The sequence below is a fragment of the Puma concolor genome, chromosome D4 (assembly GCF_028749965.1).
Source record: "Puma concolor isolate L17-30 chromosome D4, mPumCon1.1.hap2, whole genome shotgun sequence".
In the NCBI taxonomy this organism is placed as follows: domain Eukaryota; kingdom Metazoa; phylum Chordata; class Mammalia; order Carnivora; family Felidae; genus Puma; species Puma concolor.
Window position 1 is genome coordinate 56713883 of NC_141679.1, and position 287385 is coordinate 57001267.

At 42.7% G+C, this 287385-nt stretch overlaps 7 protein-coding genes, 2 long non-coding RNA genes and 1 other non-coding gene across 29 annotated transcripts in view; 3 read left to right on the plus strand and 7 right to left on the minus strand.

Moving 5' to 3' along the window:
* Positions 1-1104: 1104 nt before the first annotated feature.
* Positions 1105-2374, minus strand: LOC112848606 (uncharacterized). The gene is made up of 2 exons (XR_003222439.2): positions 1963-2374; positions 1105-1530 (listed from the first exon to the last, which is right to left on the minus strand). It is a non-coding gene; the product is annotated as an uncharacterized LOC112848606 (long non-coding RNA).
* UBAP1 (ubiquitin associated protein 1) lies at positions 2359-64273 on the plus strand. 3 transcript variants are annotated; one of them, XM_025913965.2, is made up of 8 exons: positions 2404-2498; positions 4999-5041; positions 36370-36410; positions 46516-46640; positions 51710-52645; positions 61575-61757; positions 62482-62583; positions 63172-64273. In XM_025913965.2, the coding sequence occupies exons 3-8, from the start codon at positions 36377-36379 to the stop codon at positions 63310-63312; spliced, it is 1521 nt and encodes a 506-aa protein (XP_025769750.1). In that variant the 5' UTR covers positions 2404-2498; positions 4999-5041; positions 36370-36376; the 3' UTR covers positions 63313-64273. The 3 variants fall into 3 exon arrangements, with proteins under 3 accessions (XP_025769744.1, XP_086539513.1, XP_025769750.1); XM_025913959.2 differs by lacking the exon at positions 4999-5041 and having other exon boundaries at positions 2359-2498; XM_086683387.1 differs by lacking the exons at positions 4999-5041; positions 62482-62583 and having other exon boundaries at positions 2359-2498.
* Positions 64274-65222: 949 nt separating this feature from the next.
* KIF24 (kinesin family member 24) lies at positions 65223-140623 on the minus strand. 5 transcript variants are annotated; one of them, XM_086683374.1, is made up of 14 exons: positions 140376-140623; positions 134878-134936; positions 114531-115179; positions 108633-108822; positions 103136-103233; positions 99018-99233; positions 95079-95166; positions 86209-86330; positions 85232-85337; positions 77465-77536; positions 74440-74549; positions 68267-70495; positions 67019-67112; positions 65223-66176 (listed from the first exon to the last, which is right to left on the minus strand). In XM_086683374.1, the coding sequence occupies exons 1-14, from the start codon at positions 140489-140491 to the stop codon at positions 66036-66038; spliced, it is 4290 nt and encodes a 1429-aa protein (XP_086539500.1). In that variant the 5' UTR covers positions 140492-140623; the 3' UTR covers positions 65223-66035. The 5 variants fall into 5 exon arrangements, with proteins under 5 accessions (XP_086539500.1, XP_086539502.1, XP_086539503.1 ...); XM_086683376.1 differs by lacking the exon at positions 99018-99233; XM_086683377.1 differs by lacking the exon at positions 114531-115179 and having other exon boundaries at positions 140376-140590.
* Positions 75804-75876, minus strand: TRNAK-CUU (transfer RNA lysine (anticodon CUU)). The gene has a single exon. It is a non-coding gene; the product is annotated as a tRNA-Lys (tRNA).
* NUDT2 (nudix hydrolase 2) lies at positions 140613-153210 on the plus strand. Its single transcript, XM_025934804.2, has 3 exons — positions 140613-140769; positions 150348-150488; positions 152632-153210. The coding sequence occupies exons 2-3, from the start codon at positions 150362-150364 to the stop codon at positions 152946-152948; spliced, it is 444 nt and encodes a 147-aa protein (XP_025790589.1). The 5' UTR covers positions 140613-140769; positions 150348-150361; the 3' UTR covers positions 152949-153210.
* On the minus strand, positions 143696-152683 carry LOC147574893 (uncharacterized). Of its 3 annotated transcripts, none has more exons than XR_015242804.1 (3): positions 152579-152683; positions 145823-149066; positions 143696-143823 (listed from the first exon to the last, which is right to left on the minus strand). It is a non-coding gene; the product is annotated as an uncharacterized LOC147574893 (long non-coding RNA). The 3 variants fall into 3 exon arrangements; XR_015242803.1 differs by lacking the exon at positions 152579-152683 and adding an exon at positions 150161-150353; XR_015242805.1 differs by lacking the exon at positions 152579-152683 and having other exon boundaries at positions 145823-145990; positions 148956-150353.
* A 6503-nt stretch (positions 153211-159713) lies between the features above and the next one.
* On the minus strand, positions 159714-167082 carry MYORG (myogenesis regulating glycosidase). Of its 3 annotated transcripts, none has more exons than XM_086683388.1 (3): positions 166795-167082; positions 163819-163963; positions 159714-163517 (listed from the first exon to the last, which is right to left on the minus strand). In XM_086683388.1, exon 3 carries the CDS (start codon positions 163442-163444, stop codon positions 161300-161302), a length of 2145 nt encoding a protein of 714 aa, XP_086539514.1. In that variant the 5' UTR covers positions 163445-163517; positions 163819-163963; positions 166795-167082; the 3' UTR covers positions 159714-161299. The 3 variants fall into 3 exon arrangements, with proteins under 3 accessions (XP_086539514.1, XP_086539516.1, XP_086539515.1); XM_086683390.1 differs by lacking the exon at positions 166795-167082 and adding an exon at positions 164994-166754; XM_086683389.1 differs by lacking the exon at positions 163819-163963.
* Positions 167083-168581: 1499 nt separating this feature from the next.
* Positions 168582-187897, minus strand: SPMIP6 (sperm microtubule inner protein 6). 5 transcript variants are annotated; one of them, XM_086683394.1, is made up of 7 exons: positions 187058-187897; positions 174501-174645; positions 172295-172407; positions 170998-171073; positions 170552-170786; positions 169167-169253; positions 168582-168741 (listed from the first exon to the last, which is right to left on the minus strand). In XM_086683394.1, exons 1-7 carry the CDS (start codon positions 187190-187192, stop codon positions 168636-168638), a joined length of 897 nt encoding a protein of 298 aa, XP_086539520.1. In that variant the 5' UTR covers positions 187193-187897; the 3' UTR covers positions 168582-168635. The 5 variants fall into 5 exon arrangements, with proteins under 5 accessions (XP_086539520.1, XP_025768526.1, XP_025768518.1 ...); XM_025912741.2 differs by having other exon boundaries at positions 170557-170786; positions 172295-172410; XM_025912733.2 differs by having other exon boundaries at positions 172295-172410.
* Positions 187898-188021: 124 nt separating this feature from the next.
* FAM219A (family with sequence similarity 219 member A) lies at positions 188022-242537 on the minus strand. Of its 6 annotated transcripts, none has more exons than XM_025912437.2 (6): positions 242089-242537; positions 195552-195651; positions 192472-192574; positions 192167-192247; positions 191504-191558; positions 188022-190947 (listed from the first exon to the last, which is right to left on the minus strand). In XM_025912437.2, exons 1-6 carry the CDS (start codon positions 242146-242148, stop codon positions 190792-190794), a joined length of 555 nt encoding a protein of 184 aa, XP_025768222.1. In that variant the 5' UTR covers positions 242149-242537; the 3' UTR covers positions 188022-190791. The 6 variants fall into 6 exon arrangements, with proteins under 6 accessions (XP_025768222.1, XP_025768239.1, XP_086539523.1 ...); XM_025912454.2 differs by having other exon boundaries at positions 195603-195651; positions 242089-242531; XM_086683397.1 differs by having other exon boundaries at positions 188022-190950; positions 242122-242520.
* Positions 242538-242689: 152 nt separating this feature from the next.
* Positions 242690-287385, plus strand: part of DNAI1 (dynein axonemal intermediate chain 1) — a 59611-nt gene continuing 14915 nt past the window's right edge. Inside the window, exons 1-12 of the mRNA XM_086683391.1 lie at positions 242690-242949; positions 264992-265024; positions 266694-266792; positions 266981-267061; positions 268908-269034; positions 269303-269430; positions 269675-269794; positions 270775-270834; positions 272040-272174; positions 275069-275153; positions 278711-278828; positions 279115-279158. Coding sequence (XP_086539517.1) covers positions 242920-242949; positions 264992-265024; positions 266694-266792; positions 266981-267061; positions 268908-269034; positions 269303-269430; positions 269675-269794; positions 270775-270834; positions 272040-272174; positions 275069-275153; positions 278711-278828; positions 279115-279158 — 1060 coding nt within the window. The 5' untranslated portion in view covers positions 242690-242919. The remainder of the gene's footprint in view (positions 242950-264991; positions 265025-266693; positions 266793-266980; positions 267062-268907; positions 269035-269302; positions 269431-269674; positions 269795-270774; positions 270835-272039; positions 272175-275068; positions 275154-278710; positions 278829-279114; positions 279159-287385) is intronic.

The following is a 287385-nucleotide window of genomic DNA, read 5'->3' on the forward strand; positions in this document are numbered from 1 at the left end:
CTGTCAGTGTTCCAAAGGGTCCTATCCTCAGAAATTTTAATTAATCTGATTTTCCATTCTTCTAGCCAAACCTGTAAGAATTTGAGGTCAAAAACCTTAAAGTCATCCTTGAGTCCTTTCATTTCCATCGTGCATCGAATCTGGGAGCAAATTCTTACTGCGCTACCTTCAAAATGTACCCAGAACTGAGCTATTTCTAATCAGTTTCACTACTACTACAACTGTACAGTCCTACTTAGGACTATCATTTCCTGCTTGAAATACTGCGATAATTTTTAAATGGTCTTTCTTCTTACACTCTTGCCCTTCTTTAGCTTATGCTCAGTGAGTAGAGTGATTCTGCTAAAAAGATCATTTCCCTTCTCTGCTCACAACTTTCCAATGGCTTTCAGCTCACTTAGAGTGAAAGCCAAAGTCCTTAAAATGACCTAAAGGACCCTGTGTGATTTAGTCCTCTGTTACCTCTCTGACTTCATCTCCTCTTTGCTTACTCCATTCCAGCTACACTGGGCTGCATACTGTTCCTAGAACATAGAAGGTGAGCTTCCACTTCAGGATCTCTTATTTGGTGTTCCCTTCAGTTGGCATTTTCTACTCCTAAATATCTGCAAATCTTTCACTTCCCTCTATTTTTAACTCAGATATCACCTTTCCCTGGCCATCCTTTATAAATTTCAACCTTGGATACCTTTTTATCTCCTTTCCTCTGCTTTATTTTTTTCTTCTTAACACCTATCACCATTATTATTAGTCATTTTCCTCTCGAATATAAGCTCTGTGAGAGTAGGGATTTTTTGGGGAGGGGTCTCTTTTATACACTGCTCTATCCCCAGTGCGTAGAACAGTGCCTGGTATACTGCAGGCAGTCAGGAAATGCTTGTTGAATTATGAGTGAAAAGTTTAATTGCTCAAGAAGTATCAGTATACTACACATATATACTCCTTGCCTCTTTTTAATTTCCAAGTTTACATTCCCTCCTGGACATCTCTCTGGAAAATTTGCCATCATCTTAATTTGGACAGCTGAACTCACTATTATCTCCTCTAGCACTTCAGTAAACCTTACTTTTTTTGTTGTTTATGTTTAAAAAAGACCCCCAGAACTTGCTTTTTCTTATGATTTATTCTTCCATGATTTATTCTCCCTCCCATTCTCTACATGGGAGTGTTGTTGAGTTAATCCCTTCAATCTTGGTTCAGTTCATTCCCTGGTCTCCATCCCTGCTGTCTCTGCTTTACTTCAGGTGTGAATCTTTTACTCAGTGCAGAAGTCTGCCCTGTAGTCTGCAGTCCATTTTATTCACTGCTACCATTTAAATTCTCCTGATGAAGAGCTTTGTTCCAGTAGTCTTCCACAAGCCTTCTGTGGCTGCCCATTATTTGTTGAATTAAGTAGGCAAATAATCCAGAATCGACGATTTGCTATTCTCTGCTTATTTTAACTTCCCCCTTCTGGAATGCCCACTTTTTTTCATTGTGAGTTAAAACTGCTGCACCCTTCAAAGTACAAACGGTATCTTCTCTGGAGCTCTGAAGAGAAAACAGGGCTCAAGAATTAGGTATGAGAGCACACACATTCTTTATGTACCCAGAAAGTGTAGAGATGTGAACCTTTTCTGATCCTCCAGCCAAAAGCCATTTTGTCCAGAGCAATTAACGCACCTGTTAGGCCATTATCACTCTCTGATTTTTCCTCGAGTTAACTGTGCTTCTATTTCTCTCACCAAAAAGGAACTTTCGGGAACAAAGATTCATCTCACGCAGTTATGAATCCTCCATGCACCGAATTTCAAGAGACATCCAATAAATGCACAAGGCAGTCAATATTTGGGATTGGATTACCTAGTTTAAATCGTTGAATGTCACAATTGGAGGAAGATTTAGAGGTCATCTTTCAACCCAATCTTTGTAAATGGGGAAAGTGAGGTCCGGAAAGGGTAGGACTTGTACCGGGTCACTGACCTGCGACCAGAAGCCAGACATTCTCATTCAAGTAGGTCTCATTGGTAAGTCTTTGTGCGTCCCTTCACGATTCGGGGCTCTCAGATTCCCTCCTGGGCCGCTTCTCCAGCCTCTACGCCTTAACCTCTGAATGACTCCCCCCACCTCCCTTCCCTTTCTCCCTTATGGGTCAGCAAGGTCCACTCGTTCCAATTGCAGCGGTCCAGGCAACTAGAGTTGTTTGGCAGAAGAGAGATTAGTTACGTCACCGTCGACTCCTCCCATTGGCCCAGGGAGGGTGGAGCGCGGCGCCTTGACGTCCGACGCCCAAAGGGGCGGAGTGGTGAGGGGAAGGAGGAGGGAAGTAGGACTTCAACATGGCGGCTGTGGTACTGGCAGTGGCTACGGTGACGGCCTGGCCCCGGGCGGGCAGAGTTGGAGGTGGTGGCGTTCGCTCTCCCTAGAGGCCGTCAGGAGCTCAGCGGGGACCGAGCCTGGGAGGCCGGCCGGCGCCAGCACCTTTCGGCTTCTGGGACGGCGGCGGCAGCGGCGTTCAGGTGAGGGGGGCCTCCCGCTGGGAGAAGGGGAGAGGGGCGGAGTTGGGGGAGGGGACCGGTACGGGGAGACGGATGGGGGAGGGTTCCTTGGGAAGAGGTTGGAGGCCGAGCCGGAAGAAAGGAGCTATAGCTGAGGAGTGGGAGGGAGAAGGGGCTAGAAATTGGTGACTTCGGAGGATTCTGGGAGAAAGGTCGGAGTGAGGGGACCCGAGTTGAAGGGGCGGAAGGCAGATGGGATGCGGAAAATGAGTTCGGATTAAGGGAACTAATACCTTACTGAAAGACAGGCGCAGTAGATGTCTATCTGGCTGGAGTAAGAGCTCTTTGGGAATTAGAGGATGTCGGGGAGGAGGATCCAGGTTTTAGTAAAGAAGGTGAGTGATCTGGAGTTGAGGGTGAGCTGGGGAAGTGAGATGCAGATTTACTTCTCCCTGAGCCGTTGAGATTAGGGAGAAAGGGAGGAAACCAGAGCCTGGGTGAAGGGCCTTTGGGGATATCTTTGATATTGTCTGGTCTTCCCCAGTATATTTGTCTTGCCTCTTTTGTTTATTTCTTGGGTGGAGACTTACCTGTATAGTCCACCTGGGCCTCAGAAACAGTCCCAAATCTTTCCTGTGGAACGTCAAGTTATACTTCATTTATTTGATCTCTATCAGGGATCTCTGACTTTGGATTGTCTCCACACGTACTTGTTTCCAGACTGGTCTTTTAAAAGTATGGCTGGGCATGAAAATGCATTTTATATTAAACTGAAGTGAAAATTTGAGAGTTTTAAAATAACATGCAGTGTTAGAAAACCAGATTGGGCAATTTAGTTGACTATTAAATACTTTCTGTTCTAACCCCACTTACTAGTGTTTTCTCTCTTTCCTCAGTTATAATTATTAGCATTTGAGAAATTGGATAGACATGATGGATGTTTCTCTTTGGAATTTTGTCATATTTGATGGTGGGAAAAACAGGGTACTTAGTCTTTAGTGATAGCTAGTTCTTTCTTGTTACTGTCCCAAACTAGTTAAACTGAAAGTTTATGTATTGTGTTATAACAAAAAATGTGAAGTGTTCAAAGTCTAAAAGAATTACATTCTCTGCATTAGCCTATAAAGTGGAATTTTAGAAATTAAATTTTTATTTCTAATCCATTCTATTTAGCTTTTCTGTTATTCATTTAACATTTAATGCGTGCTCTGTGTTGCATTAAGAGTCATTCTCATTATGGAAATGGGAAAATTAATGTTTCTCTAATGATCATCTCTATCACTGCACAGCAGATAACTTACTTGCTATGGCCTCATTGGAAGAAAAGGGTTACTTTAGAAATAAAGACAGTGGAAGAAAATTAAAGTTTGTGGATATAAGAAGTTTCTGAATTTTTCTTTGGTTTAGAATTTGACTCATGACCTCATCATGACATTTTGTATCTGAAAGATTTTATTATTTACATTATTTTTATTGACATAAAAAAAATCCTTTTTAAAAGTAGTATCTACGCAAATGTGGGGCTTGAACTCACAACCCTGAGATCAAGAGTCTCATGCTCTACCGACTGAGCCAACCAGGTGCCCCTGAAAGATTTTATTTAAAAAAAATGTTTTTTTAAAGTTTAATAGAGTGAGCGAGGTGGGGTGGGGCAGGGGGCGGGCAGAGAGAGGGAGAGAGAGAGAGAGAAAGAGAGAGAGAGAATTCCAAGCAGGCTCTTCATTTTCAGTGCAGAGCCCGACAGGCTTGAACTCATGAACCATGAGATCATGACATAAGTCAAAACCAAGAGTTGGACGCTCAACTGACTGAGCCACCCAAGCACCCCTGAAAGATTTTATTTTTTATTTTGGTTTTGAAGGAGACAGTATCCTGAAGTGATAATATTAGGTCTGTAGACAGTCATCACTGGTTATTCATATTTCTCAGATTGGCAAATGTTAAGTTTATTTTGTGCGTCTTTTCTTTTACATCTTGAATGTGGTAAGGTGTTTAAAACGATGATTCCTGAAATTTAATTCAGTGACTAAAATCCTCTTGAGTATTTTCAGCATTACAAATGTATTTTCATTATCCCACAGTGTAGATGGCCTGTATTATAAATTTCCCTGATCTCTAATTAAATTGAATAGTTTGAGTTTTTTTTTTTTTTTTTAAAGTAAGCTCTATGCTCAAGGTGGGGCTTGAACTTGAACTCGTGACCTTGAGATCTAGAGTTGTGTGCCCTACTGACTGAGTCAGTCAGGTGCTGCTGTTTTGAGATTTTCTTTTTTTAAGTTTATTTATTTTGAGAGAAAGTGTGAGTGGGAGAGGAACAGAGAGAGAGAGGAGAGAGCCAGAATCCCAAGCAGGCTGTGGGCTTTCAGTGTGGAGCCCAGTGTGGGGCTTGACAAACCCATGAACTGGGAGATCATGACCTGAGCTGAAGTCAGATGCTTTAACCAATTGCCACCCTTCTGCCCCTCCTGTTTTGAGATTTTTAACATGTAGATTATTTTAACTGTAAACTTTTTTCCCACAGGCAAACCAAAAAATCCCAATACCATCAATTCATCATTGATCAGGTAATTTTTCTTTAGACAGGCCTTTTCAGGAAATGTAAAAAGTGGTATGTAGTACCTTAAATATTAAATAGCTTTTATTTAGAATCAAAAACTTGAATTAAATCTTAGAAATCAGATGAGTTTATATTTTGACATTACTTGGGAATCCCTGCTTCTATATCATGAAGATAAGTGAAAATCTATTTTTTCCATAATCTAATAAAGGAAAGAGCCTTTCAGTTAAAGGAAGACGTAGGCAGGTATTCCTCTTCTAACCGGTAGTGCACAATTTTGTAATATTGGAAATGATTTGAATTAAGAGTAATATTTTCCTATCAGTTGAGAGTTGTAATTTTAGGTTTTAAAATTTTTAGGTGAGATTAGCAAGATTTATAAAGGGAAGTGTGCTAACACTGGGCCTGTGCTAATGAGGTAGGCATTGTTAAACACTTGACATAATCTCTTAATCTTTGCAATTTACAATAATCTCTAATCTTTGATTAGGTAGGCAGTTTGTGATACACGTACTTTTTAGGTGTTGAGGAAATTGAGGATCAGTGAAGTTGAGTAATTTAAGGTTACAGCTATAAAATGGTAGAGTCTGGATTTGGACTCAGATTTGTTCAACTTCAATGCCCAAACTACATCTGCTACACTTTCATCCCTCTTAGGCAGTCACAGGGCCATTTCATTTCCTATAAAGTAAATTTAAAGTATAGCCACTATTTTTATTTATTTATTTATTTATTTATTCATTCATTCATTCATTCTTTAAAAAATTTTTTTTAAATGTTTATTTTTGAGAGAGAGACAGAGGATGAGCGGGGGAGGGGCAGAGAGAATGAGACAAAGAACTCAAAGCTATTTAAAACTACTTGTTCTCTTTGTAGTATAGTGTAACTGGAATGACAAATAGTTCATTAAAATTTTAGTCATTAAGATGTCATTAGTACTTGAGGAGGAAATGAATACCTGAATATTTTGTACTTAACGAAATAAACTGGATAAACTGGGTAAGAGGCTAAGTTTTCTTATTTCTATTGTTGTGTCAGGTTGGATTCAGTTCATTAAGGGCCAAAATTTGTATCTGGCAGTAGTCCGCATGTGTTCTCATAATTCTGGATTGGTCATTATCAGTTGCTTAATTGCTTACCAAACACTTTTAATGTTTGAGTCACTGAGTTGGCTCATGGTATTTGTGCATCTTGTGGTTACTGAGTCAAGAGCCAGCAGTATGTGTTTTGGTTTCCTCACTTCCTCCACAACACTTGATATTGTCAGACTTTTAAATTTTTTTCTAATCTGGTGGGTTTGAAATGGTATCTGTTTGGTTTTTATTATGTTTCCTTAAGTTGAGCCTCCTTTCATATATTCATTCATTATTTGTGCTTCTTTCATGAAGTGTGTGTTCAAGTTCTTTGCCAATTTCTTGTTTCTCTTTTTCTGATTGACTTTTAAGACTTCTTTATATATGTAATTTTGTATACTAATTATTTGCTAACTACGGGCTACAAATAATCTGTTTTCAATTTGTGACTTTTCATCTCTTTATAGTCTTGGTATTAGAAAAGTTCATAATTTGGGGCGCCTGGGTGGCGCAGTCGGTTAAGCGTCCGACTTCAGCCAGGTCACGATCTCGCGGTCCGTGAGTTCGAGCCCCGCGTCGGGCTCTGGGCTGGTGGCTCGGAGCCTGGAGCCTGTTTCCGATTCTGTGTCTCCCTCTCTCTCTGCCCCTCCCCCATTCATGCTCTGTCTCTCTCTGTCCCAAAAATAAATAAAAATGTTGAAAAAAAAAATTTAAAAGAAAAGTTCATAATTTTAATGAATTGAAATTTTCAGCTTTTTATGGTTTGTGCTTTTTATATCATATTTAGGAAACCCTTCTCTGCCAGACATGCTATATGTTTGTAAATTTTTTTTTTTTTTTTTTTTTTTTTTTTTTAAGTAATCTCTATCCCAGCACGGGGCTCAAACTCATGACCCCTAGATCAAGAATTACATGTTCTACAACCTGAGCCAGTCAGGTGCCCTAGTGCCTAAAGTATTTTATTTTATTTTTTTTTTAAATTTTTTTTCAACGTTTTTTATTTATTTTTGGGACAGAGAGAGACAGAGCATGAACGGGGGAGGGGCAGAGAGAGAGGGAGACACAGAATCGGAAACAGGCTCCAGGCTCTGAGCCATCAGCCCAGAGCCTGACGCGGGGCTCGAACTCACGGACCGCGAGATTGTGACCTGGCTGAAGTCGGACGCTTAACCGACTGCGCCACCCAGGCGCCCCCTAAAGTATTTTAAAGCAAATCTCAAACTTTCCTGTAAATACATTGTTATGAACCTTTGTTAAGGCTTTCTTTTAAAAACATAACCATCATGCTATTATCACATTGAACAATTAGTAATTCCTTAATATAATGTCATCTATATTCAGATTTCTCTTATTGTGTTAAAAATGTCACTTTACAGGCAGTTTGTTCCATTCACAGTTCAGATAAGGTCTGTATTTATCACTTATTTGGCTTTCATGTCTAAGGGTTTTTTATTATATGATAATTATCCCCTTTTCATATGATTGATTCATTGGAGAAACCAGGCCATTTGTCCTGTAGGTATCCTATGTACATTCTCGTGTTTCTTTTCACTTGCTCCTCTATTTTTTGTAAACTAATAGAAGCTTGATTTAATTCATGTTTTTAATTTTTATTTATTTATTTAAACAATTCTTTTGTTAAAAAAAATTTTTTTTAAATGTTTGTTTATTTTTGAGAGACAGAGCATGAGTAGGGGAGGAGCAGAGAGAGAGGGAGACACAGAATCCAAAGCCGGCTCCAGGCTCTGAACTGTCAGCACAGAGGCTGATGCAGGGCTCGAGCCCACAAACTGTGAGATCATGACCTGAGCCGAAGTTGGATGCTTAACAGACTGAGCCACCCAGGTGCCCCTTTATTTTTATTTTTTGACAGTAAGGGGAACAGCACATAGGTGGTGCTCTGTACTTTCGTTTACATCACACAAGGAGGTATATAATGAATGGTTGTCCCACTTTTAGTGATTTTAGTGGTTTAGTTGTTAGTTGTTCAGATGGTGTCAGTGTGATCCTTGTATTATAAAATTCCCTATAAATCTTTACTTAATAGTTTAGAATTCATTGATGATACTTGAATCAGTTATTTAATTAGAAGTTTTGAAATTGTATCATCGTGCTATTTCTGTCATATTTATGTTTTTGAAGTATTGTTCTTTTCTAAAGAGCTTTCCCTTAGTAGCAGGCTTATGCTGAAGTTTAGTTCCTATCGAAAGGGGTGGATGAGCCACACTTACCATGATGAGCACTGAGTAATGTATTGAATTGTTGAGTCACTGTATTGTACACCTGAAACTGATATAGCACTATGTTAACCATACTGGAATTAAAATAAAAACAATAAAAAGAAAAAAATAAAAAGGACAAATGCTTTGTTCTTTTAATTACCAATTTCAGAGTAAAGAGTTAGTATAACAGTGGTGCCTGGGTGGCTCAGTTGGTTAAACCTCTGACTTTGGCTCAGGTCATGATCTTGCAGTCTGTGAGTTCTAGCCCCACGTCGGGCTCTGTGCTGACAGCTGTGAGCCTGGAGCCTGCCTTGGATTCTGTGTCTCCCTCTCTCTCTGCCCCTCCCTCATTCATGCTCTGTCTCTCTCTCTCTCTCTCTGTCTCAAAAATAAACATTAAAAAAAAATTAAAAAAAAAGATCATAACAGTAGTCTCTTACGGTAGGTTATTTTTGGGGTTTTCAATTTTTTTTGACTGTTGGTTTTCTAAGGATCTTTTCTTTGATTATTATAAACTTGGGGATTTATACCATGTGTTTGAAATATAGTCATTCTTTTTTTTTTTTCTTAAGATTTTGTTTTTAAGTAATTAAAAAAAAAAAAAGATTTTAAGTAATCTCTATACCTGGTGTGGGATTTGAACCCACAACCCTGAGATCCAGGAGTTGGATATTCTACCTGTAGCCATTTTGATGTACAAGTTGTTTCATCTTTGATCAACCCTAACCATTTCAGGTTGGTAGCTTTTTCATATGAACTGTAATTTTTTTTTAAAGTTTTATTTATATAAGTAATCTCTACACCCAACATGGGGCTTGAACTCACGACCCCAGGCACTTCTGCCTGAACCAACCAGGCGCCCCATGAACTATAAATCTTTGAAAGATAGAGGTGCCTGGTGGCTCTGTCATTCGGGCATCCAACTTTGGCTCAGGTCATGGTCTCATGGTTCGTGGGTTCGAGCTAAGGGCTTGACTCTGTGTCAGACTCTGGGCTGACAGGTCAGAGCTTGGAGCCTGCTTTGGATTCTGTGTCTCCCTCTCTTTCTCTCTGCCCCTTCCCCACTCGTGTTCGGTCTCTCTCTCAAAAATAAATAAACGTTAAAATATTTGAAAGATGGGGCGCCTGGGTGGCTCAGTCAGTTAAGCGGCCGACTTCGGCTCAGGTCACGATCTCGCGGTCCGTGAGTTCGAGCCCCGCGTTGGGCTCTGTGCTGACAGTTCGGAGCCTGGAGCCTGTTTCAGATTCTGTGTCTCCCTCTCTCTGACCCTCCCCCATTCGTGCTCTGTCTCTCTCTGTCTCAAAAATAAATAAACGTTAAAAAAAAATATTTGAAAGATGTCTTTCATACACAACAGATGACCCAGGTTAATCTTACAAATTCTTCCTGTACATGTGAAAATAACCATTTCTCTAAGAATTAATGCAGAAATGATATTGAGAACTCAAAATGTAGATGCTAGGGGTGCTCAACGATAGTGTCTTTTTGGTTCTACATTTTTATTTATTTTGAAGTTAAAAAACTTTATTTTTTTATTTTTTATTTATTTTTTTTAATTAATTATTTATTTATTTATTTTTTAAATTGTGTTGTACCTTTTTTTTTTTTCAACGTTTATTTATTTTTGGGACAGAGAGAGACAGAGCATGAACGGGGGAGGGGCAGAGAGAGAGGGAGACACAGAATCGGAAACAGGCTCCAGGCTCTGAGCCATCAGCCCAGAGCCTGACACGGGGCTCGAACTCACGGACTGCGAGATCATGACCTGGCTGAAGTCGGACACTTAACCGACTGCGCCACCCAGGCACCCCAAAACTTTATTTTTTTAAGTAGGCTCCACACACTTGAATTTGCAACCCTGAGATCAGGAGTCACATGCTGTACCGACAGAGCCATCCAGGCACCCCTACAGACATTTTTAAAATAACAAGTTTAGGGGCACCTGGGTGGTTCATTTGGTTGAGTGTCTGACTCTTGATTTTGCTCAGGTCATGATCCCAGGGTTGAGCCCATATCCGGCTCCGTGCTGAGTGTGGAGCCTGCTTAAGATTCTGTCTCTGTCTCTCTGTCCCTCTCTCTCTCCCCTGCTCCCCCTCTCCCCATCTCTGCCTCTCCCCCCCACCCCCACTCTCCCTCGAATCCGTGAACTGTGAGATGGTGACCTGAGCCAAAGTTGGATGCTTACCCAACTGAACCACTCAGGTGCCCCGTGAGTTCTCTTTATGATGAGGTTGTAAATTACCAATCTAATTTCTTTAATAGGTATAGGGCTATTTTTGTTTCTTTCTTCTGTAGTGATCTTTGGCAGTTTGTGGTTTTTATGAAATTGGTTCATTTCAGCCAGATTGCCAGACTTGGCATAAAATTGTTTTGATGGTATTCTGTTTTAATCTTTGTAAATGTGTATGGTCTCTTTCATTCTTGATAGCAGTAGTTTTCTTTTTTTTTCTTTTTTCTTTTTTTTTCTGATAAGCCTTGCCCAGGGGGTTTATCAATTTAACTAACCTTTGTAAAGGATCACCTTTAGGTTTTAGTTTTCTCTTTGTTTTTCTTAGTTTTATTTTAATATTTTTAAGGTTTACCCATTTATTTTTGAGAGAGTGCTTTTGCATTTCAGGGGAGCAGGGCAGAGAGAGAGGGGGACAGTGAATCTGAAGCAGGCTCTGCATTGACAACAGAGACCTTCGTGCTGGCCTTGAATTCAGAAACCACGAGATCATGACCTGAGCCAAAGTCAGACGCTTAACCAACTGAGCCACTAAGCCTTATTTTATTTTATTTTTCTTTGAAAGAGAGAGAGGGGGAATGTGTGAGTGGGGCAAAGGGGGAGAGAGAGAGAAGAGAGCCTCAAGCAGGCTCTACATTCAGCACGGAGTCTGACTCGGGGCTTGATCCCACAACCCTGGGATCATGGCCTGAGCTGAAATCAAGAGTCGGTCATTCAACTGATGGAGCCACCAAGTGCACTTCTGTTATTTAGAAATGAATTGGTGCTTTCTTTTTTATTTTTTTATTTTTTATTTAAAAAAAAATTTTTTTTTTTTATTAACGTTTATTTATTTTTGAGACAGAGAGAGACAGAGCATGAATGGGGGAGGGTCAGAGAGAGGGAGACACAGAATCTGAAACAGGCTTCAGGCTCCAAGCTGTCAGCACAGAGCCCGACGCGGGGCTCGAACTCACAGACTGCGAGATCATGACCGGAGCGGAAGTCGGCCGCCCAACCGACTGAGCCACCCAGGCGCCCCAAGGTGCTTTCTTTTTTAAAAAAATCATGTATTTATCTGTTTTGAGAGAAATAGTGAGTGAGAAGGAGCAGAAGGAGATGGGGAGAGAGAGAAACCCAAGCAGGCTACTGCTGTCAGTGTGGAGCCTGATGTGGGGCTTGGCCTCAGGTTTTAAGGTTTATCCATTTATTTTTGAGAGAGTGCATGAGTGTAGGGGGAGGGCCCAGAGAGAGAGAGGAACAGTGGATCTGAAGTGGGCTCTGCCCTGACAGCAGAGATCCTAGTGTGGGCCTTGAACTCAGGAACCATGAGGTCATGACCTGAACCAAAGTCAAGAGTCAGATGTTTAACTGACTGAGCCACGCACGCACCCTGTATTTATTTTTGAAAGAGAAGTAGAAAGAGTGCTCACCAGTGGGAGTTGGGGGAGGGGCAGAGATAGAGGAGAGAGAATCCTAACCCGCCTTGACTCAGGGCTTGATCCCATGAACCATGAGATCATGGCCTTAGCTGAAATCAAGAGTTGGATGCTGAACAAACTGAGCCACCCAGGCACCTCAGAATTGATGCTTTCTTATTTGAAGTCAGTGGTGTTCTGAGTTTTAATGTTGGCCTAATCAACTATGGTTTTGTTGTGCTACAAGCAGGTTTCCAAACTGCCTGTGTTGCTTTTGGTGCTAATATTTCCCATATTCCTGGAAATCATATACACCCTTTACATTATAGGTAAGTTAGCTGGATTGTACGTAGTTGGATAATTTATGCATTGTGTTAGAGTTGACAAAATTGTTACAGAGGTGAGAAATTTTAAAGATTTATGCTTACATTTATATTGGAAGTAATCCTATACGACATATAGTCCACATGTTGAACTTTCATATTTGGAATGTCTTTTTTTTTTTTTTTTAAGTTTAAAAAATTTTTAAAAAATGTTTATTCATTTTTGAGAGAGGGAAAGAGAGAGAGAGAGAGAGTGTGAGCAGCAGAGAAAGAGGGAGATATAGAATCTGAAGCAGGCTCCAGGCTCTGAGCTGTCAGCACAGAGTGCAACACGGGGCTTGAACCCACGGACTGAGAGCCCGACCTGCATGAGCCGAAGTCAGATGCTTAACTGACTGAGCCACCCAGGTGCCCCTTTAATGTTTGTTTATTTTTGAGAGAGAGGGAGGGAGACACAGAATCCGAACCAGGCTCCAGGCTCTAAATTGTCAGCACAGAGACTGACTCCAGCTCAAACTCCGGAACCGAGAGATCATGACCTGAGCTGAAGTCGGATGCTTAACCAATTGAGCCACCCAGGTGCCCCCTTTTCTTTTCTTTTGAAAACACAGGTTTGCCTATTTTATCTATCTATCTATCTATCTATCTATCTATCAATCAATCAATCAATTACCCAGGCACCTGGGATATTGTTAAGTAACTTTGTTCCAGTAATCTGGTAAGATTTGATTGTCTATTTGACATGGATATGAAAAGGTTGTATCAATCAATCAATCAATTACCCAGGCACCTGGGATATTGTTAAGTAACTTTGTTCCAGTAATCTGGTAAGATTTGATTCTCTATTTGACATGGATATGAAAAGGTTGTACTGTATATATATATATTTTAAAATGGACATAGTCCACTATATTGAAGTTTTAGTGATGTGCTGTGATTTTTTTTTAGTCTAAATTAGTATATATACCAGTATTTTCATTCTTTTTAAAAGTTTATTCAACTTTTAATGATGGTGGGAGAAGAAACTTAGTGAAATATATTTTTTTAAATGTTTGTTTATTATTTTGAGAGAGAGACACAGAGTGTGAGCAGGGGAGGGGCAGAGAGAGGGAGACACAGAATCTGAAGCAGGCTCCAGGCTCTGAGCTGCCAGCACAGAGCCCGACATGGGGCTTGAACTCATGACCCATGAGATCATGACCTGAGCCGAAGTCAGACGCTGAACAGACTGAGCCACCCTGGCACCCCGGAATATTTTCTTATTATTTGAAGGATGATAGACTTTTGATTATTTTCCAGGAGAGTTGCAAAAGATTTAGTACATAAGTATGCTGAAATCATATATTTAACCTTTATAGAGAATTTTCCATTTGATTGCCTGGAACTCATAAGTCAATATAAAAATAAACGGGTTTTGGGTCACCTGGATGGCTCAGTTGGTTAAGTGTCTGGCTCTTGGTTTCAACTCAGATCGTGATCTGAGTTATGGGTTCAAGCCCCAAGTTGGGCTCTATGCTGGCAGTGTGGAGCCTGCTTGGGATTCTCTCTCTCTCTCCCCGCCCCCTCTTTTTCCTCCCCTCCCCCACTCACGTGCTTTCTTGCAAAAATAAATAAATAAACAAAAATAAATGGATTTCAAAAAATTTAGAAAAATGAGTTTCTTACTGTAGGTGATGGTCTTTTGGAATCACCTTTCTTTGTTCTATAGAGTAAGTACAAGCCATTGAAATGTGGCTTTATTAAAATAAGATTTAGGAAGGTGAGGAGGTGTCAGTAGATGCTGGTGAGTAACTATTGCTTGTATTATGTTATTTAATCCTTATAATAACCCTCCTTAGATTCACTCCATTGTACTATTTAATTTCTAATATTACAAATCTTTTTTTTATTTGTAAGAAGAATATGTTAAGTTTTGTTACCAGATAGAAATTACAACCTATTTTGATAACTATAAAGTACCTAAGATTAATGAAAAGATCTGTGTGTTTTTTGTGTCTTTTTATTAGAAATCATTTCAGATTAAGGTTTCTCAGTTGTAAAATAAAGAAGGAAGATTCTGTTGTGTACAGTGGTTTCCTCCCCCACCCGCCATCCACAAGGGGATATGTTCTAAGACCCTCAGTGGATGCCTGAAACTGTGCAGTTGTCCAGTTTATATACAGATGGTCCCCAACTTATAAAGGTTTGATTTACAATTTTTTGGTTTTATGATGTGAAAGCAATATGTTTTCAGTAGAAATCATACTTTGAATTTTGAATCGTGATTTTTTTCCCAGGTTGTGGTATGATACTCTCTTATAATGCTGGGCAGTGATAGCCAGCTGCAGCTCTCAGTCAGCCATGTGATCATGAGGGTAAACACCTTATACGCTTATAACCATTTTGTACCCATACAGCTGTTTTTCACTTTCAGTACAGTATTCAATAAATTACATGAGATATTCAACACTTTATTATAAAATAGACTTTGTGTTACATTATTTTGTCCAAGTATATGCTAATGTAAAGTGTTGTGAGCACGTATAAGGTAGGCTCAGCTAAGCTATGGTGTTCAGTAGGTTAGGTGTATTAATTGTATTTGTGACAGGATTTTTTTTCAATTTATGATGGTTTTATTGAGATGAAACTCCATAAGTTGAAGAAGATCTGTAGTAAGGTTTTTCTTATACATATATATGTATGACCAATTTTATTTATTTATTCATCTTTTAAAAAATATTTTAAGTTATCTCTATACCCAACTTGGAGCTTGAACTCATAACCCTGGATCAAGAGTTTCATGCTCTACCAACAAAGCCAGCCAGGTGTTCTATGTATCTGGCTAGGTATGATCAGTTTTAATTTATAAATAAGGCACAGTAAGAAATTAACAACAATAATAAAAAATAAAATAGAACAATTATGTGAATGTGGTCTCTCTCTCTCAAAGTGTCTTATTGTACTGTACTCCCCCTTCTTGTGATCATGTGAGATGGATAAAATGCGTGATGAAATGAAGGGAGGTAAGTGTCGTAGGCATTGTGACTTACCATTAGGCTACTGATGAGGATCATCTGCTTTTATGAAGTTGTGCCATCTTTATATTGTTTGTTCCTTTGGTACTGCACAATATTCCCTTTGGGGTATAAGTTCTTGAGTTTGGTGAACAGAGCTCTGTTCTTTGTTTCCATGGGAAAAACCTTTCAGATTTCACATGACTCTAACAGAATGATGTAATCCACTGAGTATGAAGACTGTTGGAAGAACAGAAAAATTATGTTTGTGATTATTTCTCTCGGATCAGATTCATAGCCCATGGTATGATGTTTAGCTTCCTTGTATAAAATACAAGTCAACCAATTATATTGTATTGGCTACTTGTAGAGTGAAATAGGGTTATTAGTGTTAAATAGTAAGCATTTTCTACTTAAAAAAATGGGTGTGGACTGTGTGTACATACTGAATCATAGGCTCAACAAGTGATTACATGTGTTTATATGCTGTCATAACTAAGAATTTGAATGAAGTCTTGCATTATTTTTATTATAAGAGCATAAAAGCTGCTGAAGTCCATAGTTATAAAAGAATATATCCAGACCCTTAATTCTGAAAAGGTTGTCAGAGATCGTTTGTTCCAGGCTTCCTCTTTTTATAGAAGCAGTCCTGAATTCTTCTTTTCCCCTCAAAGATTTTGACAGGCTCTAAACCATCCCAAAGTGATGGAAAAATTAAGGCTAGAACTCATGTTTTTAACTGTCTGGAGTTCTCTTTCTCTCTTACATTCTGGCATGAGTTGTGATACGATTTTTTTTTTTTTTTTTTGAGAGAGTGTGAGAGGGTGCAAGTGAGAGAATCCCATGAGGGACAGAGAGAGAAAGAGGGAGAGAAGTGGGGCCCACCCAAAGCAGGGCTTGAGATCACTGGATGCAGGGCTCATGGTCACCTGAAGGGGGGCTCGAACTCACCTGATGTGGGAATTGAACTCAAGAACTGTGAAGTCATGACATGAGTCAAAGTCATATGCTTAACCGACTGAGCCAACCAGGCTCTCCGTGATGTGATTTTTGAAAGAGTTGGGGAGGAGATGACATTTTTGCTTCAGTTACTTCTTGAAATTATTTTTTTCCCAATGTTAATTCACAGTTGAAAGAATTGAATTGATAAGTTTGTGGCTGTATTTCCTTTTGGGACATTATACTTTTATTTTCCCCTTTTTTCCTTTTTATATTTTATTGTACAAGTGCACATATATATACGTATATATATTAGGCTCCATGCCCAACGTGGGGCTTGAACTCATGACCTTGAGATCAAGACTAGTGTACTCTACTGACTGAGGCAGCCAGGTTCCCCTATTTTTTACATTTTAAAAATTTATTTTTATTTTTAAGTAATCTCTATACCCAGCATGGTGCTTAAACTTATAACTCTGAGATCAGTTGTTGGATGCTCCACTGACTGAGCTAGCGAGGTGCCCCTGCGACATTGTACTTCTACTAAACTCTAAATCATGTTGAAGAAAATGTTAAATGAGGTGTAATGAATTGGTTAAGATACTGATTAAAAATTTCTAATTAGCTAATGCTTTATGTTATGACTCCCCATTCTAACTTGTAACTGTCAGCACTTTCTTGTTCTTACATTATGTTAGTCTCATAGGCCTTATGATTTCAGACTATTGGTGATTACAAAAATCATTCTTAACTTTTTCGTTTTAAGGGCATTGTTTTGTTTACTCATATTTATAAAATACATATCAGTTAGGAATATTATAGAATTATCCTATTCTCAGAAAGTTTAAGGGAAGAGGGCAAGGGGATAGGAAAAGGCCTCCCTCCCTGCTAAAGATTAGATATGCTAGATGCTTGTAGAATTAAGAGGAACCCAGAGTTGATTCAGAGTTGAGGAAATCCTTATTTGGATTTTTCCTGACCCATTTTGAAATTAGTTGGAGTTCGTTAATTTTTAATTTTTAATTAATTTTTATTTTAGAGAAAGGAGCAGAGGGAGAGAGGGAATCTTTTTAATTTAATTTTTTTATTTTGAGAGAGAGAGTGTGAGGAGGGCAGGAGCAGAGAGAGAGGGAGAGAGAGAGAATCCCAAGCAGGCTTCGTGTTGTCAGTGCAAAGCCCAATGCAGGGCTTGATCTCATGAACCCTGAGATCATGACCTGAGCCAAAATCAGGAGTCGGACGCTTAACCAGCTGAGCCACCCAGGCCCCCAAGAATTAGCTAGAATTCTTAACTGCAGTTCTCATGAAAACAGATTGGGTCAGTAATTTACCTTGACAAATACTATATTTTTATGTACTGCTAATTGCTTTTTAAATTTTAGCAAGTTGATACTCAGCTATAACCAGTTTGTATTAAACTATGTGAAATGAATTTTGTGGGGAGCCTGGATGGCTCATTTAGTTAAGTGACTGACTCTTGATTTTGGCTCAGGTCATCATCTCAGGATTCATGAGTTTGAACCCTGCATCTGCACTGTCAGTGTGGAGCCTGCTTGGGATTCTCTCTCTCCCCCTCTCTCTCTGCCCTTTCTGTACTTGGACATACACATGCTTGCTCTTTCTCTCAAAATAAACTTACCAAAAAAAAAAAAAGAAAAAAAAAAAGAGCTTTGTGTCACTAGGTGCTCTTATAGCCTCAAGTATACCATATGATTAATAATTGGTAAAGCATCATTTTCAAATAATTAGTGAGAAAACTTGTACATTACAGCAACCTGTCTTTAAAATAACCTTCATTTTCTGGGGTGCCTGGCTGGCTCAGTTGGAAGAGCATGAGACTCTTGATCTCAGAGTCATGAGTTTGAACCCCATGTTGGATGTTGAGATTACTGAATAAAAAAATAAACAAAAAAATAACCTTCATTTTCTAATTTTTTTTAAATAAGGTAAGCTTTTTGTTGAATTTTGAGTCTCAGAAAGTTATTTTTGCTCTGTACCTTTCTATGTAGAATGAAAATAGGATTGATATATTTGGGTAGTTGCATAATGTTACTACACTTTTGATCTGGAATCTGTTTGGGGATGGAGTATGAGGTGAGCCTCTAACCTTTTTCTAAGTAGCTACCCTGTTGTTACATCACAAGTTCCTTCCTTCCTTCCTTCCTTCCTTCCTTCCTTCCTTCCTTCCTTCCTTCCTTCCTTTTGTCACTTTCCTCACTTTCTATTTTTTAAGATTTTATTTTAAGGTTTATTTATTTTTGAGACAGAGAGAGAGAGAACAGGGGAGGGGCAGAGAGAGAGAGAGAGAGAGAGAGAGAGAGAGAGAGAGAGAGAGAGAGAAAATCCCAAGCAGGCTCCACACTCAAGCAGAAAGCCTGATGCGGGGTTTGAACCTGCAAACTATGAGATCATGACCTGAGCCAAAGTTGGACACTTAACTGACTGAGCCACCCAGGCACCTCCCAAGATTTTATTTTTAAGTAATTTGTGTACCCAACATAGGGCTTGAACTCATGACCCCTTGGGATCAAGAGTTGGACATTCTACTGACTGAGCTGGCTGGCGCCCCCATCATTTCACAAAATTTTAAATGGCAGCTTTATTATAACCACATTTCCAAATTTGGGTATTTTTAGGGATTTCTGTTCTGTTCCACAGATCTCTTTATGTGCCAGTATGGCACAGCTGTAAGTGTTAAATCTTACAATAAATATTTTAATATCTGACAGTCTAGTCTCCATTATTTTCTTCACAGTTTTCTTGGCTGCTGTTACTTATATTATTTCCATATGAAAGTTAGAATCAGCTTTTCTAGTTCATAAAACAGAAGACTCTAGTTTTCACTTTTATCATGACACATTTATAGAGTAGCTTAAGGAGAATCAATCTTAATAATGTAATGTGTCCTATCCAAGATTTAGTATATGCTTTTCCAATTACATAAGTCCTCTTTTCTGTTGCTCAGTAGAGCTTTAGTTTCTTCCTTTGTATCTTAAGTTTATTCTTGCTTCTTACCTCTGTGGCACATTACATGTTTCTATTATATTTTATCTAGTTATTGTGTATATGAAGGGCATTTGTTTTAGAATATACCTTGGAGATACTTTGGCTTTGGTTCCAGACCACCAAATAAAGTGAACAATGAAGCAAGTCAAATGAACCTTTTGGTTTCCCAGTGCACATGAATGTTATGTTTGTACTGTACTGTAGTCTATTAAGTGTGCAATAGCATTGTGTCTAAAAAAACAATGTACAAGAACAGCTGGGTGGCTCGATGGGGCGTTTGACTTTGGCTCAGGTCATGAACTCGCAGTCTGTGAATTCGAGTCCTGCTTTGGGCTCTGTGCAGACCGCTCAGAGCCTGGAGCCTGCTTCAGATTTTCTCTTTCTCCCCCCCTCCCCTGCTCACACTCTGTCTCACTCTCAAAAATAAACATTAAAAGCAAAAAAACAATGTAGCAGGGGCACCTGGGTGGCTTAGTTGTTTAAGTGTCTGACTCTTGATTTTGGCTTAGGTCATAATCTCATTGTTTTGACAGCATAGAGCTTGGGATTCTCTCTCTCCTTCTGTTTCTTTCCTGCTTGTGTGTGCACTCTGTCTTTCAAAATAAATACAAAACCTAAAAAATGAAAAAACAATGTACATACTTTAATTAAAAAGTACTTCATTACTAAAAAATGTTACCCATCATCTGAGCTTTCAGCGATTTGTAATCTTTTTGCTGGTATAGAGTCTTGCCTTGATGTTGATGGCTGCTGACTGATAAGAGTGTTGGTTTCTGAAGGTTGGGGTAGCTGTGGCAAGTTCTTAAAATAAGAGAAAAGTAAAGTTTGCTGCAATGATTGACTTTTTCTTTTTAAAGTTTATTTTGAAAGAGCATGAGTGCGCATGCACAAGCTGGGGAGGGCAGAGAGAGAGCGAGAGAGGGAAAGAGAGAATCCCAAGCAGGCTCTGCTTTGTCAGTGCAGAGCCCAAAGTGGGGCTGGATCTCAGGGACCATGAGATCATGACCTGAGCCGAAATCAAGAGTTGAACACTTAACCAATTGAGCCACCCAGGCACCCTCCCCCCCCATTGACCTTTTCTTTCATGAACAATTACTCCTTAGCATGAGATGGCTGTTTGATAGCGTTTTGCCCACAGCAGAACTTTCAAAATTGGAGTCGGTCCTCCCAGACTCTACCACTGCTTTATCAAATCACTCTATGTAATTTCTAAATCCTTTGCTGTCAGGGGCACCTGGGTTGCCCAGTTGGTTAAATGTCTGACTCTTGATTTCGGCTCGGGTCATGGTCTGAAGGTCGTGGGATCAAACCCTACATTGAGCTCTGCACTGAGTGTGGAGCCTGTTTGAGATTCTCTCTCCCTCTCCCCCCCCCCCCCCTTCTCTCTCTCTCTCTGCCCCTCTCCCTGGTTCATGCACTCTTTAAAAAAAAAAAAGTTTAAATCCTTTCCTGTCATTTCAATAGTTTTCTTAGCATCTCCATCAGGAGTAGATTCCATTTCAAGAAAGCACTTTCTTTGCTCATCCATACGGAGCAACTCTTCATCCATTAAAATTTTATCCTGAGCTTATAGCAATTCAGTCACATCTTCAGACCCCACTTCTAATTCTAGTTCCCTTGCTATTTCCACCACATCTGCACTTACTTCTTCCACTGAAGTCTTGAAATTTCAGTATGTAAAAGAGTGTGCAGTGCAGTAAAGCAAAGCACAGTAAGGCAAAGTATGCCTATATTAATTTTGTATCTAGAAACATTGTATTCCCTTTTATTTGTAATAGTTTTTCAGTTTTGGGGTTTCCCTTGGAAAGCCATTTTTCTAAGTTACTATTTAAGTTTATGCAATCTCTAGACCTAACATGGGGCTTGAACTCAAGACCCCGAGATCAAGAGCTGCACGCTCAACAAACTGAGCCAGTCAGGTGCCCCTTTTTTCTACTTTTTATACCTTTTAACTTTTTTCATCCAGTGTTAAATAATAATGTAAACAAATTACAATAATAGTGGACATCTTGTTTTTATGGGAATCCTTTATTTCCCCATTAGTCAACATTCTCTGGCTTTGGTATTGAGAGAGATGGTTTTGTTGTTTTGAGAGAGAGAGAGTGCACGCACATGCAGGAGGAACAGAGAGGGAGAGAGAATCCCAAGCAGGCTCCACACTGTCATCCAGAGCCCGATGCAGGTCTTGACCCCAGCAACCAAGATATGGACAGACACTTAACCAATTGAGCCACCCAGATGCCCCTGTTTTTTTTTTTTTTTTTTTTTTAATGTTTATTTTTGAGAGAGAGGGAGGGAGGGAGGGAGGGAGACAAGATCCAAAACAAGCTTGGCATTGTCAGGCAGAGCCCTGTGTAGGGCTCAAAAACACAAACTGTGAGATCATGACCTGACCCAAAGTCAGATGCTTAACCACTGAGCCACCCAGGTGCCCTCTGTTTTTGTTGTTGTTTTCAATCTCATGTTAAGGAGATGACTATATGATTTTTCTTCTTAGATCTATTAATGAATGGTGAAGTATATCAACAGATTCCTAGTATTGAAGTATCCTGAATGTGTGGGCTCAGTCCCACTTGGATGTGATGTATTCCTATAATCTATTACTAAATTTGGTTTGCATTTTTATTTTGAGGATTTTTTATCTCCATGCATACGTGAGATTTTTTTTTTGTAGTTTTTTCTTTGATAGCATCAATATTATGCTTGCTTTGCAAAAAAAAAATTAGAAACGTCTTTTCCTGTGTTTTGAAACCATTAAAGTGTCATTGCAGTTAGGTTTCTTTTGGATTGCAAGACCTCTTTGACAGCTTTTTCTGTTTTCCCTGTGGTTAGTGGTCTGGTTAAGATTTCTGCCTCGTGTATAGTTAGTATTGATAAATAGTACTTTCCTAGAAGATCATTTTATCCAGGTTGTCACTTGTATTTGCAAAGAGATGAACAAAGCAGTGTCTTCAGATTATTTTAATTTCCTCTGTTGTGTACACTGTTTCTCTCCTTTTTAAAAAAAATGTTCTTTTATTTTACTTTTTGAGAGAGAGAGACTCACAGAGTGCGAGAAGGGGAGGGGCAGAGAGAGAGGGAGACAGAATCTGAAGCAGGCTTCAGGCTCCGAGCTGTCAGCACAGAGCACAACGCGGGGCTTGAGCCCATGAACTGTGAGATCATGACCTGAGCCATAGTCCGACGCTTAACTGAGTCACCCAGGCACCCCTCTCTCTTATTTACATATATATATATATATATTTGTTTTGTTTTTTTGTTTTATATTTTATATTTGAGAGAGCGAGAGAGAGAGCGTGAGCGAGCGCACGGGCAGGGGAGGGGCAGAGAGACAGAGATAGAATCTGAAGCAGGCTCCAGGCTCCGAGCTGTCAGCACAGTTCAATTCGGGGCTCAAACTCAACAAGCAGTGAGGTCATGACCTGAGCCACCCAGGTGTGCCCCCCCTACCCCTTCCTTTTAAAATTGAGTTAGTTGAATGGTTTATTTTCCAAATTACAGCTCTTGGGTTAATTTGTTAGTTGGTCATTTTTCTCATTTTTAATGGATTGTTTTGTGCTTATGTCCCTGTTTCCATTCTTGTGTTTTCCTCAGGTGGTTTTTTATATCCTAAGTCATTATGCTGTGAATTTTCTTCTTAGTACTTGAGTGGGCAGTGAATTTTCCCGATTACTGCTTTAGCTGCATGTTGTAGGTTCTTAAATGCAGTATTTTCATTGTCATTGTTTTCTGCAGTTTTATTTTTGGTTTCCTCTTTGATCAAGAGACAGTTTAGCTTTAGGTAGTAGGATTTTTTTTTGTGTTCTGATGTAATTAATTTCTAATCTTTTTGTGTTTTGACTGTTGGCTGTGCTATTTCATTAAAAATTTTTTTTTGTTTATTGTTTTTGAGAAAGAGAGCATGAGCAGGGGAGGGACAGAGAGAGAGAAAGACTCCTAAGCAGGCTCTGTACTGTCAGTGTGGAACTTGATGCGGGGCTCGAACTCATAAAATGCAAGATCATGACCTGAGATGAAAGTAAGAGTCAGATGCTTAACCAACTGAGCCACCCTGGCACCCTATTTTTTTTTTAATGTTTATTTAATTTTGAGAGAAAGCAAGTGGGGGTGGTGCAGAGAGAGGAGGGGACAGAGGATCTGAAGCAGGCTCTTTTCTGACAGCAGAGAGCCTGATGCAGAGGTCAGACTCATGAACTGTGAGATTGTGACCTGAGCCAAAGTCGGACGCTCAACCGGCTGAGCCACCCACGTGCCCCAGTTGTGCTATTTCTGATTTTGGATATTTATTAGAATTTTCTTTGTGGCTTAATATTTACTTAGGTTTTTGTAAAGTGTTCTGTGGGTACTGTAGGTATATTCTGCTTTCAGGGTGCTTTTTTTTTTTTTAATTTTTTTTTTCAACGTTTTTATTTATTTATGGGACAGACAGAGACAGAGCATGAACGGGGGAGGGGCAGAGAGAGAGGGAGACACAGAATCGGAAACAGGCTCCAGGCTCCGAGCCATCAGCCCAGAGCCTGACGCGGGGCTCGAACTCGCGGACCGCGAGATCGTGACCTGGCTGAAGTCGGACGCTTAACCGACTGCGCCACCCAGGCGCCCCTCAGGGTGCTTTTGATATAAGTTATATCTATCTTAATTAATTATGTATTTCTACCTAGTTCTTCTATTGCGTAGTTTTGTGTTTCTTGTTTTTTTAAAATGTTTATTTATTTATTTTGAGAGACAGCCTGTGCTCATGAGTTGGGGAGGGGCAGAGAATGAGAGAGAGAGAGTCCCAAGCAGGTTTTGCACTGTCAGTGAAGAGCCAGAGGTGGGGCTCAGTCTCATGAACCACGAGATCATGACCTGAGCCAGGATCAAGAATTGGATGCTTAACCAACTGAGCCACCCAGGTGCCCCCCTGTAGTTTTTGTTTTATGAGTGATGATGCAGTGTTATTTGGAGCAATTCGTAAGTTAGCTCTTCATCATGGGTTACATCCTTTATTATCAATAAACTGAAACACCTGTTATACGTCCGTGACCATTTATGTGGTATTCTTACTGGTCTTAGAAACTACCGATTTATTCTTTTTTTTATTGTATTTCCTCTCTTTGAGGTCAGTCTTTCATTGATTGCATACTGTGTTGTTTCTGTTTAGTCCCCTTATAGGTATCTGGGGTATTCTTTCCCTCGGTTGCTTCCTAGGTGTGTGTGTGTGTGTGTGTGTGTGTATGTATTTATATTTAATTTATTTTTTAAATTTACATCCAAGTTAGCATATAGTGCAACAGTGATTTCAGGAGTAGATTCCTTAATGTGCCTTACCCATTTAGCCCATCCCCCCTCCCACACCCCTCCAGTAACCCTCTGTTTGTTCTCCATATTTAAGAATCTCTTATGCTTTGTCCCCCTCCCTGTTTTTATATTATTTTTGCTTCCCTTCCCTTATGTTCATCTGTTTTGTCTCTTAAAGTCCTCATATGAGTGATGTCATGTGATATTTGGCTTTCTCTAATTTCGCTTAGCATAATACCCTCTAATTCCATCCATGTAGTTGCAAATGGCAAGATTTCATCCTTTTCGATTGCCAAGTAATACTCCATTATATATATACACACACACACACACACACACACACACACACACACAACCCACATCTTTATCCATTCATCCATTGATGGACATTTGGGCTCTTTCCATATTTTGGCTATTATTGATAATGCTGCTATAAACATTGGGGTGCATGTGCCCCTTCGGAACAGCATCCCTGTATCCCTTGGATAAATACCTAGTAGTGCAATTGCTGAGTTGTAGGGTAGTTCTATTTTTAATTTTTTGAGGAACCTGCATACTGTTGTGCAGAGTGGCTGCACCCGTTTGCATTCCCATCAGCAGTGCAAAAGAGATCCTCTTTCTCTGCATCCTCGCCAACATATGTTGTTGCCTGAGTTGTTAATGTTAGCCTTTCTGACAGGTGTGAAGTGGTATCTCATTGTGGTTTTGATTTGTATTTCCCGGGTGATGAGTGGTGATGAGCATTTTTTCATGTGTCATTTGGCCATCTGGATGTCTTGTTTGGAAAAGTGTTTATTCATGTTTTTGGCCCGTTTCTTCACTGGATTGTTTGTTTCTTGGGTGTTGCATTTGATCAGTTCTTTATAGATTTTGGATACTAATCCTTTATCTGATATATCATTTGCGAATATCTTCTTCCATTTTGTCAGTTGCCTTTTAGTTTTGCTGATTGTTTCCTTCGCTGTGCAGAAACTTTTTATTTTGATGAGGTTCCAATAGTTCATTTTTGCTTTCGTTTCCCTTGCCTCCGGAGACGTGTTGAGTAAGAAGTTGCTGCAGCCAAGATCAAAGAGGTTTTTGCCTGCTTTCTCCTCAAGGATTTTGATGGCTTCCTGTCTTATGTTTAGGTCTTTCATCCATTTTGAGTTAATTTTTTGTGTGTGGTGTAAGACAGTGGTTCAGGTTCATTTTTCTGCATGTCGCTGACCAGTTTTCCCAGCACTACTTGCTGAAGAGACTGACTTTATTCCATTGGATATTCTTTCCTGCTTTGTCAAAGATTAGTTGGCCATATGTTTGTGAGTCCTAGGTTTTTTTTCCTAGTTACAAGGTATGTCCATCAAGAGATATGTGCTCCATATAGAAAACCTGGAAAGCAAATAGCACAAAAGAGAAAACCAAGAGCCCCATGTTGTAAACTCATCATCCACATAGAGCCACCATATTTGTTTCTGTATTCACACAAACATATGCTCCTGTTTTCTAAAATGGCAGGGCCTATTAGATCTTGTTTCTGCAGGTTAGTGATTCAAATTTAGGTTTTCCATTTTCACTCTCTGTAAAACAGTGGTTCTCAGGACAAATCTGACTGAACAAGCACTATTCCAGCTGAATTGAAAGTAGAAATTAATGCAAAAAGAAAAACATACTGGTGTTATTGAAATGCTCCTCAGTATGAATGTGTGTACTGTTGACCTCTATTGTTGGTCTTCCATCTTAAGCCAAATAGGCTGAGGTAAGGGGATTAGTTTTGCAAACACAGAGCTTGTGGACAGTGATAGACCCTGAAAATAATGTCTCTGGCTAATTCTCAGACTTGGAGAAACTGAAAGTAGGGTCTCATAAAAATTCTGTTCAGTGTTCATGGCCATGTTCTTCATCAGAATAAGAGTCTAATATTTTTTTATTTTTTATTTTTTATTTTTAACATCTATTCATCTTTAAGAGACAGAGACAGAGTGCAAGTGGGGAAGGGGCAGAGAGAGGGGGAGACACAGAATCTGAAGCAGGCTCCAGGCTCTGAGCTGTCAGCACAGAGCCCGATGCAGGGCTCAAACCCACTAACCATGAGATCATGACCTGAACTGAAGTGGGATGTTTAACCAACTGAGCCACCCAGGCACCCCAGAATAAGAGTCTAATATTAATATTCAAATAAAAATCTACATTATTGTGTATAGGTACACCAGTTTACTGGTAGGTAGAGTACTTGACAAGTGGTTTACTCTCTTCTAAGTTATATTTTTACCAACCTTTGTTGAGCTCTTTCTCAGTCTCAAGCATTATGCAAAGATATGTTTTTTGTTTTTTTAATAACCATACTCATTTGAGGTTGTTATTTTACATAAAATGGTTTCCAGACTTTTGGGTTTCATGGATCACTGACATTAAAAAGGGGGAGGTGGTATTAACATGGTTGCTAGCTTTTCGTTTTGCCATAGAGACCTCTTTTAAAAGTTACTGTGTATAGTAAATGATGATATCACTTATCCTGAGTACTGAATATTTAATTTTTTTTTAACGTTTATTTATTTTTGAGAGACAGAGCACAAGTGGGGAGGGGCAGAGAGGAAGAAACATACTAAGGAACAGGCTCCAGGCTCTAAGTGGTCAGCACAGAGCCTGATGCGGGGCTCGGACACACAGACTGTAATCATGACCTGAGCTGAAGTCGGATGCCCAACCGACTGAGCCACCCAGGCGCCCCATGAGTACTAAATATTTAATATGGAAACAAATATTTTTGCTTAATTTATTCTACTGTGATAGATTTATGGTATGTTTAGGGTTGGCGTATTATTCAGTCTACTACCTTTATTTACTATTTTTACTGTTGGAACTGAGGCTCCAAAATATCTCTTGAGATCTGTGAAAAAATAAAGCTTTTTTCTGATGAATATAGTATAGCCTAGAATTGACATATTAATGGCTTCTACAAGTGTGATTTTTGTCTTATACGTATTAGTGTGAATGCTAGTTGTATAGGCGTTAACTTTGTTTTTAGACTTGAAATCTGATGATTTCCAGAAGCTTCTTTTTCTGTAAGTTGGAGAATTTTCTGGATTAATTTGCATCTTGGGAAATTACTGATTGCATCTCTTGTTGCAGTATAATGTGTGACTGTGATAGCTTACTGAGATACTAAATTGCTGTTGTGTATTAGGAAACTATAGAATGTAATTTCACGTAATAGGAATTTAATGTTCTAAGAAAGGGAAGAAAGAAAATGAGAACATCATTGTAATTGCCCTTGGGCTTTCTCTTCTTTAAGAAAGGGCCTGTGGTTTGGCAGGATGTTTGTATTGTCTTGGTTTCCTAACCCCTAAACTCCTCACCTTTCCCTTTTTCCATTCCTTATCCCATCTCTTCTGTTTCTTGCACTCTAGCTCCTCTTCTCCATGCAGTTCTTTTCCTTTTACCTATTTCCCCATCTCTTTTTGTTCTCGGATATCTAATTAGTGAGTTAAATTTTAAGTTACCAGGTTTTCTTTCCATAGCATTTGAACTGAAGTGGCACTAAACTGGCAAAAATAGAACATTGCTGTTGGGGTGCCTGGGTGGCTCAGTCGTTTAAGTGTCCAACTATTGATTTTGGCTCATGTCAGGATCCCTTGGGATCGAGACCCACTTTGGGCTCAGCACAGAGTGTGGAGCCTGCTTGGGATTGTCTCTCTCCCCCTTTCTCTGTCCCCCCCCCCCCCCCCCCCCCCCCGCAAATAATAAATAAACTTAAAACAACAACAACATTGCTGTTAAGTTCCTGTCGAACTTCCTTCAGGGAGTTCTACATTTTATTAGTGTAAGAGTTTGTCATTTAAGAATGTGTGCTGTTCTTATTTACTTGATACTTTTCCTTTAATATAAGCACTTATATTTATTTTAATGGAAATTTATGATTACTTAGGATTTTTTTTCCCCCTGTGAGCACTCATAATTTTACATTGGGGGCAAATGTATTTTTTTCAGTCTTGTTTTGTATACATTTTTTACATAGTTAAAGTAATTCAGTCCAACTTGTAAAAACAGTTTAAAACTTACACTTATTTTCAATTATATGCTCTTAATAAGCATTTGTTTTGTTTTACTTTATTTTTGAGAGACAGAGACAGAGCATGAGCTGGGGAGGGACAGAGAGGGAGACACAAAATCTGAAGCAGACTCCAGGCTCTGAGCTGTCAGCACAGAGCCCGATGTGGGGCTCGAACCTACGAACTATGAGATCATGACCTGAGCTGAAGTTGGATGCTTAACCAACTGAACCACCCAGGCACCCCTAATAAACATTCTTAATTGCATCACCACTTGTCTTTTGAATTTTTCCATAATTTATTTAATCATTTCCCCATAATTAAACATTTAGATTATAGGAAGATGTTATAAGAAATAGTTATAATTAAATAAAATATGGGAGGCTTATAAGGAAATATAAATAGCAATAAATTATCTGTCTCACTTGATTTGTTTCAGATATTCCAGGAAAAAAATATTGACCCAAATAGCTATTAAAATCCTTTTGGTTCTTGAGAGACAGTGAAGTTTTACTGCATATCAGATATTAGAAAAATCTTTAATGTAAATGACCAGATACGAATTTCCTGTTTCTTAAGGTTTGTGGAAAATGTAGGAGTTGCATTCAGTGAATTGTTTTACTATTTAAAGAAAACGCCTAGAAAATCTACATTTTATCACCTTTAGTGAGGCAAATTTTTCATTTATTTCCTTTTATTTAGTAATAAGGGATACTATATTTTAATTTTCACTTACTATTTTTTAGTAGAAATTTTGCTTTGTTGAAGGTAATATGCATGCTTTAAAATGGGGACTAGGAGGGGCGCCTGGGTGGCTCAGTTGGTTGAGTGTCCAACTTGGCTCAGGTCATGATCTCGCAGTTCGTGGGTTTGACCCCTGCGTCAGGCTTTGTGCCAGCAGCTCGGAGCCTGGAGCTGCTTCGGATTCTGTGTCTCCCTCTGTCTCTACCCCTTGCCTGCTCACCCTCTGTCTGTCTCTCCCTCTCTCTCAAAAATAAACATTAAAAAAATTTTTTTTAAATGGGGAATAGGAAGGTGAGTTTTTAATTTGCATTTCCCTGACTAATGAATAACGATGTTGAACATCATCTCGTGTGTATATCTTTGAATAATTGACCATTCATATTCTTTTGCCTGTTTTCTAGTTGGATTATTTGTCTTTTTATTATTGAGTTGTGGACTTATTTATGTATTCTAGATACAAGCCCCTCCCATTTTGTGGGTTGTGTTTTGGTGGAGCTTTTTTTTTCTTTAAAAAAGCTATTAAGAATCCATTTAGGGGCGTTTTTTTTCTTTTCTTTTTTTTTTTTTTTCAACGTTTATTTATTTTTGGGACAGAGAGAGACAGAGCATGAACGGGGGAGGGGCAGAGAGAGAGGGAGACACAGAATCGGAAACAGGCTTCAGGCTCTGAGCCATCAGCCCAGAGCCTGACGCGGGGCTCGAACTCCCGGACCCCGAGATCGTGACCTGGCTGAAGTCGGACGCTTAACCGACTGCGCCACCCAGGCGCCCCATGGGCGTTTTTTTTCTTTAAAAAAGCTATTAAGAATCCATTTAGGGGCATCTAGCTGGCTCAGTCAGTAGAGCATGAGACTCCTTTTTTTTTTTTTTTTCCCCTTTCTATTTATTTATTTTTTATAATTTACATCCATGTTAGCACAATGTACAACAATGATTTCAGGAGTACATTCCTTTAAGCCCCTTACCCATTTAGCCCATCCCCCCTTCCATAACCCCTCCAGCAACCCTCTGTTTGTTCTCTGTATTTAAGAGTCTCTTATGTTTTGTTCCCCTCCCTGTTTTTTTATATTATTTTTGCTTCCCTTCCCTTATGTTCATTTGTTTTGTATCTTAAAGTCCTCATATGAGTGAAGTCATGTGATATTTGTCTTTCTCTGACTAATTTTGCTTAGCATAACAGCCTCTAGTTCCATGTACATAGTGGCAAATGGCAAGATTTCATCATTTTCGATTGCCAAGTAATACTCCATTGTATATATATACACCACATCATCTTTATCCATTCATCTATCGATGGACATTTAGGCTCTTTCCATAGTTTGGCTGTTGTTGATAGTGTTGCTATAAACATTGGGGTGCATGTGCCCCTTTGAAACAGCATCCCTGTATCCCTTGGATAAATACCTAGTAGTGCAATTGCTGAGTTGTAGAGTAGGTCTATTTTTAGTTTTTCGAGGAACCTCCGTACTGTTTTCCAGAGTGGCTGCACCAGCTTGCATTCCCACCAACAATGCAAAAGAGATCCTGTTTCTCTGCATCCTTGCCAACATCTGTTGTTGCCTGAGTTGTTAATGTTAGCCCTTCTGATAGGTGTGAGGTGGTATCTCATTGTGGTTTTGATTTGTATTTCCCAGGTGATGAGTGATGTTGAGCATTTTTTCATGGCCTGAGCCAAAATCAAAAGAGTAGGATGCTCAGCTGACTGAGCCACCCAGGCACCCCCTGTTTGCAAAATGATAATAGTAATTATTAATATTTAAGTTTATTTTGAGAAACATGACCAGGGGAGGGTCATGGGGTGGGGGGGAGAGAATCCCAATAGGTTCTGCACTGTGAGTGCAGAGCCTGATGTGGGGCTTGATTGAATCCATGAACCGTAAGATGATCTGTGCTGAAGTCAAGAGCCAGATGTTTCACTGACTGGCCACCCAGGGTCCTTGCAAAATTATTTTTTATTTTATTTTATTTTATTTTATTTTATTTTATTTTATTTTATTATTAATAACTTTTTAGGTTTTGGCCTTTAGTCTGAAAAAGTGTTGATTGAAAGTGTACAGTAGAGGTGCCTGGGTGGCTCAGTCGGTTAAGCATCCGACTTCTGCTCAGGTTGTGATCTCACAGTTTATGAGTTTGAGCCCCACGTCAGGCTCTGTGCTGATAGCTCACAGCCTGGAGCCTGCTTCAGATTCTGTGTCTCCCTCTCTCTGACCCTCCCCCGTTCATGCTCTGTCTCTCTCTGTCTCAAAAATAAATAAACATTAAAAAATTTTTTTTTAAATGAAAAAAAGTGTACAATAGAGTGGGTGCAAGCGGCTGTGGGCCATGTAACTGCCAATAAAAATTATCTTTTATTTTTTTATTTTAATATTTATTTTTTAGAGACAGAGAAAGAGCATGTGTGCGGGAGGGGCAGAGAGCGAGGGAGACACAGAATCTGAAGCAGGTTCCAGGCTCTGAGCTGTCAGCACAGAGCCCATCATGGGGCTAAACATGACCTGAGCCGAAGTCAGATGCTTAACCGACTGAGCCATCCAGACCCTCCATAAAAATTATTTTTGAATCAGAGGCCCAAGCAGCCTCTCCCAAGCCATTTACATCTCAAAACAGCTCCTTCTTGAAACTGCTTATATCCCACAATATTAATAAATATTAGGGACATATAGATGAAAATACTCATTTTCTGTATCTGTTTATGAGCATATTCACAGCTTTCTTTGGTGGGATGCTTAAATACTGCTTTTCTCTACAGATACTTAAAAAAACATATTTCTGATATATGTCTGTGTGTGAAGGTTGAGGCTGCCCACATTCTTGCTTATTGGGTTTAGAAGTCTTGGGGCTCCTGGGTGGCTTAGTCAGTTGAGCATCCGACTGCAGCTCGGGTCATGATCTCGTAGCTCATGAGTTCAAGCCCTGCGTCAAGCTCTGTGCTGACAGCTTGGAGCCTGGAGCCTGCTTTGGATTCTGTGTCTCCTTCTCTGCTCCTAACCCAGTCATATTCTGTCTCCATCTCTCTCAAAAATAAATAAACATTAAAAAAAATTTTTAAAGAAGTCTCACTGTATTGTGGTTTACGTACATTTTGATGACCATAAAAGCATGTTCGCCAATGAAATGTCTTCTGCGTATGTAAAATGTTTTGATGATCCATGTACTTTATAATTTCAAATCTTCACTAATTAGAATATTAACCAGAATACTTCATCCCCACCTTGTGCTGGAAAACCGAAACTTTTTTTTTAATGTTTCTATTTATTTTTGAGAGTGTGCACACACAAGCGAGGCAGGGGCAGAGAGAGAGGGAGGCATTGGGCTCTGCACTGACAGCAGAGAGCCCAATGTGGCGCTCAAACTCAAGAACTGTTGATGATGATGTGAGCTGAAGTCGGATGCTTTAGCAACTGACCAACCCAGGTGCCCCCAAAAAACAGAAAATTTTAAGTAAAACTTTAAAGAAGGTATGACAAAAATTTTTTTAGTTTATTTATTTTGAGAGAGTGAGTGGGTGAAGGGCAAGGAGAGAGAGGGAGGAAGGGAGAATCCCAAGCAGCCTTTGCACTGTCAATGCAGAGCCCGACTTGGGACTCAAACTCACCAGCCATGAGATCATGATCTGAGCCAAAATCAAGAGTCAAATGCTTAATTGACTGAGCCATGCAGGTGTTCCCAAATTTTTAAAAAAAGATTTTTAAAGTAATCTCTACACCCAATATGGGGCTTGAATTGGCAGTCTTAGGATCAGAGTCACACACTCTTCCAACCGAGCCAGCCTGGTGCCCCAGAAATTATGAATTTTATACCTGTTTGCAATAGAATGTTCAGAAACCATAGAGAAATGTCATGAATTATTTCAAGTTCTACCACCTAGAGGATCCACTTTGGTTAAAACATTTTAAAATTTTACTAAAATTTAATTAAAAAACTATTTATTTATTTATACAATATTTATTTTTGAGAGAGAGCATGAACTGGAGAGGGGCAGAGAGAGAGGGGGACAGAGGATCCAAAGTGGGCTCTGTGCTGACAGCAGTGAGCCTGATGTGGGGCTTGAACTCACGAACCATGAGATCATGCATGACCTGAGCTGAAGTCGGATGTTCAACCGACTGAGCCACTCAGGTGCTCGTAATTTTATTTTTTAGTTAGTTTTTTTAAATGCTTTTTTAAAAAAAAATTATTTTTGAGAGAAACAGAGCCTGAGCAGGGGAGGGGCAGAGAGAGAGAGAGAGAGAGAGAGAGACAGAATCTGAAGCAGTCTCCAGGCTCCTGTCAGCAGAGCCCAATGCAGGGCTTGAACTTGTGAACCATGAGATCATGACCTGAGCTGAAGTTGGGTGCTTAACCGACAGAGCCACCCAGGCACCCCTTAGTTTTTTTAAGTAGACTTCATGCCCAGTGTGTAGCCCAGCATGGGGCTTGAACTCACAATCCTGAAACAAGACCTGAGCTGACATCAAGATTCGGATGCTTAACTGACTGAGCCACCCAGGCACCTCTAAATTTTATTAATTTTTAAAAAGATTTTATTTTCGAGTAATCTCTACACCCAACACGGGGCTCAAACTTGCAACCTCGGCCAAGATCAAGAGTTGTATGCTGTATGGAATGAGCCAGCCAGGTGCCCCTTACATAATACATTTTATCCTGTATAGTCCCTGGTAATTAGATTACTTTTTTATTCCTATAGTCTTGCCTATTTTTTATTCCTTTTTTTGTTTTTTAAAGAAGCAGTCTCTATTTTATTTATTTTTAATGTTTATTTATTGAGAGAGAGTGCAAACAAGGGAGGGGCAGAGAAAGAAGGACACAGAGGATCTGAAGCAGGCTCTGAACTGTCAGCGCAGAGCCCAATGCAGGGCTCAAACTCACAAACTGTGAGATCATGACCTGAGTTGAAGTCAGATGCTTAACAGACTGAGCCACCCAGGAGCCCTATTTTTTTTTTATTCCTATAGTTCATTGTAAGTAGAATCATATAATATGTTACCTTTTGGTCCTGGCTTCTTTCATATACCATGATGCATTTGAGATTTGTGTGGTTGTGGTGTATCAGATACTTCAGATACTGTGTATAAGTCACCCTTTTTTTTTTTTTAAAGCACATGTGCTCCTGAAGTGAGCACCATGCATTTTTTTTTTTTAATTAAAAAAATTTTTTTTAATTTTAGAGAGACCAGGGGAGAGGGGCAGGAAGAGAGAGAATCTTAAGCAGCCTCCATAATCAATGCAGAGCCCGATACAGGTCTCAATCCCACAACCCTGGGATCATGACCTGAGCCGAAATCAAGAGTCTGATGCTCGATCGACTGAGCCACCCAGGTGCCCCACAGTTCATCCACTTAAAGTATACAGTCTGGGGGCGCCTGGGTGGCTCAGTTGCTTAAGCTTCTGAATTCGGCTCAGGTCATGTTCTCATGGTTTAGGAAGTTCAAGCCACTCATTGGGCTCTCTGCAGAGCACGCTTCAGATCCTGTCCTCTCTCTCTGCCCCTCGTCCCCTTGTATGTGCTCGCTCTCTCTCTCTCTCTCTCTCTCTCTCTCAAAAACAAACAAAAACCCTCCTATTAAAAAAAAAAGTGTACAATCCAGTCACCACCACAATCAGTCTTAGAACATTTTCATCACTCCAAAAAGAAACCCTGTACCCCTGAGCCATTATCTTCCCATTTCCCTGAATTTTTATATATGATACAAAGTATGGATAAAGGTTTATTTTTTTGCGTGTGAATGTCTGGCACCATTTGTTGAGAAGACGATCCTTTCCCCTTTAAGCTTTTGTGCCTTTGTTGAAAATCAACTGGCTATATGTGTATGGCTGTATTTCTGGACTCTTTTTTTGGGATGTATGATATCCTTATGCCATTTCCACAATCTTAATTACTGTAGCTTAATAGTAAGCTTTGAAGTTAGGTGATAAGTTCTCCAACTTTTTCTTTTTGAGAATCATTTTGGGTATTCTATTTTCTTTGCCTTTCCGTGTAAATTTTAAAATCCCCTTGTCAATTTCAAAGTAAACACAATAAATCCTGTGCAGATTTTAATTCTATTTTGAATAATTTTCACAAGACAGGTGTAATACACTTGGTTTTTTGTTGTTTTTTTTTTTTTTTTTTTTTTTTTTTTTTTTTACTTTCAGTGAAAATGGATTATTTTCAGTATGATGCTTTTCAGTGTATTGTAATGCAGGTTAATAGACAAAAGACCATAAATTCGTATAGCTAACCTTAATTTTTTTCCTGCTTACGTTTTAGGCAAGTTAAAGGTATAAACATCATGTCAAGGGCAATAAACTTTTAGGTTGAAAAGCTCAGATTATTTGTGTAAGACAGGACTTAATACCTACTTATATAGGGGTTGAAAATGCAAAGGTAATATTAAGCTAGAAGTGTGGTTTTGATATTTTTCTTGTATTTAGAAAAATTTTATACTAATTAAACTGTACAGAAGATTGTATGTAATTCATTCCCTGCTTAAGAAATTACTGTTAGAGTTAGTTGCCAGCAAAAGGTCTATATTTGCATAACTGAAAAATGCTTTTTTTAATCTATTACTGACATATTTGTAGTTTGTATCAAGAAGGTATATGCTTTGTAATTTTTTCCTTTTGGTAGTCCACATATCAATTGGTCAAAGGTTAGTATGCTTTTCTTCTCATATATTTAGTATATTCAGAACATGCAGTTTTATAAATAGTTAACTTTTCTGTAGAAAACTAGTATCTCTTCCTTTCTGCTTTCTTTTTTGAGACTTTGGGGCTGAGAAATTTGAGGACTGTATCAGTCCTGGAACCTTTTAGTCTTCTGGTTTCTTTTTTGTAGTCTCAATATTCTTTTCTTTTCTTTTTTCTTTTTTCTTTTCTTTTCATGTTTGTTTATTTTGAGAGAGAGAGAGAGCACGTGCGTGAGTGGGGAAGGGATAGAGAGAGGGAGAGAATCCCATGCAAATCTCTGTCACAAAATTGTGAGATCATGACCTGAGCCGAAATCAAAGAATCGGATCCTTAACCCTGAGCCACCCAGATACCCCTAGAGTCTCAATATTCCTATAATTTGTTTATATCCCTCAGAGTATCATGTGCCTAAAAATATTTCTTTGCTTTTCAGGTTCTAAATGGCTTCTAAGAAGTTGGGTGCAGATTTTCATGGTAAGTGGACTGTTAGATATAATGGTTTAAGTTATGATTTGATTAGACGATTTGAAATCACTTAGCATTGTTTAAGTAAGTGCCGCTTTTTATTTATTTAAATGGGCAGCTTGAGAAAAAGTTGTACAACAGGGTAGCATATACATTCCAATGGATTTCAGGTAATTTAGTATTTAAGTAGGTAGTTAAACTTTAGAGTCTCGCTGGTTATTGTACTTAAAATTACCAGGGATGGATAGGGAGCCTATCTATTTTTATTGTTCTTCAGCAGTATTTTGAAGTAGTTACCATTCCCTTTCTTATCCCGTGGTCATAGTTCTTTGCCATCTCAAATGTGAAAAATTCTAAATCTTTAGTTAATACTTAATAATGGTTTGGTTTAGTGTCCATCCCCTCATCCTTCCTGCCCCACAATAATAGGAAGTAATTACTACAAATAAACCATGATCAGCGGATCAGTAATTACAGGAATGTCAGTAGTAGTAATTACAGTTTTGCATTTGAAACTAATCGTTTATCATCTGGGACACCTGGGTGCCTCAGTCAGTTACACATCTGACTTGGGCTCAGATCATGATCTCACGGCTCTTGAGTTTGAGCCCTGTGTCTGGAGCCTGCTTTGGATTCTATCTCACTCCCTCTCTGCCCCTTCCCTGCTTGTGTGCACGCTCGCTCGCTCGGTCTCTTAAAAATAAATCAACATTAAAAAAAATTTTAAAATATGGGGGTGCCTGGGTGACTCAGTCAGTTGGGCGTCTGACTTCTGCGCAGGTCATGATCTCGCAGTTCGTGGGTTTGCGCCCCACGTCAGGCTTTGTTCTGACAGCACGGAGTCTGGAGCCTGCTTTGAGTTCTGTGTCTCCCTCTCTCTGTGCCCCTCCGCTGTCATGCTCTGTCTCTGTCTCTCTCTCTCTCTCTCAAAAACAAACATTAAAAAAAATTTTTTTTAATTAAAAAGAAACTAATAGTTTATCATTAAAAAAAATTTTTTTTGACGTTTATTTATGATTGAGAGACAGAGCATGAGCAGGGGAGGGGCAGAGAGAAAGGGAGACACAGAATCTGAAGCAGGCCCCAGGTTCTGAGCCATCAGCACAGAGCCCGACGTGTGGCTCAAACTCAAAAACCACGAGATCATGACCTGAGCTGAAGTCAGACGCTTAACCGACTGAGCCACCCAGGTGCTCCATAATAGTTTGTTATTTAAAAAAAATTTTTTTTTCTTAATATTTATTTATTTTTGAGAGAGATACAGAATGTGAGTGGGGGGAGGGTTAGAGAGAGAGGGAGACACAGAATCTGAAGAGGGCTCCAGGCTCTGAGCTGTTAGCACAGAGCTTGATGTGGGGCTAGAACCCATGAATGGTGAGATCAGACCTGAGCTGAAGTCGGACACCCAGCCGACTGAGCCACCCAGGTGCCCCTGCCATCCTTTTCTAAGATATGATTTTCCAAAATTGAATACATTAGTAAGCTTTATTATATGCATTTGGGAGGAATAGAGATGCCTAAGAAGTTAAAATTAGACCCTCTTTTCATATAGTAGAATTAAACAACAGAAATATCCAGACAACACCGTTAATTTAAGTAGGTTTTTAAAGCTGATTTTCCATTTTTAAAATCATGTCATTGTAAGAATGATTTGCCAGACGGCATGGCAACATGTGTTGGTATGCTCTTCTGATCTACAAATGGTTGCTTGTTAGTATCAGCTGAGTCAGGGTGCTGGAGCAGTCACTGGGGTTCTAACTTGCTAATATATTTTATACAAGTGTTTAATATTTTGAATTACTATTGTGTTTATCCTTACATGCATCACTTGTATATGTTTTGTTAAATCCTTTTGGAGTTAAGTCATTCTGACTCTGGAATTTGCATTCTGTGTAGCAGGTGGGGCATCAGATCTGCCAGGTAACCTATTTTGTATTATTTAAGGATTATTATGTGGCTCTTTCGTAGTATTTGGATGATAGTAGAGAGGCAGATCTGAAGTTGCTTCTGGATAGCTTTTTTCAAGACAAAAGAGGACAGCAAATGACAGAGGAAAGACCTAGGGGAGAAAATAGCAAAAAAGAAAAATTTTAACTTACCTTATTTCAAAAAAAAAGTTATATATCTTGGCTCTTTAGGAAATCCTTTTTGACTGGAGTGAAAATAAGATGGACTCCAGATTATGTGTTTCAGCTAAACAATCCAGAGAGAAGATTCTAATTTTGAAGTTACCTGATCAGTAAAGACTTGTTTTTTAGAAAGTCCTCCATCACCTTGCATTCCTCACCAAAATTTTATTAAGCAAAATATTCGGAATAAAATTTGAGAATAGATTTTCTCTTTCTCTCTTCAGCTTCTTCTGCTTTAAACAGCTGAGTTCCTACCTGAATTTCCATTGCTTTCGTTGAGTTTTTAAAGAGTCTTATTTTTAGATATCATATAGTTTAAGGAATAGAAATTAAAGGAAATAGGCAAAAAAAAAAAAAAATGGGAGTAGGCAGTCTTGTAGGTAGCTGAGTGTGGGAAATCAAGTTCAGCTTGGCCTTACAAATCAGAAAGCCAGGAAACTGAGGTATCTGCTCCCATCTCTCAGAAGGCTACATAGCCTTTCCTTACTGCTTTTCTCTGCGGGTGTGCTCCATTTTTGTTCTTCTGTTAATAGACTTGCTTTCTTGGCCTACTTGCCTACTTGTATAGAGTGCATAGGGCCAAAAATGCACCCCCTCCCCCCATATGGTGTTGCTTGGTACTTGATCTTTCAGTTTAAGCAGCTAGCATCATATAGCTGAAGTTTTTCTGTCTTTTGGCCAAGGGAGAATCTGATTGGCACAGCCTAGCTTATAGGCCTGTGGATTGATTCTCCCTAAGTTAGGTATTATCTGACTGGCCCATTGGGGTTAGTGGGTATATGTGTGTGTGTAATTCTTCCAGGGGCATTTTGGGGTGTGGACAGGGGGTAGCATCTGCTCTTGTGACTGGATATTAAATAGTTTTTTTTTTCTTTTCAAATATTTGAGTTGACTAGATTTTTTTGCTATGCTGTCTTATGACTGGTATTTAACTTACCTTCAAGTTTGTTTTTTTCAACTGAGGTTGAACTTCTTCCACTGTCATTAATAATTACATATCCCTAAATAACAGAATAAGAGATATAAACAATTCTCAAAGACTTTTAAAACTATTGTTCTTATAGGGGTGCCTGGGTGGCTCAGTTGGTTAAGTGCCCGATTTTAGCTCAGGTCATGATCTTGCAGTTTGGGAGCTCGAGCCCCACATCACGCTCTCTGCTGTCAGTGCACACAGCCTGCTTCAGATCCTCTGTCTTCCTCTCTCTCTCTGCCCCTCCCCTGCTTGCACACTTTCTCTCAAAAATAAATAAACGTTAGGGGTGCCTGGGTGGCTCATTCGGTTAAGCGTCTGACTTTGGCTCAGGTCATGATCTCAGAGTTCATGGGTTCAAACCCCACATCGGGCTCTGTACTGACAGCTCAGAGCCTGGAGTCTGCTTCAGTTTCTGTGCCTTCCTCTCTCCTCTGCCCCTCCCCCTCTTGAGCTCTGTCTCTCAAAAATAAATAAACGTTAAAAAAAATTAAAAATTTTGTTCTTAGAATATGTAAATTGCAAACCCTTGGGTCAGTGTAAATCAGGCCTTTCCTGGAGCCTGGTGCTTTACAATATTAATCCCCTTTAGTTTTTAACTCATTTTCCACTTGTTTCATCCAAGAAAAAAGTTATTTTCCAGAAATGACTTTTAAAGGGCTTTTAAAAATGTTTCAACAAACAAAAATTATTCTTTTACTATCTGGGAAAATGCCCTGAGATTCTAATTTGGAAAAAAAGAAGTCTGTATAATAAGATATAACTTAATGAAACTAAACTCTCTCCTTTGAAATGCCAGGGTATCCTATTTATGACCATTTACTTAGCTAACTTTTTTTTTAAAGATTTTATTTTTAAACTCTTTCTGCACCCAATATGGGGCTCAAACTCATAACCTAGAGATCAAGAGTCACAGTGCTCAACTGACTAAGCCAGCTAGGTGCCCTTAGCTAATTTATTTTTCTTTTTTTAAATTAAAAAAAATTTTTTTTACAATCTTTATTTTTGAGAGAGAGAGAGCATGTGTAAGCTGGGGAGGGGCAGAGAGAGAGGGAGACAGAGGATCTGAAGTGGGCTGTGAGCCCGATTTGGGGCTCGAACTCCTGAACTGTGAGATCATGACCTGAGCTGGTCAGAAGCTTAACCGACTGAGCCACCCAGGTGCCCCTAGTTAGCTAATTTTTAAGGGAGGTTCATTTTTCCCTTGGTTTAATTTCTACCAGCATATTGACATCCTTTTCTTGCTGAGGTATAGAGAAAGGTATTTTATTTTAAATTGTTTCAAAAGTTGGGGCGCTTGGGTGGCTCAGTCAGTTAAGTGTCCTACTTTGCTCAGGTCATGATCTCACGGTTCGTGAGTTTGAGCCCCACGTCGGGCTCTGTGCTGACAGCTCAGAGCCTGGAACCTGCTTCAGATTCTGTGTCTCTCTCTCTCTCTGCCCCTCCTCTGCTTGGGCTCTCTCTCTCAAAATAAATAAACATTAAAAAAAAAAGATTTAAATTGTTTCAAAAGTTGATCAGCTGTGCTTTACAGTGTAGAGAAATTGGCCATCATTTAATCATTGCTGCTCCCCACCTTCTTCCTGCTTGAAGTTAGCTAAACTTTTTGGATCTGTGGGTGGATGTTTTTTATCACTTTGGGAAAATTTGCAAGCCATTATCTCTTTTAAATTTTTCTGCTCCATTGTTTCTTACCTTTGAAACTCTAATCATACACATATTAGGCTGTTTGATAGTCCTAAAGCTTTCTTAAGGCTTTGTTCCATTTTTTTCTTTTTTCTTTTCCTTTGTGTTTCAATTTGGTTAATTTCTTTTGACCTAACCTCAGGTTCTCTGATTGTTTTCTCTGCTAAGTATTGTCTTCTGATTATCACTGTAGCCTGGTTATGAACTGTCAAAGATTTTTTTTTCTGATACAGCATTTTTCATTTCTAGCATTATTGTTTTGTCTCTTTATATTTCTGCCTTTTATTGAAATTCCTCATTTGCTAACACATGTTCACCACCTTTCTGATACTTTCAGTATATTGGCCATCACTCAGTTTGGGTCTGATGACTGGTTCCTCTCTTAATGATGGGTTACATTTTTTGCTTCTTTGTGTGTCTTGTTTTTGATTGAATGCCAGACACTCTGCATTTAAAAGCTGATTTTGTAGGTTGGCTGTTGTTGTTAGGGTGTGAGTAACATTTATTGTGACTTCATATCCTATAGCAGATATCTATATAATTTTAATGTGTGTCTGTATACGTGTGTGTCTATTTATCTGTCCATGTGTCTAATTTTAAAGCCAACTTCACAGCTTTAAGGTAGTGATACCCAGTCATGGAATTGTGTTTTTCACTTAATTTTAAGTTTGGTCTTTACTGTTCTTTTTCAAAAACTTAAATTTTAATCCTCAATTTGAGTTTACAGTAAGACCTGAATTAAGCATAATCCAGTTTCTATCCTCCATTAAGAATTCATCCCACCTCCTCCCTGGAATTGTAACTTTGTTTCAGGGAAACAGGCAGGTCACAGGATCACCAGTATATCAGCAATTGAGAAAGAAAGAAAACACAATGAAGTCTTCCCAGAATTTATCCTGAGATATACTGCATTTTCAGCCCAGTCTCTTCTGTGGCATAATGCAAAGCGATACAGAACCTGACTTCAGGGAACTGCCACAGCCGCAGTCATCACAGATATACTTAATTTTCTTTTTCTAAACTAAATTTTAAGAAAACAGGCCCAGACATCTTAGAAAGATATTCAGAAAAAGAAAGATATTCAGTAATAAATGCTGAAAGGGGTGCCTAGGTAGCTTAAGTGTGGGACTCTTGGTTTTGGCTCAGGTCATGATTTCATGGTTTATGGGTTTGATCCCCACATTGGAGTCTGTGCTGACGGTGTGGAGCCTGTTTGGGATTCTGTCTCTCCTTCTGTCTCTTCCCCTCCCTTGCTTATGCTCTCTCTCAAAATAAATAAATGAACATAAAAAAAAGACTGAAAGTAAAAAGTATTTGGTGTAAGCTGGAAAATTATTAGTCATAGTGTTTAATTCTCTGTAGTTGAGCTTTTATTGAATCTATTTAAAAAATAAGATGTATTGAGAAATGAGAAATACATATTTTGATATAATCGTTAAAGGGTTGTTTGCTTTGTTGCCATCTCTTTAAATGCCCTTTTAAAAAAGATATTTATTTATTTATAAAAAGGTTTCATTAAACAAATTTTTTTTAACGTTTATTCATTTTTGAGAGACAGAGACAGAGCGAATGTGAGCAGGGGTGGGGCAGTGAGAGAGGGAGACAGAGCATCCGAAGCAGGCTCCAGGCATGAGCTGTCAGCACAGAGCCCGATGTGGGGCTCGAACTCAGAAACTGTGAGATCATGACCTGGGCTGAAGTTGGACACTCAACCGACTGAGCCAGCTAGGTGTCTCTAAAAAATTTCATTAAAAAAATTTTTTTTTTTTAGAGAGAGAGAGCATGAGCTGGGGAGAGGGACACAGGGGGAGAGAGAGAGAATCCTAAGCAGCCTCCACACTCAACATGGAGCCTAGCTCCGGGCTCAATCCCATGACCCTGGGATCATGACCTGAGCTGAAACCAAGAGTTAGGCGCTCACACAACTGAGCCATCCAGGCACCCCCTCAAACGATTTTATTTTTAAGTAATCTCTCCCTTGAGGTCAAGAGTTACACATTACACAGAGCCAGCCAGGTGCCCCAACAGAACTGTTCACTTAAGAAAATTTTGTTAGGGGGCGCCTGGGTGGCCTCAGTCAGTTAAGCTTCAGAATTCAGCTCAGGTCATGATCTCACGGTTCATTGGTTCGAGCCCCACATTGGGCTCTGTGCTGACAGCTCACAGCCTGGAGCCTGCTTTACATTCTGTCTCTGTGTGTTTCTGCCCCTACCCCGATCACGCACTGTCTCTCTCAAATAGAAGCAAAACATTAAAAAAGAATTTTTTTTGTTACTTTTCGTGTGGATGAGTTTTCTTATATTTATATATCATATATGCTTGTATATTATGGATAGGATTTTTTTCAGTGTGTGTGTTATATAATTAACCTACTTGGAATGAATAAACATTCTTTTTTTTTTTTAATGTTTATTTTTGAGAGAGAGAGTGGGGGAGGGGAAGGAAGAAAGGGGGGACAGAGGATCTGAAGTGAGCTCTGGGCTGCTGACAACAGAGAACCTGATGCTAGACTTGAACTTATGAACTGTGAGATCGTGACCTGAGCCGAAGTTGGATACTTTACTGATTGAGCCACCCAGGCTCCCCTGAATGAGTAAACATTGTTAAACAAAAGACTTAATTTTGTGATTGTTAGACTGTAAATCTTTGCAGTGCTTCTTAGAAAACGCTAGTTTCAACTTTGTTTCCAGTTAATCAGGATACTAGCTAAAGTTAAAATTTAACTTTCAGGAAAATTTGAGCACCTGTGTTCATGGAGGGCAGATAAATTTATTATTATTTATTAGAGAGAGCAAGCAGGGGAGAGATGCATAGGGGGAGAGAGAGAATCTTAAGCAGGCTCCACATTCCACACACAGTCCCACATGGGCTCGATCATGACCTAAGCTGAAGCCAGGAGTCAACTGGATGAACCACCCAGATGCCCTCCCTCCCAATTTTTTTTTTTTTTTTTAATTTTTTTTCAACGTTTATTTATTTTTGGGACAGAGAGAGACAGAGCATGAACGGGGGAGGGGCAGAGAGAGAGGGGGACACAGAATCGGAAACAGGCTCCAGGCTCTGAGCCATCAGCCCAGAGCCGGACGCGGGGCTCGAACTCACGGACCGCGAGATCGTGACCTGGCTGAAGTCGGACGCTTAACCGACTGCGCCACCCAGGCGCCCCCCAATTTTTAAAATTAGATACGACTTTCCTTTTAATCTCTATAATATAAAGAATTTTGTAAGTGACAGAGTTTTAGTGTTGTAACCAATACTTGGTTTTGTTGGCAAGCTATGATGATACCTGATAGTTTTTTGAGGGGTGGGGGTACCTGGTACATTTCTGTGACTAGCCTTGCCAGTTTTGGTAAATTACTTTGAATTTTAATAAATATTAATTGAATGTGAATTAGCATGGGGGTGAGAATTAAATATGAAAGAAGCATAAGACCATGTATTCTTTGTTTTTTACTTTATTGAGCATGTCTTCTGCCAGATATTACTCTGAGATTGGGAGGTATAAATTTGAAACATTTTTATCCCTTCTTAGGGGACACTCAGATTCTCACTCACAGTCTCTAGGCGGAATATAAGGAAACTTAACACAGAGTCGTACAACCTGAGGTGCTGGTATAAACTGGGTGTTCTGAGATTGAGAAGGGAGTTGTAAAGCTCATTCTTAAAGGACTAGAAATAATCAAGTAAAAAGGGGTGGGAATGTGACAGGCATTGCCATCTGAGAAAACAGTACTTTTAAAAGTATGACCCACTAGGAAACTATTCCCCAGAAAAAATTGTTAAATTGGACACGGTTTTGAATTTAATTTGCTAGCTGAGTGGGAGATACATAAAATGTTTTAATTCTGGATAGAAGATATGTTAGAAACTCTAGCCCCCAAGGGTGGGAGCAGGGACCTTCTTCCTGATGGAGGGTTTCAGGTGTATCAGAGCAGTATTTACCTAAGGAAATGGGAATGATGACAAGATTACAGCTACATCTTGAGCTTGTTAAGTCTTGAAATCTATCAATTTTTAGAAAGGGAGAGAAGGCATCTTCATGGAAGAGGTGTAATTGTCTTATTCTGTCCATGAGCACTCAAGAAAATACACTAGTGTCTAGTGTGAGGCCCAGAAGCAATCCTTACAGCTACTAATAGTCAAAAAGCAGAATTAATTTTATCAACTGTTTTATTGTCCGTGATGGTTCTGCCAGTAAGTTATCCCCAAACCTGGTCCAGAAAAGAAACCATGTACAATTTGGAGTGTATAGCTAGTGATAGTTACATACAAGAGCTGCTCGCATTTTGTCTGACTCCATAAATCAGTGATAATGTCCTGGTCTTTCTGTATGATCCAGCTATTAGGCAGAGAACCTTTAGGGAGTTAAAGCAGTTCAGTTGTATATGACTTATGTCTCCTGATAATCCTGTTCTGATTCCCATGGTCTGGTCTGGTTTTCCTTTTTTCATAAGTGTTGTGGTTCTTGAATATTTCCACATCTGCTCCAGAATATAGTCTTAAAAAAATGTAGAGTAATTCCTTGTATTAATTAAAAATGATTCTTTCTGAAGTAGAGAAATCTAGTCAAGGAGATTCTTTTGTGGAGGTTCTATCATTAATTCAGTATTTTTGAAGTGCCTAATATGTGCATGTTTTGAGACAATATCAGTGAATAAAATAGACTTACATACTTGCCTGCAAGGAGCTTACTTACATTCCACTGGGCCAGACAGACAATAAATATAATTTAAAAATGAATAATATGTTAGAAGGTACTAAGTGCTGTGGAGGAAAAGATAGATAGTAACATGGGAGTACTGCAGTGAGGGTCATATAGGAACTTTAAATAGGATGGTCAGAGTAAGCGTCACTGAGAAAGTGACATTTGAACAAAGACTTGAAGGAGGCAAAGGAATAAGTCATGTGGATATCTAAGAGAACAGTCCAGATAAAGGGAGCAGCCACTGCAGAATTTTTGAGGTAGATTTGACTCTGTCATGGTTGAGGGACAGAGAATCACCTTGATTTAGTGTAGTTAGAGGCGACAGACAGTTGAGGGCAGAGGGATAGTGGGCTTTGGGGAGGCCTTTTAGGCTTCTGTGAGTACTTTGGCTCTTTCGCTAAGTATAATCGAAAATAAACCCTTATAAGATCAAGTAGGCTCAGGTAGGATTTCCTCCCTGCACGGAGATCTAGGGTCAGGAGAAGGTAAGCAGTCAGAGAAGCAGCCCTCTTAACTTCTGGTTTTAGGCTAGCATAACTTAATGTTGTATCCTAGATGTAAGAGTATAGCAAAACAAATAATAAAGTTTTTTGCTGATATTTTCTACTTTATTTTTGATTATAGGGACTTTCAGTTACCTTGATGATGTCCCATTTAAGATAGGAGACAAATTCAAAACACCAGCTAAAGTTGGTCTACCTATTGGCTTCTCCTTGCCTGATTGTTTGCAGGTTGTCAGAGAAATACAGGTAAGTGGTAATTTTTAGTTAAAGTTTAGTGCATTTAAAAATTTAAAAAGTAAGAATTTGATGTATAGTGAAATAGGAAAAAAAACCCATTCTCTTATCTCTTATTTGTATTTTGTATAGCAACTGTTACTGCTTGGCTCACATTGTCTCTCTCACACACATACTTACATATGTTTATATATCTGTTACAGACCTTCTGCAATCTGTTAGACTGTGTATTCCTGGGATTCTGTGCCTTGTCTGAAACAAATCTCCATTGTCCATCTGACTTGCTCATTCGCCTCTTTTCCTTCTCTCTTTTGATGTCCTCATTATCTTCTTAGTCATTCAAATAAGGTGATATTTTTCTCTCTGCTGTGTCTCACCTTTACCATCCAGTTCATCCTTAACCTTATTTTTTCACCTGCACTATTGCAATAGCCTCTTTAATTGGCCCCTCTTCTTGTAGCATTTTTTTAAGTTTTCCATATTGTTTCTAGAGTAATACTACTAAGTTAAAGTTTCAAATGGTCACATCCCTGTTAAAAAAAAAACTTACACTGGTTCACCAGTCCTTACTGAATCAAGTGTAGACGTAAGGTGTGGTAAAGCACCTCGGCTCATTATCTCCTCCATGTCTCCTCCATACCAGGTTACTGCCAATTCATTGAATATACCGTGTATATTACCTATCTGTACTGTGTTTTTTCTCATGAGCTGTTACCTCCACTTCAAATATTTTCCTCTTTCTCACTGTACTGAAAGCTGTCTACCTGTTAAAATCTGCTTATTCTTCTAGATTGTGCTTAAATGCCACCTCTTCAATAGCTTCTTAATCCTCTCATCTTTAAAGTGCAGTTATATATAAATGTACAGAATTACTTCTTGAAAGCAGCAAATAGCCTTATGTTTTGTGACTTCCTTTCTTCCTTCAGTACACATTTACTGAATGCCTGCTTTTGAGCAGTGTTCCACTAGGGCTGGGGATAGGGATAAATACCTTAATCACTGTCCTCAAGGAGCTTACAGTGTAGAGAAAGAGTCACATGGGAAAACAGAGTACACTATCCATCAAACACTTCTTCCTGTGACTTAAGATTTAAAAAAATACAGCTTTCTGGCAAAGGAGTTTTGTTTCTGGGAGATTCTCTAAGGCACCAACATGTTACTCTAAGAAATATTTATCTTCCAGTCTAAATGCAGTGAGTAATTATAATGGGAGAACTATAGTTACATTTTTTAGAATAATAGCTTTATCAAGATATTCATATACCTTGAAATTTGCCTTTTTAGGTTTGCACATAAATGGTTTTTAGTATATTCAGAGTGTATAACCGTTATTACTGTCCTAATTCCTAAGTAGTTTCATCCCCCCAAAAGAAATGCAGTGCCATTAGCAGTCATTCCCTCTCACCCTAGCCCCTCGAAACCACTAAATCTACTTTGTCTTTATGAATTTGCCTATATTGGACATGTCATATAAGTGGAATAATACAGTAGATAGTCTTTTGTGATTGACTCTTTTCCTTTAGCATAATGTTTTCAAGGTTTATCAATGTGTAATGAATGAAGTGTTGGTATGTCATTCATTTTTATGACTTTATAATGTTCTGTTGTATTGATAACACTACGTTTTGTTTTTCCATTCATTGCTTGATGGACATTTTGGTGTTTTTCACTTTTTGTTTATTATGAATAATGGTGGCATGAACGTTTGTATATAGGTTTTTGTGTGGACATATTCTTTCAATTTTCTTGGGTGTATAAGTGGAATTGCTGGGTTGTCATATGGTAACTACGTTTAACCTTTTGGGGAACCACTAGACTATTTTCCCAAGTGGCTGCACCATTTTACAATCTATCCACAGTGCGTGAGGGTTTCAGTTTATCCACATCCTTGCCAACTCTTCTAATCTGTCTTTTTGGTTATATACATCCTTGGAGTTTACAGTGGGTCTCTTATTGTGGTTTTGATGTGTATTTCCTTAATTACTAATGATATTTAATATCTTACATATTTTCAAATACTGAATTGCTATCCCTATTGTGTATGGAGAATTTATTGAGCCAGAAGAGACACAGATATCCCATATAAAGTTTTACATTGTTTTCTTTGCCTGGTGACTTTTTAAAAAAAATGCTTATTTATTTATTTTGAGAGAGAGAGAGAATGCACGTGAGCACGACTCGGGGAGAGGCAGAGAGAGAGGGAGAGAATTCCAAGCAGGCTCTGGACTGTCAGCACCAGAGCCCGATGTGGGGGCTCGAACCCATAAACTGTGAGATCATGACCTGAGCAGAAACCAAGAGTTGGACGCTTACCTGACTGAGCCACCCAGGTGCCCTACCTGGTGACTTTTTTATTGGCGATAGCAGGTATTAGTAAATACCTCTCTGTGTGCAGGATACTGTTAACAATAGTGTTAAAAAACATCTCCATTTTCTTTTAATAGTTCTCATATTATTCACTGCTTCATTGATTCATCCAGAAAAATTGTTTTGAATCCCAAATTGCTGCTATTTTAGGCATTGCTGGGAATTTTCTATTTATTTGATCAGCATAAAGCATTAATAAGTGCATGGTGCTGTGCTCACTATATTCATAGCACCCACTAATAACAAAAGAGGAGATATGAGCTCCATTCTTGTGTGGGACAGTTGAAATATTTTTGTTCTGTAATTGCACACAGTACCCTTAAACTTTGACACTCTGGGTCTCCATGGGGGATTTGGTTGTGGTATTGGTACTGGTCTCCTTCCTATTCAGAGAAGAGTCAGACCTAGGGTCCTAGACAGGTAGATACCTTGACGCTTCCTGTAACTTTGTCATATTCGCCCATACATGACAGTACAAACTCAATTTTTCAGTTAAACATTCATCAAAGTGATCTAGTAAAACATATATAAATAATCCATGCACCCTGGGTCTAGAAAGCTTTCACTGAATATCATATTGGTGGTGGTCACAGTAGTGGGGAATGGCTGTCAGTGTTTCAATTTAGAGCAGAATTTGGTATCACTCATTCATGAGCTGGAATTGCCATGTAATAGCTGTGTAATCTTGTACAGATTTCTTACACTTTTCAAGCTTCCGTTTCCTTATCTGTAAAATGGGGATAATTAGCATTTAAGGTTGTTATGAGGATTAAATAAGATAATGCATTTATAATGCGTATTCTGGTTTCTGATACTCCATAAATATTTGATGCTGTTTATTACTTATTTGTACACTCAAATCACAATTTTTCACTGTAATATTTCTACTGTTTTTCCTGTGTTCCAAGTATTCTGTATTTACTATGGTAATTAAAAAATGAAAGTCAATAAAGGTTTTACAAAAAAAGGAGATAAATTTCCAGTTCTTGAGAGTAAAATTTTAGGGACCCATGTTTACAGGCGGTGGGAAGTCGGTTACAGGCTGTATTTGGTGGAAGAAGCCAGGTGCAAAATTGGATTTACTCCACAGTTAGAAGCAGCAGTCTTTGCCCAGTGCTGTTTTTTCACTACCGTTAGTGGTAGAAAGGCAGTACCATGATCACAAGGTGCCTTTCTGGGGCTCAGCAGCTGGCTTAGGGATGTAAATGAACTCTTTCTTTCTTTTTCTTTTCCTTCCTTCCTTCCTTCCTTCCTTCCTTCCTTCCTTCCTTCCTTTCCTTTTTTTTTTTTCTTTTTTTAAGATTTAAGAGAAAAAAATTTTTTAAAGTAACCTCTATACCCAACATGGGGGTTGAGATCAAGAGTCACATGCTTCACTGACTGAGCCAGCCAGGTGCCCAGGGGTATAAACAAACTTCTTGACATGTGCATTTCCAGGCTTCTCTTGTGTTGTTTGAACTGAAAGACTTGGGGATGACCAGAGGCACTTTATTGTGTTTCTTGTACTCTAAAACTCTGGTCTGAGCATATAGGCCCCTTTCCTCTCCATCCCACCCCTCCCCCCCACCTTTTTTTTTTTTTTTTTTTTTATCTCTGAAGCCTTGAATGTGCACACAGACGTTGTTTAGTTCTGAGGCTTTAGAGTCAACACCAAAAGTTTTGTTTTCTCCTGTCCAAGGTGAATTTTGTTTTATGTAATCGTATTTTTTTTCCAAGTATGCAAATGGAAATTCTTGTAAATTGAGATATACTCGAAGGTACTGTTAAGGAACCAACCATGAAGTGAATCCTTATGCAGTTTGCACTGTAAAATCCTGATATGAATATTTCTAGATTTCTTATTAAGAAGTTTTCCTGTATTTAGAGTACAATCTGTTCATTATAACTTAATAGGTAGTGGTTTAAGAACATAGAATCTGTAGTCAATTGCCTGGATTCACATCCAGGCTTTACCACTTACCAGCTTTATGACGTTGGGCAAGCTCTTGTAAAGTGAGGGTAACAATAATACCTACTTTTAGGTAGGTACTTTAAAGGTTGTTTAAAAGATCCAGAGTTAATACAAACAAAGTGCGTAGAATCTTGCATGGTACCTGGTAGGTGCTTTTTAAATGTTAGGGGCTGTTATTATTGAGCAGGATTTATCTAGGGCGTTGTGCTAGATAACAGACTCCAAGAGGGTCTAAAGCCCAGTAGCTGCCCACCAGAGGTTTGTGATATTGTTGGGGACAATGTTTAGGAAAAAATTAAAGATTAAATCTACGTGTGGTCACTTGTGCTTGGCGTCACACGATAGAGACAGATGCTATGTAAGAGTTCAGAGGAAGGAACAGGCCATCAGGAAAGCTTTAGAGGGGGCCACTGAGCTCTGCCTAGGCCACCAATGAAGAATTCTAGAAAGGAAAATGATCTGAGGGGAGAGAAGGAAGGCAGGGAGTACTTGGCAGGGTACCTTTGGCCTGGTATATAGGATTAGAGGTGGTGGGAACTCTAGTTCTTTTCTAGATGTAATCTAGGAGTGTAGTTTGATTAAACCACATAAGGAGATTAGGAAGCCTTAGTTTTCCTTACTGGGGATGGTTCCATACACCTTATATGCTGCCTAGAATGGATCTCTTTTGCTGGTGTGAGGAAGAAGTGAATTCTCTGGAGGAATTGAGTTGGAAGGGCAGTCACCTGGGTTCACACCTCCTTTCTGTGCTATATCTTTGCAGTATGACTTCTCCTTGGAAAAGAAAACTATTGAGTGGGCTGAAGATATTAAGAAAATCCAAGAAGCCCAGCGGGAAGCAGAGCGTAAGGCTGAGGAAGTAGAAACTAAAGTGAATTCTAAGAGTGGCCCAGAGGGCGACAGCAAAATGAGCTTCTCCAAGACTCACAGTACAGCCACAATGCCACCTCCTATTAACCCCATCCTTGCCAGCTTACAGCACAACAGCATCCTCACCCCGACTCGGGTCAGCAGCAGTGCCACGAAACAGAAAGTTCTCAGCCCACCCCACACAAAGGCAGATTTCAATCCTGCTGACTTTGAGTGTGAAGAAGACCCATTTGATAATCTGGAGTTAAAAACTATTGATGAGAAGGAAGAGCTGAGAAACATTCTGGTAGGAACCACTGGACCAATTATGGCTCAGTTATTGGACAATAACTTGCCCAGAGGAGGCTCTGGGTCTGTGTTACAGGATGAGGAGGTCCTGGCATCCCTGGAGCGGGCAACCCTAGATATCAAGCCTCTTCACAAACCCAATGGCTTTATAACCTTACCACAGTTGGGCAACTGTGAAAAGATGTCGCTGTCTTCCAAAGTGTCCCTCCCCCCCATTCCTGCAGTAAGCAATATCAAATCCCTATCCTTTCCCAAACTTGACTCTGATGATAGCAATCAGAAGACAGCCAAGCTGGCAAGCACTTTCCATAGCACATCCTGCCTCCGCAATGGCACCTTCCGGAATTCCCTAAAGCCTTCCACCCAAAGCAGTGCCAGTGAGCTCAATGGGCATCATACTCTTGGGCTTTCAGCTTTGAACTTAGACAGTGGCACAGAGGTGCCAACCCTGACTCCCTCAGATCTGATCTCCCAGATGCCTTCCCTCTCTGTCTTGTCTGTGTGCACAGAAGAATCATCACCTCCAAATACAGGTCCCACGGTAAGCCTTTTAAATCCCTCTTGGGGAAAAAATTCCCTCCGAATTAGAGCTCCAAAGATTTCTAAGTTCTTTTTTTTTTTAATGTTTATTTTTGAGAGAGAAGGAGAGACAGCATGAGTGGGGGAGGGGCAGAGAGAGGGAGACACAGGGGATCAGAAGTGGGTTCTGCACTGACAGCAGAGAGCCTGATGTGAGGCTCAAACTCATCGCGAAATCACGACCTGAGCTGAAGTCAGACGCTCAACTGACTGAGCCACCCAGGAGTCCCCAAAGATTTCTAAATTCTACCTAACAGTTGTCACCTCACATTCTTCTTTTTAAGGTTTAGGATAAGATGGGACGTGGCTGTATGGACTTTGCTTATGTATGTTCTGGTTAGTTTCCTGAGGTCAAAGGAGTGTTAGTAACCAGGAGCTAGCCTGGTTAATGTTCCCTTGTTCCTACCTGCATCTTTTTGGTCTTCCTTCAAAAAGATAATGTATATCATGCATGAATGGTGTTTTTCTGATTACTTTGTTTCTTTCTCTGCTGCCTTTTTTTAAAAAGGCTTTCTTTCTTTGTAACTTTTTATTTACTTTTTCCTACTTTATTCATTTTTTTGAAGGTTGCTTGGTACTCCTCATTGTATCTTGTCCCTGCTTTCCTCTTTCCTTCTCATTCTGCCCAGAAGGTTGGTTCTTGTGTGTACTATAATTTACCTAACTTGGTTATGGTTCTGCAGACTGCGTGGTGCCTTAGTAACTGGGAGATAATTTGAATCAGAAGTCCGAGCAAAAGGTAGAAATTTGTCACTTTTAAACCTGCAGATTTTATTTATTTTTTTATTAGAGAGAGAGAGAGAGCATGAGTTGGGGAGAGGGGCAGAGAAAGGTGGGGGGGGGGGGAGAGAGAGAGAGAGAGAGAGAGGGAGAAAATCTTAAGCAGGCTCCATACTCAGCGTGGAGCCAGACTTGGGGTTCTATCCTACAACCCTGGAATCATGACCTGAGCTGAAGTCGGGTCAGATGCTCGACTGAGCCACTCAGGCGCCCCCAAAACCTTCAGATTTAAATCCTGCAATCACCTTTTTTTGCTCACTAGTAAGAATCCCTACAAAGGGAGGGAGAGGGGAAGGTTGGAATTCAGATTAATGTTGAAAGATGGATTAATGATAAAAGTTACAACTTGTATTACACTGAAAATCTGATTTTGTCATATTCAAAAAAGTTGTAAGTCCTTTGTCATAAAGGGTAGGCTTTTGATGTGGTTTCAAGCAGCACAGAATAATACATTGCATTCTAGAATAGAAATCCTAGAAGTCCAAGAACTTTTTGCTATACCAGCTCACAGATTTTTTTAAATGACAGCATATCAAGAGACTATTTATTTAGAGCCAGAAAGGAGCCTGATTATATTAGTGGGATATCTGTCAGAGACCATAATAAGCCTGGTATTAGCTGGTAGAAAGATGAGCCTTGGGATACTTTACAGTAAGTGCCTAAAGTCCCAGCAGTAGCATTCTTGGTAAATGACTGTCTCTGTGAGTGCTCCCACTGTCATAGAACTCACTTTTGTTTATAAACTTCCATAGACCTTGTCCCAGATAAACTTTTTTTTTTTAAGATTTTATTTTTTAAGTAATTCTCTGTACTCAATGTGGGGTTCAAACCAACAACCCCGAGATCAAGAGTCACATGCTCCACTGACAGCCTGCCAGGCACCCCGTCCCAGATAAACTTGATAGTGCATGACACTCTAGTGTTATCTCCTAGGAATGGACTTCATCCTAATTCCTCCTGGTCTGGTTTTGGGCCTTGGTCAGGAGGATACTCTTCATGATTCAATGTATGCTGTGGAGAAATTAAAAGCACTCTGGGAAACATTAGGGATCCTCAGCCTCAAGTCCCCCACCCCCAACCCGCCTTAAAATTACAGTGACCATTTAGAGACCAAAGCTGATAAACTAAATGGTTCTCAGACCAGAATGCCTGTCATTCTCTGACCCACCTGATTGTGGAGTTTCTTTCAGGCCCATCCATTTCAGGGTGGGAAGGGGACCTGCTTCTTGCTGGCTTGGGATTTTCTGCCTTCAAGGGGCAAATAAACAGAACTGAAGTTCTGGTGTTTTTCTAAGGAAGTCATGGCCCTTATCCCCAAGAAGCAAAGCCTGATTTCCATCCTGGCCCTTGATCTTAGTGTGAGTTTTTGAGGCCCATGGTGAGAACAAAGCACTTCTCTTCAGGATACTTAGTGACTTGAGGATGGGGGAGGGGAGTAAAGGAGTTAACTGGGCTGTATACACTGTTTATATAGGAACTCAGGGAAGGGTTCTTGGAATTTAGTTCTTGTTGGCTATTTTAGGCCTGATGTTTGGGTCTCACTTTTCAGATTCTGATTCCATGTTTTAGTGTTTATATAAACTAATCTTAGAAGTTGAGAAGTCCATGGATTAGCTTTAGAAGAATAATCTTGTAATGCGCCCTTCTTCTGAGACCAGCATAGAACTGCCTGACCTAGCCCTAGCCATGCTTTTCTTACTCTATGTCAGCCTTTTGTGGACCTGGCTCTGCTCACTGGTTAGTCTCACTCTGCCATTGGGGTTCTCTTTCTCTGGGTATGGATACATTTCTTACTCTTACACAGTTGATTCAGCAAAATACTTTGCCTTTTCCTTATACTTCTGAATTTACTAATTTGGCCAGTAAGCATTAGTAGTGCCAGTTTGCTTTGGAAGTGTATTTTATTATTAAAAAAATACATATTTATTTGAGAGTGAGTGTGTATGTGCAGGAGAGGGGTGGAGATAGAGGGGAGAGAGAACTGTGAGATCATGATCTGAGCCAAAAGCAAGAGATGCTTAACTGACTGAGCCACCCAGGTGCCCTCCAAAAGTGTATTTAAAAATTTTTTTGACATATACTCTCTTAACTTTTATGTGTTCACATCTGTTTATCATTTCTTCTGTTGCCATTGCTTTAATACTTACAAATCCTTCTGTTGTCTCTATTTTTTTTTAATGTTTATTTTTGACGGGGGAAGAGAGAGAGAGAGAGAGACAAGAGACAGAGAGAGAGAAAGAACACATGAATGGGGATGGGTCAGAGAGGTAGACACAGAATCCGAAACAGTCTCCAGGCTCTGAGCTGTCAGCACAGATCCCAACGTGGGGCTCGAACTCCTAAACCGTGAGATCATGACCTGAGCTGAAGTTGGCCATTTAACCAACTGAGCCACCTAGGCGCCCCTGTATCTCTAGATTTTTTTAAATGAAAATTAAAAAAAAATTTTTTTTTTAATCTTTATTTTTGAGAGAGAGAGAGAGCAAGCGAGCATGAGTGGGGGAGGGAGAGAGAGTGAGGGAGACACAGAATCCGAAGCAGGCTTCAGGCTCTAAGCTGTCAGCACAGAGCCTGACGCGGGGCTCGAACCCACAAATTGTGAGATCATGACCTGAGCCAAAGTTGGACACCCAACTGATTGAGCCAGCCATGTGCCCCTAAATTTTCTTTAATGTTTTATTTTTGAGGGGGAGAGAGACAGACAGAGCATGAGAGGGGGAGGGGCAGAGACAGAAAGGGAGACATAGAATGTGAAGCAGGCTCCAGGCTCTGAGCTGTCAGCACAGAGCTCGATGTGGCACTTGAACTCATAAACTGCAAGATCATGACCTGAGTTGGATGCTTAATCAGCTGAGCCACCCAAGTGCCCCTCTAGTTTTTTTTTTTTAATTTTTTTTTTTTTTTAACGTTTATTTATTTTTGAGACAGAGAGAGACAGAGCATGAACGGGGGAGGGTCAGAGAGAGGGAGACACAGAATCGGAAACAGGCTCCAGGCTCCGAGCTGTCAGCACAGAGCCTGACGCGGGGCTCGAACTCACGGACCGTGAGATCGTGACCTGAGCCGAAGTTGGCCGCTCAACCAACGGAGCCTCCTAGGCACCCCGAGTTTTTTTTTTTTAAGTTTGTTTATTTTGAAAAGGAGAGAGTGCATGTGTGCGCATGAGTGAGCCAGAGAGGGGCAGAGAGAGAGGGAGAGAGTGAGAATCCCAAGCATGTTCTATGCTGTCAGTGGGGAGCCTGATGTGGGGCTCGATCTCATGAATTGTGAGATCATGACCTGAGCAGAAATCAAGAGTTGGATGCTTTAACCGACTGAGCCACCCAGGGGCCCCTATTTATTTTAAATTATTTATTTATCTCTGCACCCAGTGTAAGGCTCATGACCTTAGGGTCATGAGTCACATGCTCTACTGATTGAGCCAGCCAGGCACCCCAATCAAGTCATATTGAAAAACAGTAGCTCCCTGACTCACCACTCCCCAACTCCAGTTTTGCTTCCTTTAGTTAGGCACTTTGGACTCTTTAAGCTATTTCTGCTGGGTTTTATCTATGTATTTCTAAATAAAGTGCTTATGTTGCTTTTTCTAAATTTTATTTTACTCTTTCTTTTTAGATGTTTATTTTTGAGAGAGCACAAGTGGGGGAGGGGCAGAGAGAGGGACAGAGGATCTGAAGCCAGCTCTGTGCTGACAGCAGCGAGTCTGATGTGGGGCTCAAACTCATGAACCATGAGATCATGGCCTGAGCCAGATTTGGACCCTCAACTGACTGAGCCACCCAGGTGCCCCCTAAATTTATCAATTTTAGATAGTTTTATACTTTGTTATAGTTGAGGATTTAGCTTTTATAGTAGCTCCTCTACCTCCTTCCTATAGCTTCCATCATAATTATATCACAAAACTTGGTAAATTAATGATGCTGTTCACATTATTATGATTGGGTAAATATTTATTGTCAAATTCAGATACTGTATTGTGATTTTTTTTTTTTTAATTTTGCAGTTTTTTTCTCATAAATTACTCCATTTAAAAAATTTGCAGTTTGGGGCACCTGCTTGCTCAGTTGGTGGAGCATGTGACTCGATCTCAGGGTTGTGAGTTCAAGCCCATGTTGGGGGTAGAGGATACTTTAAAAAAAAAAAAAAAAGTCAAAAATTTTTTTAAAGATTTTTTTTTTTTAAAGTATTCTCTGCCCCCAACATGGGGCTCAAACTCACAACCCCAAGATTGAGTCACATGCACTATGGACAGAGCCAGCCAGGTGCTCCTCTGCATAGTTTCTTTGTATTTGTTTCCAGTTTTGTCCAAATGCTCCGAGAGAGCGATCAGAGACCCAGTGATAATTTTCTCATTCTGACACATCCAAAAATACTGGGTAACCTGTCAGTTTTGAGTCCTTGAGTGTCCAGAAATGTCTTAATTTTAACCTTATGTGCGAATGATAGTTTGGATGGATTTAGATTTCTTAGTTGAAGATTGTTTCCCTTTAAGAATTTTCAAGACATTGTTCCTTCTCTTTTTAAAGAAACTTTATTGAAGTATAAGCTCCACTGCTTTCTAGCATTCCTGTGCTTCTGTGTTCTTCCAACCACCACCTGCTCAAATAGATTTTGGGATCTTCATTTCTGGAGATTTGAAGTTTACTCATGGTGTGCTGTGCCTTGTTCATTTATTGTGCTACTAGGCCCTCCTAGATCCTTTCATAAGGCTCAGCTCAGTTTTTAAAAAATTTGAGATTTTTTAAAAAATTTAAATCCAAATGAGTTAAGATATAGTGTAATAATGATTTCAGGAATAGAATCTAATGATTCATCACTTTTGTATAACACCCAGTGCTTATCCCAACAAGTACCTTCCTTAATGCCCATCGCGCATCTAAGCCCATCCCCATACCCAGCAACCCTCAGTTTGTTCTCTGTATTTAAGAGTCCCTTATGGTTTGTTTCCCTCTCTTTGTCTTATTTTTGTTTCCCTTCCCCTATGTTCATCTGTTTCATTTCTTAAATTCCACATGAGTGAAATCACATGATATTTGTCTTTCTCTGACTTATTTTGATTAGCATAATACACTCTAGTTCCATCCATGTTGTTGCAAATGGTAAGATTTCATTCCTTTTTATCACTAATACTCCATTGAATATATATACCACATCTTCTTTATCCATTCATCAGTTGATGGATATTTGGGCTCTGTCCATACTTTGGCTATTGTCGATAGTGCTGCTATAAACGTTGGGGTGCCCATGCCCCCTTCGAACCAGCATTTTTGTATCCTTTGGATAAATACCTAGTAGTTCAATTGCTGGGTCATAGGGTAGTTCTACTGTTAATTTTTTTGAGAAACCTCCATACTGTTTTCCAGAGTGGCTGCACCAGTTTGCATTCTCACCAGCAGTGCAGAAGGGTTCCTCTTTCTCCGCATCCTCGCCAACATCTGTTGAGATTTTTTTTCTTTTATTAATATTTTGTTTTCTCTTTTTCTGGAATTCCTATAACTGGATATTGGACCTCCTTGACTGTTGTTCTAATGTGCTATCCTTTTGTTTCCTGTCCTTTTTCTTTAAAAGAGGAGACTTTTTAGGTTTTGTTTTTTAAGTAATCTTTACACCCAGTGTGGTGCTCTAACTCATGATCCAGAGATTAAGAGTCACGTGCTACTACTGCCTGAGCCAGCCAGATGCCCCTTATCTTTTTGTCTTTATGTTTTACTTTCTGGATATATCTTTGACTGTGTTATAATCATTTTTTAAAAATCTCACAATCTTTTAAATAAAATTTTACTTTACCATACTTTAAATCCCAAGTGCTTTCTTTGTCTATTCTCTCTCTTGGTTTGGGATCTCTGGCTTTCTATTCACATTTAAGAGCGAGGCACTTAAAAAAAATCAGCAGAGGGGGAAATGTGTGTGTTGGGGTGTTCTTGCCAATCACTAAGTTTCACTGTAGGTTGAAGGTTAGTAGGCTTTGGGGGGCTCTGCAAAGTGTCAACATGTGAAGGTTTTGGAGGCTTACAGTTTCACCTGAGAATTCTGCCTGAGGGTTAAGGAAGGTTGGGGAAGTCTGGTGTATAGGATTTTTACTTAAATTCCCCTTTTGTTCTTATAGCTCATTTTGTCATATGCCATCCCTTGTATCCATATTTTAGTCCTAGAGAGTGAACTTTCTGCCCCCCTGAAGAGGGTGAGGGTCAGGTGGGGAAGGTTTTCCCTGAGGGTCTTATCGCTCTAATCATTCACTTTGTGTCCTTGCCTTATCACAACAGTACCTGGTGCTTCCAAATGCTGAACCCCTCTCAGGAGTTTTGAAGGGCTGGTGGACTGACTCTTCTTTCTCCCACTTACTTATAACTTCACTGCTTCTGCTAGCATTCCATGTTCTAATATTTCATTGAAATATATTGTCCACTGCTGTTCCCTCTTTTTTTGACCTTAAAGATTAATAGTTTTATTATCATTGTAGTGGGTTTTGGGGAGGGAGAATCAGTGTCAATTTGCTGTGTTAAATTAAATTCCCCCTTTGAAATCCTAATAGACCAGAGCACCTGGGTGGCTAAGCATCTGACTTGATTTCAGCTCAGGTCTTGATCTCATGGTTGTGGGATTGAGCCCTGCATCAGGCTCCATGCTTGGAGCCTTTTTAAGATTTTCTTTCTTCCTTTCTTTCTGCTCCTCCCCAACTTGCTCTCAAAAAAAAAAAAAATCCTAATAGACCTCCATTTATTCAACAATTGATGAGCAGGGCCTGTAAACACCAAACCTAAAGCAAGGCCCTGGGGATTCAGAAATACGTGTGACATGGTAGGGTGCTCACATTAGCATACTGTGATGTGATAAGTACTGTGCCAGCAGTATGATTAATCATATTTGGCTTTTGGTATTTTCAAGCCCAGTTAGACCCTGACCCTGAAGAGAGATTTGTTGGGACCTGCGAAGTACCAGACTGGTTTGATCCAGTCTCTGCCCTGTTGTGACTCCTGTAACTCAATGACTGAGCCCTGTGACTAGGCTGCCGGGGGTGTGCTGTGGGTGAGATGGATAAAAGGAAACAGTGAGCTTTATAAAGCCTATAGTTTTGGCTTTTCCCAACTGACTTTGAGGAAAGTATCTGGTTATAGCTATTAACTTTGAATGTCTTTCTAGGATGGGGCGGGGGGAGCTGAGTTCCCTGCTTCCTAAGCACACCCTCCCTCCCCCCAAAGGAAGTAAAAATTCTGTTGAAATACTTTCCCTGGTTCTTGGGAGCTGGGCTAAACTATAACCTTGTTCCATTGTGGTTTGGTCCTTAGGTCTGGGAGTGAGCAGCCTTCATGCCTTGGGCCTGAGTCATTATCAGAAGGGGTAGAAAGAGTTCTACCCATCAATCTGAGGTTAATGGAGTCCTAGGGCATGTAGCAGGCTGCCTGCAGGACAGTAGAGGCAGGGCCCTGGAGTACACATTCCATTTCTTGAGGGCCCACCCTGGTGTGGCTAATAGTCCTTCAGTATTGGCAGCTGTAGCAGGGAATTGAAGCCTTGTAGCTTGTGGTGCAGGGCAAAGGTGGAGTGCCCTCAAAGCTCTGAGCCACTGAACTGGCCATGCAGGGGAACAGCACTCGCAGTCTCTGCCCAGCCCAGGGATAGAAGCAGGGATAGAGACATTGTTGGGAAAGAGCCCCAGAGTTAGGGGGTGTCTGAGGTGAATGAACCTTTTATGACTCTGAAGCACAACCTGTGAAAGAGATAATGGAGCCCGGGAGAGAAATCATAGCAGCCATCTTGCCATCCGTCCCATGGGCAGCCTCAGAACTTATTTCTCCAATTCAAGCCCAAGGGATTTGAACATAGAAGGGCATGTAGCTCTTGTAGTATTTTCTTATTCTGCAAGCTGGGATGAGGGCAGAGGACAATCCAATTGCAGGTGTCTTCCCAGCTTTTCTTTTCCTCATCTGGTGCTCCCTTACCCATCTTTAGGATGTCTGGCCAGCAGTCTGGCCCTTTCTACCAGGCCAACTGTTTGGGAATGTGGTAAGTGTCAAATAGCAAGCCCCTGGACTGGGCTACTTAGGGGACATGTCTTCTGGGGCCCTAGTTGTCTTTATTCCTGCCTGATCCTCTGGTTTCTCCACCACCAGGTCACACCTCCTAATTTCTCAATGTCACAAGTGCCCAACACTCCCAGCTGTCCCCAGGCCTATTCTGAACTGCAGACACTGTCCCCCAGTGAGCGGCAGTGTGTGGAGACTGTGGTCAACATGGGCTACTCATATGAGTGTGTCCTGAGAGCCATGAAGAAGAAAGGAGAGAATATTGAGCAGGTGAGTGGTTGGTTGGCTGGGGGTTGGGGTGGGGTGGGTGGTGAGTGGTCAGCCTGGAGAGAGGTCCTAGACCTCTGGGGCTGGAGTAATGTCCTGCTTATATCCTAGAGCCCCATCAGACTCCTAGCCCCAGCGTCCTTTCCTGTGAGTTGGCGGGACTCAGGGCAGTATTTTTGGAGAAAGTAGCAGCCTCAGCAGCAGTGCTTCTGCTTTGGGGGCTGCCCTGGGACCTACGCTAGAGAAAAGCCTAGAGGAAAGGGTGCATTGGAGCCGTTGGACTGTTCTCTGCCCCTCCTGAGAGGGCACACTAGGCTTGAGATACGGTCTGATGTCTCCTCCCAGAAATGTTTATCCTGTCATAGATGCCCAGAGTGTTCCAAAATAGGGTACTGGAGACCTAAATCTTGGCATTTTGTGATTTGGGCTATTTGTTAGTATATTCTGCCCCGTCTGTGGAGTTGACATTCTGGGAGAGATGAGTCAGCTGTGACAGGAACTCCTTTGAAAAATGGCTACTCATGTTTAGAAGGGTATGCCTGTCTTTTCAGCAAATAGTCACCGAGGTCCTACTGTGTTGATGCAGTTCACAATACAAATTCAAGTCCTATCCAGGATCTAATAGCCAGGTGGGAAGCAGACGTCACCCTTTACTGGCTTGTCTAAGACTCTTGGGAAACTCAGGCAAGAGTGGTGATAAGTGCTCAAACCTTTTTATTTTTTTAAGATTCTCGACTATCTCTTTGCACATGGACAGCTCTGTGAGAAGGGCTTCGACCCTCTTTTAGTGGAAGAAGCTCTGGAAATGCACCAGTGTTCAGAGGAAAAGGTAGGACCCTTTGTGCCTCAAGGGAACCCTCTGGAAAGGAGGGACAAAGTAGTGTCTCCTGTCCAAGAATCACCTTTTCCTACTAGTGAGTGCAGGCAGAGGTAGTCAAAATACATAATTTCTTAAGTGTCCAGACAGCATTTGGATAGTTTGGGTTGTTAGAGGCTTGATGAAGTATTGGGTTGAAGATTATCTAGAGTCCCAGGGAAGGGAAGGGGAAATGACCTGGGCAAAAAGCCTTACTTCTGGATGACTGAGGAGATTGCTAGTCACTTTGCCCAGCCTGCTTCCTGGCTGTTTCTGGGTTCAGTATCCTGCCTTGAATGTGGATTTTGGTTAGTGGGATGCAAATGAGACAGCAGGAGTTGGAACTGGGCATAGTTCCTGAAGGCTGATAGGCTGTGGCATCAGCCTATCTGCCTGGCTTCCTCTACAGCCCCCTTGTGCTTGTTGGGGGACCTCAGAGAAACTCATGAGGCTCTGGCAAAAAATGCAGATTCCCCCAAGCAGCCCCCTACATACACATTCCTCTACCCTACTATGTGGCCAGAACCCTTTCTTCAATCTTTCTTCTCTTTTGTCCTTTAGATGATGGAGTTTCTTCAGTTAATGAGCAAATTTAAGGAAATGGGCTTTGAACTGAAAGACATTAAGGAAGTTCTGCTACTACACAACAATGACCAGGACAATGCTTTGGAAGACCTCATGGCTCGGGCAGGAGCCAGCTGAGACCAGGCGCTGCCTAGGCCCTGCCATGGAACCACCCCTGCAGGAGGCCCTGAGGATCCCATGTGTGGGGAAGGAGAAGGGACACACTTCCCGATTTTCTTTTGGGGGTGGAAGGTCAGGCGTGGAGACTGTGCTTGCCAGTCTCTGAGCTGGGGAGAAAGTAGGGAAGATTTGGGCATGTGAATGCCTCCAGAACTGCTCTGGCTCCTTCCATATTAAATGTATTTGTATTTTGAGAAGTGACCTTCCCACCTTGGCCCTCCAGAGAGACTTCCCTGGTCCTTCTGGGGTATGTCCTCAGCCGAAACCTGGCCCAGCTGCCAAAAGGAGTCAGGAAGAAGGGGTGGGAGGGCCAGACTCTGCTGCTTTAGGGCTAGATGCTTCCCTCCCCTGCACTGGTGGACTGAACTCTGATCCAGGTTGAGTGCAATTGAAAGGTTCTTCCAGGGTTTTTGTTGTTTTTTCCAACAAAACTTAGTGTTACACTGGTTCTGCAATGTCTCTGAGGTGCAAAAAATGCCCTTTTCCCCATGGGGCGCTGAGTTTGCCTCTTCTGCCAGGCAGTTACCATGCTTCCCTGCCCCAGCCTGTTTCTTTTGGCTTGGTTTGGACCACAATCCTCTGCTACCCAGGATTTTAGAGCTCCCTTCTCTCGGAAGCAGTTGTTGGTTTAAGAAATCATTGGCCCCTTCCCAGCACATCGAGTGGGGAGAAATAGGCTGCAATTTAGTAGCCCAGCACTAACTCCACCTCAGTTCTCCTTGGAGAACAGCCTCTCCCTCCAGCCCCCTGCTCTAGGATGACACAATGAGTAACACCTAGTCATAGAAATCAGTCTCTTTCGTTTGTTTTGTATTATGTTGTTCATCATTAAAGATCTAAATACAAAGGATATACAGTCTTGAATCTAATTTGCTAACTATTTTGATTCTTCAGAGAACTAATAAAACTCTAAAAGGTATGTTCTGCTGTGATAATTTATTGCCAAGTGCTGTTTTACTGAGGGGCTGGGGTAGGTGGTGAAGAGGTTCCTGCTTAGATTTGCTGCTCATGAAATAGGAGCTATTTTGTCTTTTTAGTACTTTCTTCCCACTGTAGGCCTTTGGTACCCAGAAGCTGGCCCTGCAGTCTGCCCTGGGTTTTGGTTTGCAGAGGCAGACCCAGATGAGGATCTGTTACAAACCTGACGTAGCTCAGTCTCTGGAACAAGGACATATGCCTTCCTGCAAGACTGGAGGTGAGACAGGCTGGGCCTGTGGTGTAGTCACGCAGAAATGAGGAAGTACCTTTTCCTGTGAGAAGCATCAGGCGTTTATGTGCTGTGCGCCGCAGGCAGAACTGGATTCAGACTGTTTCACCAGCTCTCAGTGGTGCTGTTGTAGCTGAGAGAACTAGATTCCTCCCTGAAGTTTCTGGTCTTTATACTTAATGCCATCCTGTAGTCCCTACCTTATGCTCATGGCTGGGAATGGATCTAGTATTTTGAGTGATCATATGAGGAGAGACTGCAGTCTTTTGGCCAGGAAAGAGGCCGCCCTCTAGTGCTCAGATCAGTTAAAGGGCGGCAGGGCTGCAGTCTTGTTGAAAGCCAGTTAATGCTTCTATCCTCTTAATTAAGCCTTCCTTTTAAAACCTTACAAAGGTATCCTTTCCCTGTAAGAAATTGAAGATTCACACATTATAGTGGGCATCCGGGCCAAGGCTGTGACACATGAATCTGAAGTTTGACCCGGGAGGCCCTAGTAAGTGATGGACCAGTTTGTATTTGTCTTTGTCTTGAGCCTCTTCCTGATGAAAAGATACATAGCAAGGACTCATATGAAGGGGTGTGTAAAAATTCTGCTTCAGATTCTCAAGACTACTGACTGGAGCACTCCTGCCAAGGTACTACTAAACACAGGCTCTTGAGGTAGTGGACAGTCAGGGTCATGTTAAAGTTAACACTAGGAGATGGACTTGCCTGAGATCCTCCAACTTTGCCACGAGAGGGGGTGACAGGTGAGGACTCAGGAGCCAGGAACTGCCTGCCACAGGAGCATGGGTGCTGTTAGGGCTTATAATAGGCCAGTCATCCCAGCATAAGCAGAGATGGGAAAAGAATAATGCAGTAATATGAACACTCCCTTCTGTGTCTGGATTGCAGGAAGGGAGGGGAACTGGGGGTATAAAGCCTGTCCCACGTATGCAACCTAAAGCCCAAACAAGTCTCCAAGGGCTGATGGGGCAGTGCTCACCCAGCCCCCAGTACAAGCCACCAGTGTTTTAGTTTTTGGCTAAGTCTTGAAGAACAGAATTCATCTAACAAAGCCCCTGAGTTCAGCATGGTTTCTTCTCCAGCTTGTGGCCTTTGGCATTTACATTACCACTGACCTCATCCTCTGAGCCTTAAATTCAGAAACATCTACAAGGTTATTAGACCCAAGTGTGTTTCCAGACAAGAGGTCAGTAAGACAAATTCTCTTCTAGCCCCAAAGAAGAGGGAGGGCCATATTGTTTTTTTTAGGCTGCTCTGTCCTTCCTTACAGATGGCCTTGTGCTTGAAATTGAGGGACAGAGTCTTGGTCCTGAGAGAGGAGCTGGGGCCCAGTCAAGGCCATGTGTGGCTAGGGAAAGGGTAGCCTGAGAAGGATCAGGGAGTGGGTCTGGTATCTGCAGGGAGGACCTGGCAGAGGCCCCTTCAGCACAGGCTCCTGAGCTGCCATCACCTCATACTGGGTCTTACTCTAAGACACCATTGTTCTCTCAGGGGCGGTGGCTGGCCTGTGGCAGGCCAGATATAGCTGAAGCTGACTCCTCAGACTCTGGATGCACTTGGATTTCAGAGCCATGATTTCATCCAGCTGGGTCACAAAATCTTCAAAATCCTGAGAAAGGAAACAGAGGACAAATGGAGCTTTTGCTAGCCTTCTCTCAGGATCTGCTTTTCTAGTCCCTTCTCTTGCAAGTTTTCAGAGCCCAGGTCCATCCTTCAGCTGGAAAATGTGCAGGAGAGTCACTATGGCACAGGGTGAGGCTCATTTCTCTGCATTTGAGAAACTTTTTTAAGATTTTATTTTTAAGGGGCACCTGGGTGACCTGGTCCATTATGCATCTGACTTCAGCTCAGGTCATGATCTCAACAGTTTGTGGGTTCGAGCGCCACATCAGGCTTTGCGCTGACAACACAGAGCCTGCTTGGGATTCTTTTCTTTTCTACACCCCGCCCCCCCCAAGCTTGCGCGCACTCTCTCAAAATGAATTTTAAAAAAAGGTTTTTATTTTAAAGTAATCTCTACCCAATGTGGGGCTCAAACCCACAACCCCAAGAGTTGCATGCTCCACTGACTGAGCCAGGTAGGCACCCCTGCATTTGAGAAACTTCTATGAGAGGTATTCTGCAGGACAGAGGGTTGTTTTTGTGAAAGTACCCCTGGTTTGCATGTGGTAGGTCACTTACTGTCACAGGGAGGGGCCCTAGCAAGTCAAGAAGAAGGCAGAATGGCAGGCAGAATGGCACAGGATACAGGCCTGGAAACAGGGAGTCTAGTACCATCTCTCACCTGTCCTTGCGCCCCCCTTGAGTTATATCAGAGGAATGGCACAAGGCCTCCTAGAGTAGGATAGCAGACCCTTACCCCACACATAACTGCAGCAAACAAGGATGGCCATCAAACTACCCACAGGCTAATTCCCAAGAGCCCCTGAGGGTCTAGCCAAGGCCACTTACATTAAGAGCCAACTGGCTCATTAGGGTCTCCTCCTTGAAGCCCAGTTTTGCCATTTCATCCAGCTGTTCCTGGTGTGCTCGGATGACCACCTGCCTGGAAACACCAGAGGGGACAGTGTGATCCTCTGGGCCTTCCATCTCTCTTGGGCAACTTTTGGGAGCTGAGAGCCTTATTTCCAGGCCAGGAACTGCCTCTGCCCAAAGTGGTCAAAGCTTTGACCAAGGCCAGCTCACCATCACCTCCTCCCCTGTCACCTGTTCTTAGGGCTTATTTAGGCACTAGAGTATACCAAGAAGATACCAGGAAAGAGGCACTTCTCAAGCTGTCCCTGCCTCCCCAGCTACACTGAAGGACAGGGATGAGTGCTCTTTACAGGAGCTGCCCATAGCTTCCCTGCCAAAAGGTTCAAGGCTGTGACCACTGGAGGTGACACACTTGGCACGGGGTAGAGCCTGCTGTTTTGCCTGCCATCATCTCTCCTCCCTGGGTGTCCAGGGACCAAAGCAGGGGGTTTGAGCTAGAAACTGGAGGATCTGCCAGGCTCCTCTCACCTGTGCATCCCTGCATGTCCTTTTCTTTTGTCCATGGCCTTGGCCTGGAGCCAAAGCGAGCAGCAGGCACACAGCCGGCCTAGATATCAGGAGCCCTAGCAAAGGGCTGTAGCCTCTGTTCCCACACACCCACCCTGCCCTCCATCTCCCAGCCTCTAATGCTGAGAGGGGCCCTGCTTGATCCCTCTGCCTTTTTTTTCTCTATGCCTCTGTCCCATCTCTTTTTGCTGCACCATCTACAGCATCCTTTGGGGAAAGCAGTACAAACCACTAGTCCCTCTGTTTTTGATCAACTTCACCCTTTTGGAAGGTGGCCAGCCTGTCTTGGTTCTGCGGGCACAAGGCTACAGCTTTTGCATCTCTGGGCAGCACTTCAGGAATACAGACCCGACAGAATGAAGAGGATTCTGAACTTACCACAGGTGACAGATCCTCCCTTCTCCCACTCAAGTCCCAGCTTTCCCAGACTCAGGGTTCATCCACCCTGGTGGGCCTGCTCCCATACATTTTATTCTTGCTCTCCATGTCAGGTGCATCTAGGCAAGCTCCCTTGAAAAGCTGGACAAAGCCTCTCTAGTTGTAGAATAGCTCTGACACTGAGCCAACAATAGCCATTCCCAGGATAGACAAAACGTTAACCTGGGGTGGAAGTAGGGGTGCTGGAGGGGCTCGAATCTTGGGGAGTGTCCAACTTACTGTGCATGCCCCAGGGTGAGCTGATGGACTTTTCCTGCCGTCTCTGGAGAGCAGCTGGGGATCAGGGGAGAGCCTGGCCTTGCTAAGCATCTTGGGATCAGCCTGTATTTGAGCCATACGACGTCTGTGTTGGAGCAAGACAACTTGATGGGGTCTGTGGACAAACTCAGCTCCTGCCAACCAAGACCTGTTGGATGTTTTCTTTCCTGGGCCCAGGGCTGGTCAGCCATATCACTACTTTCTGTTTGTGGGGTGAATATAGGCCCAGGGTGGGGTCCTCCAGTATGTATGGTGGGGAAGGGCTTTCCTGGGAAACCTTGGGAGCTGTTCAGCTCTGTGTCCTTAGCATCAGCATCATACTGCTGGCTACCCACATGTTCCTGGGAGAAGAGAGCAGTCTCTGTGCTCTCACAGACCCCTCCTAGGTCGGCCTCACTTGTGGGTAGCTTGTCCGGGGGCTGCTGACGGATGGGTGATGGGGACAGAGCTGGAAGACCACCACTAGGCTTATTGTCAGGGGGAGATGATGAGAGCCACAGGTGCCCAGTTGCCGAAGAGATTGGCAGAAGTGCGTTTTGATCATCAGATGACACTGTGTGGTCCACAGCTGGTTCCCCTGTGTCCACTGCCGCTAGACTATGCACAGGCCCATCCTGGGCCAGCTGCTCCAAGGAAAGAGAGCCCTCATCGTCTGTGTTCTCCAGGAGGGACACAGTGAGGGGAGCCATCACTCCAGAAGCATATTCAGAGCATGTGCCTGATTCCCCTTTAGAGTCGTCGTCTTGGTATGCATAACTGTTCTTTGCTGTTGGGCTGTCTTGTCTGACTTCTTTCAGAGGTGTACTGACTGTGTCTCTTTGGTCTGGAGATCTTGCAACTGCAATGTGGGATAGTGAGAAAATGAAACCATCTGCCTCCAGGGATGGTGAAGTACCCTTGGCCTGCCCAGGAACCTCACTTCTGAAGGCATTCTGTCTGAGATCAAAGGCTGGGCTGCCACCTCTTTTCTGGCCATATACAAACTCTACCTGTGAGCAGTAAGGCTTCTCTGCCAGGTTGTCTCTGGGAGAAGGTGCTGAGGAGATAGAGTCCTCCTCTCTGCTCCAGTCCAAAGGTAACTTACTTGGGCTGTGGCCACGATTAAGTGCTGCTCTTCTGTGGCTTGTGGGGTCCCTGGAGTACATCCAGCTTCCAGTTAGACACTTCTCATCACCATCTGTCCTGGGGTTAAAAAGCAGACTTCGCTGCCTTTCAGCCACCTGCTCCTCAGGTCCTTGTTCCCTCTGATGAAGGAAGAATGAAACTTCGCTATTCTCTAGGGTGTTTCTCTGCTTTGTGGTTCTCTGACTGGAGACATGTGAAAAAGAATCTTCACTGAAATCGCTGTCATCAAGGTCCTCAGTTTGGGCTCCATCCTGGCTCTCAGAGTAAGAACAGAAGGGAGGAGGGGTCTCCTTCTGGAGCTGCCCCTCTAGGGGCCTGTACTGGCATAAAAACCTTTCCAGTGGTTGGTACTTTAACTTCTGCTGGAGGAGAGGTGGCTGCTGGAACTGCTGGTGATAAAAGCGCAAATGTTCCTCCCTCTCCTTCTGGTGTGGAGGGATGTCTGTCCAAGCTTCAGAGGCAGACCTGGCAGGTGTGCTCCCCTTGCTGCCCTGACTGTATTCTGCCAAGTGGTGGAGGTTGCCAGCGGACAGCTCAACTCGTGACACAAGCTGCTTCTGCACTGGCTGCACAGTCTGCACTTTCTTGCACTTGGAGGGCAGTTTGCCATGCACCGGGTCTTCTCCTGGGCCAGGGGTCCTGCTTCCCCATCTGCGGGCAGCTTTGTGGCTCATTTGAATTTTCTCAGAGCACAATGAGGCAGACTCTTCTCTTTTTTTGACTGAATGTCCAGACCGTGTGGCTCCCTTCACAGGGCTAGTCTGAATGACCCACTCTTGGTGAAGACTCCCTCTGGATCCACCCCTTTTACTGGGAACTTTAGGTACAGGAGCAAAAGGGATATTGGGTGGGCGGTTTGCCAGAGGATGAGCCTTCCCTCTCGTGGAACCGGGAGCTGCTGTGAATGACTGCTGAAGTCCCAGCTTGACTTTTTTGGGAGAACACTTATCCCCTGGCAGGGCCACAGGGGAGCTCTGGATTCGTTTTGGAGAAGAGTTTCCAGAGGTCCGATTTCGACTGGTAGCTGAAGCACAACATTTAATGCCTTTCTTTAGTTCTTTGACCCTGTAAATTACCATTTTATGTTAAATGTGTATTCCTGTATGCTCCTTAATTCCTTTTCTATATTTTTCAAAAACGAAACCAAAAGTATTATAAAAAAGACAAGTGTATTCTCTTAGGATATAAGCATATACCTAGCATTCTATGATCAGAAGTTTTGGAAATCACCTCAGTCCCATGGGATAGGCCAGAGGAGCTGGTCTTGGAACTGCACTACATCCATGTAGGGCCCATGCTGTACTTCTTGAAGGTGGACCAACTCAGGAGCCTGGTGTCTACCACTCACCTGCCCACTTTTCCTGCAGCCCATCTCCTTTCAGGCTTCTCTAAGAAAATGAATTCCCTCAAACTTGCTAGAACTCAGGAAGCAAAACCTTCTGGAAATAAGCAGGCTGTGCTAATTCCACTAAAGGAAAAGTGACCTGTCTATTCCTAGGGTTTCTCAACCTTAGCATAGTGGTATTTGGAAAACCAGATAATTCTTTGTTGTGGGGAACTGTCCTGTGTTGTGCCCTATGGGATGTTTAGCAGCATTCTTGGCTTCCACCTACTAAATGTCAGAAGCACTTCTAAGTCATGACAATCAAAAATGTCTGTAGACATTGCTAAATGTCCCGTGGGAGGCAAAGTTGCCTCCTAGGTAGAGAAATAGAGAACCGTGCTCTATTCCACATGGGAATTTTAGAGAAGATGGAAAAGCCAGAATTAAGTCTCTGCTAGGATTTAGTTGTCAAGTTCAGTCTCTTACTCTGTGACATTTAAAAACACTGTAGGAATTTAGAATTACAAGGTGACATCAAGTAAAAATGTGACTCTCCAGTAATTTGTAGATTCTTCATTAAAATCCCTTAGGAGGTGGGGTGTCCAGCTGGCTCATTCGGTGGAGCATGCGACTCTTGATATCAGGGTCATGAGTTCAAGCCCCACGTTGGGCATGGAGCCTACTTAATTAAAAAGATATATTTAAAAATCCTCTAGAGGGGCGCCTGGGTGGCTCTCAGTTGGTTAAGCGGCCGACTTCAGCTCAGGTCGTGATCTCATGGTTCGTGAGTTCCAGCCCCGCATCAGGCTCTGTGCTGATAGCTCAGAGCCTGGAGCCTGTTTCAGATTCTGTGTCTCCCTCTCTCTGATCCTCCCCTGTTCATGCTCTGTCTCCCCCGTCTCAAAAATAAATAAAACATTAAAAACAAAGAGTGTTTCTTTATTAAAAAGAAAAAAAAAATCCTCTAGAAGGGAGTACTACTTCTACTTGGGGGCTCCCATAAAATGTCTCTTCCATTATTTTAAGTTTATCCATTTATTTTGAGAAAGGCCGAGAACATGAGTGGGGGAGGGGCAGAGACAGAGGACTCCGCACTGTCAGCACAGAGCCTGATGCAGGGCTTGAACCCATGAACTGTGAGATCATGACCCGCGCTGAAACCAAAAGTCAGATGATTTAACTGACTGAGCCACCCAGGTGCCCCTCCATTGTTTTGGTTTTAATCCAATCGTTACTGGTAGCCAAATGACACCTGGTCATTTCTGAAAACCAAGATCGTAAGTCTGACACTGAGACTTCATTTAAATCTTACCTTTAAGTCTGAGAGCCAAGGAAGACAGGCAACATAGCTAAGCAAAGAGATGTAGGATGTGACTAAAGACACACGAGTTGTATCCACGGGCCTTTGTTTAGGTGTTGCAGTAGGACATACAAGCAAGGGGTTGAGAGGTGCCATGGTAAGTCTAGATGGTTCCATATTACTTCCTATTATAAAAATCTTAAATATTTTAGTTTAATTGAGAGAAACATCAAAATTTCTCACTAGGAGTCACAGTAAATAACTATAGACAGCTGAGTGCCAGAAGGAATCCTACAGGTAATTTGGTCATTGATGCTAACTACTTCCAGTGTACTTTTCATGTCACCAAAATCACAACTATCAGTGAGCTCTTCTGATACATCTATTAGAACTATGGAACTTTATTTCTGGACTACTTAGCAACATTCTTCTAGGCCTCATTTAAGCACATAAAATAAATGGCTTTCATTTATTTTTTTGAGAGAGAGCGAGTGAGCACATTGAGTGAGTGAGGGGCAGAGGTAGGTAGAGAATCCCAAGCCCCCTCCTTGCTCTCAGCACGTAGCCTGACTCAGGGCTCTGTTTTATGAAATGTGAGATCATGACCTGAGCTCAAATCTGAGTTGGATGCTTAACCAACTGAGCCACCCAGGTGCTCCTCATTTATTTTCAGTAATGTATTAGACTGCTTCAAATGAAGCGAATTCTATTATACTTTTTCCATTCTCTTTAAAGCCAAAATTATTTCAAATAATTTTGCAATTATACTTAATACATCCCCTATGAGAAAGGGTTATTTTCATCTTCCTTTACTGAGTCACTAAGTGAGGAGATGGTCTTGTTCTCTGCTTCTAGTGAAGTTATTAGTCTAAGCAATTGATAACAATGTCTATGATTTGGAGAGTGAGTGGGGTTATGAAACAAGTTCAGCTTACTGTTAATAACTGTTGAAGCTGGGTAATGGATACATGGGGGTAAAGAATTTCCAGCCATACTGGGTTTTTGGAAACAAGTTTGGATCATCTCATATCTTCTATCTGATCTCAGTTCATGAAGTAGCCTTTCCTCTAGCAGTGCTAGTGAGCAGGCATTAGGAAATCATGCAATAAAAGAAACCTATTTTGGGGACCTATTAGTATTATCATTGGTTAAATTAACACATAAATTAAATTAACATATTGAGTAGTCACTGTGTGCCCAGCATGTTGGTAAGCCCTTCACACATATTATCCTCACTGATTCCACGTAACTGTTGTAAGATGTAGATGCTAATATCCCCTGTCAGATAAGGAAACTGGACCCAAAACGTATGCCCAAGACCACTCAGCTATTTTGAGGCAGAAGTAGGATATTGGCCCAGATAGCCTGGACTCCAGAGCTCTTGTAACCACTGTGTCAAGTATCTCTCCTATCTAAATGAGATGGTACACAGAGTGCCTCACCCTGACACCCAGGAAGAGTTCCTCCTTTCATTCACAAATATTTACTGTGCGTCTACCAGGTAAAGCACTGAGCAATAGATATGGTAGAGAAAAAGATAAGGTTTCCTGTTTTCATTGAACTTAAATAATACCTCACTTTTCCTTCCCAATGAATTTCATAAAATGCCATGGATACTAAAGATTCCTCAACAGTAGTAAAAAAAAAAAAAAAAAAAAGAAAAAGAAAAAGAAAAAGAAAAGAAAAGCTTTCCCTCAAATAGTTTGTTAACCTTGGAGAGGAGACAGCTTCTGGGAGACCACAGAAAAAGATGTAAGACAGGACCAAGCAGCAAAGCAGCCAGAGGAAAGAATGGAAATGGTAGCGTCTTCATCCATGGTAAGAAACATATGTGACCACAGAGTAAGACATGGGGTGGGGTTGGGGGGACCCCGGCAGATATCAAAGTCACCCCAAATATATAGTCAAAGGTGCTGGCTTTACCACCAATTCCCAATGAGCCCTTTTAAAGTTCCTGCCCTTCTCTGGGCTCAATTTATCCTTCTGTAACATGTTATATCTGGGTTGCTCTCTTCTGGACCTACAAAGTTCTAAGTGTCTCTGCTTTGACAAGTAACATGTATTCTATCCCTTACTATTAGGGCTGAGGCTAGCAGGAAGAAAACCTTGAGCCTTCAACTCCAAAGAAATTTCATTTCCCAGTAGCCATTTAAAAATCACCAATGGAGTTGTCTCCTGAACCGGGGAATGTGTCCTCTTCCTCTTGTCACATTCACACTTGTAAAATGGCGAGGCCTACCAGGTCACATTCTTCAAATTACCAACTGCACATTCCCCTTCGGTACTAGGATCACTGCCTCAAGAACAGGCTTCTGGAGCTCAAGATCAGACCCCTATGTGTGTATGAGACCTGTACACACGACCTGCTACCTGAGACCAACTCACCGGTCAGCATAACGCAAGGTATTCAGAGTGTGTTCAGTGGCCACGTGGCTTGGCGAGATGTTGGCAATCATGCATGTTTTGGCATCACCGATGAAAGAATTCTTCAGGACCTGTCCAAAACAGAAGTCAAGTCAACGAAGTCAACTAACAAGGGACATATTGACTACTTATTGTGGGCAGGACACTGGGCTCCCCATCCCCTACAAAAAGGCAGTTTACAAAGAAAAAATACAAATGATCAACCATGTTAAAAAAAAAAAAAAAAAAGTACTCACTTCACCACCAAAGAAATACAAACAAGCCATTAAAAATACTAATATTTTGGGGCACCTGGGTGGCGCAGTTGGTTAAGCGTCCGACTTCAGCCAGGTCACGATCTCGCGCTCCGTGAGTTCGAGCCCCTCGTCGGGCTCTGGGCTGATGGCTCGGAGCCTGGAGCCTGTTTCCAATTCTGTGTCTCCCTCTCTCTCTGCCCCTCCCCCGTTCATGCTCTGTCTCTCTCTGTCCCAAAAATAAATAAATGTTGGAAAAAAAAAATACTAATATTTTTCACCCATAAGATTAAGACTCATGATGCCTGCCCTAGTGAGGGTCCAGGGAAATGGGTACTTTTCTACATTGCTACACTACTCATGTAGCATGTACCATGAAATGGTACTTCCTTTTGGGAAGGCAGTTTGGCAATATGCATGAAAACATAAAAAAAGTGCACACTTCCAGAATGTTATCCTAAAGAGAACTGTTCAATTAAAAAAAAAAAAAAAAAAATATATATATATATATATATAGGATATGCATTACAACATAATAATAAAAATTGGAAAATCTAGGCATTTTTAAGTAGGGAACAAATCGTTAACTGAATATAATACAACCATTAAAAATAATTATGTGGGGCACTTGGGTGGCTCAGTTGCTTAAGCTTCTAACTCTTGATTTTGGCTCAGGTCATGATCTCACAGTTCGTGAGATCAAGCCTCATGCCAGGCTCTGTGCTGTCAGTACTGAGCCTGCTTGGAATTCTCTCTTCCCACCCCCCTGCCTCTCTGCCCCATCCCTGCTCGTGCTTGCACTCTCTCTCTCAAAAATAAATGATTAAAAAATTATGTATAGCTGTACTTAGGTACACAGGAAGATCTAAAACTTAATCTGAGTGAAAAGGCATATTACTCCATAACTATGTAAATAGATCTACATGTAGATATATGGACAGAGAAATGTCTGGAAGGATGTCCACCAAAACATAGCAGTGATTATCACTGGGAGGTGGGATTTTCTGGTACCTCCTACCATCTTCTTTGTACTTGTATATATGGTCTGAATCACTATTATTATTTAAAGATTTTGTTTGTAAATAACCTCTACACCCAACATGGGGCTTGAACCCACAACCCTGAGATCAAGAGTCACATGCTCTACCAGCTGAGCCAGCCAGGTACCCCTGAATTATTTAATTAAGTAGGAACACATTTTCTGGGGATGGTGAACTTGTTTTAAAAAATAACAGAGCCAAGGGGCACCTGGGTGGCTCAGTGAGTTAAGCATCTGGTTTCAGCTCAGGTTATGATCTCACAGGACGTGAGTTCGAGCCCCATGTTGGGTTCTGTGCTGACAGCTCAGAGCCTGGATCCTGCTTCAGATTCTGTGTCCTCCTCTCTCTCTGCCCCTCCCCTGCTCACATGGTCTCTTTCTCTCTCAAAAATAAACATTAAAAAAAAAAAAATAACAACTAATGTCAGAATCACCCATAAGAAAGGTTTTCTAAGTTTCTGGCTGAAATGTTTGAGAAGACATCATCTAACCAGTTCCGACTACTAAGGAGTTATGTTATAGGTTCTCCCACAGGCCCTGTGGAGCCATTAGGATAGCTGCACAGACTGAAAACCTCTCCCAAAATACAAAGATCTCATAAACTGCCTTCTACCCTAGTCCATTCTCCACTGGGCACAGGACTTGGTGCAGAAGGGAATCAGAAGCACCCATAACTGCCTTCACAGCAGTTTATATGTAGGGAGACCCCTCCATGGGCCACTTTTGTATAGCTATTACAATGCTGACTTACTAGCATTTTCTGTTAATAAAGCACAGTTTCATGACAGAAAAATGGAGGAAAAAATTACCTATAGTTTTAACACTCAGAATAATCAGTTAACACATGCAGAATTTTTTTGTGTAGTTTTTGTCTCATAACATATTTTTATACTGTAGATCTTGGTCATCTTTCCTATCAGAACCTGTCAAAAATCTAGCTCATCCGGGGCACCTGGCTGGCTCAGTTGGTAGAGCATGTGACTCTTGATTTCAGGGTTTTAAGTTCAAGCCCCATGTTGGATATAGACATTACTTAAAAATAACTTTTTTTTTTTTTTTTTAAGAGAGACAGCACACGCACACATGTGAACAGGGGAGAGGAGGAGAAGGAGAGATACAATCTTTAGCAGGCTCCACACTCCGTGCAGAGCCCGATCGGGGCTTGATCCCACAACCCTGGGATCATGACCTGAACCGAAATCAAGAGTCAGACATTCAAGTGACTGAGCCACCCAGGCGCCCCAAAATAAACTCTTCAAAAATACATCTATCTCATTCTTTTTAACTCCAGCTGTTATTTTTTATCTTGAAACACTAGTCTAAGTCTTACAGCTAAGAAAGTACTTAGTACAACTACACCAACCTCCCTTCAAAGGCTCAAGAGACTCCACTAAATAAAAAATATTTCTTTATATTAGAAATTGGCAAAAAGCTGTTGAGTGATGACCAGAAGAGCACCACTGCCCCGAAAATGCCCAGCTGCCTCCCACCACAGGCATCTCTGCCTGAGGATGCCCCTCTCTAGAATGGGCATCCTGGAATGAGCCCATTCCAGGCTCCTGGAAAGAATGAGCTCCTGGAAAGAATGTGACCCTTTCCTTCCCTGGACCCCGAAGCTTAGCATCATGCATTGCTGGCAGTGGATGCTTTGCTGAATGAACAAATGAATGAAAGAACAAGTGAGAACAAACTCAAAGCTCACATTTAACTTTACCTGAGTTAATTTGCTTTGCCTGAAGGGAGTGTGGCTGTGTTCCTGATCCAATGCTCGGATACATTCCTTCAGCTGCAGAGCAGAATAACAACAAACACATCATATATCACATGCAAAGAGAGAGTTAACAGATCAGACTTTTCTTAAATAAGCCACACTCAGGCAATCCTCCAAAAGGAAGTCAAATGCCCTGGTAGTTTCTTGTCCAACAAGAAGAATCAAGCTAGACTGGGAAACAACATCCTGTGCTGTGTCTAGTTAAGGGCCACCCAACATAAAGGCTGTGATCCTAGAATTAGCCCTGATAGCAGGGAACAGACAAACCAGGTAACTTCCCACAAGGCCCAGAGTCCAAGCTTATGTGGTGGCAGTTCTGGCTTGCCACCTCCCTTTTTCTCATCTCCTCTTATACTATTATCAGCTATGGATGTGCTGAAGTAGAGAGAATATCTACTTGACTCCCTCAACCTCCCTGCTCCCACATGCATACCTATAGGTGTGGATTCAAGTGTAGACTCAGATAAAAGTTTTCTCAGTGGGACAGAAGAAATTCTAGAGTCAGAGCTGGAAAGGAACTGGGAAATCACCTAAGTCTACCTTCTCATTTTATTTTTTACCTTCTTATTTTAAAAAGGCAGGGACTGTGTCCCAAAGGCAAGGACGTATCACTTGCTCCTAGACATAAGCCCCTCAAAAAAGTGCACATTTGAACATCACTAGCGCTCAGAGATCCACATATGTAGACCTCCAGGGGTAACATGCTCATCAGAAAGAACAGAACAGCAAGGGTGAGGGGAACAGGAGGAGGGAGAAGAGATCTCCTATTTCTGAGTCATGTATCTAGGTTAAAATAAAGTAAATGTAAAGGAAGGGAGGAAAGAGGATGGAAGGAATCCTTGGAAGTACCCATGCTGGAGTTCACCAAGAACAGGTAATTAGCCTTGAGAGTGTGCTATGGCTGTTCTTAGTGGCAAATATTGAGGTCCACAGCTAACTCCTCTCTATCCAAAAAGCTGCAGTATATAAGAGGGAACAAGTATCCTCCACTTTCTGAAAGTTCAGGTTATGCCATTTCACTTTTATAAAAGGCCTACATTAGTACCTGTCAGTGCTAACTAAAAGAAATTTAAAGAGGATTTTCACTTTTATTTTAAAAGGTGAAAAGTAAGGGCCCCTGGATGGTTCAGTCAGTTGAGCGTCTGACTTCGGTTCAGGTCATGATCTCACAGTTTGAGTTCAAGCCCTGTGTCGGGCTCTTGTGCTGACAGCTTGGAGCCTGGAGCTGCTTCAGATTCTGTCTCTCTCTCTCTCAGCTCCTCCCCCACCCATGCTCACACACGCTTTCTCTCTCTCTCTCAAAAATAAACATTAAAAAGTAAGGTGAAAAGTAAAAATAGTATTCAGCGTTTATTCTGCAACAAGCCTTTACAGGTGCAGTGCGTGTACCCTGAGCGGCAAGAGTGGTACCGTCCAACTGCTTCCCAGGGAAGTACATTCAACATCTCAGCAGAACTGTATCTCCATCGGTGTTTTATTTATTTAATTTAATTAACTAACTTAGTATTGAGAGAGAGCGGGCGGGGGAGGGGCAGAGATGGGGAGAGAGAGAATCCCACGCAGGCTCTGTGCTGTCAGCGTAGAGACCAACACAGGGCTGGAATTCAAAAGCTGTGAGATCATAACCTGATCTGAAATCAAGAGTTGGATGCTTAACCAATTGAGGCACCCAGGTGCCCCTTATCTTTTAATAGTTTTTTTTTTTTTTTTTTTTTTTTTAAGTAAACTCTAAGCCCAATGTGGGCCTTGAACTCACAACCCCAAGATCAAGAGTCACATGCTCCACTGACTAAGCCAGCTAGGCTCCTCCATCTGTGCTTTATTTTGATTTAGTTTGTACACCCATTAGCAAGATGTATCTTAAGGTATCAGAAAAGCCGAAGACAGGCTATTTTTGGCATTTTGGGAATGCACACACTTTTCCCATATAAATTAATGGTAATCACTTCTTTGCCTTATGCCATTTTGGCTTACAAAAGGTTTCATGGGAAAATTCTATTTTCAGATAGAGAAACCTATATAAGGGAATTTCCTCTTTTATTACAAATACCCCAAACTTGAGCACTAGGACAGTTCTCCAAAAGGGACAAACAGGTAGCCAAATCCTGCCCCTGAGTTACACCTGCCCCTTACATACTCAAATCCAAGTGTGGCCACCAATCCCTATGAGTCCTTGAGTCCCTTTAGCCCTGTTGAATCAGAATGGGAAGTATACTTTATTAAACTTATTAAGGGAGAACTAAGGGGAATACCCAAGAAGAAAATAAGGTGTACCTTTGTGCACCTTACAAAGCACACGATTTTTAAAAATTTTTTTAAATGTTTATTTATTTTTGAGAGAGAGAGAGTGCAAAAAGGGGAAGGGCAGAGAGAGGGAGACACAGAATCTGAAACAGGCTCCAGGCTCCAAGCTGTCAACACAGCCCGACACGGGGCTTGAACCCACAGACCGCGAGATCATGACCTGAACCCAAGACGGATGCTTACCCGACTTGAGTCTCCCAGGCACCCCAAGATTTTTTTAATAAATATTTTTAAAATTTTTATTTATTTTTTTAAATTTTATTTTTTTAGAGAAAGAGAGAGAGCACAAGCAGGAGAGAGGGACAGAGGTAGAGAGAGAAAGCCTCAAGTAGGCTCCAGGCCCAGTGCAAAGCCTGATGTGGGGCTTGATCCCATGACCCTAGGATCATGACCTGAGTTGAAAATAAGAGTCAGATGCTCAACTAACTGAGCCCCCGTGGAGCCCCACAAAGCACAAGATTATGATGCTGTTTTTGAAGGCTTGTTTCTAGGCTCCTTTGCATGCTACTGACCTTGTGAGACAGACATAGTCCAGTCTCAAGAGGTTGTATGACTTCACATGGACTTCTTCCCAGGTTTTATACTTGATTCCTGGACCATAATTTTACATATGAGAATCACAGATTTGTAGCTAGAGAATATGGACCCCTGGCCAGTTCACTTAATCCATCTGAGTCTTAGAAACTTAACCGGTAAATGCTATTGGTTCTGGGGCTCCTTTGAGAAATGGTTGATTACAGGGCTAGGGCAGGGAAAGCATAAAGATGAGTGTGTGACATCTTATAAGACCAAAAGGCAAGGATATGCTCAAAAATGATGGGGGATGAGGAGCCTGGGTGGCTCAGTCAGAGCCTGAGACTTCGCCTCAGGTCATGATCTCACGGTTTGTGAGCTCGAGCCCCGTGTCAGGTTCTCTGCTGTCAGCCCAGAGCCTACTTCAGATCCTCTGTCCCTCTCTCTCTCTGCCCCCCTCCCCTGCTTGTGCTCTCTCTCCCTCTCTCAAAATACATAAACAACAACAAAAAATGATGAGGGCATATATATCAAAATGATACAGGAGCCAACTTGAAAGAGCTCACAATGGCCAAATCTGGGACAATCTGAGCAATAATGATAGAAATGTATTATAATCTAGCAAATAAAAGAAATATCCATTTACTGTTATAATCTAATAAATAAATTGGAGAAGAAGGACAGCTCTTTCTTACAGCAGAATTCCAACTAATTAATGTAAAAAGAGTGATAGGAACAGGAAATCCCACCAGGTAAACACCACAATAATTGTTGCAGATTAAGAATCATCAATGGATGCCAAAATTAGGCAGCAAAAGTGTGATGTAAATAGGATATCTGCATAGTTTCAAAGTATCTCCCCATAAGATATTAATTACAAAAGGAAAAATGGTAACATTACGGTGGAGAAACCTAGCACAAACCACCTTAAGTGATCAAAGTGAACATCACCAGTAGTAAGACATACTGATTTCATGCACCACCTGATATGATCCACCAAGAAGGACACAACTTATGTGGTGTTCTTGCTAAAAATTCTTTACCTTGATCGAATCTGAGAAAACATCAGATAAACCCAAATCCACAGACAATCTGCAAAATAAAAGGCCAGCACTCTTCAAAGGTGTTAAAGTCACAGACAACAAAAACTGAGGAGACTATGAAGACAGAACAACTAAATGCAATAAAAGGTCCTGGACCCAAAAAAGGACATCAGTGGGACTACTGGTGAAATTAAAACAAGGTCTGTAGATTAGTTAATAGTATTATTACTTTTTTAAATATTTAAAACTTTTATTTGAGAGAGAGAAAGAGGCAGGTGGGGGGGGGGAAGAGAGTGAGAGAGAGAATTTCAAGCAGGCACCATGCTCAGCACAGAGTTTGACACAGGACTCGATCCCATGACCCTGGGATGACTGAAATCAGCAGTTGGACATTCAACTGACTAAGCCATCTAGGCACCCCTTTAAAATTTTTCTTTTTTTAGTTAATAGTATTATAACCAATGTTAATTTCATGATTTAGAGCATTTTATTATGGTCACGTAGGATGTTAATATTATGGATGCTGGGTGAAGGAATGCTGGGCATTTATTTTTGCATCTTTTTGTAAACTTAAAATTATTCAAAAATTAAAAAGATAAAGATAGATGCTCTCTCACCTTTCTAGCCTTGCAATTTATCCTTCATGAGGCCTAGAAATAAAGTACCTAGCTAGAGACTTCAGTTCTGGTCAAAAGGACTTAAATAATACGGAGGAGCACAGGCAGCACTGTAGAGCTGCAAAAAGGAATAAGGAAAATCTTTATATAGAACCGTGTAGGGAGCTCCAGGATACTGGTCAGGGAAAAAAGCAAAGTGTTTACAGTATGCTACCCTTTTGCTTCTGAGAACAGCGTTGAATACATATATATTCAATGTACTGAATGTGTGTGTGTGTGTGTGTGTGTGTGTATGTGTGTGTGTGTGTATGTGTGTGTGTGTGTTTATCAAGTGACTTTGCAACACAGTATTAGGACTACACATCCCTAACCAGATACAATTTAAGAGTGAAAAAGAAACTGCAAAGAAATATTAATTTGAATTCAGTAATCATATTATGAGTAGTGTTAGGATTATTTTGAAATGTATACATACTGAAGTAGAGCTAATAAATTAATGTTAGGAACTAAGAATTCTAGCATAGGAGAGAAGGGAAATATAAATTCAAAAAAGTTAACCAAAACCCTTGTAATCTTAATTTTGAATTAATTTATTAGTATGAATTCCTGATCTACCTTCCCTTTCAAAAAAAATCTATTTCTTAGCTCTGTCTACTAACCCACTTATGGTATAAGCACCCCTAGTGCCCCTTAATGGTCTCTAAATGCCATTTCCTTCTAAAACCAAGGCTTGTTGAAGAACTGGCTGATTCAAGGTCTGGAAAAGGAAACGTACAAGATGAGCGTAGATTATCTTGTCATACCAGAAAGCCAGGAAGCTATTCGAGACTAAGAGGGCTGGTCAAAAAAACAAAGGAACATACTTGAAAAAGCTCCCACTGGCCAAATATGTACAATTTAAATAGCAAAAAAGAATAATGATTATAATGAGTTTATAATAATACAAAAAAAAAGTAAATAACAAACTCATTGGTCATGTTTAGGTTACTAGGACACCAGTCATTCTGCAAAATGGTGAGTAAAGGCAAAGAAGCAAGAATTTATCTGGTCTCTACTGTATGAACTATATTTCAGAATCAGACAGTTGAGGGAAAGTTCTTTCCAGCTAATAAAGAAGGAGTATTAGAATATCATCATTTTGGAATCTCTAATAAAACAGCAGATACAGGCAATGTTCATCAACGGCTGCTAAAACCACTCAATGAAAAAGTCTGATAGGAAACTATAATGGAGGAATTAAGCTGACACTTGAATTTTTCTCAATTCTTAAAAAATCACAAAGAGAGAAAAGCAGACATTCTGTACCTCCTGACATGTTCCTATAGGAAGTCTAAAAACTACCCATGAATTCTTGTCAAAAAACAGAACCCCAATCTCATCAAGCTTCTAGAACAGTGCTTTCCCAATAGAAATGTTAGCCACAAATGCAAATCATACGTGTAAAGTTTCACATTAAAAAAAATGAAATTAATCTTTTTTTAAGTTTATTTGTTTGAGAGAGAGCGCACGCGCGCACATGCGCTCATGAGCAGGAGAGGGGCAGAGAGAATCCCAAGCAGGCTCCATGCTGCCAGCGCAGAGCTTGACACGGGGCTCAATCCCACGAACTTCAAGATCATGACCTGAACCAAAACCAAGAGTCCGATGCTTGGCCAAATGAACCATTCAGGCACCCCAAATTAATCTTAATTACATGTTATGTAATCCAATACATCCAAAATGTTATTTCATTGTGTAATCAATATGAAAAATATTAATGAGATATTATGCCTGCTTCAAGATCCAGGGTGTATCTTACACTTAGAGCATATCTCAGTTCAGACTGGCTACGTTTGAAGTGCTCAATAGCCACATGTGGCGTAGTGGCTACTGTACTGTACAGCACAAACACAGACCTTAACCACTTTACAGAAAATAGAGAGAACAGAGTGCCATGTTAAACATCAACATGGGGATGCAGTCAACCTAATCCAGAATGCAGGAAATATTTTTTTTTTTTTTTAATTTTTCTTTCAACGTTTATTTTTGGGACAGAGAGAGACAGAGCATGAACGGGGGGAGGGGCAGAGAGAGAGGGAGACACAGAATCGGAAACAGGCTCCAGGCTCCGAGCCATCAGCCCAGAGCCCGATGCGGGGCTCGAACTCCCGGACCGCGAGATCGTGACCTGGCTGACGTCGGACGCCTAACCGACTGCGCCACCCAGGCGCCCCGAGAATGCAGGAAATCTTATAGGACAAGTGACCCAGTTTTCTTGAACAAATACATTGATATTAAAGAGAGAGAGGGAGAATGGAAGAACTGATATGGAATAAAAGAGACTATCAGAAATGATCCAAGGGTCCTGTTTGCATCTTGATTTGAAAAAACCAACTGTGAAAAGCCATTTATGGGACAACTGGAGGAAGGATAACATTTACTAGATAATAGATAATATAATTATTTCTTTAGGTGTGATAATGGCATTGCAGGTATATTTAAGAAAGTATGAGCCCTCATCTCCTTGAGATAATGAAATATTTGTGCAAGACATGACAGGATGACAGGATTTGCTTTACAATAATCCAAGGGAAGGGTTAGTTAGATTTTTCACATGTTGAAGCTGGGTGCAAGTATTTGGGAAGTCATTAAATGATTTATTCTACTTTTGTATGTTTGAAAATTTAATACAATCTAAAAATTTGATGAGAGGGAGAAAGCTTACCTAAGTTAACCATTTAGCAGCTGCAGAAATACTTGTGTGTTCCTTTGCTGAGAATCTGACTGGGCAGCCTCTGCCCAATTCCAACCTTGGAATTCCACTGCCAGACTCTAAGAGCATGCCCTTGCTCTACTGATTCCACCCAGCCACCCTCACCCACTCTGGCTGCATGTAAAGAGGGACAAAATCTCTCAGGAAGGATTTTTAAAAATTTTTAAGTTTTTAATTGTTTGTTTGTTTATTTATTTTTGAGAGACAGAGAGAGAGAGAGAGAGAGGGAGGGAGGGAGGGAGGGAGGGAGGGAGGGAAAGAGAGGGAGGGTGGGGCAGGGGCAAGGGCAGGGGCAAAGAGAGTGGGAGACACAAAATCCGAAGCAGGCTCCAGGCTATGAGCTGTCAGCAGAGCCTGACACGGGGTTCGAACTCATAGACCATGAGATCATAACCTGAACTGAAGTCGGACTCTTAACTGACTGAGCCACCCAGGTGCCCCTCAAGAAGGATTTTTAGATTAAAGTTGTCAAACAACTTACAGCCAGAAGACTCTGGTTTATTTCTGCACCTTCCATCTTTGTCTGTCTATCTGAGTCTCTGGCGTCTGCTGCTCTTTCACTGCCAGCCAAGTCAATAAAAGAGATCCTAGAGAAAAGACACAGCAAAGATAACTTCTTTGGGGCTTTCGTTTATTTTTACAACAGTCAGCATTTTGTGGCGGCAGGAAGAAATTAACACTGGCCCATCCTCAGGAAAGAAAAGACATTACTGTCAGCTTTCCAAAAGTATTTTAAGATCCTGATCTGTCAGCTGTTGATAGCACTGTTCACTCAGACACTTCCATTGGTTTTAATCATTTGTGAGAAAGTATGACTAAAATTAATAAAACGTTCTTCCCCCCCCAAAACCCCGCCATTCTTCCCATAAAGCTAAATGACTGCAATGCAAATCACGTATGTGACCACTTAGATAATTAAATAGAAACTTCTGTGGGCTGCTTTCCAGCCAAAAAAATAAAAAGAAAAGAAAGAAAAGTTTAAAGAAAAAAAAAAAGAAAAGAAAAAGACTCATTACTGAGAGGTGAGATAGGCTCATCCATCAGTGTGGCAGAGTTTGCTAAGATAGCACCAGAGAAGCAATGAATGTACTCAATTGTCTTATGGCTTCTTTCAAGAAGGCTAGATTAATTCTCTCTCCCCCCTCCCCTTTTTTTTTGGCCTGTAAGCTGAGATGCATTTCCTACTATTCCTTTGCTGATACTGTGTTTCATGTTAGAAGCAATCAATGTCCCTTTTAATAACTTAGGCTTGACCAACAATAGGTCATTACTTCATGGTTAATCAACTGATGGCACTTTAATACAATGATTTATTTCAGGGCTAACAACTCTACTCTGTATCCCTGATATTTATTAAAAACTCCATGGTGGCAGAGTGTTCTGTTGTTGATAACACATATTTCAAAGTCATGTTACGGAAAGGCAGACAATGCAGTTCCTTGCATATTTCCAGCTCACCTGCCAAATGTCCTCTTGGCTGAATCTTTGATCTGAATTTGGATGATAGCATGGGAGCGGGAGGAGTCTGCATTAACTCCAGTGGCCCCAGTGCTGCGCTCCTTGCTGCCTTTCAGAATCACCTGAAAATAAAATCCATAGGGTGATTTCCCCAAGAAATAAAAAAGCCCTCTGGTTTCTAAGAGTTGGCTGAGAGCAATAGAGACCAGACATATACCTTTGTCAGTACACTGCAGTCATTTTCCTTCTAAGCAGAAAGCTGCCTAAACATTAAATCATACAGAGTAAATACCCAACAGCAATGCAAACAATGTGGAATACTCACCTTGGGGGAGAACATTTAATAGCTGAAGAGCTAATTTACTTCTTGATCTCATAAACTCTTTTTTATACCTTTGATAGATTTAGCCTGACTACAATCTCCAGGGCATGACTTGTCTCCAAGGCAAGGTCCCACAGTAGCCATCTATCTTAGTAACTAAAGCAAAGGACAGAAATGTGTATCACAGAATGACTAATACACAGGGAAGAAAAAGAGGGAGAGAGAGACAGAATCCCAAGCAGGCTCCACACTGTCAGCCTGTCAGCTCAAAGCCTGATGTGGGGCTTGAACTCACAAACCACGAGGTCATGACCTGAAATCCAGAGTTGGCTGCTTACCCTACTGAGCCACCCAGGTGCCCCTAGAATTGTATTTTAGAATCAAATTTAGAATATTTTAGATGCACTCATTTTGTAAATAGCTTGCTAAAAGTGTAATAGGTCTATCCGATGAATCTTTTTATAAAGAGAAGAACCTGTTAATTTATAACACTGTACTGTCAACTGCAGAGCTAGTAGGTTACTGCTAATTAGAAATCTTAAGAGTGACAGTAGTCCCTTACACTGGGTGTGGCAGGTCCCCCTGCCCTGCACTGCTAACTAAGCTTGGATGCTGGCTAGGCTGCTTCAGGCACATCTGTAACTGAACCACCTAGTTCGAATGTACTTCTTTATCCTGGCCTCTCTCCTGTCACTCTGACTTTGTGCGTACATAGACTAATGCAAGGATGATGTGTAATGTTCTTTTTATCAAACTTTTCTTTTTTCTCTATTAGAAAAGAAAGACATGCTTACTGTGGAAAACTTGGAAAATGTAGGAAAACTATCAACAAGAAAATATATACCTCACATAAATCCAGAGTAAACAAGATTCTGGTGTATTTCCTTCTAGTTTTAGGGTTCTCACACCTCTTTTTGTTTTTGTTGGTTTTGGTCTTTTACAAGCTCCACGAAGAGACAGGGGAGATCCTTTAAATCTCTACATTTGTATAAACAATATGCTTGATAAGGGAAGAAACAGAGAAGTTAGTGACTTACCCGAGGTCACATAGGTCAAATATCGTCAGGCTAGGGATAGAAGCCAGGTGGCCTCTGCCACGTGAGAGTAATGATGCTAGGGACACACAGCTGAGAAAGGCCTCAAGGCCTAGCTAGGCACAGCGGATACAGACAGACGCTTAGAAGATGGTTTGTGGTTCACCCCCAGGGAAGTCAAGAAAAGTTGGCTTCTGGGGTTCTGTTATAAAGTTTTACACTTGGTTTTTCATGCACCTTGTCCACCTTATCCATCATGATGTATTAGGTACCTGTGAGTACATCCCAGAAAACCTAATGTGTTGAGGATACCTTTCCTGACTAATGACTTTTAGGGAAGGCATGAAGGATTTCTGGTTCTGGTTCAGTTTCCTCAGCTTCAGAAACAGGCTACAATCACCATGCCTTTCAGAAAGTGAAATAAAGCACCTGGGCTCTGACGAGTAAAAATGACTCCGTTTATAAAGATCATCAGATAGATCAACTTTTTTTAATATTTATTTTTATTTAAAAAATTTTTTTAAGTTTTTTTTTTTTTTTTTGAGAAAGACAGAGACAGCACAAGCAGGGGAGGGGCAGAGAGGTAAAGAGAGAATCCCAAGCAGGCTCTATGCTGCCAGCACATATAGCCCGACACAGGGCTTGAACCCACAAAACTGTAAGATCATGACCTGAGCTGAAACGAAGAATCAGACACTTAACCACACTGAGCCATCTATGTGTCCCAATGTTTATTTATTTTTGAGCGAGAACAGGAGTGAGGGAGGTGCAGAGAGATGGGGACAGAGAAGTGGGCTTCATGCTGGTAGCAGAGAGCCTGATGTGGGTCTCGAACGCACAGCCCTGAGATCCAGAGTTGCATGCTCCACTGACTGAGCCAGTCAGGTGCCCCAAGAACAAACATTTTTGTGTAAACTTCCAAAACTTTATTTCTTTTCAGAAATGTAAAACAGAGTTTCCTGGGGAAATAGAGCTTTGCAGATCAACATGAGACTCCACGGGCTCCCCAGTACAAGTGAACCAAAAAGAAAAAAGAAGAAGAAAAGGGAAAAACAAAATATTTGGGGGAAAATGCAAGTCTAGGAGCCAAGCAAAAATAGTGCAATCAACTGAAAAATCAGTAGGCTTTCTTTTCCTCTACCACTTCCTCCTTCTTGAATTCTTCCTTCTGTAACTAAAGTCTATTGGGCAAATTTCTAAATCTAGGTCCTTTAGACAAAACATGTTATGTGAGTAGTGAAATGGGGAACTGCCACCAAAGAAACTAAAGACAACTGCTCAATTCTGTTGCCTGGGTAACATTCAGGGACATTATTTATTTATTTTTTTTTTTAATTTATTTTTTTTTTAACGTTTATTTATTTTTGAGACAGAGAGAGACAGAGCATGAACGGGGGAGGGTCAGAGAGAGAGGGAGACACAGAATCGGAAGCAGGCTCCAGGCTCTGAGCCATCAGCCCAGAGCCCGACGCGGGGCTCGAACTCACGGACTGTGAGATCGTGACCTGAGCTGAAGTCGGACGCTTTAACCGACTGAGCCACCCAGGCGCCCCTGGGACATTATTAATAAAGACTATTAATAAGAACAGATGTGGCGAATTGAACTAGTGTCACACCAACCATTTTCTATATGTTATCTCATTTCCTCCTGTATCATCCAACCCAATCATCTACTATCATCCACATGTTTCAGGCTCAGAAAGGGAAAGGACATGCTGAAGGATACATGGCACCAGGACCCACCTCTGTATGGTTATAAGGCTTTAATCACTAAGGTTTCTGTGCATATACTGAAGGAGGGCTAGGAGCATGTCAGTAGCATAGGCACCGTGTGCATAGTAAGTCTCTACCACTGGCATACAACCGAGGCTCATCTAGGGGAAGCTTTTGCCATGTGGGCCTCCGTTACCAATTGCGATTAGGGCAATGATAAAATATGAAACAGGTTTATGAGAAGTTTGAGAATGGATGCCCATAAGTACATAAAGTGGCTATCGAAATGACTTAAAAATCTGTAAATCTGGGGCGCCTGGGTGGCTCAGTCGGTTAAGCGGCCGACTTCGGCTCAGGTCATGATCTCTCGGTCCGTGAGTTCGAGCCCCGCGTCGGGCTCTGTGCTGACAGCTCAGAGCCTGGAGCCTGTTTCAGATTCTGTGTCTCCCTCCCTCTGACCCTCCCCCATTCATGCTCAGTCTCTGTCTCAAAAATAAATAAACGTTAAAAAAAATCTGTAAATCTCTACAACTGAAAAAATACTCATCAATTCCCTGACAGAAGAAATCTTGATTCCACAACTGAGAAATGTGAGGAGTCAGTGCGTCCTTGGTAAAGGCAGGGAAGACCTTGTGTCTGCATTGTTAAGACCAGGTAATAAAATACACTTGAAGGAGAGAGTTCCTGGAAGAAGGACAATCCTGTGGGAAAAATACGGCTGCTAGTTGTGCAGGCATGCAAGTGGCCATGCCTGAGTGAACCTGAGGGTGATCTGTGAGGGTGACACTCAAAGATGACACCTGAGGGTGACACTTGAGCAAACACATGGGTGATACTTGAGCGAGAATGTACAGTAACACCTGAGAAAGTGCAACACCTGAGTTAGCAAGTGCTGTTGTTTCGAGTCAGTAAATGTTCATGAGGGCATCCATAATTTATATCAACTTTCCATCTTGATCTCAGCTGACTTCTTGTAGACTGAGAGTATCGATGGTGATGATATAAAACACTGACTAACAAGAAACTTCTTTCTGCTTTTTTTTTTTTAATTTTTTGAGAGAGAGAGAGAGAGAGAGAGAGAGAGAGAGAGAGAGAGAGAGAAAACAGGGGAGGGGCAGAGAGAGAGGGAGAGAGAGAATCCCAAGCAGGCTCTGTAGTCAGCACACAGCCCGATACAGGGCTCAAACTCACAAACCATAAGATCGTGACCTGAGCCGAAATCAAGAGTTGGATGCTCAACCAACTGAGCCACCCAGGTGGCCTTTCTTAGGAAAGATATCTTAAGATAGAGCAGTACCATAAACTCTTCCAAAGGTAGTGGGAGTGATATGACACCAGACTTCCCATTAACACAATTATGGCCATAGCTAAGGGAAAGGGACCTCCTCCTAAACATCTCTTCCTTTCCCATTCAGTTGGTTAAATCTTCAGGGATAAAGGCATCATGGGCAGTAACTCTCCTGTCAAATGAAGGAATGGCTGGGGGAGGTGGGGGCAAGAGAACCACAGGGAACAGGAATATAAGAAACAATTTTCTTAGGACTCCACAATGGAGGGCACTCTGGACAGGTTAAGAATGGTCACAATCTTGGGGCACCTGGGTGGCTTAGTCGGTTGGGCAACCGACTTCACTCAGGTCATGATATCACAGATCGTGAGCTTGAGCGCCGCATCAGGCTCTGTGCTGACAGCTCAGAGCCTGGAGCCTGCTTCGGATTCTGTGTCTCCCTTTCTCTCTGCCCCTCCCCCACTCACGTTCTATCTCTCTCCTTCAAGAGTAAAAAAACATTAAAAAAAAAAAAAAAAAAAAAAAGAATGGTCACAATTTCAGGGCACCTGGGTGGCTCAGCTGGTTAAGTGTCTGACTTTGGCTCAGGTCGTGATCTCATGGTTCATGAGTTCGAGCCCCGCTCAGGCTTTCTGCTGTCAGTGCAGAGTTTGCTTCAGATCCTCTGTCCCCCTCTCTTTACCCCTCCCCTGCTCTCTCTCAAATATAAATAAACATTGGGGGAAAAAAAAGGGGCGCCTGGGTGGCTCAGTCAGGTAAGTGTCTGACTTTGGTCTGGGTGTTGCGGTTTGTGAGTTCCAGCCCCATACTGGGCTCTGTGCTGACAGCTCAGAGCCTGGAGCCTGCTTCAGATTCTGTGTCTCCCTCTCTCTGCCTCTCCCCCGCTCATGCTCTGTCTCTGTCTCTCAATAATAAATAAAAGTTAAAAAAAAAAAAAAAAGAATGGTCACAATCTCAGGGAAGCCCCTTCAACACATCCCACAAACTTTTGTTGCGCACTTGATTTTACAATTCCTAGAAAGGGGCCCTTGGCTCTTAAGTAACTCTAAAATAGCCACACTCATGTGCTATCCTCAGATGTTTTATCCCAGGACTTAAGAATATAATAGTCACACAAATATGAGGTCTCAGCCCTTAAGCAAAATTTACTTATTTGTCCTAGGAAAAAGAAACTGTTAGAAAAAGACATCAGTGGTGGGCCACCCTGCCATTTCATACACCCAAATCCCTGGAAAGGTGTATTGTGAAGCTGTTCTAAAGGAACGTCTGGTCAAGTACCTGGCCTGTCCTTCTAGCCTTCTTTCTTTGACTCTAGCCAGGCTTGCTACTAAAAGAATACTGTAAGGATGATTATAATGGCTGCAGGCTGCATGTCAGAATCACGTGGAGAGCATTTAAAATGACATATACCTTCATACATTGCTGCTGGGAATGTAAAATGGTACAGCCACTTTGGAGAACAGTTTGGCAGTTCCTCAAAAAGTATGACCCAGCAATTCCATTCCTAGGCATAGACTCAAGAGAACTGAAGACATACGTCCACACAAAAACTTGTACTATGAATGTTTATAGCAGTATTATTCATAACAGTGCTTCTATAAAAGTAAAAACAACCTCTGTGTCTATTAACTAATGAATGGATGAATAAAATATGAATAATATGGGGCACCTAGGTGGTTCAGTCGATTGAATGTCTGACTCTTGATTTCAGCTCAGGTCATGATCCCAGGGTCGTGGGATCAAGCCCTATGCTGGGGTCTGAGCTAAGCATGGAGACTGAGATTCTCTCTCCCATTGCCCCTCTCCCCCACTCACAAGCTCGCTCTCTCTTTCCCTATCTAAAATATATATATAAATATAAAATATGTATAATATATAATATTTATATATAATATAATATATAATATTTATATATATTTTCCCTCTCTAAAATATATATAAATATAAAATATTTATAATATATAATATTTATATATATAAATATATATATATGAATAATGTATCCATAATAGAATATTATTCAGCCACAAGAATGAATGAAAGTACTTTCATATGCTACAACATGGGTGAGCTCTGAAAATCTGTTAAGTGAAAGAAACCAGAGACAAAAGGTTGCATATTGTAGGATTCCATATATGCTATGGCCAAAATGGGCAAATTCAAAGAAACAGAAATTAGTGGCTGCAAGGCCTGGAGGCAAAGGAAATACGGAGCAACTGCTACTGGTACAGGGTTTCATTCTGAAGTGATGAAATGTTCTGGAATTAGAGGAGATGGCTGCACAACTTTCTGAATATACTTTAAAAATCACTTAACTGCATATTTTAAAAGGGTGATTATTTTATGTGGATTATATTTTAATAAGAAAATTATATTTAAAAACACTGAAGCATACACTTTAAAAAGGTGAATTTTATGGTATGTGACCAATATTTTAGTTCAGGATAACACTAATATCTACATCTAGGCCTGACTGATTTAAAAGATTCTGATTTCATTGACCTCAGAGTCAAGTAAGCATTTAAAGACACTGCGGTGAAACTAGAAAGGCAAGCCACAGAATGACACAACATGTTTATGACACAAAAAACTAACAAATGACTCACATTTGTATATACACATCAGTAAGAAAAAGACAGACAACCCCAAAATGAGGAAAAGACCCTAACTGGCATTCCCCAAAGAGGAAACCCATAAGATAAATTAAAAATATGAAAAGCTATTCAATTTATTTCTCAATCAGCAAAATGCAAAATAAAACTACAATGAGATATAATTAAACAATTCCAGACTGGCAAAAATTTGAAAATCAACAGGAAGTCTTGGCGAGGATGAAGAACAATGGGATTGCTCATACACCACTTGTGGTAGCATACAGAGCTTTGGAAAGCTAATGAAGTGGAAGATCTGCATGTCCTCACAACTAGAACTGTACCGGAACACAGGTAGAAGGACATTTCACAGTTACAATGTTCAGAAGAGCCCCCCAAATAGAAACAACCCCAGCTGTCCATTAACAGAATGGTTAAAAGGTGGTATATTCATATGATTGAACACTATATAGCAAATAAGAACAAAACTACAGCCATGTGCAAAAACATAGACTGAACTCAAAAGCATAATGATGAGCAAAAGAAGAAAATTATTTGGTGTGATTCTATTCATAAAAGTTAAAAAACAGGTGCACAGTAAGTTATATAGTTAATGGATGAATACATAAGTGGTAAAACTATAACAAAGAACAAGAAAGTGATTTAGCATAAATGTCAGGAGTACAGGGGACTGTGACTGGCAAGTTGTATAGGGGTTTATGGGGTGCTGAAATGTTCTATTTCTTAATCTGGGTAACTGATTATGAAAGTGGTTGTTTCTTTATTCTATACTATACTACACTATACTATACACATTCAGGCTTTAAGCATATTTCTGTATAGGCTATTTTTCACAATAAAGTGATCTAAGTGGTTGAGGAGCACTGCATTAAAGGACAATTCAACAAAAATATATTTGTACATAAATTAATAAATTCACAGAAAAGGAAAAAAAATGATTTTAAACCGTTTGAACAGTGGATATCTCAGTGGGGAGTAGGGAGTTTTATACAGTAAGTTGAAAGTGGCCTGTATTCTTCTATCTTCTTACATATTTTTGCAAGGTTTGTATCTAGTAATGAGCAAGTGTTAAAAGATAACTTTTTAGAAGTTTTTTCAAATTTATTTGAGAGAGAGACAGACAGTGCCCCTAAAAGAACTTTTCATGAAAGATTTGGAAATGTCTTTGGAAGGATATACAAAAAAACTTGCCTCAGTTTTAAAAGGGAATAGAAGGGATATTTTTATTGTACCTCTTGAATTCCGAACCCATGTGAAAATTACTATTAAAAAAATTTTTTTTTTAAGTAATTTCTGCACCCAATGTGGGGCTCAAACTCATGACCCAGAGATCAAGAGTCACATGCTCTACTGAGTCAGTCAAGTGCCCCTTACCCATTAAAATTTTTACTTAAAAGTAAGAATATTTCGGGGCACCTGGGTGGCTCAGTCAGTTAAGTGTCCAACTCTTGACTCCAGCTCATGGTCTCACGGTTTGTGAGTTCAAGCCCCACATTAGGTTTCTGTGCTGACAGTGTGGAGCCTGCTTGGGATTCTCTCCCTCTCCCTCTATCTGCCCCTCCCCTGCTGACTCTCTCTCTCTCAATATAAGTAAATAAACTTAAAAAAAGAATATTTCTCTCCAGTAACTTTCCCACTACCATAGATATACACATTAGCAGTCTGTCAAACTAGCACAAGAGTAGCCTCTCATGCACAAGGTTCTCCCACACACTCTGTGGCACTTAGACAACAACCCTGTACAGAAAGGAGCTATCCTCTTAGAGGACTCACATTTTACAAATGTTAGGTAGCATGCTTGTCATGGCCCTCTGGCTAAATTCCATTATTCTTGCTAGACAGCAAAATGAGTTCTTTCCCTGTACTTAGGTTACTATCATGGGGTAGTAAGGAAGAGTTACCTCTAAGAGGAGCTCCACACTGTCCACCTGAAGCTCTTGCAGTCCCACTATCTGTACCACGTGGTTGCTATCTTCTCTTGCAAAGAGCCTGCAGACACAAGAACATGGTTGGTACAGCAGACCTGCTATAATGGACTTTGTTCTTGCCTCCCCAGAAACCTTCCACCATTTCCCTATTAGGTAGCAGTTCTGTTATTTGAGTGAGATTGATATGTATCCTCCACGCCCCCCTCGCATACCTCCTGATCACAGCCCTGGGCTTCAGAGATGGTCCTTGACTATTGTAAACAAATCGACATCTTTGGCTACAATTAAAAGAATGAACATATAATGCAGACATATGCCAATCAACAGATGGTATATTCCTGGCTTTAGTGATTGGTTCAGGAGTGGATATGGGATCTCTGCTGGTCCAATCAAAATAGTTCTTGTCTCTGGTCGTTAGGTGCCTGGGGGTGAGGTGCTGGTGCTCTTTCTGGAAGTGAAAGTATGTGGCCCTGGGAGCAGTGGCAGCCATTCCGTATCTGCTAGAGGGCCAATTTTGAAAGCTAACATCATAGAAGGTAGAGCAGAGAGATGTACAGAAACTGGGTTCTACTCTATTTCCAACATAAGGAGTCTTCATATATCTTCCAAGGGAGGAAGGAAGAGCTGGTGCTATAACTGAATTTCTCAGGCCTATGTATAAGGCTATGGTCTATCATCATCATTAAACCAGATATATCAAGGGACATATATTGAATCTATCAAAGACTCAAAGATTATTTTTCTCCCTTAATAAGATACTGATTAAGGTTAAGAATGGAATTCCACTTTATACCCAAAAAAGGAAATGATTTTCTCAAAAATGTTTTCTTAGTTTGTTTCACCCCAAATTTCCAAATTTTTACAGAACAACTGGAGAAAAACAGCTTCATCAATCCCCATGACCTATCAGAAACTAATTCTATTAGAACAGTCAGGCTTCTGGAATAAAAGAGGGATCAAGCTTTCAGAGCCCTCAGGTCATTCCTAAACATACAGGCCCTATGCCCTGAGCTCACCCCAGAACAGTTCCTAATGGACAGCCCAAAATGTACTTCTAGCTTTTTAAATTCTGTAAGCCAGAAATGTATTTCTATCACTTTTTATGCAAGGCTATAAAAACAATTTATCCTCTACTTTAAGAGTTAATTTGTGTGTGGGGGGGTGGGGGTTGCTGGGGGGCTCAGTCAGTTGGTTTGGCTTCTGACTCTTGATTTCAACTCAGGCCATGATCTCACCATTCGTGAGTTTGAGCCCCGAGTTGGGCTCTGTGCTGACAGTGCACAGCTTGCTTGGGATTCTCTCTCTCCCTCACTCTCTGTCCCTCCCCCACCTCTCAAAATAAATAAACTGAAAAGAATGCAAATATACAGGGCAATATATCTGAGTCATTCATTAAAGAACCGCACTCACAAATAACTAGATATCCTGACTGTCCCTTCACCCAAAGAAACCAACAAACCAGACACAGACAGACAGACACACACACACAGCACAACAGCTTTTATCCCCTTGCCGACCGTTCTTTAAACAAAGAGGACTTCAACTTCCTGCATTTTGACCTCAAACTTTCTAAATGATTAAGTTCATTCCAGTGTATCATACTCTTAACTCTGGGAAAAGACCCTGCAGGCAAAGCATCCCCAGAAGGGAACACAAACTACCCCCTCAAGCCGATAAAGGACTGTCCCAAGCCAGCAAGACTCTATCCATGATTGGCCCTAAGACAATGATCAACTTGACTTCACTGCCCACCTGCACAAACCCATTGACCTTTGTCCCACTTTCTCCTTATATAAACCTAGAAGTATTTTCGGCACTTTGGAGGCAATCTTTGAAATGTTAGTCCGTTGTCTTCCTGGTGGTAGCCCCACTGAACTAAATTCCTTTCTTGTTTCACCACTACTTGTTTCTCTGCCTTTGGATTTTGTTGGTGGCTAGTGGTTGAACCTGGTCTGTTTGAGACCTCCAGAGCCAGATGCTCTTGCCAGTGTCCAGCTACATTCTGACTGGAAAGGTCTCCTAAGTAATAGTGTTGGGGCCTTGGAAGAGAAGCTGTGATTGAACTAACTTGAAGCTTCAAAAACCAACAGAGGGTAATAAAGAAAAGCAACTCTTCTCCAAACCAAACCTAGAGCAGAACCCTCCTTTATTTGGCAGTTGCTGTGTCAGGACTAAACCCTGAACACCTGTACATCCTCTGAATTGTGGCATACCTAAAGGTCCCCTTTTCTTGGAATAGTCCACAGATGGTGGTCTGCCTAAGCCCAGTTGATGGCTTCTCCAGTTTCACTACTCAATACTCTTATAGGTAACAAAGGCAAGCTGAGAGCATAGTACAAGCTAACACCCCCACCCCCCCATCCCCCAGGTGGGATTTGTAAAACATTCCTCAGGCACTCTTGGCTGCCCAAGAACAAAGGAAAGGGAAAAACAAATGGTTAACTGATAGAGATCATCATGCAGGACAAGAGTTTGCATCAGTTTGCAACTGTCTTAATAATTTACAAGTAAAAAGGCAATCTCCAGAAACCTATGGACTCAATTTCCTAGAGCCCTAACCTCATTCTCCCCTCCACAGGACAGAAAATCCTATATAATCAGTCACTCTTCCCAACCCCAGTGCAGCTCTTTCTGCCACGGGTCCTGTCCTCGTGCTTTAATAAAACCACCTTTTTGCACCAAAGACATCTCAAGAGTTCATTCTTGGCCATCTTGGCTCTGGACCCCAACCCTTCAAACATCAGCACCTTTGGCATGGGGGCCTGCCCTATCACACTCTACTGAACTCAGATGCTCTTCTAGCCCAACCCCCATTCCAGTGTTTGCCTGGAATTTGCACATCCTTTTGGACAGCTCTGTAGGGGCTTGGATACCTTTGCTGGGGGCTAGTTTCTGTCACTGATTTAGTTTCCCCAGCCTACCACCATGCTCTGCCCCAATTCCCTTCTCTCCACTTGTGACTGCTCCCAACATGTCACAGTTCTGGTAAATTCGGTTATGACACTCTTTTATCTTTCCACCTCCCCTATTCCATCTCTCCTCCTTATCCTCCCAGTCAGTCGGTACCTTCACAACTTTGTTGTTTCCTGCTCAGTTAAAGTCAGCTCTTTCAACCTAAACAAAACTTTAGGCCAGAAAAATACAATAGGATTTAAATCCATTTCTAAGTTACTGTATTATGTTTCAAGGGCAACAGTTTAAGACTTAGAAGAGTTAGAAGTCTAACGTGAAGAAGAGAGGTGTATTTAGAAAAAAAAATTTTTTTAACGTTTATTTATTTTTGAGACAGAGAGAGACAGAGCATGAATGGGGGAGGGTCAGAGAGAGAGGGAGACACAGAATCTGAAACAGGCTCCAGGCTCTGAGCGGTCAGCACAGAGCCCGACGCGGGGCTTGAACTCATGGATTGCGAGATCATGATCTGAGCCAAAGTTGGACACTTAACCGACTGAGCCACCCAGGCTCCCCGAGATGTATTTTTTTTAACTGATCTCAGAAAATTATCATTAAGTTTACCCTAAGATTACTGAGAAAAAAAAATAAGAGAAAGCAAGAAACATTATTTATAGTTCTTCCAATGTAATAATAGGCAAAAGAATAGGAAGGTATTTAAGTACATGTTGATATCCTGATTTCCTGAAATCATCACCTTTTTGCAGATCAAAGTAAAAGGGATAGTCTTTTGATAAACATACAGATATAGATCACTTAAAAAATACTAATGGAAGGCTAATTTGCATTCTTTTCTAGCTGAACTGATTTAAAAAATATTCATCTAATTCAGGAGACTCATCTCAGAAAAGGGCACTAATATAATAAGACCTTGTATTAAATCCCATGATCATCAATTCTGTGGACCCTCGCTTAAAACAATGATGCACAGATTTGTAGTTTCCCATTCATAACCAGTACCTTTTTCTTCTATTTAAGAGGTCATAAAGCTGTCCACAGTAGATTTCATAAAAGCTGATCCACACAAAGAGGTGCCTTTTTGGCTGGGACACTTCTAGTTGCCTGAAGATCTCTTTGGCAGCCAGAGCATAGAGTCCTGGGTTCTGATGAGTTCCTATCATGGTGTAGGTCTTCCCAGCACCTGTCTGTCCATATGCGAAGCAAGTGGCATTCCCTCTAGGGGAAAAAAATCATTCGTATAACATATACACTAAGAGAAATGTTAATCTACATACAGATTTTTCATGACCAAAGTCAGGTAGAAACAGAATCCTGTTTATAGCTGACAAAATTCAGCTATGAGCATACAATCCTTTAGGGAGAGGAGGGCTTTACATGATAAAAACACAGGAAGAGGAAAAAACATTCTTAAAGCAGCACATGAGTTTTTTAATAGGAATTTTTCATGGAACTGGTTATATGATAAGACAAGTCTGGAAGCAAATAAGAATTCCATGCTAGATGTCCTAGAGAATCTAAGAGATGATTTTGTCTAAATCCGAAAAAGCTTGATGAAAGAAGTAATAGAGAATTAAAATAAATACAAAAATAACAGAAGACCATATGATTAACAGGGTGGTAATGACTACTCATATAAATATTAATGAAGTTTAGATGTGAATAAGCAAGATATTTGAGGAAGGACTCACAGAAGGGTTTTTCTAAGAGCTTCAGTTTTCACTTTCATTAATAAATTAATTAGTTACTTGATTTCTAAGATCCCTTCTAGCTCTGACACCATGTGGTTCTAAGTAAGAATCACTATTCTTGCATGTAGGGTGGGTATGTGCATGGGTATGAATGTGAAGAACTGCAGAATAAAAGGTTCAGAGGAGAGCTGGGAAACTATCCTGCCAATCACCGCATGTTTTTGAAGGAGCTAGAGGCCAAGATTACCTGAGTATTGGAGGCTCAACTATGTAGTACAGAGTAGAAAATGAACATAATGTTAAGTAATAAGCAGCTATTGCAGACTCTTGAACAGGAAATTGCATGGAGATTAATGATAAAAGTAGCTACTTGCAGTAAGAAAAAAGTCTGTGAATACACAGAAGTAAGGGAACACTGGAGGTGGGCAGAGAGAAGAACATGAAGAAAGAGGCCTGAAGCCAGAAAGAAACCCAAGAACCAGTAATAGGACAACAGCAAAGGAACCATATAAGTGTGAGAATAAAGAGATGGTAGCTAATCAGATTTAAGCTGTTTGAGCAGAGACCAGGTACTCCTTGTCTTTTGAATCCAGGCTCCCAGTAGTATGGGCATTTGAATACACTAGCAGAGGCACAGATAGGAAAGGATTAATGGAGGAAAATGTAAACACATTGCAGAGGATTTAGTAGAATGAGGGGCACCTGGGTGGCTCAGTGGATTGAGTGGCTGACTCTTGATTTCTGTTGAAGTCATGATCCCAGGATCAAGCCCTGTGCTGGGGTCCACACTAAGTGTGGAACCTGCTTAAGATTCTCATTCTCTCTCTCTCTCCCCCTCTCCCCCCTGCTCATGCTCTCTCTCTCTAAAATAAAAAAAAAAAGATTTAGCAGAATGAGAGTAAAGAATAATATCTACCTTATCTTCTGAACATTTTAGTGATGATCTTTTTGAAAAACAACAATATGGGCATGAAAAATCTCTTATTACACTTTGCATAATGGATGCACTTAACTTGTAGCTCTCTTATTTTTTAACTGGTACTGTCCTAACATTCAAATTCTAACTTTACAAACTTGCTCTCTTAAAAAGTACTCCCTAAATTTGATATATAAGAAATCAAACCTGAAAGGCATTTCACTTTTTCAGCCTACTTAGAATTAAAAAAATTTTAATGACTGCTATTAAACAATAAAAAGAAAACGGACAAACAAAAAAGGGGCAAATGAAGGTATCTGAATGGCAATAAGCACATGAAAAGATTCTCAGTATCATTAGGCATTTTGAAATTCAAACATACCTATTAGATTGGCTAAAATAAGACTGACAATACCAAATATGGTGAGGATGTAGAAATGCAATTCACACGCATTGCTGTTGGGAATACAAAATGGTGTGAGAAAAACTGTTTGACACTTTTTTTTTTTTTTTTCAACATTTATTTTTGGGACAGAGAGAGACAGAGCATGAACGGGCAAGGGGCAGAGAGAGAGGGAGACACAGAATCGGAAACAGGCTCCAGGCTCTGAGCCATCAGCCCAGAGCCCGACGCGGGGCTCGAACTCCCGGACCGCGAGATCGTGACCTGGCTGAAGTCGGACGCTTAACCGACTGCACCACCCAGGCGCCCCCGACACTTTCTTATAAACACACACATATCCTAAGACCCAGAAATTCCATGTCTAGGTTTCACCCAAGATGAATGAAAACATGTCCAAGAATCAAAGACTTGTACAAGAATGTTCATACAGCTTTATTCATAATAGTCCAAAACTGGAAACAACCCAAATATCCATCAACAGGAGAATGGACAAATTATGGTATATTCATAGAAAGGAATATTAGTAATAAAAACTACAGATACATGTACTAATATCAAAAAACATTATGCTAAGCCAAAGAAGCCAAGCATAAAAGAACATATATGGGAATGATTCTATTTCTGTGACATTCTAGAACAGGCGAAACAAATATATAGTGACAGAAAGCAGGTCAGTGGTTATATAAGACCTGAGGGTAGAGGTGGAGGTTAACCAAAAGGGGACACAAGAGAACTTTCTGGGGTAACGGAAATGTTCTGTATCTTGTTCAAGGTATTGGTTACTTGGATATATACAACTACTAAAACTCATGAAACTTGAATACTTCTTAAGATCTGTACATCTAACTGTATGTGAATTATACCTCAATATTTTTAAAGTTATAAAAATTATTTTTAAAAAAGTCAAGGGGCACCTGGGTGGCTCAGTTGGTTAAGCATCCAACTTCAGCTCAGGTCATGATCTCACCATTCGTGGGTTCGAGCCCCGCACCAGGCTCTGTGCTGACAGCTTGGAGCCTGTAGCCCGCTTTGTATCCTGTGTCTCCCTCTCTCTCTGCCCCTCCCCTGCTTGAGCTCTGTCTCTCAAAAATGAATAATTGTTTAAAAAAAAAAAAAAAGTCAAAATACTCTGGGGCACCTGGGTGGCTCAGTCAGTTAAGTGTTTGACTCTTGATTTTAGTTCAGGTCATGATCTCATTGTTTATGAGTTGAAGTCCCACATTGGGCTCCATGCTGGCAGTGTGGAGCCTACTTAAAGTTATCTCTCTCCCACTCTCTCTGCCCCTCCCCAGCTTGTGTGCACTTTCTCTCTCTCAAAAAAAAAAAAAAAAAAAAAAAGTCAACTCATTTAAAAAATAAATAAATAGGGGTGCCTGGGTGGCTCAGTCAGGCGTCCAACTTCAGCTCAGGTCATGATCTCACAGTTGGTGGGTTCGAGCCCTGCATGGGGCTCTGTGCTGACAGCTCAGAGCCTGGAGCCTGCTTCAGGTTCTGTGCCTCCCCTTCTCTCTGCCCTTCCCCCACTCGCACTCTGTCTCTTGAAAATAAATAAATGTTAAAAAAAATTTTTTAAATAAATAAACAAAATTAAAAAGTCAAAATACTCTGGTATCAGTGATTATAGCAGACCATTTGGCATTTTCTATCAATAACATGCCTATATTTTGAATATACAACAGGGCTCCCTAATGCCTTTTCTATCCCATTTATATGTTTATTTAAAGTGTGATTATTTCAAAATTAAAAAAAATACATCTATAAAGAACAGATGACAGTCACTTACCTATCCCACTCCAATGAAAAAGGTAACTGAACTATATATCCAGAATACATAATTCCTGTTATCAAAAGTTCAAACTATAACCACTTAAACCTTTTTATTCTGAGGACTTTGATGAAATTATATTGCTAACAACATTTTTCCTGAAAATTTCTAAATGCTTGGTAACTCCTATAGAGATAAGGCACTCTTTAACAGAGTCTAAATTCACCAGATTAAGACACAAATTCATGTTTAATTAAAAAACTGAAAAATGTAAGTGATGTTTATAAAGAAATATGATTATGGAGAAGAGAAAATATGAAGAGAAGCAAATAATTACTATCATACCCATTGAAAATATGCTGAATGAGTGGGTGAGTAGTCTTCATGTATACATCCCGGTTGGTGCATGCTTCACCAAAGACTTCATCAAAATAAAAAACATGCTGAAAAAGAAATGTGATTTTTATAGAGACATTTCCTGGATTTTCTTCACCACTATTCTAGTTAACACATAAGAAAGGTGCGAATATGTTTTTAACTACTGACTATGACAAATTTAGAGATAAATGAGCAATCAACTGTCAAATGACAGGGCCTTCTTTTACTTGAGATCTCTGTAGACATATTCTTATAATGTAAAAACTAAGGCACATAATTTTTGTTCTCTCTTAAGTGAAGTAAACTGATTTAGAGATACAAATTTAGAAACAAATTTAGAGATAAATGAGCAATCAACTGTCAAATGACAGGGCCTTCTTTTACTTGAGATCTCTGTAGACATATTCTTATAATGTAAAAACTAAGGCACATAATTTTTGTTCTCTCTTAAGTGAAGTAAACTGATGAGTATAAGAGTAAGCCAATCCTCCTTAGGTCCAGGAGAACTCAATTCTATGGGGATTATCCTCACAGCCTAGCTAGGGCCAGCATATTTGAAATTTAGGGAAATTCTAGAGGAAGGTTTCCATTTCATAGGTTACACAGCTGAGCTTTTAATTCCATAAACATGTATTGCTCAGCTGGTAACATGTGTACCTGTAGTAGGCACTTCAAAGGGCCCAAAGATATTGACATTACCCTACCATTACCCCACTCGACCACCTAAAGGTGTGAATCCAGACAGTATACACATGACTCTAAGCTAGAAAAAATGTGAGAGATAAAGTACATGTAGAATTCAAAACAAAAACATATTCCTTCTAATTAGAAAAGAGATTATGAAAAATACTGTACAGATAAAGGGCCATGGGGGAAGAAGAGGAATCTGAGAGGTATAGATGGAGGCAGGGAAGAGAGTCCAGGCACAAAGAAAACATGAGCAAATAGTCAAAGCAGGAAAACACAAGGAACATTTTAGGGAACAGGGAAGATTCAATGTTGAAATACAGGATTTTGTAGGTAGAAAGGTGAAATAGGCGGCTAGAATAATGAGTTAGGACTACGGTGTATGAGTATTGGGACACTAGCCTTAAGGTCAGAATGTTCATATATAATTTAGCAAATAGTGGGAAGACAAAAAACTTTGCAAAGGGAAGGGATGATCCGAGCCATTTTACTGGAAGACTAATCTTACTGCACACTGTGAATGGACTAAAAACAGGGACACTGTTAATCTAGTGGTGAGGTAAGAAGGGTCTAAATTAGATGATGACAATGAAAATAAAGAGGAGATGGACGCATGAGAAATTTGGCAACTAATGGCCTGGACTGGTGGGAAGAAAAAGTAGCCCAAGATGATTCCCAAATGAAAAACCATGATAATTTGGAAAAGGATAGATAACCCTATTAAAAGGGGTCTGGAAAGCATTTAATTCAGCAGCCATAATCACTTGCAAAATTTAGAGGCTTATTATGTTGGTAGCCCAGCTATCTCTGAGTAAAAGTACTAATTTCAAGCTTGACTGTAGTGTAATAATGGCAGTCCATACACAACAAGGGGGACATGAGGCCCTATCTTCTGCTACCTCTTGGGCCTGCTCTAAATATCCAGGTAAGGAAAAATTGCATGGGAAAACCCAGCAAAGTAAATTGGGGCAATTTATTATAGGTCACTCTACCCACATTTGATTCTGTTTCGTGTGCCATTACATTAGAATAGAAATTTGTTAGGGCACCTGAGCAGAAATTGGGGCCATTAAGATGAATTTATCAGTTAGAAGATATCTCCAAAAGTTAGGAGGTGAGAAAATAAGGAATCTGTGCAGCATGATAAAGAAGTCTGTGAACTTTTAGTGGCATAAAATGTGATTTAAAAAAATTTTTTTTTGGTTTTATTTATTTTTGAGAGAAAGAGAGAGAGAAAGAGCAAGTGAGCATGGGAGGGACAGAGAGAGAGGGACACGCAGAATCCGAAGGCAGGCTCCAGGCTCTGAGCTGTCAGCACAGAGCCCGACGCAGGGCTGAAACCCACGAACTGCCAGATCATGACCCGAGCCGAAGTCAGACGTTTAACCGACTGAGCCACCCAGGTGCCCCAAAATATGTGATGTTTTTAAGAATAAAATGTTTCTAACTGTTGAATCTGGGTGATAGGTACATAGGGGTTCTTTATATTTTTTAATAAACTTGAAAATGGTGATAATAAAAAGTAAAATATATTTCTAAAATATATTTTTTGGTGTTTCTCAGGAAAATAAGAAAAAAGTGAAAACAAGTAAACGTGGGAGTTTTAAAAAATTTTCTTTTACTTCATTGAATATATGGCTACTCTTCATCTCCTTCTATGAGTGCTTGTGAATAACTTCAGCTCCTGAGTAAACACCTTAGAAAACACTTATTGGGGCGCCTGGGTGGCGCAGTCGGTTAAGCGTCCGACTTCAGCCAGGTCACGATCTCGCGGTCCGTGAGTTCGAGCCCCGCGTCAGGCTCTGGGCTGATGGCTCGGAGCCTGGAGCCTGTTTCCGATTCTGTGTCTCCCTCTCTCTCTGCCCCTTGCCCGTTCATGCTCTGTCTCTCTCTGTCCCAAAAATAAATAAAAAAAGAAAAAAAGAAAAAAAAAAAAAAAAGAAAACACTTATTGATTAAAGGGATTAGTATCTTTCCTTCCAAGAGGATTTAGGTATTGATTTTTCCAGTACTTCTGTAAGTATCCTTAATGAAAGATATATGAACATGCAAGATTATTCTAATTAACATGTTACATATGTTATATATGTTAATTATAATAATGCTATTTTATAAATATAATAAATGCTAGCACAATATATAAATATATATATAATCCATAATATCCTTTGCATCACAGATACTTTCATTTGATCACACTTTATCAATTAGGTTGGATTAATACTCACTTTAGCCTTGGTATGATCGGAGTTCCATAATCTATTTTTTAAATAAAATTTTTTCAGATTATTAAAGTAACATGTGTATTTACAGAATTTCTCTGGAAAGATAGAACAGGTAATAGTGGTTGCCTTCAAGGAGGAAATGGTATTAGCAGGATACTTCACTGCATACATTTTTGTATGTTTTGATTTTGAAATAGGTGACTCTATCTTACTCAAAAGTTTTTACTTTTTATATAAAAGTAACATGCTGATTATAGAAAATTTTAAAAACATGGAAAACAACAGAGAAGAAAATCAAATTGCCTATACATCTTACTACACAGAGAGAGCCACTATTGACTTTTTGATATATTTCAGTACCATCTTTTTTCTATATGTTTCTTTAAGAAATTGGAATGAAACATATACACATTTGTTTCCTTGTCCTTTCACACATTATGTTGATATAAAATTTAATGGTAAGACAGCACACTACATGTATATGATCATATATACTAAGTAACAAAAGAAGATTTGAAAGGATAGGACATTTAATTAAATGGATACATAAACCTATTGTCTGAATTCCTAAGTAAGCTTAAAAATAAAACCCAAAGAATCTAGGATCAATATTTATTTGCCACGTTTGCTATGAACCTCCCTTTACTTCTTTCCACTGAAGAAAAGAAAAGGGGGTAAAAGCCCTCCCAACACTTGTATTATAGCATTGATAGGTAAGGATTTTGACCTATGAGAGCAAAGGTCCAAAGTTCAAACTACAGAGTAAGTGCTATGAAAACTATGGGTATTCAATAAGTATTGACTAATGGTAATGACAAAGAAGGAAGGTTATTGTGTTTGGGGATAAAGGAAAAATACAAAAGATAAGCTGATGCTTCTTTGAGGGAATTACCGTGACAAAAGCATCATTAATGATGTCTTGGGTAGATGGTGACTGGACAGGGCTATTACTACAGTTACAAGTAGGTATGGAACTAGATAACCTTATAACTAATTGGCATTTAGACCGTCTTCAAAATAAATATCTCCCATCTAGACCTAATAGATAGTGCATTGATCAGCAGTCAATAAGGCTGTTAAAGTGATTGGGTTGGTTATACAGTGACCTACTAATTTAGTGCCCAGACAAAGAGTCAGTGGATTACTTTGAACGTTGCTGTGAAACTCAATTTTGATAGCCAAAGAAAAAGATGAACAATGCATGTGTAAAAGAGGGGGAAAGTGTTAATTTGACTTCAGCGTTAACGTATTTATTCCAGGAGGGTAAAATCTCAGCTGACTAAAGTGAAATGCTAGCACAACAGATTACTCACCACTTTTTTCTCTCTACCAGTCACTGGGTTTTGAGGCAAGAGAAAGAGAGAAAGAAGAATGAATATAACGTGCATGTTTAGGGAGGCAGATTCAGAGAAAGAGAGACCCAAATTCTCAAATCTTAACATCCGGTAGATTATCCTCTGTTTTATTTACAATTGCTTCATCATTTTAAGAGTACCAAATTATGGTGTCTCCCATCTATGGGCTTGCTGCTTCCATAGGAGACTGGAGAATTACTACAAGGGTATCTATCTACTTTAAGTAAGTTCCCTTCAATACCAAGCCTTTGTCCTTGGACTCTTTGTGATCTTTCTGGCAGGGAGTGAATATTTTTTGTGTCTAAATTACCAGTGTTTTATGTAAATCCTTGTAAGTTACATGTAAAAATCATATCCCTGGATTACATTTACTCACACTATAATCTAACCTTCACCAAGTGGCCTGCTCAAGAGTCCAGTTTCCACCAAATTATCTAAGCCCAAAGACAGTTGAGAATTGAAATAAGCAGCTGAGTGGCAATCTGGAACCTTGTTGCTCAAAAACATATCCTCCATCATTAAATTCCAGACACACTCAGCAGAATAAGTTCACACTGTGAGACACAGGCAAGACTTGAGACTAACTATGCAATCATCTCAGAGTCACCCTGGGGCACATCTCAGTGACCTGTCCTATCTACCACCAATTCATTACATTCTTTTTATCCCCTTGGGCCCCACTTTTTGCCGAATAGGTATAATTACATTCACGTAAAATGTGTTAAGCGAATGTATGATGCAACTCTATTGCCCTAGAGTGCAGAAATTATGTTATTGTTTCCCCCACTGCACTATCTATATATTTTTTTAATGAAGGCCCAGGGTGTTAATGATTTACATCAAGAATGAATGTGGGGTGCCTGTATGGCTCAGTCAGTTAAGCGTCTGACTCTCGACTTCAGCTCAGGTCATGGTCTCGCGGTTTGTGAGTTTGAACCCCGCATCAGGCTCTGCGTGGAAAACGCGGAGCCTGCTTGGGATTCTCTCTCTCTTCCTCTCTCTGCCCCTTCCCCGCTCTCTTTCTCAAAATAAATAAATAAACTTAAAAAATTAAAAAAAAAAAAAAAAAAAAAAAAAGAATGCCAATACCCAAAGCTAAAACAGGATTTTAGAATTTGTGTGTTGCTATTCAAAGAAAAGCAACAAACTGACACACTTGATAACATTAGTTCCAAACACAAAAGGAAAGCATCATACCTGCAGAATATATTGTGTGAGGTCAACTGCTTCTTTCTTCTCATGAACAAGTAGAGTTTCTTTGTCTTCTACAGTAATAATATTAATTTCTCCACGACGTACCTCCCTTATGCCCAAAGGGCGTTTTCGAACACAAACTCTGATTTTCTCCATCTCAGTCCAAGGATTCTCTTTCTCTGAGGTGTTCTGTCTGATATATATTTGTAAGTGGGCTTTCAGTTTTAGTAATAGGATGACTACTTAAGAGGTCAAAGTATGAGCACATTTTGTTATTTTGTACATACATTATGCCTAATATATATACACACACCTTATACATATATATTATATATAAAAAACTTCCTCAGTGTCAACACTTTATTTTTTTAAATTTTTTTGTGTTTGTTTATTTTTGAGAGAGAGACAAAGCGTGAGCGGGAGAGGGGCAGAGAGAGAGGGAGGCACAGAATCTGAAGTAGGCTCCAGGCTCTGAGCTGTCAGCACAGAGCCTGACGTGGGGATCAAACTCACAGATGGCAAGAACATGACCTGAGCCCAAGTAGGACGTTTAACCTACTGAGCCCCCCAGGCGCCCTGTCACTCTAATATGTAACATCACACGGGGTGCCTGGGTGGCTTAGTGGGTTAAGCAGCCAACTCTTGGTTTCAGTTCAGGTCATGATATCATTTGTGACTTGGAGCCCGCATTGGTCTGTACTTACAGCGTGGAGCCTGCTTCAGATCCTCTGTCTCCCTCTCTCTGGTCCTCCCCCCACCCCGCCAAATAAATAAATGTTAAAAATACATGTAATTTTATACATACTATGTGGACAGAAAGTTCTTTTAATAACTAAATCCTCCTGATTATTTCTATCTCTATCCCTACTCCACCCCATCCTTTATCCTGCCGAAAACAACGAACCAACCCCCAAACCTTAAGAACTGCTTTAGCTTTAAGACTGTGTGTCTGACTTCCAGATGTGGTCTTCCAAAAACTTCTAATGATTTTTTTTCTTTTTCTTTTTTTTTTTTTTTTTAATCATACCTGGGTTTACTAAATACCTTGAATTAGGTGGTAGGTTTCAATGTACTTTTCCTCTGTTCTTCCCAGGTATATTCTGTACCTCCCTTTGTCTTGCTCTTCCTCTTTTTGTCACCTGATGTGTGTTTGTTAGAACACAATCCTCTATTTTTTTCTTCCCAGGACAATTTTATGACTGGTGCTGCCCACCACTATCACCCTTCTATTCAGACACATTTCTTTTCTGGCTCTGGCTTCAGTGAACTTATCAACCTTAACAGCTAGAATATTTGATGAAATACTCCTTGAGCTAGGGATACAAAATTCATCATTTTACTTGCTGAGCCTAATGGGGGTATATATGCATATCTCTAAGAACTGACCATTTACCTGTATAGAAATTCCTCTTAACCTAAGTAACAAGAAAATAAAATTCTTGAAAGCAGTTTACAGGATCAATGCCTTTGGTCTATATACTTTAGAATGTCTCGGCAAGACAAATTATTCCCTTCCTTTACACTTTAGAATTTAATTAATAGCTCCTAAAAACCCTTTTATAATTGATTTTACACAGGATATTTCACTATATAACTGTTTCATATCAATTTCAATTTTCTGAGCCCTCCAACTGGCTGGAAAATTATTTTTTTGTCAGGATCTAAAATTAATAAAAAGGAGCAAATAAAATTTCTACTATTGTGCATAAAAGATAACTCCAAGCTTTTAAAGCATGCTTTGTTTTTTAACCAACATAGAGCAAATTTTTAGAAAAAAAATTTTTTTTTCAACGTTTATTTATTTTTGGGACAGAGAGAGACAGAGCATGAACGGGCGAGGGGCAGAGAGAGAGGAAGACACAGAATCGGAAACAGGCTCCAGGCTCTGAGCCATCAGCCCAGAGCCTGACGCGGGGCTCGAACTCACGGACCGCGAGATCGTGACCTGGCTGAAGTCGGACGCTTAACCGACTGCGCCACCCAGGCGCCCCAGAGCAAATTTTTTTAAATGTACCATTTTGGGGCACCTGGGTGGCTCAGTCGATTGAGCAGCTGACTCTTGGTTTCTGCTCAGGTCATGATCTCACAGTTCATGGGTTTGAGCCCTGCATCAGGCTCTGAGCTGACAGCACTGAGCTTGCTTGGGATTCTCTCTCTCCCTCTCTCTGCCCCTCTGCTGCTTGTGCTGTCTCAAAATAAATAAATAAACTTAAAATAAAATAGAATAAAACAAAAATGTACCATTTTGAGGTTAAGTGTGGCAAAATCCTGACAACTAAAAGTGGATGATGGGCATATGGGGGATTCACTGTTCTATTCTCCCTTCTGCATATGCTCAATTTTTTTTTTAACAAGAAAAACAAAATTTTAATGCATTATTTTTTAACAAGGGCCTGTGTCAAAATCTCTAGTTGTTGGGGGATATTAATAACTTAATCATACAAAGTTAATCAAGGGGAACAGAAAATGTCTTTTTAAAAATTGACTAGGGACTGACAGTGCCTGGGTGGCTGTCGGTTGCGCACCTGACTTTGGCTCAGGTCATGATCTCGCAGTTCATGAGTTTGAGCCCTGCGTCGGGCTCTGAGCTGTCAGAGCCTGGAGCCTGTTTCAGGTTCTGTGTCTCCCTCCCTCTCTGCCCCTGCCCTGCTCATTCTCTGTCTCTATCAAAAATAAATAAAACATTTACAAATTTTTTAAAAATTGACTAGGGACTCTAGATGGGTCACGTGGTCAAAAACTAGTTTTCAAGTTCAAGGGGCAAAAAGGAATGACTGCTCTTCTCCTAAAATGCTCTGTTTGTTTTTAAAATTTTTTTTAATGTTTATTTTTGAGAGAGAGACAGAGCATGAGTGGGGGAGGAGCAGAGAGGGAGACACAGAATCCAAAGCAGACTCCAGGCTCTGAGCTGTCAGCACAGAGCCCAACGTAAGTCTTGAACCCACGAACTGTGAGATCATGACCTGAGCCGAAGTCAGACGCTCAACCGACTGAGCCACCCAGGCACCCCTGTTTTTTAAATTTTTGTAATGTTTATTCTTTTTTAAGGGAGAGAGAGACAGAGCTCAAGCAGGGAGGGGCAGAGAGAGAGGGAGACAAAGAATTCGAAGCAGACTCCAGGCTCTGAGCTGTCAGCACGAAGCCCAATGCTGGGCTCAAACTCATGAACTATGAGATCATGACCTGAGCCAAAGATGGATGCTCAACCAATTGAGCCACCCAGGTGCCCCTAAAAGGCTCTGGTTTTTTAATGCCCAGTGTTCCCTAGAAGAAATAAGCTGTATCTATCTGACATGAAAAGAGTTCAGACAGCTGGAGTTAGGTCTATTTAAAATCTTAAATAAGTCAGGGCAACTAGTTTTCTAAATGCATTAAACTTTTATTAAAATTCTGAGACCAGGGGGGCCTGGGTGGTTCAGCTGGTTTAGCATCTGACTCTTGATCTTGGCTCAGATCATGATCTCATGGTTCTTGAGTTTGACCCCTGCATCAGGCTCTGTGCTAACAGCACAGGGCCTGCTTAGGATTCTCTCTCTCCCTTTTTCTCTCTGTCCCTCCTCTGAGTACACACACATACACTCTCTCTCAAAATAAATAAATAAGCTTAAAAAAAAACCTGAGACCATTAATGTATTCTGAGCTTACTTGATTTGAAGCACCTGAAGAGAATGCTCTTTGGACAAGATGACATCCTAACAGCAAGCCTTAAGTTCATGAGGGAGTTTCTCAGAGTTCTGAAACCCTGACCCCTACTTAGAAACATTTGGGTGAAAAGACAGTATGAGGATTACTGGGTAAAATGTACTTTTTAAAATCTCTACTTCTCTAATAAAGAGTAGGAAGAGTGATAAAATATAAAATAATGATATATAAAAAGTAAGAAAGCTCAATGGAATAGCTTTTGCTCTGGGTCTGTCATGTATAAACCTCTATAAGAGCACTTATCGCACCGTATGGTTGTTTATATTCCTACTCACCCTGCACCCTAAGAAACTAAGAGTCTCCATATATCCTAATTATCTTTATATCGAGAATCAGGCCTGGAAGAGATGTACTTAATATGAGCCAACTAAATGAAAGAGCCTATTTAAACTAAAATACTCATTTTATCCAAATAAATAATGCAAAGCAGTGTCTTTATTTATAAATAATTCCAACTTAGATCTTTATGTATTGTTCAAAAAAAGACTAACATTCAAGAAAATATCTGTTCTTTCACCTCAGAGCTAACCAATAGGACAGTAATAATCCTGGCTTTGATAGTCATGAACAGTCTAGTTCTCTAACAATTAAAAGAAAAGAGGGACACCTGGGTGGCTCAGTTGGTTAAGTGTGGACTCTTGATTTCAGCTCAGGTCATGATCTCATGGTTTGTGAAATCGAGCCCACACTGGGCTCCATGATAAGTGTGGAGCCTGCTTGGGATTCTCTCTCTCTCCCTCACTCTCTGCCCCACCCCAGCTTGCACGTGCACACATGTGCACAAGCTCTGTCTCTCAAAATAAACCTTAAAAAAAGTTAAAGAGTGCTATATGTTACTCTGTGCTCTGCTAAACCAAATAAAGTTTTCAGAAACACTATAAAATTCATTATGTATTTCAAATTACTAAAAGTACTTTTACCTGTAAAATTGGGTCTTCTATTTTCCTTTGGAATAAAAGAACTGGTTGCTTATGAGATTCTCTGAAAGCTTAGCCAATATAAGGCCAGATCTAAATGTATACCTTCTTTTAAGGTATGAATAATAGCTTGAAGGAAGGAAGGAAGAGAAAAAAAGAGAGAAAGAAAAAAGAAAAGAAAAGAAAGAGAGAAAGAGAAAGAAAAGAAAAGGAAAGGAAAGAAAGAAAGAAAAAGAAAATGTGGCTTAAGAATGTATTTTGTTGGGGGCACCTGGGTGGCTCAGTCAGTTGGGCGTCCAATTTTGGCTCAGGTCATGATGTCACCGTTGCATGGGTTTGAGCCCCATGTTGGGATCTGTGCTGACAGCTCAGAGCCTGGAGCCTGCTTCAGATTCTGTGTTTCCCTGTCTCTCTGCTCCTCCACCACTCTCACTGTGACTCTCTCCAAAATAAATAAACATTAAAAAAAAAAAAAAAAGAATGTATTTTGTTTCTCTATAACTCCCCATGTGCAACTTTTACAATAACAAAACAACCAAGACATGTTATTTTAAAAGAATATGTTTTCTATCATACCAATGCTGGTATTAGGGATTAGTCAATATTTTAGCTCTTAGGGACATTTCAACATTTAACTTAAAGCACTAGGTGAAAATGACTTATTGTCACCTTGACTCTCAAAGTTGCAAGTGCATCAAAAGTGTCTTACTCTTTTGTAATTACCAAAATCATGTTCTTCCAGGGCTGGAACTGAAGAAAGCACTCAAAATCAGGACCCTATTTCAACGTGTGTAGGTAAGCTAACTGCACCCAAGATCTACTTAATCCAACTACATGCTCTTTGTTTTTAACTAAGCTTTATGTCTCCTGGTTGAAGTGAATTTGATAGCCTTAAAAAAAAATCCTGTGGAATACACAGACATAGACACACACACACACACACATACACTCTTTCCATTACAGAATGCCAGTTAACTATTTACCTTCAAAGATGCACTAGATGTATCATGTTACAGTATAATAAACAATAGAAATAGGTTTGCTACGGAATAATAGCAGATCCTGGCAAGTAGCAGCTTGAACATACATGAACAATATCATTTTTCTCCCATCTGGAAAGTCCCAATTCCTCATGAACTTTCCCCCATCAAACGACTTCTATTGCTGCTGAAGTTGTTCACTATAACTTTCTATATCTAAGAAGCTGTTGCTCTCAGTCATGGAGAGGCTTGCCCTTGCCTCTGTCTCCCCCACACCCCCAAAAAAGATAATAAATTATTACCTGATACAGGACTGAGGGATTCCATAGTTATACTCTGAAACATGAGGGACTCTTTGAATAACGGGAATATCATAATCCCCCAGTATTGGAGAAAAGTGATTTGATGAAAAGAGCGAAGTGTTAGTTTCTGTTTGCACATAGGAACCAGCAGCTGTGGCATTCCGAATTCTTGTTTTTGTATGGTGTTGGGAATCAGCCGGCAGCATGCGTTGGAGCACTTTTAAGTAACTAGACTTCTGTTTGTTTACAGAAGAATCTGATAACCTGCACATTTCAAGCCCGTTGTTGCTGGTAGTTCTGTCTTTGTTGTCAGCAGGAGAATCAAAATGCAGTTGTCTGCGAGGGCCAGATCTGGATTCCTGAGGCTTAATGTACAGGCTGTTTGTCTGAAGAGGATGCTCTGGGCTACTGACTGCTTTATCTTCTTCTTGCATAATCTTAATGATTTTGATAAGTTGGAAGAGACGTTTGCGGTCATTCATGTCATGGACTCCCAATTTGGAATAGTCCTTCATTGTAACCTTGGCTAATTCATCTGTTTTTTGAAGACCAAGGGCAGTAAAATGAGGATAATACTGTGCAAGTTCAGCTTCACAAAGACATTCATACAACCAAGATGTCATTTTTTGTGAATGAGTTTCTATAACTTCTGAATAGGAAAAGAAAAAAGCCATTCACTTGAAATATTCCTTTAAAAATGAAAATCACAAAACATGCAGAAAATCCATTCTAACATACCAAGTTTTCAATATACATTTTCTTCTGAAATAATTAAACAGCACAGTGCACAAGCCAAGATGCTTATGATGCATTTGTAGTAACAGATGTAATTTATCAAATGGAACTTTAATTGTGTATATACATAGGTACATGCGCACACACACAAAAGTCACTTACTTTTTTCTAGGGAGTTCCTTCCAATCTTGCAATGTCTACTTAACACATGTCACAAACTACTGAAACATTGTTCCCAACCACTGATTGTAGCAAGACTAATTTTAGATGTTCAAGTTAATGTCAAGGCATGTTGCACAACTGTTTCCTATGATTAATGAACAAAGGCTAAGAAGTCCTTCAGAATGGAAAGCAGAATTAAATAGCAAACCACAGAGGATTATAAACTAACATAACTCAGAGGAAATCACATTTGTATCTGCTGGGTACTGGTAAAAGCTAGTTGAATAAAGAGGTAAAAACATCAATTCAGAATCTAATTCAGGGTCTCAGATCATTCTAAAAGGTAAGTAAAGGTAGGTGGTTGTAGATGTCAACTTGTGCAGAATACAAATAAAGTAATTTACCTGAGATTTAAAAAATTGTTCAAGATCTTATAGGGGCATCTGGCTGGCTCAGTTGGTAGAGCACATGACTCTTGACCTTGGAGTTGTGGGTTCGAGCCCCATGCTGTGTGTAGATATTATTTTAAAAAACAGTAATTACCAAAAAAAAATCAAGTGCTTTAAAAAAATGATTTTATATGGTGCTGGGGCACCTGGCTGACTCAGTAGGAAGAACATGTGACTCATAATCTCAGGGTTGTGAGTTCATGCCCCACGTGGGTATAGCAATTATTAAAATAAACTTTAAAAAAGGTTTTATATGGTAGAACATTAAAATGCTTAAAAACTTTTAACAGTGAGGTATTTAATACTAACAAATAATGTGTTAATTACACATAATCCACATAATCCTGGTTTATTACTAAAATCAGGATCCTGAGGAATTCTCCACACCACTGTTAGAGAAACAGAGCTCAGGGCCAGGTAATAAAGGTGATTAAATTACAGTGTATAATTAACTTTGGAGGAAATGCTACTTAGGCCACAGAAAAGGCCAAAGAAGCCTAAGTAATATATCCTAAACTCATCCTGACCTTTTCCATCTGTGGTAGATTTGGGGGAGTCAGGGAAGGCCACAAATTCTTTGCAGGTCCTTTCACATCAAGAGGCAGTGTCTTTTTCCTCCCATTGCATCTAGGTTAGCCTTGTGACTTGTTTTACCTGACAGAATGTGGTAGGGGTGACACTGTGTGACTTCCATACCTAGGCCTCAAGAACCCTTGCAGCTTCTGTTCTCTTGCAACTCTCTGCTGACAGGGGAAGCCCAGCCAATAGTCATCATCAAAGTCAGACATGTGAGAGAAGCCATCTTAGACTATTCTGTCCCAGTGGCACCATGAAATGACTGCAGCCACACGAGTGACTGGCCCAGTGAGACCAGAATTACCTAGCTAAGCCTAGTCCAAACAGAGGACTCAAAGAACCGTGGGCAAATAGTTGTTTCAAATCATTTAATTTTGGGGTAGTTTACTGCACAGCAGTAGATAACTGTAACCATGGTTCTATGCCTTTTTACATGTTGTATCTTTGCTTGAAATGTTCCCAACCCCCCTGCCTAAAATGAGTTATGCACATCCTTTCAAAATAGCTCAATAGCTCTCTGCCCCACCCTCCCATGATGCCTTCTTTCATTTCTCATCCTCTTCTACCATTTTACCACCAAGTACATTATGCAGTAGCCAAATCAGGCTACCAATCCCTTTACAACTGTTTCTTCTAGCTGGAATATCTGCCTTTCCCAAGAGAAATTCTATTCATATTTTTCTTCTGTGACATATGCCCTAGGCAAGGGATAACTGGTATTTCCTCTGTACTTCAGTAATAATAATAATAATAATAATAGCAACTAATATTTTTGAGCATTTATTATGTACCAGGCACTGTTCTAACTACCATTTGTTAACCTTTAATCTTATGAAGTAGATACATGTGGGACCTTCGGCAAGTTATTTATTTAACATCTATGAAACTCATTTTTCTCAACTGTTAATTTTTTTTTAAGTTTATGTATTTGAGAGAGAGAGAGAGAAGCACATGCGTGAGTGGCGGAGGGGCAGAGAGAGAGAATCCCCAGCAGGCTCCACACTGTCAGTGCAGAGTCCAATGTGGGGCTTGAACTCACCACCCGTGAAATCATGACCTGAGCCGAAATCAAGAGTCCGATGCTTAACTGACTGAGCCACCCAGGTGCCCCATCTCAACTGTTAAATAGGAATGTAATAGCCCCTACAGTTCCTAGGATTAGGATTCAATGAGAAAATACTTGGGGCACCTGTGGCTCAGTCAATTGAGTGACCAACTCTTGATTTCTGTTCAGGTTGTGATCCCAGGGTCAAGGGATCAAGTCCCACATCGAGCTCTGTGCTGAGTGTGGAGCCTGCTTAAGATTCTTTCTCTCTCCCCGTCTCCTGCTCGCATGTGAGCATACACTTTGAGAATGAATGAATGAATGAATGAATGAATGAATGAATGAATGAATGAATGAATGAATGAATAAGAAAATACTTGTAAAACTCTCAGCATAATGCCTCATACATACTCAGTGCCCAATAAGTATTGGTAGTTATTACTACTGTGATTTATTTCTATACTATTAACTTCACTTAGCACAGATGCTAGAACAAAATAAGCCTTCAATGTTTTGTTGTGTTTTAAATTACTTCTAAGCAGTTACATTTCCTACTTGGCTCAGCCTAACCCAGAGCAACAGCTTAAGTGCTATGCAGTCTTCAATTTCCACAGGCTGTACAAAATCATATATTTCACATACTCATTTCCTTGGTGACATACCAAACTCTGCTAACCATGACTTCTACTGCATCCCTTAATCCGTACTTGAAATACTAACATATTCCTCTTACAATGCTTGCATATCCCATAATACCATGGGAGGGGAAGATGCTGGAGATAGTAGTAATCTGAACATGCAGATTAAAGCAGCCACTGGCATGCTTCTGTATTAACTGGCAGCGTGCTGCCTTTCTGAGCCCCACAGTTAGCCTACATTCTTTTATTTTTTGGGTTTTCTTTTTGCAAAGGAAAAAGGTGTTTTCATTAAAGCACAGGGATGGGACCCATGAGCAGAAAGAGCTGCTCTTTTGTTTTAAAATTAGATATGCTTTTTTGTACCACATTCCATTTTACAAAGGTCCAACCTCCTCTTCCTTCTGGGGTAAACATCAGAATCACCCTAGGAACTTAAAAATATAAAGATAACTGAACCCCATCCCATATACATAGAAAAATTAAAAAAAAAACAAAAACAAAAACAAAAAAACCTCCCAGCATTGAGGGGGACAAACCTAACAACACTGACAAAGTCCCCCAGGTGGCTATGGTTTTAGTCCACTGATCTATATTTATCAAAATTACAAACCCAAATACACTGACCCAGCAATTCTACTTTTAGGAACCTATCTTACAGATATTGTGTAGAAGTACAAAGTGACATAGGTACAAAGTTATTCATCACAGCACTTTATATAATAACAAAGAATCAGTATAGGAACTGGTTAATAACAACCCATTAAATGGGATACTGTGAAGCAATTACAGAGCGAAAGTAAACTCTCAATTTATTAGTTACATGTTTATTTAAACATTATTTAAAAGAGAGAGAGAGAGAGCGAGCAAGCACTCAAGCAAGGGGTAAGGCAGAGAGAGAGGAGAGAGAGAATCCTAAGAAGGCTCTGTGCTGTCAGCTCAGAGCCCGATGCAGGGCTTGATCTCACGAGATGAACAACTGAACTGTGAGATCATGACCTGAGCCAAATTCAAAAGCTGTTATGTAATAGTCTCCTTCTAACACTAGCCCTCTACCAACTAGTTCCCCTCCCCCAAGGAGGACTATTATATACCAATAAATGCTGGTATCTATTATTACCTTTCCTATTGTTATTTCTATTTCATTGCTGTCTCCATCACCCAGAGCAGGACCTCTAGAACAGCTGTTTTTAAAATTTTGAAACTATGCCACTATATCTTCTTTAAAAAATGTATTTCTAAATCCATCTACCTTCCTCCCTCCCAGCCTTCTCAAATTGACCTGATACAACTACTTGTTACTATTTTGGTGTTTTTCTCCCTGGCCTTTTTTTTTTTAATGCATTTTTAAAACATTGTATATAACATCATACTCACAACTATATTATAATCCACTTTTTAAATCTATTTACATAAGCATTTTCATATGCTGTTTGTTATAGCCATTAAAAAAATTCACACAATTATAAATAATGTTTGCTGAATACATGAATTACCCCAGGGAGATAAGATTTCTCTCTCCAAACTCCTATAGTGTTTTGACTGTAAAACTGATAGGGCACTTATTACAGACTCATATATTTTTTTAAATTTATTGCCAGCCTTGTTCCAGAGATGACGTAAGGTGGCTCTACCTTATACTATAATGTGAATTCTTCAAGAGAAAAGCAGTATGATCTGCTCAGTCTAGCATTTGAGCTAGAAAGGTGCGTAACCAGTATTTGTTGAACGAACACAATCTGCTTAGACAGGACAAAGAACAAAAAGTTTCACCATTTCTATTTTTTAACCAAGGCAACTAAAGGATTACAAGATTGCCTGGGGGCACCTGGGCGGCTCAGTCAGTTAAGCATATGACTTCAGGTCCTGATCTCACAGTTTGTGGGTTGGGGCCTGCTGACAGTGCGGAGCCTGGAGCCTGCTTCAGATTCTGTGTCTGCTTTCTCTCTGTCCCTCCCCCACTCAAGCTCTCTCTCTCTCTCTCTCTCTCTCTCAAAAATAAATAAAACATTAAAAAAAAAAAGAATGTATGAAACTTATGTCGTTGGAGCCATTTTCTCTGTTTCCTAACTCTACAAGTCCCATCACCCAAAGTAACGGAGACAACCTCAGAGTCCTTAAAAACTAGAAAAGCCTGGGGCGCCTGGGTGGCGCAGTCGGTTAAGCGCCCGACATCAGCCAGGTCACGATCTCGCGGTCCGTGAGTTCGAGCCCCGCGTCAGGCTCTGGGCTGATGGCTCAGAGCCTGGAGCCTGTTTCCGATTCTGTGTCTCCCTCTCTCTCTGCCCCTCCCCCGTTCATGCTCTGTCTCTCTCTGTCCCAAAAATAAAATAAACGTTGAAAAACTAGAAAAGCCTGATACAATATATTTACCAACGTCACCTTTGCACTTAATATAGTTCAAAAAAAATTTTTATGTAATAAGGCTAATCACATTTTTTCAGCAGACAGTGCACAGTCATACTACTTTGATGATCTAATTAAACTAAAATTTATTGAGTTATATTTTAAAATGTATTGAGTTATATTTTATGCAAAGAATTATGCCTAAGTCCTTTACGCAAACTATTCTATTCATCTGGCTAAATCTGAATTCCATTTAAAAATTAAAAAAAATTAGGGCACCTGGGTGGCTCAGTCGGTTGGTCGTCCGACTTCAGCTCAGGTCATGATCTCATGATCTGTGAGTTCGAGCCCCGCGGCGGGCTCTGTGCTGACAGCTGGGAGCCTGGAGCCTGCTTCGGATTCTGTGTCTCCCTCTCTCTCTGTCCCTGCCCCCCTCTGTCTCTGTCAAAAATAAAATAAACATTTAAAAATTTTTTTTTAAATTTAATTTTTTATATTTATTTGTTTTGGGGAGAGCACAAGCGGGGAAGGGGCAGACAGAGGGGGACAGAGGGTCTCAAGTGGGCTCTGCGCTAACAGGCTGACAGCAACAAGCCCAATGTGGGGCTCGAACTCACAAACTGTGAGATCATGACCTGAGCCAAGGTCAGATGCTCAACCAGCTAAGGCCACCCAGGCGCCCCAATGATTATTTATTTTTGAGAGAGAGACAGAGTGAGAAGGGGGGAGGGGCAGAGAGAAAGGGAGACACAGAATCTGAAATGGGCTCCAGGCTCTGAGCCGTCAGCACAGAGCTGGATATGAGGCTTGAAATCACAAACCATGAGATCATGACCTGAGCCAAGTCAGACACTTAACCAACTAAGCCACCCAGGTGCCACCAGAATTTCATTTTTAAAAACCTGTTGGAGGGGTGCCTGGGTGGCTCAGTTGGTTAAGCATATAACTCTTAATTTCAGATCAGGTCATGATCTCATAGTTCAGGAGATGGAGCCCTGTGTTCGATTCTGTGCTGACAGCACGGAGCCTGCTTGGGATCCTCTCTCTCCCTCTCTCTCTGCCCCTCCCCTGCTCACATGCTTGCTTGCTCTCAAAATAAATAAAACACTTTAAAAAACATCTTGGAGTGAACCCCTAAAATAATGTTTATTGGTTGTCATTTTATTTTTAAGTTTATTTATTTTGAGAGAGAGAGAGAGAGAGAGCGCGTGCTGGGGAGAGGCAGAAAGAGAGGGAGAGAGAGAATCCCAAGCAGGCTCTGCACTGTCAGCACAGACCCTGATGTAGGGCTCGATCCCAAACTGTGAGATCATGACCTGAGCCAAGATCAAGAGCTGGACACTTACCCAACTGAGCCACCCAGGCATCCCGGTTGTCATCTTAAATTGACAATACTAATGCAAATGTAAATTACTCTTAAAATCATGTTTTATTCAAATTGTATTATTGGGTTTATCTTTCAGTGGTTAAATAAGATGAGAGCAAAGGATCATTCTAAAAGTACATTCCTCAGCACCTGATTAGATAATTAGGGAGAACAAAAAAGTCCAACACTGGTGGTCTGTTAACAAGATAACCTGGGTTGTAAGTTGTAGTAGTTTCCCAGACAAAGGCTGTAACCTACGAGTAGCAATAGGTCTCCCTTAGAAGGGGTGGAGGGTGGGGGGAAGAAACTACACTAAACTAATTTTTCTACAAATTCATTTAAGTACGTTGGGATTCAAGCTGCCAAAATATCACTGTAATGAACTTTATTTTTCTGTACCCCAGGATTTTTGCTCTAGATTTCTTTAGGCAGGCTTACCAGGATAATGACCCTTCTCTTTACACCCATCCATAAATGCATGTTTTTACTTTTGATATTTTCTCTGTAGTTATTTTATTGTAGAACATCCCTTCATCCTTCTTAGAAATGTTAGCTATAATAAAATAGTGACATGCCCACTTTGCCAGTGGATTTAGAAGGAACTAATACTAAAGCACTGGTATAACACATCATGGACATCCCATAAACATGGATCTTAAAACTACTACCACCACCACCAAACATATTTTTATTCTGTAGGGAGAAAACTGAACAGAGAGCAAAACATTCACATTGTTTCTTCTTTTCTATTTTAAGATGTCAAATAAGACTTTTATTTTAAACGGGCCAGTAGACCATCAAAGAGTTTGTTTAGTAGTAAATAATATAGCAGAAAATAACTGGATTAGGTATCAAAAAAATCCAGGATCCAGTCAAGCTCTGCCAAGAATCAGACGCAACATGTGATTAAATTATTTAATGTCTCTGGGCCTCAACTTCTTCAACTAAAATAATTGGTATTGACAGGTATTGACAGTACAATTAGATATATTAAAATACTCTCTACGTGTGTGGATCGTATAGCAGGCAGATTCTGTAAAGCACCTACTAACTGCTTGGCAAATTTCAAGCACAGTAATCTACCCACAGCATTTTAAAATATTACGAAAAATTCCTAATATCCCAAAAGTGAATAGAATTGTACCATAAACCCTCACATTAACTACCCCTAGATTCTTCAATTATCAAAATTTGCCTTACTTGCTTCTTCTATTCTTTATTTCCTTTGCTAAAATATCTTAAAAAATATATTTTAGTTTTTTTAGTGTGTATTTGTTTTTGAGAGAGAGACACAGTGTGGGTGGGGGAGGTAAAGAAAGAGAGGGAGACACAGAATCTGAAGCAGGCTCCAGGCTCTGAGCTATCAGCACAGAGCCCGAGATGGGGCTTGAACTCACAGACCGTGAGATAATGACCTGAGCTGAAGTCAGATGCTTAACCCACTGAGCCACCCAGGTGCCCCTCCCAAATTTTTTTAATGTTTATTTTTGAGAGAGAGAGAGAGAGAGAGAGAGAGAGAGAGAGAGAGCGAGCAGGGGAGGGGCAGACAGAGAGACACAGAACCCGAAGCAGGCTCCAGGCACGGAGCTGTCAGCACAGAGTCCAATGAACGGCTAGAACTCACAAACCACAAGATCATGACCTAAGCTTAACCGACTGAGCCACTCAGGTGCCCCCCACTGTGGTTTTGATTTACATTTTCCTGATGATGAGTGATGCTAAGCATCTTTTCATGTACCTGTTGGCCATCTGTAGGTCTTTGGAAAAATGGCTATTCAGATCCTCTGCTTATTTTTGTTTTCAGATTATTTACTTTGCTATTGAGTTCTAGGGTTTTTTACATATATATATTCTAGGTATTAACCCTTTATCAGATATACGATTTACAAATATTTTCTCCCATTCAGTAGGCTGCCTTTTCATTTTATTGATGGTTTCTTCTGACATATAGAAGCTTTTTAGTGTGATGCAGTTCTGCTTTATTTTTGCTTTTGTTGCCTTTGCTTTTGGTGTCAAATCCAAAAAATCATTGCCAGAACTGGTGTCAAAGAGCTTACCACTTACGTTTTCTCCTAGAAGTTTTATGGTTTCAGCTCTTACTTTCAGACTTTAATCCATTTTGAGTTAATTTTTGTGTATTTGCATGTTGCTGTCCAGTTTTCCCAACAATAAAGTATTTAAACATATATTTTTAAAAATATCTTTTTACAAAAATATTTTTGTTTAACTCAGAATCCAAACAAAGTGCACACATTTGGTTGTCATGTCTCTTAAATCTTTTTTCTTACAGAGCAATACCCCATCATTTCTTTTTTCCCTTTCTACTCCAATGACTTTTTGCAGAAACCAAGTATGTTCCAAGTATGTGACATCCTTATACTAAAAAATAAAAAAAATAATAATAATAATCACTCATTATTCATCTGAAATTCAAATTTAACTAGGTGTCCTGTTGTGTTTTGGCCTAATCTCACAACCCAGTATTAGAATCAAGTTCTACATTTTGGGCAAAAATACTTCACAGGTGTTACTATGCACTTTAAAATACATCATATTAGGGGGCACCTGGGTGGCTCAGTTGGTTGAGCGTCTGACTTTGGCTCAGGTCATGATCTCACAGTTCATGGGTTTCAGCCCTGCATCAGGCTCTGTGCTCACCGCTTGCTCAGAGCCTAGAGCCTGCTTTGGATTCTGTGTCTTCTTCTCTCTCTGCCCCTCCCCTGCTCACGCTTTGTCTCACTCTGTTTCTCAAAAATAAATAAATGTAAAAAAAAAAAATTAAAAAAAACCCATCATATCAGAATATATGCAAATGTCTGCTAGATTTGCAGGCTGATTCCTTCATTGTAAAGTTTTCTCATCAGCCAATCAATCCAATAGTTTCATCCAATGATTGCTACCTGCCTCAATTATTTCATTAGGGGTTGCAAAATGGTAATTTTCAGAATATATCATTGTTGGTGGAATTTTCTTGTAAAGAAAAACTTTCAGTTAACAACTAGGGCTATTTGATCATCCAGAGTAAAGTTTGTACATAGAAGGCAGCAATAAAGGTATTCTTTCCTTTTAATTTCTAATTTTCAGAGTAAGAAGTAATGCCCTATTTTATTTTGTTTTTAATGTCTATTTATTTTATTTTGAGAAAAAGAGGGATAGAGAGTGAGCAGGGGAGGGGCAGAGATAGAGGGAAAGAGAATCCTAAGCAGGCTCCGCAGTGTCAGCATGGAGCCTCATGCAGGGCTCCAACCCACGAACCATAAAATTATGACCTGAGCCTAAACCAACAGTCGGACACTTAACCATCTGAGCCACCTAGGCACACCTGCCTTAGTTGTTTTGGATGGTATCTAATGAGTTCCTTTAGGATTTGGGTTTTGCCTTTTTTTGGGGTGGGGGGTGCTTTTTAAAAATTCACTATTAACTCATGTTTTGGTTTTTTAAATATATATTCTGTGTTTCAATTAATGTCTGACAGTTTCATCTTGTATTATTTTCTGACCAAAACCTAAAATCAGCTTTCCTCCAAGAAACACATCTCAGAAGTAGCTGCCCATTGTCCCATGTCCAGCTAAAAATTATGCGTTTCCAGCAAGTCTTAAGCACAGAGGGCCTGAGCATTTGGGAAAGGAGATCAGGAATAGCTGTATACAGCCACAACTAATCCAGAATGGTCGCTACTTACTTCATGTTTGAGTTACTGAATATTTTCCCTAGGTTAATTTTCAACTTCAATGTCAACTCCTAACAATTGGTTTTGGCTTTTGGAAGTATTTATTAAGAAGGATTTTGAGCAGGGATACCTGGGGGGCTCAGTTGGTTAAGTTTCCGTTTTCAGCTCAAGTTATGATCTCATGGTTTGTGAGTCTGAGCCCCGCATGGGGCTCTCTGTCAGCACAGAGCCTGTTTTAGATCTTCTGTCTCCCTCTCTCTCTCTCTCTGCTCCTACCCTACTCTCTCAAAAATAAACATTTAAAAACAAACAAAAACAATACAAAAAAGACAGATTTTGAGCATTTAAAACCATTAATAGAATACAGGATGAAAATTGGGGTAGGGGATGGTGTCAAGTCATTTCCATGACTTCTTTCCATGTTTCTTGTGCTCCAAATATATTGGAGTTAAGAATTTACCACTGACACCTTTGTCACACTGTGATATAAGGATGTAAATAAAGATGACAGGATATAATAACCATGAAGCAGTAAAACAATCAAATGGAATATAAGATCAAAATCTGGGTAAATTAAGCATTTCAATATTTTAAGAAATTTGTCTAGGGTGCCTGGGTGGCTCAGTTGGTTAAGGGTCCAGCTCTTGATTTTGGCTCAGGTCATGATCTTGTGGTTCATGAGTTCGAGCCCCATATTGGCCTCCATGCTAAGCAGGTGCAAAGCCTGCTTAGGATTCTGTCTCCCCCTCTCTCTGCCCCTCCCCTGCTTACTCTCTTCCAAAATAAATAAAAGTAAACTTAAAAAAAAAAAAGAATGCAGAACATTTTTATTACTCTCAAAAGACTCCTCATGTCTCTTTGCATTCCTTCCTTTTCTATGCCCCTGGCCCTAGGCAACCACTGATCTGCTGTCATTATATATTAGTTTGTATTTTCTGAAGTCTTCTATAAATGGGATTATAAAATACAGTCTTTTTTTGTATCTAGCTTTTTTCATGTAGTATAATGATGTTGAGATTTATCTGTGGTGCACAGATCACTCCCTCATTTTACTTAGAAGACTAGAATGATACAGAGAATAGCCCATAGTAATATAGCTCTCAAGTAACAGTTCTAAGATTGGAACTTAGGTCTTCTCATGGCTAGTCCCATGTTCTTTCCACTATTCCATTCTGCCTCCTTCACAAGTAGTGGCAAAGACAGCCACACTGCCATCCCCCCATGACAGGCCCACTATCTACACTGCTCAGTAGACTGGCAGCTTCCTGCATCTGTGCTGCAGCACAACACAGCTCAGCTCACAGCTGCCACCACCATGAAAATGCCCTGCAAATCAGTGAAATCAATATGGGGTCAGATGACAGGTTTTTGTATGTAGGGCCCACTCACATTCAATGCCACAAGTATGCAGAGTTCTCCCCTGTGACACCCAGGATCTACTGGGTCTCAGCTGTTGGGGTAACAATCAGAAATAGTCTTGGAAGAAATCCAAGAAATTCAAACTTTCTTATCCTGGTGTTAGAGAAAATCAACTGGAAGGGGAATACATGTAACTTTATATACAATTAAGGAAGTTTATTCACATTCCAGGATGTGGATAAGATCCAACTATTTAACATACCCTCTCAAACTTTCCATTCATCTACCTGAACTATGTAACTTTATCCACCTAAATTGCCTGAAACTGAACTTGGTATCGTATTAACTCAGTCATCTAGCTGCGTAAACTGGACAAAGTCAGTTTCTCTGAGTTTCATTCCCCTCTCTTAAAGGATGCAGTAAGATATTTATGTAAAACTAATTTGAAAACTATAAAGTACTCCATAAGGATGGGGCCATGCTCTCTTACTCAGCACTGGTCACTATGCCTGGCATGTAGAAAGTGTTGGCCACCTGACTTAGATACAAATAGATGCACTGTATGAAGACTTTTAACATGGTTACAAGATAATTTCTATTATTTGGTCAAAACCTGAATATGTAACATAGAATCAAAAGGTAAGGAATTAGAGTTACTAGAGTAGACATATTATATTTGCAAAATACTATGTGCAGGCTTCTATTCAAACTATTTCATCAATGACAATTGTACAAGTACTTTGCTCTCCACTGAAATAGTTAACATAAATGTCTAATTACATATACAACAGGGAAATATTAGATGATGCTATATATTGAAAGATCAATACTTGATACAAATAAACGTCATGTGTATGTGTGGTCTTATTTGATTTTTCTTTTAATCAACTTTCCTTATATATAATAAACTAGATCCATTTTAGGAGTATAGTTCTATGAATTATGACAAATATATATCCATGTAATCACTATATCAGTCAAAATACAATCAATACAGTCCCATCAATCACCTACTGAAAGTTCCTAAACACCCTTGGCTGTCAATCCTCTCTTCCACCCTGGGCCCAAGGTAACCATTAACCTGCTTTCTGTCTCATAGATGACTCGTATTTTCTAGAATGTCACATAAAATCACATAGTGTCATTGTTATTTTAAATCCATGTAACATATACAGATAAGAGATTTTCAACTGTGTGATTTTTATTTCTTAGGCCTTTGGAATAAAGTTAAAATACCGGTTTTCATTAAGTCTTTTTTCACTGACCTAGATGACATAAAAGAAGAAATTGCTTAAATTAGTCTAATTTTTTTTAAGTTTATTTTGAGAGAGAGAGCACACATGCAAGCAGGGGAAGGGCAGAGAGGGAGGGAGAGAGGGGATCCCAGGCAGGCTCTGCACTGCAGCAAGAAGCCCCAGAGCCCTATGTGGGGCCTGATCTAATGAACCATGAGATCATGACCTGAGCCAAAACCAAGAGTAAGACACCTAACCAACTGAGCCACACAGGCGGCCCCATCAGTCTAATTTTTTAAAGTCAACCTGAGAAAAACATATAGTATCAATGACTTGGGGAAAATATTACCTATTAGAAAATAAGCAATCCCATGGGTAAATAGAATATTTATGCTAAAAGAGTTCTGTGTTCCACCTCTAGGGGGAGACAACTGAGTAACATTAACCCAGGGGCAGGTATTATAATTTCAAAAAACTTGAAGAACATATCAGAATCCACTGTTGTCTGCTTGTAGAATTGTCAAGATTATTCAATATGTCTAATAAAAGTTTCGATCACTGGGGCGCCAGGGTGGCTCAGTCAGTTTGGTGTCCGACTTTGGCTCAGGTCATGATCTCATGGTTTGTGGTCGTGGGTTCAAGCCCCACATCGGGCTTTGTGCTGACAGCTCAGAGCCTGAGGCCTGCTTTGGATTCTGTGTCTCCTTCTCTCTGTCCCTACCCTGGTTGTGTTCTGTCTCAAAAATAAGTAAATATTAAAAATTTTTTTTAAATTTTGATCACTATAAAAAAGAAAACCTAAATGTAATATCTATGTATTCCTTGCCAATCAGAAAAACTAGGGGAAAATGGTCCAAGTTCAAAAGCATAGAAGTTATTTTTAGCTTCTCAAATTAATGTGACATCCCAAATACTTGATTATCAAAAAAGAAACAGGAAAAAAGGGTCAATAAATCCCTCTAGGACATCATTAAATTCTAACAACTTTATTAAGATATAATTCACATACCATAAAACTCACCCACTTAAAGAGTACAATTCAACATTTTTTAGTATATTCAGAGTTGCACAACCATCATCAAAATCCAATTTTAGAACATTTTTATCACTCTAAGAAGAAACCTCATACCATTAAATTTTAGATGTTACACTAACATCTGAAAGGGAAAAGCAGGGCGCCTGAGTGGCTCAGTTGGTTAAGCATCCAATTCTTGGTTTCAGTTCAGGTCATGATCTCACAACTCCTGCATTCAAGCCTCGCATCCGGCTCTGCGCTGATAGAACTGAGCTTGCTTGGGATTCTGTCTCCCTCTCTCTCTGCCCCTCCCCCTGCTCATGCTGTCTCTCAAAAATAAATAAGTATTCAAAAATAAATAAATAGTTAAAAAATAAATGGGAAAAGCTCTTCCCCTAAAGCATTCATTTCTAAAGTTATCAAAACCAAAATTAACCACAGAAGAAAATGATAAAATGTATTGAAATTTTCTATAGAAATTTGAGCTGTCGGGGTGTTTGGCTGGCTTAGACAGTAGGGCGTATGACTTTTTTTTTTTTTTTTTTTTGTTAACGCTTATTATTGAGAGACAGACACAGAGCATTAGCAGAGAAGGGGAGAGAGACACAGAATCTGAAGCAGGCTCCAGGCTCTGAGCTGTCAGCACAGAGCCCCACATGGGGCTCAAACTCACAAACTGCGAGATCATGACCTGAGCTGAGGTCGGACACAACCAACTGAGCCACCCAGGCGCCCCAGAGCATGCAACTCCTGATCTTGAGGTCATGAGTTAAAGCCCCATGTTGGGTAGAGAGTTTACTTAAAAATAAAACTAAATTAAATTTTAAAAAATGTGAGCTGTGGTTAAGAGTTGCCAAGAATGCACATGCTGGGGGTGCCTGACTGGCTCAGTTGGTACAGCATGTGACTCTCAATCTCAGGGTCCTGAGTTCAAGCCCCACAGTGGGCATAAAGTCTACTTTGAAAAAAAACATGCACATGCTGAACACTTTTTTAGACTCTTCAAGCAGAGAACAAAAATCTCAAGAGCTTTACTTGGATAAATGAAAAAGGCATAAGGAGGGGTGCCTGGGTGGGCTCAGTCAGTTGTGCATCCAACTGCAGCTCAAGGTCATGATCTCACAGCTGGAGAATTTGAGCCCTGCATCAGGATCAGTGCTGTCAGTGCAGACCCTGCTAAGATCCTCTGTCCCCCTCTCTCTGACCCTCCCCTGCTTGCACTCTCTCAAAAATAAATAAAACATTTTTAAAAATTAAAAACAAAAAAGAAGGGCATAAGGAACACGTTCTAGGTGGGTGTGGTGGCCATAGTTTTTAAAAAGTAATTACAGCAGCGCTTGACTAGCTCAGTCAATAGAACATGTGACTCTTGAGCTCTGGGTTGTAACTTTGTAAGTTTGAGCCCCATGTGGGTGTAGAGATTATTTAAAAACAAAATATATTTAAAAAAAAAAAAAGTAACTCAATATAAACTTAATAATGGATAAACCAAAACCTACCTCATTTTGTTAAGATGTTTAGGAACTCTATCCATATTTATTTTAAATAAAATAAACCTGCCTGTTTAGAAAAAGAAAAAAAGCCTGACTCACTTGTACATGGACTTCATAGTATCAAATAATACTTTTTTTATAATGATTAAATAATAATAATTAATGATTTATTTCTATTATAAAAAATACAGTGAAGGGGTGCCTGGGTGACTCAGTTGGTTAAGCGTCTGACCCTTGATTTTGGCTGTCACCGTCTCACAGTTAGTTGGATGAGTCCTGTGTCAGGCTCAGTGCTGACAGCGTGGAACCTGCTTAGGACTCTTGCTCTCCCTCCTCTCCTTCTACCCCTCTTCCCTTTTGCTCTCTCTCTCTCTCTCAAAATAACTAAATAAACAAACCAAAAAAATACGGTGAAGAGGAAAATAAAATGTGGCTTTGGGTAGCTTTTACAGTAGCTGAAAACATTTGTGTGTTCACAGCCTTTTTAAAAGAAAAGTATTCAGGGGCGCCTGGGTGGTGCAGTCGGTTAAGCGTCCGACTTCAGCCAGGTCACGATCTCGCGGTCCGTGAGTTCGAGCCCCGCGTCAGGCTCTGGGCTGATGGCTCAGAGCCTGGAGCCTGTTTCCGATTCTGTGTCTCCCTCTCTCTCTGCCCCTCCCCCGTTCATGCTCTGTCTCTCTCTGTCCCAAAAATAAATAAACGTTGAAAAAAAAAATTAAAAAAATAAATAAATAAAAGTATTCAAATTGATTACAGAAAAATTCATGTTCCCAAATTAAAAAAAAAAAAACTCCCCAACAATAAAATTTCAAATTATTTATGCTGAGCAACTCCTGAAACAACTAAGAGCTCATAAGTGCCAGAAATATCCAGATCATTTGTGAGGCAGTTAAAAAAAACACAGCCACAGTAAACAGAACTTAAATGTAATCCTATACAGAACCTGACAAACATAATTTACAAAGTTCTTTAAATGACCATTAAATTTTTTTTAACGTTTATTTATTTCTTCTGAGGGAGACAGAGAGTGAGAAAGGCAGAGAATCCCAAGCAGGCTCCATGCTGTCAACACAGAGCCTGACACGGGTCTCGATTCCCTGAACAGTGAAACCTTCAGACACTTAACTGAGCCACCCAGGTGCCTGAATGACCATTAAATTATCAGTAAATATTTCTGTATGGAAAAACTTTTAAAAAGGCTCCTTTAGCAAGTTACACATATGAAATATGAAAAGATAATATTGTTAAATATGATTCTATTCTATTAAAGTCCTTTAAAAAAATTTTTTAATGTTTATTTATTTTTGAGAGAGAGAGAGAGCACGAGTGAAGGAAGGGCAGAGAGAGAGGGAGACACAGAATCCAAAGCAGGCTCCAGGGTCTGAGCTGTCAGCACAGACCCCAACGTGGGGCTCAAACTCAAGAACCACGAGCTCATGACCTGAGCCGAAGTCAGACAACTCAACTGACTGAGCCACCCAGGCATTCCAGTCCTTTTTTATCTTTTTATTAGAGAAAATGTTCTTAATGAAGTGAAATGGCAGAGAACATATAGTTCTTGAGAAAAAGAAAATAGGGGGGCAGTGAAGCAGGTCATCTTCACCAAGAGAAAAAAAAGTATGGAAGAAGAGAATACAATAAATTAGAGAAGGCAAAGCTATGGAGAACTTTCAGAGTCAAGAATCATGGGGCTAAGTCAGTTATGCTGAAAAACAGTTTGACATTATCTTATGAAGTTGAGTCTTCATATATTATACAACCAAGCAACTCATCTCCTCGGTATATACCCTACGAAACTTCTGCACATGCTTCAGGAGGCACATAGAAATATGTGCATAGCAGCACTCTTCACAAGAACCAAAAGCTGAAAATAACCTGAATGTTTACTGGCTGGAGACTAAATAAATGTGGATACATTCACACAATGGAATATTATACAATAGTGATAAAAGAACAAACTATAACTACACTCAATTTATCAAATCCCAGAAACATCACTTGAAAAGCAAATCCTAGAAAACTATGTTGTTTTTAAGGCTCAAGCAAAACCAGGCAAGTCCAATGTATTATTTAGGCATCTAATCCCAAAATGTAGAATAGTGGTTACCTCAGAGGAGTGAGCAGGGAAATGTGGAACAGGAAGAGAACAAAGGGAGATGATGTGTCAGGTCTAGGAATTGTATTCATTTTGTATTATACTTTATAACCTACATATATGTTTCACACATATTCTTTGGTATGCACCACACTGCATTTCTATACGATTTAAAAAAAAAAGGGGGGGGGGGAGTCCTATGGCTAGCCAAGTCAAAAGAGGTCATTTAGTCAACAGCTGATATAATCTAGAATATTTGGCCTATGAAGGATTCCTTCATCCTTCATACCTTGCAGTTTGGCTTGCATAGTGTTTAAAACTTTTTTAGGATTCGTTTCACTATTTAAAAATCAAGAGCAATTAAAAATCCAGTTTCTGTTTTTCTCGAGAATCAAAAGATAGTTACATTGAGCCTACAATAAAATAAGGCAATAACAGACCAAAACGGAGTTGTGCTGCTCTCTTTAGAAGAGCATATACAGCTCACATACTTTCTAATAAATAAACAAACAAAAATAAACATTAGAAGAGCATATACTATCCTATACACCATAGTCTCTCTGCTTCTGGTTCCTTTATGCCAACCAAACAACTTTATTCATTTACATTAACTGGTTAGCCCTGTGGGCGTTTGAGAGCTAGTATGTGGTCCAACATCTTCATTTTATGTGGGAACTAAAGCTAGCTCTGAATAATTGACTTCTCCAATGATCACACAGCTTTCATAGGCTAAACCACCATGGCCTCTTTAAATATCTGTTTTCCCCTCTCTACATACTCAATTGTGTATGTTTTAAATGAATATGCTGTTTCTGAAAGTAAGGGAACTACATCAGAAGGTCAGTAGGCATTAGAGCATATTATATACTCTAATTATTATTATAGAAGTAGTATGAAAATAAAAGAACTAAAATAGCTTCTGATTGCCAAGAAATATTTCTTCATCTAAGTTCCCCTAAAATTGTGACAATGACCACTTTTAAAAATAGATAAAACAGCTTTACTGAGATCTAATTCACACAGCATACAACTCATCCACTTAAAGTGAATTCAATGGCTTTTAGTATGTTCACATACTAAACCGCCAACCTATCTAGCTCTAGGACACACTAACAATGATCACTTTTTAAGGGACCGCTAACAAGGTCACTGGGTCCACCGTACCATTAAGTATACAATACAAACCCAGTATTCTCAAACAATTTTCATTAAAATGTTTCCATACTCCATGTTAGGCATAAGTTCCTTAATTAAGAACATAAGAAATTCAGTATTATCACTGGAAGATTAAGAGGTAGATGATATAATATACACTTTTCCCTCAACAAGGGAGTTAGTTATTTCAAACTCTAGGGGTTATTCTATCTATAGACTAGTGATCTCAACAGAAGACAAGTGTTATTAAACAACTGCTCAAAACAACAGCTGCAAAGGAATGAGAATACATGACACTTAATGGAATTCTTAAGGCTAGATAGAGGTGGATTTTAGGATACGAGTTATGTGAGTTATACCCAAAAGCAGTTTTTGAGAGATTCTGTTTTCACTGGAAAAAGATAAATTTCAAGTTTATGGTTAGATAGCCAATACTTTGCAATTACTGCAATTCCTTTCAAAAGCCCCACTATGAGCTTAAGTTTCTAAGTTTGGTGAAAACCATGGGAATAATCACCTAAAAATAAACATAACAAAATTGTCGAACCCAGTTATCTTAAAACAGTAGAAGTATTATTCTAAATATAGAGGCTTAATTTTTAGTATTTATTTATTTTTGGGAGAAGGCAAGTGGGGAAGGGGCAGAGAGATGGGGACAGAGGATCCAAAGCAGGCTCTGTGCTGACAGGCTGACAGCAGTGAGCCCGATGTGGGGCTCAAACTCACGAACTGCAAGATCACGACTTGAGCTGAAGTTGGCACACTCAACCGAGCCACCTAGATGCCCCTAGAGGCTTAATTTTTAAAGAATTCCCAGCCAATTGCTGGGTTTAAAATCAGGGCTTTAATTTTAAAATCCTGGTCTAATCCAATTGTAAGTTGTCATTTGCAGATTTTTGCCATTTTGCAGTTATAAAATACTTTTGACAAAATATATCTTCATGTGTTTCACTGGAAAAATAATTATTAAATCAGTTTTTTATAAATTACTAAGATGATATAGACTCTTACCCAAGGCTACATCCTTTTGGGAACTGTTGGCACCAGGAATTATTTCTAAAGGAATGATGCTGAGAAAGCAAAGAAAAATTCAAACAATAATTCCATTCACTGGGATCTAAATTATTAATATGTAATTAATTGTGCTACCTGATTCTTCCAAGACTTTTTGTGGTAAGTGGCAATTATCACCATCTTCCTTTTTTAAAATGAAGGAACCAAGGCATAGATCATTAAAAACAACTATATGGATTTATTTCATATGTTGGCTATGCAATTCCATGCCACTAGTTTTAACCAATCAAATCTCAACACAAGAAGGTAACTAACTTAAAAGACTGCTCCTCATTGCTGATGAAACACCTAGAGTTTTTTTGGCCTGAATACTGTACAGCATTATTAAGTGATACTTCTAGAATTCCAGTGTAACTTTAGTTGCAGCAAAAACATTCAGGGATCATTATCAAAATGTTTCCATAATTAAGCATCTGAACTATTTGTCAATAATCAACTCATGACCTCCCCACAAAACTGCCCCTCCACCTTTCTCTTCTTTGGTGAGGGGGGTGGGGGTACGTGAGTGACAGTATCATGAACCAGTGACTCAGAGCTAAACTGGGAAGCATCCTAGATTCCTTTCCTCTCCTTTAATCCCAAATCTAATCAACAGGTCCAGCCAACTTAATAGAGTAAATATTTGTCAAATTTTCCCCCTCTATCCTCATTCCAACCACCACAGCCTTGGTGGTTTGGTCCTAGTATCTTTCACCTAGATAATATAAAGTATATATTGGTCTCTGCCCATAGTTCCTGGCACAGAACTCCTAAGACCCTGGTAAATTCCTAAATGATAAGAGCATTAGGAATATCTTTTGTTCTAATGATGCAACTCTGGGTGGGGGTTGGCCACCCAAAAAATCAAGCCATAAGCTTGACAAAGTTTTCATAAATATACCAAAAGTATGGAGTTCAGTAGGTTTCCAGGTTGGTGAACACATTCACACCAGGAGGGTGACACACCCCAACTCCATAGGCACAGAAACTCCTATGCTCAAGACCCTCACAGACATTGTCTTATGTATCTCTTCTTCTGGCTGTTCATCTACAACCTTTATCATAACCTTTAATAAACTGATAAACTTTTTTTTTGAAGTTTATTTTTATTTATTTTAAGAGAGAGAGAGAGGATGAATCCCAAGCAAGCTCCACACTGTCAGTGGAGAGCCCAATATGGGGCTCCCAACCCAACAAACCGTGAGATCGTGACCTGAGCAGAAATCAAGAGTTGGATGCTTAACCCACTGAGCCACCCAGGCGCCCCCAACTGGTAAACTTAAGTGTTACCCTCAGTTCTGTGAGCCATTCTAGCAAATTGAGTCCATGGAGGGAGTCATGGGAACTTCTGATTTGTAGCCAAATCTGACAGAAGTTGTAGGTAACCTGGGGACCTACTACTTAACAGTTGGCATCTGAAGTGGGGTGTCAGACTGAGCCCTTAACTTGTGGGATCGGATACTATCTCCAAATAGAGTTAGATTGAGTTAAATTATAGGATACCCAGCTGGTGTCACAAAGAATTGCTTGGTGGGGGAAAAGTCCCCACACATTTAGCCAGAAGTGTCAGAAGTGAAGTCTTCTATGAGTGGTAAAGGAGACAGGAGGGAAAGAAATGAGGTTTTTCCTACACAGGAAAAGACATATAGGTAGAAAATGGCATTTTTCCAATACAAATGGTACCTATTTACCTATTATTAGTTTATGCCTATGGAAAAGTCTTCTTGTTCAATAAGATATGAACATCAAAATCCTTGAGACATTAACTGGGGAAGTATACAATGACCACAACACTCATAGTATAAGTGGAACTCTATTGCTCATTTAACAAAATTTGTTGAGGATTTTTTTCTGTACAAATTATGAACAGGTTTGCTGAGCCAGTACAAGAAACTGGATTAATTGATGAATTAATCTGTAAGGGACTGAGAAGACTTCAACCCCTTACTTTACAAACAATAAAATGGCAGCCCAAAGAAACTATTTCTCCTAAACTGGAAGATGAGAGGATCATGCCCTAGTTTGCTCCAAGGACATGCACTAGAACATACAATAACTAAAGATTTACATTAACAACATAAACCAAAAGCTTTTACTGAAATGTTCTGTGGGCAGTACATTGATGTACTATGCTAAGAAAAATGTAATATTTATATAAAGCCCTTGATATAGTGCTTTGCACAGGGTAAATGCTCAATAAATGGCAGCTATCAGTTTCAGCTGTATAGTCCTTGGAAGACTGAACATGTGATGTTTACCTGATATCAATAACCAATTGCTTGGAGCACCTGGGTGGCTCAGTCAGTTAAGTGTCCTACTTTGACTCAGGTCATGATCTCACAATTTGTGGGTTCAAGACCTACATTGGGCTCTGTGCTGACAGCTCAGAGCCTGGAGCCTGCTTCAGATTCTGTGTCTCCCCCTCTGTCTCTCTCAAAAATAAATAAACATTAAAATTTTTTTCAAAAAATAACCAATTGCTTTTAGACAACAACAGACATTTCTCCAAAGAAGACATACAGATAGCCAACAGACACATGAAAAGATGCTCAACATCACTGATCATCAGGGAAATGCAAATCAAAACCACAATGAGCTATCCCCTCACATCTGTTAGAATGGTTAAAATCAAAAACACAAGAAACAAGTGTTGGCAAAGATGTGGAGTAAAAGGAATCCTTGTGCACTGTTGGTAGGAATGCAAACCGGTACAACTACAGTGAAAAAGATTATGAAGCTTCTTCAAAACATTAAAAAGAATTACCATATGATCCAGTATTTCTACTACTGGGTACTTACCCAAAAAATATGAAAACACTAATTCAAAAATACATATGCACCCCTAGGTTTACTGCAACATTACTTATTGCAGCATTTTTTTATTATTGCAGCATCATTTACAGTAGTCAAGCAGCCCAAGTGTCCATTGACAGATGAACAGATAAAGAAGATGAGGCACACACATACACACATATATATAATGAAATATTAGCCATCGAAAAGAATGAAAACTTGGGGCATCTGGGTGGCTCCATCAGTTGAGCGTCCAACTTCAGCTCGGGCCATGATCTCACGGTTTGAACGCTGTGTTGAGCCTCATGTCAGGCTCTGTGCTGACAGCTCAGAGCCTGTAGCCTGCTTCAGATTCTGTGTTTCCCTCTCTCTCTGTCCCTTCCCTGCTCATGCTCTCTCTCGCAAAAATAAATAAACATTTAAAAAAAATTAAAAATAAAGAACTACTAGAACTGATAAAGAAAAAGAAATCTTGCCATCTGAAGCAACATGGATGGATCCCGAGGATAAAAAGCTAAGTGAAATAAGTCAATCAGAGAAAGAGAAATACCATATGACTTCACCCATATGTGGAATTTAAGAAACAAAACAAATGAAGAAAAAAAAAAGCAACAAACCAAAAAAACAGATTCTTAACTATAGAGAACTGATGGTTACCAGAGGGGAAGTAGGTGGGGAGATGGGGGAAATAGGTGAAGGGGATTAAGAATAACTTACCACAGGGGCACCTGGGTGGCTCACTTCATTTCAGTTTAGGTCATGATCTCACAGTCCAGGGATTGAGCCCCACATGAGGCTCTGCACTGGAGCATGGAGCCTGCTTGGGATTCTCCCCCCTCCCTCTCTCTCTGTCTCTCCCCCGTTCACGCTTACTCTCGCTCAAAATAAACATACATTTTTAAAGAATAAACTCTTTAAAAAAAAGAGTACACTTATGATGAGCACTGAGTAATGTACAGTATTATTGAATTAATATACTGTACATCTGAAACTAATATAACAATGTTAACTATACTGGAATTAAAAAAACAAACAGCTGCTTGACTAACTTGATAGACTAGAATCCCTGTGGCTCTACTAATTCAACACTTTTTGAATTAGTAGGGCTAACTGAAAGGGCTAACTGGCTTGTAAAACCAGCTACAGTGAGTAGAGACAGAGCCAACGCCAAACCCTGAATCCCCTGTTTGGTTTCCATTACATGTCACAGATCTGCAATTTAGCTATACAGTTATGTTCAAACTTTTATAAGAGGATAATAATAGCACTGTTACTATACCTGACTTTTTCAATCTTTTTATTAAAACCATCACTGAGCTATGAATTTGACATGAGAATCATCAACAATCCGGACTGGCAATATTATAGTCTTAGGAGTCGACAAAACAACGGTCTTTTTTTTTTTTTTTTTTTAACCTTTATTTATTTTGAGAGAGAGAGTGTAAGCAGGGGAAGGACAGAGAGAGCGGGAGAAAAAGAACCCCAAATAGGCTCTGTGCTGTTGGCACAGAGCCCTGATGCGGGACTCAATCCCACAAACTCAAAGATTACAACCTGAGTCGAAACCAAGAGTCAAATGCTTAACCGACTGAGCCACCCAGGTGCCCCCAAACAACAGTCTTGGTAAAGCAATTCTATCATGGCCACCTGATGATTGGATAGCTACAAGAGCAGCTGTTATATGCACCTGAAGCATAGTCTCTCACTACATGTAGTTTACATGTAGTCTCTCACTACAAGTAAAATACAAAGGAGAAAATGCTTTAAAACAGTTTCCAAAGCACTCTTAAAATGTGACAATAGCTGCAGGTCACTAAGAAACTGAGACACTCTTGCCATACAGTAATTTGTTTTAAGCAAAGACTCACAAGGAGTTTAATAAAAGCATTGGGAGAACAAGACTAAAAGCCACAGTGCCAGAGTTGTAGCAAGAATTAAAAAAAAAAAAAAAAGATGTTCCCTTTCACAAACAGTGGAAAGGCCAACGTGGACTTTCAGGTCCTTCTAATGTGAATTAGGGTGCACTCCCTCTACTCTCGTAAAAATAGAAAATAACCTCCAAACGCGAGGGAAAACGGCACAGGGCACAGAGGGGAATCCAATCTATTTGTGGTGAATTAAATTCAACTCAACAAATAATTCCTGAAAACTCTACTGTGTGTAAGACATTGTGAATGAAAGATGCTTGTTCTGCCTCAAAGAACTCTAAACGGGAGGAAGGAGGAGAATGAGGTTCACGGAAGTACACAAATAACCCAACGCCTAATACAAGTGCCTTCTAAGAAAGGTTCCAGTTAGGGCTACAGGTTCAAAGGCAAGATTTCGAGACTCAGACAAGGCTTCATGGGAGAAGTAGCGCTCGAGATAGTCACAGAAAAAAAAGGCGGAGATTTTGGGATGAAGAAAAGAGCAGATGAGCGTTCAAACAACCATGAGAGGCCAAATCCCAGTTTCCTTGCAACCGCCGCCTCCTCACGCGTTCAGCGGGCGTCCTGAGTGCCATCCTCCGGGGGGCAGAGGCCTACCCCTCGCCTCCCCGGTCGTCCCCCCGCCATTTCTCACCTCAGAGACTTCCAAGTTCCCCCTCGGTCAACCCTGTCTGAGGACAGAAGACAACACCGACAGGAGAGAGCCCGAAAGCCGGCGGGGTGCTGTCAACTCACCGGCTTTTGCTGCTCCGGCCAGGCCGCATCGCCATGGTAACGCCGCCAACCCCGCGTTCGAACGCCCGCGCCGGCGCCCGCGCGCCGACAGGGCCGCACCATCTACCAATGGGCATTGCGGAACTCGTTGACGTTAGAGCCCTTTTCCTCTAGAAGACCAATCAGTGAACGGAGGAAGCAGCGGGCGTAACCCTCACTTTGCGTCTTTCAACCAACCATACAGCTTGAGTGAAGATCTCGCGACGTTCTAAGTGAAAGAAAGGCATTTTTGAGGCGGGTGGAGGAGACTTCTCCCTATACTGTTGGTCGCTCTAAGCGCAACCGAACCCTCCGGATTGGTCGACGTACTCCCCCTTTCCGTTCAAGGCCCGCCTCCTGCCTCCCTCGGCCTTGGGTGAGTAGTCTTAAGGAACGGCCTCTGTGTTGAATTCTGTGCTAAGGTACTGAGGTTTGACCGATGAGAATCTGCAGCTGAATAGCTTCCCGTCGGTGCACCGTCAAAGGTGGACGCGCTCTCCCCCAGGCTGGCAGTGAGGCGTGGGCAGGCCAGACCTCCCCCCAACCAACCCCACCCCCTCTGCCGCTCGCAGCACCTCAGTTTTCCTCTGTGCTCAGGAAGAGGGGAGGGTTCAATGGCTCTGAGCCTTGCTGGCCCGCACGCAGGTGACGATGGGGTGGGGCATCGGAATCCCAGAGTTCACATTTAGGGCCCTATGGCAAGAACGCCATACCTTCCCCTCCCTCGGCCTCAGTTTCACTTTGTTGTTGCCCTTTAAACCCTGCCTGCTTTCCAGAAGAGATTTTATATTTTCTAATATGTTTCATCTATTGAATGAATAATATCGTGGCAATTATAGCAGAAGTAAAGAAAGAAAATCGCAGGAGAGTCCCACCACCTAAAACATAACTTCCTTGTTCTTTGTTGTGGTCTGATTTGGGCCCTATGTATTTGTTATTTGTTATTATATGTCTTAAAAAAAAAAAAATATATATATACACACACACACACACACACACACATATACATATATGTATGCACATACAAGAAAACCTTGGATTGGGAGTGTTCTGTAAGAGAAGCAAACGTTTCTAATAAATTTTAACTTGGTAAGTGGACAATGTCTTGCGATGTAAGTAGTACCTGACGCGAAATGTCACATGATCACAACTGAGCCAATAGTTCTTGAAATTTGCTTTGATATACAAGTGCTGTGGATTATAGGCATGTTTCCGGAACGAATTATGCTTGCAAACTAAGGTTTTACTAAACTGACTGCAATCATATAGCCAAATGTAAAACTGTAATACAGAGTCAAGGTTAAGAGCAAGGTTGTTGGGAGTCAGGCAGACCTGCCTTTGAGTCTACCCAGACATAATCTTTACTTTTTTTTCCTCTTGAAAAATCACGGTAAAGGCTCAGAAGGTTGTTGTGAAAATTAAGTGAATTGATGAAAGTAAAGCACTTGGCACGATGCCTGACAAGCAGTAACTACCCCCCCCCCCCAATGGTACCTCTTACCTTCATAATAGAAACAAATAAATATACTAGCCAACAAGGCCAGTAGACTTACTGCGAGCACCCAATTTAGTTCAAAACTTGTCAGAGAAATAACACAAAAAAGGAAACCATTTTTCAAAAGAGTGAATTTCTTCCCAGTTCCTATATTGAAAGGAATTTATCTTGTGGTACTTTATACATAAGGAATATATATGGTGTAGTGAACAGCGTGGTCACCAGCAGTTTTGCTGGAAATATGAAAAGCCATTTCTTGATTCAGCTATCAATAGAAGCTAAGAGCATGCTATTAGATCATAATACAGAAGCTTTCTGATGACCTTTTATGACAACAGGGATAAAAATGACTCCTATATATTCAGTACTTCTGATATGTCTGATCTTATGTATATATTATTTTTAACCCTACTACAACCATGTAAAATAGAGGTTACCCTCATTTTACAGATGAGGAAAGTGAGGCTTAAGGAAGTATTTTGCTTAAAGTAATACAACTGTTGAATTAGGGGGTTAGGTCTTTCTCACTGCAAAGCCAGCCATGCTTTTCCATGTTGTTTCTGACTGAAAGAGGATAAAATGCTTTGAATATCAGATGCACAGGCAGACTTACCCAAGTGGAGGAGGTGGCCTGCAGAGGTACCTATAGTGGAAGCAAAATTTTTTTCCAATAGGAAATTTTCACCTTGGGCAATGAAGAGGTGGGATGAGGTGATCAGATCACTGAACACAATTCCATCTGTTCATTTACCTTGTGGGTAGTCTATAGCACTTCAAATTCATCTTGTCCCAAGCAAATCATTATTTTACATTCTACTCCCTATTCCACTGTCACCCAAACCAAACAATCTCTCTTTCCTCCTCTCTCCCTTGAACAATGAAACATCAAATACTGTTGGTTTTCTTTTCGAGATATTTCTCAAATTCATCCCTTCCTCTCCTTTTTCAGGGTCTCTGCCTTAATTTAACTCTATCATTTGTCACCTGGCCTATTGGTGACAAGCTTGTAACTCGTTGATCTCCCTGCCTTCAATCCTAATTCATTCTCTACCTTCCTTGCTGCCAGAATGTCTTTGTAAAATGTCAATCTGACCATATCACCAACCCTGCCTAAAATCAGTCAAAGGCTTCTCATTGCCTACAGAATATAAACTAAGCTGTTTATCAATGGAATGCCATTTTGTGCTTGAGGGTCTTTGCCCACGCTCCTCTCTGCCTGGAATGCCCCTTGCCTCCACCTTTATTCTGCCTGGTGAATTCCTAGCCATCCTTCAGAATCCTTATGGGGTGCCTCTTTGACCTAAAGATAACCACTCCCTCTTCTTTGCTTCCTTTCCATTTTACACATACCCCAATGATGCACAAAACACACTGGCAACTTGTCTAAGTACCTTCCGATTTCACGAGACTGTGAACCCTTAGAAAGCTGGGGCTTTATAATATTCAGCTCTATATCCACTCTTCAATTCTGTCATACTGCTTGTCAAGTGGGACATACTCAACAGATGTTAGATGAGTAAGTAAATCCCTTCAGGCACTAATATTAGAATTCTCCATGTTTGCTTTCTAGAATTGTACAGCAGATGGCACTAATAGGCCACTTAACAGATCCTCTTTACTTGGAATGATTTTTGTTCCAACCTTGTCTGACTTTGGCCCCATCCTGGAAGCCAATATTCATGCCTTTACAGGTGAAATCTCCTGTTTTCGCCCTCAGCCAAATAGCAAAGATAGCAAGATGACTCAGCAGCTTGGTCTCTGTGAGAAAAGAGAGTGGCAGATGCCCAGGGAAAGGTGCAATTAAGGGAACGTTTTCTTTGTCTCAATTTATTCACAGTAGTTGGGAGCTTCTTGCTTGCTTGCTTGCTTGCTTGCTTTTTGTCACAAGAAAGAGAGAGCTTTATTCACTGATGGGCACCTCATGTCTATTCCATCCTTTGAAAGGGAGGAGGGGAGTTGAAGAATCAGAAAAGACCATTATGATATGGGAAGAGAGGAAAAGCTGAGGAGTTAGAGTTGCTTGTAAGCAGGCAGAACTGGCCTTCCTCCTCACAGCGGAGTGGCCCGGGCAACTTTCCTGGATACCAGCACCCTGCCTAAGTTAGGTGTTTTTGTGCTTGTTCAAGGCTAGCATTAAGGGTATTCCCAACACTTGGTGCTTAGGAACCCCCAGGCTACTGGATATGGTTTTGAACATGTGGTTTTAGGTCCTTACTTCCCAGAGAAAAAGCAGAGGACTCATAGAAAGGCAAAGTAGGGGCCTAAGGCTACACTTTACCTCTCCAGGTCATCCTTGGGCACCAAGATCTTCATCTCTACTCCCTACCCCCCAACTAAAACCTATTCTATGGAAAGGATTCCAGCTGGGCACCTTTAAAATGTATGGGGTGCCTGTGTGGCTCAGTCAGTTAAGCATCACTTCAGCTCAGGTCATGATCTCACAGTTCATGGGTTCGAGCCCTGCATTGGGCTCTGTGCTGACAGCTCAGAGCCTGGAGTTGCTTCAAATTCTGTGTCTCCCTAAGCATTAAAAAATTAAAAAAAAAAAAATTCCCCATATGAATATAGATCAAAAACTGGGCATTTTGGAACTGGGAGTAATTTTATAAATTATTTGCACATCCTCTCTCCAGGCCATTTGTGCCCTAAGCCCTCATCTTTCATGGTAAGCAGAGCTGTATAAGGAGGGAGATATACTTTGGAGTTAGACTTACTTGGATTCAAATCTTGCCTTTGGGCTATGCCTTTGGGCAAGGATTTTCACCTTTTTGAGTCTTAGTTTCCTCATCCAAAACTGGAGACAGTCGTGCTTATCATGAAGATTTGTCTTAAGCATTAGAAAAGATACACGTAAAGAACTTTGCACAGTATAGCTGGCATAATGCAGATGCTTAATTGATAACATGGTGGCATGAAACAGTTTCTGTTAAAGGGATTTAAGATTATAAGGAACAAGTTGAGGATTTGGGGAGCTCTTTCTGTATCTAAAGGTATATTTGTGAGGGCGTTTGGGGTTGAGCTATGCTTGCAATAGCACTCTGATTAATTTGATGAAAACATTGGAACACAATACATCAGTACAGCCATTTATCTGTGAATTATTTTTTGGCACCTAGGTTCTGAACCTCCTGAGCTGTAAGGGAAATGTATATAGAGAGAAAGGCAAGAACACTTTTCCTTAGCTTCTGGAACCTTCTGATGACATTGAGGATTTTTTTATTCAGGTTTTTTTTAACCACCTAAGGCACTTTGCCACTTTTCTGAAGTGTGAATTGCCTGCTGTCAGCTTGGAGTTCTCATCTCTGCAATCCTGGCTGCAAGCACATTTGCATATTGGATGCTGTGTTCTTTAACCCCCTGAGGTTTGAATCTACTTGGAGTCTGGTGTGTGTGTGTGTGTGTGTGTGTGTGTGTGTGTGTGTGTGTGTATCTTTCTCTATAAGCTGACAACTTTCAAACCCCAGGACAGTTTCCCTTCATGGTCTCCAGAAAAACAGAAAATGTACAACAATGGCTCCATTGATTTTTATGTAAATGGCACTCTTCAGGAAAACACTGGGCTGTTTCCCAAAATCCCAGAACATACCCTGAGCATTTGTTTGAGTGGGATGTGGGGAGAGTGTTCTGTTGAGTCAATGAACATCTGTTGAAAGCTGCTGTGCTGGGTCCCAAGGAAACAGAGTGCATAGTCCGGCTCTTCCCTGCCAAAGGTACAGACTGAGATTTACCAGACTAGATATTGTGCTTGTGGTGGCTTTGTTCTGTGTCCACTTAGCTAAACTGGAACTGTGTTTCCCAGGATTCCCTTCCTACATGGTTCCAAGTTAGGGTCAACCTCAAGAAAATTTTGTGCGAGATTTGGAAAGCTTAAGTGAAGTAGCAACAGTACGCTGTGAAGGACAGAGCAGGATACCAAGCATGTGGCAGTACTTACCTTTTGACACTGATCTGCTGGTTCACCTTGTTGGTGCAGGATATAGCACTCAGGCCGGCAGCTCCCCAACTCCTGCTGAATGTCCTCCTTCAGTTACTCCGAGTGCTCGGCCAGATTTCCATTCAGCTCTATGACAAAGGGCTCCAGCTCCTCCTATAAGTTCATGAGCTTGGAAATGGTGAAAGAAGTCACAGGTTTCATTTGTCCTCAAGAGTTCTACTTGTCTTCATAGGATCTGGTTTGTTTTCATAAGTTCCAGTTTTCCTTGCTCTCCTCCACTTCACATCCAGCTCTCCTTCCCAACTGCTGGCCTTGCTTACATATAGAGACTTCAGGCACAACACCAGATGCAGAGGTGACAGAGTTGCTTGGATTTCTCCATCAACTTCCATAACTGCACAAGATGTAATCCCTACACTAAATCCTTAATTTCCTCATAGTGTTCTGTTTCTCTGATCAAACGCTACAGAAGTTTATTCAAACCATGTTAAAAGCCCAGAAGATGGAATGATTAGAAGCCAGAAGGCTTCACAGAAGAAGTGACACTGAGCTGCTTCTGAAAGCATGAGTAGGAAGCATGTATGGGGAAGGAGAGAGAAATTCTAGAGAACAGCTGGCTCAAGCCAAGCAATTGAAAAGGTAAATAGGAGCTTTGCCTTTCTAGAACAACTGTCCTCTCCACAGGTCAATAGGATAGGTAGAAAGTGAACATCTGATCCTAGCTCTTCTGGTCCCATTAAGATGAACCATTGGTTGGTCTGGTTCTTAGATGTGGTCACCCTTACACATTGGTGTCCACTAAGATACATTTTTCTAAGGTGTGCCCTTGTCGCTACCCTAAGCCACTTCCCCATGGGAAAATATTGGCCTGCCCCCCTCTTTCCAGTGTCTCCACATGGCCACACCAGGCCTGTCTGTCTTGCCCCCACCCCCATACAGGCAGTGTTGTTTTCCCCATGATGCATTGGTGATGGCAGTGATGTAGAGCAATGCTCTGGGGCTTCTGTCCAAGGCAGGGCACTGCCCTCTAGTCTTGGATCCCTAAGCTTATCTAGGGGTCCAACATTCATTCCATGGGACTCAACCCAAGACAGGAACAAGGTGCCCTTCACCAGTAACTTGCTACTACTTTATAAGCATCTTTATAGGAGGGCATGGTATCTGGTACCTGTTTCTGCCTAAGCCTGGAACCACTAATTTGAAACCTCTGTTCACCAGTACGGTGGCAACAGGGTGCTTCTTTCTGGTTTCCAAAATGGGGAAGGTTTTTGGCATAAATAGGGAGAGCAGGGAAATAGAACATAATGTTTTAAAAAGCCTGCTACCAGTTTACATGTAAATTTTAAAACTCAAACGGGATAGCATTATACAGTCTATTCTGAATCATACATTTTTCACTTAATATGTCCAAAAATATTTTTTTTTTTTTTAGTTTATTTATTTTGAGAGAGAGAGTGAGCGAGCTCATGAGGATGAGAGTTGGGAAGGGGCAGAGAGAGAGGAGAATCCCAAGCAGGCTCCACAATATGAGTACAGAGCCCAATGCAGGGCTCGAACCCAGGAACCATGAGATCATGACCTGAGCCGAAATCAAGAGTCAGAGGCTTAACCAACTGAGCCACCCATGCGTCCCTGTCTGAAAATCCTCTTAAAAGCAGCACATTTGGCTCTACCTCGTTTTTTTAAAAGGCTCCATAATATTCCATTGTACAGATATACTATACTTTATTTAACCTTCCCATATTGATGGATATTTGTTTCTGCCTTTTTTTCCTTTTTGATATCGCAAACAAGGTTGTGATGAACATCCTTATGTGTATATCTTAAACATGTATTTGTGTATGTCAGAGTGCCTAGAATGGAATTGCTAGGTGTAAGGGGATGTGCATTTTATGCTTTGATAATTATTACCAAATTGCCCTCCTAAGGGGACATGCTAATTTTCTCTCCTACCAACAGTATATGAGAGCACAGACCATTTCAAAAACCCCATTTGAGGGGCACTTAGCTGGCTCAATCAATAGAGCATGCAACTCTCGATCTCAGGATTGTAAGTTCAAGCCCCACAATGGGTATAGAAATTACTTAAAAATAAAGTCTTAAGGGGTGCCTGGGTGGCTCAGTTGGTTAAGCTCCAACTTCAGCTCCGGTCATGATCTCGTGGCTTGTGAGTTCAAGCCCCATGTCAGGCTCTGTGCTGATAGCCTGGAGCCTGCTTTGGATTCTGTGTGTGTGTGTGTGTGTGTGTGTGTGTGTGTGTGTGTGTGTGTGTGTGTGTATCTGCCCCTCGCCCACTTATGCTTTCTTTCTCTCTCAAAAATAAACAAACATTAAAAAAAAATTTTTTAAGCCTTAAAAAAACCCACTTGAATTATTTCCAATTCTTAAAAATTCATTATAGGTTTAGAAATATTTGGAAAAGATCACAGTGTTGGGTGGATTTGGTTTTTTGGTAAGCCATGTGTTGACAATTCTGAGAATTATCCTGGAAAGAGTTTCAGTTTGGGTCTGATTTGTGTGCCTTTGACAGATGCAGGCTTATCTTGATTGAGTACCAGCAAGGGGGCTGAGGAGGCCATCACCTCCTGCTCCAGCTCTCTGCATCAGCTCTGCTGTCCAACATACCAGCTCCTTCTTTGGCTCTGGAATCTTGCAGATGAGGCCCTGCTGACTTGGGTCTTTTCCTGCCTGGGTCACTCTCCCAGGCCTTTGCTGCATTTAAGATATCTGATTTTCTTTTTGTTCTGCCATCCCACCTCAGGACCTTTATTCATGCTGTCCACTTCTCCTGGAACACACTTCTTCTCTTCATTCCCATTGCCAACTTACCTTTCACTCGTCCTTCTCTACTCAACATCCCTTCTTCCAAGGAAGCCTTCCTTGATCCCTCAGACAAAGTCAGGTTACCCATTACACATTTTTCCCTTGTAGCACATACCTTATTGGCAATTATTTTTTAGTTTGCTTAATTATTTGATTAAAATCTGTCTCTCCCACTAGAATATAAACTGCATGAGAGCAAAGGCCTAGCATGTACTTAGTACATGGTAGCTACTCAATATTGTTGACTGAACAAATGACAAATTTTCTTTAGAAAGGCCTTACATAAGTGATCTTCCATATATTTTGTTACCTTGATAACCTGTCCCCCTTCAGATGAGTTGTTTTTTCACTTCTGCAGGTATTTCTATTCTTCTCCCTTCCTCTCTTTTGTTGTTGTTGTTCTTGTTGTTGACATTCTTTTCTGAAATGGAAAGAAAAGTAACTAAAATGGAAAAGGCTAAAAAATTGTAGTCTTCACAGAATTGCTGGTTATAAAATTAATAAATATTTTCTGTAAACTTCCAAACAATACAGAAATATAGGGACTGGAAAATTAAAGTCTCCCCATAATCTCATCCTCCAGGAAATACTATTAATGATGTGTATCCTTCCAAACATTTTCCTATGCATATTGAAATCTTTTGAATGCTTATTACATGCCTGGCACTGTGCTAAAGCACTTTACAAAAGTTAAGTCACAGCAACCCTCACAGCAACCCCTTGAGGTAGAACTGTTATTAAATTTTTTTTTAACGTTTATTGTTTTGAAAGACAGAACATGAATGGGGTAGGGGCAGAGAGAGAGACACACACACACAGAATCTGAAGCAGGCTCCAGGTTCTGAGCTTTCAGCATAGAACCCAACCCAGGGCTCGAACCTACAAACCATATGAGGTCATGACCTGAGCCAAAGTCTGCTGCTTAACTGACTGAGCCACCCAGGTGCCCCTGAGGTAGAACTGTTACTATCCTGTCTTAGATAGAGCTGAGGAAAATGAGACTTAGGAGCTAATCACATAGTGAATAAGTAGTAAAGTCAAAACTTGAACTCACGCTGCAGATTCACACTCTTGACCATTATACTAGCTTGCTTTTGATGGGGTAGGAAAGAGATTTTCTACTGTGTGTGCCTTTTTGTACTTAGAATTATGAACCACATGAACGTGTAACATTCTAAAACCTGGATTAAAGACTAAAAATATCAATAACAAAAAGCTTTTTAGTACCCCAAGCTACCTTCCCTGAATGACTCCTCAAGCCATCTGAAACTACATTGCTGGGGTCTCTGCCCCACAGACTCAGGCTGGAGGCCGAAAGGAAATGGGACCATGGGTTTGATGAGAATGTTCCTCATCTCTTCCATTCACAGCATCTCTCCAGTTTCAGTGGGTTTGCTTCTGAGGACCTCCAGTCTCTTAATGCACACACACCAGCCCCAGCCCCTGTGTCTTAACAGGGAGTCCTGGAGGAGTTGGGATAGAGCTTCCCTGACAGGGTAGGGGCCAGGGTCCTACCATCACACACAAATCAGCCTCTGATTCCTGGTTTCTCCCATCTTGTCTTCGGTATGCTGCCTTTTTCTGTAGCTGATGAGGTCACTGTTAGCTGGTCTGTGCTATTCCCCAGCACCAGAATGCTGCCCCCAGGGTAGATCTTCCTGTTTTGTGTAACTTCCCAGGGTCTCACATCTTCTTCCTTAAGTCCTCAGATAGACCATGGCCCTCAGAGCATGTGGCTTGATCATTTTCCGAAGACGCCTCATTCCCAAGGTGGACAACCCTGCGATTGAGTTTCTACTGCTGCAGGCATCAGATGGCATTCATCACTGGACTCCTCCCAAAGGTGCAAGGCAGAGGGGCTGGCTCTCGGGAAAATGCTGAGTGTTGCTCAGAAAGCCACCCTGCCAGGCCCTCCACAAAGCTTATATTTCAGTGACTGTGCAGCAGGAGGGGAGATGGGGGCAGGAGCCCTTGATCCTTTCTACATACATGGTCTCCATGCCAGGCCAGAGCAGAGCTGGAAATAGAACTTTGTGATTGAATCCCAGGGCAGAAGCAGCACCGGTTTTCTGTGTGTGACTCACATTCACTGGAGTGCCAGTCTCTGTGGTGAATGCCTGGGTAGGAGAAAAGGCACTGGGCTGGGAATTGGGGGCCTTGGGATCAAATCATTACCGGGTTACAGGTCAGGAGCCGAGAGTGAACAGCCTCCAGATAGAAGGGAGCAGGAACTTTAAAGGGGAGTGCCAGGGGGAGGGGTGAACAAGGATCCAGGTTGGAGGAAAATAAGGAAATGGGAACAGGAAATAAACTTTGCACTTTTGCATTTCACTAAGGAGAAATAAGGTGAAAGAGAGGGACAAAAGTGTCACAAACTCTATGAATAGAAATCTTCACACTTGTCTCCTGATCACCAATGTCATACTGCATAGTACCTCTCACTGAAAGATTTCAAAGGAACTCTCCAAATTTTGTCCCGCCTGGGCCTGAAGAAGTCACCCTGTTAACACTCATGGGTAGAATGCAGCACAGACACTATTGGGAAGGGCGTGTTCAGAGACTCCCCACACTTCTGAGGGCAGGTGGGAATCAGGGTCACCTCTTACCACCAACATCCCTCTCACCTTCCTCCCCCAATGCAGTACCTACCTGGCTTTGTGCACATAGCTACATAAAGTGCTATAGAGGGAAGATTCCCAGAAGCCATGAGCTAGATTGGTTTTTTAAGCCCCGACTCCTGGTTGCTTTCTGTGGGAGCTGTGCAGCAACGGCTGACTCAGGGCACTGCTGGGAGAGCCCCTGGGAAGGAGGAGGGCTAGGAGGTCGCCTTGTCTCTGAACCAAGAAGGGAACAGCTAACAATTCCTGTTCCCCATGAGCTCCTGAACCAGGAGGCCCCCAGCAACTTGCTGGAACCATGTGTTGACAGAGGCTGCCAGACCCCTCCCTGTCCTTCCTGGCCCCTCTGGGCAAGCTGAGAATTTGCAAGGAGGGCCTAGAGGCAAAACTGAGGGCTGCTCCCAGTCTGCAGAGCTTCAGGCTCTCCTACAGCAGTTTCTTGGCAGCTGTCTGGTTGGGTTTGAATCTTGCCAGCAAATTTTCTTAGAACTGGCTCTCAGCTTGTCCTTAGTCTAAGTTCCCATCAGGACTTTCCCTATGAAACTGGAATCTGGCCTTGCTCAGAAAGATGAAAACAATTTGGAAAAGCCTTGATAGCTACTTGGAAACAGCTGCCAGTGCTGCAGTGCAGGGTTTGGAGCCTGTCTGTTGGCCCTGGGACTTCAGGGACCAACTGAGACAGTGTTGAGTCCTCACTGTGGATTGTAGGCAAAGTGCTCCCTCTTCAGCCAGCTCTCACCTGCCAAGAAGAGACTGCTGTTCCTTCGGAAAATCAATTTAAGGTCTCCAAGGGAAAAGTCTCCCTGAGAACTTGAGATGAGGAGAGCTCCAAAGAATAAGAAAGCAGAGGTCTGAGGAAGGCCATCTCTCTCACCACTGAAGAGCAGTCTTCTAGATCAGACTTGTTAAACCCATGGTCTTAACTCTCTGCAGAGAAGATACGGTGGGGAGGAGGAATTGCCCAGACACTACCTGTTCTGTACCCTATTCCTAGGCATGTTAGGATGTTGCCAATCTGTAGACCCCCTTTAGCCTAGCAACATCTAAAAAAGTCACCGAAGGGACACCTGGGTGGCTCAGTCGGTTAAGCATCCGACTTTGGCTCGGGTCATGATCTCACAGTTTGTGGGTTTGAGCCCCACGTCGGGCTCTGTGCTGACAGTTCAGAGCCTGGAGCCTGTTTCAGATTCTGTGTCTCCCTCTCTCTCTGCCCCTCCCCTGTTCATGCTCTGTCTCAAAAATAAATAAACATTAAAAAAAAATTTTTTTTAATTTAAAAAGTCACCGAAGACCCCCTATCTTTAAATCATCTGACCTGAAAATTCCACCTTTGTTGAAGATTATCTCTTCCTCTTTTTTCCTAACCAGGCCATGTGGAATCAGGAGAAAATGACTTAGAAGCAGCCTTGCGGGAGACTCAGGAGGAAGCAGGCATAGAAGCAGACCAGCTGACCATCATTGAGGGGTTCAGGAGGGAGCTCAATTATGTGGCCAGAGAGAAGCCTAAAACAGTCATCTACTGGCTGGCGGAGGTAAAGGACTGCAATGTGGAGATCCGCCTCTCCCACGAGCACCAAGCCTACCGCTGGCTGGGGCTGGATGAGGCCTGCCAGTTGGCTCAGTTCAAAGAGATGAAGGCAGCGCTCCAAGAAGGACACCAGTTTCTCTGCTCCACAGCCTCATGAGCTGACCAGAGCACAGTCACTTACCTCTGTAGGATCCCTGAGGGCCTTTCAAGATGAACCATTGTCAACTCCGGGGAAGGATTGTGTTGGTCTTTGGCTCATCATAGCAAAGAGCAGATGGGTTAGTAAAATCAGCTGAGGACTCTCAGAGGAACGCAAACAAAAATCTCAGCTGGGTGGAAAGGAAGGCAAACGAGGAGTTAAAAAGTCTAGGTGTAATAAGTACATCCTTGTAATTTACAAATAAACTTCAGGGAGCTTATCTGCCCATCTAACCTGTTGTCTTTATTTCTTGGACTCTTGCCCTGGTGGGGAGAAAGCTAAAGTGAAATGGAGCTCTGACCTTAGCCAGAGAGAATCCTGTGTCCATGCACTCATACCCCAGAGAAGCTAAGGGAGGAGTCAGGGTGACTCTCCTGCCTCTGGAACTCCACCCGACCAGCGTTCCTGAGACTTTGTGACCTGTAGTTGGACAGGAAATAAAAGTGAGTCGGACCAGAGCACAGGAATTGGGTTTGTTCTACTCACTAAATGTACCCTCTCCCTGGCACCAGGCACATATGTTGTAGGTGCTCAGTAGATGCTTCCTAAAATAGAAACCCAAGGAATTTGTGACATATTCCAGGTCACAAGAGAGAGATGAGGGACAGACCACACTGGCCCACCAGTTCAGTGGCATGTGGACCCCAACTTCTCAGCCCAGTCCTGCCTCCCAGAGTCAGCATGGGCCTTGTCAGCACAACTGAAGTCACTGGCAAGAGGCAGGCTCAGGCCGGGGGGACTCTGCTACGCTACCCAGCAGCCCCATCACTACACCTGTGCACTCCTTGCCTGCAGCTGCCTTCTCCACCTTTAGCAAGCTCTCATCATTTATGTTTCTCTCTTCCTACATACTCCCTTTCTCTCCAATTCAACTGTAAGACCCAGAGGTGCAAGAGTTGGGTCTCAGCCCTGTTCTCCCTAGCTACTAGGGCTCAAGGAATGCAGGACAGGTGTTAGATCCTACAGCCCTTCCAGGAGCTGTTAGCAGATGGATTCATGTGGATTTTATTAAAGGGTTGTTGCCCAATGAAGTGCAGAAGATTGGCATTGGCAAAGGTCAACTTGGATTACCAAGGTCAGGAACAGCCACCCCTGAAAGGAGAAAGAAGTCACCCAAGTCTTTAACAGGCTTCCAGATGTTTTTAGTCACTGGCTTTCCGTGTAGACAGGGCAAAAATACTAGTGAACAGGATCTTGGAGCACTGCCAAGGATCTGAATGGTTTTGTTCTTCACCCCTCTGAGCAGTACTCTCTGAAGGAGGCCTGCTGCAGGAAGTTTTTGGAGCTTAATGTTCTCTTTCCAGGCCAGAAGGGACCACATCCCACTGATTTAATAAATGCCGGCTGGGCAGTGGTGCCAAACCACAGACTAGCTGCCTCCTAACAAGAGCTGGCCAGCCCTGTGCTCTCAGCATGGGAGGCTGTCGAAGCTCAAGATGCTAAAATCTTATATGTCAGAGTTAGAAGGGACTGTAAAATGACCTAATTTTGCTGCTCATTTTTACAGCTGGGGAAATTGAGGCTTAAGAAGGTAGATGGCCCTGGCAGTTGCCTGTATGTGGGGTGTGTTGAGGATGAAGTGCCCGAGGGAAGACTCTACTTTAGAATATCTCCTATGGCTTTGAAGTCATTCCTCTGGGCCTTACAGAGTTTTCCATTAAAACACAGGCACTGGGGCGCCTGGGTGGCGCAGTCGGTTAAGCGTCCGACTTCAGCCAGGTCACGATCTTGCGGTCCGTGAGTTCGAGCCCCGCGTCAGGCTCTGGGCTGATGGCTCAGAGCCTGGAGCCTGTTTCCGATTCTGTGTCTCCCTCTCTCTCTGCCCCTCCCCCGTTCGTGCTCTGTCTCTCTCTGTCCCAAAAATAAATAAACGTTGAAAAAATAAAAATAAAATAAAAAAAAATAAATAAAACACAGGCACTTTGGGGACACCTGGGTGGCTCAGTTAAGCATTCAACTTCGACTCAGGTCATGCTCTTATGGTTCATGAGTTTGAGCTCTGCGTCAGGCTCTGTGCTGACATCAAAATAAATCTTAAAAAACCACAGATACTTTTTTAAATGTTTATATATATTATTTTTGAGAGAGAGCGAGCATGAGCAGGGGAGGGGCAGGGAGCTAGTGGGACAGAAGATCAGAAGCAGGCTCTGCACTGACAGCAGAGAGCCTGACTCAGGGCTCAAACTCATGTACCACAAGATCATGACCTGCATTGAAGTCGGATGCTTAATTGACTGAGCCACCCAGGTGCCTCCAAAACACAGGTACTTTGGTGACAGAACCCCCATAAATTATCTTCACCTACTCTCTGCAGGAAGAATTGGTATCAGGGTGGGACCGTGGCATGTTATAGGAGATGGATGAGGTGGGGGGAGAGTTGGACTGAGACTAGGACATGGTGGGTGAGCAGGCTTTGTCATCATCCCCACTTTGCTTCTGGTCAGCTTGTTCAGAGATGTGGGACTGAGACCACAATATCCCCTTCGATCTGAGGCCCTCCATGCTCCAGAGCATGTCCTCCTGGAAGCATTCCCTAATAAGCACCCATCCTATAAATACTATCCTGTTCCCACCTCTACCTGAAGAGGCTCCTCTTGGAACTCCACCTGTTTTCCCCAGTACCACCTCTACCACCCAGGGTGGGGAAGCACTTAACAGACTTACCTTCTGGGGTGTGCTCTGGAAAACGAAAATGCCCTCTTGACTTCCAAGCGTAATACCTTACACCCCCACAGTAGGCACTTCTTTGCTGAATTGAAGACCTAAAGGAATGAAGCTATAATGGTAGTTATTTGATAGAATTTCAATTGAAATACTTGTGCTGATATGTATGAGACCTCAGGTGGGCCCCCATGTTTGGGGAACAGAGGATTACATCTCCATTGGCTCACTGGGGCCCAACCTGTCCCTTTTTTTCTAGAGGAAGGCTGTGCCAGCCCTGCTGCTGCCCCCTTGAGGCTGTGCTATAGATGCCCTGTGAGACCTGCTCTGTGCCTTTCTGGAATGCTACTCCTTTCCCTTCCCTTCCTCTCCCAATCCACCTCCTGCTCAGGACTGTGTAATAGGAAGATCTCAACTGACAGCCTGAGGAGGGAAAAGGGCGATAGGGAGGGAGGGAAAAACACAAGGATACAGAGTACAGAGGCACAATTTCTTCCTATTCTTTAGACTGGGGACTCCTAGGGACAGGACCTCCTCTTCTGTCTTTTCCCATTCCTCATCCAACCCCAAGCCCAGCCAAGCTCAGGGTTTGCAACTTGAGGTTGTGAATTCTCCCCTTCCCTAATGGGTGGAGGAGTCAAAAGGCACAAATCTCCAGTTACAAAATTATTAAGTCATGGGGATGTAATATACAGCATGGTGGCTATTAACAAAACTGTATTGCATATTTGAAAGTAGCAAGGTGGGGCACCTGGGTGGCTCAGTCAGTTAAGTGTCTGACTTCAGCTCAGGTCATGATCTCACAGTCCATGAGTTTGAGCCCCACGTCAGGCTCTGTGCTGACAGCTCAGAGCCTGGAGCCTGCTTCGGAGTCTGTGTCTCTTTCTCTCTGCCCCTCCCCTGCTCAGGCTCTGTCTCTCTCTGCCTCAAAAATAAATAAAAACATTAAAAAAAAATTTTTAATAAAAAATTTAAAAAAGAAAGTAGCAAAGAGAAGAGATCTCGAATGTTCTCACTGCAAGAAAAATATTTGATAGTATATATGGTGTATCGATACACCATATCTGTATGGTGACAGATGTTAACTGGACTTACAACAGTGATCATTTTGCAATATATACAAATATCCAATCATTACATTGTATACCTGAAACTAATACCTGAAAAATATGATGTTTTGTCAATTATATCTCAATATAAAAAAAGAGGTCAGCCTCCGTTTCCCCCTATATTCCATCAAAATGGTAAAGTGCATTGAAAAAAAAAAAAAAGGGGCGCCTGGGTGGCGCAGTCGGTTAAGCGTCCGACTTCAGCCAGGTCACGATCTCGCGGTCCGTGAGTTCGAGCCCCGCGTCGGGCTCTGGGCTGATGGCTCAGAGCCTGGAGCCTGTTTCTGATTCTGTGTCTCCCTCTCTCTCTGACCCTCCCCCGTTCATGCTCTGTCTCTCTCTGTCCCAAAAAAATAAATAAACGTTAAAAAAAAAAAAAAAAAAGAAAAAAAAAAAAAAGATTCTCCCCTCCCTTCAAACTGCTGGAAAAATCCATGGGCATGAAGTAAATGGCTAACCTTAAGATAAAAACCAGGTTGTTCCTTGGGAACAGGGGTGTGTGCCAGAGAGGGGAGGGTGTCAGCAGAAGTCCCGCTGAGTCGGACAATAGCAGGAAAGGAAATTACCCAGTTGCCTCTGTGGTTTTCTTCAAGGCTGGGTGGAGGCAGGCCTCCCCTCTCAGGGATGGGCTGTGCAGCTGTTCCCAGAACAGAAGGTAATATTTCTTCAAATGCTTTTCAAAATATATTCATAAGTATGTGTGTGTGAATAAAATAGAAACAGAGATGTGCGAAGTATTCAGAAAGTAGAGGCCTTGAACATCAGAGCTTGGATATTTTCCTCAGTGATTTGATTGAATTTCAAAAAGATTTCCTTAGCTGCTATGTGGATTAGATTGAAGCGTCCAAGAGTGAAAAAGGGGGTCACTGCAGTGGTCCAGGCTAAAATTAATATGATCTGTTGTGGGCTAGTGGCCAAGGGATGGAGCATTGGCCTTGGGCTTGAGGAGGGGAGAAGCAATCAGAAACTTGGTGAGGGGAACCAGCAGAAGACTTGCTCTGGAGCCAGCCAGAGTGAGATGCACCTTACCCAAATCTTGGGGAACAAGGGCAAAGACCCTTAGCTCACATCTTGGGCTTGACTAGGGTTCAGCTGATTCATATGGTATTAGAAATGAGACTAAGACAGACTCTCAGGGTGTATGGGGTTACAGAATGGGGGCATTAGGCCCCAGTCCCAGATCTCCTACAGTGGCCACTCTGTCCCCATCCATTACCTCTGGAGGAGTTCCCCATTCCTGAATATTAGCCCCCACCAGCCAGCCCAGGGGTATAGGGAGGCCAATTAGGAATTCTGGTCATACGAGGCTGCCGGAAGTTCTATGGAGTAAGGACAGCCACCCCCACCAGATATGCAGAGAAACATAAATTGGGAATGCACAAGAGGATGGGGAGGGATGGGGTGCAGGACAAGGCTAGAAGGGGCCAAAAGAAGGGTAGAGGTAGCTTCCAACTCAGTTCCCTCACCTTCCCCTATCTCCCAAGATCTAGCTCTTTCTCATGGCTCCTGCAATTCTGGTCTTCCACCCCCTTCTTGAATCTCTCTGTTTTGGTATCAGTGGGGAAGGGAAAACACTTCTTGACCCAGAAACAGTGGGTGGCAGCTTCAGAAATATACATTTTGGCTGGCTCCCCATCCTTGGTAGTATACAGGCCAGTGCTAGACCATGCTGATGAAGGGTGGGTAGGAGATTCTAGGCATTTGGGTGCAGAACACCACATTCCAGTCTAGTCTTGGTTACTAATCTTCTGTCAATACCCTCCTCTCTCAGTGCTTCAGTTTGTTCATCTGTGCTTTTGTGATTAATGAAAATGGCAAAAGCCTGGCCAGAAACCAGATCACAAGCCAAGGGCCAGTGTGCTGGAATTGGCCAGAAAAGGGCACTCTTCCCTTTGGCCCTGTCCCAGCACACAGTGAATGCTCAGTGAGTACGGTTTGCCCCCTCCCCCATCTAGGCAGTAAGACACTAAGACCCTGCTGCCCACCCTTACCGCCCTTCTGAAGGGTGTATGCCTCCTCCTCCATGCCAGATTACTTAGGCCTTACAGATTGTTTCATCCTTCCCCATGCCATCTCAGACAGCACACACTGCTTCATCTTGGGCTGTCCACTAGAACTTTCTGCAACTATAATATGTCCTGTCCAATATGTTAGCCACTCACTAGTCACACATGGCTTTTGAACACTTGAAATGTGGCTAGTGTGCCTGAAGAACTGTATTTTTAATTTTATTTCATTTTAGTTTATTTTAAAATTAAATTTAAGAAGGCACATGTGGGTAGTAGCTACCACATGGACAGCATAGGTTCTAGGCAGGCTTTTTTGTTTGTTTCTTGTTTAGTGTCCCTTGTTTAAAAGAAGAGTTGATAGGAGTTACCATTTATTGAGCACTTACTCTTTGCCAATTTTTGCATAAGTGCTTTACAGGTCCATCTCAATGAATCCTAGAAATTCCATTCAAAAGATGAAGAAACCATGGCTTAAGAGGTTAGTTAAACTGGCTTCAGATTGCAAAGAAAGTTGGAGGGCCATTCAAGTGTGAGTCATGCTCTCCAGCCACTTAGGGAACCTTCCAGGACCCAGCCTGGGTGTTCTGCTTCTACAGTCACTCCACAACCTATAGATGGTTGCTGGGGCCCCAGGAGGTTCATCACTGAGTACTGATGGATGGATGCTCTTGACAAAAAGGAGAAGGAAGTTCATTCATATACTCGCCATCTCCTGGGGACACAGGAATCCTGGCTCCTGACATCCCACTTTCAGATATCTCTCCTCTTGCCTTTCTCTGGACCACAGTGCCCTTTGGGTCACAAACTCAGAGCTCAACTGGGTGCTATGTGCAAATGTTTGGGAAACAGGCAGGCCCAGAGGAAGCCAGTTGGGTTGGGAGCTGGGGCCTAGAAAAATCCTTGTTTTTATGCAGTAAAACTCCACAACAACAAAAACCAAGAAATAGGATAATAGCTACCTTTTATTGAGCACCTACTTGTGCCAGGCACTTTACATACATCTGTACTTATAATTCCCACAATATCCTGGGAGGTAGGCATTATCATCACCATTTTACATATGAGGAAACTGAGGTTCAATAAGTGTAAGCAGCTTGCTTAAAATCACACAGCTTGTAGACAAGTGGTAAAATCAGCACTCAAGATAGACATCTGTGAGTGCCTCCAAACTTTCATTAGGCATTCTTCACACTGGGGAAATAGAGGGGGTAGAGGAGTGGACAAAAGGATGCATTCTTTAGGGGTTGAGGGAAGCTGAGCCCTGCCCTGTTTCCTACCTCCCCGCTCTGGTAAGCCACTTCTTCAGACTCAGCTGCAAAGTCAGGGAGATTTACTCTGGCTGAGGTTGCTCTTCTTAGAAAGGGAAAACGGCTGAAACGAAACACCTTACCCTGTATGTGTATTTACAGGTGTCGATGTGCAAATGTAGTTCACGTGCCAAAGCACACTACCATCAGAAAAAGAACACCGCTCGCTCCCTTTTACGCCACACCCCTGCCATGTATGCAGGAAGTGAGGCAGCTGAGAAATCTTGAAAGCGCTATTTATTTCCTGCTATAGTCCCAGAGACATCAACCAGAAGAGGGCCAGATCAACAATCAAAACCTCAAATTTGCTTCCTGTCCCCTCCTTCCAGGCTCATCCAGCTTCAGAAGTATTGTGTTAATTCCATAGATCCAGGAACACATGGTGCCTCTCTCTCTCTCTCTCTCTCTCTCTCTCTCTCACACACACACACACACACACACACACACACACACACAGGTTCTTGAATTAAGGCACCAAGTTGGGCCTGCATGGCCTTGCAAGTCCTTGCCCATTAGGCCATGGCCCTGGTCCAGGGCTGAGCCCATGTGTTTACATAGATGGGTAAGTGCAGCATTAGGAGTCTCTTCACAAATGAGGGACAACAATGATGGCTCAGTGCTGTGCCCAGTCCTTCTATCCTCTGGGATGGGACCTCCATCCTCCTTGTCTGTTGGCCAGACACCTCCATCCCATCTCCTTAGCTGGGGTAGGACCAGGTCAACACACTTCAGGCGAGTGCTGGGAACTCGGGGCCTGGCTTCCAACACCAAGAATGTGCCTTTCTAAGTGTGGCAGGGAGCTCTTTGGGGACATTAAAAGGATCAAGTCCCAACCTTAGAAGGACAAAGATGGCCATTCAGGCCAGGATGGACAGTAAGGTTTCTCTCTGTGCTTTTAAAACACAATCGTGTAATAGGAAGATAGCTGGCATTTTACCTCAGAGTTCTCTCGCTCCCACCTCAGAAAGAGGTTTCTGCAGACTGCAGTGAGCATGGAGGGAAAGAGTGTCTTTAGGACTGTGCATTGAAATGAGAAGTTGCTTCAGCGCCCCCTCACCTGGCCCTGCAGGAGCTGGCTAGAGCACATTTATGTCAGCACCCACTTAGTGGGAACTGCAGAGGTGGGATCTTCCTGGGGATGCACGGTGTGGTTGTGATGGAGGGTTAAACGCCTGCATAAAGACAAAGGTTAGGGCTGTGGGATTCCTGGGTCCTGGGTTGGGTCAGGATGCCCAGATGAAGTAGGCAACCTCATCCAGGTCCACTGGGTAATCAGTAAGCAGCACGGGGGTTTTGTCAAAAAGCTCGCCCTTATAGCTGCGCCACTTGCCTGCAGGCAGGTAGACGTCTCGCTCCTGCTTGCCTGGCTCCAGTACTGGAGCCACCAGCAGCGTGTCTCCGATAAGGAACTGCGAGTCGATGCGGTGTGCTGTCTCATCGCCTGGCGCAATCCACCAGAGGGGGCGCACGATGGGGTCGCCTGTGTCGGTGACCTCACCAGCCAGCTCAAGCAATAGCGGCGCTACGAGTGAGGCCCTAAGCGCTGCAAACTTGTGCGCGATAGCCACCACTTCGGCGTCATATTGCCAAGGTGGGACTGAGAACTGCATAGCGGGCATGAAGGCGGCCACCTCCAGCCAGCGAACATATAGCTCACGCTCCGGCACTTCGCTACCACCCACTGTGCGCTCAGACACTGCATTTCCACCCACCATATCGGGCAAGATGAATGGGTAGCCCAGCATGCTGACGGTGAGCACCGCGGGGATGAGCGAGCGCAGCCCCAGATCATAGCCCCACACCGAGTCGCGGTCCACTAGACGGAAGAAGCACGAGATGTTCTGTGACTGGTAGCCCACGCGAACCTCTGCCAGAGAGAAGAAGGGCAGTGCCATTTCAGTGTAGCGTCGGCTCCATATGCTGGGGTCGGACAGCGGCCTGTAAGTGCTAAAGTCCCGTGGCAAATAGCTGACCTCTCCTGCATCAAACTTGAAGGAAGCCACAGCATAGCGGGAGCGCAGCCGCCGCAGGTGTCCCTGGAACCAGTCACGAGCCTCTGGGCGTGTGAAGTCCAGCACCGCGCCGATGCCATTCCACCAGCGCACAAGCGCGGGCAGCCGACCAGTGGGTTCGCGTACGAACAGCTCACGTTCTACACCCTCACCAAAGCACGATGAGTTGTAGTTCACAAACGGGTGAACCCAGAGCGTGACGCGAAAGCCGGCGTCGCGCAGACGGCGAAACATGTCAGTGGCATTGGGGAACTTGGCCTCGTCGAAGTCGAAGTCTCCATAGGCAGGTGTGTACATGTCATCTATTTCCAGGTGGCTGCTGTTGAATCGGTGCTGGCGGATCTGCTGGGCGAAACGTTGCACTTTGTCCTGGTTCACAGCACGCCCATACAGCACCCACGTGGACCAGATGGGGTCCCTGAAGGCCTCAGGTGCTGGCACCCTTGACGGTTTGTTGAAATAGCGTCGAACCATGTATTTGTGGATTGAAGTAACATCAGAGCCGACACACACACGGTAGCTAAGCTCTGGTGCTGCGGAGCGGCCAGCAGGTGGCTTGTAGGGCGTGTCATGGTAGCGGGCCTGCAGCCGCAGCGAGCGTTCGGTGCCGTTCCAGCCCAAGTGGAAGGGCACTGAGTCGTTGACCTTGATGGCAGCCGCACGCGATGACAGCCAGTAACGTTCGAGGATGCCTCCGAATGCGGCGTCAGAGGAGTAGACATCACTGGTGACGAAGGGCTGTGGCTCCTGCTGGCCATCCAGGCGGATAGGCCAGTGCTGGGTCCTCATCTCAGCACCGCCGTACCAGTGTGCCGCTGCATCGCCCAGGAACATGGCGTGTTCCACCGCGCGCCCTGGAGCTGCCTCCTCCCAGCGCACACGGTAGCACATGACCGTGTCCTTGGGCCTTACAGTCTGGATAAAGAAGTGCAGCGGGCGCCCATCTGCTGTGCGAGAACAGCCGAGCAGGGCACCGTCGCGGCTGCAGGAGTCAAGGTCCAGCATGCCTGAGCGGAAGGCCAGTCGGAAGACTTGCTCACCCTTCTGGTTGCGGATGGAGAAGCCGCCTCGATTGAGGTCCAGCAGCTCCGCACGCAGGCGTTCTGCTTTGCGTAAAGAGGCACTGTAGTAGCACCAGGCCACCACTGCCGCCAACACCAGCAGCAGCCCCAGCACCGCGGAGCCTAGCAGTGGTTTCAGCTCTTTGGACGGCTTGGGCTTGGCAGGCGAGAAGTTATCAGGCAAGAAGGTGTACATAGCTGCGCCTGCGGTGGCCTTGGGACTCTTATGGTCTGTGTGGCTCCCAGGGCGGCGGCGGGGATAGGCTTGGCTCTTCTCCTGAGGGTTCTGGGGCATCAGCCCCCAGTTATGGAAGGAGTGGGCAGTAGGACCACCCAACAAAGCGCATCTGAACCTGGCCTGCCTGATTCTGGAAGGGGAAAGAGAGAAGTAGAACTGAGCTTTCTCATTCCATAGTATCTCCCTTTGCTGCAGCAAGAAAGAAGAGGTGTATACTTTGGAAAGGTTGTATTACTGGGATGTAAGGTCTGGGACTAAAGGCTTGACCCTTAACAGAACCATCTGTCTGTATCTTACCCACTCTTTCTCATGAGCCCAGTTTTTGACAAAATTAGTCAGGACTCTGAATGGGGAGGGGCAGATGGCATACATCCCCATTTCCCTGGTGGAAGAACAAACCCAGGCAGGGTCAGGGAGCTGTCTAGACTCACAGAATTAGTCAGGCCTCCCTGGATCACACATAGATGCAGTTCAGGCTGAAGAGAAGAGGAGGGATCTGGAGAGCGCCATGGTGGCAGAGGGAAGATAATCCAACCAGCTCCTTCAGACCTTTAACTGGGCAGTAGGCTAGCTTTCCTGTCCCCAGAGGGGGAGAGGAGAGAAGGGGGAACATCTCAGGCATGGAATTTAATCTTGAGTCAAAAGTCAGATTAAATCTAGAGATTAGAGAAGATACCCAAAGCCAGCCTCGGTCTTGGGCCTGCTTTGGAGAGAAGCAGGGTTGAGTCTGGACATTAGGGCTGGGGTAAAGAGTCTTGCCTGGGGGCCATGGTGACTTCTCAGACCACCCTTTCTTTGCTCTCTCAAATTCCACCCTGTTCTCAGTAATTGATCACCAAGTCCATTTCTCTGCCAACCTTCCTGCTCTCTCCTCCTGGCAACACATCTGTTGGCCAGCTACCTCCTGGATGTGTCTCTACCACTCACTGACTCTCCTGCTGCCCCTGCCCTAGTTTGGGCACTGTCATTTCTCCCCTGTATCATTGCAGTACTTTCCCCCTAGACCTCCCTGCTTCCAACTTCTTTTTCCCCCAATGCCTTCTGCTTACAGCAACCATGGTGATCTTCTTAAAGCACTTATGAGACTATATCTCCTCCTAGTTTAGAGAGCTGCTCATGACCCCCAGGATTAAATTCAGAAGTGTAAACTTTGCAATCAAGAGTTAAGGCATGTCATGGTCTCATCTGCTTTCTGATTCCATTTCCAGGCAGGCCTATCCTGTGACCACCAAACTCATTCCTTTCCTAATCTAAATCCTTCAGCCATATGCCCTAGGAAGTTTTGCCTAGCCACACTGGGCCAATGTCTCTCCTTCACCTATCAGACACCCCCTACTGTACTACATACACTCTCATACAGTGTATGCTAAACACACAGATATGACTGCAAAAAAACAAAACAAAACAAAACAAAACAAAAAAACCAAAAAAACACCAAAAACCAACCAAACAAACAAAACCCATAGACTTGGGGGAGGTGTGTGTCCCAATCTGCTACTCAAGGCCACTGACCCTTCCTATCTCAGCCCTCAGGGCAACGTTCAACAAAGAAATAGCACCAGCTAGGTGCACACACAGACATACACAGTGCCAGCCGGCTGCCCACCTGTTCCAGCTGGGAGGAAGTAGAGAGGGAGACTGGCAAATAGTAATTAGTCTCCTCCCAGATGCCAGTGTCTGTCTCAAAGTCCTCAGCTCTTTCCAAGGAGATGCCAGAACTGCTCAGGGTCCTCAACTCCCCCACCTCTCCCATGAAGAAACTGTCAAGAATGACAGGTACAGACCAGAATTTGATCCCAGATGTCAATATACAGCTCCCTACAATCTCCCCTCCCCTCCAGTGAGGTGTTGTCTCAGGACCTCATTCTCTGTGCTCCCTCCCCCCAACTCCCTAAGCTGGTCAGTTCCAGCTGGTCTGGAACAGCCTCTTACTCTCTTTCTCTCATCCCATACAACTTAGCTTTCAAAACTTCCCAACACCAATATGGACTTCCCTTCCTGTAGGAACAGGTTAGAAAAGCCCTCCTGGAGAATGAACACAGTAGCCTTTAACTGATGCCCTCAAGCTAAGCAAAACCCAAAGAAGTACCTGCTGTACATTTATATTCATTCATTCATTCAGAACAATCAAGGCCCCCTTCTGGGCACTGAGGGAATAAGGGGAAAGGGTCCATATCTGAAGAGGACAGAGAACAGGGTGAGGGCATCCTCAAAACTTTCATATTAAATCAGCCTATCTCATTACACCTGGAGGCATAGAAAGGCCACCAAGATGACCTCAAAAGCCCTTTCCAACAGGTTCTGAGAATCTTAATGTTCTAGGATTCCAAGGTTGTGTGTGTGTGTGTGTGTGTGTGTGTGTGTGTGTGTGTGTGTGTGTGTGTGTGAAGAACAGGAACCCACAGGCCTAGGCACCCACTCCATGCAGGCCCTGTAATGGTCTCCCAAATGCCACCACAGCATCCAACTCTAACAATAATACTGAACAAGAAGCATAGCTATAGTGCCTATTCTACAGATGAAGAAACTTGCCCAAACAGAAGAAAGAACTTGTTTGAAGTCACCAGGTAGCAAGGTTGCCTAATACAAAATCCCAGCTTAACCCTCCACAGCATAATTTTCAAGAGATGGGAGATAATGGTCCGACTGGCTGTCTGAATGCAGCAGAGGAAAGGAGCTTTGTGGGCCAGAGGGTGGGACAGGCTCCCACCCACTGAGGTGAGTTTGTGCATAGTGAAGCCTATCTTCTCAAGGACTGATGCTGCTACTTGCTCCAGGAAGGCTACTTGGGGGTAGGAAAGGGGCAATTTTAATGGCATCTGGTATTGGGGCTGTGGAGGAGGAACTATGGTTCCTGTGTTAACAGCGTTAGAGACCCCTGTAATCTGCCGCCTCCGCCATCTGGCCAACCACAGGCTAATGCCAGCAGGTGAGGTCTGACCTAGCCAAGCCTTTCCCCACTTGACACTCAACCTCAGTCTTGGCCGCCGGCCCTTGGCCGGATCTGAGGGGGAGGGCCCGGCCTGGCCCCAAAGAAAGGAGGGCATGCCAAGTTGAGTCGTTTGCCCAACATAATTCCATGGGGGGGGGGGGGGCTTGGAGGGAGGAATGTCAAAGGCAACTCGATCCCGCCCATCTCCTTGCCCTCCTCAATGACAGGATCCGAAGGGATCGAGTGACTGCGCCTACAGCTTGGAATACTCCAACCCCACCCCAGCGCTACAGCTACAGTGCCCGAAGGCACAGAATGAGGTCTAGGGGCCAGCCTCCCGCTGGGAACCGCGGCTTGAGAAGGGGCCCAAGTGTCCAGACTCGCACCCCCTACTCATTAGTAGGAGCGAAAGTTCAGGAAGTGTGCTTCCTCAACATCCCCCCCCCCCCAAAGTCCCACCGCTGGGCTCACTCACGGCAGTGACCCCAGAAGTGGGGGTGAAGGGAGGCTCCCGAAGATTCCCTCCACGCTAGCCGGAGTTGCGCTGCCACGGCACAGCGTGGGGCTCTGCCAAGCTGGGAAACAGCTGAGGCCCTCCTCGGGACCCGCCCTCTTCCTGCTCGGCCACGCCCCGGTCGTTCCGTTTCATTTCGGGCTTCGGAGTCCAGCCCCGCCCCTGGTGCTCGATCCCTCTGCCCACATTGTCACGCGGACATAAGGCCCCACCCCTTAGCCCCCACCTTTCTTCTACTGTTTTGTGCCCACCTCCGGGCAACTCTGGAGGGCCACCAGCCGGAGGTCTCCCGGCTCCGCCCCCTGCCTTCAGGCCCGCCCCCGCCGGGCAGTTGCTTACCGCATTCAGGCGGGGCTCTGCCCTAGGCCTTCTGGGAAATGTAGTTCTGGTGGAAGGAAGGAGCAGTTGTAGACTTGGGATTCTTTTTTTTTTTTTTTTTTAATTTTTTTTTTCAACGTTTATTTATTTTTGGGACAGAGAGAGACAGAGCACGAACGGGGGAGGGGCAGAGAGAGAGGGAGACACAGAATCGGAAACAGGCTCCAGGCTCTGAGCCATCAGCCCAGAGCCCGACGCGGGGCTCGAACTCACGGACCGCAAGATCGTGACCTGGCTGAAGTCGGACGCTTAACGACTGCGCCACCCAGGCGCCCCTAGACTTGGGATTCTTGAACTTCTAGGCTAAATTTGGGATGTGTATGAGGAGAAACGAGCCACAGGGTAAAGGGGCAGCGTTGGCTCTTGGGATTCTTTCCCCTCCAGACTTGGGCAGGTGGAGGCCATCTCGGTATAACGCTCTCACTAGCTCTCCATGTGGAAAAAATTTCCCATATGGAAACAATTCATATAGAAAAAGGGTAGCGGAGTTCCGGGAGGATCTCAGAGGCTCGGTGCAGGAAGGATCCTATTAAGGACCCAACGGGAGGAGGTTGGTTCCACCAGCCGGGAGGCCCAAGTTGTTGGTTCCCACCGGACCAGTAATGTCTGAGGTTGGGGGACAATCGGGATTTTGCAATTCCCCCTCTGCCCTCTCCCGCCCTCCGACACCCTGTGGTGGCAGCCGTTAGAAATGACCGTGCTGTGAGGTGATGGACGTGACCCGCCACACCCCTGCTCCGAGGAGGAGTTGGGTGCAAAAATGCTAAAGATCCCAGAGATTCCAGAACACCCCACCCCTTACTTCTAGAGGGACAGAGAAACAAGGCTTTGCTTTGTAGTTTGAAATTTCTTAGTCATGAAACCCTCTAATGTTATGTTTTGGACTTTTGGACTTGGGTAAGGCAGGGCAGTAAGGGTGTCTGGACATAGACTTTTGGGGGACTGTGATGGAGACTCTGGGAGAAGAGATCAAAGCTTTGGGTATAGGGATAGGTCTCTGACTGCAGAATGGAAGATTCTGGGTCCACTGTGATGTGGCAGTGAGGGAACATCTAGGTTTGGGAGATACTGAAGAAATGTCAGCTGGAGGGACCTCCTGGGTGTGAGGTCCTTGCGCCCTCCCTGCATGGCTAGGTAGACCCGTTAGTTTGGGTGGAGGGGAGATCACCAGCTGATGTTATCTATCAGGAGGGCACTCAGGGCCACCCAAGAGAAACACTGAGATGGGGGCAGGGAGGGCTGAGATGGGGGCAAGGAGGGCTCAGAGCAGGATGACTGAGAAACTACAGCTCAGAGGGGGCTTGGCAGAGGCCTGAGTGACTGGCTCCTCACTGCCAGATCCTGCTGGTAAGGATGCAGGAAGCAGCCTCTGGGGTGAAGAGTTTATTTACTGCTCAGCCCCCTTGTCCCCACCAGGCTGGGCTCTACCAGCAGTGGCAATCAGGATAGGTTTCAGACACAAACTCAGGGTGGATGACATAGTTGTTTCTTTGGGGGCCACCGGTCTTCTTGAAGTGACTTGTGTCCCATCTGTGGGGAGAAATGGGTCAGTTCTTTTAGACGCTCATAGGTCTGATTCCAATTCTCAGTGCTAACTGTGTCCCAACATTTGCCCCTAATACTGCCCCATGCTCTAACACTGACCTCCTGATCTTAGATTCTATTGTTAAATTTCTGATTCCCAATACACACTCCCTGACATTAATTTCTTATCTTCAAGCCCTGAACCTAATGCTTTGATCTCTTGAGTCTAAGCCCCACTGCCAACCTGCGGACCCTTCCATGCCAGCCTCCGTGCCCTCTCATGGGGTTCTCCATTCCCTTGCCAGCTTTGACGTCCCCATGGTACTAGCGCCCCCTGGTGGTATCTTCCAATCAGTGCATCGCAGCGGACAACTGTCTCCGCGGTCCTCGCTGCGCTAAGCGCATTTGCAATGTGTTTCCGCCAGACTTACCTAAGGTTCGGACAAGGGTAGTATGACGGCGGGGGAGTTATAACAGCACATTGCATTCCGGGCCGGTGCTCGCAGGGCGATACACCCCTGGAAGAGGAAGTGTTGGGCAGGAGGACGTCGGGCCTTCTGATTTAATCCTATTCCCAACCCCACACCAAGGTTCCTAGCAGCGCTTCAGGTGTCAGTCCTATGGCTCGGAGATCCTCCCCTCCTGCCTCTTGGCCTTTCAAGACCCCACCGAAGGAAGCATCACCTCTGGGAAGACATCTGAAAGTCCCTATCCTCGTTAGGCCTCGTTTCTGCCGCCCAGGCTGGGCCATGGAGCACGGTGGACTCTGGGGAGGGCTGGGCTCCAGTCGTTGAAGACCTGGGAGCCCCGGGATCCTCTCCACCGAAGGGCAGCTATTCCAGCATTAACGGCATTTCTAAGGCTCAGGAACTTTCTCGCTCCCCCCGCCCCTCTGCCCTTGTGAGGGATGAGACTCAGCCTCGCACAATGAATCAGACTCTCTGGGAAAGGGCTGGGGGGGGGGGGGCGGGGAGGGAATCACCAGGGGTTAGGAACAGGATCCAGGACCCCCCCCCCTTCCTCTCCCAAGCTAAGACCCCCAGGGGACTTTGGAGTTCTCCCAGACTCAGCCCGCTTCGACTGCCATCTGGTGCAGGGAGAAGGCTGCGCTGCAGTTAAGGTTGTAGCTGAGCTCTGGGCCTGTTTCCTCAACAGTAACACGCTAAGTTGTCCACTTTCAGAGGTGCTCCGAGGTCAGGGCCCCTCTGGTAATGCGGTTACTATTTCCTTGCTCACACAACACAGGGCAATGACCCTGCCCGTTGTCGACAGTGACCAAGACCCAGGAACACAAGCCACTTTTTTGAGCATACATGGCACTCCGCAGGCTAGAACCTGCGTCTCCAGGACCTGGTATCCAGATAGGGAACGAAGTGTGGGAAGGGGATGCGACCGACTGGTGTGCAGAGGGTTTCTTCCTCAAAACAAAACAAAACAAAACAAACAAAAACAAAAAACAAACAACCCTCTGCCCCCCAACCCCACAACCTTCCGGGTGGGGCCTCTAGAACAGGTCCAGGAGCCAGGTTGACCTTGAGCCCAGTTCGGGACGGATAGGGCCAGGAACCTGGGGGAATCTTCGTGCAGGTTCTCCGGTCTCAGGGCTCAGCTCAGGCCCTGGGGCCGGAGGGCAGAACAGGACAGGGCCCTGTACGGGTTAGAGGCGGCTGCAAGTGGGGTAGGGTCTGGCATAGGGGTAGGGCAGAGCTAGAAATGGTGAGGGATAGGGCACGCACAGCCGGGGTAAACTGGACCCCCGGGGGGCGGGGCTTGTTCGGGAGAGGGGCCAGTCTAAGGCTGGAGCTGCCCAGCGAACCTTACAGTCGGCTGCTCTGCGCACAAAGGCCGGTGGCGGCGTTCCGTGCAGGGTGCTCTGGTCACGTAGTAGTCCATCCCGCGTAGACAGTAGTGGCGGCCTGAGCAAGAGCTTTCATAACCCTGGAAGGGCAGGCGGCCCGGCAGCGGGTCCACGCACCCGCATCGGCGAGTGATCTGCGGCAGCCGCTGGTTCCGTGACAGCGAGTTCAACATATTCACCACCACCTCACGCTCTACATCCGCGGCCCCAAGCCCAGGAGACCCAGATACAGAGTTACAGGAAAGGGAAGAGACAGGGTCAGAGACAGGAAGAGATGGAGACAAAAACAGGGACAGGTAGAGACAGGATTACACCCTCTATAGAACCTTTATCCTCTGCTCAGTCCCCTAGGTCCCATCCCACCGCCCTTCTGGTCTACCCCACCACCGACCACCATCTGTTACCGTAGGCATTGAGTCGTTCCGGCTTAGGAGGGCACTGCAAGGGCATTCCTCGAACAGCTGTCTCCATTCCAGCCTCCTGGAAGTGGCACACATGGTACCTCAAACTCTGACCTGGAAGGGTTCCTCCTTTTGGGGGTCCTCCCTGAACCTCCGGACCAGTTCCAGGCCATGTCTTCTCCTGCCCTCCAGATGATCCCCTACTGTCCCAGGCTCTGAGTGTTTAGGACTGTCACCCGGCAACGCATTTACTCTGCTTCCGGGGAAGGGAAGGGGAGGGAAGGAAGTGGAGCTGTAGGTGGACAGGTCTGGACCTGGACCTCTGGCAACCCTGCCTCAGCCTTTGCCTTTGATTTTACCTCTCTTTGTCTAGCTTCTGTGTGGTTGTGTCTCGGTGTGTCTCTAATTGAGGAGAGGGAGTGTCAATACTACAATATTGCCTGTCCATCAGAATCACCTGGAGAACTTGTGAAAAATTCTGATTCTTGAGGAAGTTCTGATTCACAAGTGTTCAGTAAACCCGAGCTCAGCCATCAGCCTACAGTTGAGAACCTCTGCTCTGGCCTCCCATCCTCTCAAATTTCCTCTTTCCTCTGGCCTGGGCTCCTTCCTATCTCCTTAGAAGACTCTTCTGTATCTATCTACACTGCCACTGGGTGGCCTTGATCTCCCTCCAATTCCCATGCTCACATCATAAAGGAGAGGAGAGTGGAGCAGGTCATTGACTTCTTGGCTAGACCTTGTGGGAAGGGGCCAGGTGGTAAGCTTCAGGAAGGTAGCAAGTCAGGGAGTGCACACTAGTTGTGTCCCCACAGAGCCCCACCAAAGTTTGGGATCCAGGGGACCAGGAGTTTTTCACACAGCTCCATTCCTGGGCTCCCTTGTCCCCTAGAAGATACAAACCCTAATTTCACACTTGGGAAAGAGCCCTGGAACATTGCTGGTGGGAAAGGGATGAGGAACTAATTGGTCACTGTGGTTTATTTTCTTATTTTTTATTTTTTTTACATTTTTTTAAAGTTTATTTATTCTTGAGAGAGAGAGAGAGACAGAACATAAGCAGGAGAGGGGCAGAGAGAGAGAGAGGAGGAGACACAGAATCCAAAGCAGGCTCCAGGCTCTGAGCTGTCAGCACAGAGCCCGACGCGGGGCTCGAACTCATGCACCGTGAGATCATGACCTGAGCCAAATCTGGATGCTCAACCCACTGAGCCACCCAGGCGCCCCGTCACTGTGGTTTAAAAGGGGAGGGAGGTGTGTGTCCCAGACCACAGGCATCTGGGTTGGTCACAGTAGATACCTTAGGTAGCTGGGGAAGGCATGTGGTATATTTGTTCCAGCTGGTACAGTTGTAAGGTCCCATCCTCCATGTGTTATACCGGTCACCACATAGGTAGTATGGGTTGCATTTGTCTACTTGATCATAGGGATAGAGACATAAGACATTGTTATTCCTTATTCTACCCCAGGATCCAGGTCTCCCTAGATGTTTCTCCTCTGATCCCCAGCACAAAGCTGGACTCTTACTAATATCCCTCAGGCCAGTCAAGACCAGCCTGTCCCCAGATTTGGACACTGAGATGTAGGCCATTTTTCACCTAAGCCAAGCTCCTGAGTGGGGTCTGGATCCTTTGAGCTGATCACTTTGCATCCTGGCACCACCCTCTCTGAATCAGCCAGCCTGAAAATGGATCCTTCTCCCAATTCCTCCCTCTCATCTTCCACATCCAGGCTCCAAAATTTGCTTATTCTGCATCCTTAAAATCACTTGAATCTATCCCCTCTTCCAGTCCCCCATGATCTCACCTCTGTATCTCTTCAGTACCATAAGCAGGAGACAATATCATGTCGTGATTAATAGAATGAACTCCACAGACATTTGGGGTTCAAATCTCAGCTCTGCCAAATATTAGCTCTATATGACCTTGACTGAATTAATTAATTTCACTGTGTCTCAGTCTTCTCAATTTTAAAATGGGGTAATAGTACGATATACCTCACAGGGTTGTTGTGAGATTTCAGTGAGTTAATATATGTAAAAAGCTTGGAACAATGCCTGGTACATAGAAAACTATTATTACAATTAGCCTACTAACCTCCCTGTCTCCTCTTGAAATCCTAAATCCAATCTCTACATAGATTTTCACAAATGAAAATCAGACCAAGACACTTCTCTACCTAAAAATCCTTCAAAACCCCACTCACCCAGTCATCTAAGTCTATCCTAAAGGCCATCTGTGATCTACTGCCCTAACACTCTGAAAGAACACATGTGAGAGACACCAGGGAAGGAGGTGTAGGAGCCCTAGAGGAAGAGCAGGTGTGTTTATGGGTGGGACAGTGTGTTGGGATTTGGAGTTCTGGATTGGTGAGTTGGAAATACTAAGTTTGAGGTGTTGGGGGACATTCAGGTAAAGTTGACTATAATCCGATGGAGAGTGGAATTCTGGTGAGAAGTCAAGGATAGAAATAAAGAGAGTTGTCGTTTAAGACATTGTTAGATAAAATGGTCTTAGGAGAGGAGTAAGGAGAGAAGAGGGCTCAGATTAGCACCCCAAGGAACCCCACATTTCCAGGATGGGGGGATAAGAGACCCAGGCAAATGAAGCATCAGAGAAGCTGAGGAAGGAAGGAATTTCAAGAAGGAAAGAGTGATCAGAGACTGAAATGCATAGTGTAGGTCTCATGAGGTAAAAATTGAAAAGTCCCATGGATGTGGTAATTAGAACTACACAAGAGCAGTTTTAATGTTTGAGTGTAGGAGATTCAGACTCCCAATTTCAACTGGGTAAATATTTATCATCAATTAATTCAATAAATACTTATTAGGCCTGATGGTGTTCTAGATGGAGGGCACAACTGTAAATGAGACAAGACTCTGGTCTTTTGGAATGTACGGGGAGACCTCATAAACATCTAACCAAATGGGAAAGATAATTTGTCATAAGGTGTAAGAAGGAGTGAGGAAGTAGAGACACCGAGTGTAGACTATGTTTCCAAGAATCTTAGTTGAGAAGGGGAAGACTAAGAGAATTTTTAGGAAGGAAGGGATTAGAAAAGGCTTCCGGTTGGGGGGAAAGAGGTGTGCTAGGGCAGAGAGATGCAGCAGAGATGGGGACAGTGATAGAAGAGGGTCACTAAGAAGATGGGAAAAGATGGCACTGGAATATACCTGGAGGGATTTGTTTGGAGGAGGTTAATACTCCCTCCATCTCTCTAGGGATAAGACCCAGGCATCTTCTGGTTCTTTGGCACAGGTATGAAACTCCCAAAAGGCAGGGCCTGGGTCTCCTCCTCTAGGGTCAGGAATAGGGTCAGGAACAGGGTCAGGTCAGGTGGTTGGGAGTCAAGCTGGGGTGGAGGTGATTGGAGAAGCCCAGATTATGGGTGAGGATAAAGTTGATATGGGATCAGGGTGGACATCAGGATCCAAGTTGGACTAAGGTTAAGGGTCATTGTTAAGGTCACTGAGTGGGGTCAGAGTTGAGTAAGGGGTGAGGACCTACCTTCCTCTTGACAGAGCCAGTATTTCTCAGGAAAGTAGGGGTGGCCTGCTATGGAACTCTTATAGCTGTAGTCCTGCACAGCACATTTGACCATCTTCTGCAGGGCTTCAGGATCCACGTGGCGCTGCATAGTCTGAGTCAGGCCCTGGGCAAAGGGAGAGGGGGAGGAAATAGCTAGGTTCATACAGGCTCCAGCCTTGGTGTCCTGCTGGACTCAGATACAGCCCCTATTGAGAAAGTCAGCCCAGGTGGGTCAACACTCCTCCCTATGCCAGAGGGATCCTCATGCCAGTCTTGGCCCCCTCTGCATAGTTTTTTTTTGTTTGTTTGAATTACACTTTGCTCCTTTCTTTCTATCTAAGGCTCAGGCTTGGAGCCAGGCATTTGTCCTCAGAGTGCTTTTCTGATGTTCTCATTTCTTTTTCTTGACTGGGAGATCTTTAAGGGAAGAGCTGGGTATTTCTGTCCTCGTTCTTCCAGACTGTGTGCTATCTGGGAGCAGGGCCTGGGTGTCCAACAGACCAATAGACCCCTGGTATAACCTGGAGCCTCGGGAAAAGCTGGCTGTCCTTGGATCCAGCTACCTTATGCAGGTATTTTGGGCAGGGAGTGCTCTCTGGAAATCTGGCACCTTGAAGGATATGTAGGATGGGGCTGGAAGGACACCTCATTTAAAATTGAATTCCCTGACTCCAACTTGACCCTGAGTCTACTGTGGCTCTGATCTTGACACTGATATTACCCTTGGCCCTGACATTCACTTTGCCCTAGTCCTTATCCTACCCTGACCTTTTTCCTCCTCTTGTTTGAGGCCCTGGGTCCCTCTGCTTCTTGGGGTTTACCTCATCTTAGTCTTATCTCCTACAACCCTCCCAAACCCTCTCCCAAACCCTTGTTTGGCTAGATCTATGGAATTCCTGATTAAGACCTACCTTTGGGGTTCCCTTGTTCTCAGCTGAGGGCAGAATACCAAGTTAGTTGTGATACAATAGATCTCTGCAAGCAGCTGTATGAAAAGGCAGCTGGGTTACAGAGGTGGGACAATCAGCAAAGTCAGAGACCAGAAAGGACTTCCTAATAGTGGGCAGCAAGGTGCTGGGATGTGGTGGAAATAGTGGAAAAGCAAGGTGCTGGAAATGTGTACCCACATTTTTCCCTTATGATATGAAGGGCAAAGTCTTCTCTTGGCCAAGATTAGACCTGGTGTCCCTATTTCCCTGAAAACCTTGCAGCTGAGGGGTTTCTTGGATCTCTGTGCCCAGCTGAGGTTTTGTTTTGTGGGCAGACCCCTGCACAGTCGTACTCCATATGAGTAAAAGAGCCCCATGACTTGGCATTCCCCTGACCTTTATGCATACATACATACATACATGCACACATACAGATGTAGATCTATACAATCATACACACACACATACACACACAGAGTCATTTAAAAGAACTCATTGACATTATCAATTTTCCCTCAGAGGCTTTACTCAGATGTCTGTATTTTTTTATAGAACCATTTAAATTTTTCCCATTGATTTTTTTAAATTTTATTTTTTATTTTTTAAAATTTATATCCAAATTAGTTAGCATATAGTGAAACCATGATTTCAAGAGTAGATTCCTTAGTGCCCCTTACCCATTTAGCCCATCCCCCCTCCCACAACCTCTCCAGCAACCCTCAGTTTGTTCTCCATATTTATGAGTCTCTTCTGTTTTGTCCCCCTCCCTGTTTTTATATTATTTTTGTTTCCCGTCCCTTATGGTCATCTCTTTTGTCTCTTAAAGTCCTCATATGAGTGAAGGCATAAGATTTTTGTCTTTCTCTGACTAATTTCACTTAGCATAATACCCTCCAGTTCCATCCATGTAGTTGCAAGTGGCAAGATTTCATTCTTTTTGATTACTAATACTCCATTATCCATTCATCCATCGATGGACATTTGGGTTCTTTCCATACTTTGGCTATTGTTGATAGTGCTGCTATAAACATGGGAGTGCATGTGTCCCTTCGAAACAGCACATCTGTATCCTGTGGATAAATGCCTAGTAGTGCAATTGCTGGGTCGTAGGGTAGTTCTATTTTTAGTTTTTTGAGGAACCTCCATACTGTTTTCCAGAGTGGCTGCACCAGCTTGCATTCCCACCAACAATGCAAAAGAGATCCTCTTTCTCCACATCCTCACCAACATCTGTTGTTGCCTGAGTTGTTAATGTTAGCCATTCTGACAGCTGTAAGGTGGTATCTCAGTGTGGTTTTGATTTATATTTCCCTGATGATGTGTGATGTGGAGCATTTTTTCGTGTGTCGGTTGGCCATCTGGATGTCTTCTTTGGAGAAGTGTCTATTCATGTCTTTTGCCCATTTCTTCACTGGATTATTTGTTTTTTGGGTGTTGAGTTTGATAAGTTCTTTATAGATTTTGGATACTAACCCTTTATCTGATATGTCATTTGCAAATATCTTCTCCCATTCTGTCAGTTGCCTTTTAGTTTTGCTGATTGTTTCCTTCACTGTGCAGAAACTTTTTATTTTGATGAGGTCCCAGTAGTTCAATTTTGCTTTTGTTTCCCTTGCCTCCAGAGACGTGTTGAGTAATAAGTTGCTGTGGTCAAGATCAAAGAGGTTTTTGCCTGCTTTCTCCTCGAGGATTTTGATGGCTTCCTGTCTTAAATTGAGGTCTTTCATCCATTTTGAGTTTTTGTGTATGGTGTAGGAAAGTGGTTCAGGTTCATTCTTCTGCATGTCGCTGTCTAGTTTTCCCAGCACCACTTGCTGAAGAGACTGTCATTATTCCATTGGATATTCTTTCCTGCTTTGTCAAAGATTAGTTGGCCATACATTTGTGGGTCCATTTCTGGGTTCTCTCTTCCGTTCCATTGATCTGAGTGTCTGTTCTTGTGCTAGTACCATACTGTCTTGATGATTACAGATTTGTAGTATAGCTTGAAGTCTGGGATTGTGATGCCTCCTGCTTTGGTGTTCTTTTTCAAGATTGCTTTGGCTATTTGGGGTCTTTCCTGATTCCATATCAATTTTAGGATTATTTGTTCTAGCTCTGTGAAGAATCCTGGTGTTACTTTGATAGGGATTGCATTGAATATGTAGATTGCTTTGGGTAGTATCAACATTTTAACAATATTTGTTCTTCCTATCCAGGACCATGGAATCTTTTTCCATTTTTTTTTTTTTTGTGACTTCTTCAATTTCTTTCATAATCTTTCTATAGTTTTCAGTGTATAGATTTTTCACCTCTTTGGTTAGATTTATTCCTAGGTATTTTATGGTTTTTTGTGCAACTGTAAATGGGATCGATTCCTTGATTTCTCTTTCTGTCACTTCATTGTTGGTGTACAGGAATGCAACCGATTTCTGTGCATTGATTTTATATCCTGCCACTTTGCTGAGTTCATGGATCAGTTCTAGCAGTTTTTGGTGGAATCTTTTGAGTTTTCCATATAGAGTAACATGTCATCTGTGAAGAGTGAAAGTTTGACCTCCTCCTGGCCGATTTGGATGCCTTTTATTTCTTTGTGTTGTCTGATTGCTGAGGCTAAGACTTCCAATACTATGTTGAATAACAGTGGCAAGAGTGGACATCCCTGTCTTGTTCCTCAGTTTTTCCCCATTGAGGATGATATTAGCGTTGGGTCGTTCATATATGGCTTTTATGATCTCAAGGTATGCTCCTTCTATCCCTACTTTCTTGAGGGTTTTTATCAAGAAAGGATGCTGTATTTTGTCAAATGCTTTCTCTGCATCTATTGAGAGGATCATATGGTTCTTGTCCTTTCTTTTATTGATGTGATGAATCACGTTGTTTTGCGGATATTGAACCAACCCTGTATCCCAGTTATAAATCCCGCTTGGTCGTGGTGAATAATTTTTTTTATGTATTGTTGGATCCGGTTGGTTAATACCTTGTTGAGGATTTTTGCATCCATGTTCATCAGGGAAGATGTGTGTATTTTTGATTGTCTACTCACATTTATGAGTGGGAGACTAAAAAAGCTTACTGGAGGCTTTGAGCTGTGGGTGGGCTTTATCAACCATGAGAATCATTGTAGGATGGCTTGGCTAAACTACTTTTGTCAAATTCTGTCAGTATCTGTAGGTCTTTCCTCTTGGGCTGATCAGATCTTTCAGAAGAGACTCAATCTCTGGCCTGCAGGTGGTGACCTAGGCTGCCAGTGTTCTGAGAACCTAGTGGAGAAGAGAGGTGCTGGGGGTTTTAGGATTCAGTCTGTAGAGGTTCACCTGTTTTCAATATGGTACCCTGCTTTCAACTGGGCCTGAGATCCTCACCAAAAGATAAGCCTTCTAACTTTTGCAGAGGTGGGGCAGGCAGTCACCCCATGGCATGGAATAGAAGAGGGGATTAGTGGGTTTAGCTGGGTTTTTTTTTTTTTTTGAGAGAGAGAGAGGTAGAGGGGCAGAGGGAGAGAGAGAATCCCAAGCAGGCTCCATGCCCAGCACAGAACCTGAAGTGGGGCTCAATCCTATGACCCTGGGATCATAGCCTGAGCTGAAATCAAGAGATGCTAAACCAACTGAGCCACCCAGATGCCCCGGGTTTAACTGCTTCTTAAATGGCTTTCAAAACATCCTTATTTTAGCCTTGGTTCTTTCCCATCTTCAGTTACAGAGAAGCCTAGTATTACCAATTCCTGAGCTTTTTTGAAAATTCTGCAGTTTTAATTTGAATTATGTCTTGTGTTCCCTTCTGCTGGCTTGGATTCCGCTTTCTCAGATCTGCTGTCAGGTACTACTTATTTATTGTACTTTCAAGCCTCTGAAATTTTGCTACCATTGTCCCTTCTGTCTCTTACTACTCTTGTGAGTTTATGTGTTAAACTCCATTTACAGGAGTTTTAGAGAGTTTCAGGAGAGAGTCAAAATACATACGTAAATTTTAGCCCAGACAATTATAGTTGTATATTCCATGTACTAATCCTTTGTCAATTACATGTTGCAAATATTTTCTTTCTGTGGCTTGTATCTTCATTTTCTTTATAGTGTCTTTTAATGAACAGAAGTTCTTAATTTTAACATATATGAATTTATTAATCTCTTCCTTTATGTAGTACTTTTGTAACTTAAGAAATACAATCATACTCTAAGATAATGGAGATAATGTCCTATATTTTCTTCTAAAAGCTATAGTTTTACTTTCTATATTTAAGCCTTTAATCTGTCAGGAATTGCTATTGAAGTTGGGTGTGAGTTAGGAATCAGTTTTCTTTTTATCCATATGGACAACCGATTGTCTCATTGAATAGTCTATCTCTCCCCCATCCACTGATTTGTAATGCTACCCCAAGTGTGATATATCTTTTCCCATAGCTTTACTTTCAATCATCTCTGTTGTATATCGTTCCCATATATACTTATATATGGCTCCGTATCTGATCTGTTTCATTCTCTATCAATCAATTTGGCTGTCCCTACAGTAATACTATGCTTTATAAATTTCTATAGCTTAGTAATAATACTACTTTCTGACTGGGCAAATCTCCTCCTTCTCTGGTGTGTTTTAGTTATTTCTGGGGCCTCTGCTTTTCTCTATAAATTTCAATTTTTAAAAAAGTCATCTCTATACCCAAGGTAGGATTTGAACTCATGACCTCAAGATCAAGAGTTGTATTCTCTACTGACTGAGCCAGACAGGCACCCCTCTATAAATTTTAGAAACAGCTTTTCAAATTCTTCAAAAAATACTGTTGAGAATTGCTTTGAATTTTTATGTTGGTCATTCTTCCAATCCAAAAACATGTTATACTTCTCCATTTATTTATATTCTTAAGTATTAAAAGTTTTATATTATCCATATAGTTTTATACACAGATTTATTTCTACTTACTTTTGTTTCTTCTTGCTAGAATGATATACATATATGTATGTATCTGTGTATATATCTTTTAATTTTTATTTAGAAATATCTATTTTTGAGAGAGAGAGAGAGAGAGAGAGAGAGAGAGAAAGCATGAGTGAGGGAGGGGCAGAGAGACAGGGAGAGAGAGAAGCCCAAGCAGGCTCCACGCTGTCAGCACAGAGCTTGATGGGGGGCTTGATCTCATGAACGGTGAGATCATGATCTGAGCCAAAATCAAGAGTCAGATGCTTAAACTACTGATCCACTCAGGCACCCCTATATAGATATATATTTTAAATTATGCTTCCTGGGGCTCCTGGCTGCCTCTGTAGGAAAAGCACACCACTCTGGATCTTGGGGTCATGAGTTTGAGCCACAAGTTGGGTGTAGAGATTACTTAAAATGAATAAATACATGAAAAATTTTAAAAAATAAAATAAAATAAAATAATGCTTTCTAAATATTTGCTGTTGATGTAAAGAAATGTCAAAAAAAAGAAATGTCATTGACTTTTTATCTTATATTCACCCAACTTTCTAAATTCTTATTCTAATAATACAACTGTATCATCTGTAAATAATAAGGTTTTTGTATTCCTTTCTTACCTTTGCATCTTACATGATATTGTTTTCCAATATACAACTTATCTCATGTTGTTTTCCAAATTTTGGCTCTTTTCTTAAATTTAACAAATTAAAAATCACAATTATTTTCATTGACATTGGTTGCTTAAATTTATCTTATGTTTACTAATTTCTTAGCTCACCATTGTTTTTTGCATCTCGGACCTTCCTTATGTGATCACTTTCCTTCTCCCCAAAGTACGTCCTTTAGAAGTTCTTTTATTACAGGTCTGATGGTAGTAAACACTTTAGTTTTTGTTTGCCTGTAAATATCTTTATCTTACTTTTATTCCTGAAAGGAAGAGAGGTTGAAAATAATTTTTCTCTGCCTGTTTTTAAGGTCATCTCTTAAGCTGGTGTTACGAAGTTCCACTGTGTGGTACCAGAGTGTGAAATTCCTTTTATTTAATTCTATATCTGTGGATTCATTTCTTTCATTAGTTCTGGAAATTTTGGAGCCATTTTCTCTTCAGATAATGCCTATTCTCCTTTCTGCTCCTTCCTTCTGAGACTCTGAGTAGATGTGTATGGGATCTTCTTCTGTCTTTTCATATTGCTTAATGTTTCTTTTATATTTTTTAACACTGGGTCTCTGTGCTGCATTCTGGGAAATTTCTTTTGCTCTTTCATTTCACTGACATTTAAAAACATTTCTTTTTAAATTCCAGTTAGTTAACATACAGTGTTGTATTATTTTCATGTGTACTTTATAGTGATTCAACAATTCTATATATCACCCAGTGCTCATTCCAACAAGTACACTCCTCAATCCCTATCATCTATTTAACCCATCCCTCAACCCACCTCACCTCTGATAACTATCAGTTTGTTCTCTATAGTTAAGAGTCTGTTTCTTGGTTTCTCTCTCTCTCTTTTTCCCTCTTTGCTCATTTGTTTTGTTTCTTAGATTCCACATGAGTGAAACCATGGTATTTGTTTGTTTTTTTTTTGTTTTTTTTGTTTTTTTTTTAAATTTTTTTTTCAACGTTTATTTATTTTTTGGGACAGAGAGAGACAGAGCATGAATGGGGGAGGGGCAGAGAGAGAGGGAGACACAGAATCGGAAACAGGCTCCAGGCTCTGAGCCATCAGCCCAGAGCCTGACGCGGGGCTCGAACTCACGGACCGCGAGATCGTGACCTGGCTGAAGTCGGACGCTTAACCGACTGCGCCACCCAGGCGCCCCATGGTATTTGTTTTTATTTCACTTAGCATTATACCCTCTAGCTCTATCTATATCATTACAAATGGCAAGGTTTCACTCTTTTTTATTGGCTGAATAATATTCCATTGTGTATATATATATATATATATATACCATATCTTCATTCATCAGTCGATGGACACTTGGGCTGCTTCCATATCTTGGCTATTGTAAATAATGTGCTATAAACATAGAGCTGCACGTATCCCTTTGAATTAGCGTTTTTGTATTCTTTGGGTAAATACCTAGTAGTGTGATTGCTGGATCATTGGGTAGTTCTATTTTTAATTTTTTAAGGAACCTCTACAGTGGCTGTACCAGTTTGCATTCCCATCAATGGTATCAGAGGGTTCTCATTTTTCCACATCTTCACCAACCCCTGTTGTGTCTTGTGTTGTTGATTTTAGTCATCTGTATGTCTTCCTTAGAGAAATATTTGTTCTTGTCTTCTGCCCATTTAAAAATTGGATTATTTCTTTTGTGGGTGAGTTTTAAAAGTTCTTTATATATTTTAGATATTAACCCTTTATTGGATATGTCATTTGCAAATACCTTCTCCCATTCTGTAGATTGCCTTTAAATTTTTTTTAATTAAAAATTAAAAAAATTTTTTTGAAAAGTTTATTCATTTACTTTGAGAGAGAGAGAGAGAGAGCTGAGGAGGGGCAGAGAGAGGGGGAGAGAGAGAATCCCATGCTGGCTCCACACTGCCAGTGCAGAACTTTACTCAGGGCTCCATCCCACAAACCATGAGATCATGACTTGAGCCAAAACCAAGAGTCTGAAGCTTAACTGACTGAGTCACTGAGGCATCTCCTGTAAGGTTTCCTTTTAGTTTTGTTGATTGTTTCCTTGCCATGCAGAAGCTTTTTATTTTGATGTAGACCTAATAGTTGACTTTTGCTTTTGTTTCCCTCACCTCAGGAGACATATCTAGAAAAAAAAAATTGCTACAGGCAATGTTAGAGGTTACTACCTGTGTACTCTTCTAGGATTTTTATGGTTTCAGGTCACACATTTATGTTTTAATCCATTTGAACTTTTTGTGTATAGAAAGTGGTACAGTTTCTTTCTGTTCCATGTTGATGTCCCATTTTCCCAACACCAGTTGTTGAAGAGACTTCCATTTTCCATTGGATATTCTTTCCTGCTTTATCAAAGATTAATTGACCATATAGTTGTGAGTTTATCTCTGGGTTTTCTATTCTGTTCTATTGTTTTGTGTCTATTTTTGTGCCAGCACCATACTGTTTGGATTACTACAGCTTTTTAAAAAATGTTTATTTACTTTGAGAGAGATAGAGCCAGCACAAGCAGGGGGAGGGGCAGAGAGCTAGGGAGAGAGAGAATCCCAAGGAGGCTCCACACTGTCAGCACAGAGCCCAACGTGGGGCTTGAACCCACGAACCATGAGATCATGACCTGAGTCGAAATCAAAAGTCAGTCAACCAATGGACTGAGCCACCCAGGTGCCCCTGATTACTACAGTTTTTAATATAATTTGAAGTTTGGAATTGTGATGCCTCCAGCTTGGTTTTCTTTTTTAAAATTGCTTTGGCTATTTGGGGTCTTTTGTGGTTTCATACAAATTTTAGAATTGTTTATTCTAGTTCTATGAAAAATGCTGTTGGTATTTTGATAGGGATTGCATTAAATCCTGCTTTGGATTGCTTTGGATAGTGGAGACATTTTAACAATATTTGTTCTAATCCATGAGCATGGAATGTCTGTTTCTGTCATTTCATTGATGCTCAACTGTGTCTAATCTGCCCTTTGACCCATCCACTGAGTTTTTGTTTTTTTATTTTTATTTGAGTTTTTGGTTTTAACACGTATATTTTTTATTTCTAAAATTTCCATTTGGTTCTTTTTTACATTTGTCTGGTCTTTAAAAAATATAATCACTTGTTGCTTGCTCATTTTGATGATTTCATTTTTTAAATGATTTTTTTAATGTTTATTTATTTTTGAAGGAGAGAGAGACAGAGTGTGAGTGGGGAAGGGCAGAGAGAGAGGGAGACACAGAATCCGAAACAGGCTCCAGGCTCTGAGCTGTCAGCACAGAGCCTGACGCAGGGCTCGAACTCACGAGCTGTGAGATCATGACCTGAGCTGAAGTCGGGCACTTAACTGCCTGAGCCACTCAAGCACCCCATCACATTTTATTTTTAATATTTCATAATAATTATTTTGTATTCTTTAACTGTTAAGGCAATATCTGAAGTCCTTGGTGGTTTTAGTCTGTTTTCTGTTGTTTCTGCTGTCATATGGTGGTTTGTTTCCTTTTATCTCTTATTGTGCACTCAGATTTGATTGACTTTACTCTGAAAGATATTTGGAAGCCTACATTCAGGATATTTTCCACTACAGAAGATATACATTCATCATGTGTGCATGTGTGTGTGTATGTGTGTTGTGGGGGAAGGGACCCAGAGATCACTAAATTTTCTGGTTCAGTTTGGAGTTTAAGATTTAGTTTCTTCACCTTTCAGCTAGCTTATAAACTCCTGCTTATAGGGCTGATATTGGCATTCATCCTCAGGGCCTCCTTCTAAGTATACTTACCACTCATCTGCATGAGAGTCCAAAACAAAATAAAAACTGTTATGCAAGACCTAGTCGTTTTGAAGCAGGAGGGCCCTTTAGAGTTTCTAGGTCACCATACTACCAGAAGGAGAAGCCTTTCCTTCATTTTTAATCTCACTGCTGTCTGGATTTCACACGTCTCCACTCACTGAAGCTGTCTGGCCAGATTACTAAGGGTTACTATATCCAAGAGATCCACATCTTTACTTTCTTCCTTTACTTTCCTCTTAAACAATCAATATTCTCTGAAGTCCACCCTTGACCTCCTTCTTACTCTTCCTTGGCAATCTCGTTCACTCCTATGACTTTAGCTACCACGGTATGTTGATTTCAAAATCTGTATCTGTAGGCCAAACCTCTTCCCTTTGCTTCACATAAGTATATCCAACTACTCACCAGATATCTCTTGGAAGTCCTTGAATATTTTTGTCCCAAAATGAACTCTGAATCTCTTTTTAATCTGCAATTCCAAATCTCAGTTGATAGAACTCTCCTCCAGTTGCCAGAGCCCCAAACCCAGGAGTATTCCTTATCTGTCCTTTCTTCTTTATATCTAGATGGTGACCAAAAGCTATTGTTCTACTTTTTAAAATTCCCTCCTATTGAATGTCAAAAAGCAGGCAGGCACTCTCATATTTTTCTTATGGGCATGTAAATCATATAACCCTTATTATAGCAATTTGAAGTGTGTCAAAAGTTTTTGAAGTGTGTATATCATTTCCCCCAACAATTTCATGTTTGAGAATTTATCCTAAGAAAATAGTTGAAGTCTACAGATGTACACAAATGGTTATACTAGCAAAATTTTATAAATAATATAAATTTCCAATAAGATTCCTTAAATATATTTTAGTACATTCATAAAATAAAATACCATAGAGTCATTAAAATGACATTATAGAATATTTTTACACAAGAAAATGTACCTGGATATGTGGTTATGTGAAAAGAGCAAGATTCAAAATGTTAGCATACAATGTGACACCATTTCCATAAAAGATACTTGCTTCCTGAAAGGGCATATAATAATAAATTAACAATGGTTAATTTGGATACTGAGATTATAGGCCTTTCTTCTTTGTGCTTGTCTGAGTTATCCCAATTTTCTGCATTGAGCATGTATTTATTTTATAAACAGTATTTAAAAAATTCTCTCCTATTAAAAAAATTCCTTTTTCACTGTCAGTCTCTCCTTATCTCTCACCTATACCCTCCTCCCTCATCCTTCACCGCCTCACTGTGAGCCTAGCCCTGAGCCCCAACTCTGCCTCCAAATCTCCTACCACTGTGGCTCCTCTCACCATAGGCTAGCCTCTCTCTCTGCTCCGGTTCTTAATTCCTGGTGGATCCCTGTCTCTAGGTTGCCCTTTCCCATAACTCTTTTCTGCTGGAAGCCTCCTCCTTCAGTATCTTTTAGTAGACCTGCCCAGGAATGCTTTCCCCTTTCCAGCTCTTGTACCAGTACATCCACTGGGCAACCCTACTTTGTTTCCTTGTTTGCTGAGAGCTCTTCAAAGGCACAGCCTGGGCTTTCATTGTCGTATCCGCATTGTGCCTGGCACATGTAGATACTCACCATTTGTTGGATGGTACACACAGATAAATTCTCTTAAGCAGAGTCACAAGTAGACTCACAGATCTTGTCTCCATTTTGTGAAAGCAGCACAGACCCACTTGACCACTTACCTTCAAGCACAGACATACAGACACAAGAAGATTGTGATACATATTCATGAAAACATGCCTATAGCACATTTCCTGGCATATCCCACAGGCAGCCTTAGGGCCTTTGCATTTTCTGATCACTCTGCCTGGAACCCTATTCTTTGAGCTCTTCACAGAGCTAGTTCTTCTCTCTTATCTTTCCAGTCTCAGTTCAATGTCACCACGAGAAAGAGCTCTTCCATGACCCCTCTATTTAAGTAGTTCTGCCTGGTTACTTTCTATTTCCATTAATCTGTTTATTTCCTACATAGCATTTTGGATAATTTATAAAACTTGTTTATTTCTTGATAATTATCTGTCTTTCCCTTCCTCCTCTGTTGGGGTAACAGGGCACCATGAGGGCAGAATTTTGTACTATTTTATATATTATTATAAATTCCATGACTAGGCAAATGAATAAAACACACACACGCGTGTGTACGCACACACACACACACACACACACACACACACAGCTACAAATAATTACAAACACATAATGACAACCACACACTACCAGTCATTCAGACACACATGACCATACACTCTGGCCTGCCAGCCCACCCAGCCCCCACTTACCGGGGTCACAAACTTGTTGGCTTCCCAGGCCCACAGAGGTGGGTCTTTATAGACCTCCTTGATAGAGGTTGGAGCCCTGTAGGAGTCACTGTAGGTGCTGATGGGGGTCTTGGTCTTACGGGAGAAGAGGAACATAGTGAGGTCTAGGGGATGTCGTGGTGGGCTTTACCTACCAAGGACTCCTGTAAGACATCAGTGACCTCCACCACCTCCCAGATAGCCCACACCTCCAACCCCGGCAGGTGCCGCTAGCTGCTGTGACCCCTCCTATGGAGGATCTCTCAGCTTCTCTCCCCTACAACCTTCCTGCTCCTACCCCACCCTGCTTTCCCCTCTAGGATGGGCACTGCCCATTATGATATCACCTGGCTCAGCCCCATCCCTGGAGAGATGAGGAGATCCAATTCCCTTCCCACCCCCAGCCTCTTACTGCCTCAAGCCTCTTTATTTATTTATTTATTTATTTATTTATTTAAAAAATTTTTTTTAACGTTTATTTATTTTTGAGACAGAGAGAGACAGAGCATAAACGGGGGGGAGGGTCAGAGAGAGAGGGAGACACAGAATCTGAAACAGGCTCCAGGCACTGAACTATCAGCACAGAGCCTGACGCGGGGCTCGAACTCACGGATGGCGAGATCATGACCTGAGCTGAAGTCAGACCCTTAACCGACTGAGCCACCCAGGCGCCCCACCTCAAGCCTCTTTAAAAAAGCCCAACTTCCAAGCCCAAGAGTTCAGAAGGTCTCTGGAGATCTTCTCGGCCAAACTTCTCACTTTGATGAAGAGAAATGGAGGTTACGAGGCATCAAGCGACTTGTCCAGGGTCATGTAGAAGGTCAGTGGCAGGCCTGGCCTCGAACCCATGAGTGGAGGCAGACTGAAATGTGTATTCAGAGAATCAGTTCTCTCTCCTTCCCAGACCACCTTCCCCTTGCCCACAACCCAGGTAGGGAGCTGAGGCTGGCTTATTTGATGCTTTTAATACCATTATTTGTGTTACACGATACACAACCAAGGATGATGGTCAATACTGCAATGCAAATGTTAAAAAAAATATTATACACGGCTCATGTCTTCCACACACCTTCCTAGAAATAAATTAGTGAGCACGGAGAAACCTGGCTGGTTGGCAGCCAGAGCTGAGGGTGGAGGGAGTGTTAAGGCAGTATCTACAAGGGGGAAGGATGACAGGGGGGCAAGCTAAGGCCTCGATTCCTCCCCTCCAACATCCCAGATAGGGAAGGAGGGAACCACACACTCTCCTAGACCCAGAAGGTGCTGGTTGCCAGCTTCCTACTTCTCTCCACCACTTGTACACTGCCTCAGTTGGAAGCCCTTGCCTGCCAGGGAACTAGTATGTCCTGTGGGTAGGGAACTTTTCCCTGATTTCTCAGGGCCAGAGAGGTTGAGCAGTGGGCCAGTCATAGAGCAAGTCAGCAGCAAAGGCAGCAATCTATATGAGCCCTCATGGGGGCCCTGTCCAGAAAAGAGGAGGTACCCATGTTCTAGAAGGGTGAATCAGGGAGCCCAGGGTGATGGTAGTAGTGGTAGGAAGCTTGGCTCTGGGGCCCAGATGACAGGATGGGGATGCTGACCAGGATGGGAGAGATAGGCTCAGATGGGGGCCAGTACGAGCCCTGTAGGCCCTGCAAGTGCCTTCTTTGTTCTTGCCTCCCTTTGGCATTTTCTCACCACTTAACCAGGGTCGCTGCTAGAGGAGGTAGGGATGGGTTGGAGGAACTGAAGGTAGAGAGCTGCACCTCAAAACTTTGGAGTTGGCAGTCCATAGGTGTGGTGCACAGAGAGGTGCTACCCTTCCTAAGCCAGCAGCCTCATTCTTTCTTCTCACTACCTTCCCCCTCCTTCAGCTCCCATCTCCCAGGAATGACATCCAGGGAGTGGGCTGTACATGTGTCCTCTTGCATGCTTGCAGCACGTGAGTGGTACATATGAGAGTGGATACACCAACATGTGTGGGTTGTCAGCATGGAGGGATGGGGAGTGTATACCCTGGTCCTTGGATATGGTGCTTGTGGGCATGAAACCTGAGCAGTCTTAGGCTATCTGTGCTTTCATTTTTCTTCACACAGGGGCAGGTCTACAATGCCCAGTTGGCAGGGGTGGGGAGTAGTGGGTGGGCCTGGTAACCTCCTCGCTCTTGATTTTCATCCTCAGCTTTTCTGCCCTCTCCCCCCGACCAGCACCAGCAGCAGAAGCAGCAGTACACACATTCTGACTCACAGACACTTCACAGAGTTACACACACAACATATACCCTCCCACACATACATGTTCACAGACACACACACATGTATTCCCAAAAAGATCCCAAACATACACAGGTCCCTTAGGAACTTCCCCTCTCCTTTTCACATAGACATACAACTCAGGATGCCCATGAGGTGCATTCAAAGACACATAGAGACCTTCCTACACACCTCTATGGAAATTCCTATGAAGAAATTCCTTTAGGTTTGAAAAGATCTTAAAAATAATTTCAGACACTGCTCATTTTACAGTTGAGGAAACTGAAGCCCAGAAAACACAAGTGACTTGCTGAAGATCACAGAAAGGGTGCCAGAGCCAGGGCCACAACCCCAGCCTCTGACTTCAGGTCCAGGGCTCTCAGTCCACTGCCAAGCAGCCTCTTACACTGTTAACAGACCACACAGTCACTTCCCCACCACGGACACTCACATCTGTGACAGAAACAGACCTCTCCCAACACATAGACACAGATACATGCCCTGCCAGCCTCAGACACACACCCATTCTGCCAGGTTCTCCCTACCGTAAACATGCAATGCAACCACTATATTCTCCTAAACTTGCTTCCTTGAAGATTCTTACTAGGAAGCAGCATTTTGGGATCTTGGGCTAGAGAGAGATGGGAATGGGGCATTCGGGGCCCAGCCTTACCTCCGGCTTCCAGGCTGGGATGGAGACCAATGAACAGAAGCATAGGGGATGGGAGGAGTCGGCAGAGAAATAGATGCAGTGGTTGGGGGGTGGGTGAGGACAGATCATATCACCCCAAACTCTGGCCTATCTCTAAGGCCCACCTTACCCTCCTCCATGACCCAGAGAGTACGGAATGGGGTGAATGGGGCAAAAAGGAGGAAGAAGGCAGTGATTCTAAGGATGGGGCAGTATTCCACTGGGCAGCTTTGCCAGGCTTCCCATCTGGAGATGAGGGGGAAACACAAAAAGTTATATGGGCCGGCAGGGGGCATGTGGAAGGGGCTCTGAGGTGCTGGGCCCTGCTCCCACAGCCCTGGACCTTTCTCCCTCCCAGCCCCTTTCCTTGTCAGGCTGGGCTGGGGGACTCATGGCTTCACTGGGGTGGGGCCAAGCCCCTGGCTTCGTGATCCCTCCCCCACCCATTAGTGTTGTCCTCCCTGATGTCTAGTCCTTTCTCTCCCCTACCCCACTGCAGCTTTGGGGAGGCGGGGCAGGGTGCTGGGCAAGGTCCCCCAAGTAACTGAACAAACAGCCCCCACCGCTCCTCAGCCCCCGGGATGGAGAAAGACCCGGTTTTGGTTTCTCCGGCTCCATGAACACACAGAGGTACACGTCCTACCATAGGAGGAAGCAATGACTGTTACGAGGTTGGCGGCTGTAGGGGACACAGGGCCGGGGGCAGGCAGAAGAGCTGGGGAGGGGTTGGCCCCTACCCTGTCCAGCCTGACCCTCGGGGGCCCTGCCCCAGGCGGCCGCAAATGCCCCGCCCGCTACTGAATATGGCAGGCGGTGGAGGACGTGGCCTGGCAGCACATGCAGGTGGGGTTCACGGACTTGGGGGGGATGAGGTCCAGGTCCTCGTCATCAGGTATCTCATCTAACCGGTAGCCGTCCTTCAGCAGCTGGATGTTCAAATCTTGGTTGATCTGCTGTAGACAAAGGGGAGGGAGGTCAGGCTCAGGGCAATCCCGAGGCACCACCCACAGCCGGCTGCATCCCCAGGCCAACTGCACCTAACTCAGTCCCATCCCAGATCACCGAAACGCCTGGCTTTGCCACTCCTTAGGCCCCAGCCTAAGTTCTGGTCTCACTTCTTACAGGTACATCCTGGACGCCCCACCTCTCTACAAAGGGCATCCCATTCTTGGGGCAACTTCTGTCTCTATTTGGCTGACCCCCATAAAGCATAGCCTGTATTTCACACTCCATTCTGTTTAATAACCCTGTTCTAACCCCAGGCTCAAGCCCTGCCCCTAAAACTGGGCTCTCCACACTTGAGGCCAGTGTTTTAACAGCCTCCAGGTTCTTTTGGACACTGTCCCACCCCAGGCCCTGCCCCATTATGCCCCACTCCCATGAGGCTCCACCTAGCTTTGTCCACTGCTCCCCTCAGGGTGTGATTTGGTGTTGGTCGCACCCCCTTTTCTGGATGGAGGTGGTCCTGCTCAGGTGTGTGGAGGGCCCTAAGGAGTGGGGTCTCACCTCAGCAGAGGAGTAGCCAGAAGAGGAATATCTGGACATGTCAAAGTCATCATCGCTGGTGATGGAAGAAAGAAGACAGAGAGGTAGTGATTCCCTGATATTAAATATTAAAACTCCCAGCATCCTACCTCCTAACCCCTTAGTCAATACCTAATACCCCTCCCCTATGCTTTCAAATAACAGATCTAAATAAAAATTGTGCTTGCCGCACAAATGCTCAGCTTCCCTAGCCCCACCCTTCTAAAATTGCCACCCTTAACCTCCTCCTAAATAGAGCTGTACACCCTTTGCCCCCATCTTCTCACCTTTTTTCTAGTCTCAAACCCCCCATGGCTTTTTGGGTTTTCCCAAAGTTCAAGCGTAGCCAGGTGTGTTCCCAGCAGCAGGGAACATCGAATCAGGGCCTATTCAAGGGGGCAGCTATTGGATCACTTGTCCCAGGATAGCATCAGACTGTACCAATCCCCTTTTCCTCTCTCTGCTCTTCCCATCTCCAGATAAAAAATTCCATTCCCTGGAGGATTCATCCTTGGAGAGCTCCTGGCTATCTGAGGAACAACCCAATTGTTCTGACAATATAGCAGGTATGGCCTGTACAGCCCACTTGTATGTTCACACAAGTTTCTGTGGCTTGCCTGGCTGCCCCAACATCCCTGTACACACCTGTCCGTGTCAAGGGCGACCAGTGGCTTTTCATCTGGGCTCTGGTCAAGCGAGGAGTAGCCTTTATTGGGGACGACAAGCCTGGGTAGAAAATTTAGGGGATTGGATTGGCAACTGGAGCATGTAGCCTGGTGAGGAACAGGGTTAGGCCCTGACCCACCACTCCCCCCTGTCCCTTGGATCCTGTTGAGACTCTCCTCTCAGAGAGGAACTGGGACTGAGGAGGGAGGGAAGAAGGAGAAGCGTAGGACCAGCAGAAATAAATGTTGACTGGCAGGGTCCAGGTGGGATTGGGGGGCCTCTACCTTGTCCGGGCCATGACATTGTTCTTCTTGGGTTGCTGGTTGACGGGACTACCCATGCTGCCATTCTTCAGAGAGCCCTTCCGGGCCAGCTCCCGCTGCTTCTCTGCAGGAGAACATGGGAAGGAAGCTGTGTCCTGCTCCCAGGGCCACCCTACCTCACTGCTCAGGGCTGGCTGGGCTGGGCCTCCATTGTGAAACCCCTACCTTCTCTAGGAACTGAGGCAGGGATCCCAACTCCAGGCCCTGCTGCTTGGTGGAGACAGTACTTGGCCCTGCACAACCTGAGGCAGATAGTGAGGGGCAACAGGAAGAGGCTGACTCCTGTCTTCCAGGAGCTGTACTCCAATGTGGGGCAGTTAGTGTGTGCTTGATGCCAAAGAAAGGCTGGAGAGGGAGTGATGAAGGAGAAGGATGGAGAAGTCAAGGCTTCTTGCAGAGGAGAGAGGACGGCATTTTAAGAAGGAGGGATTGCATATACAAAAATGCATTTAGAAGTGAAGAGAATAAGTATGGCTCCAGATGGGATGGAGGAGTGAAGTTGGAGGGAGGTCAGGTTAGAAAATTAGGATACATTTACTCAGGCATTTATTCAAAAACCATCCATCACCATTATGTCTTAGGTCCTGTGCTAAGGGGTTGGGGGCTCTGGTTACAACCCAGAGCATGAAGGCCTTGAATGCCAGACAGGAGTTTGGCATTAATGCAGAAGCCAAATGAGCAACTGAAATTGTTGAGTGAGAGGGGCAGAATGTGGCTAGCTGGGTGAGGGGCAGGAGGCTGGGGAGCTCCTCTGGCTATACTTCTGACTGTGGTGCCAGCCTCTGAGTTCTCCAAGGCTCTAGAGTCTACCAGATCCATGGAGCTGGTCACCAGGTGACCCTCTGCCTAGTATGTGGCACTGTTACCAGTAGCCAGTAGCTGCCTGGGTCCTGAAGGAGGCCTGTCTACCCTTTCCTATTCATCTTAAGCCCAGATGTGGAAAAAGGGATGATGAGTGGAAAGGGATACTAGGGGAAAGCTCTCATAAAATAACTACTAGCTCCAGAGAGGAAGGATGGAATGGGAATTTCCAGCTACTGTGACTCTGAAATTTCCCCTGATCTCCATGTCTCTTAGTCTCTCATATCTCAGTCTCTGACCCTCTCTCTGCCACTGCTCATCTGATTCCAGTTTTTTCCCAGCTTCTTTCCAGCAGGCAGCAGCTGCCATTACCATTCCATGACTCTAGGGGGTGCAATTTGCCTTAAAGTTCCCAGTGGTGATTATCGTGAGTCCAACTGGGACGAGGTCGTGAATTTTCATGAGGAGCTTTGGTGGTAATATAATGGGGAGGGGAAAAAAAGTGTTATTTTAAAAGCATGTTTTAAATAGTGAAAAAATGCAAACAATAAACTGGAAAAACCAAACTATGGACTACTGTGCAACCATTTAAAAGTGTGAAGTTAGGGGCACCTGGGTAGGTCAGTCAGTTAAGCATGTGACTCTTGATATTGGCTCAGGTCGTGATCTCATGGTGGTGGGATAGAACCCTGCATCAGGCTCTGTGCTGGGTGTGGAGCCTGCTTGGGATTCTCTTTCCCTCTCTCTGCCCCTCTGCTGCTCATGAGTGTGCATGTGTGCATGCTTTCTCTCTCAAAATAAAAAAATAAACTTAAAAAAAAGTGTGAACTTAATCTCTATGTACTGACATTGGCAGGGGCTCCAAGGCATTAAGTGGAAAACAGAAACAAAAAACGTTTTAGAAAAATGTGTACAGTATGATACCACTTGTGTTAAAATAGAAAATAAAACAAGAAAAACTAAAAAGGCTTAGAATGATTGTCTCTGGGAAGGAGAATGTGGTGAGGGAGAGTAAGAGGAGAAGTTAAAATACTTGTTAAACAGTAATGAACAAATAAAACTGGTTGAAGTTTGAGTCTGGTGTCTTGGGAAGATGAACAAATTCCACTGAGAGAACTGTTCTCTTGTTTAGAAAAACAGCATGAGGAGATCCCTGGATATAGTCTGGAATGAGAGAAGCAAGGTAAAAAACAAAAACAAAACAAAAGCAAAAACAAAAATACACCAAACACACACACACACACACCACAAGAACAACAACAACAACAAAAACCCCAAAGCTGAATAAAAGAATAGTATTCTGTGAAAAGGAGTTCTGGCAGCTCCAGAGGGAGAAGTTTCACAATGAATGGGGAAAGGCTCCCAGGACCGAGGAAAGGTCCAGTATTTGGCGGGCAGCTGGAGTCTGAGGAGAAAATGGCCAAAAGGATGGCAGGGATGGCAGAGAAGTTTTGAAGGATACTGATATGTTGTATTTAATTATAAACTCCTTCCTGGATGCACTGTGTTGTAATTCCTCTTCATGAAACCAAATTTTAGTAAGTCTGTTATAGCAGCAGCCTTTGGTGAGCAAAATTTTGGTCCCTGAAGGGAGAAAGGCAGTGTTAGGTGTAGGGTGAAGTGAGAACAGCAGCTGCAGGAGGTAGGGGCAGTGCTTGGGAGCCAAGTGACTTCAAAGAAGCAGGCTGCAACAGAGACTGATTTCAGAGTGGACATGAAATAAACCCCCAAGGGTAAGGGGGTACAGAGATATTTGGGCTTACTAAAAAACCAAGGGAAACCCCCCTCCAAAAAGGAGCCAACTAGACCTTGAGATCTCCGGATGGGTGAGGAAGAAATGGGGAAAGGATCTCAGTTTCTAGATTTTGGGATCCTTACTCCTTTCTACCCCTTAAACATAGTAACTGACACCCTGCTTCTAAGGCAGCTTCTTCCCAGCCTTGTGTAGTGTTTGGTGGAACTTCTAATCCTCTATCTGGGGTTCCATGGGAGCTATCCCTGGAACACCTGGAGTCTTCTTGGCCTCAGAGATGCCTCCTAGAGCTTCAGGCACTGCAGAGGACTATGACTTCCTTCTTTGCCTTGCAGGAGATAAGGTGTCTGGTAGTGCCAATGACTTGGTGGCTTGAGTCTTGGAATCATCTAGTCTGAGTTGGTTTATTTGTGCCACCTCATTGCAGACCCAGCCCAGAGCACCTTGTCCACTCCCCACATCTCCCTCACCCCCCAGACACACTCACCCAGCTTCACTTGGAGCGGGGATGGTTTGTAATTCATGGCTACTGACTCACCCTCCCGGGCGTCACAGTCCCCGTCTGAGATGGAGGCGGCGGCTGGGTCCTGTGAGGAGAAAGCAGAGACAGAATTGTTAGGAAGTGAAAAGGGGCTGCTCTCAGCCCTGAAGCTGGCCCTCCCACCCATACTTTGGGGGCATTAACCCCTGGAAGTAGGCAGGTGATTTGAGGAGAGAAGGGCAGACCCATACACCCTGGAAGGAAGACCCTGAACTGAGTAAAGAGCCATGAATCTCAGCCCCACTTACACTCACCTGGGTGTCTTTCTTCAAAGTCCTGTGTGATCCAGCCTCCTCTTAGAAAGCCTACTGTGATTCCTTTAACCCACAGGATCTCTTTGTTCAACCTCCCATACTAATTGCCCTGTTCTTCAGAGCTCTTCTTATGCAGTTGTTTGGTAAGGTATTTTCAGGTTGCTATGAGTTTAAGTCTGGATAAAGGTCAGAGTAGATGCTCCCTAAGATAGACTTTCTTTTTCTAGCATTGTATGGGTCCCTTCACAGGATCCAGAGAAGTGACTGGGCAAGCCAGGCCAGACTTTAAGGCTGCAGCCACTGGACAAAAAGAATTCTCATGAGGACTTCTCCATTTCACAGATAAGTCCTAAACAGTATCCCCTGGAGAACCTGAAATGTTGGCCGGGCATGGTAGGTTAGAAGATGAATAACAAGCAAATTAGCTGGTGACCAGTTAGTCTTATGCTGCTCAGTAATCCAGCCTCACTGTTTCCTCTAAAACATGCCAAACCTCTACTACAAGGTCTAGGGCCCTGGCTTACCCTGCTTTAGTCCGTTGGAAGGGGCTGGAGTCATTCACATTCTCCCTGAGAAACTGCCTAGGACTAAAGAATGGTATGCCCAAGGTCTGAAAATTGCACAGTGTACCCAAGGCTGTGCCTGTTCTGCTTCTGGATATGCAGACAGCAGACAGACAGGTAGAATGCCCCAGGATTGGTCCTACAGTGTCAGGTTCAGGGATCTGAGTGACCCAGCAAGGGAAGGACATATAACCATTATGGTAGCTTCTGTTGCATTTAGAATGAGATGGGGGGATGAAAACATGCTTGTCATCAAGGGGAAAAGAAAAAGTCTAGAATGTTTGGGAGGGAAATCTTGGCCTTGCCTGTGTTCCTTCAGGCCATCCAGAGAGACCCTGGATGGGCTGTTGTCACCACAGTGGTATGTGACCTCCTGAGGGCAGAACCTGGGCCTCTCTCCTCTACTCTGACCCCCACCCTTTAGCTGGTATTGTAGGGGACAGGGCTCAGAAAAAGTGGGGTGCTGCAGTGCCTCCATCTCAGGCAACTTCTCATGCTGCAGTCCTCTCCAATCCTTTATTCTCTGCTTCCTTGTCTCAGTTCCTTCTTGAGAGACTCCTTATGGATAGCACTTGTCCCCTTGTCCCCTGAAAACTTGGAGAAGCAGGCCTCTAGTGGCCCTGACATACCTCTCTGCAGCCAAAACAGCTCTGAGGTGCTACCTGCAGGGGGCATGAAGACTTGACAGCTGGGTTCTGGCTTTCCCCTTAGGCCATAGTTAGGACTCACTCTCAAAGCAGACTGATGGCTTCTTAAAGGGTAAAGCCAATAAACATGCCTGAGGGACCCTACCAGGGAAGCATTGGCACCTTTCCAATTTCCTTAGTCACATTACTTTTTCTGTAGCACTTCTCACATGATACACATATCCCATCCATTTGGATATGGTTTCCTCTTCTGGCTTTGAGGACACTGTTCTCCTTCACTCATGTTGCCTCCTTAACCATCATTTTCATCTTGTCCCACAGCCCTTTGTCTCTTCCACAGAGTCCTGCCCTCAGCCCACCTCTCTCTCCTTGGGGAGCCCCGATGTCTTCTACAGTTTGCATTAACATTCTAAATCTATGGACTTCCCAATCATGCATCTTCTCCGTAACGCTCCCATCAATCCATATAAGTCTCACTGTCCTTTCCCTGGGGCTGACTTTAAACACATGAACCCCTCAGGCACCTCTCCCTCTTCAGTCCAGGTGAGTTCATCAGAGTTGCTTCTCTCAGGCTGGAGGTACTGGATGGAAATGGTAATATTGGAAGGAGACTATGCAGAGGATAGAGTTTGAGTGGGGCCTGGGAAGCTGTTGAGCAATTCTGGTCACAGAGAGCCACATTTGGTCCTTGCCACCACTGGGCAGGTCTTGGTGGCTTTTGATCCCTGAGAGAAACCACCAGTTCCTTTGGGTTATAAGCCAGGGTGCAGAACCCTAAGCTTGAGAAGTCCTGTGCAAAGTCCACCATACAGCATCTCACCTGTCACTGGCCATGATAGGCCATCTTAATGGCAAGAACAAAGGTATCTGGCACTGTGCCTGAAAATTCAAGCCTTTACTGTGGGCTTTCTGTATGTCTTCCCTGAGAAATACAGTCAATGCACCATGACCATCACATGGAAATGTAATCAGGTTAAATGTGAAATATTCATGAATGTTAAGTATCAGAGAAAATCCAGGCAGAAGGAAATGTCTGGCTCCAAGAAATCAGGGAGAATTTAAAATGCCCCCCAAGGACATCTGACAGGAGTTAGCTAGATCCAGGAACTAGAATGAGGATTAGCAAAATTATTAAACACTCAGCAGAGACAGACATTGAAATGCATCTCTAACAGCAACCCATGTTTCTGCAACCCTTCAAACAAATTCTCCACAGACTGCAGAAATGATTAATAGCCCAGTCTCACTGTTTCTGGGACAGGATATATAGGCTAATGGCCAGTGCAAAGCCAGTATAATTAGAGGAAGGCAAAAGTGCTAGGAGAATCCTTAGAGTTAGCCTGGTCCAGTGATTTTCATTAAACTGTGTTCCCTGAACCCTGTGCCGTGGGTGGGGCTGAGTCCAAGAGCGAAGCAAGAGTATGGAGAATGGAGATACTCTTTTATTTCATTTATATACTAGCCTTTCTATAAAATTTTGGTTGGAGAAACAGTTCTCCTGCTTAAAAAAAAAATTAAAATCCATTAATTTGAGGTGCCTGACAGGGTCAGTCAGCAGAGCATGCAACTATATATTTTTTTAATTTTTAAAATGTTTATTTATCTTGAGATGTCCACCTCCATTTAGGTGTCCTGGGTGTCCATTTCCTTATTTATAAATGGGACTAATTTTAATACCTATGTCAAATGTTCTTGTGAGGTTAAAATGAGTTAATATATGTAAGCACTTCAGTATAGTACATATTGAGTAATACATCTGTGCTAGTTATAAAGTTATTAGTACAGGTTCCATAAGGCCCACACAATCATGGACAGTATGTTCTAGGGGTGACTGGCTCACAGATGCAGCCCTAGCATCACACAGGTTGGGTCCTAGATTACATGGGGAGGTATTTATGGAAAAAGTACTCCCTCCACAGGATGAGGAGGGGCCTGACCAGGGAGCATTCTGCCTTCTCTCTCTCCTTACTCTAACATGCAACATTTTCTTCAGTTATTTATCAATGGCAGGCCTGTGGTTCATAAATATAAATGGAAAAGAGCCCCATCCTTAGGGAGCTCCCAATAATTATCAACAGTGTCAAAAAACCAGTTGAGTCCCAGAAGATACAGACAATGTTTGGAAATAAGGAAGTCATAGGTGGCCTCAAAAAAGTTTTAGTTGAAGAGTAGGAACAGAATCCAGATTATAGAGGATTTAGGAAGGAATAGGAAAAGAGAAAGCAGAAACAGTGAACATGAATATTTTTTCAAGGAGCTAGATGGAGAAGAGAAGGAATGAGAATAAATGACAGCCAGAGGGAACTCTGGAGTTGAAGAATTTCTTTGAAACTGTGGGACACCTGACCAATGTCCTAGATGGAGGGGAAGGAAGCTAGGTAGAAAAGGAGATGTTTCGTAGGTCATGGTCTGTGAGGAGGAGATGGAAACAGAGCCTTGGACCAGAGGAGGAAGGCTACTTACTGAAATGGAAGATGGGTGAATATGAGTGAGGGATGCAAATAACATGGAGGCAGAAAGGCGGGTAGAAAGTTAAGGGAGTTCATTCCTAAAAGCCTAGATAGGTAAAGGAAGGGTTTGAATAGTAAGAGGTTGAGGGGAATGGGGGTACTTGATGACTAGCCGGAAGTGTAAGGAGATCAGACTGGCTGGGCTTCTAGCATCTTTTCACCTGCCCTTGATCTGGTTGACAGGATGAAAAACGCTCTCCGTGGTGCTGAACAATTTTGCCTTTGTCTTGTAGACTGCACGAGTGAGTCGAGGTAGAGACACAATTCAATTTTAGCTTTCCCACAAGAAAGGTAACCTCTGTCCTCACCCCCAAGCATTAATTCTTGGGAAAATGAAAACTGAAATAGATTCAATGGGTCAAGGCGAAGTTAACCAAAAAGAAGGAAGGATTTTTATGCTACAGCTAGAGTTTGAGAGCTTAAATTGGTCCTGTGATTAACTGAGACTTATCTGTTTCCTTAAACAACTTGATAAAATTCATTACCAAAAACAAGTACCACCAAGCTGTAGTATTTTGTGATGGCCCTCATCGAGAGAACCAAAATGGAGAAGAGTTCTGCTCACCCCAGGCCTAATAACAATCATAGCCTAGCCATGGCAAGCTTAATAGATTTTTCTATTATAAAGTAATATGTGCTAAATTTCCTAAAAATAATTTTTAGTTTCACTACCTTGAGACAACCTCTGTAAATGTCCTAGTATATTTAAATCTTGTGTGTATACCACAGTAGCAACACTCTGGGGTTTCCCTCTCTGGAAGCTGGTGTTTCTCCTCATAGTCCACAGGGATGGGTTCCAGGTCCCACCCTTGCTTGGACCAGGTGGAGCCAATCAGGGTCTCCCCCAGAATAGGAAGTGGGACCAAGAGGAGGGGTAAAGCTCAAGACTGTAGATTAGGTAGTAGAGAAAGCCACTGGGCAGGGAGATAAGAATAAAGCTGATGTTCAGAAAGAAGCAAACACAAGAGATAGAGAAAGTCCTTCAGAGGCTCTGGTTCTAGAACTTCCTCTGCCCTTCTAAGGTTTGTAGGGCACATCTACCCTTGAATACTATGAGAAATCCTAGTGTCCTTATAGTCTAGTTTCATTAAAAAAATTTTTTTTAATGTTTATTTATTTTTGACATAGAGAGAGACAGAGCATGAGCGGGGGAGGGGCAGAGAAAGAGGGAGACACAGAATCCAAAGCAGGCTCCAGGCTCTGAGCTGTCAGCACAGAGCCCGATGTGGGGCTCGAACTCACAGACCGCGAGATCATGACCTGAGCCGAAGTTGGATGCTCAACCGACCAAGTCACCCAGGCACCCCTAGTTTCCTTTTTTAAAAATTTTGGGGGCCACCTGAGTGGCTCAGTCAGTTGAGCGTCTGGCTTCAGCTCAGGTCATGATCTCTCTGCTCCTGAGTTTGAGCCCACATCCGGCTCGGTGCTGACAGTTCAGAGCCTGAAGCCTGTTTCAGATTCTGTGTCTCCTTCTCTCTCTTTGCTTCTCCCCCACTCACATGGGGGAAAAAGAGAGAGCGAGAGACAGCACGCATGAGCGGGGGAGGGGCAGAGAGAGAGAGGGAGACACAGAATCCAAAGCAGGTTCCAGGCTCCAAACTGTCAGCACAGAGCCCGATGTGGGGTTTGAACTCACAACCATGAGATCGTGACCTGAGCTGAAGTTGGATGCTCAACTCAACTGACTGAGGCACCCAAGCACCCCTAGTCTACTTTTCTTTTTAGCTTAAACTAGTTTGAGTTGAATTCTGTCATTATAATACCTGCATAGAACAACATACAGAAAAACAACTGTATCTTATATTCTGTATTTTTGAAAATTAGTATTGGAATATAATCAACTATCCATATTTTTACATAGTTTTTGAAATCATCAATGTAATGGCTCCATAAAGGACATGTATAATAACTTTTTAACCATTCACTTATTTTGGACATTCAGATTGTTTGCAATTTTTCACTATTATAAATAATACTAATGCTGAAATCCATATATATTTACATTTAGGGTAATTTCTTTTTTTTTAATGTTTTATTTATTTTTGAGACAGGGAGAGACAGAGCATGAACAGGGGAGGGTCAGAGAGAGGCAGACACAGAATCTGAAACAGGTTCCAGGCTCTGAGCTGTCAGCACAGAGCCCGACACAGGGCTCGAACTCACGGACCACGAGACCATGACCTGAGCCGAAGTTGGCCGCTCAACCGACTGAGCCACCCAGGCACCCCTAGGGTAATTTCTTAAATAAAGTAGAATTACAAAGTCAAAAAGCAGGAGTAATTTTAAGATTCTTGATACATATCATCAAACTGCTTTCCCGAAGGACTGTTCCAATTTACAATGCCTCTAGTCATGACAAAGGGCTATAGCTGGTTTTTAATATTTTATTTTTCACTGTGTGCCAGGAAATTTCAGGTCATCACATCTATCCATCATCTTATAAGAGAACTGTGCCTCAGTTCTTACTTACCTGGTTGCCTCTGGGGAAACTTGTTTCAAAGAATAGAATTCCCTCTGGAATGGAATCATCTGCCAGACAAAATATGCCTGACTTGAGGCCACCAATTAAGAATAAGAGGAGATAAGACTTTGTTACACTGAAGCTTGGGAAAAACTCTAAATGGGCACAGTACTGCCTGATGGCTGGCCACCATGTTTCAGCTGGTCCTTGGCCTGTGCCAGTACATCAGCTATAGGAACCATGACTAATTGCAGAGCCAGGAGGCAAACTTCACAGAATGAGTATCCCTTGCTTTCAGACTTGGGGTAAGAAAATCAACCAAAATGGCTCTGGAGTTAACCCACTGAGAATGGCAGCTCCTACTCCCTTACCCATTATTTAGTTTTCAAAAGTAGCTCAGAAACTACTCAGGGGGGGAAAAAAGATGGTGAAAGATCTGAAACTAGTACTGGGATGGTAAAGAACTAGAACTAGAACTAGAACTCTTTTTTAAATGGGGAGACAAGAGGTCAGTGAATTAAAAAAAAAAAAAAAGATTTAGAATCCTATTCTGCCTCCTTCATGGTTAGGATTTCTTGTCCTAGATTGATGTTCTGCTATTCCTCCCCACTCTTACTCCCCTGGAAACCCTATGACTAAAAAGCCTTTGTTTGGGAGAAAGGACAAATGCCTCAACTCAGGGACACCCACTACAGCAGCTGTGGCTTGAGGGAAGCCTGTGCATAAAGGCCTAGGGGACAAGCCTCATGACCCAGGAGGTAGAAACCAGAGCCAGAAATTGAAAAATCTTGGTTCCTCTGGGAGGCCTCGCCTCACCTAGCTCCTGACTTTCATTCCTATCCTTAAGCTTATCCCCTGAGCCAGATGTTCAGATGCCCTATTTTGGATCAGCTAGAGACACATGTCTTGGCCTATACAGTCTTGCGACCTAGAGGGTTTTCTGAGCTTGCTATCCTGCCACACCTCCTCCAGCTCCCATTTCAACATCTTTAGGGAAAGACTATCTCACTCAATGGAAAAAGGGGTGAAGGTGTAAAGTTCTTTAAAAATAGATCAACAATGGTTAAAATGGCTAATTTTATGTTATGAAAAAGGTTGAAGAAAATAAAATATAGACTGGTAGGGCCTAAGGCAGAAGGAGAAAATGTGTGAGGGTGGGCAGTGGATATAAGGAGGTCCTTTTCTTCCCTCCCTCCCTCCATCCACCTTCCCTTCCTTCTTTCCTTCCTTCCTTCTCCTTTCTCTCTCCCTTTCTTTCTCCCTTCCTCCTTTCTTTCTTTCTTTCTTTCTTTCTTTCTTTCTTTCTTTCTTTCTTTCTTTCTTTCTTTCTTTCTTTCTTTCTTTCTTTCTTTCTTCTTCAGTTTCAGCCAACACAGACTTTGGAGATGAGGCCTTTCATAGGAGAGGGGCAAGGAAATGATTCCAAAATCAAAGGAGTCATAAGGGCCAAGGGATTCTGAGTTGAGTTTCTGAGTTGAGTTTCTGGAGGCCTTCTGCTTAGGCAGGACCCAGAGGAGGGGGAAAAGGACATCAGATATTCAGGGCTAACAAAGCTTTAGGGAGCATGTCTGGAGGATCTTTCAATTTCCTTCCAGGATGTGGATTATAGTTCCCCAAGGTAAGAAAGGAGGCTCAGAACATCGAAGAAAGATGCTGCCCTACTTTAGATGCTGTAGATGCTGCCTACAAATAGAGGACATTTGGTTGGAGAGTCTTTGAGACTAGTCCCTCAGCCTTATACATGGTAGGAAGCTGAAGCAGGAGAAATCTCAACAGGTATTAACATTTGGTCTAGGCCAGCCTGACTTGTGGATCTTCACATGGATCTTGGTCCCAAATCTCACTGGAAGGTATTTGGTAAGCTTCAGTTATTCAAGGGACCGAGCCTGCCCTGCCCTGGTTCATGAATCTTTTGGAATCCTTGTTTTCCCAAGAAAATAAATAGTCTGGCAGTCTATGGGATGTCCTCACACAACTGCCATTTCTGATCCTTTTCCTCCGGCCTTGGAAGAGTAAAGAGCTACCTGTCTGCAGTGAACAAGTGAACAATGGACTTAGGGCTGGTATCAAACAGCTTCTCCCTTCTGTGGCATTTCCTACCCCCATCCTTTCTCATCTTTTCAATCTGTTCTTCTAACCTTCATTATAACTGGCAAGCACCACTTTTTGCTCATAAAGACAACTTGCAGTTCTAAAGCTTAGCTCTGTGGACAGAGCAGTCTCCTATTCTTTCCTTTTGCCCTCCTAATAATTAAACATCAGTAAGTTCACCACTTGTTTAAAAAACTTGACAGTCACTGAATATCAACATGGGGCAGGCAGGGAACAATGTACTTTGGGGAGGGAAAGATACTGATTCTTGCAAAAAGACTTTAGTCTAATGGTAAAAAGAAGACAGAAACACATATTAGCCCATTTAAAGCAGACAGAGCAGCATGAGAGAGAGGAATGCATAAAGGGTGGTAGAAGCACAGAGGAGAAAGTGATGGTGGTAAAGGTTTGTTACCCTCCCTGATGTAGAGGGTTGGGCCTGGGCAGGAACCTGGGGAAACTACAGGCTCACCTATTAAGTGGCTGGCAAGAGCAATGACAGTTGAGTGTAGGGCCAGGACTCTATTCTAACTACCTTTAGTTGCTGTTGCTATCAGGCATTCAGCCTACTCTATTTTTGTGTGGGGGGGTGGGTATAACAGGGCTTTTTCCTTACCATTGAGATGCACAAACAACTCTCCCACAAAGAAAGGTCAAGAGACTCTAGGTGGATGGTTGGGAAGTGTTTCTATTGGGAAAGCAAAAAGGGATCCAGAGTCCTAAGAGTACTTAAGAGGGAGAGATGGTGGCTCTGGTAAAACAAACCCTACTGACTCTAAACAAGCCTAGAGCCTGCAGTCACTCCCACCAGGTGTGCTTTGTGCAGCAGAGAGGTCAATGCTACAGGTTCCTGGAGGCTCAGGGCCCAGCCCAGCAGTGAAGGAGGTCAGAGAGGGGAAGGAGAGGGTTAACTCTACAAAGACTCATAATCCCCTATCTGAGTTTCTGTTAAGTCAGTTTTTTAAAAAATTTATTTACTTATTTTGAGGGGCAGGGTGGGGCAGAGACAGAATCCCAAGTGGGCTCTGCACTGTTGGTGTAGAGCCCAATGTGGGGCTCAATCCCACGAACTGTGAGATCATGACCTGAGCTGAAATCAAGAGTTGAAAGCTTAACCAACTGAGCCACCCAGGTGCCCCAAGTCAGTTTTTTTAAGAGTGTGTGTGTGTGTGTGTGTGTGTGTGTGTGTGTGTGAGAGAGAGAGAGAGAGAGAGAGACAGAGAGAGAGAGAGAGAGGGAGAGACAGAGACAGAGACAGAGACAGAGACAGAGACAGAGAAGTGTGTGCAGTTGGTGGTAGAACAGTAGCGGGAAGGGAGATTCTAACCTAGCACAAACTCAAGGCAACTTTTCAGCAGTGAAGCTAGCCGGTTGCTGATTATGTATCTCTCTAGGGAAACAATATCCATCTGCTAAACAATATTCATCTGTCCTGGGGTCCCTGCTGGAGGGTCTTCCCAGGCTCAGGGTAGTAGAGATCCTTTCTCTACTCACCTGTCATTCTCTGGCTGGTGCAGTGACATTAACCAGCTAACTCAAAGGTACAATCTCATTCCTGAGGTATCAACAGGAAGGGGCCCTGAAACAACAAAAAACCAATACCTATCCAAAGAGCACCCATACAGTTCTGTAGCCCACACCTCTGAGGAACACCTCCTTTGCTCTGACTATACTCCCTCATAGCTCCTCCCCACCTGTGCAGCCTTAATGTCTTCTAGACAGTTCTGACATACATGCATAGCCTACATCCCTCTATACCTGCTAGCTTATGTATGTGCCTGTAGGAAAGTGCTTCTTTCCTACATTAAACATTAATGTGCATACAAATAACCTGGCGATATTGTTTAAATGCAGATTCCAATTTAGTAGGTCTGGAATGGAACCTAAGTTTCTGCATTTTCACACAAGCTCTCAAGTGATACCAATGCTCTTAGTACAGTGGCCACACTTTGAATAGCAAGGTTCTAGGCCAGTCTTTCTACATCCACACCATCCCCAGACAGCCTCTAAAAGAGCCCTCTGTACCCACCTTAATTTGGTTTTATACTCTTAGTGCCAAGACAGGACAATGGTTTGGTGGGGGAGGAGGAGGAGAGATGACCCAAAGCTCAAGTTGGGGAGGCTGCTCTGTCTGCTAAGAGCTCTGGCTGCACGAAGGCAGAGAATTGTTCAGAACAATGCAGACCAGGTGTGGTTCATCTGGAATTCAGCAGATCATTTAGTTAATATTGTTTGAATACCTGTTACTTTGTTATATGTACAAAAATGGTGTTTGGTATTTTGTAATATATTATCTCATTTAATCATCCTAAAAGACTGAGTAAGGTAAATACCATTCCCATTTTCAAACTGAAGAACCAGCTTATATCAAGTAATATGTTCAAAATCATACCTTGAAGGGTGGTTAGCACTAGAATTTGAATCTAAGTTGTCATTTCTTATACCCAACCCCTTCTTAGAGACATCAGATAAAGACATGAGATTAATAACACATCAGAACTTACACAGCTGTGGGACTGTTGTCTTATAAAGCAGGCACTTGGAAGGCTGTTAGTAGTCTCATCATATCTCCAGTGCTCTGCACACACTTGAAGCTCCTCTTTAGAAAATGGCATGGATGCTTTCTGATTAGTAACCTCCTGCTCAAAAAGTTCTCCATAGGAAGGAAATATTGGGGTCACTGAAACACTCAATAGCTCAAGACAGAGAGAGACAGAGATAGACAGAGACAGACTAGCAGAAAGCAGGAGGCAAGAAAAAGCACTACAGACTGAGAGTCCTGAGCCCAGGAGAGAAAAGCAGAGGACAATTAAAAAAAAAAAAAAAAAAAAAAGAGATGAGTGGTGCCTGGGTTGCTTAGTTGGTTGAACGACCGGCTTCAGCTCAGGTCATGATCTTGCAGCCTGTGGGTTCAAGCCCCACATCGGGCTCTGTGCTGACAGCTTGGAGCCTGGAGCCTGCTTTGGATTCTGTGTCTCCCTCTCTCTCTGCCTCCCCCACTCACACTTTGTCTCTCTCTCAAAAATAAATAAACATTAAAAAAATGGAGATGAAAGAGTCTCAGCCACCAATTCAGTTCTGGTCCTAAATTTTAGGGGCACTTATATTCTAGGCACTGTGCTAGGTGCTACAGATATAAAGATAATATGATCTCTACCCATGAAGAGCTTAAAGGCCAGTACAAAGGCAAATAAATAAGCAGATAATTTTTAATAATAAGGCAAATGCTACAACAGAGGTTTGTATAGAGTATTGTCTGTATACAGAACAGAAGGACCTATTCCACCCTGGGGAATTAGGGAAGACTTCTCCAAAGAAAGCTGAGGCATGAAGAATGAGTAGGAGATAGATAAGAACCAGATGAGAAAGAGGTAGGGAAAGAAAAGAAAGGAGTAGGGAGGAAGACACACATGACTACATGGCAGGCTAAAAGAATAGCTCAATTTTGCTAGAATGTTAAATGGTAGGGTGAAATGGCAGGTGATGAGACTAGAATTGGAGGAAGGCTTAAAATCATGAAGGGCTTTGTAAATCACATTCAGGGGCTTTGGACTTTAATGGAAAATAATAGGACTGGAGAAGAAAAACACATCAAGGTCATACTGCCAGGCCTTAGTGGCTGACTAGATCTGGGTTTGAGGGGAAAGACCTAGACAAAGATGATTCCAGGTTTCCTCAGTGTGTGTGTGTGGGGGGGGCACCTCTAAATATGCATGATCAGAGAAAAGAACTTGGGGAACACCAACATTGAAGTGTTGAAGGGGTAGGAAGAAGAGAACTGACAGCCCAGGTCAGAGCAGCAGAGGGTCAAAGAGAGCCTGGTGTCATGGATGTCTGGGAAGAATAAGGTTTTGAGAAGGATAATGTAAAACAGGGAGGAACCAGAACCAGAGTGCTGAAGGGGCTCTTATTTGACAAGAGAGACTGGAGTGGAGGATGGTTGAAACTAAAAGGTAGGAGACAGTGGAGAAGGGCCAGATGTTTGAAGATGTCAAGAAAGAGAATTCAAGACACAGGTTCTTCTGTGGTTTGCTGACATTTCAGCAAAAACTCTATTTTTCTCTCAGTATTATGGGTCTGATCCTTGGGAAGCTTGAGACTCCCCAAAGAGAAGCCCTAGTAGAGAAATCTAGCCGTGGTCGAGACCATGGCATGTCTGCTATTTCTTAGGAATTGTGGGCAAGGGTGGTTTGAAGGCAAGATAGGCTGACCAGGGCCTGGGCAACCTCAAAGTAACAGCAAACTGAGTGGGAGTGGGTTGTAGCTGCCGGAGTTCTGGCTGCACTACAGTCCCATGACTTAGCCTTGGGTCATTCTCCCCAGGCCATGGCAAAAAGCAGCAAAAACCCTGGACTTCTAGTCCTTTAGGCAGGAGGCCTGCACAAACCTAACAAGAGCACCCTGGGAATCCAGGTCAGTGGAGAGAAGCCTGCATTGACCTTTTTCTAGAAGGAGAAACACCTGCTCCAGCAACCATGGACATCCAGGAGAGGCTTAGCATTGGAAACTATACTCCAAGTGATCATGGTTCTGTAGTAATCATGATTTTTCATTTTTAAACCTTCAATAACACTTTTCTATAAAAATAAACAAATATAAGTAAAACTAAAGAATCATTTGACCTAGGGGCACCTGGCTGTCTGTCAGTAGAGCATGCAACTCTTGATCTTGGAGTTGTAAGTTTGAGCTCCATGTTGGGTGTAGAGATTACTTAAAAATAAAATCTTAAAAATAATCATTTGACTTAATTATCGATGCATCCCTGAGGTATAGTAATGGAGTCAGTAAACTGCATACCTCCACTGTAAGAGAATATATCTATAATTACAATTGGGGGTAGATTCTAGTTCTGTCTCCTCCATCCAAACACCAGAACCTGTGGGTGAGTGGGCAGTGAGCAGGAAAGCCAGGCTTGCCCTAGCACTGGCAAGCTCAGTGAATTTGGACTGACTTCTCCCAAAGCCTTGATCTTGGGTGCTGACTACACTTTGAAAACATCATGTTTTGAGGATGAAGAGCCTGTTTGGCTATTTACAAAAATGGATCTGTGAATGCTGCCAGAGTTGAATGAATGTTTTATGCCATTTGATGCATTTAAAATAACCCAATAAGTTGAAAAGTTTTGCTGTGAAGGGAATGTTTGTTCTGTAGAGTTAAGTCGTGGTTACAATTAGAAAAGAAACTCGAAAAGTTCCTGTGTTTCCTGGCAGGGGAACAACGCTTTCTCTTCATGTACTTCACAAGCTAATGGCAGTCAGAAGGTTAGTTACAAGGCCTCACATCAGGGCTTCAAGGAAGTACAGAGTAACCATTTCCAGGAGTATTTTGGATTCTATATGGACACCCAATTTCACTTGTTCATATTATGACTTCTACTCTCCCCTCTATTCTCTTCTATCTTTCACTCCAAGGAAAACCTGAGCATTGGCTTTTAGTGATTTTATCCTATCAATGTTTAGGAGAGTACTTTACAATTCCTTGTTACATCTAGGTGGGACCAAGACAAACTCTCTCTCTACAGATAGGAGAACTAATAGTCTGTAGAAAGAACCTGAAAATCCAGTCAACCCTGGGCTGCTCTGGATTCTGAGAGAATTTTGCCACCCACCCCCTCTGCCCTAGCCCCAGCCAGCTGCAAATTGTCTGGATCGAGCTGCTTCGACACGCTGATGTTATCAGCCTCATGGTGCCTGGAGCACGTAGATAGGAACAGGGAATGGCGCCGTCTCACCGGATGTAGTAATGCAATTTAGATTCTGAAATCCAAGTATAAAATCTTGAAAGCTGACATTTTTTATCTACCACAGGAGGGGGGTGATGGGGCGGAATTCCCAGCAGAACCATCAAAATGAGGAAATGGCTTCTGTCATAGATTAATAAGTAGTTCAAAGCACTGGAAAAACATACAGAGAGGATTTGTAGGGAAAGTTCTTGTCCACCCCCCCTCCTCTGAGCCACGCTGCCAGGTGAAGACCCCTCCATTTGTGTGAACCTTATGCTGGGACTAAAAGTGCCTCTTCTGAGCATTCCTATGAAAATCCCCTGTGCTGGGGAGATGGAAGAAGCACCAGCCTCCCCGGGGGGGGGGGGGGGGGGTATGCCATAGCAGTTTGGGTGGGTCTCAACCAGCCCTTTTTTTTTTTTTGAAAGGAGCAATTCAGACTGGGCTAGAAATGGTGGCAAAGAAGTAGTCACTTACTTTTCCTCTCATTTCCCCAACTTAATCCTGTGTCACTCTCCCCACCCACCCCCATTACTACATTTTGCATCACTGGTCTTCATTGCTGGTGGAGCATGAAGAGCCTTCCTGCCTCATGCTCCCCTTCCGGCTACACCTTACTTCTCCTTCAGGCTTCAGCTGACACATCATCTCTTATAAAAAGCTTCGCACGGGGGCACCTGGGTGGCTCAGTCAGTTGTATCCGACTTCAGCTCAGGTCATTATCTCACAGTTCACGAGTTCGAGCCCTGCATCAGGCTCTGTTATGACAGCTCAGAGCCTGGAGCCTACTTCACATTCTGTGTCTCCCTCTCTTTCTACCCTCCCTCGTTCATATTCTGTCTCTCTCTCTCTCTCAAAAATTAAGAAAAAAAATTTCCCATGAATACCAGGATAGGTTAGGTCCCTCTATAATATACTCTCACAGCACTACCCCCCTTCCATTTCTTTCATGTACTTATCAAATTTTACTTCAGTGAATACTTGCATAATTTATTTAACAAATGTTCATGAAGGCAGGGACCATGCCTAGTTCTTCTGTGTCCTCCCAGTGCCTAGCATAGAGAATGAAGGGCTGTGATCTGATAATAGACAAACAGATTGCTTTCTATTTGGTTTGAGCCATAGCAAGGCTCTTTCTGAAACAGAGGTGGCAAAAGTCCAGTGGCCTGCCAGGTTGTGCCAGGGCCTTGTCTAATGGTGTCCCAGACAGATGTTGTATTGTGTACTCTTTGTAGGGCCACTTCTCTATGTAAGCCTAGGGGCTGAAAGATTGCCTTCCAGGAAGTTATTTTGGAGAAGAGCCAAAGTAAGAGTCCCCAAATCCTCACTTACTCCCTTGCTTGCCTGAAGGTTTGGCCTAGTTAAAACTCACTTAAGGCCCATGGCCAATGCAGCAACTCAACTCCAGGTTGACTACTTGTGGGGGCTGATCAACAGCTAAGCACACACAACTTTCTTTGAGACTTAAGGTCCAGGCTCATATTTTGCTTGCTGATATACATACATCATCATCAAATGAGTAAGACCCAACTCTTACTATCAAGTTTCAGAGGAGTGGGAAGCTAGCTTGGAACCAAACCATCAGAAAATCCTTTGGAGGGAGATAGGGGCAGGGCTGCTCTGATTCCGTCTGTTTTGACAACCTGGGGCTTACAACCATGCGTACCAGGCAGTGAGCCACCCAAGGCATGGGAACGTTTGGGAGTTCATACATAAGGGCAAGGAGACAGCAAAGGAAAATACAAGAAACCTCCCTGAACAGTAAGCACAGCCTCTGGCTGGAGAGTAGGGCTTAGTGGATTCCAGGTTTGCTTGTGAACTACACTGACTTAGAGAGTCTAGACAGGTCATTTCACTCTCTGAGTTCCCAGGTCTGTTTTTATTCAGGCCCTGAGATTCCAGAAAGAGCCTCCAGGGCAGAGAGTAAATGAGTTGTCCCAGGTCAATGCCAGATGGCAGCCCAGGAATTAGAATTTGTGGACTCTTCTTTCTAGCCAGCTGCTCCTTCCCCTGAGTCCTGAGCTTTTTCTTCTTCTGAATGCTCAGGACTATATTTAATTTAGTAAGGTTTGTGGTCACATAATCACTGCTCCTAATAAAACAATGAATACAGAGCATCCTCTGTTAAGGAAGGCAAACATGGGGAAGGCTTTGCCCCTGAGAAAACAGGCCAAAAGCAAGTTCTGGCTGAGGTTAGGCCTGTTCTATTTGAACAAAAACCAACACAAGCAACTCTCTTGGGATCTGACAGAGTCCTCATCTGTTCTTGTTTCTTGTCTAGGCTTGCTTATATGTCAATAGCCTCTGCTTAATCCCATAGCAAGGGCCTCTCCTGGAAGCTAGAAAACACTGTTTCCACAGGCAAGAGAGGGGCCTGGCTGAGGGACAGTCTGGATCTAGATCCTCTGAACATCTTTCCATCCATAACTTAGTTACTACATTGTTAATACTCCCATCTTCAGGAGTATTATCCAGCCAAATCTCTTCAGGTAGAGTGGAGGCAGCCTTAGTCCTTCCAGCCCAAACTCTTGTCAGGTCTACTCATGGCTCAGCAAACACCATATTCTCTTTTCTCCTCCTTGCCCTTGCCTGTCCCATTTTGACTGTCCAGTGTTAAGAGAAGGAGCCTGCAGCTGTTCTCTGGTGGTTTAGTATTGCTTTTGCACCTGTTTCTTTGACCAGGAGGTTCTTTGGGGGTATAAAGCATGTAATGGCCTTTTAGTTCAGACAGTTCTTCCAATAAGGGATCTAAGAGTATGAGAGGTGAAGAAAGCAATGGAGGAGAGCCTTACACAAGGCCCAGAGCAAGGGTTGTTGGGAGGGATAGGATCCTTAGTGCTTTCACTCAGCCTCAATCCAGGTAGACCTACCTTCCCTCCTTACTCACCAGCCGAGGCAATCAAAGTGAGAACACGGTAACCTCATTTGCTGGCTTTGATTAATTTAGCTATGGAAGAGGCCTGGAAGTAGAAAAGGAACTATCAACTAGGAAATCCAATCCCTAGTAGGTGACTGTGATTCCTCTGCCCTTCCAGATTCCTCATACACCCCTCCTCTAGATGATTTGGGGAATCAGGAGGGAAACCCCTCTACAATATTACCTCTCTTCTGCCTAGGGTCCAAGTGCATGGCTAGGGTGAGGGTGTCAGGCTGAGAACCTCCAGACTCACTAGTTTCATTTCTGTTTCTATTTGCTACACTTGCCCCTATACACCTTATGTCAACGCTCTTACCCTAAAAACAACAACAACAACAACAACAACAACAACAACAAATCCAAAACACTTTAAGTCAAGTGTACACCACTGCCAGGCTGATTGTACAGTGATAGCTCATGAAACGTTCCAGCCTCAGACCTTGAAATCTGCTCAGTGCTTCTCTTTAGTTTCCCCTGCCTCACATACCAGATTAAAGATGGGAATGCAGATGTATTAGAGACAAAAGTCGTTTTAACACTCCCTTGTTCACTAGATTCTTACCATCCCTCCAAAATTCTACAGCTCTGAGGTATTGGGGTGTGAGACCCTAACCATGGACAGCTCAGATGCTGTCTTGAAAGCTTATTTCACTTTCAGAGTGATAGTGACCTCAACAGAGAGAGTTTGGTCAGGCTAGATGTGAGTGGAAGAAGGTGGGGCAAGGGCTGGAAAGGATAAGGGGGAGTCCCTGGATTCATAGGGAAGATCCTGGAGACAGAAGAAGCCAGAGACATGTATAGGAAGGCTATTCAAAATTAAAGAAGCAAGGGCCTTAATGACTCAGGCACCTAGTCTTTTCAGACCTGGCAGAGACTGGGCTCTTCTAGGAGCTATCCAGGGTCCTGAACTGCCACCCCCTGAAGACCTAGGAGTCTCTGAACAAAAGCTCCACATGCCAGTTAACACTGACCTTAAATGGTTGGACCCATTGCTTGAAGTAGTGACTCAAGTCATTCTATATAGCTGCAGCCTGGGCTTCATGCCAGCAGCCTGGCTCCCTAGTCAGATTTTCAACAAGTGATTATAAGGTTGAGATTAAGGATCTTGGTGTATGTGAAAAGTATCTTGTAGTACTTCTGGAAGCTCAGGACTAAATGGGTCTGGCTCAGGCAAGGTGGCTGGTCATAGGGAAAGGAAAGAGGTCTCCATGTGGCACATCTTCAGACAGATCAGCCATTACTCTCCTCACTTCAGTGGCCACTGCACACATGTGCTTGTACACACACACACACACACACACACACACACACACAAGCATGCATGCATGCATGCATGCATGCACATACACACATGCCAGATTCTCTGCTCTGTAACTGCAGAGCCTGTACTGCTACAGAGATGGTATAGTCTCCTTTGTCTGCATGTTAGCATAATGTATCTGCTTTGTTCTCACCATGGATATTACGGAAATCTGGCAAAGACTACCAAAACTTAAGACTTAAATAAATAAAATATTTCTTTTTCTGGATTCAAGAGGAATACATTGTCACTATAAAAATTCCAGATAAGCACAAAAGAAGAAGAAAAAAGAAGAAAAAAAGAAGAAGAAAACCTTAATCCCACCATCTATAGCCCTTGGCACACAGCCTAGGCCCTTTTGTATGTGTGTGCACGTGTGTGTGTGCATGTGCATGAGTGTTGGTAAGAGGCAATATAGTTAAATGGTTAAAAGTATGAGTTTTAGAGTAAGTTCTACCTCTGCCATTTATCTGTGCAATCATGATCAAATTTCTAACCTCACTGAGTCTGTTTTTCAACTTTTTTTTGGTAGTGGGAGGGGGAGGTTTAGAGAAATACTGTGTTTAATAGTAAAATTGAGTTCACTCTAGTACAGGCATGGTCTGGAGTTGAAGCAGCAGGGATGGGTAGGTGCCTCTCACAGACCCGCACATGGTGAAGAAGATGAGGAAGGTGGCCATCAGACAGGACAAAGCCCAGAATAACATAGGAGAAGAGATGCTGCTTGAGAGATAGGTCCTAGCATAGCCAATGATATAAAGCTACCAAATCCTATTCCAAAGCCAGTCCCTGAACCAGCCACACCAACTGTAGTGACCCCAGAACCAATTGGCCACTGTGTAAAGGTCTGGGGAGACAACAGTGTTCTGGAACTCCCATCTGGCCACCTGGAGCAGGGAGCTGCTGTAGATGGCTATTTAGATTGGATTTCTAGCCTATCCAGGAAGGAGACAGACACATCCTTGACTGGACCCCTGGGCAACAGTGGATCAGAGCTGGAAGAATGAGTAGAGCCTTGGTGGTCTGCATTTCTTCAGTCTTCCAGCTTTAGTTCTAGTTCTCAGTGCTCAGCTTCCTCACCCTGTTTTTCATATTTAACATAATATAATAGTACTCATCTCAAAAGCTTGGTGGGAAGATTAAATTGGATCATGTATATGAAGTGCTTACCACAGTCCCTGACACATGGTAGGCAGTCAATACAGGGTAGCTTTTATAAAACACACACATATACCCCCATAGAAATCACTCTGCAATACTGCTTGATACCTAATTTTAAAACACAGACTATTCTCCATCTCAGAGAAAAGCTGAAGAGAGGATAAGTAAGTTCAATTTATTTCATTTTCTTTCTGGCCTAACTTTCTAGGCCACAGTGATGACAAGCTGGGACTTGGGAAATAGAATGGCTTCCTAGCTCAGGAAGGAAAAAAGTAGTTCTTGATCCAGAGCTTCTAGCTTTCAGCCTGTGTTCCATAGCCAGGAAATGGCAAGGGCTTTGTGGTCAAGGTTCCTCCTCTTCTTAAACTTTGGGCCCCAGCCTTTTGGCCTACTTGCTCTGGTTAGTACTTTCTGCTTCCCTGCCGAGGAGCATCCCACTTTCCTCCAGGGCTTCTTCCCCCTTGGCACCCACACAAGCCCCTTTGCCTGGTTTAGGCAAGCCTGCTTCCTCACTAAGTCCTGGCCATTTGATTCCTATGTCTACCACCCCCATCTCTCCATATTTGTTCTACTGACTCTGTTCTCCTGGAGGTCAGCACTTGAGGTCCTAATTAAAATCCAATGGTCTTTTCTCAGGCGATCTTCCATCACCTTTCAGTATCATTGGACATTGCTGACCAGATATTTCTGGAAATTCTATTTTCCTTTGGCTTTTATAAAAACATCCTATCCCTATCTGTTTTGACCAGCCTCCCTACTGTTCTTCCTCGCATACCCTAGACATAGATCCTTTCCTCAGTGTGATCACTGACTCTTTACACATGTTCTCTCTTGGCATGTAGAAATGTAATATAATATTATAAACTTATTATTTCAAGTGATATCTCTCTGGGTTTGGCCTCCAAATATATATCTCTAACTCTGACCTGTTAAGCTCCAGACCAACATTTCCAACTGCCTATGACTTCCACTGATGTCATCCCCTGCTGTGCCCCCCAGCCTTGTTCATCCTGTTGACTACCCTTATCTTGTTAATGGTACAAACCACTTTCCCAGTTAAATAAACTCAAAACATTAAAAAAACCCTTTTATTTTGAAATAATTTTATATTTAAAGAAGAGTTACAAAGACAGTGCAGAGAATCCTTGTACATTCTTCACCCAGCTTTCTCTAATGTTAGCATCTTAAATAATCGTGGTACATTGATCAAATCTACATTGATCAAATCAATAGTATTGACTAAACTATAGACTTTATGCAAATTTCTCCAGTTTTCCATTAATATCCCTTTTTCTGTTCCATATTGCTTCTCATTAATATGTCTCCATGGTCTCCTTAGTTTCTCAGTCTTTTCCTGACTCTCATGACTTTGACTTTTGAGGAGTATTGGTTAGGTATTTTTTTTTTTAATTTTTTTTTCAACGTTTTTTTTTATTTATTTTTGGGACAGAGAGAGACAGAGCATGAACGGGGGAGGGGCAGAGAGAGAGGGAGACACAGAATCGGAAACAGGCTCCAGGCTCCGAGCCATCAGCCCAGAGCCCGACGCGGGGCTCGAACTCATGGACCGTGAGATCGTGACCTGGCTGAAGTCGGACGCTTAACCGACTGCGCCACCCAGGCGCCCCTGGTTAGGTATTTTATAAAACATTCCAGCAATTTTGATGTGCCTTGTTTTCTCATGATTAGACTGAGGTTATGGATTTGGGGGAAGAATACCACATAAGTGATGCATCCTTTGTATCACAGCATATCAGGGGGTATATGACTTACTGCTGGTGATACTAATTTTAATTACTTAGGGTGGTGTTTACCAGATTTCTCCACTATACTTACTATTTTTCTCTTATTTTGACCATTCTCTATTAGTCAGAAGCAAGTCACTAAGTCCAGGCCACAGTCGAGGGAGAATTAAGCTCCACTTTCTAGAGGAGGAGTATCAAAGAATTTGTGGATATATGTTAAAACTACCATGGTAATTAATACATATTTTGGTTGAGGTTCTTATAGGCTGTGCAAATATCTTGTTTCTCCTTAAAGTTTCACCCACTAGTTTTAGCAATCAGTGGATCTTGCCAGCGTTCTAAAGGTAATTTTTTTAAGTTTATTTATTTTGAGAGAGACAGAGGGAGAGTATGAGTGGGGAGGGAGAGAGGGAGAGAGGGAGAGAGGGAGAGAGAGAGAGAGAGAGAGAGAGAGAAACCCAAGCAGGCTCCATGATGTTAGCACAGAGCCCCACGTAGGACCTGATCCCATAACCATGAGATCATGATCTGAACTGAAATCAAGAGTTGGATGCTTAACTGACTGAGTCACCCAGGTGCCCCTAAAGGTAATTTTTAAATTCCCCTCATTCTTTCTAAAAAAAAAAAAAATACTTCTACATAAAATACTTTTACATAACAAATCATAATTCTTGAAAATGTTCCTTCTCCTTCATTTATTTATTCAGCCATTTATTTACACCAGTATGGATTAATACACATATATTTTCTTTTGGGGGGTATAATCCAATACTACCACTATTTATTTTGTTGTTCAAATTGTTCCAGCTTTGGCCACTGGAAACTTTTTCAAGTTGACTCCTGTCTCCTTTTGACCTGACTGGGAAGTCATTTTGACCCACCTGTTTTCTCCTTATCCCTCTGGCAAGCTAATCATGAACCTACTGTAACAATTTCTTCCTTATCAACTTACTTCAGGACCACTGCAAGAGTAACCCACTTATCTGCCCAACCTATTTCTTCTTCCTCCAACTCATCCTATGCATTACTCTTAAATTACTCTTCTGGAAATTAAACACTGCTCTGATTACAACATTCCCTTGTTCAAGACCTTTCAATGGCTCTCACTACTTAAAAACTCCTTGACCTAACATTCAACAGTTTTAACAATATGGCCCAATTTGACAATCTAGCTGCTTTTCCAATTGCTTATCTTTCTAAATCCTTTGTTCTCTTTGCTGCAGCTGTTAGCTCTATGTGCAGATGACTTCCAATTTCTATCTAGCCCTAACTACATCATTTTAAGCCATTAAAAAATCTTTTTTTTTAGGTTTATTTTTTGAGAGTGAGGGCGCACAACTACGCATGTGCAAGCAGGGTAGGGGCAAAGAGAGAGAGAGAGGGAGAGGGAGGAAAGAGAATCCTATGCAGGCCCTGCACTGTCAGCACAGCGCCTGAAGCAGGTCTCCAACTCACGAATTAGGAGATCATGACCTGAGCTGAAATCAAGAGTCAAACGCTTAACTGACTGAGCCACCCAGGCACCCCACCATTAAAAAGTCTTTATTGGCTTCTTTAACTTACAAAAGTAAGGCATGTTCAATGGGGAGGGTTAAAACAATAACTAAGTGGTTAAAACAGAAATGAGTATCTGACTCTCCTCTGCCCTCTGCTTTCCTCAGGTTGGTTTTAAGAATGAAGTGGCTTTTGGGGGCTCCTGAGCAGCTCAGTCAGTTAAGCATCAGACTTCAGCTTGGGTCATGATCTCTGGTTTGTGAGTTCTAGCCCTGCTTTGGACTCTGTGCTGATAGCTCAGAGCCTGGAGCCTGCTTCAGATTCTGTCTTCCTCTCTCTCTGCTCCTCCCTCCCCCTACACTCAAAAATAAATAAACATAAAAAATAGAATGAAGTGGCTTTTCCTGATTGTTCAGTATCTCTATCTCCCTATTAAGTTGCTACATCATAGGAAACAGATTTCGAGACATGCCTCTTAAGAGTTTACAATGCAAGTCAGAAAAGGTTAAATCCAGAAAAATATAGATCTTTATCTTTGCATTGCAACTTATGCTTTCAAAACTTTTTCTTTATTATCTCATTAAATCTGACAATCCTAAGAGATAGAAATAGTATCTCTTTTAAAAAAAAAGGATTTTATCTTTTTGAAGAGCAGTTTTAGGTCTACAGCAAAATTGAGGGGAAGGTACAGAGAGTTCCTGTATACCCCCTATGTATACCGACATATACATAGCCTCTCCCATTACCAACATCCTCCACCATGTGGTATATCTGTTACAACTGATGAACCTACAGTGATACATCATAATCAACTAAAGACAAGTTTATATTATGTTTCACTCTTGATGTTATACATTCTATGGGTGTGGACAAATGTAAAATAACATGTATCCATCATTATGGTATCGTACAGAATATTTTCACTGCCCTAAAAATCCAGCATCTATTCTTTACCCCAATTTTACAGAGAAGAAAAAAGGAAACCCTGCAAAGCTGATCAGCTCTCCTAAAGTCCCCTAGCCAGGGCTAGGTCCCAAGTTTCCTGACCCCTTTCCTACTTTACCTCATAAAAAGGCCATACTGAAAACCACAATAAGCAGCAACACTAATGGGAGCAACTCCCAATGGGAGCAAGGCCAGAAGCCAAAGAGAACCACTCAGAATGTTGACACATCAGTGATCGTGGCTTTACCTTGGGCAATGTGAGAATAATTTTGTTCCCTTGCTTCCCAGTGGTGAAAGTGAGACTGTAGGAGATCTCTAAAAAGGAAATAAGAAACAGAAATGTATCTAATTGGTGTGATGGCATTCTGTTTTCAAAGAAATGCCTGCCTTCCCAAAGCTACAGAGCTCTACAGAACTTAAGAAGGAAGTGAGAAGAACTGAGTGAAGTACCGCCAGTCCATTCAAAACTTGGGGTGCCCAGAAGGAACAAGACTGGCCAGACGGGTGGCATCCAGGTATCTGGCAACATTTCCATAGCCAATTCATTTCACCAACTTGTTGATGTGCATACCTGATTGAAAAATATGGGAATTATGAAGTAAATGCTATATCTTCTGGGTAGGCATAGATGAATCATATCATCCACATTCCAAATGATATATGAAAATAGTAACTTTTATGTTATAGGCATTTTGACACAATAAAAAAAGATATATATCTGGACATCTTTTCATGTCAATCCATATTGGATTTTATCTCTTCCTCCTTTTTTTTTTTTTAATTTTTTTTTCAACGTTTATTTATTTTTGGGACAGAGAGAGACAGAGCATGAACAGGGGAGGGGCAGAGAGAGAGGGAGACACAGAATCGGACACAGGCTCCAGGCTCTGAGCCATCAGCCCAAAGCCTGACGCGGGGCTCGAACTCACGGACTGCAAGATCGTGACCTGGCTGAAGTCAGACGCTTAACCGACTGCGCCACCCAGGCGCCCTCTCTTCCTCCTTTTAAAAGACTGCCTAAGGCACCTGGGTAGCTCAGTTGGTTAAGTGTCTGACTCTTGGTTATCATCTCAGTTTGTGGGTTTGAGCCCCACATTGGGCTCCACACTGACAACGCAAAGCCTGCTTGGGATTCTTTCTCTCCCCTCCCCATCTAAAGCTCATGTGCTCTTTCTCAAATAAATAAACTTAAAAAACTTATTTTAAAATTAACTGTTAAAAAAAAAAAGTCTGCCTATACATATGTTGTGGGATGGATGGATGTATCATGATTTATTTAATCAGTTCCCATTGATGGAGATTTGTGTTGTTTCTCCCCCCCCCACCCATTATTATGTTGCAGCTATTACAACAGTGTAATATAATGTTATAATATTGTTACTATTTATAGCTACTATAATATCTTGTAAAAAAAGTCTTTATACACTTATCCATTTATTTTTTTTAATGTTTATTTATATTTATTTTGAGAGAGAGTAAGTGTGTGCATGTGTGAATGGGGAAGGGGCAGAGAGAGAGGGAGAGAGAGAATCCCAAGCCGGCTCCATGCTGTCAGCGCAGAGCCAAACCCGGGGCTTAATCGCATGAACCATGAGATCATGACCTGAGCAGAAGTCAAGAGATGGACACTTAACCACCTGAGCCACCCAGGTGCCCCTATTTCTTTAGTTAATAAATTCCTGGAAGTAGAATTTTTGAAGGGGTCAATGGGTATGCACACATTATATTGCCAGCTGTTTTCCCAGAAAGGCTGTGACAGTGTATACAGTACTTCCCAACAAGAGGTGGGGAATACTCAGGTTTTGAAGTTAGAAAGACCTAGATTAGTTTTAAGGATAGCTGATTATATGATCTTTGGTGAGTTACCATTCTTGGCTTTGTTTTTTTTTTTTTTAGGGAGAGAGGAGGGGCAGAGAGAATCTTTTTTTTTTTTTTTAATGTTTATTTATTTATTTTGAGAAAGAAAAAGAGAGCTCCCCCACACACATGCAAGTGGGGAGAGGGGCAGAGAGAGGAGAGAGAGAATCCCAAGCAGGCTCCAAGCTCTCAGCTTGGAGCCCGATGTGGGCTTGATCCCATGAACTGTGAGATCATGACCTGAGCTGAAATCCAGTGATGGATGCTTAACCGACTGAGCCACCCAGGCACCCCAGGGAGAGAGAGAATCTTAAGCAGGCTCCACACTCAGCATGGAGTGCAACATGGGCTAGATCCCATGACCCTGGCATCATGACCTGAGCCAAAGTCAAGAGTCAGATGCTTAACCAACCGAGCCACCCAGGCACTCCAACATCACTTTTCCTTCTAGGGATGTAATATTACCCTCTTTACAGGGCCAGTGTTAGAATTCCCTGGCCACTAAAAAAGAGTTTGGGATACTAACTTGAGTTTTTCTAATCAACAGCAAGAGATATTGTCCTCTTACTGAGTCTGTTTCCTAAGAAAGACTTGAAGCCAATTTCCAGAGCTCTATCTTTAGTGACTAAATCACAAAAAGACAAACTCTCCCCATCTCAATGATCTTTCCTAGAATCTTAATCAGGCTGTGCTTATTCCCCAGACCACTGTCCATTAGGCCATTTTAACAGCTGGACTTTCTGTTCTTTAAAATAGGACACTGCATTAAGCCCTGGAGGCTACAGAGGTCCTACGGAAAACAGATGGGAAACAGACCCGAGACACATGCACCCTTGGACACTGGGGAGTACAGATTGAATTCCCTTCCCTGTATACTTCCACAACCTGGACCAAAAGCAGAAGGACTGAAACTGGATCATGGATTTTCAGGGCTGTAAGTTCCAAAAAGTATTGATTGAAATAATCAGGGTTGAAATTAACCAGGACCTAGTAGTGACTGAAAAAGCCCAGTGATAACTCTCCAAACTGCCAAAAGGGGGCAGTGTAGTGTTATGGTTAAGAGCACAGGCTTTGACTCCACACTTGGGCTTGAATCTGGGCATTGCTATCTATTAGCTGTGTGACCTTGGGTCTCACTTGCCTTCTTTGTAGATTAAGAGTATACCTTCTTCATATTGTTGACGGGATTAAATAAAATGTGTGTCCCCTGACAGTAAGTGCCCATAAACAGCAAGGCACACATCACAGGGTGTACGGTTGAATACAATAGTAAGATGTGACATGAGGTTACTAAATAAAGGGAACAAGATTTAATTAGTTAATTAATTCGACAGATATCTAGTAAATTTTTACTGTGTGTAAGTCACCTTACGAGGCACAAGAGACATAATGGGAAGTAAAAGTAGATATGATCTCTGCCTTCATGAAACTTGGCCTTCAAAAGGATCCATATGAATAACATACTCATACAAACATATGCAAAATTATAAATGTAAAAAGTAAAATAAGGAGAAGGCCACTGACAAAGTCTAGAGTCTGAAGGAAGCCTCTGTGATGAAATTATAGCTGAGCTAAGATCTGAAAGATGATGAGTAAGAGTCAACCAAAAAAGGTAGAAGGTACAGGGAAAACATTCTAGGCATAAGGAACAACATGTGCGAAGGCACTAAAACAGAATGGAGTCTGGGACATCAGAGAAATGGAGGAAAAGCCAGTAAGGTTGGATGCAGTGATTGGGGTTAATGTGGTATGAGGTAAGCTGGAGAAGAAGTCAGGAACCAGACATAAGGCTTTGCAGGCCAAGTTAAGCAAGGGGGAAGCTGTTGAAATGTAAGGGGCTGTACTGGGCATACCTACTACTTGGCAACACTTTCCTCTGATATCTCCTTTCATGGGGATAAAGGGATAGGGCTTCACACAATTCCTGCTGTGGCCATTCAGGAGAAGGGAGCAAAAAAGTAATGTGCAACAGGTCTCTTCTCAAAACCATTGACCAAGGAAGAACTAGGGATAAAGAGGAATGTAAGTGGGACATTCAGGGCTGTGAGACTCTCATAAGAAATCCTATACTGGTGACAGGCTATCACTACAGAACTCCTAACGTTTTCTGGTGGCTGCATAGCCAGGTCCCTAGCCAGCCTCCACATCTCAGATTCCCTGCCCCATCAGTTTCTCCACGCATTGATTGGACATAGTGACTAAGGCATCAATAGCTACTAAGATGGGGTGGTTGGAGGCACAACACTCCTGTGGGCAGGGGCAGGGCCCTGAGGTAGGTTCAGCTTTGCAGGAAGAAGCTCTCAACCTCTATGTGCCTTCCTGGTTAGCTAGCTTACAGCACCCATAGTATATACAGTGTGTTTGTCTGGGGCACATGTGCACAGAGTGTACAGTCTTCCGATCTTTCTTTTGTAAGGGGAGAAACTAAGAGTGAAGATCCTGAGCAGCACAGGAATGCTAAAGTACTAGAAGGAGATAGCTGTGTTCTTGCTGTCATAGATTTTTTTAAGTTGGCTGGAAATCGAAAAGGGCCTAAGAGCTAGAGCTGCTAGAGCTGCTAGAGCTGCCTGCCCCACCCCTCCTCCAACTTCTCACAGCCCACAGCCCAGCTAAACAGGAAATCAGGCCTGGGTCCTTGCCAGGACCCAGGCTGGGGCAGGAAGCTCAGGAAACAAGTGAGAAAGTCTGTCTTCAGCATTGAAGAAGGCTGCTTAGAAATCCCTGGAAAGGTAAAATAAACCCAGCCCCTGCTGAACTCTCTCCCAGAGGAGGAAAACACTAGACTTGCCTCCACACTCTAGCACGGTCAAGCATAGGTCTAGCAGGATTCACAGAGAGCAGATGCAGAAGCTTCGTGGGGGAGATAGTGTTGCCTCAGTGAGAAGAGACTCCAAATAAGCATTCATGAAGCAGGGTGAGTACCTGTGGTCTGAAGACATTCTAGGGACATCTTGGGCTGACAAGGTAGGAAATGATGGTATAGGATAAGGGCAGTGATAGAAAAAGTAGGGTCTAAAGGAGAAAGGCCTAGAGATATCTGTAATACCTGTGGGGGATATAGGCAGAACATTGACAGGGGTTCTTTGCTGTGCATATGTAAAAGAAACTCCTGATTAGACAATGGACTGAGGCAATGGCCAGCAATGGTTGCTCAAAACTTTAAGTGAAAGGCTGAAGGCAACATTTGTGATGGAGAGATTAGACTAACTATACCACTAGTTAATCTGAATTTCACAAAAAGTGGGACAACCCATATGTCCTGCACCTCCTTCCTGATGTGATGCACTAGGAAGTATACAGCACACCTCAGAAGTATTCTTCACAAAAAAGTTGAATCTGAATCTAATCAGACCTTGAGATATAATTACCAGTTTGCAAAAATATAGGAGACAGACAGGGTTATAAATGAAATAATTATTCACAGTAATCTAGGGGGTGGGGTATAGGTAAAACAAGGTTAGCCCTGGGTTGACCATTGTTGAAGTTGGGTGAGTACTAGGGAATTCATTTTACCTTTTCCTCTACCTTGCATATGCTTGAGATTTTCCATAGCAAAACATTTTTAAAATTTGAAGGTCTGCAGACTAGAAACTACCTTCTCAAGTCCCCACTGGGGAGAATAGTAGCAACGTGGACATTTTCAATTGTTTCTTGGGCCCTGAAAGTTGGCCCATGGGAGCTGAAACAGAAGCAGGACATCCTCCTCTAACATCAGTACTGGGGCTTTCCAGGAAGGCCCCACTCTGCCAAAAGAATTCTAAAACAGTCATGGTACAGAGGGGCAGAGCAGGACTCCTCTAGTCAATGGAACCCCTTTGGGAATCAATGGGAGCACAGAGTACTTCCATCTCTAGCCTGGTCTCATCATGGCCTTGTCAAGGAGGCCAGGGGCTCTCCTCATTTGGTGATGAGAAGAATAAGCCATCTTTTCACCCTCTCCTATAAAAGCTCCCTTGGGAACCACTGACCAAAAAATGGAAAACACCAACCCCTTAATCGCCATCAACCCTTAGATCAGAAATGAGAGGGTAATTTGCAGTTCATTTTCATGTACATGATCTTATTCATTTTATAAATAGCCTGAAAGAGTTTAGGAGCTTGGCTAAAGGTCATAACAAAAGTGGTAAAGTTAGAATGTACCCAGCCAACTTTTTACCACAGCTGTGTACAGCTCCTGCCCTGAGGCCAGTGCCCCTCAGTAGGTCACCCTCATCTCCATAGCCCCTCAAGGATACACAAGCCAATTCTTGTAGGAGTTCCCTGAGACTGCCTCACTGCTATAGTTCAGTCCCTTGGCAAATAAAGGATCTGAAACATGAAGTTCCATTAGGAAGTTGACAGGGAAATGGATAGATGGTTCCTGACCGTTTCCCCTTGGTGCCGCTGTTTACTACCTTTATCACCTCCCAACTTAGTCTCCCTTCCTGACTCCACATAATTCTTCCTCTTTATTCCCAAGCCACTGATCACCACCACCACCTTCCCACATCATTATCCCCACTTGGCCTTTCTCTGAGCTTATGATATCCTCTGAGCCAGGGCTGGAAGCAGCAGGACAGCTGAGGGCAGAGAGGACTTTCTGGAAGCTGAAATCCTTAGCGAACACCTTTGGGGTTTGTAAGAGACCCAGTAGAGGCCCTTCTCACTAGCTGCTGCAATCTACATGCCAGTGTGGCTGCTGGCTTTCCCACTGGAGTCAGGTCTGCCCCTGGACAGAATAGCTTGTAGCATTTGACTTTCGTGGTAAGGAGAATATGAACCCCGTGCCTAACACACAGAGAACAAGACATCCAGGCTGGCACTCTTTCCTCCCTCCAAGAGCTCCAGATATTTTTTTCCATCTCCAGGAGGATGTGTGCAAGTCATATAATGTTGGAAGACTCAGGTAGGAGCTCTTCGTTGGGACAGTCAAGTTGCTCACTAAATATTACACGTCACACATCACAACTCCATTAATAGCTCCTCCAGCCTCACAACAAAGCTAGCAGCACAGTCATCAGCTCTGCTACCTATGAGAGACAGGCTGGACCAGCCCTCCTACGTTCTTCTATGTCCTTTACTCCTGAAAACTTACCTAATGCTGTAAAGGGAGAGGATGGAGAAAGGTCAATTTGTAAGAGATTCAGACTACCAAATCTGGGAGCCCCCACCCCACCGGAGAACATGTAGCAAGTCACTCCTTGTCAGGGATTCTAGGTCCTTCTCATTCTGTGGTCTGAGCTCAAACATTACTTTTTTTTTTAAGATTTTTTTTTTTAGATTTTTTTTTTTAAAGATTTTTTTTGGGGGGGCCACCTGAGTGGCTCAGTTGGTTAAGCATCTGAGTCTTGATTTCTGCTCAGGTCTTAATCTCACAGTTCATGAGTTTGAGCCCTGCAAAAGGCTCTGTGCTGACAGTGCAGAGGCTGCTTGGGATTCTCTCTCTCCCTCTCTCTCTCTCTCAAAATAAATAAATAAACTTAAAAAAATTTTTATTTTTAAGTAATCACTACACCCAATGTGGGGCTTGAACTTACAACCCTGAGATCAAGAATCCCATGCTCTACTGACTAAGCTAGCCAGGTGCCCCAACCATGACTTTCTTTCTTTTTTAAAATTTTGTTTTAATGTTTATATATTTTTGACAGAGGGAGAGACAAAGCATGAGCGGGGCAGGGGCAGAGAGAGAGGGAGACACAGAATCTGAAGCAGGCTCCAACTGGGGCTCCAACTCACGACCGCGAGATCATGACCTGAGCCGAAGTCAGACGCTCAACCAACTGAGCCACCCAGGCGCCCTATCTTTTTTTTTTCTTTTTAAATATTTATTTAAATTTTAGTTAACACACAGCACAACATTGGTTTCAGGAACAGAATTCAGCGATTCATCACCTCCCTCCATCAACTTTCAGTTCATTCTCTGTTGTTAAGAATCTCTTATGGGGTGTCTGGGTGGCTCAGTTGGTTAAGCGTCCTACTTAGGCTCAGGTCATGATCTCACAGTTCGTGGGTTCAAGCCCTACACTGGGCTCTGTGCTGACAGCTCAGAGCCTGGAGCCTGCTTCAGATTCTGTCTCCCTCTCTGCCCCTCCCCTACTTGCATTCTGTCTCTCTCTCAAAATAAATAAACATAATAACAAAAATTTTTTTAAAAAAGAGTCTCTTATGACTTGTTTCCGCTCCCCTTCCCCCCCCTTCCCACATGTTCATCTGGTTTGCTTCTTAAGCAAAATTCCATATATGAGTGAAATCATATGGTATTTGTCATTCTCTGACTGACATATTTCATGTAGCATAATATACTCTAGCTCCATCCACATCGTTGCAAATGGCAAGATTTCATATTTTTTGATGGCTAATATTCCATCGTATATAAATACCATATCTGCTTTTTAAAAAATGTTTTTATTTATTTTTGAGACAGAGAGAGACACAGCATGAGCAGGGGAGGGGCAGAGAGAAAGGGAGACAGAATCTGAAGCAGGCTCCAGGCTCTGAGCTGTCAGCACAGAGTCCAACGCGGGGCTCGAACTCATGAACTGTGAGATCATGACCCGAGCTGAAGTTGGAAGCTTAACCAACTGAGCCACTCAGGCGCCCCTATACCATATCTGCTTTATCCATTCTTCAGTCAATGGACATTTGGGCTGTTTTCATATAATTTGGGTATTGTTGATAATTTTGCTATAAACATTGGGGTACATGTACCCCTTCAAATGTGTGTTTTTGTATTATTTGGGTAAAAATACCTAGTACTGCAACTGTTGGATTGTAGAATAGTTCTATTTTTAACTTTTTGAGGGACCTCCATACTGTTCTCCAGAGTGTCTGCACCAGTTCTCATTCCCATCAACAGTGCAAGACCATTCCCACTTTCTCTACATCCTTGCCAATACCTGTTGTTTCTTGTGTTGTTAATTTTAGCTATTCTGACAGGTGTGAAATGGTATTTCATTGTGGTTTTGATTTGTATTTCCCTGATGATGAATGATATTGAACATCTTTTGATGTGTCTGTTGACCACCTGGATGTCTTCTGTGGAAAAGTGTCTATTCATGTCTTCTGCCCATTTCTTAACTGGATTATTTGTTTAGTTTGGGAAGTTCTTTATAAATTTTGGATCCCAAACATTACTTTCTCATTGGAGCCTTACCTGACATCCCCAGTCTAATGTGGGAGGTTTTATTATTCTGTCTCATGCTATCTTGTTCTTGTCTTTTTCATCGCTTGTCATAGTTTGTTATTGTAATTTTGTTAGCACACTTCATTTGTTTAGTATCTATCTCTCCTACTGGACTTCCAGCTCATATAGGCAGGGACCATGTTTGCTTTATTCATCACATTATTCCTTGTGTCTGGTACAGTGTCTTACAGAGAACAAATGTCCAATGGTACTTTTTTAAGATTAAAAAAAGTATATTTATTTATTCTGAGAGAAGGAGTGCATGTGCATGAGCAGGGAAGGGGCAGAAAGAGAGGGAGAGAGAGAGAATCCCAAGCAGGTTCCATGCTGACAGTGCAGAGCCTGACATGGGGCTCGATTCCAAGAACTCATGAGATTATGACCTGAGCCAAAATCAAGAGTCAAACACTTCACTGACTGAACCACCTAGGCACCCCATAGGATTTTATTTTTAAGTAATCTCTACACCTAACGTGGGGCTTGAACTCACAACCCCAAGATCAAGAGTCACATGCTTTACTGACTGAGCCAGCCAGGCATCCCCCCTCCGCCAACAATAGTATTTTTTGAATAATGAATGAGAGCCCCAATTCATGTATCCCTTTGAATCTCTCACAATTCTCTACATGTACTTTCTATTCCACTCATTAATTCCCACCTGCTCATTCTCCTCTGGGTCTCTACTAGGTCCCCTCCTTAGAATCACCTCCTAATATCCTCTCCATTCGTACTCATCTTTAAAGAAACCAGTTGCACTCTTCTGTAGTTCTGTTTCATGAAAGCAACTCACAACATAGCACATAAAATTGGACCCCCCAAATTAGGATATCATATGTATCAAGTTATGTGCTAGAGGTTTTAGAGGCTTTAGGGATGGTTGAGACCTCACTAGAATAGTCAGAGAAGACTTCCCCTGGAGAAAGGGAGTTTATATGGTCTTCTGAAGGATAGGTGGGGGTGGGATAGGCAGATAAGGAAAGGGGAGAGAGTTCTTAAGAGGAGAGGAGGTCTTGGGGCTCCTGGTTGGTTCAGTCGGAAAGGCATATGACTCTTGATCTTGGAGTCATGAATTTGAGCTCCATGTTTGGTACAGAAATTACTTAAATAAATAAACCTAAAAGAAGGGTGGGGAGAGTTGGCCTCAAGATGCCAATAGACAAGAGGAGGTGAGGGGCCTGGTTAGACCTATCACAAGGAAAGTTGGCATGAATGGTAGAAAATATGGCCAGCCAGGAGGAGCAAAACTTAGTGTAGATGCCTCAAAAGCAAGTGGAGAAGTTTAAGTTGATGAAGAATTTAATTAGGTCCCAAATTGTATCAAGGGCCTGGGAGTCAGGATGTTCTGGCCATGCCAACCTCCAGCTGTTTAATAGCCAAGCCGTTTCTGGGATTCTGCTTGCATATCTGTAAAATGGGCAAAAATGACTTTCCCAGTCCGCTTCACAAGGTGATTCAGGTACTTTGGAAACATCTTTTCATCTACCTTAGAAAGAAATTTACAGGGGCGCCTGGGTGGCTCGGTCGGTTGAGCGTCCGACTTCGGCTCAGGTCACGATCTCGCAGTCTGTGAGTTCGAGCCCCGCGTCAGGCTCTGTGCTGGCAGCTCAGAGCCTGGATTCTGTGTCTCCCTCTTTCTCTGCCCCTCTCCCGCTCATGCTCTGTGTGTCTCTCTCTCTGCCAAAAATAGATAAACATTAAAAAAAAAAGTTAAAAAAAAAAAGAAAGAAATTTACAATAAGGATAATTGCAACCATAAACTTCAAATTCTAAAGAGAATGTATTAGGGCCACAGGACAGGTAGAATGGACAGTTCATACTTTATTGAAAGAGAGATAAGGATGCATGAAGAATGTGGCATTTTTGTGATAGGCCCTGAAAGACAGGAAAGATTAGCAAACACATATTAACAGAAAAGTAGGAAGGTTGCTGCTCGTGCTAAATTCCACAGTGGATTTTTTAGGCATGTTTATATTGCACACACATAATACAGCCACGTCTATTGCTAGAGTGTTCGTTCCTAGCTCCTCCTTTAGTGTGGCATTTTGCAAAGAGCAACATGTTTTCCAGGTGCCCTGGCCTCTGGCCCCAGTTTGAGAACCACAGGGAACAGGAGGCAATGAAGCCCAGAGATAGAAGCATGTTTATGCTCCCAACCCAAAGGCCCTGGTTCCTCCTTGTGAATATTAAGTCTAACTGTTTTTCCTTTCTTAACTCCAGCAGTTTAGGCATTTAAAAACCTTAAAATGCTTTCCCTGCAACTATATATATATTTTTTTACAGGCTGAACAGCCTCAGTTCTTCCAACTGTTCTCACGTAATGTGGTTTTGACTCCTTTCTTCATTCCAATCACTTCCCCTCTTGAATAATGGCATCAGCATAGAACATATGACTTCAGACAGCACTGACCTGTCACCTTCAAGGACCTGAACTCCTAGGACCTGAATGTGGCTCAACAGCACGTTACCTTTGCTCATGGCCATGTCACATAGTAGGTTTATATGAAGTCTTTTGTCCATATAAGCACTAGCTTTCTGAAGGTCTATCCTAGCCTACACAATCCACAGCCTCACCTAGATTCAAATTCCACATTGCTGAATCCAGCCAGCTCCCTCTCTGAGAGTAAGAATCAATTACAAAATGTAGCATAGCTTCTTTTTTTTTAAGTTATTTATTTATTTATTTTGAGAGAGAGAGAGAGAACAGGAGTGGGGCAGAGAGAGAGAGAGGGAGAGAGAAAATCCCAAGCAGGGTCTGCTCAGTGCAGAGTCTGATGCAGGGCTTGATCTCATGACTGTGAGATCATGACCTGAGCCAAAAACAGGAGTCAAATGCTTAACTGAATGAGCCACCCAGGTGCCCTGTGGCATAGTTTCTAATAAATATGAAACCACCATCTCACTAGCTCCAGTGAATCCTTACCTGTGTTAGAAGCCAGCCTAGCCCAACATGTGACCCCAGTTTTTTGCCTTGATTCTACACTGCTAAGACAAAGGCTTACCCTATTTCAGATGTATCTTGAGTTCAACGTAACAGTAGGTACAGTTATTAAAGATGATCATGAATCCTCAACTGATAATAATAGAAGTACACTATCAATGTTATGGATTGCGGCTGGTCCCACAGTAGTCTGAGTCAGTTAGACCAGATGAGGAGGTCTAGGTCTAGTTCCAGGGACGACAACCTCAAAGTATCCACTTACAGCAGCCAGGATAACTGGAGATGTGGAAACCAGTCTCTGGGAAAATGGTAGGAGGAAAATGCAGGTTCTATTTAGCCTGGGAAAAAGAGAGTGCTAAGGCTGTACAGTTCACAGTAGGGCCCTTCCTCTCCAGTAAACTGCTGGTTTAAGGGTCTCATCTTATAGCCTATTCCTTCTCATTGCTCCTTTAGTCAAGGGCTTATATTTTCATCTGAAGTGTGGCCAACTACTTATATGATACTTACGAGGTTTTTTCCTAAATCTGCCTCTTTTCCCCTTATTCGGTCAGCAGAGTCAAGGTTACTTCCTCTTGCTTGGCCTATCTATTTCCAAAGAATTATTAACTTTATATAAGGTCAATACTTCAAAAATCCATGTTGGAGATGAGGGTAGGAAAGATCAGTTTTCTCCATTCATTTCTTTTTTTTTTTGCCACTGAACATGTATTGCCTCATTTTATTTTATTTTTTTTTAATATATGAAATTTATTGTCAAATCGGTTTCCATACAACACCCAGTGCTTATCCCAAAAGATGCCCTCTTCGATACCCATCACCTACCTTCCCCTCCCTCCCACCCCTATCAACCCTCAGTTTGTTCTCAGTTTTTATTTATTTATTTATTTTTTATTTTTTATTTTTTTCAATATATGAAATTTATTGTCAAATTGGTTTCCATACAACACCCAGTGCTCATCCCAAAAGGTGCCCTCCTCAATACCCATCACCCACCCTCCCCTCCCTCCCACCCCCCATCAACACTCAGTTTGTTCTCAGTTTTTAAGAGTCTCTTATGCTTTGGCTCTCTCCCACTCTAACCTCCTTTTTTTTTCCTTCCCCTCCCCCATGGGTTTCTGTTAAGTTTCTCAGGATCCACATAAGAGTGAAAACATATGGTATCTGTCTTTCTCTGTATGGCTTATTTCACTTAGCATAACACTCTCCAGTTCCATCCATGTTGCTACAAAGGGCTATATTTCATTCTTTCTCATTGCCACGTAGTACTCCATTGTGTATATAAACCATAATTTCTTTATCCATTCATCAGTTGATGGACATTTAGGCTCTTTCCATAATTTGGCTATTGTTGAGAGTGCTGCTATAAACATTGGGGTACAAGTGTCCCTAGGCATCAGTACTCCTGTATCCCTTGGGTAAATTCCTAGCAGTGCTACTGCTGGGTCATAGGGTAGGTCTATTTTTAATTTTTTGAGGAACCTCCACACTGTTTTCCAGAGCGGCTGCACCAGTTTGCATTCCCACCAACAATGCAAGAGGGTTCCCGTTTCTCCACATCCTCTCCAGCATCTATAGTCTCCTGATTTGTTCATTTTGGCCACTCTGACTGGCGTGAGGTGATATCTGAGTGTGGTTTTGATTTGTATTTCCCTGATGAGGAGCGACGTTGAGCATCTTTTCATGTGCCTGTTGGCCATCCGGATGTCTTCTTGAGAGAAGTGTCTATTCATGTTTTCTGCCCATTTTTTCACTGGATTATTTGTTTTTCGGGTGTGGAGTTTGGTGAGCTCTTTATAGATTTTGGACACTAGCCCTTTGTCCGATACGTCATTTGCAAATATCTTTTCCCATTCCGTTGGTTGCCTTTTAGTTTTGTCGATTGTTTCCTTTGCTGTGCAGAAGCTTTTTATCTTCGTGAGGTCCCAATAGTTCATTTTTGCTTTTAATTTCCTTGCCTTTGGGGATGTGTCAAGTAAGAAATTGCTGCAGCTGAGGTCAGAGAGGTCTTTTCCTGCTTTCTCCTCTAGGGTTTTGATGGTTTCCTGTCTCACATTCAAGTCCTTTATCCATTTGGAGTTTATTTTTGTGAATGGTGTAAGAAAGTGGTCTAGTTTCATCCTCCTGCATGTTGCTGTCCAGTTCTCCCAGCACCGTTTGTTAAAGAGACTGTCTTTTTTCCATTAGATATTCTTTCCTGCTTTGTCAAAGATTAGTTGGCCATACTTTTGTGGGTCTAGTTCTGGGGTTTCTATTCTATTCCATTGTCTCCATTCATTTCTTAGAGAGCCATATCATAAGAGTCCAGCCCCTCTGTGAAACAGATTGCTGAGCCGGCTAACATCTCTAAGATTCTTCCTTTCCTGTGTTCTTTGCCTAGGATAACTATGATGGCTCAGGCCTCAGGGCTGCCAGGATGGCAAGCAGAAATTATGCTTCCCCCACTAAAGACCATGGCAGATGTGGAAAATCAACCACATCACTCATTCTCACTGACCCAGAACTCTGCTTCAGAATCCACCTTAATACATGGTCCAGACAGCCACTACTTGATCAATGGACATTGATACAAGGGGTGAAACCTGCTTATCATTCATGCTTTATATAGCCCATGGAGTAGGGAGTGTAAAATGATTATTCGGGAATGCCTTTTGAGCTGCTAAGACCAGGGGGCACATTTAATGGTACCATAGAGGAAGTACTGAGGTACCCTACCTAATCAGGAAATCACTTTTTCAGCTTAAATCCCAGTTGAGATGGGATTCCTTCTGATGAGAGATTTCTTTCTGATGACTATAATCTTTATAGTTTCTCCTGCTTAGCACAACACAAAAGGGCAGAGCACAGCCCACAGGTAAAAAGAAGAAACAGAATTGAGGCAAGCAGCAACCACACAAAGATTAAAAGTAAAGTACTAAATGGGTAAAGTGTACAGTATGTGAATTATATCTCAAGGAAGCTGTCCAAAAAAAAGTTAAAGGTAAAAATACTGGTTTCACTAGACCAACATTTAGTAGAGGGACTGAAAGAAAGTAAAATGCCTTTAGTATTATCATGAGAAAAACTAGGCACTAGGTATTTGCTTTTGCATTGACCAAAGTTCACCAAGAACTTCCTACTAATGGCAGTAAGTCCAGACCTTGACATAAAGCCGCAACATCCCATTACAGACTAGCATGGGATAAAATGGTGTGGGTTATAAAAGAGACTTAAAAGAACTGGGAATACTACAAATCTAGACTGAATCAAAAAAGAGGCTAATTTCTAAGACAGAATTTCCCAAAGAGTATTCCATAAACCACATTTGTTCTGTAGGATGTTAATAGATGTAACATGAAAAAAGGCCTCATAGGGGTGCCAGGGTGGCTCAGTCAGTTAAGTGTCCGACTTCAGCTCAGATCATGATCTCATGGTTCATGAGTTTGAGTCCCACATCGGCCTCTGTGCTGATAGCTCAGAGCCTGGAGCCTGCTTCAGATTCTGTGTCTCCTTCTCTCTCTGCCCTCCCCCACTTACACTCCCCTCTCTCTATCAAAAATAAATAAATATTTTTTTAAAAAGTACCATAGATACACAAACTTGAGAAACATTGGGTTAAACAAAGCTGGAAAGGTTTCTTTACTGCAGAACTTCTCAGAGCCTTTAAAACACTAGTAAACATTGTGATGGGATAGTGTATAGTGTTTCCCAAAGGAATTTGTCTATAGATCTTTTTTATTCCCCCATAAAGTATCTCAAAGGACCAATGTTTCTAAGAATTATACTATAGAAAATGCTGGTCTAAGCCATGCTTCACTAAGTGCTTCACCAATTCCTTTACAAAGATAAAACTGGAAATTATTATGGGAACTATAAATCATTTATAGTTTGTAGATAATTATGTTTAAGTTAACTACATAGTAAAATATGTATGGTTCTTACTCCATGATTCAGATGCAGTTAATTCAATAAATCTTAGTTAAAGTATCCCTTCAGGTACTGTAGATAGATGGGGTGGACTCTGGTTAGGACAGCCAAAGTCTGGTGACGAAAACAGGAAAAACCAGGCCAGGTACCACAGTAGCTGGGCTTGTTTCTGCCTGAGTGTGGCCTTTTGTCATACTTACATTTCTCAGGGCTGTAATGGTCAGAGAACACCCTTTGTGGCCATTAGTCCCATCTTATGCACATAAATACATCATTGTTATTATAGAAACTTAAAATTGACCTTCAAGAACCACCTGACACTCAACTTGGCATTGCTAAATAACAATAGCAGCAACGGCAAATGCAATGACATATCTGCTTGAACTAGCTCCTAAGAATGTACCACCTAGGGGGAACTCCTACTTGGTCCCTGTCTAAGGTCCTCCAGGCCAGATCCCATGAGCCTCCTTTCTAGTGGGCTTCTCCACTCCAGAGTCCCTTCCTAGAGCCAAGGAGTTCATCTGGCTGCCCCACAGTGAAGACTTTGGGTCATGTGCCAATTTCTGAACTCCAGAGCAGAGCTAGATCCAAAGCTGGTCCCAGCTCTGCCCCCTTCCTTCCTTCCTTTCTGTGGCCCAGATGGCCACTTTCCCACTAGAGTCTCCTTAGGAAACAATGACTTGAGAGCCTGTTGAGCCATGCTTCTTGCTTCAGCTAGCATCTCTGAGTATCTGCTATTAGTCTGATTCTCCTCTTCCAGTTCTCTTTGGGGCTCCCTGTACCTGTTCTCCCAGGGTCTGCTGGAAGGCATGAAGCAGCTAAGCCCAAGAAGCTGAGTCTCCTACATCCTTTCCAGACACAAGGCTCCATCTGCCCTTTCAAGTAGGGGAGGGGGTGCCTGAGGTGAATCAGGTTCAAGTGAAGAAGGCTCTGTTTTCCATTTCTTTTCACTATGGGCAATAGTCAAAAGCAGCAGGCAGCTGGGGGCTGGAAATGATTCAGCCTAACACCCAGCTGCCCATGGAAGCACCTGCCAACTGAGACTACACTTGGGGCCTAATTTAAGAAGACAAGTCACCTCCGAGCAATCTCACTCTAGAAGCCTGCTCCCTTGGTACACCTTGCCTGGCAGATAGCAGCCTGGAAACTGCTTCTCTCCCAAGTGCAGCTTTCCAGGCTGGTCTCAGAGAAGGGGGGTATGTGTCCTTTTCCATTCTGACGCTTGCAAGTGAAGCGGTAACTTACACACCCATTCTAAAAGAAGTCGGTGAAAGAGTCTAGCTGAACCAAGTAGAGAGTAAACTGTTATAAGCTTAACCAGGGTGATGCTAAAAGGCCAGGCCAGAAAATGCAAAATAAAGAACTCTCTTAGCCAACAAAGGATTTTATTTTTCCTTCATCAAAGCACTGCTGGGAAAACAACAACAACAACAGCAACAAAATACCATGACTCCTTACTGCCACCAATTCGCTTGCATTCATCAAAGCAGGTTTCAGGAGAAAAGTATTTGCTGGCAGGTGAGCACATGTCTTAGTATCCTTTTTGAGGCTGTTGGGGCCAGTGTCACTCTGGTCTTTGGCTCCAGAACTTCTGGGTCCCTCATAACCCCAAGAATGCAGTTTCAACAGCAGAGCAAAGGAAAACAGCAGACTTCTCCCATATAAGCAGTCCCTGAAGCCAAGAGGTACACAGACCCAACCTCCCAAACCACGACAATTTCCTGGGGTGGTGATGGTGCCTCTTGCCTTCCAGATATCCATGCCATAAACCTGAGAGTCATCCTTGACTCCCAACCTCTCCATCAGAACTCCAGACATATACCATATCCTGCCTATTCTGCTGTATTAGGATCTATATATGTGTCTCTCCTCTCTTTCTGTCTTAGCGTAGGCTTTCATCATCTCTTGCCTGGATTATTATTGCACCACCTCCATATTCGTTTTCCAACCTCCAATGTCACCTCCCATCTCTCATCCAGAATTGGAGTGATAGTCCTAAACTCAAATTTGACCATTTTATTCCCTTAATTACAACCCTTCATTCATTCAAATGCACGCTTTTGTTTCTTCCTCCATACCCTTTGCTTGGAACCCTTACCCTCACCTCATCTTATTGGTTTGTCAAGCTGCTAGTCTTCTTCTAGGAGCCAGTTCAGCAATGTCCCCTCTGTGAAACCTTTCCTGATCACTTGATGAGAGCCCTTCCTGTTTTCCTTTGGCCCTGCTTGACGTCGTTCTTACTTCGTGCAGTGCTAATTACCCATAGTACCTCAAGCCATCTTGACTGTGTGTATTCCTGAATCAAGAATCTGTGTTATCAAGCCCAACACAACATCTGGCAGAAAGTAAGTTCTTAATGTTTGTTGACTGAAGAGAGGAGTAGTAAAGGAGAAGGTGGAGGCCTGAGCAAATCTGATCCTCCCTTTGCAATATAGGAAAAGAGAAGAGGGTGTTCCTCTTCCCAAAACCTGAGAAGTACTACTGGGTCATAAGCCATATGCACCCACTAGGAGAACCTACTCTTAAACTGAAAAGCCATCTGACCACAAGAAGGTAACTTGAGGCTCCCAGACCACAGGATACACATGGGTCAGTTTCCCTTAGTGGCTTCCTGCTCTCTTTACAATGTTCTCTCTGCCACTTTCAGGAGCTACTGTGGCCTACTCACTGAATTACTATCTTGACCATCCCCATCCATGAGTGTCAAGAGGCAAGAGGAGCCTCAGATATCTTTCCAAACTCATGTGGTCAAAGGATCAAAACCTCAGCATTCCTCATCTTCTTCCAAGGGAGGTGCCACTATTACTCAGGGGCACCCTTCGCTGATTTCCACTCTTTCCTGACACATATCTAAGAGCTTCCTATAGCTATTTGAGCCCATCCTTCTCCTGGCCACCTACTGGAGAAATCTCATTTGTCTCTATCCTTAAAGTATCTGGAAATGAGCATATGCTCATGAACTAAACAAATGAGTTAATGGATAATATGGGTTTCAAGGAGGACAGACTAGCATTTCTTTCAGGCGTACAGAGACCCCATATGGTGCCATATGCTTTTTTTTTTTTTTTTTTTTTTTTTTTTTTTTTTTTTTTTTGGTTGTCTCTTAGGTCTTTGAGAGCACAGGAGGTAAGATTTTGCCTGACATAATTAAGTCCTTAAAAGCTCCATTTTTTTCCCCTCAACAAATCTCTTCCTTTCCAATTGAAGCCAAAGGGAAGACATAGACTATGAGTCTGCACTAACCAGCCCAACAGACAAATAGGGCCAGAGAGACTATCCCTGCTACTCACACAAACAACAGCCCAAATCCAACCCAACTGCTCAACAGAGAGCCTTGGATATCTGGGAGCTTCCCTAGATCAGTGAGGTGCATGTGTGGCTTGGACACAAAACTGAGTACAAGGTGTACTTATCCCTGAAAGTTTCTTTGGAAAATCTGTGTTCAGAAACACTCAGGATTGTCTGGGAGATGAGCACAGCAGGAGTGGAGCACAGGGACTAGGTCTCCAAGAGCAATTCTCATTCCTTTCATAAGGAGACAGGAAGAGACCCTGGGGAGCTCTCAGTGATAGGCCCAGGCCTGGTTCAGCTGCTGAGATGCAGCCAGGCCAATTAAATAATTGTGATGGGAAAAGAAAGGAAGCCATTCCTTTTAGGCAAACTCCCACCCCAGACAGGAGGCTCCACACAGCTGTGGCAACAGCAGCAGTAACAACAGGGCAGGGATCTCTTCCTCTTCTTCCCACTAGTTGGAACTAATGCTTAAATTAGCACCTTGGAAACACCCAGATCTGCTGGCTGTGCCTTCTCTCCCAGCTCCTGCCACTCTCTTAGACCTCCTTTTCAAGCCTGAAGTTCTCTTTCAAGTAAATAAAAAAAAAAAAAAAAAAGAAAAAGAAATAAAAATCTTCTTCCCTAGAAGAGCCTTTTAAGTAAGGAATGCCTTCTGGATTCTTTCCACCACTATGGGTGGTGAGGGAGGGTTATTTAAATGATGGAGTCCCTGTGATAGGCCTTTATCAGTACAGCTTGGTCCAGAAAAGAGCAGTGAAGCTAATACCAGCATTGCCTTGTTTCCATTAGGGCTAAAGGAGACAGCCCCTATTCTGACCTCAGAGGGGCAGGCCCACACTGAAGGAGTAAGCATGAACAATAAACTTCTGCCAAACTGTATCTATGTTGCTAACCACTGTGTCCCCAATACCTAGTATAAGATCTGGAACAGAGACGATACTACAGAAATATTTGGTGAATGAATTAGCTAAATCAGTGATATCAACTCCCTATGATATTCCTTGGAAGACAGAGTGAAGAGCTATTGCTTAAATTTTAAAGAGATAGTTTGTCTTCATTTCATAAATGAGAAAACTGAATCCAGAGGAGAGGAGAGACTTCCTAGAGGTGTCAATAAATAATAAATAGGTCACAGTTGAGTTCGATCCCGGGACCCTAGTTTTTATGATCTACTCAAATACCTCTAAAGAGCCACTTTGCTCTTCTCTTTTGTGGTATACTGTTTTGATTCCTTATGCCCTGCAATGAAGGCTCTTTCAGAAATGCTACACAAGAATCTGCTAGTCTCAATAATACACAGAGCATTTAAAGAGTTCTGGGGATCCTCTAGATTTCAACCTGGAAACAGAGGTCAAGAAGCAGAAATCTACAGGGCAATGTCTGTGCCCCTAAAGGGGGGGTTACTGAATTGCCACTCCCATCACTCTCATCAACCTCAACAAAGTATCCTCTTACAGAGGACTCCCTTAGCCTTCAAGAAAAGGGTCTGAGGGCAACCACAGCTTTTCTGATAAGTGCCTCCTTGCATAAGCACTTCTAATCCAGAGTCACACAGACCAGAGCATTTTAGGAGTCTTCTGGGGTCACTATTTACTTAAACTATCATTGGGAATTTCAGGCAATAACAAAGGTACCAAGGACAACTAAGAAAGCCTTGTGACCTCATTCCTTCCCCCCCTTTCCTTGGACAACTATTGACTACCTTCTCAGGAACCCCAGATGGGAGGCAAGAACCAACTCATTGCTTTCTTCTCATGACTAACTTGGACCTCCTTTCCCTCCTATTTCATCCATCATCCCTTTTGGTTCTCGATTAGATGCTTAGAACTGGAAGGGCCATCTAATTTGACAAGCCAGGTTGGTTGGAAAGATAATCCAGAAAAGAATGTCCTCTTAAACCAGCCTAAAGTTCTTCAAGTTCATGGGACGGACTTCTCACCAGGATTTTCTGGCCCCCAAATATTCCAATGATGGTATTAGCCTAGGAAAAAAAAGTCCATCAGCATCTCTCCCCAGTTTAATACTGTATACTTATGTAGAGCTTCTGTTTGGGCTTCTAGAACTAAGTAGTAACAAAAAGGGAAAAGGGCTCATTTCCTGCTAGGTGGCTCCTAATGATTCTCTCTACCATCCCCCAAAAGGTGTGGCTTAGAGTTGGTCATGGGTCCCTGACAAAGTCTGTCTGGTCTGCTGTAATGGGCAGGTTACTTACTCAGGAAGCTACAAAGCACATCTGTTAGCCAGGGGTCTAGGGGCCCAAATGTGGAACATATTCCTCACCTCCCCACCTAACATATAAGGAGGAGCCTTAGGGAGCCCCAGATCTTCAAGCTTTGGAGAGCTCTGCTAGGCTCCAGCATAGCTCAGAGAATAGGGCATCCACGACTTTCAGGTTCCTGGCCTACCCTGCCTCCTTCCAGCTCCCCCTCAGGCTCCAAGGAGGAAGGGAGAAGGAAAAGTGAACAGAGCGGGGCACTCCCTCCCTTCCCCCTCTCCTTATACCAGCTGGCTAGGCCGCTGCGGCGCCTCTCGCCCCACTGCCCACCGCCAGTCGTACAAGCCAGTCAGGTAATCCCCCCTGAGCGGTGGCCATAGGGCATGGTCTCCCCTAAGCTTGGCCTCGGTCGCCCGCGTCGCCCTCCCCCTTCCATCCCCTCCGCGCCGGCAGCGATGACATCATTCCTCCCAGACTCCCGGACCGCGGACAGGGAGCAGGATGGGCGCCCAGCAAAGACTCGAAGCACGTAGGCCGAGGATGCTGGGGGCTCTTTGAAAGGGTGGGCACTGGAGGCTCCGGCGCGACCCCGCCCCCTCTCCCGTCGATTCCAGAGCTCTCTCATCCGCGCCCCTGTTTCTCCACCTCGCCGCCGAGCTCTCTCCCCCTCGACTCCAGCTCTAGCACCCCCAGCCTAGACTGCCTGCGCTCTCCTCAGAAGAACGTAATTCAGGGGTCCTGCACCGACCCCCTGTACCCACCGGTCCTTGGCCCAGGCCTGAATTCCCATCCGTATCCAGCAAACTGGCAGGCATGCTCCCTCCTTCTCTGCAAGCCTACTCCCAGTCCCTTTTAGCCTAATTGCTCCCTGGCCCCCTCCCCCGCGCTGAGCATCACAGGCCTCTAAAGCTAAGCGGCTCCTCACCTCTCATCCCAGCCCCTGGGCCTGGCCGCGGCGGTGCCCTATGACAGTTTCCTTCATTTCTCATCAAGGGCCTCCACTAGCGGTGTGCACCATTGTGCCCCAAACATTCCACCCGACGGCCCTCCCCGTTGCTCCCTTGGCCTATCTCTGCTGACTATGCCCTAAGCCCTTACATGCCTTTTTGCTGTCACTCCGCTCATTCTCCTACGGTTTTCTAGTCCTACAAGTCCCCCTCCCCCGGCGATGCGATTTCAAGGTTCCCTTTGCTCCATCCCAAGGCGCCCCCTCCGCACAGCCACCAAAGCCTGATTCCCTCCTTTCCTCCCCCTCGGGCAGCGCCCCCTCCCGGTCCTGGCCTGCCCGCCGCCCGCCCCCTCACCAGCGGCTGCATCTCCGAGTGCGCGGTGGGCACCTGGAACCGGTCGATCTCCTCCATCATGGTGCCGGCGGGCGAGCGGGCCCGGGGCCGGGCGCGGCCAGGGACGCCGACGGGACAGCGCGGGGCGGCGGCCCCAGTAGCCGGGTGGGTGGTGCAGACTAGGCCGCCCGGGACGAGTCGGGCGGGCAGGCGTCCGGGCAGATGGAGGGGTGGGCGAGGGGTGGGAGGTTCGCTGGCTGACTGAGACCAGCGTGGCTCCGTGGGCTTGCCTTAGTGCTACCGCGGCTGGGGCCCGGCCGAGCCGCAGGTCTTGCCTCGCCTCCTCCTCCGCCGCCGCCTCCTGTCAGCAGCTCAGCCACTGCGGTGACTCGGCAACTCCACTTCCGGGTCCGGGACACCGCCTGTACTTGCATTATTCATGAGGAGGTGGTGCCTGGGTGCCCCAGCCCCGCCCACATGCAGGAGTTTCTAATGCGCTCGGCCGCGGGTCGTTTTATTCCTGAGGGGGCGGGTCTTAGTGGAGCCGGAGATTCCCCGCGCGCCCAGCCCCGCCTCTCCCTCGAGCCGGGAGGGGGCGTCAGAGGCGCCTGCGCCTTGGCTAAAGGTTGGTTGCTGGGCAACCGCGTCTGGGAGGAGCCGATTCTATACTGCAAGGGCGCGGGGACCCACATCGACTGCTGTCCCCAAAGAACCCCTGCAACTGGGAATTGAAGTGAAAGAGAATCCGGATTTCCTGTGCGTGATCGAGGGGACAAACACATTCCTAATCCTCAGGCGAGAGAGTATTTTGTAGGTGTTCCAAGTGTTGAGGTGTTTCCTGCTTCTTCCAAGATGCCCCATAAACAGCCGCCTCGTAAGCAGGTACCACACACCCCGACTGCCCTCTCCCAATGACCTCTGAGGACACTGATCATCTTCTACTGATCCTTCATCTTCCTTTCTCTGTTGACCCTTAACCTCTCTCTCTGTGAACCCTTGCCTGTGTTTCCACTGACCTCTAACCCTGTCCTTTTCTCTCCCTCTAATCCTAGCTTCCTCTCACACACTGCCCCTGATCCACTATTTCCCACTTTCCTTTCACTTGTCCTCCCCTCGCCATTCCATTCCCTCTCTCCACTCACACCACAGACCCTCCTGACCAGTCCATCTGTCTTACCTCCCACCCCCACTCCCACTGATCCCTTCCTCATTGCCCTTATATTCTTGTCCCAAAGAAATTCTTTTTCCAGCCATTTTATGTATGTCCAGCGCTGGGCTAGGTGGGGACACAGGCCTTTGAGACCCCACAGAGGGAGTGCAAGAGAACTGTACAGGAGACACAGAACAGATTATGTACAGGAGTTTGGCTTAGATTTTCTGTGCTGGGAGATTTGTGAGGAGAGAGAGGTCAGGTAAAGAGGAAGAGAAGAGAGATCTTTTTCCCATTCTTGCCCCCCACCCCCACATCACACACTTGGACACACCAAACACTGGCCCCGACTATTTCTGGAGCCTCATATGTCTCTCTTTGCTGTGAGTCCCTGGACCACTCCTGTGACTCATTCAGCCATTTGAACATTGTGTCCTTGTTGCCACCTGGCCAGATGTCATCCCTTGGGTAACTTGGATACCCAAGAGTTAGCCCCTTCACCCACCAAGTACAGAGTTCTGCTTTCCTCCCCAGCATCACTCTGGAAGGTAAGGTAAGGACCAGCTTCTCAAGGAGCCCTCTGTGGTTGTCACTCAGTCCTTTAAGAATTCACTTTTTCCAAACCCTTTATGAATTATCACGTTGGGACTAATATGCGGTTTCTGACTCTGTGAAGCAGAACTTCTATTTATTTATTCTAAGTTTCCTTCACTCAGATCTAGGAATTTTGAGGTTTGGAAAGCAAATCTGTGTCCATGCTGTTTGTGACTTTACATATTTTGGTTTGGCTTTCTCCATATTAGTCTTTGCTAGTTTGCTTCTTTCACCTGTCCTTCCAGAGCAGGTGGACTCATCTCTCTTAGATCTCTGCAACTACGAGGAGGCTGCTGTTCCTGTATGGCCATGCCCTAGTTTTATGTCAGGGTAGCTGTGTTTTTAAGCTCATATACAGTGCTTGGGCCTACTGACTTAATTTACATAAAGTTTGTTTTAAATTCAGCATTACTAATGTCTGGCTCACATACAATGAAATGGACATTTTAGTTGTACATGTTGACAAGTTTTGACAAATTTATACACTTGTGAACCACCACTACAATTGAGATATAGGACACTTCCTCTACCCCCAAAGTTTTCTTGTGCCTCATCCCAGTCAGTTCTTCCCAACCCTGCAGGCCCAGGTAACCATTGTTTTCTGTCACTTGCAGATGAGATTTGTGTTTCCTGGCACTTAAAGTTTGAACAAGCTTGGGGTCAGTTTCTCCAGCCCATTAGGGGAGACGTTAGGGTCTAGTTTCACTGAGAGCAGAGAGCGGTGACAGCAGATAGGAAGCAGAAAAGCCTGGGTCAACTGACCATATACACATGGACGCATGGAAACAACCCTATGTTCACATATGTATACACTGGCTATGGACACATCAGTGCTGCCCCCTAGAGAGAAGAGTTGTTTTAATGTGTAATATTGGTGAGTGGGGTGTGAGAAAAGGTTGGGTTGTGCTAGGTTGTATTCTCCGCTCTCTTGTCTCAGTGAAGGTCAATCAGGGTCACTGGTGAGCTGGGTGTGCGACAGTCTAGAGAGGTTTGAGAAGTTGTGCCTTTCCTCTGGGAACTCTGGGGAACTCTGGGGTTCCCCTGAACCTAGCACAACTCCTCCCTCTAGGGGAGAGAGAACACAGGCATACAAAGATAAGAGAGGATGGGATCCCTGGATCTGGCAGGAAGAGAGACATACAGGTTGAAGCAGCCTAAGCTTCAGGGAGGAGGTATCTATGACTTGGCTGCCTGCACTGTAAAGGGAAGGTCAGGACTGAGCTTGTGACTCCCTCTTGTCCTCAGGATAAAGTCCCAAAAGTCCAACTTGTTTTGTATGGCCTGCAAAGCCTTGCAAGGTCTAGCTGTTGCCACAAAACCTACTTCAGATCCCACCATTGCTCTGTGAAAATTCCATAGTTGCAGCACACTGAACTGCCCTCACTTCCTGGAAAATGACATCCACACAGTCTTCTCTAGACCTTTGAAACTGATGTTTCCTCTACCTGCCTGGTATAATCATTTGTCTGTGTCCACCTTTTCCATGCCATTCTGCCTCAAATTTCTTCATTTTCCAGCCATACATCAGGTCTCAGCTTGGCTGTCATATTCTATAAGATATTAAGTCCCCTTTTTGGAGAGACAGGATAGGGTGATAGCCCCCCTAGACTATGTGATAGCATAGTGAGAATGTCTGTCTCATTCATCGTTGATTCCCCTGAACATAGCACAATGCCTGGAATATATTAAATTCTGAAAATGAAATGAATATGAGTTCTGAATGCCTGGAGTTATTCTTTAGAAATTTTGATCCAAGTGTGTTTAAATTTTTTTTAATGTTTATTTATTTTTGACAGAGAGAGAGACAGAGCATGAGTGGGGGAGGGGCAGAGAGAGAGGGAGACACAGAATCTGAAGCAAGCTCCAGGCTCTGAGCTGTCAGCACAGAGCACGATGCAGGGCTCGAACCCACGAACCATGAGATTATGACCTGAGCCCAAGTCGGATGCTCAACCGACTGAGCCACCCAGGCGCCCCCTTTGAGTGTGTTTAAAGTATAGGAGGGCACCTGGTGGGATGAGCACTTGGTGTTGTATGGAAACAAATTTGACAATAAATTTCATATTTAAAAAAAAATAGTATAGGAAGGGGAACACCTGAGATGAAGAGACTAGTGGGGAGTGATATCAAGAAAATGTCACTACAGAAGCATGTTTTTCTGGGTTCATGTTTATATCTGCTTTGGCAGTAGAGCTATGAATGATTCAAAATTGAATCATATGTATCCATGCCTTAAGATCTGGGTATTAGAGATTTAAGAGGTCATCAATTCTGATGCCATAGTCATTCTCATTCAACAATTATTTATTGATCACCTACTATATGCCAGGTACTGTTCTAGGCACTGGTGATACAGAAACAAACAAAACAAACAAAAATCCCTGCTCTCGTGGATCTTATCTTTTAGTTGGGGGTAAATTGTCAATAAACAAATAAGTAAAATATACAGCTTATCAGATGATAATAGGTGTCAAGGATTAAAATAAAGCAGGGAAATGGAGTAGGAAGTTCAGGGAACCAGAAGATTATGATTTAAACATAGCAGTCACAGAAGGCCTCACAAAGGTGGCATTCGAGAAGGATCCAGAAGAAATGAACAAGTTAGCCTCCAGACTGAGGGCATAGCAAGAGTAAAGTTCCTGGTGTGGAAGCTTGCTATAAATGTTCTAGATCAGCAAGGTAGGAGGAAGGGGGGCAGTGGCAGGAGATAAGATCAGAGAGGTGTATCCCTCTACTCTATAAGGTTAATCAAATAACCCATGGCATATTAAATTGGTTGTGATAGAGCTCCATGAATCATAATTTGTAATTAAAATGCATGAATGCCAGGCACCATAAACCATGACCAGCCCAAAACATCACTGGTAATGCCCCAATAACAAAGTGTCCTTCCCCAAAAATTTGAGAATTCCAACTGGTTGCAATGTGTATATGTGCAGGAGGAGCTTTGCAACGTTGCCAAACATTGCCTGGCAGCCAGACTTCTTAGTAGAGAACTGAATTAGAGTCTTCTGTGAACTCCAGTTAAAAGCTAATTTTAGTTTATGACTAACAAATTTTAGTACTTCTTTATAACTCAGTTAGTTACCATAAAAAAAAAATCAGTCTGGAACTTTGCATCATTTGCCTGTGAGAGCCAAAGAAAGGACTTGCATTTGCATTTTTGGATCATCTTATGGTCTCTCCAGAGGCCCCTGAGGGACAGTACTTTTAGAACTGATGATCTTGATGAGAGGTGACTAGGGTAGGGGAGAATGGGCAAGAATGCATACAAGGCCAAAAAAGAATATTAGATGATTCAGAAATTTTGACCTGGTGACTGAGCCTGGGATCCATAGAAGAAAGGACAAGAGGAGGTGAGTGGAATCTAAGGGCAGTTAAAGTGTTTCTATACGTTCAAACTAAGATATCCACTCTCTTGTGACCCTTTTTCTCAGTGTCATCCTTATACCTCCTATCTTCCTCAAGCCCTAGGTATCATTCACCCCTTTATCTCCTAAATACCTCTCAAATCAAACCACTTTTTCATATTCACTGTCACCTTCCTAGCCCAGCCTATACCATCTCTCACTCAGAGTACTGTAAAAGCCTTATACCAGTACTCTCATCCACTCATACGCCTTACAATCCATTCTCTACAACTGCATCGAATGATTTGTTTCACATTGTCAGTTTGAGGGGCACCTGGGTGGCTCAGTCAGTTAGGCGTCTGACTCTTGATTTCAGCTCAGGTCATGATCTCAAAGTTCATGGGATAGAGCCCCACGGGCTCTGGGCTGATAGCAGGGAGCCTGCTTGAGATTCTCTCTCCCCTCTCTCTCTGCCCCTCCCCTGCTCATGCTTGCACTCTCTCTCTCCATCAAAGTAAATAAATAAATAAATAAATAGACATTTTCAAAAACCTGTCATTTTGATTATGTCATCTCCCGCTTAGAACCCTTCAATGAATTCCCATTGCTCTTAGGATAGGGAAAATTTTTTTAGATAACACTTCAGGGGCCTATATGGGCTGAGGCTTGTTTAGATTCTCTAAGCCTTAATTTTACCACTCTTCCCATATTAGTGCTGTTCCTCTCTCTGGAACACTCTTCAAATCCTCTCTTATACACGTATTCCTAAGATTTCAGCCCAATCATCAATCCCCACAACCTGCCTCAATGCTGCCATCCTGTTAATGAACATAGGGTTGTTTCCTCTATTATGTAGTCTCATTGCTCTTGATCCTTTCTTTCTTAGCCTGCATCTTAGTATGTAATTATTCACTTGTTTGTGTAATTATCTGATTATTGTATGTCTCTCCCATTAGACTGTGAGCAAGACCTGTGGATGTTTTTTGCTCACATCTATTCTCAAGCTCCTAGCACAGTGACCATCACAACAGAAGCTCTCAATAAATGATTATTGAGTGAATTATAGAATGTGGTTGTGAAGTAGCATAGAGTGCTATGAAAGCATGTAGTAGGGTATGCTAACAACTGATTCTAGGGGGATGAGGGAAGATTTCTAGGAGGAGCACCATGATTTAAGGTTTGAACAAAGGAAGAAGAGTTCAAAATGTAAGATAAGAAGAAGTGACCAGAGAAGTTAGAAGACAACACAGAATAGAAGGCATACAAGAACATACATGGCAGACAACAAGAAGAATAATGTCCTAAAGAAGAGTGTGTTTATAGTGTATTTACAGTGTTTATAGAGTATGTGGTCAGCCATGTTGCATGCTGCTAAGGGGTCAGTGAAGATAAGAACCAGATATAGCCATTAGATATAATAATTAGGAAACTGGGGTTTCCTAATTAGGTAACTGGGGACCCTGGAAAGAACAATTTCTGAGGTGAAACCAGACTGAATGGAACTAAGAAGACAGTAAAGACCAGGTTGACAAGGATTTTTTTAAGGGATGACAGTAAGACTTGAATATGTTAAATGCCAAGGGGAAGGACTCTGGCATAGATAAGAAGAAATTGGGGATCAGGAGACAGATAACATATTGACTAGAGCCAAGTCTCTGAGAAGAGGAGGTGAGAGCGGATCAGTTGTGGACAGGAGACTGTAACAGGAGAGAAGAAAGGAAGAAGGGATGGATGCAGATGATGATAATTTAGAGGTTTAGTGGCAGGAAGTTGAGAGAATTTTCTCTTCTCTAACTCTAGTCGTGTTATGGAATTCCTTCTGGAAGTGATAACTAGAAAACAAATTTTTCCAATGGCTGTTCCATTTTGTTATGATTATAGTCATGCTATTTTCAGAATTACAGTCTGAGGTTTGTCATGCACAATTATCAGATTACAAAACAGCTGTTAGCATTTGTGGCCAGAATTTAGTCTCCTGCCCTATTTACTGTGGAGCCTAGCACATTGTTAGTACTCAGTACATGCCAGGTACTCAAATAACAATGGCAGAGGGCTTGTGCTTATCCCTGGGCTTTGCAGCCTGCAAGCTGATGCTGAAGAGTAATTTTGATTCTCTGGCTCCAGCTGTGAGCAAGTGACATGAAATTGTTTTCTGCCAGTTAGGGATTTGAATGGAGTGTTCAGTCTTCCCTATCACTGGGACAGAGTTGTATGGAAGAAGTAAGCAAAGGACACAGCTGTTGATCAAACTTTTTCACTGTTTGTGTCTCAAAACACCGTCCTACTCATGAAGCCACTGGATTCTGGTTTGTATGGTGGGTTTACGTCCTCTATTTATCTGACCTAGATTTGAGAACTCTTGGAGGTAGGACTAACTCAACCTGGGTTTTTCTTTAGCTGTCATCCTAGGATTTGGTACATAGTAGATGCTTAATAACTACTGGATGAATGAATAATGACTGCATGGATTAGTTGATGAGAAAATAAATGAATGTTGGAAAAGTACGTACTACAATACCGTGACTACTAACTTTTCTTTCTGGGGCTGAAGCAGAAGTGGCTCATGACTTTGCCTTTGTCAAAGCAGCAATCTAATTCTGTTAATTATGTAGGGACCCTACTCCTAATGTTAAGCTTTTTTTCCTACTTTTATTTTTACCTCACATCCATTTTCTCATTTATTTATTTTTTTCCATGTGTCATATAGTCAGCCTCAAATCTTGCTTTGGGACAAATTAGAATATAAGTGGATAAAAAAATCTGCTGATCCCTAGACAGACACATGATTCCAACCTTCTGTTCTTTGTTAATGATTTTGTTCCCTTGGCCTGGAATACTCAAGGCTTTCCTACTTCTGCTCTTTATGGGCCTGGCAAACTCTAAGGCACACAAATTTCAGTTAAGCTCTTTAAATTGCAAAGAACATTGGCTCACTCAAGTTACCTCAAGTAAAGGGAGGGTGGGTGAAGGGGTAAAGGGTATTTGTGGGGGATTGTGGGTGTATATTATAAATACATAAGTAGCCTAGAATCAGAATTGGAAAACTATTGGTTCTGAAACAGATGCAAGTACTAATTAATTTCTCAAATCTCTCATGGTGTACTTCTCTTAGCATCTATGTTTCATTCCCTATTTTCATTTCCCAATCAGTGAATTTTTCCACGGTTTCTGCTCCTTCATAACTTTAGTGTGTTTCCAGCTCATCATGCCACTTCGGCCTCTCTCTGACTCACAACCATCTTCATCAGTATCTCCATCCAACCGCCGTTTCTCATGATACTCCCAGTTCAAACTCGTGGAGAAGGATTCTGATTGACCCTAGCTTATCTGTTCACCCTAGTCTGATTCAGGGAGGGACAGAATCCTAATGGCTTTCCAAGCAGCCAAAGCTATGAGCAGGGCAGTTTCCCTTACAAGGAGTGCAAGGTATAACCTGCTTTACTCCAAAGTAACTTCTACAATGTTTCTGAAAAATCTTTCTCAAAAATTGTGCAGGAAGGGCCTCCGATTTCTTCCAACCCAGTGCCACCATTCAGGGCTGATATTTACATTACAAAAGGTTCCATCTTTTACAAAAGCCTTTACTTTAGGGTTGTTGTTTATATGTGTGTTTTAAACATCCCATTTCTGCAATGAGTTTTATTTTTTTAAAATTTTTTTTTCAACCTTTATTTATTTTTGGGACAGAGAGAGTCAGAGCATGAACGGGGGAGGGGCAGAGAGAGAGGGAGACACAGAATCGGAAACAGGCTCCAGGCTCTGAGCCATCAGCCCAGAGCCTGAAGCGGGGCTCGAACTCCCGGACCGCGAGATCGTGACCTGGCTGAAGTCGGACGCTTAACCGACTGTGCCACCCAGGCGCCCCTGCAATGAGTTTTAAAATGCAGCACACTGTATATAACTTTTAAAGACCTTGGTATAGGGGACTTATATTCTGGCCACGATGGAATAATCCATACTGGACTTGCCCTACCACTGTTACCAGCTATAATTCTGGACACAATATATGCTGCATTCCCTTGGGACAGTGATTCCTGAGGGAAGGAAAACACCCAGCATGAGTCAGTCATGTGTTTATCTTTGCTCTGTGGCAGGGAACAATTTCTTAACCATGGCTCAGGGAGGTAGATCTCAAAGGAGAGTGTACTGATACCAATGAGATAACCCAGATGAAAGAAGTAGCAGACAATGACTTTAAAGCAGCTGTTATAAATATATTTATGGACTTACAGAAAATATTGACTTAATGCATGGAGAATCTAAGCAGAAAAATGGAAACAGAAAAATAAATATCAGAAATGTAAAATTTATTAGATGGGCCTAAAAGCTGAATGTGAAGATGAGTCCATTGAAACGATCTAATCTGAAGATCTAATCAAATAAGATTAAAAAACAAGAGCCTTGGTGACTTTTGGGAATATGTCATATGTGTATTGGAAACATGTATGTTATTGGAATCCCAGAAGGAAATAGAAGAGGAGGGAAATATTTGAAGAAATAATGGTTAAATCTCCTAACCTTGGTGGAAAACGTATAGCATTATCAGAAGTTCAGTAAGCCCTAAGCAGGATAAATACAAAGAAAACTGTATGTCCCTCATAGTCAAAATACTGGAAACTGAAGATAAAAATAAAATCTTGAAAGTAGCCAGAATAAAATGACACACTGCATACAGGGGAATAATGATATGATTATGGCTCACTTCTCATTGTAAATAATGGAGGTTGGAAGACAATATAATGACATACTAAAGGCACTGAAAGAAAATTACTGTCAACCCAGAATTCTACATTTAGCAAAAAATATCCCTCAAATAAGAAAGGTGAAATAAATACATCTTCAAATAAACTAAAGCGGAGAGAATTTGTCATTAGCAAACCTTCACTGTAAGAAGTACAAAAGGAAGTTCTGCAGGCTAAAGGAAAAATGATATTTGATAGAAGCTCTATCTATGGGAAGGACCAAAAAGTACTAGAAATGATAAATATGTGGCTAAAGATGAAAGACTAGCTCTTTTTCCTTCTATTTATTTTCTTAAAAGACATATGTGACAGTTTAAAGCAAAAAATAATACCATTATGAGGTAGGACTTATAACGTATATAAAAATAAAATATGTGACAACAATAGGGCAAAAGATGAGGTGGTGGTGATAAGTGGAACTAAGACGTTACAAGATTATTACACTGTGAAATATGAAGTGGTATGTTAATTATTCTTGGTAGACTATGATAAGTTTAGGATGCATATTATAAACCTTAGAGTAACCACTAAAAAGTAACATAAAAAGGCACAGCTAAAAAACCAATAGAGAAAATAAAATGAAATACTAAAAAAACTCAGTTAACACAAAAGAAGGTAGAAGGTGAACAGAGGAAGAAAAGCAGATGGAAAACAATAAAAAATAAACAGCAACATACTAAGGCAACCATACCATTACTTTAAAAGGCAGAGTTTATTAAGTTAGGGGGGAAAAAAGGCAAGACCCAACTATACGCTACCTATAAGAGATACAGATACAGTTTATTTTTTTTAAGATTATTTATTTATTTTGAGAGAGAGAGCCAGAGAAAGGGAGAGAGAGAACCCAAGCAGGCTCTGTACTGTCAGTACAGGGCCCAATGCAGGGCTTGATCTCATGACCCATGAGATGATGACATGAGCTGAAATCAAGAGTCAGTTGCTTAACCAACTAAGCCACCCAGGCACCCCAAGAGATACAGTTTAAACACAAAGACATAGAAAGGTTGAAAATAAAATAGTAGAAAAAATTCTCCTGGCAAATGGCAATTGAAAGAAAGTTATGTGGTTAAAGTATTAGCAGGAATAAGTGGGCTTCAAGATAAGGAGTATTCCCAAAGTATGCCCCTACTTGTAGGGACATTTCATAATGATAAATGGTCAATTCAAGAGGAGACATAAAGTCACAAATGTATATGCACCTATTAATAGAAGTCCAAGATATATGAAGGCACCTGGGTGGCTTGGTTGGTTGAGTGTGGGACTCTTGATTTTGGCTCAGGTCATGATCCCAGGGTCATGGGCTCAAGCCCTGAGTCAGACTCTGTGCTGAGCATGGACACTGCTTAAGATTCTCTCTCTCTCTCTGTCTCTCTCTCTCTCTGTCTCTCTCTCTGTCTCTCTCTCTGTCTCTCTCCCTCTCTCCCTCTCTTCCTCTCTCCCCTTTCTCCCCCCTCCCCCTCTCCCCCTCTCCCTCTCCGCTCCTCTTGAATGTGTGCTCTCTCTCTAGAAAAAGGGGGCTCCTATGTAGCTCAGTTGATTGAGCATGGGACTCTTGATTTCAGCTTAGGTCAGGCTCTCACAGTTCATGACATTGAGCCCCACGGCAGTCTCTGTGCTGACAGCATGGAGCCTGCTTGAGATTCTCTCTCTGTCCTCCTCCCACTCTCTCTCTCTCTCAAAAATAAAGAAATAAAAATTAAAAAAATTTAGTGATGAAATTCCAATGTCTCATTGGGGCACCTGGGTGATTCAGTTGGTTAAGTGGCCCGCTCTTAGTTTTGGCTCAGGGCATGATCTCATGGTTTGTGAGATGGAACCCCATGTGGGACTCTGTGCTGAGATGTGGAGCCTGTTTGGGATTCTCTCTCTGCCCCTCCCTGGCTTGTCACATGCACGTGCACACATGAATGCACACTCTCTCTCTCAAAATAAATAAATAAACATTAAAAATAAGTTAAAAAAAGAAGTTCAAGATATATGAATCAAAAACTGGCAGAGCTAAAGGGAGAAAGAAAAATACACAAAGATAGTTGATTTTAATACTTGTCTCTCAGTAACTGATAGATATAGAAGATTTTGGTTAACCAACTTGACCTAATTAACATTTATAGAACACTACAGCCAAGAACTGTAGAATGAAAATTACACCCAAGAACTGCAGAATGTTCACAAAAATAGACCATATGCTGGGACATAAAGTAAGTCCCAAGACATATCAAAAGATTAAAATTTTACAGATTTTAATTCAACTCAAATTCAACATCCATCCATGAGAGAAAGAATCTCAGCATACTAGGAATAGTTTGAACAAAATGGAATTAAATAAAAAATAACAGCAATATCTTTAAAATACCCAAATATTTAGGAATTAAGGCATAATTCTAAATAAAGGTAGTCAAAAGAAGCAAAAGGGCAGATAGTAGCTGCACTTGTAGTGAGCATAGCGTAATGTATAAATTTGTCAAATCACTATGTTGTACACCTGAAACTAATGTAATATTGTGTCTCAACTATATTTCAATAAAAAAGAAAGAAAGAAAAGAAAAGAAAGAGCTCAAGGGAAACTAGTAAACGTTTTTAATTGAATGGTAATGAAAATATGGCATCATAAGTTTTAGGGTGCTTCTAAAGTGCATAATGGAACTGCATAGTTTTAAATGCCTGATTTAGAAAAAAAAAAAAAGGAAAGATTTAAACGCAATGTTTCATAGAAACAATGAGAAAAACTATAGGGAAAATTAACAATGCCAGAAGTACGTTCTTTGAAAAGGTTAATAAAATTGACAAAATCTAGCAGAGCACATCAAGATAAAAAGAAGTCACAACAGGGGTGCCTGGGTGGCTCAGTCAGTTAGGCATCCAACTCTTGATTTTGACTCAGATTGTGATCTCATTGTTGGTGGGATTGAGCCTTGCATTGGACTCTGTGCTGATAGCACAGAGCCTGCTTGGGATTCTCTTTCTTCCTCTCTCTCTGCCCCTGTCCCACTTATGCTCTCTCTCTCTCAAAAAAATAAATAAATAAAATAAACTTAAATAAAAAAAGAAATCACAACTGCCAATATCAGGATGGAACATGAGAAATCACTACTGATCCTACAGGCATTAAAAAGGATAATAAGGAAATATTATCACAACTTTATGGCAATAAATTCAATTTAGATGGAATGGGCAAATTTCTTGAAAAACACAGTTTACCTTAATTGACACAAGAAGAAAAGGAAAATATGAGAACTCCATACCTTAACTTAAAACCTTCCTACAAAGAAGGTTTTACTGGTTTCACTGATGAATTATATCAAGTACATGAGGTATAAATAACAACAATCTTACACAAAGTATTACAGAAAATGGATAAGGGAACAAATCCCAAATGATTTGATGATGACAGAATAACTCTGATATCAAAATCAAAGTTACTTCAAGAAAAGAAAATTACAGACCAATATCCCTTATGAACATAAATGCAAAAACTCCAACAAAATATTAACAACACTGTTTCAGCAATACATAAAAAGAATAATAGATCAAGTGGGGTTTATCCCAGTAATGCAAAGTCAGCTCAACATTAAAAAATAAATCAAAGTATTTCTTCACATTAATAGAACAGGGGTGCCTGGGTGGCTCAGTTGGTTAAGCATCTGACTTTGGCTCAGGTTATGATCTCACAGCTCATGAGTTAGAGCCCATGTCAGGCTCTGTGCTGGCAGATTGGATTCAGATTCTGTGTTTCCCTCTCTCTCTCTACCCCTCTCCTGCTCATGCTCTGTCTCTTTCTTTCTCAAAAATAAATAAACATTAAAAAAAAAAATAGGGGCGCCTGGGTGGCTCAGTTGGTTAAGTGTCTGACTCTTGGTTAAGGCTCAGGTCATGATCTCATGGTTTGTGAGTTTGAGCCCCAGATTGGGCTCCATGCTGGCAGCGTGGAGCCTACTTGGGATTCTCTCTCTCCCTCTCTCTCTGCCCCTTCCCCACTCTCTCTCTCAAAAAAAAAATAAATAAATAAACTTTAAAAAGTAAAAAACAAACAAACAAACAAACAAAAAAACAAACAAAACAAAAAACAGAACAAAGGGGAAATAGCATATAATGACATCTCAATAGATTCGGGGGGAAAAAAGGACAAAATTTAACATCCATCTACCAAAGATTAGTTTAAGGGTCAAATGAGATGATGTACTCAAAAGTGTTTAGTAAACTGAAAGATGTTATATAAACAGAAGGTGTTTTTATTGTTATCCCTCTATGACACTCTCAGGGTTATAGGCTCCTTTCTGATAAGGACCTCTTGGAACCTGGATAACACACTTTTCAATTGTTCAATAAATGCCCTCTGAATGGGACTCAACTGCCATGCATAGCAGACCATGATAGAATAATAAAATAATGACAATCACAAAGTCTACACTGCCACTGTTACTTGGTTTACTGAGTGCTAGGCTCTGAGTTAGGTGCTCTTCATGAATTGTTTTATTTTATCCTCTGAGCAACTCTGAGAAGAGCACTAATATTTTTCTCTACCTTAGAGAAGAGAAAATGAGGATTAGAAACTAAATACTGTGCTCAAGGTCACACATAGAGTTCATGGCTGAGTCAGGAACATAGCCAAGGCATACTCTAGAGCTTCAGCTTTTAAATCCTACCTTCCTTGCCTTCTGTAGCCTTATCTGGCAAGGGTCCCATAGGTTTCCATGGAGGCACCAGCCTGGTCTCATATCTCCTTTTTTTGCATTCAGAGCACTGTGCTAACTAACACTGCATTAACAGCAAAGAAAAACCTCTTTAACTGTACTTCATTGATTTTAAAAATTTTCTTTTTAATGTTTATTTATTTTTGAGAGAGAGAGAGAGCATGAGTGGGAGAAGGCATAGAGAGAGGGAGAGAGAGAATCCCAAAGAGGCTCTATGCTGTTATGTGGGGTTTGAATCCACGAACTGTGAAATCATGACTTGAGCCAAAATCAAGAGTTGAGGCTCAACCTACTGAGCCACCCAGGTGTCTCTGATTTTAAAAATTCTTAATTAGCATGTTAAATAATAAAAGTAATGCACATTCACATTAGAAATATTAAAACCATGAGAATGAGTATACAATAAAAGTATTGGTCCCCTTCCCCACAATTCCCCAGTCATATTCCCTAAACCAAACTGCTATCAACAGAGTCTATATATTCTTGCAGAAATGTTATATGTATATGCAAATACACATATATGCATATTCTTAAAGTAAGCAGATGGGTCATCTATTTCTGTAGCTTGCTTTTTTATTTAACAATATACCTTGGAGAGCTTTCCATAACAGTACATAAATGTTTATCTCATTCTTTTAAAAATATGCATAGTATCTTATTGAATGGCTATACCATAATTTATTTAACTGGGCCCCCACAAATGAATATCTGGGTCTCCCCCATTAAAAAATATTATAAATAATGGTGCAGTGAGCAATTTTGTACATCTTATGCATGTGTATGAGTACTTTCACAGGAAAAATTCAAGAAAGTGGAGTTGCTGAGTTGAGGGGTATCTGCATTTAAAATTTTGGCAGGTATTGCCACATAACCCTATGAAAAGTTTGCATCAATTGGCATTCCCACAATAGTGTATGATAATGTCTATTACCTTTCATATCTAATGTTTCAAAATTTTGAGATTTCTTTCAACTACACTTATTGAGTGCCTTCTGTGTGCATTTAACACTGCACTAGGCTCAGAGATTTAAAATGTAGTCAGTGTAGCCAGAGGAAGATTTGTTGGTGAATTACTATTCCTTTGGGACTAAGAGCTCTTACCCTTTTAAAAATGGAAACTGCAAGCTGGTGAGGTATTTAGTTTCAATTTAGCTTAACGGAAACCTGTTAGTGAGTTTTAAAATAAGGACCAAGACAATTGAAATGGTAAAGGAAGTCTCCTGGGCTCCAGGAAGGAGGATGCTGCATCTGTGGGTTTGCATGCTTCAAAGAGCCCCTCTTTCCAGGAACAAACATGTTTCAGTATTGAACTTTTAGGTGGAAATGTGAGCTGCTGAAGGCTCTAGTCCCTAGGGTAGATGCTTCCTAGTAAACAAGGGCCACACAGAATCTGTGTGACTAAGGGCAGAGCAGGGTCTATAAATGGGAATATAATGCTGCCTACTATCATTAATTGAGCATAAACTCTGGCTAAGCACCACACTATGCATTTTGTGTGCATTGACTCATTTAATTCTCATGACAAGCCTATGATTGAGAAGATGCCATTTTGCCCAGTTTAAAGATAAGGATACTGAGGTTCGGAGAAGACAAGTAACATGCCTAAAGTCATAGAACTAACAAGTGGCAGAGTGGGGACTCAAACCAAGGTATGGTTGACTTCAGAGCCCATGTTTGGGCTCCATCAGTATATCTGATCATGTATTTGTTTTATAAATCTTACCTCTTCATGACAGGAAGCAATTTAATAATTTTTTTATCGCCTTACCCCTAAAATATGCTCAGGAACAAATGGGTTGCTTATGCTTTTAAGGGGGCCATGTACCAAAACTGATCTAAGTTTAGGTAAATGCCCAGTAGGTGGCAATAATAATCATCTGTTACCTTGACCAGAACTTCCATTTTCTTTTTAAAAAAATTTTTAATGTTTATTTATTTTTGAGAGAGACAGAGACACAGTGCAAGCAAGGGAGGGGCAGAGAGAGAGGAAGACACAGAATCTGAAGCAGGCTCCAGGCTCTGAACTATCAGCATAAAGCCCGACATGGGGTCAAACTCAGAAACGGTGAGATCATGACCTGAGCCAAAGTTGGATGCCTAACCAGCTGAGCCACCCAGGTGCCCCAGAATTTTCATTGTCAAATCACCATCCCATAGCTGTGGGAGGAAAAGAATAGGGGATAATGTGGATGCTGTGTTTTTATCTCAGGGCTATTGAGCAGCCCTTGAAGGCTTTAAAACAGGAGAGTGATATGATCAGATTAATGTTCCAGGAAGATCACTTATAGATAGTGATTAGTTTGGGTTCAAATCCTGGTCATTTTTGGGTGATCTCTCTAAGCCTCAGTGTTCTCATCTGTAAAATAGAATAATGGTAGCTCTTACCTGATAGGGTGGTTCTGAAGGTTAAATGAGATGATGCATGTAAGTTGCTTAGTAAATGACCAGCCCAGAGTAAGTGTTCAATAGCTGAGAATGATGATAATGATATAATTATTAGAGTGGAGAGAAACTGGAGTCAGGGAAATCAAATGTAAGCAAAAGATAGTAAGGGCCTGAATTAAGGAAGGTGTAAATGAAGAGGATAGTTATGAAAGATATTGAAGAGATAGAATTGTTAGACTTTGAAACATGATGCTGATGGGAGAGAAGAAAAGGCAGGTGTTTTGATGGCTTCCAATTTCCAACGTGGGTGACTGAGTAGATGGGGATGCACTTGAATGAGATAAGAAATACTAGAAGAAATGGAAATTTGGTATAGAAAAAGAATATAATGATTGGGTTGGAAAAAGAACATAATGAGGTTGGCTCTTAAACATACTGAGTTTGGGTACTCTGCTATTTTTTTGAACATGGGGCTCTGAGAAGTCTAAGCTACAGAAATATATTTGAACTTTGGGTTACCTGGCTGGCTCAATCAGTAGAGTGTGTGACTCTTGATCTTGAGGTTGTGAGTTCAAGGCACATATTGGGCATAGAGATTATTCAAAAAATAAAAAAATAAAAATATTTTTAAAAAAGAAATAGATTTGAGCCTCATCATAAGGTAGAAGATGAAGCTCTGTGTGGAGATCAAGAACACCCAAGAGGAAAAAAAAAAAAAAAAAAATTTAAAAAGGGGCGCCTGGGTGGCGCAGTCGGTTAAGCGTCCGACTTCAGCCAGGTCACGATCTCGCGGTCCGTGAGTTCGAGCCCCGCGTCGGGCTCTGGGCTGATGGCTCAGAGCCTGGAGCCTGTTTCCGATTCTGTGTCTCCCTCTCTCTCTGCCCCTCCCCCGTTCATGCTCTGTCTCTCTCTGTCCCAAAAATAAATAAACATTGAAAAAAAAAAAAAAAAAAAAGAACACCCAAGAGGAGTGTGTAGAATATATTCCTGGTCAAGGGTATATTCCAAGCATATATTCCTGGTCAAGGATATTAAGAAGGAATTACTGGAGAGGTGACATGGAAATGAAGGTGGAGAAGTTTCAAGAAAGAGCAAGGGAGCCCTCATTCTGAAAGAGAAATGAGTTTTTACCAGTTCCTTCGCTTAAGATGCTCATACTAAAATGTGTAATAATGAGAATAGAAAAATGATCTATTATGAAGGAGTTCAGACTGGGACATCTGTTATCCCATTGATTATCCGGGTTAATTTGACTGATAGGGTGGTCTGTCGGGGGGTAGGGGGATATTTCCCCTTCCTGCATCATTCCTCCATAGACATCCTCCCTCAGTCAAATAGAATGACCTATCCAAAAGTAGAGGATATTCTTTGGTCAAGAGTATAAGAATGGTAGACCTCCTTTGCTGAAATGTCCAAGCTGCCTCTAATGTGTACTGCAGTATTATATTTCTTTTCATAATACTATTCCCTTTTGCAGACCAAAACCCAGAGATAACAGAGTATCTATTTGCAGATACATTTCATCCTTCATCTCACAACAGCCACTCAAAGTGAAGAATGGAAGAGTAGAGGGAGTTACAAGAAAAGTGATAATATGTCAGGGTTAGATAAAGGACTAGTAGAGTTTAGTTGGGTAGGGTTTTGTTAGGCAGAGATAGTGGGAGTGGTGAGAAGGAAAGGGAAGATGATGTTTCTGGCAAGAGGAACAGTAAAAAGCAAAACTGCAAGGGCACCTGGTTGGCTTAGTTGGAAGAACATGCAACTCTTGATCTCAGGGTCATAAGTTTGACCTCAATGTTGGGTATAGAGATTACTTAAAAATAAATACATTTTTAAAATTTTTTAATGTTTATTTTTGAGAGAGAGAGAGACTGATGGAGTGTGAGAGGGAGAGGAGCAGAGACAGAGGGAGACACAGAATCTGAAGCAGGCTCCAGGCTCTGAGCTGTCAGCACAGAGCCCAATGCAGGGCCCGAACTGACAAACCACGAGACCATGACCTGAGCTGAAGTTGGACGCTTAACTGACTGAGCCACCCAGGTACCCCAAAAATAAATAAATTATTTTTTGAAAAAAAGTCAAAGGTGCAGAGGTGGGAAAGCACAGTCGATGCTCAGGAAATGTGGGTAGCCTTGCTAGGCTGCATCTCAAAATGCTAGCACAGGAAGGGCTGGAGAGCAGGCTGGAATGGAGACGTGGGGCCAGATGATAGAGTTCTGAAGGCCAGGGAGGGAGTTTGGGCTTTGTTCTTCTGTGGTTTGATGGCTTCTGGGAGGAACCATCAAAAGCTTTCCAGGAATTCAGGCTTGTCCATCTCAGGCTTCTCCTTTTGGAAGACCAAGGGCCCAAAGTGGCAGCCTGACATTCAATCTCCTTTGCCATGGTTGGGAAGTCAGGACTGCAGTTGATTTCATTGGCCTGTTTTGCATTTATTATAGTGTGGCTTTTATAGTGTGTTAATTGAAATATTTCCAACTGCCAAAAACAATTACATTCAAATTGCCTTGTCAGTTCTTTTATTGCCAGATAAATGTTTTACAGACATATTTACGGGGGGCAATGGTAACTGGATCTCGTTTTCTATTTAAGGCTGGCAGTTTGGGTTGGGATTGGCCCTCCAATGTCTGTTGTGGGCCAGAAAGCTGTTGGAGTTGTGACGCCTGCATCTTGTTACCTTAGGGATCAGAGGTGCTTCAAAAAAAAGCAGATTTCTGGCTTATGCAGCTTAGCCTCAGAGAAGCGTTCCATCACTGGAAACTCTGGCAACGTGGCAGAGATCTGAATCCTGCTGTCTGCTCTACCAATAACAATCCTAATCCAAGCTGAGACATGCTCTTCCCTCTCCCTGGAATCCCTTTCCTCCTCTCCACCATCAAATCCTCTCCCATAGACTATATTATGTAAGAGCTGTAAGAGCCCATCTAGTCTAACTCTCTTAACTTTGTATTTGGGAAACTGAGGCCCAAGAGACTTCCTCATGAATATACAGGTGGCCTGCAAGAACTAGGAGCAGAGGTCTCTGTCCAATGTGCTGTACTGCCACCATGTTGCCTTGGCCTTTCCTTCAATACTTTAAACCTGCTTCTTCCAAGAACCCTTCTGTCACATTTCTAGCCTCCACTGATCTCCCTTTTGCTTGATCATCTGAAACACCAATTGTAATATATATATATATATATATATATATATATATATATATATATGAATGATTATATATATATTAACAATTATATATATGTATATATATGTATATTGCAGGGTTTTTGTTTGTTTGGTGGAATATTTTACTGGCTCTGTCACTGTTCTTCTCTTGCCTTTGTATATGGTGTTTTCTTCTTCTGAATAATGTTTTCTCCATTTAGACAACCCAGCTGGGTTCTTTGTTCTTTGATACCCAGCTGGGAAACAGCCACCTCTGGGAGCCTTTCTTGTGCTCAGTAGGTGTCTCTGTGTACTCCTATAGCACCCTGGGTACACATATCTCTGTTGCTGGCACAGAGGAGGCTTTCAAAGAAGTACTGAATAAGAGAGTGAGTGAGTGAGTGAGTGAGTGAATGAGAGAGTAAATGATGAACATTCTTACACTGCTCTGTCCTCCATGGACCCTGAACAAACTGGAGTAGGGACCTCATCTCTCTTCATCTGTGTCCTACTGCTTAGGTGTGTCCCTGACACACAAATAGATGCCCAATAAATGTTTATCAAGCTGAATAAAGCATGCTGCTCTTGGGAACATAAAATTTTAGTGTGTTAGAGCTGGAAGGTCATCACATCCAATCCTATGCATTTTACTGACAAGGAAACTGAGGTCCAAAGAGGAAAAACATTTTTCCCAGAATCATGATCACTAATCGGTTTGATGACATTCTTCATTTATTCAATAAGTATTTGACCCAAAGAAATCTACATATTCAAGGCAATACCTATCAAAATAACCCCAGCATTCTTCACAGAGCTAGAACAAGCAATCCTAAAATTTGTATGGAACCAGAAAAGACCCCGAATAGCCAAAGCGATCTGGAGAAAGAAAACCAAATCTGGAGGCATCACAATCTCAGACTTCAAGCTGTATTACAAAGCTGTAATCATCAAGACAGTATGGTACTGGCACAAAAACAGACACTCAGATCAAGGGAACAGAATACAGAACCCAGGAATGGACCCAGAAATGTATGGCCAACTAATCTTCAACAAAGCAGGAAAGAACATCCAATGGAATAAAGACAGTCTCTTCAGCAAATGGTGCTGGGAAAACTGGACAGCAACATGCAGAAAAATGAACCTGCACGACTTTCTTACACCATACACAAAAATAAACTCAAAATGGATGAAAGACCTAAACATAAGACAGGAAGTCATCAAAACTCTCGAGGAGAAAGCAGGCAAAAACCTCTCTGACCTCGGCTGCACCAACTTCTTACTCAACACGTCTCTGGAGGCAAGGGAAACCATAGCAAAAATGAACTATTGGGACCTCATCAAAATAAAAATCTTCTGCACAGCAAAGGAAACAATCAGCAAAACTAAAAGGCAACCAATGGAATGGGAGAAGATATTTGCAAACAACATGTCAGATAAAGGGTTAATATCCAAAATCTATAGAGAACTTATCCAACTCAACACCCAAAAAACAAATGATCCAGTGAAAAAATGGGCAAAAGACATGAATTAGACACTTCTCCAAAGAAGACATCCAGATGGCCAAACAACACATGAAAAAATGCTCAACATCACTCATCATCCAGGAAATACAAATCAAAACCACACTGAGATACCACCTCATCACACCTGTCAGAAGGGCTAACATTAACAAGTCAGGCAACAACAGATGTTAGTGAGGATGTGGAGAAAGAGCATCTCTTTTGCACTGCTGGTGGGAATGCAAACTGGTGCAGCCAGTTGGAAAACAATATGGAGGTTCCTCAAAAAGTTAAAAATAGAACTACCCTACAACCCAGCAATTGCACTACTAAGTATTTATCCAAGGGATACAGGGATGCTGTTTCGAAAGGACACATGCACCCCAATGTTTATAGCAGCACTATCAACAATAGCCAAAGTATGGAAAGAGCCCAAATGTCCATCGATGGATGAATGGATAAAGAAGATGTGGTGTATATATATATATACAATGGAGTATTACCTGGCAATCAAAAAGAATGAAATCTTGCATTTGCAACTATGTGGATGGAACTGCAGGGTATTATGCTAAGTGAAATTAATTAGTCAGAGAAAGACAAATATCATATGACTTCACTCATATAAGGAATTTAAGACACAAAACAGATGAACATAAGGGAAAGGAAACAAAAATAATATAAAAACAGGGAGAGGGACAAAACATAAGAGACTCTTAAATATAGAGAACAAACAGAGGGTTGCTGGAGGGGTTGTGTGTGGAGGGATGGGCTAAATGGATAAGGGGCTTAGGGAACCTACTCCTGAAATCATTATTGCACCATGAGCTAACTAACTTGGATGTAAATTGTAAAAAATGAATTATAGAAAAAAAAGAATCACCTTGAAATAAAGGATTATGTTCACTCTGGGGGAAAAAAATAAGCATTTGAACACTTACTATATTCTCAGCAGCGTATAAAACAAAGTACCTGCTTATAAAGAGCTTACATTCATCCCAAACAAGTATTTATAAATATAATTTGACCTCGAAATCTCCTTAACGCATAGTACAGAGCTGAGCACTTAGAATATGCTTTTTAAAAATGTTTGTGGAACTAGTTGCAAATAAGAAATGCCCAGTGCTAAGCTACCTGGTTGCTTTTTATGGGTCAGTGGCACTGACACTGGAATGGGATTGCCTCAGATACAGGGCCTCCTTGACTGGGGTAAGAAGCACATGTTGCCACTAAGAGGACCACTTTTAAGACTTGGGAAAGCTCAATGTCCAGTGTCTTTGAGATCTCTGGGAAGAAGCCTCCCTGTAATACTGTTTCTGATATTCCCACAGAGATTTGCCTATGACTTACCTCTTGTTTCTGTTCTTTCTTTCAGAGCATCAACATAGGCAGAGGAGCCAGGAAGAGAGTAAGTGCTGAGCCCACTGAAGGCTCTCAGCAAGATGCTAACAGCATTGTTTTCTGTTGAAAATATTAGCTATATCTTTTTTAGAAAATTCAAATAGGCAAAAAGACCATTAAAATCACCCTTAGGTGCACCTGAGTGACTCAGTCGGTTAAGCAGCTGAGTCTTGATCTCAGCTCAAGTCTTGATTTCAGGGTTGAATTCAGGCCCTGTATTGGGCTCTGTGCTGGGTGTGAAGCCTATTTTTTTAAAAAATCACCCTTAAACCCACCATTATTGAAAACCTCTTAGTTAACACATGATGTTATACTCTCTCAGATATTTCTGTGCATATACAAAAATTATGTGTATTTATTTATTTTTAAGTTTACTTATTTTGAGAGAGAAAAAGCACAAGCAGGGGAGGGGAAGAGAGAGGGAGAGGGAGAAAATCTCAAGCAGGGTCTACACTGTCAGCGCAGAGCCCGATTCAGGGCTTGAACTCATAAACCATGAGATCATGACCTGAGGCAAAGTCAAAAGCTGGACACTTAACCGACTGAGCCACCCAGGCACCCCTGTTTTTAAATGGAATCAAACTGTAAGTTATTTTATAATCTGCTTTTTACATAATATATTTAGAGTGCTTTCCATTGCCAATAAACATACTTTTATAGCATCATTTAAAATTACTGTATAATATTTTACCATATGTTCCTTAAGGCTATACTGTAATTTGTTCAACCATGCCCCATTGTTGGACACTTAGATATTTCCTCTTTTTCATTATTATGATCAATTCTCCAGCAAACATTCATGCATTTAAATCTCTGGGCATGTCCTTGGTTATTTCTTTAATATAAAGTCCTATACATAGAAACTTCAGTCACAGAGAATAAATGCTTATTAGGTTTTTGGTAAATATTTCCAAAATGCTCTTTAGAAAGTTTGCGCTAATTTATGGGTAGCAATTTTCCCACAATGTCACCACCACTGGATTAGTTTTGTTTGGTTGAGTGGTCTCTTTGTTTTGGGTTTTTGTAGTAGTTGTTGTTGTTGTTTTAGTTTTCAACAGTTTTATAGTGAAGAATTGCATTCTTTTATTCGCATATGTTTGCTAACAAGGGTGAGTTTTTTTTAATACATCATGGGCCACTTCGGCAAGGTGTTTAACTGTCTATTACAGAAAGGAAAAACTTCTAGTCCTTGATTTTTTTGCTCTAAGGATCTGATGAGACTCTGAGGCTTAAAGTTACCAAGTACTGAGAGTGTTGCCATAAGAGTAACCATAAGGTGGCAAATTGGAAGATAAAATATGAATCGGAGCTGAAGCATCTTAAATAACAGCTGGATGTCCTTTCATTTTGCATAAAGCCCTGCCTTTGTCAGCTGGTCCTGACCATTAGGTTCCAGGCTGTATGGGAGAGAATAGGGAGGGGCCACTTCTGGTCTCACTTCTGGCTCGAAAGGCCCACCACAATGTTTCAGATAAGTACTGACCCCCAGGGCTGACATGGCCAAGATCTTCCAGGCAATGAGAACTCTGACCTAAGCAGTTCCTTTGGACTCTTCCATGAGTGGTCTGTTGTGCATTTTGTATTCTACTTATCAGGGGCAGAGCTTGGCTTCTGGGAGGATTTGTGAATGAAGGGAGAGCACTGCTTGCTGATCCTCATGTGAGGTTGTTGTCCAGGATGAAGATTCAGGGACTGAAGTGGGAGAAGGAGCAGATGAATGGGCCCAGTCCAAAGCCACAGTTAGACCCCCTGACCAGCTGGAGTTGACTGATGCGGTGAGTGAACAGCATCCTGCCCTTGCCCCTTCTACCTTCTCTACCCTCAGAGATGTGTTCTTTCATAGTACTGATTAGGAGCCTGCACAGAACCTGGGTGTGAGATGTCTGCTGACACCCTGAGGAGCCCTCCCAAATCTCAGAAGAGGTGTGGGCCTTTGGTATTTCTTGGTATTTCTCTCCCTTAGGAGCTAAAGGAGGAGTTCACCCGCATTCTGACAGCCAACAACCCACATGCACCCCAGAACATCGTCAGGTACAGCTTCAAAGTAAGTCATCCCCTCTGGGTTAGGGGCCTCTAGGTGCTCCTTGGTTTGGCAGTGACTTGCTACATTCCAAAAGCTTCTCTGCTATTAGAGAGATCACCTTTAAACTCTGGTCTTTGACCAGAACCTTGAAATTTTACATGGAATTTTCCAGAGATTTAGAAAATTCCATAATGAATCTCCCTTGAAATCTTATTCAGTACTTATTACGTGTCAGACACTGTTAATAAATTATTTTCTGGGCACTTGGGTGGCTTAGTTGGTTGAGTGTCTGACTCTTGATTTCAGCTCAGGTCATGACCCCAGAGTCATGGGATTGAGCCCTGCGTTGTACTCCGCACAGAGTGTGGAGCCTGCTTATGATTCTCTCTCTCTCTCCCTCTGCCCCTTTCTCAGGCTCATGCTCTATCTAATATTTTTTAAACAGTAATAAATAAATTATTTTCATTATTTTCAATACTTATAACTATCCTAAAAATTGGATATTATTATCTTCATTTTACATATGAAAAAAATAAAGCTTAGAGTGGTTAAGCCCAAGGTCATGCAGAAAATAGGGGAAGGAATCAGGATTTGAATCCATTCTGCCCACCAACATAGACCATGCTTTTAATAACTGCACTGTTTCACTTCCCATCCATCTGAGTTACTGAGAGAAGAAGGGCTTTGTGATGACTTTTTAAGGCAGAGTGTCCCAACCTATGTGCAGAAATAGTGATTCTTTCAGCTCTCCAGAGGCAGGTGGGTTTGATACAGCTGGAGCCCATGGGCTGGTTTCCTCTCCAGTGAGTTTACCCTAGTGTGTCATACAAATACAACAATATTCTATGTGACTTTAAAAGGGCTGGGAAGATATATTTTGAAAGAAGGAAGGAAACCTTGGTCTCAAAGTCAACAGTACAACTAAGATGCTTGTCAATATGGAGGCTGTCTAGAAGAACCAGACTAATAGGCCCTGTGAAAGCAGGGATCATATCTGCTTTTGTTAAGCTTTATGTCTCTGGAACCTAGAAAATACTTGGCATGTTGGTGTGCCTGGGTGTCTCAGTTGGTTAAGCATCTGACTTAGGCTCAGGTCATGATCTCACAGTTCGTGGGTTTGAGCCCCACATCGGGCTCTGTGCTGACAGCTTGGAGCCTAGAGCTTGCCTTGGATTCTGTGTCTCCTTCTCTGTCTGCCCCTCCCCTGCTCATGCTCTGTCTCTCTCAAACATAAATAAACATTAAAAAAATTAAAACAAAATACTTGGCATGTTGTATTTGTTTAAAAATTAGGTGTTGAAGAATAAATGAACAAGGTTACCTAGACTTTAAGACTAGCCCTGATTTTCATTTTCTGGACATTTTATAAACTGGACAAGTGCCAAACTCAAACATTTTCTAGCTATCTGTGGCCTTTTGTATGGAAACAGGGGAATTGGAGATTTGGTATCTCTGAGGATCTATCCAGCCCTCACATTCACTAAATACTGTTCAGAGTAGGCCAGGCCAGGTATGTTTGAGGACTATGCGTGACCTGCCTCAAATCTGTGATGAAACAGGTATACCAGGATTGCTTGGCATGGATGTAAGAGCCAGTGATAGACAAATCCAGGGCTATTCAAAATTGGAAAGAAAATATATTTAAAAATATGTCTTTTATGAGAATTTTTAAAAATTTTATTTCGTTTGCCTCCTCTTTAAGCTGCAATGCAATGAAAACTTCAGGTTAACTGAGGATTTGATGAGATCTATATATATCGTTAACAGATGGGCCACGTTAAGCCTTATAGAATGAAGGCAGACTACATTCTGACTCCAGCAGCCCTTTTCAGGACTTTTGGTCTTACCCAGTCTTCTCTCCTCTTAGGAAGGCACATATAAGTTTATTGGCGTTGTGAACCAACTGGCAGTTCACTTCAGCCAGGTTGGGAACCTGATCCCTAAAGACTCAGATGAAGGACGACGGCAGCACTACCGTGATGAGTTAGCAGCAGGTAGGCCTCAGGTCAGCCTGATGCTACAGCCCAGAGCCTCGTCCCCTTTCTGTGGTCACCCTAGGGAGCAGATCACTAAGCCATAACTTTGCAGAGCCTCTACTTACATAAAGTCCAACAGCTGGCTGTCCTGGATAGGTCTGGGAGTTAACCCATGAGAACCCTGGGGTAGGTGAGGTCTCAAAAGCAGGAACCAAGAAAGCCTTGCCCTACCAGGGGATGGGGGAGGAGGCCTGGACTTTGGGTTCATCTGAAATATCCTACCAAGGTTCTCAGGAGTCCACCAAGGTGGTGATTTCAGAAACTGAAATCCTTGAAGAAGAAGAAGAGCCTAAGGAATCTGAAGCTGAAGCTGAAACTGAAGCTGGGAGTCAAATAGATATGCCTGCAGCTGAGGTACAGTATAATATTGTTCCCATCTCTCCCCTTCCAGCTCTAGCTGTGGATGGAAGTTTCAGGGGTAACTTGTTATGGGGTGGGGCTGAAGGTGAGATGTTTGAGGCTCCAGGTGCCAATGCCTCTGGCATCATCACCCTCTCCCTCTTCTATCCTATCCTAAGACATGACTTCTCCCCACTCCTGACTCCCCACCATCTTCTTGTCACAGCTGAGCCCTGGTCCTATGGGTCTTTTTTTCCAGGCAGCTGAAAAAGTGACTGAAGAAGAATTGATGACTCCTAAGCAGCCCAAGGAGCGAAAGCTCACCAACCAGTTCAACTTCAGTGAGAGGGCCTCACAGACCTTAAACAACCCTCTCCGGGTAGAGCAGCCCCACCCCAGCCCCTTTACCTCACAGCTCTGTACTGTGCATGGCAGGAAAGGAACAGGCCTGACTCCAGCCTCAGCAGCTCTTGGCCTGGAAGGGTGACAGGCATGCACCACAGTTAAATTCTCTGAGGAGAGCTTGAAGCATGTGTTCAGTGCTTATAAGCCATCCTCATGGGAGTTCAGAGTGGGTAACAAGGAATCTGGAGCCCTTCAACTGAGACTGAAACATGTAAGGGCCTTGAAGAGGAGGTCAAGATCTGGGGGAGAGAGGAGAGGCCAGATGTGCCAGGGAGGCAGGACTAAGAGCCAGTTTGACTGAAGTTGATGGTCTCTGTGATAGACTAACTAGAAAAGGCTGGAAAAGCTCCCTGGCTCATAAGTATGGAGGACCCTGAGTACAGGCTGAAAGAATCTCTCAGGATTTCAGGGGAGAGACTCACATATGTAAGACAGTGTTTTACAGAAATGAATCTGTGAATGGAGGGCAGAAGTCTACATGATGGGTTTATGGCAGATTCTAATCACACTGTGTACTCCCTATTCAGTAATCTGGGTGATACACAATGAGGAGGGAGTGCATTCCCATGGTGGAGCCACAGGCCCCAGTATTAGGGAGAAGTCTTCTCAGGGTGAGGGATATTAGTCCAGTAGCTTGCCAGGGGATGACCTCTGTGTCTTGCATCTAAAGGCTGGCCAGAGCCCTGCCTAACCCCCACTTAGTTGAACTGGCATAATCAGGCTTCATTGCCCCCTATTTCTAGCTTAGTCTTCTGAAGGAAGCTTAGAAGGAAAATGTAGGCTTTCACTGCATCATTTCATCCTTTGTTCAGCCCCTCTTTACTTCCCAGTTCTGTGTCCCATCCCTCCCCCTGCTCCAACTGAAAGGCTTCACCCATGGATGGATATACTGTTGGGTTAAGTGAGAAGGAGTTGAGGGCTCTCCGTTGGTTTCTTGTTGTCATTGTTCACTAGGACCGAGAATGCCAGATGGAACCTCCTCCCAGGACAAACTTTTCGGCTACAGCTAATCAGGTGAGACCCTGGGTCAGTCTAAAAGTCATCACCACACCCCCACCTCTCCACCTCATGCATCCTTGTCAAAGATTCCTCTAGCAGCCTGCCCTCCTCATCCATCCATCTCCATGCTCCTTGTCCAGGCTCTGAACATCAGGCATATTAGACAGTAGGTCCCCACCTAGTGAGCTGTGGATCAGCCACATGCCTCTCAGGGGCAAGACTATCAAAGAGGGAAATAGGCATGGCTTCCAACTCTCTATAGTCACCCCATGCTGACTCTGAAGTGTTAGCACTCTAATCTGTCCTTCCAGCAGTCTTAATTGTTCCTGCAGACCCTCTTTCCCCCTCAAATTCTACTGGATAGCCATGCTGATTTGAGCAGGATATAGTGCCAGGAGACCTGAGCTCAGGCTCCAACTTTGCTGCTCATACTGTAAGACCCTGGGCAAACCGTGTCACCCTTGATGCTTCAATTTCTATTTCTCTGTCAAGCGAGGACAACAAGCAGCCTTGCAGGGCTGTTGGAAGGCTCTGAATGAGATAACAAACATTGAATTATGTTGTGGTGTGGAGTACTGGCCCATGGTGAATTGTTAATATAAGGTGTGTCTATCTGGCCTCCAGGTGGCAGTGACTGCCCAACTCTGGAGAGCACACAGTGATCTGGGTTTTTCCCCCCATATCCTTGCTGCTTCCTTTGTTATGATCCTTGAGCTTCTCTTGCTGTCAGATGCAGTTAGCAGGAGTTCCCTTACTTTTTGTTTATCTTTTTATGCTCAGAAGGTGTGGTCAGTGCTGTAGTTAGCAAAACATGAACTAGAAAGTTTATCACATCTCCATGGGGGAAACATTTTTTAAATTTCCTAGTTCAGAGTCTTATAAATCACCAAGAAAAATGTGATCCACCTTGATATTTGCCCATTTGTTTTGCCTAGTAGGATTTGTAGTTTGCAGCAATACTGATCTCCAGCTGATAACTGAGCCCCTGAGCTGCAGGGTGGAAAGCCCATCCCAGAACTGCCCTGAGAATTCCTTCATTCCTGTCCTAGAGCTGACAACACAGAAGACAGACATTGAATACATACAGTGGGCCAAGTAGAGGATGCTATAGAGGCATGTGACAGGGCCTGACATAATCTATTTCTCAAACTCTAAAAGCTGAAGCTGGCTGGGTGAAGATTTTGCCCTGCAATGAACCTTCTCATCTTGCCCTTGCCTAGTGGGAGATCTACGACGCCTATGTAGAGGAGCTTGAGAAGCAGGAAAAGACCAAAGAGAAAGAGAAGGCAAAGACACCAGTGGCTAAAAAAATGGGGAAGATGGCCATGAGGAAGATGACATCTATGGAGTCCCAGGTTTGGTGGGGTTTCCCATGGATCTGTCACAGAGAATGACTGAGTGGGATCTTGGTCTCATGGTAGAGAGAAGCCTGGCTATCTGGAAGGACTTTAAAGACCTTAGGTGGGGAGCTAATGTTGAAATATGAATAGTTCTTTCCTTGTAGGAAGGTTTGAAGAGAGCCACAGCTGCCTCTGGCATTCCACACCTCTTCCCAATCTTATATAGGTCTGGAGACCAGCAAGGATTCAGGGTTTGGGGGCTAGGCGGCAACAGAAGACACGAATGTTATTGAAAGCCCAATGCACACCCTGAAAGAGCTCAGGAGTCTTCTCAGGATGGGGTGGGATGTGATAATAAGGCACCACCTCCCTGAGCAAGGGGTCATGGGGCTTTGGAGAGTGATTTGCTCTTTGACCTTCAGTCCTTGGGTTATTTGTGCTCAATCTTTTAGGTGAGTCTTATGGGCCAGGTGCTAAGTCAGGGCTGATCACAGACACCAGCAGGTTCAGGCTGATGGGTGTGGCCACTCTGGGCTGGATTTACCATGAAGAAACATAATAAGAGTCATTATAGAGGTCTATTTTGTGGGGCTCATTGTGAGTATAGCCAGCGTAGGTTTGGGGATCATTATGGAAGTTATAGTGATAGGTCCCCACAAAGAAGGTCACCACAGAAAGATGCTGAAGGGCCACATTTGTCCTTTCAACACAAAGAAAGCTGAATCAGGAGCCAGAGTCCCAGTATGGATGTGTTTGACCTGTAATAGGATGGGAAAGAGGAGGTCTGGATTCAGCACCCTGGAGAGCTCCCAGACAGCTCTCCGGGAAGCGATTTTGCTATGGAAGCCAGATGAGTTTAAGTAAGTTTTGCTTCCTTTGTCTGAGGTATGCCCACTTCCACTCAATTACATGTCCCTGATAAAAGTCACATTTTCTGGGAGTTTTAAGAGTTCCCTGCTTTGGCTTAATATAAACTGCCCCAATTCCATTTCATTCAATTACAGACCAAGCACTTGTGATCATGATCATGCTGAGTACTGGAACTCTGAAGTGAAAGATGAAGTCCCTGTCCCATGGGTTGCCCTGTCCAGACCCTGTACTATTCCCTAGAGGTTAGGAGCTTCAGAGAGGGTGTTAGCCTGGGTCAAGTTTCACTTGAAGATCCATCAAGGGTTTGGCTATAGGCTGTGTGCTAGGACTATTATTGCAGAAACTTTAACTGCAGCCACCAGGACCCAGAGAAGAAAAGAAATATCCCTGTGGCTGAAAGTGAAAATTGTCCTTGGGTCTAAGCCCTTGGGATCTAACATGTATATCAGACTTGGTGTCTAATATGTCCAGGGAAGTAGGACTGCACTTTCTTCCAGCTTTGGTTGACATTGAAGGCTGTGATGCAGGCAGAGCTCAGTTCTCTGGACCAAGAAGCTACAGTGAAGGCATAACATTGTGGGATATAAGATACCCCCCAACATCAGTGAATACCTTAGTATGCAACCTGTAAGCAAGGGAATTGAGTTTTAACTGGGAATCTCAAGTACTGGCCCTGGCTATCTGTAGAACAGAGTGATCTTTTGCTCAGGCCCAGTGCATGCACAGAGTGACACCCCTTTCTCAGAGACCTGCATCTGACGAGGTTGGTATAAAACTCAAGTGAGTGGGAGGGGGAAAGCAGAATAACTCTATGATACCCTGTAGGAAAGTCTGCAATGATAGATCTCAGATTTCTGTCTCATTAATCATTTGGATGAATATACAGAAATGAATGCAGGCTTGTATGATCTGAAAGATTAGGATGGGAATGGCAGAAAGGTCTGAGAGGCCACAAATTTAGTCAGAACCAATAAAAAGCTGTGTCTTCTCAAGTAGTATAGTATCCAGAACAAGGGAGGCAGTGGTCCACCACACATCTGGAACCTGGAGACTGCCAGGACCATGCAAAGGTGGTCAAACTGGTGAGGGACTGGCTTTCTGTGTGGGCCCGAGGGCATGGGACCTGGAATCCACAGAGTTGAGTTTATATCCTGGCTTTGCTACTTATTAGCCAGGTTTTTCTAACCTGTTTCCTCATCTGTAAAGACATCCTAATGATGTTACTTTGTAAGATTGTTGTGAGAACCCAAGATTATGTATAGTTGCTAGTATAGTACAATGACCCCAGATGCAGGTGGCATTATCCATCCCCACTGTATCATGTGTACTCTAAGACTCAGAGAATTTAAGTAACTTACCTAAAGTTGCCAACTGGCTCCTTCCTAATGCATGGGATAGGAAGGGAATGAAGGTCTGTGTGGCTCCAGAATCCATTCTCTTAACCACTGCCTGATGCTGGCACTGCTAGTAACTCTCATTTTCAACACCCATGGGCCTGGTGCTCTGAAGCTCCTCAAGGGTTGCCCACTCAGCTGGTTTCTTCCTGCAGTGGGCAAGGCCTTAGATTAGGAGTCATTTCTGCCTTTTACTCCCTGTATACAAGCATATCTGTTGGACCAGAAGCTCTCTGAGGCTTTAATGAGAGTCTTTGTCATTGCCTGAGATGATAAAACCTCTCTGTCTCCACTAAAGAAGCCTCCTACCTCCCATTTTCTGCTCTCCCCTTCAATACTCTTCAATGTCTTGTGTTGTGCTCTGAGATATGCCTTCTCCAGAACAAGTTCAGAATGAAAGAGTACAAGACAGGCTGTACCCAGGGGCCAAGTATGGCCGTGCAAACTCCTTGTGCCATTTAAGAGCTGGGCATTTCCCAAAGGGGGTGGTGAGGTGATCTGGCTTTGGAGGCATGAAGAGATATCTTTACAGAGCTATCCGGGGTAGGTGGTGTCAGAGAGAAAATTGCAAGTCTGGGCTGTGGCTCAAGACATAACCTTTCCAGGTGCTAGCTAAGAGGGCCTGTGGCCTCTGTATCTCCACAGAGTGATGACATCACCAAAGTGACTCAGGCTGCTAAAATCGTGGAGCGGATGGTCAACCAGAACACTTATGATGATGTTGCTCAAGGTAAGATTTGAAGTGCTGGCAACTACTATTACTGCCTGTATTAAAAATTCCTCATACAAGGCAAGTATTTGAGTGTCCCATGCTAGGTACTATAGGGGTGCAAGAGGAGAAAAACTAATCCCTTCCTCCTCTGGATGTCACTAGAGAGACAAGACACACACAGGTCAACTACAAACAATGGAATAAGAAAAATGAGTATAGTGATGAGATCTGACAATAGTGCAGCAAAACTTACATATTAGTGATCCAATGTCATCTTTGCAACAGTCTGGGAGGTAGGCAGAGCAGAGAGTATTACCCCTACTTTACACAAGAGGCAGGTAAGGGCAAGTCTACCTGGCTGCTGAATGGCAGAGAGGACCCAAATCTAGGTCTTGAGTTTCCTAATTCTGTGCTCTTTCTCTACTGTGTCCAGCTTGGAGATAATATAAATGCTATAATGCAGACTGAAACTGCTCTGGGGATCCTCAAGAATGGAAGAAGAGAAACGAGGGATGAGTGGCAACAGTCAAGGAAGGCTGTAGGGAGGGCTAAGCTAGGTGCCAAGGGATAAGCAGAGTGTGAGTAGACTAGCAGAAGGGCAGATGTTCTGGGCAAGGGACAGCAAAAGCAGTGACTCGGTGGTAAAAATGAATGGGACTGGTCTCTGGGGATAGAGTGCAGCAGGCTCAATGATTCAAACAGGGGTTTCTTGGAAAGTAGTGAAAGCTCAGGCTACAGAGGTGATTGGAGGCAGTTAATGAAGGGCCTGGAATATCTCAGAGAATCTGAGATTCTTCTGCAGACAGTTCAAAGATTCTGTCCAGGCAGGAACACAGCCCAGTGAGAGTATGTGTGGAGAAGGATGCAATTGGACAGAATACAGGGACAGAGACAAAAATGAGGTTCAGGTGTGGGGTGGAGTGGGCCTCACCACACCTTTTCCAGATAATGGAGAAAAGGAAACAGCTATAAGAGTGAAAAACCAGCACCAGCATTCACTGGGAATGGCCTATGTACTGGGCATTGTGCTGTGCAATTTACTTGTATTATTTTATATCATCCTGACAGACACACTGTCAGGTGAATTCCATTATTATCTCCATTTTATAGGTGATAGATTTGGGCTATCGCTACTTGTTCAAAATAGTAGCTAGTATGACAAATGAGTGGTACAATCAGGACTTGAACACAGCCCCTTAGATCCATAGCTGAAGCACTTCATCACAAAGCTACAGAGCCACTGGGCTGGAAGAGACTTTTCAAAAAAAAAAAAAAAAACATTCAATAAGTCTATGCTGGTGATTAATTAATGATGAAGTGAAGAAAGAGATTGATTCAGAAATGCTTAAATCCTGGGGGCCTGGGAAATTCTGGTGTCTTTGACAGAGCCAGGGAAACAGAATCCTTCCCATGGCATGAACAGCACATTCCCAAGTGGCTTGTATTTCCCTAAGAGGTTGTGCATTTATTTGGAGCAGCTGCCTCCCCAAAGTTGGCAGCTCCTTGTTGCTGGCTGGTCTCCTTTGCTGACAGCCTAGGGCTCTTCTTGGTGACTTGATGCTCATTGCTCACCCATGGGACATAGAAACCAGGGCTGCCAAGACCAGAAGCCTACACAAGCCCCCTTGTTATCATTCAGGCTGGAAAACGACCTTGAGTGCTTTTCAAAGCTGTCAAAGTACACAGCAGCTGTGAATGAATTTGTCACTCATGCAGCTTGGCTTCCTGAAACCCAGCCTCTGCAACCAGCCCACCAAAGGGCTGCAAACACGATTAATATCCATGGAGAAATTGGCCTTGGTGAACCTTTTTCATTTGTAAGAACACAATCACATAAAAATGCATTGAACTTTGATTTTTTTTAATTGCATACTCTTTTCCCTTTGGGAAAGTGTAATCATGAAGAAGTGAAAACAGAGAAGTATTACCAATTAATCTCCTTCTGAAATGAAGTATTTTCAAAGATAGCCTAAGCTCAGGGATCTCTGATATAATCAAGGCTCATGCCTCTGATCACTCAAGTCTTTTTTTATTCTGAGACATTTTTGAGGTTTGAATGTAGTCCCACAACCTCAAGGCTGGGGGCAGTGCCTGGGCATGTCCTTGACCATGTTGGATGAGAGGATTAGTTTTCTAATGGGTTACCCTTGATTGGAAAAAAGACAGAAACTTTTCACTTCTGTTGATTTATTTCATTGCACTCTTTGTTTTTTTTTTTATTTATTTATTTATTTTTCAACGTTTATTTATTTTTGGGACAGAGAGAGACAGAGCATGAATGGGGGAGGGACAGAGAGAGAGGGAGACACAGAATCGGAAACAGGCTCCAGGCTCTGAGCCATCAGCCCAGAGCCCGACGCGGGGCTCGAACTCACGGACCGCGAGATCGTGACCTGGCTGAAGTCGGACGCTCAACCGACTGCGCCACCCAGGCGCCCCATTCATTGCACTCTTTGAACAGTCATTGGGTGTCTGCTCTATGGCTGGCCCTGTGCTAGGCACTGCAAGTCGAGAGATGAATATAACATGCTTCCTGCTCCCCAGGAGCTGTCTGGTAGGAGAGACAACCAAAAGGATAAATAGAAGCAACACAGCATGACAGACATTTCAGTAGAGACAGGGCTGGAATGGAGGAAGAAATGAATTCTGCTCAACAAGAAAGTGAAGGCCTCATAGAGGAGAAAGAGTTGAATCTGGATCTTCAATGAATAGGAGTTTGCCAGGAAGATGAAGGAGCAGGACATTTCAGACACTGATACAGAGGTTATGTGAACACCTGGCTGGAAATGACATGGAAGTTATGGTCTGGAGCCTTGGTTTGACCATGGAGCCATGTGCAAGGGGAGCCATTGGGGGATTTTCAGTGGGTTGAAGGAGGTAGTGTGGTGAGGTGATTTATTTATTTGCATTCAGGTAGCTCTGTGGAGCATGGACTGGAGGAGGAGTTACTGGAGGTGGGCAGACCAGTTAGGAGGATGGTGTAATAATCCAGGCAATGGCTCTTGGGGCCTGGGCAGTGGCTATGGGTTTGGAGAGAAGTGAACGGATTAAAAGTAGTCAGAAGGAAAATATGAGAGATGATGGAGAGATCAGTCAAGGATTACTCACGTTTCTGGCTTAGACAAGTGGAAGGACAGATGGAGCTTTTGCCTAAGTTGGAGGAAACGGGAGGCAGAGACAATTTAGGGCTGGAGATGAACTTAAGTTCAGAGAACCCATCAGGGATCCAAGAAGCTTCACCATAGTGGGGTTTAGCCACAGATACAAGGACGGACAAACCTGGGATTTTATCTATGAGGACGTGACTACTTTATTGTAATTTGCCTCCAACAACAGGGATGACAGTAACAATAACACGTATAGAGAGCTTACTAGGTGCCAGGTATTTTTCCAAGTACTTTACATATATTAACATTTAATCCTCACAACAGTCCTTTGAGATAGGTACTATTACTGTTCTCACTTTGAAACACAAAGAGTCTGATTGGGCCAAGGAGATACAGACAGAAAGTGGCGGACCTGGGCTTGCCATAAAATGGCAGTCCTAGGGCTGATTCAGCCTATGTTTGTTTAAGATTTTAAGTACTATGAGGATGCTGCCGACGAATACCGAGACCAAGAGGGTACTCTGCTGCCGCTCTGGAAATTCCAAAATGACAAAGCCAAGCGCCTGGCCGTCACCGCCCTCTGCTGGTGAGTGTAGACATTGCAGCAAACCCGGAGCCCCTGAGCGCCTGCTGGGTGCCAAGCCCAGAGCACGGCACTTCTACTGCATTTAACTACTTTGAGGATGACACGTAGCATTATAGAAAAAAAAATGAGACTGGGATTCTTAAGGGATTGTGGGATTATCCCAGGTCTCAACACTCAACAGTAGATATCTGCAGCATAGTTAGGCACCAATATTCATGGGAACGCTCATGTCCACAGGAAAGCCATGTTCATTTCCTGGGCCAATGGGTTCCTATTTCTTTTGCAGGAACCCAAAGTACAATGATCTGTTTGCAGTGGGACATGGCTCCTGTAAGTAATCTGGCTATTTGTTCCTTTGCTCACTCAATCAGCAAACATTTAAGTACCTATTCAATGCAGAGCTCTTTGCCAGATGTGAAAGAAGTAAGATGACTAAGATATAGTCACTTCCCTCAAGGGGCTCACAGTCTAATGGGGAAGACTGACAGTCATACCAGCAATTGGTGCTGGGTGAAGGAATATACCAAAGTGAGCCTTGAATGTGTTATTGTGGTGAAGAAAGAGGGGAGGCACTTCTGACAGAGGGACCAGCATATGCAAAGGTCCAGAAGCACAAGAGATATGGGAGGAAATGAAGCTGTTGAAGAAGCCAGGGTTGGCCCCCAAAGGGTTTGGGAAGTCATTCTAAGAAGCTTGGACATTCTCCTGAGGGGAAATCACTGAAGGAATTTGAGAAGCACAGGGACAGAACCAGCGCAGGGGGAATTGCAGGCATGAGACTGGGTGGGGGCTGGGAAACCAGTTAGGAGGCTGGTAAGGCACCCCAAGAAGAGATGGCAGTATCTGGACCACGACTTTGGACCGGGGATGGAGAAGTAGGTTTGGTAAGCTTGAGAAGGTAGGCTGGACCAGACCTGGGGAGAGATTGGATGGTGAGGCTGAGGGAGGGAAGTTTCCTGATCCGGCCCTGGGAACAGGCAGGGGTGGGGACAAGGGCTTGATGTTCATCACTTGGCCCCTGGGCCCTGGAAGACCACTATTGTCCAGGGTGTTCTCACTCCTGCCAGTGCCCCCCTCACCCCTGCAGCAGGAGGCAGCACTGTGGTAACTGTGGTAGTTTGCTTAGCCTTCATGTTCCATGGTCCCTGCAGAAGCCACTACCTCCAAGCTGGCCTGGACATTCCCTTTTCCTAACGGGAGAGGGCCCCACACTTCATGTTAGCGCAGCTCCCAAGCTAACAGCATGTTCCCTGGCTGGGAGGATCAGCTTCTGTGAACAGAAAAAACCTTCCATTCTCCAAGCTTCTCCTGGCTGGCAGACATGCAAGCTCCTGTGCTCTACCCCTCAGACCGCCTGTCCACCCAGCCCATTCTTTGACCAGGGTGCGGGAGGTGGGAGGGAGGGCAAGGAGGAGTTGGTGTTTATCATTCCTCTCAGGGAGGAGACCTTGGAGCTGCTCCCAGTCTCGTGGTCTGGGCTGCCTTTGAGGATGCCCTAAATGCCCGCTTTGTGTCCCCACTCCTGAGGGTGGGCTGCTGCCAAGCTGGAAGCACCCTCCCCCTCTGGCAGGGAACTAGCACATTCCTCCTGCTCTGCTGCAGCTACTGGGCTTGGAACAGGACCTGGGGGCTGGGCAGGCCCTCCAAGGAGTGGGTGTGGACCCCCTGTGAGGCTCCTCTCAGCCCAGGCTCCCTGCCCAGGATGGAGGCAGGGGTGAGGGAGGCTCCCTAGCAGGTGGGAGGCAAAACTGCATCAGTTCTACCCCAATCCTCCTCTCACCCAGGGCCAGAAGCAGGGTGGCAGGCTGGTTGGGGTCATGCAGAGGCTACCCACAGGGGCAGCTTTAGCCAGGAACAGTGAAGAAGAGTAACCCACCCTTCAGGAATAGATGACTCCAAGCCTGACAGACCCAATGGTCTCCTTTAGTCAGGCATGCACCCAGGAAAGGTCTCCTTGTCCCTTGCTGGCCACATGGCAGAACTTCTGGCTGGAGGGTCACTTCCCAGTGGTGTGACCTGGGGCCAAAAGTGTCTTCTTTTTTTTTTTTTTAATTTTTATTAAAAAAATTTTTTTTACATTTATTTATTTTTTGAGACATAGAGAGACAGAGCACAAGTTGGGGAGGCGCAGAGAGAGAAGGAGACAAAGAATCCAAAGCAGGCTCCAGGCTCCCAGCTGTCAGCACAGAGCCTGACATGGGGCTCGAACTCACAAACCGTGAGATCACGACCTGAGCTGAAGTCAGACACTTAACCGACTGAGCCACCCAGGTGCCCCCAGAAGTATCTTCTGAGCCTTGGCTTCCTTATTGGTGACATGAAGAAACTGACACCTGCCAGACTTCCTGGGCTGTTGCTAGACACACTTGAAAGAAAAGCAAATGGGCCCTGTGAACTATAAGAACTACCCACATATAAAGGACAATCATTGTTGATTTGTCTGTCATTCTGTCCCCTCTCTTTCCTGCAGGAGTCTCAGGGGACCTAAGCAGAGAAAGGGGGCTGTGGGGATGGAAGAGAATCAGACAAGCCCCTACCTACTCTAAAGAGCAGGCCCCAGCAACAGCGGTGGTGGTATTTGCTGTTGCTGCTACTGGCACCAGAGTTATTGGCCAGCTTGCATGTGGGCATCTTTCTCCAGAACCTTGCACATCTCAGCACCATTCTGCAGAGGCCTGAGCAGAGCCAGTCTGCGCTGAGACTCAGAAGGGCTCCTGCATTCATTTCTGAGGTCACCTCTGGGAGTCCTGTGCTCTCGAATACCCCGAAAGCCCCCTGGAAGAAAGAGGGCAAAGCTGAGGCAGGGAAAAAACTAGGCACCCTAGTTACCGGATGGGGTCACTGTGAGGAGCAGCTGGGTCGCCAGCATCACACTGACTTTGGAAACTCCCAGATGCCAGCCTCCCAGCATCAGACTTTGCCTCAGGCAGACAAACACTGGAGTGAGAATTTGGGTTTGTTGTTGGATTTGATACTGATGAGCTCAGCCCAGACCTCCTTTTGCCTGGAATTCCCAGATATTTATTCTATAACACTGCCAAGAAGGTCGTTGGAAGGGGTAGGCACGTACCTAAGAAGGACTGGGGCCACTCTCCTATTTGGGCATAGAGCAGGTTGGCTGGAGCAAGGCCAGGTCAGGAGCAAATGGGTGGAGAAAAGGGAGTCCAGGAAATTGCCTGCAATAGCAAAGACACATTTGCACCTGCCTCCCCTGTGTGGCTACTGGATATGAGATGGTGGGGATGTCAATCTGCATATAAGGCAGACACTGGGATGTCCCCTAGGGCCAGGCTCCATGTCTCAGCAGAGTGGAAAAAGATGCTGTCAGCAGGTGAAAACAGATGGAGGAACGTTGGAGGGCAAGGGAAAGTAGTCTAGGAAGGGATGGCCCATGGGGCAAAGCTAGGATGCAATTCTATCAGCCTACTGTACTGAAGGGGTCCTTTCCAGCCTGTTAGCCAGTTGATAGCAGGGAAATGAGGACTCCTCATGATCTGTTGAGCAGAGATGGTGGAACAGATCCTGGACACTCTGTGTGGTTCTGACTGGCTATCGCACGGAGATGAGGAAGAAGCTTCCCAGTGGGCTACATCTAAGAAAGGCAGAAGAGCTAGCTGTCCCTCAGCCCCGCTTCCCTCTGGGAGCAGCCATTAAAAGGGGCCAAAGTCAGGCCCTGAGTCCCAGCACTAAACCCTTTGCCACTCTGTACCATCACATCCTGGCCTGTCTCTGAGATTGCCTAGGCCAGAGATACACTTGTAGGGACTTAAATCTTTCCTGATCATTTATTTGTCAGCTTCACTAATTAAGCAGTGTTAATTTCATTTACTGAAAATGGAAATTCATCCACCTCATTTCTCCCTGTTCATCCTCCACACACAAAATCCATCACTCCTCAGCTGCAGGCTGCGTAAAATTTACAGGACTAATTATGTTGTCAGGTCTCTTTGTAAATACAGTCCATAAAGGCCACTGTGCTCGCTGGGTTGTAGTGCAAGGGCATTCCCGTTGTTAGTTTAATTACTGGTTAGTTATTTAGGTTCTCAAATGTTTGCCTCATTTTCCCTAAATCAAATTAAATGTCCCGCTTGATGTATTCTGTCTCCAAGGCCTTGCTCTTATTCCCTACACTGTTTAAATATGACTTCTAATCGGATGAGAGTGCTCGGCAAAGCCCAGCTGCCTGGGAGACTGAACCCAGCCTGGCACCATGGCCTCTGGGCCATCCTGGAGGTTTGGAACCCTCTAGCACTGATGCCATTTCTTGGGGAAGCCTTGGGCTGGTCCCCTGCCTTTGGAAACTAAAAATCCTAACCCAAAGGGCATTTCTATTCCTGGAGTCCAAGGTGGCAGGGCCAGGTGTAGGAAACTGAGGGAGGGTTTCGTTATTGTGGTTAGAACAGCTGGGGATCATTGCATCCATCCTCCTGACTTCTAGAAACACTGCTTCCAAACCATCCCAAGAAAGATTATTATCTATGGGACTTCTCCCTCTGATTCCTAGAAGTAGAGTCTGGATCAAACCTCCCCGAATGCCTATATTTGTTTCCTATTGCTACTGTAACAAATTGCTACAATAATGCCACAAACATAATGGCTTCAAACAACACGAATTTATTATCTTACAGTTCTGAATGTCAGAAGTCTAAAATGAGTTTCACTGAGAAAAAAAAAATCAGTTGTCAGCAGGGCTTCAATCCTTTTGGAGGCTTTAGGGGAACATCCATGTCCTTGCCTTTTCCAGCTTCTAGAAGCTGCCCATATTCCATGGCTTGTGGCCCCCTTCCAGCTAGCAATTGCATTATTCTGACATCTCCTCTGACTCTCCTGCCTCCCTCTTTCCCTTATAAGAACCGCTGTGATTACACTGAGTCCACTCAGATAATCCAGATAATCCACTCAGATAATCTCCCTGTCTCAAGGTCTTTAACTTAATCACATCTGCAAAACCCCTTTTGCTGTGCAAAGTAACATAGTTATGGGTTCTAGGGATTAGGACTTGGACATTTTAGGGGGTGTTATTCTGCCTGCCACAGCCCCCCTCCAAATGCCTCTTGCCAGACTTAATAAGGGAGTCATTAAGCAGCTGCTGTCTTGGAGTCAGCCCTGGGCTGGACTCATTTGGAAAGCCACAGTGAAGAGAGGAAAAGCCTGCTGTCGAGGCTGGCTTGGTAAACTGGTCTCTGCAGCTTGGCACCTACTTATCTCTGGCCACTGACCTGGTGTTATCCTGGTGGACCGACATGCCCTCTGTCTGCCTTGCCTTCCCTGAATCCTGAGCAAGAGCCCAGGCTTCCCCTGACAGCCACAACTCTCCAGAGTGGCCCCCTATGATCTACAGCTATAACTTGCAAGACAGGGGTGGAGCTGTGGGACTGTGGCCCCCACTGGGGCAGTTCAAGAAGAACTACTCCTCCCTGGGCACTACTCTGCTAGGGCCCTAGCACAAGGAGCTGAGGGAGTGAGAGCTTTGGTCTGTGGTGGAATTAAGCACTCCCTCCCCTGAGACCATGGCTTTCTGAGAACTGCCAGATCAGATTCTATTAGGGGGTTGACTCTCCTTCCCAGAATCTTATGAATCCTTGAAGGTCAGAGTCAGGGAGGCCTTAGAGATTATCCAGCAGAGCAGGGGTAGGAGGAGGCAACCCTTACACTGGAAAGAATAAACCTGCTGGGCCAAGCCATGCTCACTCCATTCTTTGATGGAGTCTTATGGCAGGCTAAGGAAAAGACCTGCTCATGACCACCTGTCATAATGACATACAGGTAGAGAAGAGTGAGGGGGCACACACAGAGGAGAGGCTGAATGATCTGGAAGACTTCCTGGAGAAGGGCAAGAGCATGAAGTGGAGCTAAGGCCAGGCCAGCAGCCCTCTCCCTCTGTCTCAGAGTTACAGACTAGGTGGTTTCTCTATCCTTCTGTTTCTCTCTGCCTCCCCCTCCCTCTCTCTGTCTCTTTCTCCCTCTTTCCCTTCCTCTATTCCTCCTCCCCTTCTACATAGTCACATATACTTACTGAAATCTGTAGCCTGGAGGAACCTGGAATTCCTTCAGGGGCCCCAGATTTCAGAGTCTCTGCCACTATACAATGGAGTGTGGAGGTGGGGGCCCCCATCTGTGTTACTGGAGCTACTTTGAGGAACCGGAGAATTTGTGGGATCAGGACAAAGTACCCCAGGGCCCAGGGCCCTGTAAGCCTTGAGCCTGATGAGATTCTAGTCTTTATTGGGAACCAAGGCACTGTAGGTGACCTTGATGCCAATGTTGTACTCCTGGTTGGTGGCATTGTCCTGGGAATGTTGGAGGGCCGAGCAATGATGTCACTGGGCTGCTGGTCGGTGATAACATACTGGGAATGCTAGAGAGCTGGGCAATGATCACTAAGACTGCTGGTAGCCTGAGTGATTATATTACATGGGGACCACTGGTGGTCTGAGTAGTGATGTCATTTTAGGACTTCTGGAAGACAAGATGATGGTATCATGATGTTACTGTTGGAGATTTGGGCTGTGATGTCACACAGGGTATACTTAGAGAATGAAATAGGGGCCACTGGATTCAGGGATGAGAAGATCATAGAATAAGATGGAGTGCAGTGGAAGCCCCAGTTAAATGAGAGTTTTCTGTGTTCTTCCACTGTGGTTTTGGCATTTAGGAAACACATAGTCTAGCCATGATTAGAAGCTGTGATCTTGGGACTCCTAGCTGGCTCAGTCAGTAGAGCATGATGCAACTCTTGATCTCAGGGTTGTGAGTTCAAGCCCTACATTGAGTGTAGAGCTTACTTAAAGAGAAAAGAAAAGAAGAGAAAAGAAAAGGAAAAAGAAAAGAAACTGTGATCTTTATGTCAGGAGGGCTCATTTGGTTACAAGTAACAGAGGCCACTAGAGGTGGGTTAAGAAACAGGGACTTATTGTCAGGATGCATATGGCTTGGGAACTAAGATAGGTCTAAGGTCTTTGTGTGATTGATTGTTCTCTGTGTCCCTGTCTCTTGAAATTCATGTTTCTCTATACCAGGAGTTTCCCCTTATCGTGCTTGACTACCCTATCCCTTACATGTTCTCTAGTCCAGATTCTGGAGAGATTAGACTGGTTTTCCAGTCACCACCACCACATTAAGTCTGGTATCCCTTCCTTTCTCCACTTCCATGTGAATACCATATTAGTACAGTGTAATTTCAGTGATAAACAAGATATTGCATAAGGCAAACACCATGTGATGGGTCTGATGCACTCAGGCACACTATTTCTCCCCTCTGGCCTCAGTTTCCCCATCTATAAAATTCTGGAGCCGTAAGTCCAGCCTATAGTCTCAGTGGTTCTGTGAGCAGGCCAGAGGTGTCCTCACTACAGAATTATTAAGCCAGGCTAGGGTTTCCGACCTTCCTTTTGTCGTTTCACTGGTCATGAAGATATTGTGTACACAAGCAGGGGCAGGGGGTGCTTAAAGTTTGTCTAGAGAAAGTGAGTCACCACTGCTGTACCTCAAGGGGCCAGGTCCTATGCCACAGTAGGAGCAAGTGCGAGGGTCATACCTGCCTTTGCCCCTTGGTGAAATAAGGAGAGCATCTGAGTACTCAGTCCAAGCATCTCAGTCACCCACTTACTCATGCTTTCATTCACTCTTTTGTCCACCCACTCACCTTTGTGCTTACCCACTAATCCTGTCAGTCTTGCCCAGCATCAAGGACAGATTGAACATTAAGGGCATCAATAGTTTTCCTGTGGCCTGGCAGTTACCACTGACTACCCATGGAGGGGTTGGCCTCATTCAGCTGCAGGGTCTGGCTCTCTCATCAAACTAAGGACTGCTGAGGGTAAGCCCACATAAACAGTGCAGTGTCTCTGTCCCTGCCACAGTCCAGCCCAAGGGGAGGCCCAGTCAGGTGCTCAGGATTTGTGTGATGAAGAAAAGGAGTTACAAGTGACTGTCACGCTGCCCAGTTCAAGCCCTGCATGATCTGGGTGGGGTACTTCCTTCAGCAGCTACAAATCTCTCCCTTTGAGAGTCATCCCTCAGGGCCATACAGAAGGAGCCCTACAGGGTGAGGGACTGCCAACTCCCTACTGGCTTTGAGATAGTACCAGGCATAGGGTGACCCACTTGGCTCCAGAGGATCTAGAAGCCCCCAGCTCCTCCTCTTTGTGGGAGGTTCACTTTCTCCAGAACATAACCATGTTCCTTCCTGAACCACTGTGTGCCCTCCCCATGGCTCAAGCTGCACCCTGGAACCTTCCACTGGAGGGGCAACTCCCTCCTTGCACATGAAGCCTCCTTTGCAAGTGATCACTGGAGGGGTTCCCAATGGGAATCCCAGAGTTGGTGAGGATTAGCAAGGGAAGGTGGGCTCCCCCATAGAGAGCTGCTGTGGTGGGCATGCCAGCTTGCCTCAGCTTCCAACTCTACCCACCTAAGGTCAGCCTGGCTCCTGGCTACATCCTGCTCCCTAGTCCTGGCTCCCAGTGTGTACCAACTGATGTTTTCAGAGTGCCTGGGTTGGGGGTGTCTGGTAACTGTAGCCAAGCTTATGTCCAGAGCCCAGGGAACCCAATCC

Coding starts and splice junctions, on each gene's coding strand:
- UBAP1 (XM_025913959.2), top strand. CDS start 36,377: ATGGCTTCTAAGAAGTTGGGTGCAGATTTTCATG. Junction 36,411..46,515: donor GTTGGGTGCAGATTTTCATG/GTAAGTGGACTG, acceptor TTTTGATTATAG/GGACTTTCAGTTACCTTGAT. Junction 52,646..61,574: donor CTCCAAATACAGGTCCCACG/GTAAGCCTTTTA, acceptor CTCCACCACCAG/GTCACACCTCCTAATTTCTC.
- KIF24 (XM_086683374.1), bottom strand. CDS start 140,491: ATGCCCATTGGTAGATGGTGCGGCCCTGTCGGCGCGCGGGCGCCGGCG. Junction 108,823..114,530: donor ATCCCTCAGTCCTGTATCAG/GTAATAATTTAT, acceptor AATATATATCAG/ACAGAACACCTCAGAGAAAG. Junction 95,167..99,017: donor CTCTTAAATAGAAGAAAAAG/GTACTGGTTATG, acceptor TTGTGTCTGCAG/GCTCTTTGCAAGAGAAGATA.
- NUDT2 (XM_025934804.2), top strand. CDS start 150,362: ATGGCCCTCAGAGCATGTGGCTTGATCATTTTCCGAAGACGCCTCATT. Junction 150,489..152,631: donor TCACTGGACTCCTCCCAAAG/GTGCAAGGCAGA, acceptor TTTCCTAACCAG/GCCATGTGGAATCAGGAGAA.
- MYORG (XM_086683389.1), bottom strand. CDS start 163,444: ATGCCCCAGAACCCTCAGGAGAAGAGCCAAGCCTATCCCCGCCGCCGC.
- SPMIP6 (XM_025912733.2), bottom strand. CDS start 187,192: ATGTTCCTCTTCTCCCGTAAGACCAAGACCCCCATCAGCACCTACAGT. Junction 170,787..170,997: donor GGAACGACTCAATGCCTACG/GTAACAGATGGT, acceptor CCGCGGATGTAG/AGCGTGAGGTGGTGGTGAAT. Junction 169,254..170,551: donor GCAGAGCAGCCGACTGTAAG/GTTCGCTGGGCA, acceptor TTCCTCTTCCAG/GGGTGTATCGCCCTGCGAGC.
- FAM219A (XM_025912429.2), bottom strand. CDS start 242,148: ATGATGGAGGAGATCGACCGGTTCCAGGTGCCCACCGCGCACTCGGAG. Junction 192,575..195,551: donor CCCGCTCCAAGTGAAGCTGG/GTGAGTGTGTCT, acceptor GTTCTCCTGCAG/AGAAGCAGCGGGAGCTGGCC. Junction 190,951..191,503: donor CTGGCTACTCCTCTGCTGAG/GTGAGACCCCAC, acceptor CTTTGTCTACAG/CAGATCAACCAAGATTTGAA.